The following is a 288,358-nucleotide window of genomic DNA, read 5'->3' as shown; positions in this document are numbered from 1 at the left end:
AGGAAAGAAATTAGGTGGTACCAAAAGTTTCTTTACAAATAGCAAAAAACATTAAATAAAAATGTAGTTTTCCTATAATGACAATTAAAAGCAATACATGATACTGGCTAGAATCTAAGAATGGAGGAGAAAAGGCTCAAAAGGACATATCTGCCACTATCACCTGACTTTAGGTAGTAGCAATGCTTCAGTACTGGTTCATCAGTTGTAGCAAATGTTTAACGCTACACTAACCTAAGATGCTAATAATAGGGTAACTATATGTGTGGGGATGTGGGTGGGGTTATATGGGAATTCCCTATACTTTTGGTATAATTTTTCTCTAAGTGTAAATCTAAAACTGCTCTAAAAATAAAATTCATTATTACAAAAAGGACATTATTGGGATATAAGAAAAAATTAGAATATAGGCTGTAAGATTCATATCAAGGCTAAATTTCTAGAACTGGACTGCACCCAAGGTGATTACATAAGTGAATATCCTTGTTCTTAGGAAATGTCCATGGAAGTATTTATTTTGTGTTCAAGAAGTATGATACTTGCAACCTGCTCTCAAATGTTCAGAAGATACATACACACATATGTACATACATATGTAAATACATACATACATATGGCAAATGTGGCAAAATGTTAAAAACTGTTGATCTGGGTGTCTGGGACGGGGCGTGTGCTTCTCCCCATGCCTGCTTGGAAGGCGCAAAGCCTTGATTACATAAGTTCTGAGGCAGTCTTTAAACATAAAAGCTACTACGTGACAGTCATATCTCGTGTGAAGCAGGACTGGGGCATTACCTCCGTCGACGACACGCCGGCTCTCCACAGGCTCCGAGGTCCTGAGCGTGTTGGCCCGTCTCTACTCTCTGACAGGCGAAGATGTCCAGAGAAGAAGCCAGAGGAAGCTCAACCCGTTTTTAGCACACCTGCTTCACTTTTTTTCCTCTTCCATCCAGAGTTTTTTTTTTAATTATAACCTAGAATACTAAAATAGTAAATATACTACTAAGTACTAAATATTGAAAAACTAGACACTAAAATGACCTCTTCAAGACCAATAGTCTTTCCGCTCCAACCCACTTAAAGGAAACTGAAACCCCATGTGGTTAGGCATAAAATGCCCATAAAATAAGGAGAAAGCAATTCTCACACTTGTAAACATTAAGCTGAGGATCTGATGGTAAGGATTTTTACTTCCATTGTTTTATACCATCTTGGCCTACTGCTGTCTTTAATAACACAAACGTGTTCACCGATCTTCATACCTTACCAGGCTACGTGACTCCATCATTTTGTAACTGAGCCCAAGCTTGAGGCTTGTCTCAAGAAGGGCAGCCACCCCCGCCACATCCCACCTGGCAGCTGGAGCGCAGATCCAGAGGGCTGAAGGATGTGCAGGTTGTTTCCTGATAACTGCGTGAGGACAGCGTTGCTCCCCTGCTCCCGAGGTGAGGGGCGCGCCGAAGGGTCTGAGAAAGGGTGTGGATCTACCCGGCTGTGTAGCGGGGGAGATGCTCCGGTAGAAGGTCTTTCCTTGGCCCGTTGTCAGTCTCCTGCCTTCCCCGGAGCTGCCTCTTCCTTTAGGACGGTCCTGAGTGAACTGGCGGCGCCACTGGCCTTCACCTGGGGCGTGGAATTCGGCTGGCCTCGCCTCTCTTCCCCGGAGGACAAGCCGCAGCCTGTGACTGAAGTCCTCGCTGGTGGACGGGAGCGCCTGAGAAGCAGCCGGACTTCAGATCAGGACTCCCCGCCCCCCAGCCCATTTCCAATCGGGGACCGTCTTCGTTTCCAAGGGCTGACCCCACGAGTGACCGCACACTGGGTGGCATCAAACAGCAGCCGTGTGTCCTTGTACAGTTCAGGAGGACAAAGGGCTGGAAGAAGTCAAGGTGGGTTCCTTCTGAGAGCGGGGAGCCGCTCGCCGCCTCGCTCCGTGCTTCTGAGAGCTGTTGCCGTCCTTTGGGTACAGCTGCCCCACTCCGTCCCTTGCCCTCGCCATCCCTCTGGGTGCCTCTGCGTCCAGATATCCCTCCTTCATAAGGACCCCGGTGTGACCTCATGTTTACCTGATCACATCTGCAAAGACCCTATTTCCTTATAAGGTCACATTGAGAGGTGCTTAGTGAGAACTGGAGCATCCCACCACAGGGCCTGCATTTGAAAGCAGCGTCCTCCTCTCTGCCCACATGTCATAGCCCCATGGCCTGGTGGCTCTAATCAAGGCCCTCGCTCAGGCACACAGCTCCTCCGAGAGGACTGCCTTAGCTCTAGAAGGCACCCTACCCTGGCGTGCTCCCCCCAGAAAACTTCACACATATGACAAGGTCCCTTTTTAACATACCCTAAACACTCACTCGGATGTGGCTAAAAATACATCTAACCATTTTCTTATGATGCAGCCACAAAAAGCTAAAGAAAAACAATTTAATTTTGACAGATCCCCTCAGGGAAAAACAAAAAACAAAAAAAACAAACCTTGCTCTAATTTTCACTTTCTGTTACTAGTTACCGCTCTTTTAAATTTTTCTGAACATTTCCTCATTTGGAAGCCACTTTACACCATTCATGCCATTTAATTACTTTCCTTATTCTTCTCCTAGATTAGACCTATTCTAAATTTGCTTCCTGTTTTCAGGAGAAAGAGGAAAGGTGTCTGCAAAACAATACAGTAATGTTCCTAATGAAAAGTCTGAATCCCACGGCCTGCTTCATCAGCAGAAATCATTTTGCCCAGGGTGCAAAATAGCGGATGCAAAAGAATGTTCTGAGCCACGAATCCTTTGCTGAGGAACCCGGCAGGGGAAGGCAGGTCTTCCTGGGACTCCCTGCTCTTCTCCCTCTGGTGGTAGAAGCCCCCACCCTTATTCCACCCCAACCCCACAGCCAAGGGCAAGGCCAAGCCCAGCCTGGAGGTGTCCCTGGGGAGACAGACCCGCTCTTTTTGGCACTAACCTTTCCTAGAATTGTCTACATTGACACAAGTCAAATATCAAAACACAGAGCCCCACAGCCTCAGAAAGCTGAGGTCAGCTTTAGAATTCCTAGGTATACATGGGAGACACCCTTGTTCAAATTGCATGTCCCACATTTTACCTGTGAACTCAAAGGGATTCCTTTCCTTATCCCTTGGACACATGGCCAAGTGGCTTAAACCTTACGAGAGTAGCTGGTCCCGGTTTGCCCTGGACTGTCCCCAGGTTTAAAACTGAAAGCCCCATGTCCCAGGCCAATCAGGACAGCTGGTCACCCCACTTAGAGCCAATAGGGCACCAGATCTACAGCCAAAGCTTTGAGACTCTCAGAAGGTAGGCACAAAACATACATCCTGTATGATTGAATTTCTAGAAAATTTGTAAAACAGGCAAACAGGATCAGTGCAGTTGGAAGTTGGGAGAATGGTGACTCGAGGAAAGGACTGGCAGTTGAAAAGTGGCCTGATGGGAGTTTCTGGGTGTTTTAGTTCTCCATCAGGATGCAGGTTGCATGGATGGACTCAGGGTATGAAAATTCCATGAGCTGTTTACAGAGGATATATGCACTTCTCTGTGTACATGATATGCCTCAGCACTTCTCTGTGTACATGATATACCTCAATACAAAGTTAAGGAAAGCGGACTTGGCCCAGTGGTTAGGGCGTCCGTCTACCACATGGGAGGCCCGCGGTTCAAACCCTGGGCCTCCTTGACCCATGTGGAGCTGGCCCATGCGCAGTTCTGATGCACGCAAAGAGTGTTGTGCCACACAGGGGTGTCCCCACGTAGGGGAGCCCCACAGGCAAGGAGTGTGCCCCATAAGGAGAGCCGCCCAGCACAAAAGAAAGTGCAGCCTGCCCAGGAATGGCGCCACACACACGGAGAGCTGATACAACAAGATGACGCAACAAAAAGAGACACAGATTCCCATGCCCCTGACAACAACAGAAGCGGACAAAGAAGACACAGCAAATAGACAGAGAGAACAGACAACCGGAGTGGGGGGGAAGGGGAGATAAATAAATAAATCTTTAAAAAAAAAATACAAAGTTAAGCTAGGGCAATTAGACAAGAAAAAAAAATTAAAGGCATCTGTAGCAGCTTGATATGGTTATGAATTCCAAAAATAGATATTGGACCATGTTTCTAATCTAGTCTGTACCTGGGCATGATTAAGTTATGATTAAGGCTTTGATTGGGCCATGTCATTGGACATTGAGTCCCCACCCACTAATGGCATGGCAAAGGACAGAGTTTAGGGTTTTTGATGTTAGAGTTTGATGCTGAAACCTTAAGCTGGAACCCCAGGAAGTAAGCTCACAGAGGAAAGAGAAGCAAGCCCCAGGAGGAGAGGAATCCTGAACCCAGGAAGAAGCAAGACCTGGGAAGAGAGGAACCCTGAACCCAGAGAGAAGCAAGACCCTGGAAGGGAGGAGCCCAGGAAACCTGAACCCTCACAGACGTTGGCAGCCATCTTGCTCCAACACATGAAAATAGACTTTGGTGAGGGAAGTAACTTATGCATTATGGCCTGGTATCTGTAAGCTCCTACCCCAAATAAATACTCTTTATAAAAACCAACCGATTTCTGGTATTTTGCATCAGCACCCCTTTGACTAACTAATACAGCATCCAAATAGGAAAAGAGGAAGTAAAACTCTCACTGTTTGCAGTTGATATGATCCTGTATTTAGAAAATTCTGAAGTATCCACAACATAGCTCCTTGAGTTAATAAATGAGTTCAGCAATGTGGCAGGATATAAGATCAACATGCAAAAATCAGTAATGTTTTTATATACTAGTACTGAACAATCTGAGGAGGAAATCAGGGGGAAAATTCCATTTTCAATAGCAACAAAAAGACCCAAATATCTAGGAATTAATTTAACCACAGAAGTACAGGACCTGTAGTTTTGCAGAAAACTACAAAACAATGCTAAAAGAAAATTTAAAAAGACCTAAACAAAGTGAAAGACATTCTGTGCTCATAGATTAGAAGAATAAATGCCATAAAGATGTCAATCTTACCCAAACTGATTTATAGATTCAATGTAATATCATTCAAAATCCCAACAGCTTACTTTACAGAATTAGAAAAGGCAATTACCAAATTCATTTGGAAGGGAAAGTGCACCCAAATAGCCAAAAGCATTCTAAAAAAGAAGAGCAACATGGAAGAAATTTCACTCCCTGACCTTGAAACATTAAAAGCTTCAGTGGTCAAAGCAGCATGGTACTGGAATAAAGATAAACACAATGATCAGTGAAATAGAACTGAGAACCCAGAAATAAACCCTCACCTATACAGTCAATGGGTTTTTTGACAAACTTACCAAGTTAATGCTAATGGGACAAAACTGTCTCTTCAACAAATGGTGCTAGGACAACTGGATATCTATGACCAAAAGAATGAAAGAGGACCTCTATCTCACTCCCTATACAAGAATCAACTCAAATTGGATCAAAGACCTAAATATAAAAGCCAAGACCATAAAACTACTAGAAGAAAATGTAGAGAAACATCTTCAAGACCTGGTAGTAGGTGGTGGTTTCTTGGACCTTCCACCTAAAGCATGTGCAACAAAAGAAAAAAATAGATAAATGGGACCTCCTCAAAATTCAACACTTTTGCACCTCACAGGACTTTGTCAAAAGGGTGAGAAGGCAGCCAACTCAGTGGGAGAAAATATTTGGAAATCACATATGTGATAAGGATTTACAATCCAGGATATATAAAGAGATGTTACAACTTAACAATAAAAAGACAAATGAGCCAATTAAAAAATGGGCAAAAGACTTGAATAGACTTTTGTCCAAGGAAGAAATACAAATGGCAAGAAAAACACATGAAGAAATGCTCAACATCACGAAAAATTAGGGAAGCACAAATCGAAACTACAATAAGATATCTTTTCATACCTATCAGAATGGCCACTATTAAAAAAATAGAGAACTACAAGTGTTTCAGAGGATGTGGAGAGATAGGAACACTTATTCACTGTTGATGGGAATGCAGAATGGTGCATCCACTGTGGAGGACTGTTTGGCAGTTCCTAAAGAAGTTGGATATAGAGTTGCCACATGACCTTGCAATACCACTACTGGGTATGTACCCAGAAGAACTGAGAGCAGTGACACGAACATATATCTGCAAATCAATGTTCATAGCAGCATTATTCACAATTGCCAAAAGATGGAAACAACCCAGGTGTCCATCAACAGATGAATGGATAAACAAACTGTGGTGTTTTCACATGATGGAATATTATGCAGCTGTAAGAAGAAATGAAGTCGTGAAGCATATGACAACATGGATGAACCTGGAGGACATCATGTTGAGTGAAGCAAGCCAGAAACAAATGGACAAATACTGTATGACTGTGTTATTATGAATTATGAATTATTATGAATTACAAATATATTGTGTAACATATTGTAAAATTTTTTAAAAATTATATGTATCCTGTACATTTAATTGAGAAATGTATGTTTTTATTCAGCTATGTTTTCTCTTTAGTTTTTATTTGTTTATATTTTCAATTATTAAATGTACAAAATAAAGTAAAAAACAAATAAACAAAAAATGCAAAGTTAAAGGAGAGAGAGAGATTTACAGCATTCCTAAGGAGTTCTGTCACAGTTTTAATCATACTCCAATTTTGAGATCTATACTTCATCATGAGTATACTGAGAAAATTCACCTTCCCCCCATGTTCCCCTTTCCCAGTTCTCTTCTGCAGAAGCAACCAGTATTACTGGTGTCTTCCACATTGTTTTAGTGATACCCTGTGCAAATATAAAAGGTAGCATCCTATACCCACTGCCCTGCAACTTTCAATTTTTACTTTCATCTTAGGGCTCCATATCAATTTGGACAGTTTCTTAGTCTTTTTGATAGCAACAGTGTATATACCATTGGATAAATGTACCATAATTTATTTAACTACTCCCCTGTGAATAGACATTTTGGTTATTTCCAATCTTTGAAATAATGTTTTGATGGAAAACTTACATACATATCAATACACATGTGCATGAGTGTGATAGATTGAGTTATGTACCCCATTTAGACTTAATCTATTCCTGTGGGTATGAACCATTGTAATAGGAAATTTTGAAGATGCTATTTTTAATTAAGGTATGGACCAACTAACTGAGGGTGGGTCTTATTCACCTCCCCATACCACTTTATCAAAGGATCTGGAAGCCTGGAAGCACATTTCCCAGCATCTCTTGCAGCAGGGTCTGGTTGATGTCCTGCCAATGAAAGGACTTGCATGGGATCTAGAAGGAAAAAAGATGAGTTCCTCATTCGGGCCATGGTAGTGGCAGACCAGTACAAGCTTCTGCACTTGCAGCAGTGGCTTCTGGCACTTTCCTCAGGCTACACAGACCAGAGCAGGATGCAGCTGTTTCCTGATTTTTGAGTAGCACCTCCAGGTCCCCTAACTCTCACTCCTTCAGCCTTTTTAAACCATTTGTAAGTATCTAATACCCTGTATTAAATCCCTACCTGCTTTGAAATATGCAGAGTGGGTTCTGTTTTTCCCAGCTAAACCTTGGCAGGCACCCATTTTGTGCCAAGCACTAAGACACAGCAGTAAACAAAGCAGAACAACATCCCTAACTTTGTGGAGCTTACTTTCTAATGGAGGAGAGAGAAAATAAACCAGATAAACAAGTGAAATATATAATATGACAGGCATTGAGTCACGTAGATGAGAAAAATCAGTCAAAGAGTGGAATAAGAATGTGTAGGAAGCAGGAGTGTGGTGCAATTTTAGATTGGGCATCTAGGAAAGGCCAGCTAAGCAAGATCATAAGAGCAGGTGAGGAAAAGAGCCAGGTAGACATGCAGGTGAAGAGTATTCCAGGCAGATAGAACGGCAAATGCAAAGACTCGGGGTGGGGACATTTAGCATGTTCAAGGAACAGCGAGGACACCAGTGTGGCTAGCACAGAGGGAGAGGGAAGCTGAAAAGACATGAAGTCAGAGCATTACCAAGGTCAGAGCATTTGGACCCTTTAGGTCCACTCTGGGTGAGATGAGAAGGGAGGATATGATTTCCATTTCAAGAGGCTCACACTGGTTTCTGATTGGAGAATAGGTCAAAGGGCAGATGCAGCAGCATGAAGTCCACCTAGAAGGTAGAAGGCCATTGTGGTAACCCAGGCATGGGAGCACTGTGCGTGGCACCAGGGCAGAAGCAGCGCACGGGGAGTCAGGGGACTCTGGAGGTATTCTGAAGACAGGACAATGGAATTGGCTCATAGTTCCATGTGGGTATGGAAAAGGAATCAAGGAGAATTCCTAGGCTGCTGGCCTGATAAATTGGAAGGATGAAGCTTCCATTCATGACACGGAGGAGGCTGTGGAGAGAGCAGGCCAGGAAGGAATCCATTTTGAACATACCAAGTTCGAGATTTTAGAAAAGAGTTTTAGGATATCTAAACTGCTTTCACAGACCACAAACTGGTCTGGCTTGTATAACAAAAATGTATTGGCTCATGGTGTCAGAGGCCAGAGGTTCAAAGTCAAGGCACTAGCAAGACCATGCTTCCCCTCAGAAATCTGTAGCATCCTGGTGCTGGCTTCCCAGCAATCCTTGGGGCTCCTTGGTTCGTACTTCACATGGCAAAGTCCTCTCTTTCCTCTTCCAGGCGCCTGCTAACGTCTGACTTCTCCCTAAAGCCTTCTCCTTATAAGACTTCCAGTCATCTGCATTAAGACCTACCAGCCTTCAGTGGGGCCACACCTTACCTAAAAATAACATCTTCAAGAGGTCCTATTTATAATGGGTCCACAACCACAGGAATGCAGATTAAGAACAAGAACATGCGTTTGTTGGAGTACATAATTCAACCTACCACAAAGTCCAAAGGGCCATTTTGAGAAGACCATTGAATATAGGAATCCGGAGTTCAAGGAAGAAGTAAGGACTAAGGATGTAAATTTGGGAATGGTCAGCATATCTGTGGTTTTTAAAACCATAAGACTAGGGGCATTGAGTGTGGGTAGAAAAGAGAAAAAGAATCCAAACATTGAGTTTGGCGGCATCCCTAATCCACTAAGGTACGGGGAGATGAGGAGTGGTGCTGAAAGCAGGAGACAGAGGAGAAGAGAGTCATCAACTCTGTCAAATGAGATCAGTTAAAACTGAAAATGGATCATTAGATGACAAATGTGAGCTCCTTAGTGACTTAGAAAAGGATAGTAGATTGGATTGGGTTCAAGAGGGAATGGGAGGAGAGAACATGAAGACAATTTTTTCCAGGATATTTGCTATGAACTTTATAGCATAAAGCTAAGAAAAGGTGTCGAGTGAGGTGGTAACCAGGAAAGGAAGTAGAGTCAAGAAAGGGATTTATTTTTAAGAGGAGATAAGATGCGGTTACCACTTTTTTGATTCTGCTAGGCTTTTCCTTTGAAATCTGTTTTATATGTTATATACATTTTTTAAAGATTTATTTTTTATTTATTTCTCTCCCCTTCTCTCCCCCCGCCCCCCCACCCAGTTGTCTGCTCTCTTGCGTCCTCTTGCTGTGTGTTCTCCTGTGTCCACTTGCGTTCTTGGCAGCACCAGGAATCTGTGTCTCTTTTTGTTGCATCATCTTGCTGTGTCAGCTCTCTGTGTGTGTGGCTACACTTCTGGGAGGCTGCACTTTTTTCGTGTGGGGTGGCTCTCCTTTATGGGGCACACTTCTTGCACATGGGACTTCCCTACATAGGGGACACCCCTGTGTGGCACAGCACTCCTTGCGTGCATCAGTTCCGCACATGGGCCAGCTCACCACACAGGTCAGGAGGCCCTGGGTTTGAACCCTGGACCTCCCAAGTGGTAGGCGGACACTCTATTCATTGAGCGAAATCCGCTTCCCTGAAATCTGTTTTGAAGACAGTGATTCAAGACTTATAACCTAATTCTTTCAGTCATTCCACTGGTTCAAAAATATACATTGAGTATCTACTGTGGGACCAACACCATCCTGAGGCTACAAATCGAGCGGAATTTGAAGCAGGTTCCCAGTCTTCAGTGTCTTTCAGTCCGATGGGTACTGCCCTTCACTAAACTTGCAAATACGTTAGGTTTCCAATAGTATCACTGAGTTCAGTAAGTATCGGGACATCTGTGCTACCAAAAGAGGGGGAAGAAATATTTTAAAAGTTGCATTTAACAATAATCCACATTTCCAATGACTCCTCCTAATATTTGTGAGTAGTGGAATTCTAGTACAAAACAAGAGTTCTGCATTATAATAATATGGATAAAACAGTAGGTCAAATTGCACTTCCAGAAAGTATAACCATTTTATATAGTTAAAGCCTGATATTGCATATTTGAGTGACACTGCTCTTCACCTAGTGCCCTGGCACTACAGTGAAAGAGGGCAAGAATCGTTTTAACAATTGGTATTACTCCATATCTCAAAAACAAATGTCTTACTGAGCACCGACTATATTTCTGGCCCAGGAATGAAATGATGAGCAAAGGCTAACACAACCCCTTCTTGAAACTGTATTAGCAGCAGGAGCTACAGGGTTGGGGAAGCTCCTGAGGAAGTAATGTGGGAATTAAGACCTCAAGGATGTGAAGGTCTTGAAATATAGGGGGGGTGGGAAGGAGGGTTCCTAGAAGAGGGATCAGCTTGTGCAAAGGCCCCATGGCAGAGGACTAAGGACACTGGGAGAACTGAAAAAGGCAGCATGAGTAGAGAGCAGAGGGAAGGGGAAGAGGAGAGCCATGGCACCCTAGAGGGGCTGGCAGGACAGGCTGTGCAAGGTCTTCCTAGATGTGTGAAGGATTTGGATCTTGAGCCTAAAGGTACCAGGGAGCTTCTGGGAGGCTTTGGAACAGACTAGCAGGACACGAGAGAGGATATGAGGCGTCTGGGAGGGGTGACTGCCATAAACCAGGTGGGTTCATGGTACCTGAGACCAGGGTGTGAACATGGAAATAGAGAGAAGGGGGTGAGCTCAGGGGAGAGTCATAATTTGAAGCGGGGAGTACTTACGTTGACAGCAGTGTCAAGGGGGACACCTGGATTTCTGGCTTGCCTCACTGGATGAATAACCATGCCTGCATCAAGGTAAAGGGCACTGGGAGTAGACAAGATCAGGGAGAAAGCCATTACCTCTGGATACATGAGACTGACTGCAGCATCACAGTAAAACAAAGATTCTCTGCATAACAAAATAAGGTGTGGGCTGGTGGGTTGTCAAGGGCTCCATCAAACGCAGAAAATTCCTTTGCTAAATGGGCCCATTATTACAGAGTCAGCTTGTTCACAGTTCCTGGACCCAAACCTAAGTACAGGAAATACAAGCTGGTTGCTTCTTGCAATTGTTTATCCTATGCTCCATGGTTACACTCCCTCTCATTCCTAGTGGATGTCATCAGCTGGTGGAAGAACGTGCTACAACACTGATCAGATCCCTTGGAGACTTGAGTTTCACCCGCTGAAACTTAGAACTGGGACATGAAATGTATTCTTTCCATGAGAACGTGTCAAGTATACCAGCCGCTCCTTTGAAATCTCAACCTGTTGAATTTATGAAAGAACTTGCATTTATTAGAATTACGTCCTCCTGCAAGTGACGCAAAACAAAACTCCTAATACTTTTGGCTTAATCAAGGTAGAAGTTTACTTCTCTCACACATGAACCAAGTTCAGGGATCCAGGATACTTCTATCCTGTTATGTGTCACCTTGTGATCTTGTGATCTAAAGTGGCAGTATTCACATTCTGAGATCAAGGAGAGATGAAGAAAGACAACAAAGGAGGCTGAATCGTAAGGAAGGCTACCAGAAGTTGAAATAGGTCTACATTACATGGTGACATAGTCATGTGACCCCATCTAGCCGCAAGGGAACCTGGGAAATGTAGTTTTTATTCCAAACAACTATGAACAATTTAAAAATTACATCACCATGGGGTGAACAGATTTTAAGGGACAACAAACCACAGACTTTACATGCCACCTTGTAATTTCACAACGTTTAAAACACTTTACAAAGATGGCATAATTAAAATTCTGGTGATGATTTAAACTGGTTCCATTTGCTGCTTGATTCATTTCAACTTTCTGAAAATGTTTCAGTAGTTTATAACCAGCCACAATGCATTCTGTATAGGACCTTATATTTCATCCACCTCCATCCAACATTCTCCAAGGTTAAAAATATTACTGACTAAAATAAAAGATATTGTAAACTAACCTTTGGTACTGAATTTGCTCATTTTTTAATCAGAAATATATCAGTTAAGAATGTTCAACACAGTAATTAATACACCACCATAGTGTTGAAAGTAATTCATTATAATTGTAAACAGTAGGGATTTTTGAAATGTGGTTATTTTAGCCTTAACTCTGCTCCAAATTTCTACCTTAGTAAGATTCCTTCCTCTCTGTAGCTCCATCTGCTAATTGAAAATTTGTTTTAAGAAACCATGGTAACGCATGTTATGCCATAACACAGAGTAGAGGAATTAATTTCAAGCTTTTTGTGCGAAATCAAGCCTTCTGCAAAACACAAAGGCAATAAAAATATTGGAAGTGGTATGTCTTCAGAAAACCATTCAGATATTTTGTGATTGATAGACAATCATGAAGGAGTGGTAATATGCTGTTATAACTCTATGAAATGCATTTTTTAACTGCAGGTAAAGCGAGTTCAGTGAATCATACTCCTCAATTTGTAGCCTGTCATTACCATTAGTGCAAGAAACTTCTCTTGTGATATTGTGTCCTCCCCTTCAGCACTCCTCTCCACTCCATTTTTCTCTCTTCTCTTTCTCACCACAAGCACCTTATTAAAGTGGTGCATCGTAGTTTTAGATATTCTTGTCCCTTTGTCATGCAGTTTTGTGTACCTATGTGTTTTAGTTCACGTAAATGTTTCTGTGCTTTCTCTCTCTTTTTCCCCCTTCCATGCCATGTTTTTCATGCTAAACTGCTATCCGTGTATTTCAAAACATGCATCCACCCCATTTTAATCTTCCATCCTCCCAGTACCAACACTCTGGCTGCCTCCACCCCCCTGCCTCACCCACACTGCCATGAACGTGTATATTTATATCCCCCTTCAGCCTGCACGGGAATTTCTCTGGGATACAAACCCAACAGTGGAAAACGCAGCAAAGGCAATCCTCATCGTTAATTTCAGCCCGTTCTAGCAGAGTTCCAGCAGACAATGGATGGAAAGTTATCTACTAGGATCATTTGAGATGAGATGAAGAAATTCCTTCAAAATGTGGCTCAGGACACCCATAAGGGCTAGTGCAATACCCTAACACTAGCAGTAGCAGAGCTGTCACCACCCATCAGCCCTGCCTTTCAAGGGGTGGGAGTGCTTGTCAGTGCCCAGGAGGGGAGGGTCCTGTAGGGAAGGCCACCTTGCAGGGAGTGTCTGTTAGCAGAGGGACTGTTTGGGATGGAATCCAGTCCCCCACAAAGACATGCTCAAGTCCTAACCTCTGGTCCTGTGGATATGACCCATTGGTGAAAGGGGCCTCTGAGGATGCCATCAGTTAAGGTGAGATCAAATTGAATCAGGGTGGGCCTTAAATCCAGCATGATCGGGGCTCTTATAAACAGAGCAAAGTTTGAATCAGGAAGAGGAGACAGATGGGAAGAGATTCAGCCATGTGACAGGCAGTGATGGAGCTGTGGATTGCCTGCCAGCCAACACACCAGATGGCTACAGACCACAGAGAAAACACTGCCCTGCCGACACCTTGATATTGGACTTTCAGCCTCCAAAGCTGTGAGACCATAAATTCCTGTCGGCGAAGCCAACCAGTTTTCGTGGTGGTATTTGTTATAGCCTCCGAACTTCAGTGCTCCCTCCACTGGTAAACCTGCCAGAAGGCAGAAGGCAGGAGCACAGGCAGCTGCTCAGGACAGAGTAGAAAAGGGCAGGAAAGCATCTGGAGGAGCAAATGTCCACGAGCAGGTGCATACATGTTCTAAGCTGTAGCAAATCCTATCATTAGGAATTCAAGTCACCAAAATTGGCGCCATGCATAGTCAAGTGAGCTTCTGGTAGGCTGCCACCACTGAAAACAAATTTTTATAAGCCATCTAACATTCATGGTTCCAGGGCCCATGGAATACTTCACTGTAAATCCAGTTCTTAAAAATATTTATAAGAAATGTAGAATGTTGCTTCTTATTCTGGGTTTGATGTCGTTTCTACCACAAATTTGTGCTCATTGTTTTGAGGAGTTTTGTTTTGTGTCATGTTGTGTTTTTAAAAGATAAAGTGATATCCAGACCCCACCTGTATTAGTCAGGATTCTCCAGAGAAACAGAACCAACAGGAGATAGATAGATATGTACATAGGTACATAGACAGACATAAATAGACAGCTGATAGAAAATATAGATAAATAGACAAATAATAGATTAGATAGATGATAGATAAAGGCACATACATACATAGACAAACAGATGATAGAAAAATATAGATAAATAGATGAATAGATTAGATAGATAGACAGATAGATAGGTGGGTGGGTAGGTAGGTAGGTAGGTATGTAGGTAGATAGATAAAAAGACTTATTGTAAGGAATTGGCTCAGACAATTGTGGGAACTGTCAAGGCCGAATTCCGTATGGCTGTTTGGAAGCTGTAAATTCAGATGGGTGATCTTGAAGTCGTTGGCCTGAGTCTACAGGGGAGACCAGAGAGGAGTGGAGGGTGCAGTTTCAAGGCAGAATTCCTTCTGACTTTTGACTCCCTTGGCTCTCCCTTTTAGGACCTTCAGCTGACTGGATGAGGCCCACCTACACTGCTCAGAGTACTCTGCTTTGCTTCAAGTCAGCAGTTCATAGATGTTCTTCCTTCTACAGAATATCTCCACAGTTACAACAGAGCCAGTTTGACCAAATGACTGGACACCATCACCTAGCCAAGGCGACGCATAAAGTGAACCCTCACATCACCACCTCAGACTAATTAAATCAGACTCTGATTTCATTGATATTCATGGGAGTGTATGTGTGTGTCCATTTTTAAATCTTAAAGAAAAATATGTCACTTCTGAAAGTGGTCCATGGCACCAAATTGCCATCACAGGTCACCTGGAGAAGATGTGAAAAGAAGGAAGGGGCCCCCACGGGCTGAAGGCAGAGGCTATGGCAGCCACAGGACCAGGGGCTCTGGATGTCTTCGCTGGCCAAATCTACCCTATGGGTCTGCAATTAGTTCCCCTTTACAGATAAGAGAAGCAGGTTTCAAAGAGAAGAAGAAACTGCCTAGAAACTAATACATGGCTTGAAATTCCAGGCATCTCTCTGCTCACTCCACCACCAAAGATATTGCTGCCCGCCCCCCTCCACCCCCACAGAGAAGACTTGGGAAAGTGGACAGAAGGGAATGAAGACGTTTTCAATTACATTCCAACAAGGTGTCCAATTAGGCATCTGGCTCGGTGCCAAGGCTCCACGGTGGCTCCTGCCTCTGAGAAGGCTGGCCCCCCGTGGAGGTAGCAGACTGGATGTTAAAAACTGAAACTGATGATTTTAAACACAGTTTTGATGAGTCTTCCGAAGTGAGACGATTCACTTGGTCTTTTTGAATGCACTGCTTTCCAGCTAAATTGAATTGCTTTTAAAGTAGTCTTGTAAAAATCTGAAATCGAAATTCTTCTCAACGGACTGGGCACATCCACATTCAGAGGAATAACTTCCATTTGCCAGGGATTTACAGAGTTCGGAGGGTGCTGGTACAAATTAGTCTGCTCCGGTTTGAAAAGCATGTATGTGGTGTATGATCCGGGCACGCGCTGGGCCGGATGCCTTCTCAGAGTCCATCCTAAATTCTCCTAAGAAACCTGAGACTCGGGTGGTATTACCTATCACCTTGCAATTAAGTAAATGGGGAAGAGTGAATTCAGTGCCTTGGCCTGCCAGGGCTGGACTGGATTCCAGACCTTCGAGGCTGAGTCACGTGCTCCCTACATCTCCCCGGCTCCCCTTACAGCTGCATAACAGCCCCTCAAAGATGCCCACTCCCTAGTACCCGAATCCGTGAAGATGCTACCTGACACGGCGAATGTAATTAAGGGTCTGGTCCTTGGTAGGGGGAGGGTATTAGCCAGCCAAAGAGGTGCTGATGCAAAGTACCAGAAATCTGCTGGGTTTTATAAAGGGTATTTATTGGGGGTAGAAGCTTACCGATACCAGGCACTAAAGAGTTCAACTCAAGGTCCCATAAGAGGTACTTTCTCACCCAAAGTCATTTGTCACTTGTTGAGCAAGGTGATGTCTGCAAGGGTTCAGCTCTCCTGTTCCTTTTAAGGCTCCATGGTCTCAGCTTCTAATCTCAGCTGTAGGCTGGGATAAGACTCTTCTCTCTCCTGGGGTTCATTTTTCTCCAGGCTCAGCTGCTCAGGGCTCTGGTCTCTGCAGCTGCAAACTGTCAGGTAAATGGCTCATCTCTCTTCCCTGGGCTGTAGGATGCTATCTAATGAGCTATCTCGATTCCTCTGTGTTCTTCTCCTGTGTATTTACCTCCCAGGGATCCAGCATCAAAATTCAAACTCTCTCTTCTGCTGTTTTATTTTCTCTTAGTGGGTGGGGACTCACCATCCTACATCCTACTGTAATCCAAGCAAAGCCTTAATCATAATTTTATCAACTAAAAGTGAAACCTCTGAATCTATTGCAATCTAACATGCCCAGAGGAACAGACCAGTTCACAAACATAATCCAATAGCTAGTTTTGGAATTCTGCTACAGGGAGATTGCCCTGGATTATCTGGGTGGGTCCAAGCTAACCACGGGAGTCCTTGAAAGAGAACTTTCCCCAGCTGAGTGAGCAAGGGAAACGGTGCCGGAGTGGTGTGATGTGAGGACTCGACTTAGAGGGGCTGGCTTTGAAAATGGAGCAAAGGGGGAAAGGGGTCATTATGGGTTGAATTACATCCCCTAAAAAGATATGTTGAGACCCTAACTGCTGATATCTCTGAATGTGACCTCTTTTGAGATGAAATCAAGGGAAGACAAGGTCATCCTGGAGTAGGGTATGCCATAAATCCAATAATGTCCTTGCAAGGAGAGGAAAATCTGGAGGCCCAGACACTCAGGAGAAGGCATCTGAAGATGAAGGCAGAGTGCAAAGCGCTGCAGCCATGAGCCAAGGAACACCAAGCAGTGCCAGGACCACAGGAGCTGGAAGAGGCCAGGAGGGCTCCTCCCCTTGAGCCCATAGAGGAAGCATGGCCCTGCCCACACCTAGGTTTCAGAATTCTGGCCCCCGGAACTGGAGAGAATACATTTCCATGGTTGCAAGCCACCCAGATGGTGGTGCTTTGTTATGATGGGAACACGAACCTAGTACAGCCATGAGCCAAGGAGTGCACGCTAACTCTATGAGCTGGAACAGGTCTGGATGTGGATGCCCCCCTCTAGGAGGGAACCTAATCCTGCCAAAACCTTCAGTTTAGCCCAGCAAGACTCAGGTTGGAATTACAACTAATAGAATGGCAAGATGATAAACACGTTTTTTTTTTTTAAGCCATTAAGTTTGCAGTGATTTGTTACAGCAGCAATGGAATCTAATATACTGCAGAAGGGCTGGAATTCGCATTGGGTTTTTAACCATGCTATCCTCAGGAGTCAATAGGTCTTCCTAATTGTTTTTTTCCACAAGCATCTCCTGAACCAAGTAATGGAGGAAAATGACTGAGACTCTTTTGGATGATGGAAGTAGCCAGGTGGTCAAGACTTGAATGATAAACTTCCTTGTACATCCGAAGCTCTGTCTGTGTCCTGCAGGCACTGACTCATTTAACCCTCTCAACAAAGTTACAGCAGGTTAAGAATTCTTCCAGTTTGCTAAAGCTGCTCAAGCATAAACCATAAAATGGGTTGGCTTTTACAATGGGGATTTATTTGTTTACAGGTTAACAGTTTTGAGGCTGACAAAAATGTCCAAATCAAGCATTATCAGGCAATGCTTTCTTCCTGAAGAGCGGCTGTGGGCAATCCTAGACTCCTCGGTCACATGGCAAGGCGCATGGTGGCATCTGCTGGTCTCTCCCTTCTATTCCAGGTTTCATTTCTTTCAGCTTCTTAATTCCATGACTTTTTCTCTCTTCCCCTGAATTTCACTCTCTTATAAAAGACTCCTGTAAAAGGATTAAGGCCTACCCTTAATCCTTAACTGAAGTAATCTACTCAAAAGGTCCTACTTACAATGGGTTTACACTCAAAAGAAAGGATTAGCTCTAAGAACACGATTTTCTGAGATACCTACAGTTTCAAACCATCACATTAGCTGAAGGTCAGAGGCAGTTGAGTAACTTGCTGAGGGTCACCCAGCCAAGCCAGGGCAGAACAGAGGTTGGGTACAGGAGTCTGGGCTCTCCTGTTCTCCTAACTGCAGCTGATTTCATTTGCCATCTCAGGAAGCCAGTCCACAGCCCTGGCTGAGCAGCCTTAGTGAAGACACCACTAGACCCAGTGCTCATGCTGAGAAGTCAGATGGCCCCAGATCCACCTGGGACTAGGGGGTTCACTTCTAAAGTTGTCTTGGGTAGATTAGGGTGTTACAAGGGAGGATGAGATCCCCAAGGTAAGTCTACACCAGGTCTGACTTCTTTTGTTGTAAGTTCAGGTCTGATGCAATCTTCTGGATGCCAGGACCCAGCTAAGCCTGGGCCAGGGAATCCCGAGGTTGCGCCCTTGGATACCCTGGTTCTAAAGTCATGCTGATGCAATCCCCCAAGCTGTGGGGGCAAGTGCCAAAGAGGCCCTTACGTTCACACTGTTCATTAGCCTGGGCTTTCTTCACGGTACCAAGGACAAGAAGCCCAGTGAGTCAACCATGAATCATTGGGCAAGGCAAATAAAATAAAATAAAATAAAATAAAATAAAATAAAATAAAATAAAATAAAATAAAATATCCATTCCTACATGTTTCTCTTTCTTATTTTCTTCTTTGTTCCTATATTGCACTAAATTACTTTCTCTCCTTACTTATCAGAGTCTCACAGCTCTTTATCACCGGTGGTCTCTTCTCTATCCCTGGTTTTCTAATAGTCCCTCTCAGTGGGTCGGGAGGAGACTTGCCAGGGGTAGTTTGAAAACAAACCAGTTCTTTTATTTTGTTGTTTTAGGGATTTTCCCATATGAATACCTATTTCTTTGTATCAAAACTCCAAATGAAGCTGAGGAGTGCATGAGATTTTTTAGTTTAAGTAACCGGTGCATGGATGACTGGCTGGGAAACTTTGCCTCACATTAGGTTTGGATCAGATCACCAAATGTCGAAAGGGGCAATGAAAGTGATTAAGTATTGCCTAAATGGAAACTTGAGGTCTCACTAAAACTACCTGAGAGAGTTAGGTTTAAAGCCACAACACCTGGAGAACCCACGGCTCTGTCAGGAAACGCTCACGAAGCACTGCGGGTTGTATTTGCCTATGTGGAGGCTGGTGACAGTTGGGGCAAGGTACAAGGGGAGATCCCTCTTCACTCCACCCCTTTGCACCTTCTGCATTTTGTCCTGTGCCCATCCGGACCTGAAACACCCATAAGCAGAAGCTGTGATGCATCGGGAATTCATCATTCCTTTAGATTTTGCTTCCCAGTAGCCCTTTAGAATTTATTGCCTGATAATAATCTTCCCGTGGCCCTGCCCTGGAAGGCCCTGTCTTCTCTGCTCGAACATCCATAACAGACCTTTCCTACCCTCGCAATTGGCAAACACAATTTCAAATTGACCGTCCAACGTCCACCCTGGGGACAAACACTGGCTCTTCTCTGAGCTTCCATGCCCACTCCAGCCTCCTGCAGCCTTGGTGGGAAAGTCGCCCGGCTGGCCACCTCTCTGTCTCCTTCCTGCCTCTGGCCCGGGTCAGTTTCCACCCTGAGGATGGAGAAGGGGAAGGAGGAGGGTTGAGGTCTGAGGCCCCGTATTAGTCAGCCAAAGGGGTGCTGAGGCAAAATACCGGGAATCTGCTGGCTTTTATTATTTTATTTTTTAATTATTAAAGTTAGGGAAACGGACTTTGGCCCAGTGGTTAGGGTGTCCGTCTACCACATGGGAGGTCCACGGTTCAAGCCCTGGGCCTCCTTGACCCGTGCGGAGCTGGCCCATGCGCAGTGCTGATGCGCGCAAGGAGGGCCCTGCCACGCAGGGGTGTCCCCCGTGTAGGGGAGCCCCATGCGCAAGGAGTGCGCCCCGTAAGGAGAGCCGCCCAACGCGAAGGAGGGAGCAGCCTGCCCAGGAATGGCCCCGCCCACACTTCCCGTGCCGCTGACGACAACAGAAGCGGACAAAGAAACAAGACGCAGCAAAAAGACACAGAGAGCAGACAAGCGGGGGAGGGGAGGGAATTAAATAAAAAATAAATCTTTAAAAAAAAATTATTAAAGTTAATAGATCACAAAGGGCGTTACTCGAGTGAGCTGAGAGTCGGCTGGCAACGCGAGCCGCGGCTCCTTGAAGCACCCTATGTGAATGTGGTCATTTTCCACAGCAAGGGTGATGGGAGAGTCTGGGTTAAAATAAAAGGGGCTGTACTGGACCACAGTTCTCGGCCTTGGAGGGCAGAAGCTGCCGAGGGGCTGGACCGGTACCAAGGGGACTGCCCTTCTCGGGAATGAGAAGTAAACCTCAAGTCCGTCTGTCCGGCTTCTTGCCGCTGGCCTCCTGCCTCGGCTTCTCTCGCTGGGAAGGGGAAGGTGGGTGACCCGCAGCAGGGCTCACGCGGGCCGGCCCTCGGCTTCCGCACAGCGGCGCACCTGGGAGGCCGCCAGCGCTCTTGGGCCCTTGCGCCCCTGCACGCCCTCCCTGGGCAGCGCGGGGGAGGCCCCCAGGCGGGCTGCGTCCTGGCTGGCCCGGGCGGGCGGCCCCGTCTCCCGAGCCTCATCTGCTCCCTGGACATGCTGTGGCCGTGGCGCTGGCCCTCGCCTCGCTGGGCCGCCGTGGGAATCGGGAGGCACGCTGCGCTTTCCAGGGGGCTCCCTGGAGGCAAGGAGCAAGGTGGAGGCGGCTCCCTGGGTGGAGACCCCAGGAAGAGCAGGGGGAGCGGGAGGGCTGTCTCTGAGGGTTGCTGAGGCTGTCCCCGGGGGTGGGGGTGGGGGGCGGTGCTGATCCCAGGCAGGGCAGGCAGAGTTGGTGAGGTGCTGTGGCCAGGGTGGAGGGGGTGAGGTGCCGGTAGGGTAGGAAGGGGTAAAAAAAAAAGAACGTTACATTAAAAACATAAGAGGTTCCCATATAACCCACTCCCCACCCCCCCACCCCCATCATTTTTGTAAATTATATATCTTTGAAGATATATACATCTCAAAAAATGTTACATTAAAAAGCATAAGAGGTTCCCTATATAGCCCCCATCTACCCCCCCCCCCACTCCTCCCACACCAACAACCTCCCCCATCATGTGGCACACTCATCCCACTTGGTGAACACATTTTGGAGCACTGCTGCACCACATGAATAATAGTGCACCCTGTAGTTCACACTCTCCCCTAGTACGTTCAGTGGGTTATGGCAGGATATATAAAGTCCAGCATCTAACCCCTCAATATCATTTAGACCAACTCAAAGTCCCAAAAACGCCCCCATATCACATCTCTTTTTCCCTCTCGCTGCCCTCAGCAACTACTGTGGCCACTTTCTCCACATCAATGCTACAATTTTTTCTATTACTAGTCACAATAGTTTTATACTAGAATATCAGTAAATTCAATCTAATCCATATTTTATTCCTCCATTCTGTGGACCCTGGGATGGTGATGTCCACTCCACCTCTAGATCAAGAGGGGGCTTAGATTCCACATGGATGATGGATGCAATTTCTCTGCTTGCTCTTGTAGGCACTCTTGGCTCCCTGGTGTGGTGGTTGACCATATTCACCTCACTGTTAGCTGACCTGGGAAAGTCCAATGAACCAGAGAGTAGGAGTTGCAACTCTCCTGAGGCTCAGGGCCCAGCTGGCACATGGGCAGTCCAGAGATTCAAGTCCCCTGATTATACAACATCCCTAGCGCTAACCACAGGTTCAGTAAAAGTAACAGAAGAGGCATGTGTAAAAAGGTCACATCTTAGGCCAACTCCATCACACTCAGGAGCACAAATTCCAAAGTAGGGCCCTGTGACATGGCACAGAACTCCAAATCCACCTGCCATGACCATATACTCTGTGGGTCTCCGTAGCCTTCAGGAGAACCAGTACCTAAGGCTGTATCTATTTTGGCTTTTTCTGGGGTTCTGCTGAGGCATGCATAAGTATGACCCCTCTGATGACCTCCTGACTCTTTTAAAGACTCTTAACCATATAAACTCATTTGTCTTTGCCATTTCCCCCTTTTATTCAAGGTCAAAAAGCAGTTTTTAACACATGATCCTACACATAGGCTGAGATATTCTGCTGGTCTGAGTTGACCCTTTTACTCAAGGCCTCTTTCTAGTTGCATCATGAGCTAATGATTGGTAGTAATCCCTTGGTGCCAGGGAGGCTCATCCCCAGGAGTCATGTCCCACACTGGGGGAAGGTAATGTCTTTACATGCTGAGTTTGACTTAGAGAGTGGCCACATTTGAGCAACATGGAGGCTCTCAGGAGGTAACTCTTAGGCACCCTGCAGCTCTAGGCCTAGTACATATTTCAGGCACATGTGCTCATAAGCAATTCAAAATGTACCAAATAACTAAATGTAAAAACCAAAACTATAAAGCTCTTAGAAGAAAATATAGGTACTTTCAGTTCCCTGGTGTGGTGGGTGACCATCTTCACCTCCTGTTAGCTGACCTGAGTAAGACCAACTTGTAGGCAAGTTGTAGTTGCCTACAACTACAAGCAGGAGCATCACATCCATCAACCATGCGGGATCTAACCCCCATCTCGATACAGAGGTGGAGTGGATATCACCATTCCAGGGTCCACAGGATGTAGGAATAAAATATGGATTAGAGTGGACTTACTGGTATTCTACTATAGAACTATTGTGACTAGTAATGGAAGAAATCGTAGCATTGATGTGAACAAAGTGGCCATAGTAGTTGCTGAAGGCAGGAAGAGGGAAGAAGTGATGTGATGTAAGGGTACTTTAGGGACTGTGAGTTGTCCTAAAAGATATTGCAGAGACAGATGTGGGACATTTTATATCCTGCCATAACCCACTGAATGAACTGGGGGAGAGTGTAAACTACAATGTAAACTATTATCCATACGGTACAGTAGTGCTTCAAAATGTATTCACCAAATGCAATGAATGTGCCACAATGATGAAAGAGGTTGTTGATGTGGGAGGAGTGGATTGGGGTGGGTGTGTGGTATATGGGAACCTCTTATATTTTGTAATGTAACATTTTTTGTGATGTCTGTATCTTCAGAAAAATATAATTAAAAAATAAAATAAAGATTTAATAGCAAAAAAAGAAAATATAGATGTAAATTTTTGGACATTTAATTAAGGAATTGTTTTATAGTCATGACACCTAAATTAAAAGCAATCAAAAAAAAAAGTAGACAAATTGGTCATTATCAAAATTGTGCTTCAGAGAGAACCATCAAGATGGCGACAGAGTAAGGTGCTCCTAGAGTCAGTTCCTGCTATAGGGCAGTTAGCACATACCCAGAGCTCTCTGGAGCTAGCTGAAGCACCTGTTTGGGGGCTCCAGGAGGCCAGAAGAACATCTGGCAATGTCCTTGGGGGAGGAAACTGCCCATCTACAGAGAAGACTCATAAATAGAGCACTCCATGTCCCGGAGGCTGATGCCCATCCTCCACTTGAGGCACAAGCTACCTCAGAAGCTGTTCCGCAGCTGGAATTGAAAGCTCCACTTCCCCAAAACAGGGGAGGAAGAGACGGTTGGGCACCAATTTCAGCTACTGCTGAGTAAATTCAGTGGGCTACAGTATGATCCTGAGCCTGTCCAGGTCAGAAAGTGGCTGGGAGCCGCCATCTTAACTCTACGCCAGGCACGAGGGGAAGCGGGGCGGACTGAAAATCACAGTGCTGGTGGGGACCAGCTTCTTCCTATTCAGGTCATACTGCAGCTCCAGCCTAGGCCCCAGTGCCACCTCCAGCAGGGAGGAAGCTGCGAGGAACTGCGCCAGCCTCTCCGGGCAATTACCAGCAAAGCTGCAGAGGCTGGTGATTATCCTACTCTGGCAGCATGAGCTGCCCCAGGAGCTGCTCTGTGATGGGAATTTGGAAGCTCCATTTCCCAGAAACAGGGGAGGAGGAGATGGTTGGCTGCCAATTTCAGCTACTGATTGGTAGACTTGACTGGCTAAGCGATAACCCTGGGAACTGCTGGGGTGTGAACCAGCCCAAACCAGAAAGAGACCAGTAGCCACCATTCTGACTCTGCCCCCAGCCTGAGGGGAAGCTGGGCTGACTGAAGCTCTCAGTGTCACAGGAACAAGTTTCTTTCATGCAAATCAGCCTGCAGCCCTAGCTTAGGCTTCTGCCCTGCCTCTGGTGAGGAGGAACCTGATGAGCCCTGCACCAGCCTATACGGGTAACTGCAGGTAACTTTGGCTGGAATAGACTGAAAATCAGAAGTCTACCAGGGCAACTGCAGTCATCTTGGACCTGCACTGCATAGATTGCTGCCCACACCTGCAGCTCCATCCCTGCCCCAGGCAGGGGAGAAAGGGATGTGAAGCTTCATCAGTCTCTCTGGGCAACTACAGTCTAGGCCTGTACTTGGATTATTCCACACAGCTGTGACTCTTTCCCTACCCCTGGCAAAGGAGAAAGTTGGAAGACGCTTCATTGGTCCTTGGCAAAACGAGGACAGCTTGAGCCTCCACAACTTACAGCACCAACTACATGCTTGGCTCCTACTCCACAACCAGCAAGGGAGAGAGGATAGGAAGCCCTAAACTAAAGAGAAAAACTGCACCCAGAATAAATACTCTAGTAAGCCAGATGCCAAGACACCAACAAAAAATTACAATCCACACTAAGAAACAGGAAGCTATGGCCAAGGTAAAGGAACAAGATAAGCCTCCAGATGACATAAAGGAGTTGAGACAACTAATTACACACGTTCAAACAAATCTCCTTAATAAATTCAATGAGATGGCTAAAGAGATTAAGGATATTTAGAAGACATTGAATGAACACAAAGAAGAATTTGAAAGCATACATAGAAAAATAGCAGATCTTATGGGAATGAAATGTGCAATACATGAAATTAAAACAACATTGGAATCACATAATAGCATATTTGAGGAGGCAGAAGAAAGGATTGGTGAACTTGAAGCAATGACCTCTGAAAGTGAACATACAAAAGAACAGATGAAGAAAAGAATGGAACAAATTGAACAAGGTCTCAGGGAACCAAATGACAGCAAAAGGCATGCCAACATACATGTCATGGGTGTTCCAGAAGGAGAAGAGAAGGGAAAAGGGGCAGAAGAAATATTTGAAGAAATAATGGTAGAAAATTTCCCAACCCTATTGAAGGACATAGATATCCGTGTCCAAGAAGCACAACGTATTCCCATCTGAAAAAATCCAAATATACCAACTCCAAGATACATACTCATCAGAATGTCAAAGACCAAAGACAAAGAGAATTCTGAGAGTAGCAAGAGAAAAGCAATACATAACATATAAGGGATATCCAATAAGATTAAGTGCTGATTTCTTACCAGACACCATGGAGGTAAGAAGACAGTATCTGATATATTTAAGAAACTACAAGAAAAAAACTTCCAGCCAAGAATTTTATATCCAGCAAGACTGTCTTTCAAAAATGAGGGTGAAATTAAAATATTCACAGATAAACAGAAACTGAAAGAATTTCTAAGCAAGAGACCATGTTTTCAGGAAATACTAAAGGGTATGCTAGAGTGTGAAAAGAAAAGACAGGAGAGAGAGGCCTGGAAGAGAGTTTAGAAATGAAGATTATATCAATAAAAGTAACTAAAAGTGTCGAAAGAGTAGAGAAAAATATGACAGATAAAACTCAAATAGTAAGGAATAAACTTAACCAGTGATGTAAAGCACTTGTATTCAGAAAACTGTATCTCAGTGTTAAAACAAATCAAAAAAGCCCTAAATAAGTGGAAGAACATTCCATGCTTATGGATTGAAAGACTAAATACCATCAAGATGTCAATTCTACTCAAATTGATACATAGATTTAATGCAATCCTGATAAAAATTCCACCAGCATTAAAGAAAAAATTGAAGACTTGATCATTAAATTTATTTGGAAGGATAAGGGGTCCTGAATAGCCAGAAACATCATAAAAAGTAAAAGTGAGCTCTCGTCTCCAGACTTTAAATCATAATACCTACCTATAGTGGTAAAAACAGCATGGTACTGGCCTAAAGACAGGCACAATAGACCAATGGAACCAAATTTATGGTTCAGAAACAGACTCTCACAGGTATGGTCAAGTGATTTTTAACTAGCTGGTCAAAATCACACAGCTTGGGCAGAACAATCCATTCAACAAAAGGTGCTGAAAGAATTGGACATCCATAGCTAAAAGAAGGAAAAGAGGACCCCTATCTCACACCTTATCTAAAAACTAACCCAAAATGGATCGAAAAAAACTAAAAATAAAAGCAAGAACCATAAAACATCTAGAAGAAATTATTGGAAAATATTTTCACAACCTGGTGATAGGTGGTGGATTCTTAAAGGAGATAAGAGAAGGACTGAGTGGACTACTGATGTTTAATGTATGTAGAAGTTTTAATTAGCTTTACTGTAAAAGTGTGGAAATGTATAGAGTAGATGGTAACACACAGTGAGAACAGCTAGTTTATAAATGGGATGTGACTGAAAATGGTAGTCTAGTTATGTAAATGCCAATTGTCAGAACACTTGAGAATTATCTAGGAACTGGATGGCACAGTAAACCAAGAGGTGGGTGAGAATTGTGGTTGATGTTACAGATGCAAGAGTGTCCTTTGTTAGCTCGAACAAATGTATATCACTACTGCAGGGTGTTGAGAATGTGGAGAAGCATGGGAAAAATACAGCTGGAGTGACCTATGGACTGTGATTAGTAGTAATAATATAATATAGATGTACTGTGTTGATGCTGAGGCAGTATGGAAAATGTGAGCCAAATGTACACTATGGACTTGGTAACAATCAGATGATATTATTTTATCTGTAACAAATGATGGAAGGGTGTTGTTTGGGAATTCTGCCCATGTGCATGATTGTTTTATAAGTTTACAACTTCTCTCATAAAAAATATATTTAAAAAATAATAATAGGGTGGGTTGGGGGAAAAACACACCAAATATAAGATAAGGACTATGATTAGTAGTAAGATTTTGACAAGATTCTTTCATAATTTGTAACAAACATCTCACAACAATGCAAGGTGTTGGTGGAGGTTGATGTATGGGACCCCTGTATGATATTATGCATGCTTGCTTTGTAAGTTCACAACTTTTACTATACACTTAATTGTCTATGTATGTTCATATATAAATGATATAAAGATATTAATAGGATTGGTTAGGGGAAAAATACTTTGTTTAGTAGTAATATTTTGACAATGCTATTTAATTATTAGTTTAAAAGGTTTAAAAACAATGCAAGTTTTTGGTGGTAGGATGAGATGTTATATATGTTTGTTTGATGTAATATATGTTTGTTTTGTAAGTTCACAACTATTATACACTTATTGTTTAGATATGTTTATGCATGAGTGATATATTTCAATAATTTTTTTAAAAAACTAAAAAAAAAGAAAATTGTGCTCCAAGGGATAATATCGAGAAAGTAAAAAGATAACTCATAGAATGGGAGAAAATATTTGAAAATCATAAATCATCAATAAGGGTCTAGTATACAGAATAAATAAAACTTCTTAAAACTCAACAGCAAAAAGATGAATAGCCCAATTTAAAAGGATCAAAGGGTTTAAACAGACATTTCTTCAGTGAAGATATACAGATGACCAATAATCACATGAAAAGATGGTCAATGCTATTAACCATCAAGGAAATGAAAATCAGAACAACAATGGAGAATCACTTCATTCCCACTGGGATGGCTATAATCAGAGTCAGATAACAACAAATGCTGGGAAGGTTATGGATAAATCAGAATCCTTATACATTGCTAGTGGGAATAGTGTAACTGTTTTGGGAAAAATTTTGGCAGTTCTTCAAAAAGTTAAGAATTACCATAAAACTCAGCAATCCCATTCCTCAGTATATATTGAAAATAACTAAAAAACATATGTTCACATACAAACATATGTTCACAAAGAACAAATGCTCATATTAACATAATTCATACGGGCCCAAAAGTGGAAACAACCAAATGTCCATCAGTTGATGAATGGGTAAACAAAATGTGGATTATCTATACAGTGGAATAGCATTCAGCCATAAGAACAATTGAAGCACTGATCCATGCTACAACACGGATGAAAACACCATGGAAACACCACGCTAAGTGAAAAGTCTGTAATGCAACCACATGTTTTATGATTCCACTCATATAAAGATCCAAAATAGGGAAATCTATAGATACAGAAAGTAGACCAGTGGTTGCCAGGGGCTGAAGGGAGGGGTAATGAATAGTGACTATTAATTGGTATAGTTTATTTTGGGAGTGATGAAAATATGAAGGCTGCCAAACCTGTGAATACACTAAAAACCATTGAATTGTGTACTTTAAAAGTGTGGAATTTATGGTATGTGAATTATATCTGAATTTTGTTTCAATTTTAAAAAAAGAAAGGAAAATAAGATTGTTCTAACCCTACAGGATAGCATATCAAACATTTAACTTGAAAATTGCAATATCATTTGACAACAGGATAGCATGGTTTATGTAATTGCTGGTAATCTGTGAATATCTTTCCTATGAACTATCAGAGGCCTGGTACTTGCCACTTCTGACATATGATACTTAATAGTGAGTACACATTTCTCCCTGAGTAGCGTGTGTCCACCCAATACCTTGCACAAAGAGGCTGCCAAATCAGGGAAGACCAGAAGCCAAATGCTGAAAACCCAGGCACAGAAACAGAGACCAGAGGGCTAGAGGGAATGGGAAGAGGCAGTTTAGGGAGGCAGTTCTGCTCTTGTTACCCTCGTCTTCCAGCTGCATCACAGGGTAAGGAAGGGGTAGCTGTGTTCAAAGAAGAGAGGCACAAGGTTCAATGCAGGACTAGGTCAAAAACCCCAACAGCCCTCCTCTAAGGTCTACAAGGCCTTCGCGGTAGTTATTAAAGCACATACAGGCATCCCAGTTTCTTCCTAACATAGACACATCACGGTAGCTGAGGGTCACAGATGTTTCTCCAGGATACCCTCCATATTTCCTGGTGCTCCTCAAAGGGATGCTTTGGTAAAAGGGCCACAGTCTTCCAAGTTCTTTGGCAGACCCAAATCAGAACTTTTACATTGGATTCACCCATGTCAGGCCAATCTCCAGGAGTTTCCCATCAGCACCCAGCGTCCCCATCACCTCAGGCCTTTCCTACCATGGTATATAAAATACCATTCACCTTCTGTGGTGGTTTGAAGCTGTGTGTACCCCAGAAAAAACATGTTCTTAAATTTAATCTGTTCCTGTGAGGGTGGACCTATTATAAGTAGGACATTTTGATGAGGCTACTTCAGGATTGGGTCTTAATCCTTCTACTAAAGTCTTTCATAAGTGGGATGAATATAGAGAAAGAAAAAGAGAAAACCATGGAAGCAAGAAGCTGAAATCAATGAAACCTGTGAAGAAAAGGGAAAGACCTACCGACGCCACCGTGCCATGTGGCAGGGGAGCCAAGGATCTCTGGTAGCTGGTCTTCTGGAAGAAAGCATTGCCTTAATGATGCCTTGATTTGGACATTTTCACAGCTTCAAAACTGAATGCTAATAAATTCCCTTTGTTTAAGTCTACCCATTTTATGGTATTTACTTGGAGCAGCCTTTTCCCAAATCAACATTTCCACCCAATACACTCCAAACCTGCACCCTCTCACTACAAACTTATCCTGTAAATGAATGAAAACTATGCAAGTCACAGCTCTTTCTTAAGCAGATCAACCTATCCTCTAACCTTCAAGCTAAAAGGGCAGTCCTTAGGCCATTCACCTGGTAGCATAATCATAAATAAACATGACCAATGAACATGGAAAAATGGTGGACCTAATTAATAAACAGAGATATGCAAATCAAAAAAAGGAAACATCATGTTTCTCCTATAAAATCGGGGAAATATTTTTAACGATGTTACCTATGTGTTTAATGGTTTGGCTATTTTTTTAAATATTTATTTACTTTCCCCACTTCCTCTCCTCCCGCCCTGCTGTTTTTGCTGTCTGTATTGTCTTCTCTTCTCATTTTTCTCCTCCAGGATTCACTGGGATTCTGATGTGGAGAGAGGTTCCCTGTCAATTGCGCCACCTCAGTTCCTGGTCTCTGCTGCACTTCACCTTGACTCTCCCCTTGCCTCTCTTTTGATGCCTCATCATCTTGCTGCATGACTCACTTGCAAGGGGCACTGGCTTACCATGTGGGGCACTCGTGTGGGCACTGGCTCACTGTGCAGGAACTGGCTCACCGAGCGGGCACTTGCACAGGCACTGGCTTGCCACACAGGCATGCTTTCTCTTCTTCTTTTTCACCAGGAGGCCCCAGGGACCAAACCCATGGCCTCCCATAAGGTAGGCACAGGCCCTATCACTTGAGCCACATCCACTTCCCTTGGTTTAGCTATTTTTAAAGGTAGTGAGAGTGCTGGAAAGTGGGCAGTATCATGTTCTGTTCATGGGAATAAAAATGAGTCCAACCTTATGAGTGGTAATTTTCACTCAACATCAAGTGCCTTGATAGTTATTCAATTTCTGTGGATTTTTTCTAAGAAAATAACCAAGTTTGTGCTTAAAGATTTAGATTCAAGAATAATCAGAGAATGTGCTCTGTTCAGCAGCACATATTCTAAAATTAGAATGATACAGAGATAATTAGCATGACCCCCTGCATGAGGATGACACACCAACATGTGAAGCATTCTATATTTTTTTAAAAAGAAAAAACAAGGAATTATCAGATAAAATAATCAAATATTTAGGAATCAGTTTAACCAAGGACATAAATGACCTGTGTTCAGAAAACTACAAAACATTACTAAAAGAACCAAAGAAGACCTAAATAAATGGAAGAACACTCCATGTTCAAAGATTGAAGACCAACTATCAATAAGACATTAATTCTACCCAAACTGATTTACAGTTTAAACACAATCCCGATAAAAATTCCAACATCCTTTTTTGTAGAATTGGAAAAGTCGCTTATCAAATTTACCTGGAAGGGTAAGGGCTCTTAAATAGCTAAAATATATTTTAAAAGAAGAATGAAGTTGGAGGACTCTCACTTCTCAACTTTAAAGGATACTACTTAGCTACGGTGGTAAAAAAAAAAAAAAAAAGCATGGTAGTAGCAAAAAGATAGACACATTGACCAATGGAATCAAATTTAGAGCTTAGAAATAGACCCACATCTACGGTCAAGTGATTTTTGGCAAGGCTGTCAAATCTCACCTGCTGGGACATAATCGTCTATTCAACAAATGGTACTGGGAAAACTGGATACCCATATCTAAAAGAAAGAAAAAGGATCCTTAATTCACAAAAATTAACGTACAAATTTTAACTCAAAAATTAACGTGCAAAAATTAACTCAAAATGGACCAAGGACCTAAATATAAAAACTAGAATCATAAAACTCCTAGAAGAAACTGGGGAAATATCTTCAAGATCTCGTGGTAGGTGGTGGTTTCTTGAACCTTACACCCAAAGCATGAGCAATGAAAGAAAAAAGTAGATAAATGGGACCTCCTCAAAATTAAGCATTTTTGTTTTTCAAATGACTTTGTTAAGAAGGTGAAAAGGCAATCTATTCAGTGGTAGAAATTTTTCAGAAACCACATACCCAATAAGGGTTTGATTTCCATGTTATCTAGAGATCACACAACTTAACAACAAAAAGACAAGCAACCCAAATAAAGAAAAATGAGCAAAAGACTTGAATAGACATTTTCCAAAGAGGAAAAATGAATGGCCAAAAAGCACATGAAAAGATGCTCAGCATCACTAGCTATTAGGGAAATGCAGATCAAAACTACAATGAGGGAAACGGACTTGGCCCATGGTTAGGGCGTCCGTCTACCACATGGGAGGTCCACGGTTCAAACCCCGGGCCTCCTTGACCCGTGTGGAGCTGGCCCATGCGCAGTGCTAATGCGCACAAGGAGTGCCCTGCCACGCAGGGGTGTCCCCGTAGGGGAGCCCCATGAACAAGGAGTGCCCAGTGCAAAAGAAAGTGCAGCCTGCCCAGTAATGGCACCGCCCACATTCCCCTGCCACTGACAACAGAAGCGGACAAAGAAACAAGACACAGCAAATCGACACAGAGAACAGACAACTGGAGGAGGGGGGAGGGGGATTAAATAAATAAATAAATCTTTAAAAAAAAACTACAATGACGTATTCTACTACAGACTTATTGTGATTTTAGCAATGGAAGAACTTATATCATTGATGTGGAGGCAGTAGCCACTGGAGTTTCTGAGGGCAGGGAGAGGGAAAAACAGGTGTAATATGGGGGCATTCTTGGGATTTGGGAATTGCCCTGAATGACATTGCAAAGACAGATACAGGATATTATATATCTTGCCATAACCTACAAAATTGTGCAGGAGAGAGTGTCAACTACAATGTAAACTATAATCCATGCTTAGTGGCAATGCTCCAAAATGTGTTCATCTATTGAAATGAATGTACCACACTAATGAAGGATGTTGGTAATGTGGGAAAATGTGGGAGGGGTAGGGAGCAGGGCATATGGGAATCCCCTGTCTTTTATGTAACATTTATGTAATCTAAGTATCTTTTTTTAAAATAATTTTCATATCCACATTTCCTACAGAGCTTGAGCTTTGTTGGTACTTGTTTCTTCCTTTGAATATACTTCATGGAAGCAGTGAAAGTATAACTATTATGTGGCACATAAAAGTCTGATTATATTCCATAAGAATTCTACCTGCTGTGGTTAATCACCCTAGATCAATGGGAGATCTGGGTAACTAATAATCACTTTTGTGTATGCCATCTAACGTATTGAACTCAGTGGCTTTTCTAATTTCTATTTTTCTGATAATAATCTAATGGTGATGGGAAAAGGAGTCAAATTTAATATTTTACATAACTGCAGGTGAAAAGTTGGACAAGTCATTAAACACTTATATTGAAATTATGGACTTAATTTCTGAAGCCACCAAAACTTACCTACAAATGAGTTCTTTACTCCATCTAAAGCCTATAAATTTGAAGTAATCTCTTTGGGTCCCAACTTTCTGATCTGCAAAATGAGCATTAAATAAAAATAATATATTTTTATCTAAAAAAAGTACAATGATATATCATTTCACACCTTACAGAATGACCATCATTTAAAAAAAGAAAGAAAAGAAAACTACAAGTGCTGGAGAGGATGTGGAGAAATAGGAACAATCCTTCACTGTTGATGGGAATGGAAAACGGTGCAGCCTTTGTGGAAGACGGTTTATCAGTTCCTCAGAAAGCCAAATATAGAATTGCCTTATGATCCAGCAATCCCACTACTAGGTATATATTTAGAAGAACTGAAAGCAAGGATGTGAACAGATATTTGCACATGGATGTTCATAGAGGTATTATTCACAGTTGCTGAAAAATGGAAACAACCTAAGTGTCTGTCAAACAATGAATGGATAAACAAAATGTTGTATATACATACAATAGAATTCTATTCAGCTGTAAGAAGAAATGAACTGGGGAAGCACATGACAACATGGATGAATCTTGATGACATTATGTTGAGTGAAATAAGCCAGACACAAAAGAACGAATAGTATATGGTCTCACTGATATGCGCTAAACATAATGAGTAAATTTATGGAGTTAAATTATAGGGTATAGGTTAGTAGGAGAAATAATGTGGGTTGAGAAGGAGGAGCTGATACTGAATATATGTAGAATGTTTAATAAGGTGGATTGTAAATATGTGGAAATGGATAGAGTTGATGGTAACACATTAAAATGAGTCTAACACAACTGATTTATAAATGTGATTGTGGCTGAAAGGGTTAGTCTAGGGAGGTTAATATTAATTGAGAGATAGCTAGAGGATAATCTAGGAATGTAAAATAGTGATTTCAGTGGTAGATGACGATTGTGGTTAATAATACAAATACAAGAATTTTCCTCTATTACAAGGTGATAAATGGGAAAAATACAACTAATGTAACTTACAGACTACAAAGAGCAGTAATATTTTAATATTTTTGTAGCAAAAGCAAAGAAGGTCCTATAGCAATGCTAAAGATAAAAAAATATGGCACTTGGTTTTATGAGATATGAACATGATTAAGCATTTTTTCTTTCTTCATTTTCTTCCTTAACAAGGAGAACTCGGTCATGTCATTTAACCAATCTGTGCTCATTTATTCATTTTTCAGAACCCTGGGGAAACGACTGTGTTTGTTTTTAGGATTTATTAGATAAATGAGCCTGGACAGAATTTTTTAAAGTAATGCTTCCAAAATTTGTTAAGCTGTCATTCATATACATTTTTTGAAGTTGAAATAAAGTTTACTGATTAATTAAAAAATAATAATCAGGGAGACTTTTTCCAGAATAATGAAAACTTGGAAAAGATAATGTTCAAAAATGGCAGATTGGTTAAATAAAGTATGGTTCATTCATATACCAAAATCTTTTGTATCCATCAAAAATGATGGGATAAAAAATATTTAACATTGTGAGAAGTTGCTAAGAGGAAAGAAAATAGGTTATAAAATAAAGGCTTGACACAAACTCATTTTGGTTTAAAAATGGTGTGTATGTGTATAGATAGAAGGATGAAAGGATGGAGAGATATAAACCAAAATTTAAATACAGGCAGTATTATTTTTTCTTTCTGCTAGTCTTTATTTCCCATGCCTTAAATTGGGGTGCATTAAAATAATTTTCTAAATTTAATAAGGATATAGCAGACCTTGAAGACTCATCCCTGTCTTCCTTACTTGTGACCTTATAAACTATTTCCTTCCTGACATCTTTGGTCAAGATCATCAGCCTGGAGGGCTGAAAACTTACCACAAGCTCAGGATCCTTCTCACAATCTGCACAAACGTGGTGTCCCACATGACTTGAAGGAAGAGCCAACCCTGCCCTGTTCATCCTAGTGAGCGGCATGGAGACGTATGAGTCCTGCCCCTCCAGGACTCCCAGTGATGGTAGGAGAAACCCTGGCTCCTCATCAGGAACACAGGCTAGGAGGTCAGATCCTAGGGCTATTCCCCACATCCTGGCAGTCCAGTTAATCCAGCTTCCATGCAATCACTGTCTCATCCACATGTTTCATCAGCACCCAGCTTAACTGGAAGACCTTGATAAATTTCAGACCCCAGCCCATACCCTGCCTGCTCTTCTACGGTGGCTTAGCTACATCCCGCTCATAGCCCAGAGTCAGCCCTTCCCCACTCCTCCACCTTTGCCCCAGTCAGAGCCCAGTAACTTAATTCTAAGATTATTCAAGAGTAAGCCCAGCAGACTATGCCGGGGTCCCCCAAGTGACAGAGGAGAGAGAAAGGAGGAAGGAAAATCACACCCACTGACCTCCTACAGTGTTCCAACTAGCAATTTTCTCATTTAATCTTCACAATAGCATAGACAAGTTGACATTATTATCATCCCTGTTTTAAAATTAAGAACTTTAGGTTCAGAGACGCTTGCCCAACACATTGGCTAGTAAACCCCAGAATTGGGATTCCAACCCCATGCTCCTTCTGCTATACCTACAACTAGCCCAGTGGTTGGTTGGTTTGCAAACTCCCATGCCTATATAAACGATCAAAGATTGGAGCAGAAACAATGTTAGCTGGAATGAAGACAGAGATTAAACTAGATCAGTTCCAAAGAATCACAGGCAAGGGAATCAAAATAGCACCCAACATGTGAAAGCTGATACTGGGTACAAGTCAAAGGTAAACACCAAGAATCTGGAGTGAGGGACTCAAGAAAGATGTCAACCAGAGCCAAAAGCTAAGAACATGAAAATGCAAGGTTGGGCCTTAAAAGCACAAAGGAAATTTTACTCTTAAGAGCAAAATGGCTAGCAACTCTGAAATAATTATATTGACTCTTGCACAGAGCTGGGCAAGTAGAGAATGACAGAGGAAGGATGGCCTGGAGTTGGAGGGAAATCAGAGGGAGGGGCAAACTTTTCCTTGCTTGGAGCACTTGCTCTTGGAACCCAGGCACCATGTTATGGGGAAGACCAAGCTGCAACCTGAAGAGGCCCATGGAGAGTAGCCCTAAACAAGAGCCCTAGCTGAGCTGCGAGCCAACAGTCAACGCCAGAGTGTGCATCCCAGTCGATTGGTCAGAGTTGACACTGCATGGAACAGAAGTGAGGCAGCCCTGTTCAACCCTACCCAATTCTGTGTCTGGAGGCAAAATAAATGATTAATACTAGTATTAAAATATAAGCTGTCAAATAAATGCTCTTTTTAAAAGAAAATAAGAATTAGAATATGGCTGCTTCTCTTAGATGTTGTTGGCATATACATGAGTGGCTTATTGTTTAATATAGATGGTTGTTTCCAGATTGTAGTGACTATCTATTGGGTTGTCTCTCCATCCCACTCTCTGAAGCTACCCTTTATTCTCCATTCCTGTTTGCATTAGACTGAAAGATTCCTGAGGGCAGGGACATTGCTCTGTTCACTGTTGCAACTCTGTGTCTAAAACAGAAGTAGGCCCTTAGGGCATCCTCCATAAATATTTTCTGAAGTATTACTTTTAGCAGTGAGTTACACTAGTCAAATGGTTTCAACCCTTTGACTACTGAGCTGATAAGAGGTCCATTGTGATAGTATCTCTGTGTGTTTGACTATAGACTTATAATATGTACCCTTGGAAGCCCTCTTTTCTGCCATGAGAACCCAAGAAGTAAAGGAAATGTATCTAAAAAAAGACAAGATTCACAGGAAACCACAAATAGAAGACAAAATTCTAAAGCATTCAAGTTTCTGGTTCCAGCTGCTCCCTTACTCCCATGTTCCATGAAACCTGTTTATCTAGTAGGTTTCTGTTGCTTGCAACCAAAGTAGTTCTAAGATACCCCATACGCTCACACAGTGCATCATAAGGACTTGGAAAATATACCTTACTATTGAAATGAGGTGGTTATTGATGGAAAATAAACAAATATAGAGATAGAGAGGAAAGAAGGATTGTCGTTCTTGTAAGTTCTTTGCCGCACTGGTTGCATCGGTCTACCTCATGGCATATATCAGAGTGCTTTTGTGCATGGCCAGCTGGTTGAATTTAATTAAGTATGAAATAAGAGAGAATAAGCTCCCCCAAATCAGCATAGGATAGAAAAAATGCTTTCTCTGAAAAGTAGCGACTGTCATGTTGTAGTAACTGAGAGACTGAGTGAAGGAAAACATATTAACACATCTGCAAGTTGGCACTACCTGGACCATTCTCAGTAACCATGGTAACTACTGACGTGTGGGTAAAATGGGGGGGAAAGCATTAACTTTTTAAAAATTTATTTCTCTCCCATTCCCCCACCCCCCCAGCCCCAGCTGTCTGTTCTTGTGTCCATTTGCTGTGTGTTCTTCTGTGTCCACCTCTATTCTTGTCAGCGGCACCAGGAATCTGTGTCTCTTTTTGTTGCGTCATCTTGCTGCATGTGTGCAGCACCACTCCTGGGCAGGCTGAACTTTTTTCGCACTGGGCTACTCTCCTTACAGGGTGCACTCCTTGCACATGGGGCTCCCCTACGCAGGGAACGCCTCTGCGTGGCACGGCACTCCTTGTGCACATCAACACAGCGCATGGGCCAGCTCCACATGGGTCAAGGAGGCCCTGGGTTTGCACCGTGGACCTCCCATGTGGTAGGCGGACGCCCTAACTACTGGGCCAAGTCTGTTTCCCAAAAACATTAACTTTTAAAACTGTATAGCTAGTTCAATCAGTCTTTGCCCAAAATTCTAGACATTTTTACCGAAAAATTAAAATAAAAATGGGGAAGGACTGAATCATATAAAACTCTAATGAAGATACAATGAATTGCAAGAAAAATCTGAAGTGGATTAAAACTAATGTATTTTAACCTTGAAATGAACTGATAATGTGGACCCTGAAATTAACATGTGAAAGTTTTTTAAGGAAGGACTGACTCATACAAACCATTAATGAAGAAGCTATAAATGACACACCAGTTGGAGGTTCTGGATTAAACAAAATTTATGTTTCAACCTTGAAACGTATGAGACTAACTAATAATGTGGACTCTGAAGTAATGGAAAAAACAAATATTTTGTTTTAAAGTACCCCACTGAGGAGGCGGATGTGGCTCAACTGATAGCGCGTCCACCTATTATATGGGAGGTCCAGGGTTCAAACCCAGGGCCTCCTGACCCATGTGATGAGCTGGCCAACACACAGTGCTGCCACATGCAAGGAGTGTCATGCCACGCAGGGGTGTCCTCCGTGTAGGGGAGCCCCATGCACAAGGAGTGCACCCCACAAGGAGAGAAGTGAAAAAAATGCAGCCTGCCCAGGAGTGGCGCCACACACACAGAGAGCTGACACAGCAAGATGAAGCAACAAAAAGAGACAGATTCCCGGTGCTGCCGAGAATGCAAGCGGACACAGAAGAACACACAGCAAATGGACACAGAGCAGACAATGGAGGGGATAGGGAGGGAAGGGGAGAGGAGGAAAAAAAAGCACCCCACTGCCCAATGCCCTCTACACCCCCCATCCCAGCCCCAAAGTGCTTTAAGATACACCAAATTATTTGGATGGATTGTATACTCTGAATGGATTGTATGCTTTATTCATAGGTATCAATAAAATTGATTAAAAAAAAAAAAGATGTACTCAGAAGTTCTAAGTGTTTACCTCCTAAATGGAGTATTGGAAGCATGACTTTTGATTTTATTATTCTTTTTTTCAACTTTAAACATACACTTAAGTATGGTCTTCTCTATCAAAGATTGCTTCCATAATGAAATTTTACAAAGAGAAGTAGAAGTCTTTCTTAAGCTAACACAGAGTAGGGGAGTATGAAAGTTTCATTTCAGAGGGGGGATTTCCACCAGACCCGGGACTCTCAGCTTTGGCAAGCATCACAATCACCAGGAAGCCTTGCTGAAGCTCCCACTGCTGGGCCAACCAGCAGAGCACCTGGTCCCCGCGTGTGGGGAGGGCCTGAGAACGTGCATTTCTGACCCGCTCCAGGTGGTGCTCTGGGAACCACACTTGGGGAACCTGTGCTCTAAACTACGCGCTCTGGCCTAAATCTGCACCCACACTTTTATTTGTTCTACCGTTTTGCTGTGCTAGGTCACACTTATGAGCTGCTACCATGGACTGACTTCTACTTTCCAAGGAAATGTGTTGTTTCGTGAGCAATACAATTAATAACTTCTTTCTCCTTTGGCTCTCTCTAGTCTTATTCCCTAGATTTTCATTTAACATTCTATTTTTAAGTTTCACATGCACCCAGTTTACAGGGTCAAATCATTAGAAGACCAAGCAGCTGAAAGATAAACCTGAAAACCATTTATAAACCAATAATAAATAGACTGAACGGACCAAAATTAAATAGATGTTAATTCTCTGGGGTTCTTCCGTGGCTTCGGCTACTTACTGAGCCATTTACACAAAAGCTGAAAGAAATCTAGTTATGACAAGTTAAGACACCAGTGTATTGTATTAGAAACTGATTTCAAGTATTCAAGATTCAAAATATTTAGAAGTACTTATTCCTAGGAAGGACTTAAAATTTCCTACTAAGCATCTTTCATACCAGAATAAAGAAAAATGGTCTCTTATTTTCTGCTTTTTCTGTGCCTGTTAGCTATTATTTTTCTATTTTGTTAGTTTAAAAGGTATTTGTAAGAAAAGCAAACCTTTCAGGATAAAAGTTCTCCAATTATCTGCTCCTTGTCACAGCTCTATGACCAAAGAGTGTCCCGTTTCCTTATTCCAACCCCGCCCCAACTTACTGCTGGCTCCAAGAATGTGCTAGGGCTGGCCCTAGCTCGTTCTCCCCAAGGTTCAAGTTTCAGAAATCTTGCCAACCCACAGTTAAGCAGGTGGTAGCTTGAACTCTCACATGGAAGTAGTGTTTACACCAAGGAAATCAGTAAATGCTACCAACTAGGGCTTCCTCCATCCTTCCAAAGCAAAAACAAAAACACCAAGCAATGTCTGTCTTTAAAACCACCACTTACAAACGAGTGTAGCAGCAGGCCCTCTGCTGACTGTTGTCAGAATCGCAGAGGATGAGAGCATACGGTGAAAAAGTTCAAGACTCAATCCCAAACATACTTTACGTAAGACTTTAGAATGGCAGTGTCGAAATTGATCAATATCACTGGCCTCTGAGCAGGGCTTTTCTCCAACCATCCTGAGAATGTCGGTTACATATCTCTTTCTTAAGTGTTGCAAATATCCTTTAAGTGAAGGCATTTCTTTGCGTTAGTAGAACAAGTACCATGTAATTTCTTTTTAGAGAAAGTGCAGCCTGCCCAGGAATGGTGCCGCACACACACGGAGAGCTGACACAACAAGATGACGCAACAAAAAGAAACACAGATTCCTATGGCGCTGACAACAACAGAAGCAGACAAAGAAGATGCAGCAAATAGACACAAAGAACAGACAACCAGGGTGGGGGCGGGGGGAAGGGGAGAGAAATAAATAAATAAATCTTTTAAAAAATACTAATAATTTCTTTTTAGGAGCATGCATTTTCTTTGTGTTGTGGGTATGACACAAGAAAGATGGTGCACCTTGAAAGGGCCTCGGCTCCTTAGCAGCACAATCAACCCCTAAGAGGAATGCGGATGCATTGTCAAGGTTGAGTCACACTGGGGTACTCTCATGCTTACCCCTACTCTCCATGGTTCCGAACCCATTGCATCTACAATGAAATCCAAACTCTGTGCCAAGTTCCATGGGCCCCGGGTGACCTGGCCCCCTTCCTTTCCTGTGTTGTGCTCCAGCTTCCCGGCGTCCCCTGGCTGTCTCCTGGGAACGTGATAGGCAGGATAGAAATTGACTGAGGTGATGACAGCATACCTCTGATGAAACCGAGAGCCATATAACACAGTGAACTCTACAGTGGATAATGGACTGTGGCTAAGAGTACAAATAAGAGAACCTTCTCCCATGAACTATAACAAATACACAATACGAATACATAGTGTGGCAGTTTGGAAATTCTTTCATGAATCACAAAGAGAAAGACTAAGTTTGTGATCTAATCCATTCCTGTGGGTGGGAGACCCATTCAACTAGACTGGTCAGAGAGGTGTGACTCAGGCCGAGTCTCCTCCTTCTTGCTGGGTCAGATAAAAACAGAGACACAGAGAGAGAGCAGAGACAAAGGAAAAGGAAGCCACCATAAATATTTTTTTGAGGTACCAGGACCAGGGATTGAACCCAGGGCCTCGTATGTGGGAGGCCAGCATTCAATCAGTGAGTCACAATGGCTCCCCTAAGTTTGCTTCCTCATCTGTTTTGCTCATTGTTTGTTATATTTTTTGCTCATTGTCTGCTCGTTTGTTTTTGCTAGTACTCTGCTGGTTGTTTGCTGTTTTTCTTTAGGAGGCATTGGGAACCAAACCCAGGACCTCCCGTGTGGGAGGCAGGCACTCAGCTGCTTGAGCCACATCTGCTCCCAAAGCCACCAAATATTTGATCCTGCTATATGAGAGAAAGGACTCCAGTTTTGCCCACAGCCGAGCTGCAAGGAGAGGAGCCCCTGAGAGACTCAAAGAGCTGAGGCACAGGGAGAGATGAGCCATATGCATGATAGCTTGCAGGTGACTCAGGAAGCAAGCGGAGCAGCCGAGCCTGAGAGAGGAGGCCTGGGAAGAGACGCATCTTATGCCTGGTTGCCACAGCTGCGCTCCAAGGGACAGTAAAGACGGGAGGCGAAGGCAGGGACCTTGTCAGAGATCCTCCACTCTCTTGCTCCAACATGTGGCAGCTGACTTTGGTGAGAAAGCACCTCTTATGGTTAATTTGGACTTTCCACAGCCTCAGAACTGTCAGCTTTTACCTCAAATAAATCTCCCTTATAAAAGCCAACCCATTTTGGGTACTTCGCATAGGCAGCCCTTTGGCAAACTAAAACATATGGAGTTAATAATAGAGTGGTTTATGGAAAAAAATACACCACATGGAAGCAATGGACTATAGTTAGCTGTAATATCTTGATGATGTTCCTTCATCATTTGTAGCAAATGTTCCACAATGAAAGGTGTGATGGTGGAGTGATGTATGCGAATCCTGTATGTTATGCATCTCATAGTTTTGTAGTAAGCTCATAACTTTTCTAAACAAAAACAAAAACAAAAACCAATAGGGGATGTGGCAGTTTGATATTATTGATTAATTCCAAAAGTAAATCTTGATTGTGTTTGTAAACTGGTCTGTTCCTCTGGGCATGATACCCTTTGATTGTATTAAATTCAGAGGTTTCGCTTTTACTTGATTAAATTAAGATTAGGGCTTTGATTCAGCCACATCAGTAGGACATGAGTCCCCGCCCCCTCAGTGGGCAGATACTCACTTAGAAAGCAACAGCGCAAAGAGAGAGAGCTGAGTTTTGATGCTGGAGCCCCTAGGAGAGAGCCGAGACGTTCGCCTGATAGTTTACAACTGACCTTGAGGAGAGAGCAGAGCAGCTGAGCCTGGAATGAGAGGAGCCCTGGGAAGAGAGACGAACCTTATGCCACCCTACAGCTTAGAGTGGAAGAAGCTGGGACCATGGAGCCCTAAGAGGAAGAGGAAGCCTGAACCCTGGCAGACGTCGGCAGCCACCTTGCTCCAGCACATGGCAAAAGACTTTGGTGAGGGAAGGAACTTATGCTCTATGGCCTTGTGACTCTAAGCTTCTTCCCCAAATAAATACCCTTTATAAATGCCAACAGATTTCTGGTACTTTGCATCAGCACCCCTTTGGCTGACTAATACAAGGGGTAAAAACAGCATGAGGTTTTTCTTTGTGGAATAACAAACATGTTCTAAAATTGTGGTGATGAATGCACAATGCTGTCTATACTGAAAGCCGCTGATTGTACGCTTTGGATGGATTGTATGCTTTGGATGGATTGTATGGTGTGTGGATATATCTCAATAAAACTTCTTTTTGACCCCCCCTTGATATAGATGTGGAGTGGACACAACCATTCTAAGGTCCACAGGATGGAGGAATAGAGTATAGATTAGAGTGGACTTACTGATATTCTATTCGTGAACTATTGTGATTTGTAATCGAAGAAATTGTGGCATTGGTGTGGAGAAAGTGGCCATGGTGGCTGCTGGGGGTAGGGAGTGGGAGGAAGAGATGTGATGTGGGGGTGTTTGGGGACTTGGAGTTTTCCTGGGTGGTGCTGCAGGGACAGTTTCTGGACATTATATGTCCTCCCATGGCCCACTGGGTGGACTGTGGGAGAGTGTGGGCTATGGTGTGGACCATTGACCATGAGGTGCAGCGGTGCTCAGAGATGTATTCACCAAGTGCAATGAATGTCTCATGATAATGGAGTAGTTGTTGTTATGGGGGGAGGAGTGAGGAGAGGGGGGTGGGGGGTATATGGGGACCTCATATTTTTTTAATATAATATTTAAAAAATAAATAAAGACAAAAAAATTTTTTTAATGAAAACCCAAAAAAAAAAACCCTCTTTTTGAAAAAAGAGCATTCCTCGATGGGGCCTTTTCTGGGAACCTGCTCTAACCGAGGCCCCGTCTACTCAGCCCCCTGTCTCTCAGTCTTACTCATGTTTTCCCAGTGCCTGCTCTGGCACCTGGCGTGAGCTGCGGGGAAGGCAGTGGGTCTCCACAGGCACAGGAACTGGCCTGCCCACCGGGCTCTCATCTGAGTGTCAGATAACCAACTTGTCCTGGTTTGTCTGGGACTGCCAGTGTTAGCCCTGCAAGTCCCCACCCAGGCACACGGCTGAGCCCCGGGCAATCCAGAATGGTTGGTTACCATGTACCCGGGTTATAAATGTTATCTAGAATTTCCTTCTAGAATGATTTTTTTTTTAAATAAGTTAAATGACACTAATTTTTTAAATATAAAAGTTGCCTCTGAATAACTATTAAATTTGCAAATTATCCTTCAGCACTCTGTGACAGGTTGTTTGATTTAGAAGACTTAATTGATTTTAGCATATACATTTGTACATCTCAGTACTTAAAATACACATGCAACATGTTGTTGTTTAAAAAATAAGAGGTATATTGTATTTCACAGATAACATTTTTCATTTTAAATGTCTTTACAGAAATAACGTGTTACAAACACTGTGTGCGTGACTCACTAGTAGGGTTAGAAACTTCCCACTTGAAGTCACTTTGATTCCTAAAATACTTGTATTTATGTGTTCCTTTTGTGTTACAGCTTCCTGATAAAAATAACAACGAAAAAAGCTGAGTTGTTCATGTTTTGTTTTCAAAAGACATATTCTTCAGCATCCCTGAGTCTCCCTGAAATCGAAGGGTAGACCCCTATCATGAGAAGCTGTCACACTAATGACATTAGCCCAGAAGCCAAAGGCATTTAGCTGGGGAAATATTAGCTGGCCTGCCATTTACATTTGCCACAAAAACTCACTGAAGGCATCGAACACTTCAAGAATGTTCAGCTGGTCACTGTAAGCAGGGCAGACAAGCTCAGGCGTTCAGCACCCTGTCAGTGGGCCTTACTGTGGAATTTATGCTCCCCAGTGGAGCAGAGCGAGACCCATTTGTAGTTTCCCTACACATGGCTCTTCTGCCCATTTTCTTTGAACCTATAATTAGCACTATATTTGATAAACGTATGTCCTAGAGATTGAAATCTTTGGTCTGTTCATGGGCCGATTGAGCCCTGAATCAGCAGAGCTGCAACACCTACTCTCCAGGTCACTGGACTCACCCCAGGACAACTAACAAGAGATGATGGTGGACAATGCCCATCCCAAGGAACAGAGTGTCTGCATCTGCAAGTAAGATAGTTCCATCCATCTGCCCATCAGATCCAAGGTCCCTCTCAATTAGAAATAGAATGGCATCACCATCCCAAAAATCAAGATTGGGGAAGGAACAATGGACTGAAGTAGACTTATTATTCAAGCAACGGAAGACCTTGTATCACTGATACAAAGGCAGTGGCCACCAGAGTTTCTGAGGGGAGGGAGAGGGAAGAATAGGTATAACATGGGGGCATTTTTGGGACGTTGGAATTGTTCTGCATGACAATGCAATGACAGATACAGGTCATTATGCATTTTGTCATAACCTGTTAAATTTTGCAAGGCAGAGTATAAACTATAATGTAAACTATAGTCCACGGTTAGTAGCAGTGCTTCAATACGTGCTCATCAACTGTAACAAACGTACCACACTAATGCAGGATGTTGTTAATGGGGGAACGTGTGCGAGGGGAAGGGTTGGACATATGGGAATACCCTATTTTTTATGGAACATTTATGTAATCTAAAGGTTATTTAAAAATAAAAATAAAAAATATGTTTAGCTGGTGAATTGTAGCATAGCCACATGTCCTCTGAAACCATCTGTGGTACAGAGAAGAGCTGGGGATGCGTATCATGTTGCTGGAAATGTGATAGAGGCCAGCAAAGTATTTCTGACCTTTGCTGTCCCCTGGGCAAGAAGATGGCAGGCAAAGAGAGACCCTGGGAGGACCTCGGGGAGCGATCTGGATAAACGCCATTTCACTGGCTCTATCTAATCCTTTCTCATCCTAGTAAGAATTTTTACCTGACCTCTGAAATTCATAAGGAGTCAGCAAGGAAGAAAGGGACCCAAAGGGCAAGATGTAAAGCTTTACTAGTTTATGCTGACAATCGTCATGGGAAAACAGAAGTTAAAGTTTTCCCCATTTCCTCATTTCCCTTTCCTATCTATGGTTGATCATATTCCAAAGCCAACAAGAGACTTGTAAGACTGAAGTCTTGAGTACAACTCCATAAAATCACCCTCTTGGCTCACACCCATCTCTCAAAGCACGACCCAGTGAAGACCCTCACCCCAGACTCACATGGGGGCTTATGAAGAAGGCAGGTTTCCAGACTCTACTGAAGCAGAAGCTCTGGGGGTGAGGTCCAGGAACCCACACTTTTTTTTATCATGGTAACATATATATAACACAAAATTTGCCATTTCAACCATTTTTAAGTGTATAATTCAGTGGCATTAACCTGTAATCTACACTGTCTGTTTCTATGAATTTGCTTAATGTAGATATTTCATGTAAGTGGAATTATACAATATATGCCCTTTTGCGTCTAGGTTATTTCACTTAGTAAAATGTTTTCAAGGCCCTTCCACGTTTTAACGTGTATTGGAACTTCATTCTTTTTATTGGTGAATAATATTCCATTGTAGAGACATACCGTGTATTGTTAATTCGTTTATTTGTTTATGGACACTTGGGTTGCTTCCACTTTTGGGTATTGTGAATACTGCTGTGATGAACCTTGGTGTACAAGTATCTGTTTTAGGCCCTGTTTTCAATCCCTTGGGTACATACCTGGGAGTGGAATTGCCAGCTGATGGGGTCCTTCGATGCTTAACTTCTTGAGGAACGCCAAACTGTTTTCAACTGCAGCCGCATAAGAACCTGCGCTTTTAACAAATCTTCTGAATGATTCCTGTGTATACTAGATTTGAGCCTTATAGACTCACCACCTTCAAAGAGTAACTAACTCTCAGAACTTGCCGCAAAGAAATCTTTCCAGATACGTTACCATCCCAGCCAAACCTATGAGGGATGTGTTTTCCTGACACTCTAATATCCATGAAACCTGAGGCTTTGAAATTAAGTGCCTGCAAAATGCCTTCATCACCTCATCTCCCGCAAAGCAAAGAACAAGCCACCTCGAAAATGACATTCACCTATGAAACAGCACATACGTCTGTCCTCTCTGCGGAACTTGAACCAGGCCTTTTTCTTGAGCCTGGTTTTCTTCTGGCAGATGACAAGCAGGTTTGGTGATCCTCTGCTTTGTGCACTAATTCCTCCTTAACTCAACAGACTTCTTGTCAATCTGTTGCTTTCACACCCTTGCCAATATTGTCCACTTCAGTGATATCCTGGTAGGTATTTTTAGAATGTAAAGCTCTATTGGATGCTCAGAAAGAGTAAATTATTAAAATGTAATGAACAGGGCGGCGGACTTGACCCAGTGGTTAGGGCGTCCATCTACCACATGGGAGGTCCATGGTTCAAACCCCGGGCCTCCTTGACCCATGTGGAGCTGGCCCATGCGCAGTGCTGATGCGTGCAAGGAGTGCCGTGCCACACAGGGGTGTCCCCGCGTAGGGGAGCTCCACACACAAGGAGCGCGCCCCGTAAGGAGAGCCGCCCAGCATGAAAAAAAGTGCAGCCTGCCCAGGAATGGCTCCGCACACACGAAGAGCTGACATAACAAGATGACGCAACAAAAAGAAACACAGATTCCCTTGCTGCTGACAACAACAGAAGTGGAAAAAGAAACAAATGCAGCAAATAGACACAGAGAACAGACAACTGGGGTGGAGGGGGAAGGGGAGAGAAATAAATAAATAAATAAATCTTTAAAAAAACGTAATGAACAGTATATTCAGTATTGAACATGAGCAATAATTAATTTATTATGTGTAACTATAGCCCAGAATAATGCCACATACATTGGTATATTATGTAACAGTGGACTTTTAAAACCCAGAAATGGATTTAGAGAGAAGCACTGTCTAAGTGCAAATAAACTTTTATTGCATGTGATTTAAAATACTACATAATGATTACATATATGAATTAGGATATTGTCTTTACAAGTAGTTTTTACTTTCTCTTTTCACTGGTTACCAGGATCATGTTGTGGACCACCTTGTTTTCAACTATCTCCAAATGCTGTAGCCACTACCTATAAAGCATGACAAATTAAAACCATAGAACAATAAACATTGCCTGGGATGGAAGATGGCCCTAGGTTGAAATCAAAAGATTTCCCACCTACCTCCACGATTCTCATGCAGTTGATTTCCCACAGCCATTACCTGGGAAAGGGTCCTCACCCTCAAGGGTCACTCCACGGAGATAACCATCCTCCCTGATTTTGTAACTCTTCACCCAGCTGCTGCACAGTACACTTACTCCTGACTCACCAGAGTTCTAGAGAACCTCAAGGTGCAAGTTCCAACAGCATTCCACCTATCTGGAAGATCTTGCCAGTCCAGCAAACCAGCATGCTGGTAGAAACTCACAACGAAGGGTACAGGACACTGAAAATAAATAGCATGAAATTCTTGTGCTTAAACTCATAGAAGTCCCGCCAAATCCAATTCAGAACACAACCACCCTACTCACCTGGTTTTCCATGGCCTTTTCAGATCATAAGTGACACCTTAGATGGAGAAGTGTAGATAAGGACAGAGATGACCACCTCAATAACAGACAAACGAATGTGGGAATGGTCAGACAGAGAAAAAACATATTAGTTAATACTAGAAGTTATTCATCTCATCCATAGTGCTGGCCTTGGAGAGACAAATTATTAAGGCCTGGCTTTGACATCATGATATACACAATCTGTGTGTTAAGGTGTTAAGACAAATATATAAATGATTAACTTAAATATAATGAAAAATAAATAGCAATCATGGTTATTCGGTAAAGGAAACAGAAGCTGATTCAGCTTCACCTAATACAAGAAAGAATTTGTTGGAAGGATATTGGGTAACTCAGGAAATTGGTGACCAATCTGAACAACCAGGCTTCAAGAGGGACAGAAAGCAGATGCTAGCAAACCCCTAAATCCCAGTAATTTGAATTCATATACTGTCACCTAAGGTTGCTTTCATCTGATGGTTCAGTTCCAACTGCCTTCCACCTCAGGGTATCTCTGCTCAAGATTCACTTTCCTGCAAGAAAAGAAGTCATTGGATAATTTGAGTTATCAGTCCCTGGGATCAGGGGTGGGGGGCAGAGTCCCATGAACAGGCAGCCCAAGAATGACATGAAAGGAGGACTGAAGTCAGGAAATCCCTTGCCCTGCCAGCACATATACAGAACCTTCTTTCCATACAGGTGATCCCAAGACGCTCTGACTAACATAATGCAAACACCCCACTGAAAACTACAAATGTACTCCCCAGTTCCCCAATGGAACACCACCAAAAATTACATCCAGCAACTGCCTCCAGAAGCAAGAGATGGTGCTAAATTGGGGCTATGGATTGGATTATGTTGCTGACTCACTGGATACTTGGTTGTAGCTAGATGAGTTTTATAAACAGAAGTCAATGTTTTGAGTCCAAGACAGGAGAAGAATCTTTAAGTAATTGGTTACTTATGCCACCTAAATGTTAAGAGTCTCTCCTGTAGTAAGAACTCCTGGTTAACATTCAAACTGAGCACAAATATTCTTGGGTTCTGGGTCTTTTCTAAGCAATTTAGTCACATATTCCTTCTCACATCTTCTTGCCATTGGACCTCCAATTTTGGTACTTCCAGTATCTGACCATGTATAAGACTGGTATAAAACGGTGAAAACAAACAGGGCAGAAGGTCCCTAGTTTTCTCCTTGCCCTCTACTTTTGCTCCCTTTTCTTTCTCTTTTGCTATCTACCTTGCCTCTTCCGTGAACTCTGACTAGTCAATAAGCCACAAGGCTTGTAAAATCAGTGATTAATAAATACTGTTCTGATGATTATCTGGATTGTATCAACAGCCCCAAAGCTGTATCAACAGCTTCCTGAAAACAGGAAGACCTTAACATGTTAGTTAAAATAGGAAACTTGTCCCTAAGCCAAAACTGTAAGGACATGTACTGTTGTACAGTGTTGCAACTTTCACTTAAAAACCTGGTGAAATGGTGAATTTAACTGGCTCTTAAATTCAGGAACCTGTAAAATCAGTCTCTGAGATTGGTTTTTCAGAGATGGCCAGGCCAAAACTCCAAGGAGTCTTTTAGGACACTAAGGAAAGGTCCTGAGATTTATTTCATGCCTCACAGGAGAAGTGCGATTTAGAGTGTTCTTTTCTCTTTTTAAATTAGCTCATGAGTCTGAAACAATCATGGTTCCCTGCCAACTCAGTAATTTTCATCCCTTTTAAAGTAGTCCATGCAACAATTAACTGGGGCCTTGAGTTCTCCTTTGGTAGACTCAGCGGCTTTGGGAACTAGAGGCAATAACTTTCAACTCCTTTCGTGTCTCAGAATCTGAAAGAGAATCTCCCAGTCTCTCTGCCCACCTCAATCAAGTAAATAATTCCAAGCATCCCACATTTCCTTTAGGATATACTGCCTGAGTCCACTCTCAGTGAATTTTTTAAAAAATCACTACAGTTCCTCGAAGCTAGAGACAAAAAAGGAAATTACCATTGGGTAACTCACAGGATCAGAGAGAAAGCTGAAATGCTAGGTCTCAAGAACAGAACAGGGCCAGCTTCAGGGATCTCAGGGGAGGAAAGCCTGTGGCCTGTTTCTATAGAAACTGCTATTGGGTCTCTTAGCTGCAACTACTTTCATTCCCTTTACCACCTCTCAATATTTAGATGTCCAGAAGAGAGAACTGAGCTTGTCATGTGCTCCCTCATATTTGAGAACTGTATTAATCAGCCAAAGAAGTGCTGATGCAAAATACCAGAAATCTCTTTGCCTTTTATAAAGGTTGTTTATCTGGGGTAAAAGCTTACAGCCACAAGGCCATAAAATGTAAGTTACTTCCCTCACCAAAGTCTGTTGCCATGTGTTGGAACAAGATGGCTGCCAATGTCTGCAAGGGTTCGGGCTTCCTCTTCCCCTTAAGGCTTGGGGGTCCCAGCTTCTTGCAATATCAGCTGTAGGCTGGGAGAAGCCTCATCTCTCTCCTGGCTCAGCTGTTCTGTTTCTCTCCACAAGGCGAGCTGTAGACTGTCAGGCTCATCTCTCTTCCCGGCACCTCTGCCGTGTAATGGAGCCTTCTCTCTTTCCTCACATATCTGCTTTTTTATGTATTTACTTCCAGGGCTCCAGCATTAAAATTCTACAACTGTGTCCTCTGCCATGTCATTTTCCCTGTGAGCCTCCACCCACCAAGAGGGTGGGGACTCAATGTCCTACTGATGTGGCCCAATCAAAGCCCTAATCATTATTTAAACAAGTAAAAGGGAAACCTCTGAATCCAATACCATTTAATATGCCCAAGGAACAGACAAGTTTACAAACACAATCCCATATCTACTTTTAGAATTCATAAACAATGCCAAACTGCTACAGGAACCAACTTGAATCAAATGGGAGGCCCCCCAAAGAAAGGGATATTAGGAAGTCAAAAATGAAAGGTGGAGAAGCAGACTTGGTCCAATGGATAGGGCATCCACCTACCACATGGGAGGTCTGCAGTTCAAATCCCAGGCCTCCTTGACCCGTGTGGAGCTGACCCACGCACAGTGCTGATGCGGGCAAGGAGTGCCCTGCCACTCAGGGGTGTCCCTCGCTTAAGGGAGCCCCACATGCAAAGGAGTGCACCCTATAAGGAGAGCCATCCAGCATGAAAGAAAGTGCAGCCTGCCCAGGAATGGCGCTACACACACAGAGAGCTGATGCAACAAGATGACACAACAAAAAGAAACATGGATTCCCGGTGCCGCTGATAAGGATAGAAGTGGTCACAGAAGAACACACAGCGAATGGACACAGAGAGCAGACAACTGGGGGTGGGGGACAAATGGAGAGAAATAAATTTTTAAAAAATCTTTAAAAAAAAAAAAGACAGGTGTCCCCTATAGGGCTATCATGGGGGTGAAAGGAAAGTGCTAAGGAAACAGTGAGGAGGGAATAAGTCAGTTTCAGTTGGTGTAGAGGGATGAATGCACCCAAGAAGGCTTCATGAAGAAGGTAATTGTACATCTGCATCGTCCAAAGGAAAGAGGGGGAATTTGTCATAAAGGAAGGAAATTCTGGACTAATGTAGCCCTCAAAAACCTCAAAACAGTGCAATAATCCCGGGGCTATGAGAAATAGATCAACTGACCAGAGCCAATTATGTGCAAAAGCCCATTCCCCACAATTGTCTACACCAATCAGTCCATGAACCCAATCCAGTTTGCCCCAAGGGGACGTGTCTGAAATGTTCAGTCAGCTCTTGTTCTCCTTCCTTAGATTAGCCCTGGCCTTGGCCAGAGTTAAATTATTTCTGGCAGCTCCCCTGGATGCCCACTGAAATAAGGGCAGCCCATTCTGGGGCTCTCACAATTACAAAGCATTGAGCTGAGGGAAAAGTGCATCAAGAGCTACTAATGATGCAGAGGAGGCTTCTCAGATACAGGAAGGGCGGCAGCTGAGCCCATCTTGTCCTCCAGCCAACTTGTTTCTTATTTCATTTAAAGTGCTCTGAGGAAGTGTAAAGATTTTGTGAGCTCTACCTTGAAGTAAAAGATAGGAAGGGATGTGCAGCAGAATTTTTCAGCTCCCATTTATGACAGAAGATGAGGTCTACAGACCAGGAGCTTGTCCAGATTACTCTGCTAGCAAGGGCGAGAGTGGAGAGTAGAACCCTGGTTTCCTGACTCCCATAAAGGTGTTTCGAGGTTCAACTTTTATTTTTCCTTGTTTTTGTTGTATTTTTTTGTTTTTTTTTTTCTGTCTTCTCTTTTTTTGTGGAATAATGAAAATGTTCAACTATTGATTGAAGTGATGAATGCACAACTCTGATTATACCAAATGTCATTGATTGTACAACTTTAGATGGATTATATGGTTTATACTTTTATTTTTATCAAACTGTGCTTAAATTTATAGCTCATACTGATATTTCAAAAATGTTTTACTTCGAAATAATTTCAAATTTACAGAAAAGTTCCAAGAATGATACAAAGCATTCCTATATAGACAGTCTTGACTTCCAAATTCACCAATTTTTACCATTTTGCCACATTTGGTTGTTTTCCTCTCTCTCTCTTTGTATGTGTGTATGTATGTATATATGTAAAATAATGTCCTTAGGACATATATAAGTCTCTCTCTATATATAAATATCATGTGTAAATACATATTTTTTTTACTTAGGACATTCTATTTTACCTGATGAAATTCTTTGACTTAACTTTAGGACACTCATTTAGAAAATGTAATATTGACATGGTTCTTTATATACCCTGCCATCCTTTAAGGGTCTCAGAAATGTCATTTTTAACAATATTTCTTTTCTGCTGGTACAGGATCATGCATTGCATTTAGTTATGTCTCTTTGGTCTCCTTTAATCTGGAACAGACCCTCAGTCTTTGTCTTTCATATTAGTGACATTTTAAAAAAACTTTTGGAGAGTGGGTGTAGCTCAGTGGTTTGAGCGCCTACTTCCCATGAACAAGGTCCCTGCTTCAATCCTTGGTACCTCCTAAAACAAACAAACAAACAAACAAAAACTTTTATCCATTTACTTTATTTTTTTAACTTTATTTTGTACATTTAATAATGGAAAATATAAACAACTAAAAAGAAAACACAGTTGAATAAAAACATAGTTGAATAAAAAAATGTAATGATAACTATATATTTTTTAATCATATAATATGTTACACAATATATTTGGTTCATAGTAATGCAATCATACAGTATTTGTACTTTTGTGTCTGGCTTACCTAACTCAAAATAATGTCCTCCGGGTTCATCCATGTTGTCAAATGTTGTATGTCTTCATTTCTTCTTACAGCTGCAAAATAGTCCATCTTGTGAATAGATCACAGTTTATTTCCATTCATCTGGTGATGGACACATCGGTTGTTTCCATCTTTTGGTAATCATGAATAATGTCGCTATGAACATTGGTGTGCAGATATCTGTTCATGTCACTACTCTCAGTTCTTCTGGGTATATACCCAGTAGTGGTATTGCAGGGTCACGTGACAACTCTATATTCAAGTTCTTTAGGAACTACCAAACAGTGCTCCACAGTGACTGTACCATTCTGCCTTCCAACCAACAGTGAATAATTGTTCCTATCTCTCCACATCCTCTCCAACTCTTGCAGTTCTCTGTCTTTTTAATAGTGACCATTCTGGTAGGTGTGAACAGATATCCCATTGTAGTTTTGATTTTCATTTCCCTAATCATTATGATGTTGAGCATTTCATGTGTTTGTTTGTGTTTGTTTGTTTTGCCATTTGTATTACTTCTTTGGACAAATGTCTATTCAAATCTTTTGCCCATTTTTTTAATTGGGTCATTTTGTCTTTTTATTGTTGAGTTGTAACATCTCTTTATATATCATGGATTGTAAACCCTTATCAGATATGTGATTTCCAAATATTTTCTCACATTGAGTTGGCTGCCTTCTCACCGTTTTGACAAAGTCCTGTGAGTTGCAAAAATGCTGAATTTTGAGGAGGTCCCATTTATCTATTTTTTTATTTTGTTGCACATGCTTTGGGTGGAAGGCCCAAGAAACCACCACCTACTACAAGGTCTTGAAGATGTTTCCTTACATTTTCTTCTGGTACTTTTATGGCCCTGGATTTTATATTTAGGTCTTTGATCCATTGAGTTGATTCTTGTGTAGAGAGTGAGACAGGGGTCCTCTTTCATTCTTTTGGGAATAGATATCCAGCTGTCTCAGCACCATTTGTTGAAGAGACAGTTTTGTTCTGTTAACATTAAGTTGGTAGGTTTGTCAAAAACCAGTTGACTGTATAGGTGAGAGTTTATTTCTGGGTTCTCAATTCTATTCCACTGATGAATGTGTCTATTGTTATGCCAGTACCATGCTGTTTTGACCATTGTCGCTTTGTAATATGTTTCAAGGTCAGGCAGTGGAATTTCTTCCATGTTGCTTTTCTTTTTTAGAAAGCTTTTGGCTTTTTGGGTACACTTTCTCTTCCAAATGAATTTGGTAATTGCCTTTTCTAATTCTGAAAAGTAAGCTCTTGGGATTTTGAATGGTATTGCATTGAATCTATAAATCAGTTTGGGTAAGATTGACATCTTCATGATATTTATTCTTCCAATCCATGAATACAGAATGTCTTCCATTTGTTTAGGTCCTTTAAATTTTCTTTTAGCATTGTTTTTGTAGTTTTCTGCAAAACTACAGGTCCTGTACTTCTTTGGTTAAATTAATTCCTAGGTATTTGAGTCTTTTTGTTGCCATTTGAAATTGGAATTTCCCCCCTGATTTCCTCCTCAGCTTGTTCAGTACTAGTGAACAAAAACATTACTGATTCTTGCATGTTGATCTAGTATCCTGCCACTTTGCTGAACTCATTAGCTCAAAAAACTTTGTCGTGGATACATCAGGATTTTCTAAGTATAGGATCATGTTATCTGCAAACAGTGAGAGTTTTTCTTCCTCTTTTCCTATTTGAATGCCTTTAATTTTTTTTTCTTGTCTAACTGCCCTAGTTAGAACTTCTAGTACAATATTGAATAACAATTGTGACTGTGGGCATTCTTGTCATGTTCCCAATCTTAGAGGGAAAGATTTCAATCTTTCCCCATTGAGTATGATGTTGGCTGTGGGTTTTTCATATATGCCTTTCATCATATTGAGCAGTTTTCCTTTTATTCCTGTCTTTTGGAAATGTTTTTATCAAAAAAGGATGTTGGATTTTGTTAAATGCCTTTTCTGCATTGATTGAGATGATCATGTGTGTTTTTTTTCTTCAGTTTGTTAATGTGGTGTATTATGTCGATTGATTGCCTTATGTTGAACCAGCCTTACATACCAGGAATAAATCCCACTTGGTCGTGATGTATAAATCTTTTGATATGCTGTTTGATTTGATTTGCCAGTATTTTGTTGAGAAATTTTGCATCTATGTTAATTAGAGAGATTGGTCTATACTTTTCTTATTTTGTAGTATCTTTATCAGGCTTTGGTATTAAGATGATGTTGGCTTCATAAAATGTGTTGGGTAATTTTCCCTCCTCTTCAATTTTTTGGAAGAGTTTAAACAGGATTGGTGTTAACTGTTTTTGAAATGCTTGGTAGAATTCACCTGTGAAGTCATCTGGTCCTGGTTTTTTCTTTGCTGGGAGATTTTTGATGACAGATTCAATCTCCTTAAATGTGATTGGCTTGTTAATGTCTTGTATTTCTTTTAGCATCAGTGTAGGTTGGTTGTGCATTTCTAGGAATTTGGCCATTTCATCTAGGTTGCCTAGTTTGTTGGAAAATAGTTTCTCATAATATCCTCTTATGATTCTTTTTATTTCTATGGGGTCAGTTGTAACTTCCCCCTTTTCATTTCTGATTGTTGATTTGCATCTTCTCTTTTTTTCTTTGTTAGTCTAGCTAGGGGTTTGTGAATTTTATTGCTCTTCTCAAAGAGCAAGCTGTTGGTTTTGTTGATTTTCTCTATTTTTTTTTGTTCTCAACTTCATTTATTTCTGCTCTAATCTTTATTATTTCTTTCCTTCTGCTTGCTTTGGGATTGATTTGCTGATCTTTTTCTAGTTTCTCTAGTTGAGTTTAGCTCTTTCTTCTTTTTTAATATAGGCATTTAGGGCTATACATTTTCCTCTCTAGTTTGCTTTCACTGTATCCCATAAGTTTTGATACATTGTGTTCTCATTTTCATTTGTCTCAGTATATTTACTGATTTCACTTACAATTTCTTCTTTGACCCACTGATTATTTAAGAACGTGTTGCTCAACCTCCACATATTTGCAAATTTACTTTTTTTCCTAATATTGATTTCCAGTTTCATTCCATTCTGATCTGAGAAGATGCTTTGTATAATTTCAATCTTTCTATATGTATTGAGAGCTGCATTGTGCCATAACATTCAGCCTAAACTGGAGAAAGATCCATGGGCACTTGAGAAGAATGTATAACCTGCTGAGTTTGGACGCAGTGTTTTGTATATGTCTGTTAGGTCTAACTTGTTTATCACATTGTTCATGTTCTCTGTTTCCTTGTTGATCTTTTGTCTAGTAGCTCTGTCTAGTGATGTGAGTGGGGTGTTGAAGTCTCCAATGATTATTGTAGAGATGTCTATTTCTCCCTTCAATTTTCCCAGAGTACTTATCATGTATTTTGGGGCATGCTGGTTAGGTGCATAGATATTTATGACTGCTATATCTTCCTGGTGGATTGTCCCTTTATTTAATATATAATGTCCTTCTGTATCTCAACTTTTTTGCATTTAAAGTCTGTTTTGTCTGATATTAGTATAGCTACCCCTGCTCTTTTCTATTTACAATTCATGTGGAGTATCTTTTTCCAACCTTTCACTTTCAGCCAGTTTGTACCCCTGGGTCTAAGGTGAGTTTCTTATAAGCAACATATGGATGGGATGGCTTGTGCTTTTTATCCATTCTGTCAGCCTGTATCTTTTGATTTGGGAGTTTAATCCACTCACATTCAATGATATTACTGTAAATGCACTGTTTACTTCCACCATTTTATTCCTTGGTTTTCATATGTCACGTCTTATTTTTTGTCTGTCTTTTTACTCTTTCAGTTGTCCTTTCTGCTATTCTCTCATCTATACTCTCCTCCAAGCCTATCTCTCCTATCTTTTTCTTTCAGGTTCTAAGGCTTCTGTGATGGTTAAGCTATTGTGTCAACTTGGGCAGGTAACTGTGCCCAGTTGCTTGGTCAAGCAAGCACTGGGCTAACTATAATACAAGGGCATTTATGAACCTTAGTCACCACTGATTTTACTGCAGTGGTAAATCATAGATAGTTGGTTATAATTATATCAATCAGGGAGATTGCCATCAGCAATGAGTGATGCTTAATCCAGTCATTTGAATGCCTTAAAAGGGGAAGTGATTGCGGCATTGAGAGAGAATTTCCCAGCTCATCTTTGGACAGTCAATATCTCCCAGAACTCATCAAGGACCTTCATTGGACTTTCATTGCAGGTCCTGGCTGTAACCTGTCTGCGGAACCTGGACTTGTGCATCCCCACAGCTGTGTGAGAGACTCTTTATAGAATCACATACTATTGACAGATATCTCTTGTTGATTCTGTTTCCCTAGAGAACCATGAGTAATACAGCTTCCTTTAATATTTCCTGCGAAGGTTGGATTCTTAGTTTCTGTTTGATTGTTAATATTTTATACTCACCTTCAATTTGAAGGACAGTTTTGCTGGATAAAGAATTCTTAGCTGGCAGTTTTTCTCTTTCAGTATCTTAATTGTATCATACCACTATCTTCTCACCTCCACAGCTTCTGAAGAGAAATCCGTCCTAAGTCTTACTGGACATCACTGGTATGTGATGGTTTGTTTCTCCCTTGCTGCTCTGAGAATTTTCTCTTTATCTTTGACATTTCACATGTCTAAGAAGTGACACTTCACAAATCTGAGAAGTGTGTGTCTTGGAGTAGGTCTATTCAGATTTATTCTTATTGGGGTATGGCGTGCTTCTTGAACATGTAAGTTCATTTCTTTCATGAGAGTTGGGAAATTTTCAGCTATGATTTCCTCAAATACTCTTTCTGCCCCCTTTCCTTTCTCTTCTCATTCTGGAACTCCCATGACACATATGTTGTTGCATTTTGTGTTGTCATGCAACTCTCTGAGCCCCTGCTCAATTTTTTCCATTCTTTACTATCTTCAATTTTAGCTGTTCCATCTTTGGTATCACTTATTCTTTCTTCTATCATTTTAAGTCTGCTGTTGTATGCCTCAAATGAGTCTTTCATCTCACCTATTGTGTCTTTCATTCCCATGAGCTTTGTTCCTTTTCTGTTCAGGATTTCAAATTCTTCTTTGCTTTCACTCAATGTCTTCTTGATGTCATTTATCACTTTGACCATATTGTCTTTCAATTCATTAATTTCATTTTGGAAATTTGTGCACATCTCACAGATTAGGTCTCTCAATTCTGCATCTCTTCTGGGTCTTTGATATATTCCTTTTCTTAGGCCATGTCTTCTATTTTCTTAGTATAGCTAATTTTTTCCTGATATCTAGGCATCTGATTAGGATGTAGTTTATTCAGATGCTCAATTTTTCTCACCTTTTGTAGGGATTTAGTGGCAGGAGGTTGTGTGTTACCACTGCTCTTTGATTCTTGGCTTGCCCTGGATTGTTAGGATTGTCCTGCTGGTTACTCAGAACTGGGCACTGGACTCAGTAGTGCTCAGTAGTGCTCTACAACTGACAAGTGACTCTACAACTTCCTAAGGCCTTAGGGAGGGAGGCTATAGAAGCTGGAAAAAGCCTCTCCTGCTTATTTTTAATTTCCTTGCATGCAATTCCTTGGTCTGCCAGCAGATTGCGCGCTTTGGCAGCTCTCAGATCAATGCCTGGTCAGAGTGTATTTGTTGCAACACAGACCAGACTAGTGGGATAGAGATTCCTGTCTGGAGACTATGAGCGTTGTAATTCAAACTTGCAGACAGTTCTCCAGCCTCCTCTGGCAGCCTCTTCCCTTTTCCTGGGTCAGAAATATTTCTACTTCCCTCTGAGTCCTCAACAAGCGGTCTCTGTTAGTAGAGGAGGGGAGGGTTGTTTATCTTTAGCCCCTTGCTGGCTTCAAGGCAAACAATGGTACAGCCCTACCTGGCCTGGAAGGGCTCCTGGGACATAACAGACCAAATTTGTGAGTCGAAAGCTCAGTCAGCCTTAGGCTGTGCCCCTCTCTCTCCCCTTTCCTGGGGCATCCTCAACAATTAGTCCCAATAAGAAGAGAGGGAGATTGCAAGGGTCAGATTTCTCCAATCCTTCACCACCTTGTTGTCCCACCTCACCTGGAAGGGCTGATGGGATGCAGCAGACCAAATTTGTAGGTCAGAAGCTGAGTCAGCCTTAGGCGATGTCCCTCTTTCTCCCCTTTCCTGGAGTAGTAGATCCCTGGAGCCTCTTTGTAGTTGTAGGCCCAGAGGCCTGAGAATTCTAAAGTGTCTTTAGTGTGGGGGATGGTGCCGGCAGCAGCTGCCACTGATTTCAACTCTGAGTTTTCCCTTTGTGATTAATAATTTGTGGGAAGAACTGTTGCACATTTTACCTAGCCATCAAATCAAGAGAAATTTTCTGCATGTGACTTGGTATACCAAATCTATTTCCCTGAATAGTTTGCATAATCAGAAATAGAGATGTTGTGGCATCCAAGGCATGGCTTCCCAGAGACAAGAGGCTGCAGCTCTCTTTCCTGGCACCTTATAAAGTTCAGATAAATGATCAACAACCTTGCTTCCAAAGAAGGTAACATTGCTGCTAGCCTATTTCTCACGACCCCAACAATGAGAAATATAAAGATTTCTCTATTTCTTTTTTAAGGACTCTCAAGTAGAAAAATGATTCTAAAAAATAAAGTGATTTAATCTGAGTTGATTTAATAGATATTTGATATCACAACAGAGTGCTAATTAACATTGTGTGCTTGCTGTGCATGGAACTTTGTGCAGCACTTGATATTCATGATTTCATTTGAACTTCACAACAACTCTGTAAAGCAGGGGTTCTTAACCTTTTTTGTTCCACAGACCCCTTACTAAGTCCACACTATACTGTGTGTTATTTAATAAATATTCACACCCTCACCAACATATCCCCACAGGAATAATGTTTTTTTGAATTTCAATTCAAGCTCACAGACCCCTTGTTAAGAACCCCTGCTATAAAGTTAGAACAATTATTATCCTCAGATGAAGAGGCTGAAGCTTCATGAAATTACAGATTAGTCCCAGCACCACAGAGCTGGTAAATGCTGCAGGTAGAACTCAGATCCAGACCTGTGGACTCCAAAACCCATGCTCTGAGTTCTGCCATGGCTGTCCTCCATTTAGGACTGTCTTCCAGGAGGTCATTTTTAAGTTGTTAGCTTGTAACTCAGACTGCAGTTCTCTCAGGAGCTTTGTCACATATCAGCGTTTCTCCACTTTCATAGAGACTCGATTAAAGGAAAGATGATTTCTAAGGACACCTAGAAATGCATGCACACATCCCTACAAAAGCCCCCTGGTTCAGTAACACTGATTGTACATTTTACTCTATAAAAATGTCCTATAGGTACAAATGATCACTCTAAGTTCTGTGGGGACAGAAGGCACAATAGTGGGTAAAGTGAAGAAGGTAAAGGCAAATTTTTTTGTAAAAGGAAGTTTGTTCTCACCCCTTTCCCTCTTCACTTTCTCAACTCTTTTAAAACGTAGCTAACACATCATCCGAGCATCTCTGTGATGGCCTGCCTCCTGCCCTGACATTTTACAATGTATGATACCATTCTGTTTTTGCAGATCTTCTCTCCTTTTCTTTATGAGGACCTTTTGTCTTTGTCATTAGGGTAAGCCTTAAATACTTTAAGGTAATGCTTCCAATTTTTTTCACATTGTGGGACATAGAAAAGGATCATATATGGATGATTCCCAATCTTAAAGAGGACGTATCTAAAGTTTCTCCACTGAATATGTATTTGGCATGTAGCCTCTAGCAAGTAAGAAAGTTTCCTTTACCCTAGCCATTTTTTATCATAAATCAGGACTCCATTTTGTCAGATGATTTTTCTATATATACTGATGTATTTCTTTATTCTTTTGTCCATTTGTGTGAATTTCATGGATAGAGTAGCTCACTGCTACTAAACTTACTGCCACTGAGGTATTGAAACAAATCCCACTTGATCACGATATAATTTTTAATGCAATGTAAGTTGGATTCAGTTAGCTAAATTCACATCTACACCTAAAATTGAAATGACTCTGTAGTTTTCCCTTTCTTATAGTACTGCTCTTCTCTTATTCTGGCATACAGGTTATACCAGCCTAATAAAATGAGCTGCAGTATTTTTTCTTTTTCTTTTTCTATTATCTAGACCATACCAACTTGCTTAAAAACTGATTTACTCTAGGTTTTCAGATTAAGTATATAGTTGAAAGTGGCATATTGTTCATGACCTACTCCAACTCCCTTCTGGTGCTACACATATTGGAAAACTAATAACATTTCACTGATTTCTGGATGTCATTAAATTTTCCCTAATCAGATACACTTCTACGAGATGTGAATTTAGAACCAAGATAAAAGGGGAGTGTACCATTTACCCTTTTGTTGCATAAAAAACTATCCTCCCCAAATTAGTGACTTGAAACAATGTTTTATTTTATCTCATGGTTCTGAGGGCTAGTCCAGCAGTTCCTTTCCTCATTTGGCTTGGCGCTCTCAGGCTCTGCATTCAAGCACCCCTGGGCAGCATTCTAAGAGGAAGAGAGCAGACACCGCCATGCCTCTTACAGCCTCACCTCAGAAGTCACATAATGATGGGAAGCAGATGTGGCTCAAGCAATTGAGCTCCCACCTATCATATGGGAGGTCCCAGGTTCAGTTCCCGGTGCCTCCTAAAGAAGATAGTGAGCTGCCACAACAGGCAAGCACAGCAAGCTGACACAAGAAACACAAGAAAAACACAATGAGAGATACAACAAAGCAGGGAATGGGGGTGGTTCAAGCAATTAGGTGCCTGCCTCCCACATCGGAGGTCCCAGGTTCAGTTCCCAGTGCCTCCTAAAGAAACAAGGAAGGGAAGCAGATGTGGCTCAAGCGACTGGGCTCCTGTCTACCATATAGGAGGCCCAGGATTCAATACCCAGGGCCTCCTGGTGAAGGCAAGCTGGCCCACGTGGTGAGCTGGCCTGTGCAGAGAGCTGGTCCATGTGGAGTGCTGCCCAATGCAGAGTGCTGGCCCATGCAGAGAGCTGGTGCAGCAAGATAATGCAATGAAAAGAGACACAGAGGAGAGTCAATAAGAGCAGGGAGCTGAGGTGGCACAAGAGAATAATCACCTCTCTCCCACTCCGGAAGGTCCCAGGATCAGTTCCCAGAGCTGCCTCATGAGAATACAAGCAGATACAGAAGAACACACAGTGAATGGACACAGAGAGCAGACAATGGAGGGAGCAGGGAGAAATAAATAAATAAATCTCTTAAAAAAAAAAAACAAGGAAGATACAGTCAAGTGCAAACCAACGAGGGGGTGGGGAGAGATAAATAAATAAATCTTAAAAAAGAAAAAAATGAAGTCACATAATGTCACTTCAGCCACTTTCTACTGGTCGAGGCAAGTCACAAGACCAGACCAAGGGTGGAGAAATAGGCTGCACCTGTGCACTAAAGTTGTGGTGAAGTCCAGGGCCAAGGAATGTACATCCTAGGTTGTGAGGTATTTGTGACTCTCAGTGAAAATCCCAAGAAGGGCTGTGGTACTTGAAGCATCTATTTTTGTTACTGCATATGGTAGCAGGAACAAAGTAGTGATTATAGCCAAACCTTCCGATAATGGCTTCCTCATCTTTTCCAATTCCCTAAATTGATCAATAGCTGAGAAGTTAAGTGTTCCTTTCCATGCTTACCTCCCTCTGCTCTTCCCTATTCTAGCCATGTGAATTTCTGAGTTAACAATAAACTTTTGTTTTAATCCTTGTTTTTTTAAAATAACAAATTTACCAAGTTATTTGCTTTCCTTTGCTTCCAATACATTTTGAATTGTGGTCTTGAATTTATTTGTACTCTTTCATTTGACACTTTGTGAACAGTGGCCCATTTTCCTCTTGAATCGTCCACTGCTTTTGAGATCTCCATTATAAACCTCATTCTTTTTGCTTTGTAGGTGATCTCCAATTTCTCCCTGGAAGCTTTTAGAACTCTTCTTTGTCTCTGATGTTCTTAAATTGCACTATAACAAGGCCATGGTTATGCTTTTCTTCTCTAAACTGTTTGGCACTCCACAGGCCTTTTCAATCTGAAGTCTTTTATCTGTAGACTGTGTAGCCATTATCTGTGCAAGTATTTCCTCCCCTCTGTTTATTTTTTCCCCACACTTTGGAACTGTTCTTATAATGACAGTTGTCATTTCTACATTTAGCCACTATATCTTTTTATTTCATATTTTCCATCTCTTTAACCCTCCCTGATGCTTTCTGGGACTGTGACTAAACCTGATCTTCTGGCTCACTAATTTGTTCTTCATTTATATCTACTAAGCTTTCAGTTTATCTACTGAATTTTTATTTCAAATATGAAGTTTTTTATAACATTTCCATCTGACTCTTAAGAGTGCAGTTACTAATATCCTGTCATCTCATTTATGATATTTATAATTTATATTCATAATTCAAAAAGAAATATCAAATAAAAAAATAAAATCTTTTTAAGTTCTTGATGAAATACAGCATCTAATTATGATAAAACCTTAGCAAACCAGGAATTAGAGTACATCCTGAAAATGATAAAAGGTACCTGCAAAAAAAAAGCTGTAGCAAACATCATACTGTATTATTATATTCCATTTGTCAGTTCATCTATCCAATACTATATTATCTTAATTCCTACAGGCCAGTGTTATGCTGTCTTTTTTTTTTTTATTCAAGTTAATAGATCACAAGGAACGTTACATTAAAAAACATTAAAAAAAAAAACAAAAAGCATAAGAGGTTCCCATATAACCCACTCCCCACCCCCCCACCTCATCATTTTTGTAGACTGTATTTTTTTGAAGATACATACATCACAAAAAAAAGTTACATTAAAAAATATGAGAGGTTCCCGTATAACTCCCTCCCCCCAACCCCACTCCTCCCACACCAACAACCTCCCCCATCATTGTGGCACACTCCTCACACTCGGTGAACACCTTTTGGGGCATGGCTACACTACATAGATAATAGTTTACCCTGTAGTTCACACTTTCCCCCAGTACATTCAGTGGGTTATGGCACTACGCTGTCTTAATTACTATAGCTTCTTAATAAATCATGTTCTCTGGTAAAGAGAGTTGAAGTATCTTTGCTCTTCTTGGTATTTTTTCCCCCATATATACTTCAGTCAGTTAAACAAGTTCCTTGAATATTGTATTTTTATTGCAATTGTACTGAATATATCAAGCACTTTGGAATTTATATCTTTACCCTATTAAGTCTTCCTAAGCAGGAACATATATAGCTCTCTATTTATTCAAGATCAACTTTCTGTCTTTCAAAAAAGTTGTATAATTTTCCTTGTAGGGGCTTTGTGTGTCATTTGTTAAATTTATTACTAGGTAATTGGCATTTCAAGCAAAGGAAGTCCTATTTTCCTTTTAAAATATGTTATTTGTTGCTGGTATATAGGAATGCTATATCAGTCAGGTTCTCTAGGGAAACAGAATCAACAGGAGCTATCTGTAAATAGTTCTCTCTGAATGCTGAAATCACTTCCCCTTTTAAGGCATTCAACTGATTGTATAAAACATCACTAATTGCTGAAGGCAATCTACTTGGTTGATTGTAAATGTAATCAGTCATCTATGTAATAAACTCACTGGAGAGTGAAAGTGAGAGCAAGAAGCTAAGAGAAAACCAGAGGAAACCAGAAGCTGAAAGCAACAAAACCTGGCAGAGAAGGGAGAGACCAGCAGATGTCACCATGAGTCTTGTCACGTGTGAGAAGAGCCCGGATCACTTGCAGCTGGTCTTCAGGTAGAAAAGTAGTGCCTGATGAAGGTTATTGTAAATTGGAACCTTTGATGAGATTACTTCAGTTAAAGCATGGCCCAAGATGGGTTTTAATCCTCTTACTGGAGTCCTTTATAAGAGAATGACATTTAGACAAAGAGAGAGATAATGCCACATAAGCAAAAAGCTGAAAGCAACAAAAGCCAAAAGAGAAGGGGAGACAAGCAGATGCTGCCGTGTACCTTGCCATTTGCTTTGCCATGTGCCTTATCATGTGGTAGAGGAGCCAGGGATGCCGGCAGCTGGTCTTTAGGAAGAAAGCACCACCTTGATAATGCCTTGATTTGGACATTTTCCTGGATTCTAACCACAAGCAAATAAATTCCCATTGCTTAGGCTGAAACATTTCATAGCATTGCTTTATGCAGCCTAGAAAATGAACACAACATCCTTTCCTTAGTGATTTTAAATGACAACTTTTATCATCATTTAACTCCTATGCAAACTTAGATCCATTTCTGGACTCATTATTTTCTATCCCATTGGTCAATATGTTTATTCCTAGTCCAACACTACATCTTTTTAAAAAAATTACAACAATGTTATAGTCTTTTACTATGTGGTAAAACAAATCAAGTCCCTTTTCACAATTTAAAAAAAAAATCTCATCTGTTCTTATCTATTTATCTTTTCAGATGAAATTTAGTATTGATGGGCATTAAATTTATATTTTATAAGTGTACATGAGCACATGTTAATATATAGAGATTTAGCGTCTTTACATTATTCCCCATTTGGATTTTCAACTGAATTCTTAAACAAGAGGCCTCATTTTATAAAAACTCATCTATTAAATCATTAAACCCTAACCCTGACAGCCCTTTCCATTCCTCTTCCCTGAAATGAATTGTCTAAACTCAACAGCTTGAACTGTGAAATAATTTAGGAAATATAGAGAGCTTGTGGGCTAATGAGAACTAATTTATTCTTTGGTTATTATTGATATGACTGGCAAACAAAAATTCCAGCAAACACGTGAAAGATACAAACAACACAATTAACAGAACTGACCTAATGGACATTGTAGTAGTTTGCATCCAATAATTGTAAAATATTTTGCCAAGCAAATGGGCAAAATTTACAAAAATTGATTGGGCACCATTTTAGTCTCCTAGGCTGCTCAAGCAAATACAATGAAATGGGTTGGGTTAAACAATGGCAATTTATTCCACTCTTCACAGTTACCTTTATCAGACTGGATCTGATTGTGCTCCTAAGAATATCAGATGGCACCACATTAATCAAAATGACCAAACTTCCTAGCAAGGAGTTTAATAATCCCTTTCCAATCTGGCTCAATCCACTGTATTAATTTCTTATTGCTGTTTCAACAAATTACCACAGACTCGGTGGCTTAAAAGAACATAAATGCATTATCCTACAGTTATGGAGAAGTCCAAAATGGGTCTTATGGGGGTAAAATGAAGGTATTGGTGGAGCTATGTTCCTCTGAAGGCTCTAGGAGAGAATCTGTGCCTTGACTCTCCAGAATCTACAGACTCTCTGCATTCCTTGGCTTGTGGTCACATAAGTCAAACTTCTGCTTCCATCACATCTCCTTATCAGATTTCCTGCCTCCCTCCTATAAGGATCTTTGGGACTACATTGAGCCCATTCCAATAATCCAGGATCTTTAATTTAATCCTAGTTTCCTAGGGTTGTCGTAACAATGTAATACAGACTGGTGACAATAGACATTTATTCTCTCATAGTTCTGGATGCTGGAAGCCTGAAATTAAGGTGTCAGCAGGACCAGGCTCCCTCTGCAGCCTGTAGGAAAGAACCCTTCTATAGTAGTTAGCCAAAGGATGCTGATGCAAAATACCAGAAATTGGTTGGTTTTTATAAAGCGTATTTATTTGGGGTAGGAGCTTACAGATAACCAGGCCATAAAGCATAAGTTATTTCCCTCACCAAAGTCTATTTTCACGTGTTGGAGCAAGATGGTCGCCAACATCTGCGAGGGTTCAGGCTTCCTGGGTTCCTCCCCTCCAGGGTCTTGCTTCTCTCTAGATTCAAGGTTCCTTTCTTCCTAGAGCTTGCTTCTTTCTGGGCTCAGGGCTCCGTTCTTCCTGGGGCTTGCTTCTCTTTCTGCTGTGAGCTTACTTTCCAGGGCTCCAGCTGAAGCTTCAGCATCAAACTACAACATCAAAAACCCTCAATTCTGTCCTTTGCCATGTCTTTTATCTGTGAGTCCCCACCCACCAAGGGGCAGGGACTTAATGCCCTAATGATGTGGCCCAGTCAAAGCCCTAATCATAACTCAATCACTTGCAGGTATAGATCAGATTACAAACATAACCCAGTATCTATTTTTTGAATTCCTAAACATATCAGACTGCTACACCATCCTTGCCTCTTCCAGCTTGTGGTGGTTGCCAACATTGCTTAGCATATCTTGGCTTTCCATTGCATCATTCCAGTTTCTGCCACCCTTGTCACATGCCATCCTCCCTGCATGTTTGCACCCACATTTCTCTCTTCTTAGGACACCAGTTATTGGGTTATGACTCACCCTAATCCAGCGTGACATCATTTTAGTTTGATTACATCTGCAAAGACCCTATTTCCAAATAAGGTCACATTAAAAAATGCTCGGGGTTTAAGGTTTAAACTGATCTTCTTGGTGTCACTATTCAACCCCCAACACCCGGGAAAGTAATGTATTCACAGGTTCAGGGATCAGGACACGGACATCTTGGAGGGCAACTATTCTGTCTACGAACTCCTTCCTTCCCAGATTCCCTTCCTGCCACGTTCCTCTCCATAGGCTCTACACTCACAGCCAAGCCCATTCAGCAGTCTCCGGGCACATCATGCTGCCTCATGCCTTCACCAAGGCCAATCCTGCTTCTGGAAAGGCACTTTGCCGTCTTGGCTTTCTAACTATGCAACTCAAAGAAATAATATACAATAGTTGTTAAGAGTCCTAACTCTGAAGCCAGACTGGTCATACTCAAAACGCGAGTCTGGCAGTTATTAGCTGTACTGCTTTGGGCAAATTGCTTTTTTTTTTTTTTTTTAAGACCTAAATACCGGATTACATGAAAAATGGGGAATATAATAGTTTAAATTACACCACAAGGAAGCAATCACCCAAATCCAGACTGTGGGATGTTTCACAGGACAAAGACCTAGTTTCTCTGACGAAACAGTAATTCAAAAGATGTCAACCAGGGAATGGATGTAGCTCAGCGTCTGAGCACCTGCTTTCCATGTACAAGGTCCTGGGTTTGCTCCCTGGTACCGCCTTTTTTAAAAAAAGGTGGCAAGGGTAAGGGTGGGGGATTATTATAGATTAAAGGACTGGAAAGAGCCAATAAGCAAATGCAATATGTAGACACAAATATGGATTGGATTTGAACAAACCAACTGTAAAGACATTTAGGAGACAATCAGGAAAATCTGAATATAAACCTGCAAAGAACTTTGAGGAATCTCAAGTGTACTCATGAATCTGATGGCCAAATATTTTTTACAATTTTCTTTAGACTGTAAAAAAGAGAAAGGGAATGAAGCAAGATTGGCAAAACGTTAATAACTGTTGAAGCTGATTGTTGGGTACAAGGAAGTTAATTGTACTTTTCTACATTTCAGTGTTTGACATTTCCCACAATGTTTTTTTATTTTTTTTATTATTATTTTTTAAAGATTTATTCATTTATTTCTCTCCCCGCCCCGGTTGTCTGTTCTATGTCTATTTGCTGTGTGTTCTTCTTTGTCTGCTTCTGTTGTTATCAGCAGCACGGGAATCTGTGTTCCTTTTTGCTGTGTCCTCATGTTGTGTCAACTATGTGTGTGTGCAGTGCCATTCCTGGGCAGGCTGCACCTTTTTTCGCACTGGGTGGCTCTCCTTACGGGGCACACTCCTAGCGCATGGGGCTGCCGTATGCGGGGATACCACTGCATGGCACAGCACTCCTTGCGCGCATCAGCACTGCACATGGGTCAACTCCACACGGGTCAAGGAGGCCTGGGGTTTGAACCACAGACCTCCCATGTGGTAGACGGATGCCCTAACCACTGGGCCAAGTCCGCTTCCCCACAATGTTTTTTGAAAAACATGTCTCCCAGGAACATTTGCTTTCCTAGGTTCTGCCAGAGTTAGCACTTCCCTTTTCTCTCTCTCATAATAGTCTATTTATATTTTTACCATCACCTTATATTACTACGCGTAATAATGCTGGGAAGGAAATTCACAGGATTCTATGGATAGAGAACAACTGGGAAAACGTGAGGCTGCCTCTAAGGCAAGGTAATTAAGGAAGACCTTTCAGAACTGGTAATCTTTTAAGCCAAGACTTGAAAGATAAAAAGCAAGTTGTGGGTTTGAGAGTGGCAATGGGGACACATTTATGCTCTTAATCTATATTGTGCTAGAACTTTTGTGTAAAGGGATTTAGTATGCAAATTATACGAAATTAATATTTAATTTAAATTTAATATGAAATGACACATATCCATTGTGGAAAATACAAAAATATTACTTCTGATTTTGTCATCTAGAAATAATCACTCTTCACACGTTGTCATCTTTTCTTCCAGTAACTTTCTTCTATACGTACATATATTTTAAAAATAGGGTATTAAGAACCCAAAGGAATATTTAAAAATCACTTTTAACCCCAGTATCCAGTAATAATCACTATTTTAGGAATTTTTTCACTATTTTTTCCACGCATGTAAAAAATTCTGCATACACATATATTTACAAAAGTGTTATCCAATTGTACAAGTTGTTTGGAAACACACTTTTTTAACCTAACATATAAGTATCTTTCTAAATCAGTATACTTCTAAAACATTTGAATGATTGCAAGACAACTGAATGGGACTAAAGTGTACCGGTATGCAGCTGTAGCACCCTACTGATGAGACTCCTGAAATGACTCTAATGCAATACCAGAGCCAACAAATTATCCTGAAATTTTCGTTTTATATCATAACGTTTGCATTGCCCGCCCGGCTAACCTTCAAAAACCAGATTTTTGGCAGCTGCATAATATTTCTCTTTTAACTTTCCAATAACTTGAATTTCCCTCTTTTCGGACATTCGATTAAACTTCCCCTTCTTTCAACAAAACCCATCCTTCCACAACTTCTTGATGAGCTTTTTAGGACAAATTTCTAGACTTCTGTTTACTGGGCTAAGGAACAAAGTCAGTGTTTAAATTCTTGATATACACTGTTGTCCCTTACTCCGGGCACACACACAAATCCTTTATCACTAATGACACCTGAAAACTTAAATGTCAAGCAGTGGCCTGGCAAGGCACGATGGGTGAACACTCGGGAGCCTGGCTCACCGCGGCGAAGCTCCCAGAGGGAGCACCAGCCGCCTCCCCGCGGACTCAGTCGCGGCCACCCCGGCCTGCCTCGCGGCCTCGCGCCTTCTCCGCCGAAAACCAGCAGCTCCCTTAGCTCACGGGTCCCGCAGCCTAAAGCGGTTCCAACCTAGTATAAACCAAACCGAACCGAAGCGACGCCACAAACCACGATTCCGAACCCCGCCCAGTCTAGCCCTACCACGCCAAGCCACGCCACGCCACTCCATGCCACGCCTTACACCCCAGCCCCGCCCCGATCTCGCCAGACCTCGCGATACCTTGCCCTCGCCCTCGAGTCCGCCCACCCCAACGGCTCCGCCGCACTGGAACATTCTAAACTCCTGCGCACGCGCTCTGCGTCACGGCTCCGCCCATCCCTTACCACGCCCCGGCACTTTAGTACGCTCCTCGCCCTCCCGCTTTACCAATCATACATTTCTTCCTCCTGGTCGCTTCGCAACAGGCCTCTGATTGGTCGATCCTGGAAACCAGCCTCGCGGGAGGGAGGCAACGATAGGCTGCCGGTCAGGTTGGGCCCGCCCACAGTTTGCGCGTAAGGTGATTGGTCGCTGCTGCTGTCCAATCTGCTGCGGGCTGTCGGATTCAAATCCAGATGGTTCGGCCTGCGGTCGGTTGGGCTCAGTTGTGCCGTTGCCCTCGCCGGGTCCGGACGTCTCGCCTGTTGTTCGCGCTCTCGGCTTAGCCGGTCCCGCAGTGCCGCCGGGCAGGATGGCTCATAAGCAGATCTACTATTCGGACAAGTACTTCGACGAGCATTACGAGTACCGGTGAGCAGCCCCGGGATGGCGGGGCTTCCCGAGGGGCCTTCGCGGAGCCCCCAGCCGGGCTCCCTCAGCGCTGCCGGGCGTCGAGCGCCGGCTCCGGGCGGGGCGGCCGGGACTGGGGCGGGCCGGGAGCCCGGAAATCGGGGCGGGGGCTCTGGGGCCGGCCAGGGGCGCGCGGGCGGCCGGGGAGAGGCAGCCTCTGGGCCGCGCGCTTCACATTGCCGGGGGCCCCCGAGTCCCTGGGCGCGGGGATTGTGGGCAGTGCTCGGGTAGCTTTCGGCCTTTGTTCCGGTCTCCTTATAAAGAAGTTCAGGGGCATTCATTGGTGGGCCCCCTGTGCGGGGTCGCGTTGCTGCCCTAGACCGAACTGGCCCCGCTGGGGACGGGAGTCGAGACGCGAGCTCCACTTGGGAACGCAGCCGGGGTCCTCGGCCATCAGTGGGTGGGCCCGAGGCTTGGCCTGAAAGTGGCGGATGTTTAGTAACTGGAGCTCGGATCCAGCACTTAGACTCCTCGAACAATGCAATAATTGAACCAAAAAACTTTGCCTGGAAACTCCGGCGGGCTACTTAGCCGTCCTGGTAGTTTGTTGTTGTTGTTTTCCCACAGTAGTTTCTAAGAAGTGTTTGTTGACCAGGCAGAGCATTTCTTTTAAAAACTATTTCTCTGTCACTTCCGGGGGTGATAGCATTTTCACTCATTTAGAATGGTAGTTTAGGGTCTGTGAACACAGTCGCAGAACCACTGGATAAGTCTTTGAATTTTCTTTTGTGTGGTTTTGAAGTTAGTGATAGTACTAAAATTCTTTTGAGCGAGAACACCCCCCCCTTCCCCAGCAAATTAACTTGCATCTAAGGTTCCTATTTGGGATTAGAAGATTCCTATCTGGTTATGGAGACCTGGCATTTATGCGTTAAGACAAATCGTAATTTAAGGGCGTTGTCGAAGGGGTTTCTTATTAAGACAAATTGAGAACCTAAGTTGGTTTTCGGCATATGTTTTCGAGAAAAATGAAGTCATGCGGAATAGAACGTACATTAGCAAGTTGGGTTGGGATGGGAGGAGAAAAAAGCATAAACTTACTGTTCGCAGGAAACTTATTTGATGCTTGACTTCAGAGGTCAGGCAGGCCATTGTCCTGGGTGATAACTAGGACTTTGCATCCTGGGAAACTGGCAGGATGTAGGAGGGGTACAGACATACGACGTCCCCGGCCAGTCAAGTGACTGTTTGATGTCTGTGCTGCCCTCTTAGGGTAGATGTCCAAGAATGGTATTTGAAGAAGAATGGACGTAAACAGTGGATGGCCTTTCTTAAAACCAGTGTTACAGAAGTCTACCTTCACGACAGAAAGACAGCTTTTTTATTAGTAATAGCTGCACTGTTTTGTAGTTCTAGCTAGAAAAATTGCAGGTGTTTTTCTGGCTCCCAATAAATTTCAAGTACATCATATGTTGGCATAATTAAATTACTATGAGACTGGCAAAAGGCCACAGTCCCTTCTTCACCAAAACCTATGAAAACACGTTTATCTACAATTTTTCTCCTTTGGTATATTCATACATTTCACTAAAGAAGTACAGTATTCAATTCAACTAAGTGATACTGTACCCGAGCTCAGCTGGGGATATCCAATAATGGACTATCCAGTATGTAAACTGTACCCTTTCTAAAATGGGGTCACCTATTACTTCTGAAACGCATCTGGTCGCAAGTGTTTAGGATAAGGATTTATAGACCTGTATGTTTGTTTTAGCACATAATACTAAAATTAGTTTAAGATGCTTATGACTCCTGCTAGCCATAGTTCTATTCAGGTGTAATATTTTAACATAATTATTTACTATAAGCACTTAAATAAGCTAGACTGCTAAATTTTGGTACAGTTTACTTAAGTAGTCTGTGTGTATTACATATAGAAGAAAGTTCTGTCATCTCTTAAGTGATTTATTCAAATCTAGAATGTATTAGAGGTTACTTGATACCTGGTCTTTATTGACCAAGCCACTTACCCTTTATGAAGCAGTGTAATAAGTAATTAATCTCCAGAGATACTTTTAAGGGGAAATCTATAGTGATAATAACCACTAGGGCATGATCCTAAACTTCAAAGGCTAGTAACTCTTACTTTTGCCAGAATGCAATTACCTTCATTGTTCTGTGATTTTTTATAATTGCAAACATAAAATCATTTCCTATTCCTTTTATTTGTGCTTAGGTTCTTCTGTAAATAAACTTTGAAGCCTTAGTTCTGTTGAATAATATCTGGAACAAGTATTAATAAGATTGCACAGGTTTAAATTCATAAAAGTTACATGTTGCTATTAAAAAAATTCCTATCCACAATCTGCAGTCTGCCCCTAGCCTAACTGCATTTTGTACTATTACCTTAGTTCCTTTGTTACTCCTCTTGACTGTCATTTTTAATCCTAGATCTTCACTCCTTGTAGTGGGGAGAATATGCCAATATTAGCATTTAACTGGCATTTTATATCTCATCCTTCCCCCCCATACAAACCTGTGGTACTGAAATGTTGGATTTTGGAAATAATTTTCCTTACATCTCCATGTAGTAAAATATAGGTAGACTCCCCATGTGAGTTTGAAAATACTTAAAATTTTTTCCCTCATAGGCAAACTGTGGTGGAGAACCTGTTACCATGGTTTGTGAAGAAGGTAGAGTTATTTGTAACTTTTTTCAAAAAAAAAAAAAAAAGCAAAACTATGTTGGTGAGTGTATGTGTATGGCTGCATTATTTATATATATATTTATAGTTCTTTTGTGAAATCAAAAAAGGAAAGGGAAGGGTACAAAAGCTAATTAACATCAAATTTCTCTGAGACTAAGCAACAATGTAGAAGATAGGATTATTTCACAAGTGACTTGTATATAGTGCCTTTAAAAGTAGTTGTTAAAGTAGCATCCAAATACAAGTGAAGTAGCAGGTAAATATTGCTAAGAATCCCTATGTGGTTCATTGTAATTGGTGAAAATTTTAGGGACTATAATAGTAAGCATTATTTGAGTTGGTGGCCTCTCTGCAATCTAGCAGATTCCAAGGCTCATTTTTGCCCTGCACATAATACTGAATTGGTACTTTATTCTGTGGTTGGGTACTTTAAGTTGATGGCTGCTTGGTACTTATGACCTGTGGGTTAGTTTTTTCTGTGTGCCAGAAAGTGTGTTATCTCTCACCCCCCAACCATCTTACAGCTACCCTTTCTTCACTTTACTGATCAGATTCTCTGGGAAGTTACGGATGGCTCTGTGTATTCCTATTACAATATTGGCAATGATGAAAATAGGGCTAGAAATTGTGGTTTTTATTTTTATCTTTTTATGGTAAAATTTTTTTAAGGATTTATTTATTTATTTCTCTCCCCTTCCCCCCACCCCCCACGACGGTTGTCTGTTCTGTGTCTATTTGCTGCATTGTCTTCTTTGTCCGCTTCTGTTGTTGTCAGCAGCACGGGAATCTGTGGTTCTTTTTGTTGCGCCATCTTTGTCAACTCTCTGTGTGTGCGGCACCATTCCTGGGCAGGCTGCACTTTCTTTCACGCTGGGCAGCTCTCCTTACGGGGTGCACTCCTTGCGTGTGGGGCTCCCCTATGCGGGGACACCCCTGCGTGGCAGGGCACTCCTTGCGCTTATCAGCACTGCACATGGGCCAGCTCCACACAGGTCAAGGAGGCTCGGGGTTTGAACCACAGACCTCCCATATGGTAGACGGAGGCCCTAACCACTGGGCCAAGTCTGCCGCCATTTTTATGGTAATTAAGGGGAAGATACAGATTTAAGAATTTCATAAAGCTACACTTGTACAAAAATAGATGGTTTGACATCCAAGAATTATTGCATGCCTGCCTAAAGAAACTGGAATGAAGACAGTTTTGGATAGAGATCAGTAACTCATCAGGTGGAAATTTTAAGGTCTGTGAAGTTGACGTGTACATGTGTATATAATTAATATTCCGTATTTTGCCTGTTTTAATTTTGCACCGATTTTGTATAAAGCAAGTTGGAACTTGTACCTATTACATATCTATAGTGTTGAGTAACAGGAAACTCTCCTCTTCAGTGTGTGTTGGATTCTGTTGTCCTAGGTTGCTCTAGCTCCCTGGCTACATCAGTCTGCATCCTAGCCAACAGTTAAGAGGAAAAGAAAAGAGATGGCCATGTTTCCCTTTGAGGACACTTTCCATAGTTGCATATAAAATGCTTTGGGTTCTCTTGGCCAGGATTTAGTTAGATGGCCAGAGTTAGCCATAACTTAGAGTTAGCTATAAGGAAGGCTGGAGTGTTTGGGGTAACCACAGGCCCAGCATAGGTTTTGTGGTTCTGTTCCTGAAGGAGACAGAGACAATTAGCAGGCAGTCTGTTAGGGGAAACAGGTGTTATCCTAAACAAATTGCCTTTTTTAAACTGAATATTCCTAACTCCCTAATTTGAGAGAGTATTTCTCAAGATTGATACCAACAGTAATGTAACATAGAGGATATTTTGAAAACTATACTCAAATTTTAAAGTTTTTTACAAAGATGCATCTTATAAAGTGATAATTGTAGGAGAGGCATATCTACATAGAGCACTAATACTTGGCTATATCTTTTTATAGGCATGTCATGTTACCCAGAGAACTTTCTAAACAAGTACCCAAAACTCATCTAATGTCTGAAGAAGAGTGGAGGAGACTTGGTGTCCAGCAGAGTCTTGGCTGGGTTCATTACATGATTCATGAGCCAGGTGAGCTTTGCTATTTTGTAAATTAAAATAGTAGTGGTTGTGGTTGTTTTTTAGGTAACATTGACATTCAGTGATATCTCAAAGTGTGGATTGAGTTTACCTACTTGGGAAATGGCTGCTTTGGTGCAATCCTTTTCTCCATGGAGAGGGTTCTAATTTTATGTTAAATAAAATACCACAGTGAGGAAAGTACTACATTATTCTACCTTCAAAAATAACTTGATTTTAAAAATTGGCTGTTTACTTTAAAATGAATGTCATTATTAATAGCAAACGGAAGTATTATACTGTGAGTATATCTAGAATTCCAAAGTCCCTTCTTTTAAGACTAAGAATTTATTTTAAGACAATTTAAGCCTAAAACTGGAAGTGATTTCTCTTCCTTTGGTGTCTAGTTTTACTACTTGCTAAAACTCCCAAAGAGATGAAGAGAAAATAACATTTACCAGTTCTGGTTTAGCTTTAGATTTGCATTTGCATAACAAGTCATTTGAAAGCTGTCTAATCCTAGATACAACTCTAGGTGGGGGGTGGTATTCTCTTTAACATTAAGACTAAGGTAATAGGGTATACACAAATTTGCTGTCTGATATGCCTGTGAATGCTTAAGCTATTATGTGGTGTTTACCAAATGTTTTGTGGGGATTAGTATTCCTGTAGACTAAAACTTTGTGGGGTTACATTCTACTTTGGAATTACTAAATCCAATATAAAGGATTCTTAGTGCTTTGAACAAAAGTGTTATGCTGTAGAGGCTGAACTGAGTAGAACTAAAGCTGTCTCGCTTTCTACTCTTGTTAAAAACATCCTCAAGAATTCTGAAAAACTCAACTTTATTGGGATGGGGTACATAATCAGAGTTCAAAGTGTCTTGTCTCCAGAAAATAGAAAAGAACTGAGGAATGTAACAGATTCATGGGGCCTATCAATGGAACAGCCCCCTTGGGCTGCATTTTTCACAGGCTCCTGGTAATTTTTGATGTACATCAGTGTGAAATCTACAGTTAACTCTGCATAGATAACTGATTTAAATTCAGTGTCTGTTCCTCATAAAGAGGAAACATTTCTCCTTTTCACTGGAGTTGAAATTCTTTAAAGGTAGGTAGGAACCATTCTTCCCAGAGTAGGTTCTCTCTACCATCCTTTATTTCCAGGATGCTAAAGCCAAAACTCCAGGGCAAGGTTCTTATTGTCAAGTCATTTTCTTCTGCTAATTGTTGACAATGACTTTGTCACTCAAAATGCTTCATACTAGTTTAATCAACTCAACCGTAGATAAGTTATTTTGTTTCTTTGAATTTTAATTGGATGAATGAAAATTAACCATATTAAAATTATATAAAATGCTTTCTTTCCACAGAACCACATATTCTTCTCTTTAGACGACCTCTTCCAAAAGATCAACAAAAATGAAGTATATCTGGGAATCGTCAATTAAGTCTTTTCAAATTTAATGTATATGTGTATATATGGTAGTATTCAGTGAATACTTGAAAAATGTACAAATCATTCATCCATACCTGTGCATGAGCTGTATTCTTCACAGCAACAGAGCTCAGTTAAATGCAACTGCAAGTAGGTTATTTTAAGGTGTTAAGATACAGTTTCTTCTGCTCAGTTTTTCTCTTTAATATTACAAGTGCCTGTTCAACTTTACCTGTTACTTTTGTTTAATAAAGTTTGTATGTTGCCTTTATCACTTTTGAGGTTATCGAGTTGTATTTTCTTAAGGTTAATTTGTGACTGTTGAGATTGTTCTATGATATTCGTTTTCCAATTTTAGCCCTGAGGAAATAAACGTTCTTTAAAGAAATAAAATGATAAATGGGTTTAAATATTTACCTGGGCTGTTCTACTTATCTAAGAACAGTTGCTACCTACCATTGGCTTCAAGAAATCCTTTAAGCCTATTTATCCTCTTTTCCCTTTTACCAAGCATATTGAATCTGTAAAAGCACCTCTAGGATTGCCTTTTTAAGGAAAATGTTAAATGCAAGCACAGGCTATTACCATTTGAGAGAAAAGGAAAGACACCTCTCCCACACCTCCCTGGTCTTCGGTTCCTGAATACTCCTTTTTTTTTTTTTTTTTTAGAAAGGGATGCCTTTATACAGCATGGATACCGTGACTATTAAAAGTGGTGATGGGCACCCGCTTAGAATGGGTCATGGAGGTCCAGAGTAACAGTCCATCAGAAGGAGTCCAGAACTGTTAAGTAAACTTCATTGCACTCTCAGGTGGACCAATAAGGATCAGTGCTACACCCAGGGATTGAGGGGGAGGTGTGGCAGGTGCAACCTCCAGCGTAGATTTCTGCCTGACACTAGTCCTCATTTTCCCCTGCTCTAGAGGGTTGGACTGGCCTAGGCATTCCAAAAGCTTGCTAAGAAATGGAGCTGCATTTCCTGCTGGTTTTCAATTTGAAGATAACCTGGAGTCTTTTATTTTGCAAGAGGGGGAGAGCATGCTACAATTTGGATCTAGGATTTTCTCCCTGGGAAACCACTATCCTTAAACAGCCTATATTTCAGGCAAACCATTTCCATTTTTAAAATCTGTAAGCATTCTCCTTCCAGCCAGGGAGCAGGTGGTAAGTCCTCCTCCATCTTCACTTCAGCCCAGTATGTTGAAACTCATTCCACAGCCTTTTCCTATACTTGTTTTCCAAATAGTTAATCTTAACTCTTGTGTTCTGGCACATTATACCCTTTTCATAGTTCTTAACACATTCAGCATTGTGTAAAACAAACTTGCTGTGATACTTCCCCCCACCCCATTAAAATGATACTAATTTCCCTTCTCTTCCTCTTGCCTCAGCACGTTTTTTCATTAGCTATTTGTTGAAAGGAACTGAGCAATTTGAAGTTCTTTTCTGTGGTTATCTCCAACGAGCTTTTTAGTTTGTGCACCTTAAATGTACTAATCCCCAGGTCTGTAGGATTTACAGGTTGTGCAACTCCCAGAAGTCACCAACTTTGAAATAACAGGTGGATGGGGGTGAGATAACCTCAGGACCTCTGTACAGGCCATTAGGAAACCTTTCTGCCCAGAGGTAACCACGAGGCCCTTCTGGACACCCTATCCAAGAATCCCTCCTACCTTTATATCTCAGGCCAGAACCCTGCGAAGGTGACACGAGTGAACTGTACTCCCTCATAACCTGGCTGGTCCAAATCCTGCCTTTCTAGTCGCCGCTGCCTTTGCTCGTTCATCTTTGTACACTCAATGCCTCAGGGTAGATAATAAGCTCCTTAAATATACCCAGAGGCCAAAGCCCAGAGGTCTGCTAAACAGGCCAAAGAGGCAGAGGCAGGAGCCCGGCCACGGCGGTTCCGGTCACCTTGAACAACTTATTTTGGCGGGTTTCAGAGCACGTGGGTAATTTTCACACCCCCGCCAGCAGATAAACCCCGGGCCGCCTGATCACAACAGGCACTTCCGGTCGGCAGAGGGGCGGGTTCCGTCGCGTTTCTGTGACGTACTTCCTGGCGTCTCCTCCGAAGGCGGAAGAGCGGGGAAGGGAAACGTCCCCTTGCCTGTTCAGTCAGTCAAGGGGGCGGCTGCTGCTGGCTTACCCTGCTGGGGCCTCCTCCAGGCCACCGGCCATGGCGTCGGAAGGGCTGCGGGAGACCGAAGGCGAGGTAAGGACTGCCAGGGCTCTGCCAGAGCTCGCCGCGGTGGACGGAGAGCGGCCGGGACTCCGCGGCTCCCTTTCTACCCGTCCCTCGGGTTCGATGCTCGCTCGCTCCGTGGCCTTAGCCCCTTTCCGCACCCAAGTTGCCCAGGCCGCGGGCGGACGAAGGGGCGGGGGGCCGCGGGTCATCGTGGGTCGGTGACAGGCCTGCAGGAATCCCGGCAGCGCGTCCGCTCCTCGGCGGCCTTGGGCCTGAGGCTGATGACGCCGCCGTGCGTCAGAGCACGGCCCCCCGGCCTCCGCAGGTCAGCTTGCGCGCCTTTGGTGCCGCAAACACCTCCCAGCCTTTAAAACGCTGTCAAATGTACTGGTGTCAGAGAGGCCGACTTCTCCGTTCCCCCATCTCGCGGGTATGAAATTGTGCAAGCTTAGCGCGCTGAGGAAGGTGTAACTTGTTTGTAAACACCACGTAGCCGCCAGAGAGAGCCCTGACAATCGCTTAGTTTCAAACTTTAATTTTAAAAAGTGTTTATAAAATTCCCAGTACAAGTCAATCTCATAATACATATGTAAAAGTAATATAAATAATTAAATACATGTATTCAGATTCCAGGGGTCATAGCGGCAGGATGATTCTCTAGCAAGCTATGCTTTTGGCTTTTGAACCAAACAAGGCTTTTAGTGGTTCAATGAGTAAGAAGCGGATTTTTGCATAACTTTTTTGAGAAGTTTAAGGGAAATAAGTTTCTGCAGTGTGTTTTGAGTTCTACAGTTGGCATTCCACGGATATATTTGCAACAGTTCATACCAAACCTGAGAGAGATAAAGAACCCTTATTCCATGTTTAAAACTAAGGAAACTTTGTCGTTGAGGATCTTACTATATAATATGGGGTAAATTTTACTTCCCCTTTAATTTGTTGCTCTTGATTTTCACTTAACATTAGGAAGACTACTTTTCCTAATTAAAAAAAAAGCATTGGATAGGTGTTGTTTGCCAATTTTGCTTTTGTTAGAAGTTTTTGAACAACAGCATTGTGATTAGCATCTCTGGGGACTTAGAATTGAGCACCTCTTTGGGGTTTTTTTTTTTGGTTTACATTTGGTTGATCTTAGAATGTATGTAGCCAAAACCCCCTTTTTTTCCTCAGGGCATCAAGTTATCAGCAGATGTCAAACCATTTGTCCCCAAATTTGCTGGGCCAAATGTGGCATGGTCAGAGTCCTCAGAAGCATGTGTCTTCCCTAGCTGCGCAGCCACATACTATCCATTTGTTCAGGAACTACCAGTGACTGAGTATGTATCTTTCTAAATGTCATGCCTTACTGAGGGGTCTTTATTTCTTGGCCTTTGAGGGTGGTTAGACACTTAAAAGTTTTCATAGTCGCTAGAGAAAATGATCCTCAGCCAAGGGTCTGAGCCAGTAACACAACTTAACTGTGTGGTGTACCAAAAACTCAATTTAACTTTGCTTTCTTTTTTTTCATCCATATTCATTCTATTATTTTGGGCAAAAAAGTATGAAGATTGCATTTCATTTATGTGTAGGAAAAGCAGTTCCAGGGTTTATTTGTATAAAATGGATCATGCATGTTTGTACATGTTAAAAAATCCATGTATCTAATGAGAGAGGAAAAGCCTATGGAAGGAACAAAATATACTCTTCATTTTCAAGGTTTACCATTAAAAATCTTGCCAGGAGAGCAGTGGGACTTAGCAATCATGGCCTCCTTATGTGGCCAATTCTTTGGAAATTGTTCTTTTTTTTTACTTTGAACCAAACATATTGTGTATCTGTTATAGAGATGGATATTTAGCATTTTGTTTTTAAATCCTTACTAGTATGAGTTTAAAGAAGGCTTATGTTTCTCTTTAAATTTTCCTTTTCCTTTTGGAAATTCATTCTCCAGGTAGTTAACAAAATGGCTTCTCCTATTACCTGAATATAGAAAAATAATTATTGAACTTTCACCTAGTTGCGCAGATTTACTTTTAAGCTAAGTATCAACTGCAGAACTTGTGTAAGAGTCCTTGTGCTTTATGTTCCCTTGATACGGTTTAAACTTGTTTCCTTTTTTGTGTGCCAGTGTGGTATGACTGTAAAGAGTTTACACTTCACATAAATTCTAGAATTGAATTCATAATAATGCTATTTGGAGTAGATGAGGAAATCATTGAGTTGTCTCATGTATTTAGGAAATATTTAAAGTTGTATTTTTGCCAAAAGTTGAACTCCTACCTTTATGTGCCAGAGTTATTTGGTAGAAATACCCTATTTTACCACCGTAATTTCTTTGTAAAAGGAAGTTTGGCATGAGTTTTGTTTGGGCTGTTCCTTACATTGGGAGGCTCACGAAATAAAATACAAAATATGTCTCACTCAGTGATAAGGATTCTAAGCCATGTGCAGGGTGGCACTTGTTTGCCAAAATAAAGATAGAAAACATTCTTATGGCTAAAGGAACATTTTGTCAGTGATATGAATCAAGATTCAACAGTGAATCCAAGGACTGGTAGTACTGAATTTAAAAATTAAGTTTCTTAACCCCTTATCGCTATTTAGCTTTGATTTTTTTTTTTTAAATTATTTATCACCAAGAAAAAGAAAGTTTCCCAATATTCTCCTGGCCAAACAAACAAACCAACAAAAACAAGGATAAAGTAGGTGTCAAACTGTAGGGGAAAGGTTAGAAAGAAAAAGAACCTTTAAAGTGGGGATGAAATAATGAGACATTCCCTAATCAATAATTGATTATTTAGGTTAAGGATTACATTGTTTTATCTTCACTTGGAGAATGTTTGGTAACCTTCTATAGAATCTGTCCATCTCTAGTAGCTTAAGCACTGCATACAAATACATTTCACTTATTCATTCAGAATTAATTATTGAAAGACTACTACAGTATATGAAAAACAGTAGATGCTAAGGGGAAAAATGATTATCTCATGGACTGTACTCTTTTTGCCTGCCTTATATAAACTTGAACTGAGGAAGATGAAAGAAATGTGTCATGGTACAAGACAAATACCAGTGGAAATATCCTGGTTTAGAATTTGCCATGTTTGGAAAATACCTATCATTTACTGGTGTTATGAACAAATGTAAAAAGAGGGCTGTGCAAAGGTGACCCAGGCAGCAACTTTTTTGTTCATTATAGTACATCCTTTGCAACAAATCCTCTTGTAAACATGCTATATGGATGGGTGCATTTTGGTTTAGTATTATTGTGTCCTTTCATTTCCATGATGCTTGCCATAATTTGTGAGGTTGGCAGGGAGTCATAATTCATATTTTTACATGCAAGAAATAGACTAGAAATGTTTGTCCAAAGTTATTCGAGTAGGTAGCATTAGAACCAAAATTAGTGTTCTGTTCTTTTAACTTGAGCTTGATTGTATTCCCCCATCCTGCTTTTGTGGTTGGCAAGTTGTTCAGCATCTTGCAATATGCTCAGGACATTTCAAAGAGCACCGATTTCAAAATGCTCCAATCAGCTATGAGAACAGCTAGCCCATATTCTAAGAATACAAAATAGCATATAGGTATCTTTGAATTGCATGGTTCAGGTCACCTGGGTTGGGTGGAGGAGTAGCCATTGTCCAGGTGGGCACTGGCTTGGCTGAAGAGGCAAGGTACAAGATGTGTCAGTGAAAAAGTAGGGGGATAATGGTAGATTGTTAGGATGAAAGCGTTCCTAGATTGAAAGCCTACGTAGTATAGGTTAGGTTTAATGGGGTAGGAGATAGGAAACTTTTGGTGGTGTTTTAGGTAGGGTCATAATTAATCCTGCATTCTGGTTGTACTTTGAAGGGGAGGGGCGTGAAGGTTTTGCTAGGTTCTAGGTACTGAAAATGGAGGAAAATATAGAAGAAAAGTGGGAAGGACTGTAATTGTCCATTTATGTTTGGTGGGAAAGATGTTACAACCTTCTCCAATCTGATATGTGAGAATTGTGGGGTCATTTATTAGAACAAAAGTTGGAGGTGGAACTGTTTGGTGACCAGCTGTTAAATTTTGGATTTATATATGCCGAACTTGGAAAAAGTGAGTGTCCTGAGCACAAAGGTGATGTGTTTGGACTCACGATGATGAGTCTGACCATCGAGATAGAGCAGATGCCGAGGAATGTTGCCATTGGAAAGTGGGTGGGAACGAGGAGTGCAGGAGATGAAAATCAAGGCTCTTGGGTTGTGATGGAAGAGTCACACCCAGCAGACCTTGTGAAGAAGAAGTCGTTGAGTTTGGCAAGGAGGAGGAGGTCGTAGGAGACTTAGACCTTTGGCAGTGAAAGGAGCCGGGGAAAGTAGAGCAGTCACCAGGTTGGCAGGTGTTGCATAGGTGTGTCAGGAGATGTGCCACCAATATCAAGGTGTGGCAGGATAAGGAGATGATGTGAAGATGCCGCTCAGTTAAGGGACATCTGGGGAGTTTGTGGCAATTAGATTTTCCAAACAAGCCAGTTGCAGCCATAAAAGATGTGTATTATTCTCTGCATGTAATTGTGTTTGCACTGAATAGAGAGGAGCAGTATCAACTTGGCAGAGGAAGAAGGCCCACCACAGAACAGAAGCCCATGTGGTTTATCCTGGTTGAGGACTAGATTGCGGCAGAGCCAGGGCCCCAAACCAGGCCTACTGACTCACAAGTGAAAACTTCCTGAATGACAGCAGTTTGCAGAACTGCCACTGAGCTCTGCCTTTCTTTTCTTTTTTTAGTTAAATTCCATTTTGTTTGTTCATTTATCCATTTTTTGGACCTGGAATATTATTTCACTTTTTTTTTTTTTTTTTGCTCTCACCCCATCTTCTCTACCCATCCTCTCTTATGAAGACCAGAGTATTCACCTTTACCTGCAACCTGCCCTTATTAGATTTTCTGAGCAACTAACAAAATGAAACAGAAATTCCTACAATCTAGCATCTAAGCAGTAGGCTGACGCCTTTGAATCTCTCCCTTGTATTCAAGGAAATATATTCAGTTCACTGTCTATAGAGCACCCTAGGCTATATGTCCTGTAGGGTCAGAAAAAGCCAGCAAGAGTGGTTTTGTTTGCTCTTATTTAGGAATATTTTGTTGCTAGAATCAATTACCTAAAAATAAAAGATAATTATTTATTATAGAATAATTATAGAATATCCCAGAGTTTATAGATTGTGATGGTACCAGGCAATATACAATTAAGGACTGAGTGGAGGCAACAGCTAGAGTGGTAAACATCCTCATTAATTTGTTAATTTGTAATAGGTAGCCTATGGCTAGTGATCCTCTTATGCAGTATACTCTCTCTTACTTCCAGCAGACTACAGATATGATTTCCAGTACAGTATTCCTTAGGCCAGAATCTTATGATAGCCAAGCAATTTGAACCTCACACAGTAATTAAATTTGGATTTTTCCTGCCTTTCAGCCTATTGTGGTGTTTGGTTGATTTGTTACAAGAAAATATTCAACTCTAGGAATTCATAGAAGCATCTACTGGTGCTTATTTTGTGAGGTTTTTACTAATAAGAGTGAAAAGATTGATATTTATAGCTACTTGTAGCTCATTTGGCATTTTGTCATTCAGCTTTTCATTGGACAATGGTTGAACCCTACAGCAATATACCAAATTAGTTAGAACAAACAAACAAACAAAACAACAAATTTCAAATTATGTTTTGGTTTAGTCTAGCAGCTTAAACAAATTGAAAGCAATACCAGTTTTCAAGAGGGTGTCTGTCCTGTCAGTTAGGTGTGTAGTTCTCCAGCCCCACTGCACAGCGCCCTTTGTGGCCCTTGGCCCAGCAGTCTGCAAAGCCTAGGACACTGTGAGTAGGGAGGGGGACAGAGACCATCTGCAGGAGCCTGGAGGCACCAGGGAGGCGGGCACTGCAGATTTTTGCAGTGATGGTTGGTTTGGGGCAGTTGGGGGTGCCTTAAAAGCACCCCAGAATATACTAGGCTCCTTATCCATTTTGTCCAGGGGAGCTGAGGCCTTCCCAGATATTTGACAGAATGAGAGTGAAAAGATGCTGGAGCATCTTCAGGCTGTGAAGTGATGTTTATTATTATACTGTCTTGCTGTGGACTTGGCTTAGCTCAATAGTGAAAAAATTTAAGTAGGTTGGCACCTGTCTTTGCAGATTAAGAAAGAAATGCCCAAAGACTTTCAGTTAGGGCTGTTTCATTGCTAGAATGAATGACTGCAAAAAAACATGAAAAAAGCTTAACTTAGTTTATTACAGATATCAATCTGCTTGGTTCATGTTAGGAAATCTTCAACTAAAATTTACGCTTTTTATTTAGACAGAAAATATATGCTGAAGATCTGGCCTTTGGAGCTTCAACTTTTCCACCTCAGTATTTGTCTTCTGATATAACTATTCATCCGTACTCCTATTCTCCTTATACCCTTGAGTCTACACAAAATACTTGTTCAGTGCCTGGCTCCCGGTATGGTTATAACCGAACTAACTGTTACCAAGGTTTTCACACGGTCAAGCCCCGAAATGAGCACATGGGCCCTCTGCCACAAGACACTAAAAGTCTGTTTAAGGTTAGTAGATGCTGTGCTTTTTGTTGTGTCCTTGAGTTGGTTGCTTTAGCATGTAAAATGAAAGAATTGGCAAATTCTCGCATGTTACATATATAAGCATTGCTTACCTTTTTCATGAATTTTTAAGAATTAATTTGGTCTGACCCTTTTTAAAATGGCTGAATTGTGAATACTTAGTGAATTTGTGGTTTTAAATCATTTTTAGTGGTAGTTTTCTTATTCTGTGTTACTTTTCACACTTTCCTACAGAAAAAAACATATGAAGAGAAAAAAACTCTTGATGAGCAAAAATTTGACACTAAAAGGGCCAATGGGACTACATCAGCTGATATAAAATCTGCTAAAGGTTCCCATCATATATCCACTTATGCTGAAAATGATTTGAAATCAGGTAAAAACAAGAAGCTTTACAGTATTGTGTTAGCCTTGAATTGAATTGCCATATTTGCACAGGCCTTTTCTGTAGGCCTCTTGGTCGGGGCGGCTCTGGCAGTGAGCCCTGGACGAGGGCAGAGCAGAGGCCTTCCCCTTCCTGTGTGGACCTGCTGAGCTGAGGGCTCTGTGCTGTGCCCTGGCTTCCAGACAGCATAGCAAGTAGGAGGTGACCACAAACTTCCATGGCATGTCTTTAAATGAAAGCGAGTCAAAACCATATCCTCTGGACTAAATTTGACCATGTTCATTCCTGAAATGCTTCTCTGGTGTTCTCTGGGGGCACTTTTTAATAGGTGGGAGAAATGGACTATAGTTTAAATCCCATCCTAAACAGTAGCAAACCTGTGGCATCACTCTTCCATGGAGGACACTGTTCACATCTATAGCAGAACAGCCCTGTCTCCTCTGGGCTTGAAAAAGACTGTTCTAGTCCCAGACTGAAAGTTAATCATTCTACATGGTGTCTTTTTTTTTTTCCTGTAAATTGATTAGTAGAATGTAATTACAAGATATCACCTATTTGTATAAAGACTTAAAACCTTGGTGATAGTGCGCTACTGTGAGTGGTCTACCAGTTTATTTACACGTGAAATTTGTATTACTTGTTATATAAATCTGTTTTCATTGATGTTACTCAAGCCATCTGGTACATGGAAATGCGATAACTATGATATCATTAAATACAGGGACTTTATGGCATTGCAGCATAGATCATCACTCATTTGCAGTTAAAAGAGAAAGATGGGGAAAAGTGTACAAGTTTAATTCTACTTGCCTTCCTCCAGTTTGTTCCAAAAAACTGAAGTATGGAAAACTCATATTTAAAGGAAATTGACTAGAGCTTCTTAAGTTTGTGAAACTTTAAAATACATATTAAGAATAGTTAAGATGTCCAGCTGATGAAGAGGTTAAGATCATTAACTTTATGTATGTCAGAGAAATTGTAGGTTTATAGAAAAATCATGTATAAATTACAGATTTCCCATATTAAGGTAATTAACTTTAGAATTAAAAGTTTTGTTCATTTTAGAATTACACTAAAATTTTAGTTTTTCTGCATGGTGGCCCAACCAGAGTGATTTATACTTCAGCTCACTTATGTTTTACACAGTTACAGAGAAGGTTAACAATATTAGCAAACATTAGACTGTTTTGACAACCTACTGTTGCATATGTAGCAGTATACTTTCTACTCTGCTGTTTAACCTTGAGTACAGATTCATCAAATGATATCTAAACTTTCACACTTACCTTTAATTCTGTAATTGCAGATGGCTATCATAAACGAACAAGCAGGAAATCCAGAATCATTGAAAAAAACGGATCTACCTCCAAACCTGAGTTTGAGTTTACCAGGTTGGATTTTCCCGAACTACAGGGTGCAAAGAACAGTGATCTAAGAGACATACAGAAGCCACCCAAATGGGGACCTTTGCACTCCACCACAACTGACATTTCCCTGTTAAGAGAAGTGGTAAAACCACCTGCAGTGTTATCAGAGGTTAGTTGAAGTTCCTTCCAGCTCTTACTTTTTTGTTTTTGTTTTCCTCTGTATAGATGTTTTCAGTTAAATCATTACAAACCTTAAACATGAAGCTCTGGTGCAGATTGCACTATCCTTGGAGCTGGGGGAGGGGTAGCAGGGGGGAGACCTCTCCCAGTACACTCAGATGACCTTCCCTGTTGTTTGAACCATTTGTAATGAGGCTGTAACACCTAACTCTTTAAAAGTTCCCATTAAAAATTTTTTTATTGAGGTATATCAGTCATATATGAGCAACTCCATGTATTTGTTCTTTGTATTTAGTTCACATTAATATGCAATATTAATATTTTGTATTGGCTTACTTCACTTAGCATAATGTCTTCAAGATTCATCCCATGCTATTGTGTATCCCAATTTAAATTTCTTCTTACTGCAGCATAGTATTCAATCTTATGTATGTACATTTTGTTAATCCATTCTTTGGTTGATGGACACTTGGGTTGTTTCCATCTTTTGGCAATTGTGAATAATGCCTCTAGGAGCATCGATGGGCACATGTCTCTTCGTGTCACAGTTTTCAGTTCTTCTGGATGTATTCCTAGTGGAGGAATTGCTGGATCATATAACAGTTCTGTATTTAGCTTCCTGAGGAACTCCCAAACTGTCTTCCATAGAGGCTATACCATTTTCTGTTCCTACCAACAGTGAAGAGTTCCTGTTTCTCCACGTCCTTTCTAACCCTTATTGTTTTTTTTTTTTTAATTGACCGTTCTTTGCAGTGTATATGATATCGCATTGTTTTGATTTGCATTTCCCTAATTAGTGATAGTGGAACAGTTTTTCATGTGGTTTTGACATTTGTATTTCCTCTTTGGAGAAATGTCTATTTAAATCTTTTGCCCATTTTTTTAATTGGATTGCTGGCTCTTTTATTGTTGAGTTGTATGATCTCTTTATAGAGAATGGAAATCAAACCCTTAGTGGATATGTGATTTCCAAATATTTTCTTCCATTGAGTGGGTTGTCTTTTCACCTTCTTGACGAAGTCCTTTGAATCACAAGAGTGTTTAAGGTTGAAGAGATCCCATTTATCCATTTTTTCTTTCATTGCACATCCTTTCGGTGTAAGATTTAAGAGCATACTATCTACCACCAGATCTTGAAGATGTTTTCCTATATTTTCTTCTAGGAGCTTTTTGGTTCTTGCTTTTATATTTAGGTCTTTGATCCATTTCGAGTTAATTTTTGTATAAGGTATGAGATAGCGGTCCTCTTTCTTTCGTTTGGCTATGAATATCTAATTCTCTTGGCACCATTTGTTGAATAGACTGTTCTGCCCCAGCTGGGCAGGTTTGACAGGCTTGTCAAAAATCACTTAACTGTATATGTGAGGGTCTGTTTCTGAACCATCACTTTGGTACCATTGGTCAGTGTGTCTATCTTTATGCCATATACCATGCTGTTTTTACCACTGTAGTAGGTAATAGGATTTAAAGTCTCAAAATGAGAGTCCTCTAACTTTGGTTTTCCTTTTTTAGATATTTCTGGCTATCAGGGCCCTTTACCCTTCCTATAATTTGATATTAGGTTTTTCGTTTGCTTAAAAAATGCCCATGGAATTTTTATTGGGATTGCATTGAATATATCAATTTGGGTAGAATTGACATCTTAATGATATTTAGTTTTCCAAACCATGAGCACAGAATGTTCATCCATTTATTTAGATCTTTTCTGATTCCTTTTAACAATGCATTGTAGTTTTCTGAATACAAGTGCCTTATATCCTTGATTGTTTATTACTAAATATTTGATTCTTTTAGTTGGCTATTGAAAATAGAATTTTTTTCCTGACTTCCTCCTCAGATTGTGCATTACTAATTTGTAGAAACACCACTAACTTTTGTGTATTGGCCTTGTATCCTAACACTGGACTGAAATTGTTAATTAACTCTAGCGGCTTTGTTGTAGATTTGTCAGGACTTTCTAGATATAGGATCATATCATCTGCAAATAGTGAAAATTTTACTTCTTACTTTCCAATTTGGATGCCTTTTATTTCTTTTTCTTGCCTGATTGCTCTAGCTAGAACCTCTATTACGGTATTGAACAGCAGTGGTGACAGTGGGCATCTTTGTCTTGCTCCTGATCTCAATGGGAAAGCTTTTAGTTTTTCACCATTGAGTACAATGTTAGCTGTGGGTTTTTCATATATGGCCTTTATCATGTTTAGAAAGTTTCCTTCAATTACTATCTTTTGTGGTATTTTTATCAAGAAATGGTGCTGTATTTTGTCAAGTGCCTTTTCTGCATCAATTGGTAGGATCATATGATTTTTCTTCTTTGATTTATTAGTGTGGTATATTACACTAATTGCTTTTCTTGTGTTGAACCACCCCTGCATGCCTGGGTATAAAACCACTTGATCATGATGAATAATTCTTTTTATGTGTTGTTGGATTTGATCAAAGTATTTTATTGAGGGTTTTTGCTTCCGTGTTCCTTAGACATTGGATCTGTAATTTTCTTTTTTCATAATATCTTTATCTGGCTTTGGTATTAGGGTGATAATTGGCTCCTTAGAATGAGTTTGGTAGTGTTCCTTCTTGTTCAGTTTTTTGGAAGAGCTTGAGTAAGATTGGTATTAAATCTTCTTTGAATGCTTCGTAGAACTCACTGTGAACCGTCTGGTTCTGGGATGTTCATTTTGCAGAGTTGTTTGCATCTAATTTTTAATGCAACTGTTATGCAACTCTTCTTTTAAAGGAGTCATACATATGTATGTGTGTGTGTGTATATATTTTTTAATCCAGTAACTAAAATTGTTGTAGTACCTCAGGAGGAAAAGATTCTGGCAAAAGACCAGCTACACATAAAGGTCATTTTGAACATGCTGTTTCTATTACTACATTCTTTTTCTTTTTTTTAAGGTTTATTTTTTATTTATTTCTCTCCCTTCCTCCCCTACCCCCCCCTGTTGTCTTCTCTCTGTGTCCATTCGCTGTGTGTTCTTCTGTGACTGCTTCTATCCTTATCAGCAGCTCCAGGAATCTATGTTTCTTTTTGGTGCATCATCTTGTTGTGTCAGCTCTGTGTGTGTGTGGCGCCATTCCTGGGCAGGCTGCACTTTCTTTTGCGCTGGGTGGCTCTCCTTACAGGGCGCACTCCTTGCACGTGGGGCTCCCCTACACGGGGGGCACTCCTTGTGTGCATCAGCACTGTGCATGGGCCAACTCCACATGGGTCAAGGAGGCCCAGGGTTTGAACCGTAAACCTCCCATGTGGTAGGCGGACACCCTATCTATTGGGCCAAGTCTGCTTCCCTCTATTACTACATTCTAATAGCACTTTCTCCCAATACCAAGAAAAAAATTTTTTTTCATGAAATGGTAGTTTTTAAAAAACTACGTAGCATGATTTCTTCAATTTAAAGGATTTTTCTTGCATCTCTCTTGTCTTTCTAATGAGAGAGCAAATTGAGCAAAATTAATTGCATAAGTGTATTCCACTTGTTGCTTAATAATTTTAAATTCAACTATAGTCAACATTCTAAGTTTTAGTCCACCATATCTCTTTTTTTTTTTAAAGATTTTTATTTTTTATTTCTCTCCCTTCCCCCCCCTCCCCACAGTTGTCTGTTCTCTGAGTCTGTCTGCTGCCTGTTCTTCTTTGTCCATTTCTGTTGTTGTCAGTGGCACAGGAATCTGTGTCTCTTTTTGTTGCGTCATCTTGCTGTGTCAGCTCTCCGTGTGTATGCGGCACCATTCCTGGGCAAGCTGCACTTTCTTTCGCACTGGGCGTCTCTCCTTATGGGTGCACTCCTTGCGCATGGGGCTCCCTTACACGGGGGACACCCCTGTGTGGCACGGCACTCCTTGCACGCATCAGCACTGCGAATGGGCCAGCTCCACACGGGACAAGGAGGCCCAGGGTTTGAACTGTGGACTTCCCATGTGGTAGACAGACATTCTAACCACTGGGCCAAGTTTGCTTCCCAGTCCACCATATCTTGAGGCCTCTTCTCAAAAAATGTGACTTGAGAGTTCCAGGGAAAAATGATACTGGGTTAGCAATCCCTAAAATGGTTTCTCACAAATTGCTGCTATAGGGATTAGTGGAGTACTTCACAGTATGAAGGCAAGAAGAAAGATGAAAAATAATAATAAAGAGATTATCTGTTTGCCTACTGCAGGAATCAGGAAAGGATATTTATTACCTGTCATAGAATTTTTTAGGTTGTCTAAAATGTAAAACCTAAGGCTCACTGGTAGTTGCTTGTGATATGTATAACATATTCTCTTACGGAGTTTCTCACATGCCTTGACCCTTACATTGTTCGAAGGCCTTTTCCTGTTAAATAGCTTGTTCAGGTAAAAAGTAGAGCTGATGGAATTTTTAAAAATTTGATTTGGCAGATATGTAACTGCCTTTATGGACTGTGCTAGATGTGTGAAAGAATTTAACAGTTGGGGAGTTCCATATAATTGCATATCCGTGTATACCATAAAGAAGCAGTCCACTATACTCTAGGTGGGGTGGGCAGGAGAGTGACTGACACTTTCTATCACAGTCATATATTAAGTAGGAGTATTTACAGCTAAGATTTCCTATCTGATGGCTTATTGTATATTTACTCCTTTTTAAAAAAAAATCCTATGGTTTCTTTTCCATTTTCCTTCCATAGGAAACATATTTTTTCCTGGTTAGATTAGTACTATTAGTAAACAGAAAAATATTTTGAAAAAATAGAGAAAATATAATTGTCTATAAATTATGCAACCAAGAGAAAACCTATGTTTGATACCTAGTTTTTTTATAAGTACGAGTTTGTGTATATGGGGGAGATTCTTCTCAGTTTGGAATTATATGTATGTACAGATATATTTGAATTTTTAAGAAACCTTTTTTGGCATTTTTTCCATGTCTGAATATTTTTGGAAAACATAACTTGTATAGACTCTATCATATTAATGTACTATTATTTATTTAACCATTCTTGAACAAGTAAGCAGTTTCTAGTTCTCCACTGACCTTGGCAAGCATGCAAATTATATTTACTGAAAGTGCCAGCTGTGTTTTAGTTTTATATTTTATTACTGGGCTCAAGTGTAACAAAATGGCAAAATGGGTAAATTTATGAGGCATGTTAGCCTTAAGAATTATTTTTTTTTCTTATTTTCTTGTAAATGTTACATTAAAAAAATATGAGGTCCCCATATACCACCCCCCCCTCCTCCCACATCAACAACCTCTTCCATCATCGTGGCACATTCACTGCACCTGGTAAATACATTTTGGAGCACTGCTGTACCACATGGGCAGTGGTCTACATTGTAGTCTATATACGCCCCCATTCCACCCAGTGGGCCATGGCAGGACACACAATGTCCAGCCTCTGTCCTCCAGCACCAACCAGGACAACTCCAAATCCTGAAAATACGCTCACATCACATCTCTTCTTCCCTCTCCCTACCATCAACAGCTACCATGGCCACTTTCTCCACATCACTATTACAATTTCTCCCCTTACTAATCACAATAGTTCCCCAGCAGAACACCAGTAAGTCCACTCTAAAACTATATTCTGTTTCTCCATGCTGTGGACCCTGGGATGGTTAAGTTCATTCCCCCTCTATATCAAGAGGGGGCTTAGATTCCACATGGATAATGGATGCAATTCTCCTGCTTGCAGTTGTAGGCACTCTTGGCTCCCTGGTATGTGGTTAATCTTCTTCACCTCCCTGTTAGCTTGCCAGGGTAAGTCCCAATAAACCAGAGGGTAGGAGTTGCAAGTCTGCTGAGGCTCAGGGCTTGGCTGTCACATGGACAGTCCAGAGATTCAAGTCTCCTAAGTATACACCAACCCAAACACCAACCACAGGTCCGGTAAAAGTAACAGAAGAGGCATGTGTAGAAAGGTCATATCTGCAACTCCATCACACTCAGGAACACAAATTCCAAAGCAGGGCCAACTGACATGACCCTGAACTCTAGAGCCATCTGCCATGACCAGAGAACCTTTGAATCTCCATAGCCCTCAGGAGAACCAGTACCTGGGTTTCTGTCTACTTTGGCTGTCTCTGGTACCCTACTGAGGCGTGCATAAGCATTACCCCTCTGATGACCACCCGACTCTTTTTTGGAGACACATGGCCATATAAACTCATTTGTCCTTTCCATTTCCCCCTTTTATCCAAGGTCAAAAAGCTGTTTTTAACACCTGATATTACATATAGGCTGAGATATTCTGCTGGTCTGAGTTGACCCTTTTATTCAAGATCTTTTTCTAACTGCATCATCAGCTGGTGCTTGGTAGTAATCCCTCGGGGCCAGGGAGGTTCATCTTTGAGAGTCATGTCGCACGCTGAGGGGAAGGTAATGCATTTACATGCTGAGTTTGGCTTAGAGAGTGGCCACATTTGACCAACATGGAGGCTCTCAGGAGGTAACTTTTAGGCACCCTGCAGTTCTAGGCCTAGTTCATATTTCAGGCATACAGTCTCATAATTGGAGCCATCAGTATCAAGGGCTTATTGTTGGACCGTCCATCTTTATTGGTCTTTGCCATTGCATTTAGGGGATTGTTACAGTTCTTAAGAATTATTTTGAATCCCTGTCTCCTTAATAGATTTGATTTCCTTTTTCTGCTAGTGCTGTTGGTCTGTTGGCAGAATCTCTGCTCCTAATGCCCTCCCACATCCCCCCACCACATAACTTACATTCAGTATGTGCAGCAGCTTTCCATCTTTAGAGAGAGGGATGTGTATTAGGAAGGTTTAGATTTGGCATATTTGTAGACTTTCTAATGGCGTTTTTGAGCTTTGGTATGTGGGCAGAATAAATGCTGGTCTTTGCATTGATATTGGGACTCTGCAGCTTTCAAAGAATCTCATGCAGGCACATCTCTGCTGAGGGGAGAGTCATCTGTAAAAGATTAACAATTTTTGTTTTTAAGTTGCACAACATTACATGTAGTGGAACCCAATTATTGTGATCCATATAAAAATAATGTACATATATTTATATCTTAGGCAAAGGAGGAGAAGGGCTGTACAACAGTGGCTGTTTTTTTCTCTAGGGCATAAGATTTGACAAGAAGTCATTTAACTTTTTACTTTATGTTTATGTATTTGAAAAATTTTAATTAGCATATATTTTGCAAATTTTAAGAATGGAAAGGGAAACTTTTAAAAAATTGATGACTTTCAATTTCAAATCATAAGAAAATAATGGGTTTTTTTTTTTAGGGTGATGAAATAGTGGTGAAGAGTAAAAATCCAACTGAATCTCTAACTGATAATGCTACCAGTTCCCCTTCATGTACAAGAGGTAAGAGAGACTATAAAATATTGTTTGAAAATATCAAGCATATATTTTCTGAGTTTGTTTTTAACTCTCATTCAGTTGAAGTGTTTTTGTTTTAAAGTCTTTAAGACACTGGTGGTGGATTGTTGATAATTTCCAAAGAATATAATAGTTAAACCATTAATGTTAATTTGAAAATTAAAGTAATAAATGAGCTCCCATGTTGGTGTTAAGGAATATAAAATAGAATAAAATTTTTAAATGAAATATTTGCACAATTAAGTGAGAAATTTTGTGAACACAGAAATCATGACTTTCTTCAGTATTTAAAACAAATTTTAAATTTATTATTCATTAAAATGTAGTTAAAAACCCATAATTTGTCAATATAAGTATCACTTATTTTCCAAAATGAAACCCAAAATGCAGTGAAGGGAGAGCATGCTTGTGTGTTTATGTCTTAGACTTCTATCATCTAGTTCAGTAGCTCTGCTCCCACTTTGAGTCTATTTTACTGCTACAGCTCATCCCACCTCTGGAGCATTCCACTGTACATGCCTGAGAGATAAATGATAGTGGAGAAGGCAAATGACCCATTAGTAGTAGTACGAGAACAGATTTGTCTTCATGGAACCCTGATAAGGTCTTGGGTCCTTGGAGCACACTCGGAAATCTCCTGGTTGATCCTATCCCAGCTAAGAATTAATATGTTCAGAGAGAGAATTCAGTAGATTCTACTTTTAAAATCGATATAGTAGCTCGTCTTAACAGGAGAAATCAACAAATTTTTCCAAATGAATCCACAGCTGCCTTTTTTTTTGCCTTATGTTTGGTACATGCGCGGTTCAGTAGAACGCCTCACCTTAGCTCCTGTGCTGAGGAGGCGTAAATCTGTATTGACGCAAACTGTCTTCTCGCTCGTGGGGCCCCATCTGCTGACAAGTGTTCCCCTGACGATGTCATGATGGATGTCCTTTTGTTTTGTTTGTATATAGAGTTTCATGAGCACCTAAGGAGTAGTGTTGCTGTACTTAAACCTGGGTTCTAAAAAGAAATAAATTACCAGTTATTGTGATAGCTGAAGTCTAGTGATCTTTGACTTCTGATGTTAACAGTACACGCCAAGGTTAGTAGGGCCAAAATTTGATCTTCAGCTCATTAATTTTGTGTGTCTGCCATGTAGATGTCATTGTGGATTGCTTTTTAACTGAAACTTGTTTGTCTACCTACCCTACTCCACAAGTTGAATGATCACTTCCTGTGAAAGTTAGTGAACCTTAAGCGTTAAAGGGAACAAATTCAACATGCATGCTGCAAGAAGAAAAACAAGTTTAGTGAATACTGTAGGTTTCAAGGGGATGTTTTGAACTGTAGCCCAAATTTCATTATGCTCTGAGTAATTACCTCACATAAAGCATGTTTGAGCGACTAAGGAATTTTTGTTTTATTATTGAGATTGTTCAACAATTCTGGTTATCTTTGAGCAGAGTTATCTTGGACACCAATGGGTTATGTTGTACGGCAGACATTATCTACAGAACTGTCACCAACCCCTAAAAATGTTACTTCCATGATAAACCTAAAGACAGTTGCTTCATCAGCAGATCCCAAAAATGTTAGCGCATCATCTTCTGAAGTTTTATCTTCCAGTCCTTCCTACAACAAAGAGAAGCATATTGTTAATCCTACTAAAAAGGTATGCATTGCTATCTCTTTATCTTTTTACCCTTAGAGAGTGCTTTTTCTTCCCCCAAACCCTAATACTGAAAGTGTTTCATTTTATATTGTAACCTGTATTGACTTCATTTTACTTGCACCTTGGAAAAAAATAGAATGTCTGTCAAGAAATGACAGTGGTAGCTTTTGCACGAGTGAGAATATGCGTTTTAGACCTATGGTTTAAATTTGTGAACCATTTTGAATTCTTTAAAGGATGGATTCTGGCATAAGTTCAGGCCTTGGTATATAAACCTTTCTGTGTCTTTTTTTTTCTTCAGTCTTTTGTTGGTTAAATTTAAATTGCTTATACCCATTAGGATACCAGTAGCCAAATAATTTGAATTCCACATTTTCTGAGCATCTGGTGTATGTTACCAATTCTTGGTTAAGTACAATTTATTTATTATAAGGTAGCATTTCAAAATTGAGGGTCTAGATTTTGTTCTTGATTTTCATTGCATGTAGATAAATTATTTTAGGTTGAAATTAATGATCTTACTTAGTGCAATGCTTGCCTGTCTTTTTGAGTGTGTAGATACTGTTTGATGTCCAAGTGCCAGTGACCATCCCACATCAGTAGTAGCTTTGTATTCATGATCAGTTGATTAAGGGAAAATATAGTGGCAGAAATTGCAATGAAGTCAGATATGTGTGCCTTGTTCATCACTGCTGAGAATCTATTTGAAGAGTAGCAGTCTGTGCAGGTGAAAGTTCCTTCCTTCTGTTTACAGACAGAGCATGGCTGGCAGTGGAGCCCTCACACTTGTCATGTCTTTTTAACACTGTCTGAGGCTCCTCCAGGCATTTTCATCTCTAGGTTGAAAGCAGTCCACTTCATCTGGTGCCAAAGCACTTTATCATCTGGTTCAGTAGCCTTATCTGAACTAGCTGTCCTAAAATGCATTTAATATTCTAGGTATTAATAGATTTTGTCTCATTTTCCCAAAATCTTTAAAAAAAAAATACATTTCGAAATTTTCCGAAATAAAGATACGTAATAAAAAAAAATTAAAATCTGTAATCTTTTCTCTTTTTACCCAGATGGATTTAAATTTTACAGAACTGGAATTATAGTGACTTTTAATGATTTTTTTTCCTTTAAAGCTTTATTATGAATTTTTATTACAGAAGTTATAGGAAAGGGTTATCTCTCCCTCAGCCCTTTGGCTTCCCACTGCTCTGGAAAGCCTACATTAACAATATGGTGGGTATTTTGCCTTAGCATTTATGTAGCTCATGCATACATAAGCAGTCAGATATTGGTCTGTTTTGTTTGTTTTTTACTTGAGTTGGTTTTTTTTCTTCAAGAATAGTGAAAACATTCTACATACATTACCATGAGGACTTGCCTTTTTCACTTAACAAAACATGGAAAGCCCTCTTTGTCAGTAGATAAAACATATTTTTTTTTTAACAGCTACTAGGGTTTTTACTTCCGTAGGGTAAATTCCCCTTGGGGATAAAGCAGGGCCCCCAAAATAAAAAGTCTCTGTTGGAGCCTACATTCTGATGGAGGGAGACTTTGAATATGCAGAGAAGCTAGAGCATGTCAGTTGTGATGAGTGTTCGAAGAGCACCCAGGCAGGGTGAGAGGATGGAAGACAAGGGGCTGAATTAGGGACGAGTTGACAGTGGAGCTGCAGACTGAATGACCAGAAGCAGCAGGCCAGGCCACCTGCAAAGGCCCTGAGCTGGGAGTGCATTGGGCCTGATGGAGGAAAGGCTTGGAGGCTGAGGAGAACGTGTGAGAAGTGAGGTCAAATCCAGCAGGTCTGTGGTGGGCCCAGGTGCTTGTCTGTTTTAGTAGTTCCACAGGTGATTGTGACGTGCAGTCGGGTGTCGTACCCACTGGCCTGTGGTGATAGGAACAGAACGCTGGATTTATGAAGGAATTCCGGGTAATGTCAGGAGACTCTAATAACACAACCTCCTCCAGCTGAAAACTGGGTTATGACCAAATCAGCCAGCTTTCAAAACTGAATTTTCATAAGTTCTCTTCCTTCAGAATTGTTCTGTTGAGTGCTTACTCTGGAAAATAGGGAACTAGAAGCCTACCTTGGAATAAAATTGCCATGTCATTATACAACTTGGTGCCTTAATTTTGCTCTGATAATAGAATTAAAATAACCTATTAAGTGTCCTAAAAAACCGTGCCTTTTTTGCCCTTCTTATTTTGGTATAGTCCAAAGCATCACAAGGTGAAGACCCTGAGCAAAATGAAGCTTTGAGAAAGAATAAGAAAAAGAAGGAAAAGTCCAAATTAAAATATGAAATCCTGACAGTTCAAGAGCCACCAAGGATTGAAGTACATTTATATTTATTATTCACCTTGTATGATACAATAAATGAGTTCTTTCTTAATAGAAACATGGGTTCTTTTTGGTTTCCTAAGGGAAAACCTCCAATATTTTCTTTAATAAGCATTTTTCTAGTGCTAAAGAAAATAGTAATAAGCCATTTTCTTCACATCTTCGTTTTTGCCTCATAGCATAGGGCCTGTCTTACAGCAGGCAAAAAAAAATTTTTTTGAATGAATGATCTAGAGACAAAAATACTTGTATCAGAGTTTAATGGTTTGCCTTGTTACTAATATTTATACCTTGGAATTCTCTTTACCTTCTTTTCCCCTTCTTGCTGGCTTTTGCAGGGCTTCCTTTTCTATCCAGAGATTCTTTTTTGTGGGGGAGGGAGGTTGGTTAACCCAGGCCCTCATATGTAGGAACGCACTGCTCAACCACTGAGCCACACAAGCTCCCCCAGAGACCTTATTTTAATGTGATTCACTCTAGGGAGAAATTACTCTACCATATAGCCTTGGCAGGTCCCAGTCTGGAGAATTTCATGAATTTCCACAGAAGCTCTGTAAATTGGTGTTTACCCCATTACTCCAAGAGCATCCGTGCCCTGAAAGAGCCCAGCTTTAGGTTCTGCGTGTTTCTCCTGGTCTGGTTCTTCTTGCTGCCAGTCCAGGTGGAGGTGACGTGGCTCGTGGTGCAGGCAGGAAAGCCTCGCCGAGTGGCAGCCTGGGGGCTCAGCTCAGGGTCAGGCAAGGTTTTCCTGCCAACCCAGGAGGCCTCCTGTGGCTCTTGGATGGTCCAGCCGCAAAGAGCTGCATGACGTGCCTGAAGGGACCAGTGAATCATTTGTGATGTTTTTTCTTCCATCTGTCCCACATAACTCTTCTCCAAGGCACCTAAAATATTGACAAAGACAACCTGGGAGATGTTTTTAAATGATTTAAAAATGGTTTTAGCAGGCATGTTGCCTTTTTAACTCTGTTTCCTAGTCCAGGTTCAGCACAAATGGCAGAATATTTATATCTCCTGAATCTGGATTTGGTGGTTTCCTAATGGTAAACATAGGTGAAGATTAGGTGTTTGAATATTTGTAGGACAGGGTAAGGGTCGATTCTGTAGACTCTGAGTGTCCTAAGGTCCTTGAGAGCACTGTGCTTTTTGTTTTCCTCTGAGAACTTTTCATTGTGAATCTTCCTTTTAAGTATAAGTCTGGGTTGGTGGTGTAAGTGCTATAGTCATTCATTCTATAACCTTCTAGGAGTTAAAGTAGAGGCCTTTATGTTAGAGTATTGACGCTGCTGTGTAATACCTTTGAGAACTTTTGTGGGAGTGTACTAAAGAAAGACTATGAGTAATAAAAAGATTGCACTTGGGCATATTTGCATTCTTGTGATTAATAAAGACTTAAAAGTGCATGTGGTTTACTTAGGATGTAGAAGAATTTCCCAATCTGGCAGTTGCATCTGAAAGAAGAAACAGAGTAGAGTCACCAAAATTTCAATCTAAACAGCAGCCACAGGTAATATTTAAATGAAAATGACAGTTGCATTAGGCTTAACTTTTCTTGCTAAACTTAACTCTTGTGAAACTATTTGTCAAACGTCTGTGTGTACCAAAACAGGTGGTTTTGTTTGGATTCTGTTCCTTCATTGGAGGGCTGCATCCAGTATGTTGAAACAAAACTGCCACGAAGCTAATATGTTTGTCTGTTTTGTAATAAGACACTTGGGTATTATTATTGCTATATCAGAAAGGGGGGAACACCAACTGCCTGATGGAACTTTGATTTATAAAAAGTTTGCCTTGGTTTATTCAGGAAGGAGAAGGATTCCTTTTGTCAGTAAGTAATGTCTGATGAAAAAATAAGAGCCACCAAAATTTCATTCTCAGGAGTCAGAACAGAAGTGGAGATTACTCTCCTCATGTCCCATTCCAGATGGGGAGATGAATTCGAGGCATGCACACTTTTGGTTGTTTCTTCTCCAGCATTTTGACTGTCATTGTGCCTTAAAAGGGAAGAAAATTATTTTCACATTTATTTGCTAAAAATGAAATTCTGAATCTTCAAATGCTGTCATTTGGCCTTGCCCCAGCCCGGCAGAAGCCTGACGGCCTTTCTCCTCCTACCCGTGGCAGTCCCTGCACTGGAGCCCCTAGCCCCTGGGGGTTGGAGTCAGGGAGGGAGACAGCAGTTGGCAGGCTCCGGGGCAGAGGTACCCAAGCACATGAGCCAGCACACCTCAGCACACACGTGTCGAGGGCGCTTTCTCATACACCACTCCATACATTCTCAAAACCTGAATCGCAGCAGTTTCAAAATGACATGGGTTTTGAGTCTGTCAGTCTTTGTGCCTAGATTTAGTGCTCATCTGCTGGGTGTGGTTTGGACTTGGGTACATTTTTGGTCATCTCCCCATAATTCTGTGACAATTGGTTGGTTCACTCAGACGATTGGAGTGCTAATGAGGGAACACCTTTAACCAGTTAGCCTCACATTCACACATTTGCAGCCAAAGAGCTTTATGAGCCACCACTGCTTGTCTTCAGATGTATGCCATTGCATAAGATGTGGGCAGAGATGTAGGTGGTTTAATGTAAACCCAGTGCTCTGAAAAATGGCAGAAATAATAATATCGGCAGATAATGTGGGACTGGCTTTGTTTCTTTTCTTACTTTTCAGTAATGTTATTTTAAAATTTTAATATTACAGCCTTTAATCTATTTCATTTGCACTTTAATTTTATGACTGTCAGGAAATGAAACGCATGGATGGTAAAAATAACATTATAAATACCAATTTCTGAACTTTTAGAATAGTTTTAAAACCAGTGGAAAGAAGAGTCAGGTTCCAGTACAGTTGGATTTGGGGGGAATGCTGACAGCCCTGGAAAAGAAGCAGCACTCTCAGAATGCCAAGCAGTCCTCCAAACCGGTGGTGTTCTCAGGTAAGGCTCCAGTTCATCTCAGAAGGGTGGCCGAAAGCCTTTATTAGACAGGCTGTGTTGTATTTTCTCTAGTGAGCAGAGATTGTTCATAAGATGTAAATACAGTGATTTTAGGAAATATGTGACTCTTTGTAGAAGATGGGGAGTTTTCCACTTGATAAGATGATGCTGTGTTCCTGAGCATCTCATTTCCTTGCGCCCTGTTCCTGCGCAGGTGGGGAGGCTGCATTTGATAGGCAAGGGGACACGTACCTGTGCGTGAACTCAGCCAGGACCGTGTCGAGTCATCCTGGCTTCCTCATCCTCTTCCTCCGAGTCATGTTCTCTGACCACGAGAATTGACACTGACACTGTCATAATAGGAAATAAGCATATTTGCCACCATGGGCTTTTAGGTATGTTTCCTCCTTCTGTGGCAGCTCATTACTTACTTTTCTTAAATGTGCCTCATTTAAAAAGATATCCAAGGATTCTGGTAATGAAGAGGATGAGGAAGCCAGGACGACTCGACACGGTCCTGGCTGAGTTCACGCGCAGGTACGTGTCCCCTTGCCTATCAAATGCAGCCTCCCCACCTGCACAGGAACAGGGCGCAAGGAAATGAGATGCTCAGGAGCACAGCATCATCTTATCAAGTAGAAAGCTCCTCATCTTCTAAGAAGATGAATGACATAGAATCTGACGTATTTCCCTCTCAACATGCTTACCTGGGTTGAGTTTTGTCTTTCAGTTTGCTAATAGTAGTCAGTGTCAAAAGGGAAGTACGTCAGATTCTATGTCATTCATCCCAGAAGGATAAACATATTCTTTCTCTTCAGGGGTAGTGGGATTTTTAGGAAAAATTTCACATACACAGAAACGCTGAATAAATTGGGCTGTGACCACCCTTGCATTCACCACCTCAGTTGTACAATAGCTAGCATGTTGCTCTTTGCTCTGTTACACATCTGTTCCAGGAGATAGCGAACTGGCCCTCTGGACATCTGCTTTAGTAAATAAAGGTTTATTGGAACACAGCCAACACTCATTAAGTACCATCTATGGCTGCTTTAGGGCTATAATGTCATATACCCATAAACCTAAAATAGTTACTTTGTTGCTCTTTTAAGAAAGTGTTTGCTAACCTCTCATCTGTCTCTAGCCATGTCTGTTTTATATTTGATGCATTTCATATTAAGACACCAGTGTAGTTTTACCCATAAATGCTTCAGGATATGTATCGTTAAGTAGGGTTAAACATTTATAGTGTTGTTTTTTTGCTTTTTGCTTTTTAATTTTGAGGTAAAGTAGACTTATAATGAAATGCACAAATCTTAAGTGAACTGTTGAAGGAGTTTTGATACATGCATAATTCTGGGTAGCCCAAATTAGCAACTCAGAACATGATAATCATCCCCAAATGCTACTGCCAGCCCTTCCCAGTTAGTGTTTGCCCCAAGAACCACAGTTCTGATATTTTTCCTCCACAGATAGATTTCTTATTCTAGACCTTCACATAAATGGAATCTTTTTTTTTCAATTGTATTTTTTTAAGATATATAGATCACAAAAAAAGTTCCATTAAAAAAATATAAGAGTTTCTCACATACCCCCCCCCATCAACCTCCCTCATCATTGCAGCACATCTGTTGCATTTGGTGAATACATTTTGGAGCATTGCTGCATCACATGGATTATAATTCATGTCATGTTTATGCTCTCCCCCAGTCTATTCAGTGGGTTATGGCAGGATATATAATGTCCAGTATCTGTCCCTGCAATATCATTTAGGACAACTCCAAGTCCTGAAAATGTGACCACATCATGTCTCTTCTTCCCTCTCCCTACCCTCAGCAGCTACCATGGCCACTTTATCCACATCAGTGCTATAGTTGCTTCCATTACTAGTCGCAGTAGTTCTATAGTAGACCAGTAAGTCCACTCCAATCCATATTTTATTCCTCCATCCTGTGGCCCCTGGGATGGTGATGTCCACTCCACCTCTATATCGGGAGGGGGCTTAGATCCCACATGGCTGATGGATGCAATTCTCCTGCTTGCAGTTGTAGGCACTCTCGGTTCGCTGTTGTGGTGGTTGACCATCTTTACCTCCCTGTTAGCTGACCTGGGTAGCTTTCTTTCACTCACCTCAGTGTTTTTGAAATTTGTTCTTGTAGTGAATATCAGTAGTTCCTTTTTTTTTACTAAGAACAAACTGTTGTGTGGGTATACCAAGTCAGTTGGTTTATCCATTCCCTTGATGGACCCCCCTGGACTATTTCCATTTGGGGGCTGTTACAAATAAAAGTGCTGGGAACATTCTCATACAAGTCTTCTTGTGGAAAGATACTTTAATTTCCCTTGAGTAAATACTTAGGTGTGGAATTGCTGGGTCAAGTGGTAGGTGTATATTTAGTTCTAGACAAATCTGCCAGACCTTTTTCTAGACTACTTATACTATGTTGCCCTCTCACCAATAATGTAATGAAATTTGTTAGCTTCACATCCTGGCCAACATTTGCTGTTGGCAATCTTTTTAATTTTAGCTGTTCTGGTGTGGGTTTGCTGGAGTATTTTGAAGCTGACAGTTCTAAATGTTACATCTCTTGTAGATCATTTTATATGGGCTGCTGAATACTATAGTGAGCAATTTCCTAAATAGGGTTCTTGTAAATATTGTATGACTATTTCGTAGTGACCTTAAAAGCCAGCCTCACGCCTAAACCTAAAATATCGTACTGAAGGCACCACTGCAAGGTGTGCAATTCTGTGGTCCAAGCCTGGAGCTTTTCTCCTCGTGTGATGTTGTCCTGGCTGTGGTGGTTGAGGCCCAGCAGACTGCACAGCCCTGACACCAGCGTTCCTCAGCACCATGTTCCAGGGCTGCGGCCTCGCTGGACACGCAGATTGTGCACACACGCCTCAGTTTGTTTTACGCCTTTGGCCTGAAATGAGTGTTTTTGACAGTTTTATCCAGCTTTGTGGCTGCTTCTGGGGTGGAGTTTGCCAACACCCTCCCCCTCCCCATTTTCTGCTGTGCTAGAGGTGACTCTCCCAGGCACAGTGTTACTGTGCTGTGAGGAGTCACCTGGTGCAGGTGTAGGAAGGGGTGCATGGAGGAGCAGCCAGAGCGGAGGGATGGGGTGACAGACTCCTGTGGCTGCTCAGGTGACCGCTGAACTCAGGTGGCATTGGGGACGGAGGAGAGCAAGGGAAAAGAGCAGGGTTGGTGCAGGTGCTTTATTAAGGAGATCTAGTCATGTGCACGTTACAGGCAGGATGTGTGAGCAAGGCTCCAAAGATGGACGCGGTCGTGTTGTAGCTAAATGACTCGAAACAGCCTGGAGGAAGGCTAGTCATTTGGGCTGGTGGGCACATTTTTATGTTGAGATGTGTGTAACATTTGCAAGTAAACATTCTTCTGCATTGAAGCAGATAGGCAGACAGCTAAGATTTACTGGGCATACCTGATTGACAGAACACTGGTACTTTTAAAAAATATATTCCAAGATAAAAGGGCAGTGGATAAAATACATTTTAAAAAATATCGATGGTTCCTGAAGCTGGGGGTTTGTTCTATCATCCTCTCTTTTTTTGTGTATATTGGGAAATTTTCCTAATAAAAAGTAAATATATATAGCTACACAAATTCGCTCTTTCTTTGAAATAGTTACTGAGATGGGAAGTAGATCAGAACAGTAAAATAAAATTGAATTATTCAGTGGTAATCATAATTCATTCCTATGTTAGAGGGATTGCTAGCAATTAAACATGCTGGGATTTGGGAAATACATTTATGTGTTTTAAAAACTCAACCAACTAGAAATATTACTATAACCCTCTATCTAGATAGCTAGATAGTCGGGGAGATAATTTGACAAAGACAAGTGAGGTTATGGGGCCGGGTAGGGCCAGTTGGAGGGACCTTTGGAATGGCAGAAGATGTCCTAAGACTGCAGGAGGGGCCTGGGGGCTTCCTGCGCATCATGATCGCTTCCTTTCAGTGGGTGCAGTGCCAGTCCTTTCCAAGGAGTTAGCGTCAGGGATGAAGAACCTCCGCTCCAGCCAGGTGAAGACCCCTCATAACCCTTTGGACTCCAGCGCGCCGTTGGTGAAGAAAGGAAAGCAGAGGGAAGTTCCCAAGGCCAAGAAACCGACTTCGTTGAAGAAGGTGTGTGAAGCCTTTCATTTGTAGTAAGAGGCTAGGTGGCCTTTTACAGTTTCATATACCCACATTTCCTTCAGCTCCTGGGTTTTTCGAGTTTAAGTTTTCCATTACCTGGACATGCTGTATCAAAATTTGTTCATGACTCCCTGAAGAATGATCCCTCCCTCTCCCGTCATGATGGAGCCTGAGAAGTAGGGACTATGTCAGTTACTTGAGTGGGGAGTCTTTTGTTTGTTTAATACTTTGCGGTGAGGTGGACAGAACACCACACGTAGAATAGGTTTCATTTTCTCCTTCCCACTTTCCATCGTCATCCTGTTCAGAGTGCTCTGTCTCGGGTAGAAGTTAAGACTGGCACCCAGGTTCCTTCACATAGTTCTCAAAGCCAGCCTGTGGTGTACGCGGCCAGGCTCCCCAAGGCAGATAGAGGAAATGCCCGTGGCCAGTGGCTGGTGAGCTGCAGGGATCAGTCAGTGCAGTTGTCAGATGCCCTCCCTGCACCCTGCCCCTTTGCCCTGGTGGGGCAGGACCACCATATGCTGAGGGGTGTGAGTCAGGCACCAACAGGTCAAACTTAGGCAGTTTACTTTGCGGAAGACCTTGAGCTTACCATTTTAGCCCAGGTACTTAGGTGTTTTAATCATTCGCTTAATTTTAAAGATTATTTTGAAAGAACGGGAAGAGAGGAAGCAGCAGCGTCTCCAAGAAAATGTTGTAAGCCCAGCTGCTGCCAGTGACACTGTGCAAGATGGAGAGGGCAGTGGTGATGAGCAGGGGGAGACCTCAGGTATGGCTCTGTTGGTTTGCTTCTTAAAGGATCGTGGGGGTGTGGGAGGAGCTGTGAAAAAGATAAGCTGTATACATAACAAAATGCCCAGAGCACTGCCAACACCTTCCACCTTTCTTGTAAGAAGCAGTCAGTGTTGAATACTGGGGGTGCGGTACAAAAGTTTGCCAGCTCGCAACTTGGCGAATGTCCCTAAGTAAGAGGAAGTACCCATTGCTGGGGTCAAGCATCTGGTGCCTCTGGGTCAGGAGGGGCAGAGGAGAAGAGGCCCTGACAGCTGGTCTACATGGCACTGGATGGTCCTCATAACTTGGATTGGCCACAGAAAGGAGCACCACTTCTCCCAAGGCTGTTTGCTGAAAAGTGTGCTAGGAATGGATGGTGTCTTAAAAAAGAAAGCATGTAGTTAATAAGATAACTTTTTATTGAATACTCATTCAGGTAGTACGCATATCATACATGCACAGCTTGAGGACTTTTCCCAGAGTGAACACAGCAGCCAGATCAGTTTTGACCACTATAGCTTTGTAATATGTTTAAAATCAGGAAGTATGAGTCCTCCAATTTCATTCTTTTTCAAGATGGTTTTGGCTGTTTGAGGCCCGTAGCCCTTCCAAATAAATTAGATTGACTTTTCCATTTCTGCAAAGGATGTTGGAATTTTGACTGGGATTGCTATGAATCTGCTTTGGGTAGAAGTGACATCTTCGCAGTATTCAGTTTTCCAGTCCATGAGCATGGAATGGTCTTTCCATTTATTTACGTCTTCTGTCATTTCTTTTAGTAAGTTTTGTAGTTTTCTATGTACAAGTCCTTTAAATCCTTGGTTAAATTTATGCCTAGGTAATTGATTCTTTTTGTTGCTATCGTAAGGGAATTTATTTCTGGATTTCTGCCTCAGATTGCTCATCTCTACTGTATAGAAATACTACTGACTTTTGCAGGTGGATCTTGTACCCTGCCACTTTGCTGAATTTGTTTATTAACTCTGGTAGCTTTGCTGTCGAATTTTTGGGACTTTCTACTCATAGCATTTACGTCCCTAGACTACCCTTTTCAGCCATAATCCTATTATAAACCAGCTGCTACTCATTGTAATGTGTTACTATCAACTGTATCCATTTCTACACTTTTAAGAGTCAGGTTAATTAAAACTTCTACTTACATTAAGCATGAGTAGAACTTCTTAGTTGTCCTCTTGTCTCCTAATAACCTATACTCTAGATTTTAACTCCATACATTTATTGTTCATATACAATATTTGTCCTTTTGTGTCTGGCTTATTTCACCTAGCATAATGTCTTCAGGATTCTTCCATGTTATCATATGTATCCCAATTTCATTTCTTCTTACTGTAGCATAGTATTCCTTCATATGTATATACTACATTTTGTTTATCCATTCATTGATTGATGGACACTTGGGTTGTTTCCATCTTTTGGCAATTGTGAATAACACCACTCTGAACATCAGTATGCAGATGTCTGTTCGTGTCACAGTTTTCAGTTCTTCTGGATATATTCCTAGTAGAGGAATTGCTGGATCATATGGCAGTCCTATATTTAGCTTCCTGAGGAACTGCCAAATGTCTTCCACAGAGGCTGCTCCATTTTGCAATCCCACCAACAGTGAAGGAATGTTCCTAGTTCTCCACCTTCTCTCCGGTGCTCATTGTTTTCTTTTTTTATTTCTTTTTCTTTTTCTTGTTTTCCATTTTTTAGATTTTATTTTTTCATTTATTTCCCTCTCCCCCACCCCATTGTCTGCTCTTTGTGTCCATTTGCTGTGTGTTCTTCTGTGTCTGCCTGCATTCTTGTCAGCGGCACCAAGAATCTGTGTTTTTTTGTTGTTGTGTCATCTTGCTGCATCAGCTCTCCGTGTGTGTGGCGCCACTCCTGGGCAGGCTGTGCTTTTTTTTACATAGGGCAGCTCTCCTTGCAGGGCGCACTCCTCATGCATGGGTCTCCCCTACGCAGGGGACCCCCTGCATGGCACGGCATTCCTTGTGCATAAGCACTGCGAGTGGGCCAGCCCACCACATGGGTCAGGAGACCCTGGGTTTGAATCCTGGACCTCCCATGTGGTAGGTGGACACTGTCAGTTGAGCCAAATCCACTTCCTGATTGTTTTATGTTTTTTTAAAAATTGGCCATTCTTTGCCATGTGAAATGATACCTCATTGTCATTTTGATTTGCATTTCCCTAAATAGTGATAAGGAACAATTTTTCACTTGGTTTTGCCATTTGTATTTCCTCTTTGGAGAAATGTCTTTTTAAATCTTTTGTCCATTTTTTAATTGGATTGCTTGCTCTTTTATTGTTGAGGTGTATAATCTCTTTATATAGAATGGAAATCAAACCCTTAACAGATATGTGGTTCCAAATATTTTCTGCCTTTGAGTGGGCTGCCTTTTCACCTTCTTAATGAAGTCCTTTGAATCACAAAAGTGTTCTTAAGTTTGAGGAAGTCCCATTTATCCATGTTTTCTTTCATTGCTTATGCTTTTGGTGTAAGGTTTAAGAAGGCACCATCTACCACTAGGTCTTGAAGATATTTTCCTATATTTTCTTCTAGGAGCTTTATGGTTCTTTCTATATTTAGGTCTTTGGTCCATTTTGAGCTAATTTTTGTATTAAGTATGAGATAGGGGTCCTCTTTCCTTTTTTGGCTATGGATATCCAGTACTCCCAGCACCATTTGTTGAATAGACTGTTCTGCCCCAGCTGGGTGGGTTTGACAGGCTTGTCAAAAATCACTTGACCGTATATGTGAGGGTCTGTCTCTGAACCATCAGTTCGGTTCCATTTGGCCAAATCATTTTTGACAAAACTGCTACATCTACTCAATTGGGAAAGAATAGCCTCTTCAACAAATGGTGCTTAGAAAGACTAGATAACCATATGCAAAAGAAAGGAGAGGCCCCCTCCCAGAAAGCAGAGAGTATCTACAACTGCAAGAAAACCGGCTCCTTCCATCTGCCCCATAAGATCTAAGCCCCTCTCAATCTGTGGCAGACTGGGCATCACCATCCCCAGATCCTCAAGCTTTGAGGAATGAATGAGCATACAGGGGAATTGCAACTATGGACCAAAGTAGACCTTTTATTGTAGTAGCAGAAGAATGTACAACATATTGATATAAAGATAGTGGTTAACAGAGGTTCAGAGGGAAGGGATAGGGAAGAGTAGGTGGAACATAGGGCATTTTTAGGAGATTGGAATTGTTCTGCCTGATATTGCAATGATGGATACAGGCCATCGTACATTTTGTCAAAACCTTTAAAATTGTACAGTACAGGGAAGTGACTGTGGCTCAATCAGTTGGTCTCCTGTCTGCTATATGGGAGGCCCTGGGTTCGAGTGCTGGGGCCTCCTTGTGAAGGCAGGCTCGCCCACATGCTGCAGAGAGCCGCCCAGCCCGCAGGCACCACAGAGAACTGACTCAGCACGGTGACGCAACAAGAAAAAGGAGACAAGCGGAAAAAAAACACAGAAGAACACACAGCAAATTGACACAGAGAGCAAGACAGCAAGCGAGCAGCAAGGGGGGCAGGGAAATTAAAAAATAAATAATAAATACAGACACAGAAGAACGCACAGCGAATGGACAGAGAGCAGACAAGACAGCATGCAAAAAAAAAGACACAAGGGGGGGATAAAATGTAAATAAATAAATTGTACAGTGAAAATGTAAACCACAGTGTAAACTATGGACCATGGTTAGTAGCAGTGCTTCCATAGTGGCTCATTAATTGCAATAGATGTACCACACTAATGAAAGATGTTATTAATAGGGGAAAATATGAGAGGGGGAAGGAGTGGGGCATATGGAATACCCTCTATTTTCCTTGTAACTTTTCTGTAATCAAAAATGTCTTTAAAAGTGAAGTTAAAATAAATGCACTAAAAAAAAAAATATTAATACAAATAGTAACTCAAAATGGATCAGAGACCTAAATGTAAGAACTAGGACTATAAAACTTCAAGAAGAAAATGTAGGGAAGTACCTTCAGGATCTTGTGTCAGGCAATGGTTTCTTAGACTTTATATCCGAAGCACAAGCAACAAATGAAAGAAAAAAAAAAAAGATGAATGGGGACCTCCTCAAAATTAAAAACTTTTATGCATCCATGGTCTTTATCATGAAAGTGAAAAAAGTACCTACTCAATGACAGAAAATATTTGGAAACCATATATCTAATAAGGGTTTAATATCCAGACTATATCAAGAAACCCTCTAACTCAACAGTAAAAAGCCAAACAACCAATTTAAAAAAATGCGCAAACGACATTTCTGCAAAGAAGATACAGAAATGGCCAAAAAGCACAGGAAAAGATGCTAAACATCATGAACCATTAGGGAAATGCAAATCAAAATTATTGACATACCATTTTACTCCTACTAGAATGGCTCCTATTTAAAAAACAAAATTTCAGCAGTTGGAGAGGATGCAGAGGAATATGAATGCTCATTGCTGGTGGGAATGTAAAATGGTGCAGCCGCTGGGGATGACAGTTTGGTATTTCCTCAGAAAGGTAAGTATCGAATTACCGTATGACCTGGCAATCCCATTTCTAGGTATATACCCAAAAGAATTGGACACACAGACTTGAGCAGATATTTGCCTGCTGTTCATAGCAGCATTATTCACAATTGCCAAAAGATGGAAGCAACTCGAGTGTCCATCAACAGATGAACAGATAAGGATAATCAAAAAGTGGTATAGGCATTCGGTGGAGTGTCACGTGGCCCTGAAAAGGTGTGAAGTTCTGATTTATACAACAGCGTGGGTGACCATTGAAGACATCATGTTGAGTGAAGTAAGCCAGACACAAAGGACAAGTACTGTATGATCAAACTGACATGACATAAGTAGAATAAGGAAACTCAACAGTCGTCATCTGGAGCAGAGGTTACCAGCGGTCGATAACCTCTACTCCAGGTAAGGACTGGGGAATTAATGTTTGACCTAGAGTTTCTGTTTGCATTGATTGTAAAGTTTTGGTAATGGCTGGTGGTGATGGTAGGACAACATTGTGAATTTAATTAATGCCACTGAATTATATATGTGAATGTGCTTAAAAGGGGAAGCTTAGGTTGTATATATGTTACCAGAATAAAAATGAAAACAAAACTAAAGCTAGGACTGTATAACACAAACCACGAACTCTGTTTAAAAGATGGACTATAGTTAATAGTACAGTTACAGTTAATAATACAACTATAAAATGATCTTTTAGGAATTAGAGTACTACAACTATAAAAATGGTTTTTCCTGAATTGTAACAAATATACCACAGTAATGGAAAGGTGTTAATAGTTGGGTGGTGTGTGGGAACTATATTTTATATACTTTATTCATGACTTTTCTGTAAACCTAAGTTTAATAAATAAATCCGTAAATGTGGTTGTTGAGGTGTGAAGAAGACATGTACAGGTAGCCCAGAATGTCACCTCTATCTCCACTAAATTTTCTATTTTTTTCCCAGGTATTTTTCACTATTTTAATTGGCTTCTGTAAAAATCAGTGAAACCCTAGTTCATGTGACTTGTGTGTGCAGAGTTTGTAGTGGCATCACTGAAACTCCTGGGTAGGAGGGCACTGTTGGGAATTACACCCAGCAATTCTGTAATTGACACATGTCTTACAGTGACTTCCTTTGTTTTGTACAGCTCCAGGAGGGTCAGAAGAATCCGTCTCTTCCACTCCTGTCCTGGAAAGCAAGTCAGAAGAGCTGCCAGAAGTGGAGCTTCAGCCTGAGGCAGACTCTTGCCCCCTTGGCCCTGACGCTGCCAGCTTCCCCAAGATCCACAGCCGGAGGTTTAGGGAGTGAGTAAGCCATGGTTCTGGGATGTCCCAGTGACCTGGCATGGACGTGCATTGGAGGCGTCTCAACACCATCAACCTTCATTCCCGGGGCTGCAATATTTTTTAATCCTCTTGGTTTAAAGTGGCCAAGTAGCCAGTTGTTGATACTTGCTCTCTGTATCTACTTGTAGTGAGGTTTCTAGCCCGTAGATGTGTGGAAGAGGTTTCTTTAATCTAAGACTGAGGTTGGGGCCGTGGGTTGTGGCGGCTGGGCTCCCTTTTCTGGTCCCTGTACAGTGTCTTGGTGGGGAGCACACTCCTAGCCTGTGTGCGTTCTTGCCTTCTCCCCTCTCCACTTCTTCTCCAGTTCTTCTCCTGGCATCTGTGCTCACGTGGGGGAGATGCATAGGTAGCGTCAGGATGGGCCGAGGCCCTCCTTGCCAGGGGAGTGGGCCAGCCATGGTGGAGGGCTGGGCACAGAGGTGACCCTTGTAGCTTGGAGGGGCCGGTGCCTTGCTTCTCACCTCATAGAATCAGGTCAGTGAGGAACTCCATGTTTTTTCATTAGTGTTACTCATCAAAATGTGATTTCCTTGGTGCTCTCTTCTCTCTCTGGTTTGGAGGGAACAATGCTGGAACATCACAGCCAATGGAGGTATTTATTATTTGCCGTGTTTCTTTCAGTTACTGCAGCCAGGTGCTTAGCAAAGAAGTCGATGCTTGTGTTACGGATCTTCTCAAAGAACTGGTACGTTTCCAAGACCGTATGTACCAGAAAGATCCAGTCAAGGCTAAGACCAAACGCCGACTCGTGTTGGGGCTGAGAGAAGTTCTCAAACACCTGAAGCTCAAGAAATTAAAATGCGTCATCATTTCTCCCAACTGTGAGAAGATACAATCCAAAGGTACCAGCTGACTTCTGTCATGTGGAGCGGGAAGCCCTCTGCAGTAGCGGCCAGCACCTGCCCTCAGGTGCTGCCTCAGGCCCGTCCAGCAGCTGGGCAGGATCCCTTCCACAGGCAGCATGTTTCTTTTTAAATGGCTAATCATCCTTTCCAAAGTTCACTTGCCCTCCACCTGCCTTCCTCTTTGTACGCAGGTAGGCAGGCCTCTGGGGCTCTGCATGGTGTGATTCCAGCAGCCCCCAGCCCACCTGCCCACGCAGGCCTCTGGGCGGGAGGTGTGGCTTCCCCTGCAGAACACCAGCAGCTCCGGGGCTCCGCTCGCGCTCGGGGCCTCCAGACCGGAGCTGGGCCAAGGGTGTCTGTCAGTCACCCACACCACCATGTCTGTCCCTGGCAGCCAGAGCCGCGCCTAGCTGGAGAGGGCTTTTCAGTCCGATTGCTCTTTTTAGTCTAATTAGAGATGTGGGTTTATCTAAATACTTTGCCATTTTACTTAAATTGTAGTTTTGTTTGGTTTTGAATGTGGTAGGCTGGATAAGATAATGGACAGCAGACTCCTGTCTCTCACATCCCATCTCATTTCCCAGCAACTTTGTGTCATCACGGTTTTCTGGAGGCCTTGCTTGTCCACCTTATTTCCTCTTTGGGCTAAGTAATGTAAGAATTGCTAGGAGCCACATCCCACCTCCCATTGGCCTTTATCTGGGTGGGGAAGAGAAGCGAGTACTTTGACCATGCACCAGTAAAGCCAGAGGCACCTCTGCAGCTTCCCTGATCCCACAGTTTTCTTCTACAATGGAAAATGAAACTGGAGGTGCTCGTTTTGGTAAGAAGTCCAAATCCTCCCACTGAGTCCTCAGAGGTGACCTTTCCACTTGCCATTTTAGGGCTGACGACCTGAGGTCTGATGTGTCCGAGGCCACCCAGGACCCCAGAAGTAGCAGGACCTCCTCACCCCAGGCGGGGGGCTCGCCCCCGGCCTGCCTTGGAGCGGGTCCAGTGACTAGTTGCCTCCAGCCATCCTGCTGGCTGGGCCCTGGGCTTGGCCGTGTGCCCCCCGGGGCTCTGCTGTGCTGCGTGCCCGTACCACCTGCTCCCCAGGGCTTTCCGAGGCACCAGAGAAAATGGGCCACACGCTCTCTGTGCTGTTTTTATCAAAGTTTTACAGTCACACAGTTAAAGAGTCCAATGTCCAACAAGGTATGATAAGGAAAAAAGAGCGGGCCTGGGCCCCTGCCCTCCCTGGAAACTCCTCGCCCTCGGCAGGCCTTTGGGTGTATCCCTGCATGTCCCAGTCAGCTTGCGAGTTCCTGCTGGTCACCTCCCGCCTCCCAGTTTTACGCATGTACTTGTCAGTTCCCAATGGTGGGAAAGGATTTAGCTCTCATTCTTCCCCACCCCTCATCCTGATGTGGTCCCATCCCATCACTCTGATGTCGTCATCCCCTGGCTTAGCAGCATTCTTGTGACTTGGCTTTGTGTATGCTGTCCAGAGCCAAGCCATAGAGCAAGGGAGGGTTGCATTGCATTCCTGCAGCTTATTCTCGTTTTATGTGGTTTCCTTAATTTTCTATACTCACCATTAACCATTTGTCCAAGTCTCTCTTTTTTTTCAATTTAAAAAAAATTCTTTCAGACTTACAGGATAATTACAAAAATCATACAAGCCCCATACGGAGAACTCCAACATCTCCGTATTCCCCTAGGTACCCAGATCCACCACTCTTGACATTTTCCACGTTTGCTGTGTCGCTCTCTCCATGTGTCTGTCTTATCTCTCCATCTATCTAGTGATCCATCTCTGTTCTGAACACATCATCCTTCTGGAATATTTAACACTGCCATGCACTACATATTCCTAAGAACTAGTACACGCATGTGACTAGCTTAAGTGCAGTTTTCAACTTGAAGGATTTAACATTGATAAAAAGCTTACAGTCTATATTCCAATTTTTCATGTGTCCCAATAAGGTCCTCTTCAGCTTCTCTTCTCCCTTTTTAGACCCCGCCCAGGATAACGTCCTGCCTTTGGTCGCCCTCTGTCCCTCCAGCCCTCCCTTCACCAAGTGCGTGCATTGCCACATGCACGTGTGCAGTTGGTAACAGACCTTGGATGCTTTTCTGGGCCTTCCAGTGGGCATTGGTGTCACCTGTGCAGAGACCCCTCTCTCCTCTCTCTTCCCTCTTTCAGTCTCCCTGGCCTTGGCTGGTGCCTCACCTGGAAGCAGGGTGGAGGTGGAGGGCGAGCGAGCACCCGGCCTGCTCACCTCACAGGGACCCCTCTGCCCCTTGCAAGAGGGACAGTGTGGGGTCAGTTACTTGACCTTGTGGCCTCTGGTCATCCACCTGTGTAGATGGGGATCCAGGCATCCACCCGGCAGGGTGTCTGAGGCTCGCAGCTGGGTCCTACCTGGTGCATTGTAAGTTTTCAGTAAACACTCGCTGACATTTTATTGGTTCATTAGGCATTATGCTATTTTTTGAGTGGAAGTCGACACATTTGATCATGTTAAGAAAGTGCCTGGTTTGGGGATTGGCTTTCTTCGATGTGATTTCGCATTTCCTCTGATGCAATCTGGCCCAGCCACTGGCTTGAGTACAAGAAAGCAGGCGGTGGTTGGTGCCACCGCGTCGCAGCATCCTGTGAGGCATTTCACCTGTGCTTTCGTTTTCCTTTGGCTCAGGTGGGCTGGATGACACTTTGCACACCATTATTGATTACGCCTGCGAGCAGAACATTCCATTTGTGTTTGCGCTCAACCGCAAAGCTCTGGGGCGCAGTCTGAACAAAGCTGTTCCTGTCAGCGTGGTGGGGATCTTCAGCTACGACGGGGCCCAGGTGAGGTGGGGAAAGGGCACGGAACGCTTGATGTCCTGCTTACGGGAGGAAGGGACGGGACGAGGGCCAGTGCTCCCCCAGCACCTCACTCAGCAGGAGAGGCCACCCCTCAGGTAGACCTTCTTAAGAGATGTTGGTCTTTGAGTCGTTAACACCAGGGGAGTATCTGAAGCAGAATTCAGCTCTTTGATTTACTGCTGGCATGGAGACGCTTATGGTGGCTCGGGTTCGCTCTTCCAAGAAGCAAGCCCAAGGAGCCATCCCCAGCCTGCTCCTGACTCTAGGGGGCCTTACCTTTTTCCTCGCACCACAGGCACCCGTGTTGCCCCCGCGCTGCTGGGGTCCTCGTGGGGAATCAGAGAGTCTTCCTGATGTGCTCTTGTTCCCACCCCAGGACCAGTTCCACAAGATGGTTGAGCTGACGATGGCGGCCCGCCAGGCATACAAGGCCATGCTGGAGAACGTGCGGAAGGAGCTGGCGGGAGAGCCGGGGCCTCGATCCCCTCCCAGCCCCCCTGCGCTGGGCCCACACAGCTCTGCAGGAGATGTTCATCCCACCTCCGCTGGGAAAGAAGAGCCACAGTACAGTGAGTACTTGGGGGTGGTCAGGGCTCCCTTCATGCGGCCTCTAGGTTCTCTGTCCTGCTTTAGCAGAGTCCAGGGGAGCAGCCTCGCTGCTAAAAAGGCAGGAAGTGATGATGATGGTTGTAGTTGTCATAACGATAGAGTGCCCTGACAAAGTCCAGGCCATTTCCTAAAATGATGGTATCCGGCTTCATGTGTTGCAAGGCCTTCCCTGACTGTCGGAAACTCTCTGACTTGGAGTCAGCAGAGGGTGGCTTAAGGATGGCTGAATCTAAGGTGGGCCTTTCCAAGACCAGCTCAGCAGGTCGAGGTTCTCCAAGGTCAGCGTTTTCCCAGCCATGACCTCTGGGCTGGGGTGGATGCCACTCGTGGGGGTGGGGCGCTGGCCCTGCAGGCTGGGAAGTGGCGACGGGCGCCCGTGCCGCAGGGCTTCTCTGGGCGCGTAGTGAGCTGTGTGCAGCCTCCCAGCTGACTCGGCCACAGTGCTGGTTTTCTTAGAGGAGTTTTTATACGTCACTGATGCGTTTTCTCAGTTGTGCCATTTTCTTATTTCTAGTTAAAATCTGGAGAAAACATCTGGAAGCATATAATCGATGTGCCCGGGAACTAGAAGACTCTTTAGAGGCTTCAGCCTCTCAAATGATGAACTTGAATTTATAGGAAGAGAGTTCTTTTGCATATGTTTTGTGTATTTGTGGTAAGAAGAAGGGGACCTTTTAGGGTCTTTTTCTTCTCAGTTCTTCACTGACCTGCGGTATTTTGTGTGACTGTTGAATTTGGAAATCAACCAGAATGAAAGGACATGTGAAACCATGTTTGTCGACATGCAGCTTTCTAGGCACAAAACTGTGACTCCATCGTGTGGTCCCTTCTCACCAGATGTGCAGGCTATAGTGTTTTCTAAAAGCCTTGTGATGTAGGTTTGGCTTTGAGCATGCCAAGGCTTTGGGAAATACTGGAAAATGTGGTACTTAGAGTACTCTGGCTGCTAAAGAAGCTTCCTCTCCATTGCGGGATAACCAGGTTACTTGGTTTCTGGAGACCAGGTGTTGGGTGCCAAGTGGGGATCTTGATTTTAACCGTAAGGAAGCACCATTGCCAATTCTAATTTTCTTCCCACCACCCAGTAAAATCTCACAGCTTTCAGGAACCCGACATAAGACAGCATTCAGTGACGCCAGTGTTAAAGCAGAGGAGTGTGGTGAAGGGTTTGCTTCTAAGGAGATGTATCTTTTCAGTTTAAAGATTTAGGGATACTGGAGAAATTGCTAAAATGAGCCGCAGAAGGAAAAATGTTTTTTCTAACCTGTGACTTTTTTCACATGAATTATTTTTAATCTTTATTTTTCAAAGGGACAATGTAAACTAAAATTCCTAAAATTTCAGTTTTGTTAATCTGAAAGTTTTTTCCTTTTTTTTAAATGAACATATTCTGAATGTGATTTCTGTCTTAGAGGCAAGGGAGATAGAAATTTTCTTTCATATTTTCCCTGCAAGAAACCTTATTTATTTTGAATAAATAGTGATTATTTAATTTTGCTTGAGACTCTGGTGCTCTTAGGCTGATTGGTGTCTGTATTTTAATGATTTCTCCTGAGTCTTACATTTGTGCATTTCGGTTACTCTAATCTTTAAATTGAAGAGCAGGGGAGCAATTTGATATCCCTGTTCTTCATCTGTCTTTAAGTAGAAACCTCTAAAGACCTGATAGAGACATCCTGGCTCAACTCCAGCCTGCCCTTGCATTTTTTTGCCATCAAAGTAAATGGCAGGGAAGGATTTATACTGTTTTTTGCTTAAGCAAGGAGGGTATTTTTTTGGGGTCTGAAAATACCACTAATTGAAATCATTATACCTTTTAGAAGTTGCCTGGGATAAGCAGATAAAATTGGAATAATGAATTGGCAGGGGTGTGCCATGTGGCCAGAGGAAGTCTGTTCTGTCGTCTTTGGAACAGGGTGCTAATGTGGGAGTACGTTTTGGTGAGTTAGGTCGTGAATAAGTCCCAAGTGCTCCGTCGTCTCACAGGTTGATCTTTTTAAGACACAACCCACATCACATAGTGAACAGCAGCAGGAGGTTCTTTCCCACCCTTTCCATTTCAAGAGATAGCAAGTGTAGTTGGATTGGAGGCAACAACACTTAAAATAACCTGTCAGTAGCTCTCAGCAACCCAGAATTTTTTTAAAAAATTTTCAAGATTTATTTCCCTTCCCCCCCTCCCATTGTCTGCTCTCTGTGTCCATTCACTGTGTGTTCTTCTGTGCCTGCTTGTATTCTCATTGGGCAGCTCCAGGAACCGATCCTGGGACCTTCCGGAGTGGGGAAGAGGCGCTCATTCTCTTGTGCCACCTCAGCTCCCTGTTCTGCCACATCTTCTTATTGTGTGTCCTCTGTGTCTCTTTGTAGCATCATCTTGCTACACCAGCTCTGCTCATCGGCTGGCACTCCGCGTGGGTCAGCTCACTGCACGGGCCAGCTCGCCTTCACCAGGAGGCCCTGGGCATCGAACCCTGGACCTCCTGTGGGGTAGACGGAGCCCGACTTCTTGAGCCACATCCGCTTCCCCTAAAAATTTGATGGATCATTTGAAACCCTCTGAAGGCACCTGAAGGGCATGTGTCCAAAATCGCTTCTTGGAGGTCTCCATGCCTCCAAGGACTTGGTATTTGTTTTGTTAATTTAGGGGTAAAGGGAGCCTAAGAGATGTAGGTGGGTTTTTAACATGTTACTCAGCTCCTGAAAGGCTTCACTTCCCATTTGGCTAAACCCAGATTGTAACCAGCAGAGGCTTTAGAGGCTTTATGACCTGCTGGTAAACCTCACTTTCCTGAAGACAAAGGAACTCCAGCTGAAGGCCACTGCGGAGCTGAGGGTGCTGCTGCAGGCAGTGGGGCTGGAACTGGGGGCCTTCCTAACTGAAGGTAGAACTCTGTCCTTTCATTTTTTTCAACAGTGCAAGGAACACAGAATTCATCCTCATAAACTACATCTCCCCAAGGAGCATCACTTATTACAGCAACTGGAAGTGTGTGGTTTGTTTCGTTTAGTTTTGTTTGAGCATGAAAGTGTTCTGGCTGAATCTAGACTTGAGGGAATTTCATAGCTGCAGCAGCAAGGATAAGGGCCCAGAGCTTAGCGCGTTCATCCAGCCCCTCGTAGTGGCTGGTGCCACAGTCCAAGCAGGAACCGCAGTGAGAGCTGGTGAGTGTTTTGCAGGAGGACTTTATATTACAGGCACACGCAGGTCCGAGTGGCGTCCGCTGACGCGAGGGCAGGCAGGCTCCCGGGAAGCGGCTGGCCTGTCGGCTGCAAGGGACACGGTCGAGGGGCCAGCTGGGCAGTGCGAGCCTGGAAGCCAGCGTCGTTCACTGTGAACTGTGCCTGTCACTCTGGAGCCCTAGGTGACTGGCTGGAAAACGTATGCCAGTGCCCCACAGACTGCGACTAAGAGAACGGGGTCTGGGAGTGGGCCCGTGGGATCCTAAGGCTGAGACACATTTGGTTATTTGACAGAAATCACAAGAAAATCACAGCTTTATTTTCAGCACAAGTTTTGGTTTTACAGTAGACCCGAAAACTGTCACTCCCAAACCAGAACAGACATGTCTGCAAAGTCAAAGGCTGAGCAGCTTTGGGCCTGGCCTCAGCACTCACACACAGCGCAGCCTCCAGAGGCACAGCTTTAGGAGGCGGGACTGTGTGGGTGACAGTGTCTTCTACCCTGGCTCTGATTCTGACTTGACAGTGTTACACGGCACCAGGAGATGTGCGTAAGTAACCTGCTCAGGTCTTCTACCTCAGACAGGCTGGGCGTTGAGGAGCTGAGCTGAGCTGAGAGGGGATGCACTCAAGGGCCTAAGCCACAGCCCTTCCTGACAAAGAACGTACTGTTCTGAGCGTGGTGACCGTCAGCACAAAGGACTCTCAAAGCCACACTGCATTTCCCAGTTTGAGCCTCATCATCACTTCAAAGTTAAGGCAAAATACTTTCTTTTCGAGTCTCACCTCAGTAGTGTGTACCTTAGTTAAGTGGCTAAATCGGAAGGTGGGAAGAAGGAAGAGGCTTGATTTATTTCAGTAAAACCAGCCATCGAGAGTTGACTACACTAATGTTTTCATTGGCACTTGTAGGGGCAGCCCATTTCTGGAAAATGAAATTCTACAGTTAACGTAGGAACTATCCTTAAAGCAAAAGAATACTTTCTGGGACAGCGAGCTTCGTGCACATTGCTGTTCAAGCATCACGAGAGTTGCTCTCTCTTGGTAGCCTGTCTTGTTTACCCGCTTCTGCCAGACAGACCCTTCTGTCCCACATAAGCAGCTGACTACCCAGTGATAACGTGAAGGTTCCTGTGCCCGGGAGTCCACGTGGGGGTCTCCGGCTCCTCGGCGGGCTTCTGGGAGAGCGCGGTCGCCGCTGACCTGCTGGTGTGCGCAGAGCAGGCTGGGAAACGCTCACAGCAGTTCCCGCACCGACTCCTCGGGGTGGGGGTGGGGCAGTCTCCTCTCCCAGGGCCGGAATGGGTCCCCGGTGGCTAGAAGGTGTCCTTGTTACAGCTTTCCTGAAAGAGCAGTGTTGTCTCAGAACGCCTGGCAAGACTGACGGGTGGGCTTCTCCTGGGGAGATGGCTCAGCTGCCAGGTGGACAGCAGGGAGGAGCCTGCAGGCGGCGCAAACCGCCCCCCCCCGGGCCCCCCGCTGAGAGCCAGGGCAGCTCCCACCCCCTGGCCGCTGGCCTGTTCTCTGGGAGGAGCCCTCCACTGGGCAGACTCCTCATCCCAGACACTCCCCGGGAGGTAAGAGGACAGGCTGGGGGGGCAGCCCGCATGCGCTAAGCTCCAAACCCCCCTTCTCCAAACTGCAACATCAGAGGCTCAGCTCAGCTAAGTGCCCCGACATCCCTGGCAGCAACGGAGGAGGCTCTTGACAGCCGTTTAGAGGAAAACAGAACACTCGCAAGTCCAGGGTCCGAGCTGCTGGGGACTCACACTTGGACCTCAGCAGCAGGCCCGGCCTCAGGCTCTGCCTTCTGTGGCTGCCTCGCACACCGGGGCCTGGGCAGCCGCCCCGCGAAGCCCTCTGTCCTGCAGCGCACTCGTCTCAGTGGCTGCCCGTCGTGCCCACCATGTGCGCCTGCAGCACAGCATAACGGTGGAGGTGCCGCAGCCCGTGCTACAGGCCCCGGGGTGAGGTTGCAGCAAGCTGGACACCCCCCTTCCTGCCCAGCCCTGGGCACCCTTCCAGTTACCTGCTCTTGTCAGACGGCTTGACCACCCGAGGCCGCCTCCCTGCCTGGCCATGCCAGCAGCGTGCTGGATGCTGGGGCGTGCGGGTGGGGCGGGCCTCCCCGGCACAGCCTCACTCACCATTGCAAGGGCTCGTCCTTGGCCACCATTGTGACTCCCCCTGCTCCCAGAGGGCACGGGAGGCAGGATTTACCCAGGGCCGAAAGGAGGACGGGCTGAGGAAACCAGGGAGGCCTGCTAGGGGACGGGGGCGGGGTGGAAGACCCTGACGCCAGGACCCCCTCCCCGTCCCGGGTGGGTGGCCCACGTACCCATGCCCTCTTCCAGCGCTGCATCACCCGCCCGTGCTCGCCAGCCACAGCCCTCCAGGCTGAGAGCTCTCTGGCCCACTGCTCCTGGTGGGTCGCCTCTGGAAGACAGAAGGGGGCTCAGGGTCACGGACCACGGACTCTGCCGTCTCTGGATGCCCAGAAGTCTCCTGAAGCCGCACATGAATGCATCGGGGGGTACAGGTGGGGTCCCCGTTGGTGGTGAGGGTGCAGCCGGGGCACAGCAGCGCTCCCAGGTCTCTGTGAGTGGCCATTCCCTTCTGGTCACCAGCCCCTCCTCGAGGTTACAGGGTCAGGTGCCAGGGCCCTCCACCCATACTGTTATCTGTCCCTCACGTTGCATTTTTATCTCTTCCCAGGCCCCAGGGTCTTGCAGGTGGGAGGGCCCTGTTGCGACACAACCAGCTGCTGAGGCTCAGAATGCGGAGCGTGACTCCTGCCAGGGCTCTGGGGCAAACACGCTCCTGGCTCCTCTGGCTCCTCCAGCTCTCCACATTGAGCAGACCGTCTGCTCGTGGATTTTGAAAACAAGTTAACTTGCAGGAGTTGTTAGAAGGCTGCAAAGCTGCCATAGTTCTTTGTTCTTTGAAAATACAAAATTGGAAGTACACCCTTTCTTTGGACTACAGCCTCATGGGAAGTCACGGGCTCCAGAAAGGAGCCTGAGCCCTCCAGACATGAAGCAGAACCCCTAAGTGGAGTCAGTCTAACCCGGGGCGCCCAGGCTGCTGCGGGCAGGGTGGAAGCAAGTGCACTCGGCGAGGACACTCGGTGGTCTTGAACTTGAGGGTGCCCTGCGAGAACTCCTTTCTATTCCTGCCTCTGCAATTCCAACAGCACGGAATAGGCGGGGTTGGGAGGACTCCACGCTGATAGACAATCATTTTATGTTCTAAACCCCATCCAGTCCCAACACCACCAGCACCTTCAAAATCACCTCACGATAACATGGAAATGTCTTGATTGTGATTGTATCTTTTTAAGCAGTCCCCCAAGCCTTAAATGTAGTTTCAATAGAGAGACTGGTGCAAAATTGCCCGTGTTCAAAGTCAGGTCCTGCTCCTTTCTGGCTGGTGAGCTGTGTGACCTGGGGCAAGTTGCTTAACCTTTCTGGACTTTCATTTCTTCACCTATAAACTGGAGGTAATAACAGCAGCTACTTCATAAGTTAACAAATGGTGAGATAAAACATCAACAGGCTTTGAGTTGTGCCTAGTGTGTAGTTGCTTTCATTGTTACCTAGCCATTTCCTGGCAGCAGTGCTCACAATTTGTAAAAAGGTGTTTCCAGTACATCCTGACAGCAACCCTGTGGAGAATACGCAGGACATTTTACAGAAATTCTAGCAATCAAGGCTCTGGGCGAGAGTGAGTATTGGCTTACTTCGCTCTCCCTTCAGTCCCAACTAAAATGGCAGTAAGGGGGCCCTTTAACAACAAAAAGTAGAAACTTTAAAAAAGGACAGAGAAGAAAGGAAACAGCAAAAATTTGGGAATGGAAACTTGACGTAGCAGTCCCAAGAAAGCTGAATCCTAAGCTAGCAGTGGGGGAAACTGAGAAGCAACCTCGCGGAACTCCCAGTGAGCTGTAGCAGCAGCTACCTGTGGAAGAGAAGTGGGAGTGCGAAAGAGTAAGCCCCCACCCCACCCCGATCCCGTCTGTGTCCTCAGCAAAGGGACGGCCCGCTGCCCCCGAAAGGCCGGGAAGGTTGCTGTGGGGAGGGCAGAGCGAGGGCGCGGGCGGCAGCGCCGCGGGCAGGGAGCCGGGGCTGGAAGCAGTTGGGCTGGGCGTCGCCACCGCCAGCGGGGCCTCGTCCTCCGCCCCGGGCCCCAGAGGCTGGCGGCCCAACCGCAACCCTCCGGGGCCCTCTGCCGAGCGGGGGCCGCACGCTCCCGCCAGCGCCTGCAGCCCGGAACTCGCGGCCTCGGCCCCGCCAGCCCTGCTGAGCGAGCGCCTGCGTTTCAGCGAGATGCCCAGGGCCTGGCAGCCCCACGGAGGAGAACTAGGCCCGACCGGTTCTTTTCCAGCCCTGGTGCTCGTGCAAATCACCCACAGGGCTGCTTACAGCGCGAGTCCCACCCCAGGGTTTCTGATGGGCAGGTCTGAGGTAGCCTGTGTGAGTGCATTTCTAACGCGGCCCCAGGCGACGGGGCCGACAGTCCCTAGACCGTCCTAGGGTAGCAAGGCCTAGGTGTCAGGGCTCGCAGCCAGGGCCTGCGACAGTCAGCCCCTCCCCGCCCCCCGCGGCTGGAGCACCCACCACGCTTGGCGAGCCTCTCTCTTGCAGACGAGCTGACTACCAGCGATCATCTGTCGTGAGGGAAGCTTCTAACGTGAAGGACAGGCGGGAAAAGTAACTTGGAAGGAGAAGAAAAGGAGAAAATCTAGTAGCATCTTCAGCAGGGGAGAGAAAGTGCTACACCTATCGAACAATTTTTTAAAACTCAGAGAAAAAAGTTCTTAGAAATAAAAATGGTAAAAATGAAATGCTCAAAAGAAAGTTTGGGAAATGAAGCTGAGAACAGCTAACGGCAAGTAGAGTAAAACTAAAAGGGTGAAAGAAAAGGGGAAACGAGAGGAGCAGTCCAGCTAGTCCCATATCTGGGAGAATAGTTCCAGAAAGAACAAAGGGAGTGGAGGATATCAAACCTTCAAGAAGACACCCCAGAGTTGAAGGGCAAGCGGATCCGCACTTAGGGGTCCCGGCCAAGGCATGAAAAAAAAAAACAACCATGAAATTTCACAGTAGTCAATAAAGCAAATAATAGAAGCTTCCACAGAAAAAGTCATGTGCAGTATCTTCACTGTTGGAGGGGAGACATTTTCAGTCTCAAATACCCAGCCAAGCTGTCACTTAAGTGTAAGGACTGACAAGATAGATGGGATGGGGTCTCAAAAAACTCCTCACACACCCTTTCTGAGGTGTGCTAGGGCACATGCTCCAGAAAAGTGTGAAGGAGAAAGTCAGGAAAGCAGGAATAGGAAACAGGACCCAACAGGAGAAGGTCTCAGGTCTCGGGGGGCCGCAGTCCCAGAAAGGCACCCAGGCCCTGGTGCAGAGTGGACTGTCGAGGCTGGAGCAGGCCAGAGGCCCCGGGAGGCGAGGGTGGGACACCTGGTGGGTCTGCATTTATCAGGAGATTCGGACCACTGCAGGGTCTCGTACCGAAATAGTGAAAAAGACCAAGCAAGTAAACATTGTCACAACTATTAACTAGGTGGAAAACCAAAAAATGAAGTTAGAAGAGACCTGTGTGGCTCAGCTGTCATCAGAACTTGGTAACGATCTAACCCAAACTCTGCTACTGGGGAGATGAGGTCATCTTTTTTGTGGAAAGCTGGTAGGTAATCCTAAAACTGAAATCTCACCAGCTCAGCATGTTTTTTAGAAATATAAGGACTGAAATACGGGGGAGAAAAGTTACCTAAGAAGGCTGTAGGGGGGCCCGGACCCCACTTACCGTGCCTGCTCACCGTGACCCGCACTTTGGAGGTCTGGTTCCCTGCCGAGGAGAGGACTGAGCAGCGATACTCAGAACTTTCCGGAACGGCGTCGCGCAGCCAGCTGAGCACGTGGGCCCGGCCGCCGGGCAGCGCGTGGGCCTGCGTGGGGACACACTCCTCCAGCGCGCGCCCGTTCTTCTCCCAGACAAAGCGAACGTCTGCGGGACCTGGGGGCACAGAGGCCAGTCCCGTCTCTGCACCACCCGCGCCCCTACCCAGGCGGGGTGAGCGCGTCTTACCAGATGAGGGGATCCCCCCTTTTTCCCGGTTAGACCTAAGAGACTTAGGCAAGGTTTCGCCTAGGCTCTCCGTCTTCCCTGCGGGCCTGGGGCTCGGGCCTGGGTGGGGGCTCCCGCGCTGGGGTGCGGGCGGCAGCAGGCTACACCAGGCAGCCCCGAGCTCTACCGGTGGGTCTCAGGACTCGGGCCTCGGATGCCCCTTTTCAAGACCCGCGCCCCCAGAACTCAGGCTGAGAGGAGCTGGGGTCCCCTTGCCCTTCTCACCAGGCTGGGCACCCAGTGCTCAGGGCAACCCTACCCCTTGATCTCCACACCGTAGGCCTCCAGGTAAGACTCGGGGAGGGAAGGCCCAAGAGGGGTCCCCGCCAGCACGGGCCCCTTCCCCAACCGCTTGGCAGCCCCTTGAGTAGAGCCTGCGGGTCTCCTGCCCCGCGTGGGACAGTCCTTCCTGGGGCCCAGGAGACCACACTGTGCGAGGGTCTCAACAAGCTGACGATTGAGTCTCTCCTGCCCAGGGGGTGTGTGCAGACCCTCAGCTGAGCCTGGACAGCTTGCAAAGGCCAGACAGGCCCCTGGCCAGCCCGGCCACTGCGCCTCCCCTGAAAGATGGGGTGATGGAGGCACTAACACAGGGGCCGCGAGCAGCCCCTGCCCCCAGCCGGGGAGCACGCGGCCCTTCTGCGGGCACCCTTTGTCCTGCCCTCTCCTTCCCCACGGGCACGCATGTACTCAGCAGCCTGCGCTGTCAGGGTGCTCCCCGGCGGCCTTGCCTCCCCGACACGCCTGCTGTGCTGCCCTGAGCCTGTCTTCCCCAGGTGACCTGGACAAGAGCAGGCCAAAGCAGGTCACCGTGGGGTGCCCCCAAAGAGGGGGTGCCCCCTCCAGGTGGCGGCTGCACAGAAATACTTCTAAACCGTTGGGATTGACGTCAGTAACTGTCCAAAGAAAACTTCCTCATTATTTGATCATAGCCCGTCACGAGAATCAGGTGCTCACGTGTACACAGAGAGAAGGCCTGAAAAGGGCCGGGGGGCCCGTGGTAGCTAGCTCCAGACGGTCACATTTTGAGCAATTGCATTTTTTTTTAATACTTTTCCTGGATTTTCCAAATTCACAACAACAAAGTATTGTGCATATATTTATATAAAATGTTATTTTAAAAGAATAGATAAGCCCCCTAGACTCTGATGGAAATCCCCAAAGCTGTTCCAGACACGTTCTCTGCAGCAGCCCGCTGGCCGCCCAGCCCTGAAGGGGACGCCTGGCCGCGTGGAGAAGCCGCATGGGTCTGTTCATTTTAGTACAGGGGGGTGGTTTTCTGTATCCTATTGCTTTATAATTTTTCTCACTCAAATGTTTTGAACTCTAGCCACAGATTTTATATATGATCTTTTAAACTGTTGAACCACAACACATTTTATTTAGTCATTCACTGGTTGACAGGTATTTAGGTTGAATCTCGTTTTAAAAACGGATTCCCGAGCTACTACGCTCACACGGGAGTGTTTTCTTTGAACTGACGTTGAAGGCAGTCTGAGAAGGGCAGTCTTGTCTTTCCTAGCACTGCCTGGCAGGGCGACTTGCACCGAGACATACCCAGAGGACAGGAGCCCTTGAGACGGCGCGCAGGAGCTTCTGGAAAGTTCTCCTGCCCAGGCCCTTGGGACAGAGAACCTGGGTGGTCTGAGCTGGGGCCGACTCACCCTGAACCCGGTGCCCTGAGACTTCCAGGAGCAAAATGCCCAAGAAACCCTCAGCTCGTGCTCCACGAAACAGTATGAAAAACTTACCACGTGCACCTTCTGTTGTGAGGACATTTTTAACCATCATTACACACTGAAATAGGCATTTAATCACAGTAAAACACCAGAAATGTTAAAGACGTACTTACGTTCCACTTACTCCTTTTATAAACTATCCAACTCATTCTGAATGCAGAGGAGATTAAAGAGAGAGGGAAAGTGAAAGTTAAAAGCAGTCACTAGAGCCGGCCACCACCGGCCACCACCGCAGCACAGGAACATTCCAGGACACTGCGCCCTCGCAGTTTTCCTTCTCCCCCCAGCTGCGGCCTCTGGAAACACACCTTCCTGCCTTAGGCCAAGCGCTCCAAGTCCTGACACTCACTGTCACACAGCCTGGCCAGGAAGAAACCCGCACCCGTGATCCCCCAAGGGCTTGGCCTGGGGGGCGGGGGCAGCAGGAACCATTGACTTTCCCCGAGTGAGCAGCTTCCCAGGGCCGTCCTCCTCCTGTGACTCTCAGTGGAGGCTCCTGGCTGGGGAAGGATCTGGGTTGATGCCCCAAAAAAGGTAGCTTGGCCCTGCCCTGCCTCTTCCCTGCGCACCCCAAACCATGGCAGGCACATCCCTCCACTCAAGCTCCACTCGTTGCCCTTGGGAAGATGCCAGCTTCCCAGCTGAGCACCCGCCTCACATGCACAACCACTTGGTGCAGGTGCTGCTTGAGGCCGTCCCGGCCCCGCACCATCTAAAATGACCCGCTGCTGCCACTGTCACAGGCCAAGGGCCGATGCCAGGCTCGGGGCAAGAGCTCCAGGAGCACGGTCTGGAAAAGCACATGGAACCGATTCCACTCTGCAACAAACCAGAATCCCTCTCCCCCCCAGCAATGACGGCTTGCTCTCTCCTGAAGGAGGCCAAACCATCCCGGGGAGACGGGAGAATACCCAAGTCGGAGGGGAAGTGTGATGGGATCAACCCAGAGTGCCCCCATCTGGTGGCTGGCGCAGAACTCCCGCCTTCCTGCACAGCTCTACTCAGGAAGCCACTTCCTTGCAGGAAGGAGTCCCTGGGCATGTGGCCCACTGTGACCTCAGGATCTGCTGCCACAGGGCTGGTTCAATCTCACACTCATGTCTGTGGTGGCCTGGGGTGATTCCACCATTAGCACCTGGGGACACCCCAAGGAACACCATCTCTGGACCAGAAGCTCCGCACAACGCCGCTGAGACCTGTGTGCCCAGGTGGCTGGGGCTCTGGTGGCTTGTCCCTCCAGGGCCTGCTACCCAGAGTTTAACGGCCCTGGTTCCCCAGCCGCCTCCTGAAGGAACCCCTCCTGGCCCGCGTCCCCTCCACAGAAGAAGCAATCTCGGCCCCCCACGTCTTCCGCCTGCCACCTCCCTCCAACTGGCTCATCCTACCCTGGCTTGGTACTCGGCCCTTCAGAGGACAAGGACAGCTGGGGGTGCCTGAGGCCCTGCCAGGGCATTTCTCATCCTTCCTCTGTCCTGTGTGCAGCGTTCCTGAGCGGCCCCCACAGGCCGGGGCTCCCGAGCTGGGGAGGGAGAGCCGTCACGGAGCGAGACCCACTAACCCGTATCGGCTCGAGCTGGGTTCCCACAACAAAACACGGTCGAGCCTTAAGGCCCAACTGTGGGAATGTGACCTTCCTGGAAACAGTCGGTGCAGACAGAATTAAAGTAGGTCGGCCCGGAGCAGGGTGAACCCTCAGTCCAAAATGACCAGGTGCCCTAAGGGGAGTGGAGACCCAGGCAGGGAGAGACCGGGGCGGATGCGCCCACAAGCCAGCGGGTGCGAGGAGCTGCAGCAGCGAGGAGCCTCCCCACTAAGTTCCAGCCTCCAGCTCCAGAACGGCAGAGCATCAGTCCCTGCTGTTTTAGGCTGTCCAGCTTATGGTACTTGGTCACCACGCCCGGTCATCTCCACAGCTCTCTTCCTGCTCTCTGGCTCCTCCACCTCCTGGCTTACCCGTCTGCCAACGTCCTTCCTCGGTTGTTTCTCCAAGGTGCTGTGTGGCTGGCCCAGGGGAGGGCAGGGCTGGCATCCCGTTTCCCCGGAAACTCCACTTAGAACTTGGCCTACCCCTCACAGCCTGGCTGGCAGCCGCGCTCCCAGACACCTGGAGCTGCTCGTTCTTTCTGCTGCTGCTGGCTTACATCACCTCATCCTGTCCACGGGCCAAGCAGCGCCTGGAGATACTAAACCCCCAGTGCCCGTGCAGACGTCACCGTCCCCTCCGCGGGGAAGGGGCCAGAGCCCATGACGATTCCAGGGCCCGAGGCTGCTGGCAGGGCGGGCGTTCACGGGCCACCCCGGCTCCTTGTCACCTGCAATTCCGAAAGCCCCTGGCCACAGCCCCGGCGGGGGCCGTTCACGCCACTGAGCTCGCCTCTCCCTGGCCCGCGGTGGGGAGGTCAGGCGCTGGCCTGGGCCGCACGCGCCGGCGAGGGAGCGAGGGGGGCTTCAGTGGAGGCGATGACCCCCCTTAGGGGGCCTGGCCCAGTGCTGGGAGAACCCGGGGATGAGGGCAGGTCCAGGGGCGGCACACCCCACAGATGCTTCCCTGAACCCCGGGGATGAGGGCAGGTCCCGGGGCGGCACACCCCACAGATGCTTCCCTGACGTTCTGTGCTTCCACCCCTGGACCCCCGAATCACAAGCAAGCAGGAAACAAAGGGCCAGCAGCCAGGGGCCCCGCTCCCGAGCCTCCCACGGAGCCAAAGGGGCCATGTGGTGCTCCCTCCCTCCCAGGAAAGGGCTGGAGACAGAGACGCCTGGAAGCACCCGGCTGCCCAGCTGCCCAGCGCCAGGAGCGGGGAGCTAAGAGCCGGGGGAGAGGGGCGTCTCAGGTGAGGCCTCAAGTGCTCCTGGCGAGGCTCTGCCTTTCCTTCCGGGAAATGAAAGGGGGCCAAAGCGGTACGAGCACGGGTCAGACAAACCGTGAGGAGCCAGCTCTCCAATTCCTCCCGTCTGGGTTTCTGCAGAGGCCAGCGTGAGAGCCTGCCTGGCTCCGGGCTGGAGGCTGACATGGGCCTCCCCATGAGCAAGGAATCTGCGACCGCACAGCACAGGCCGCGGGGGCACGCCTGGGCCCCCACTGCGCCAGCCGCTCTCCACAGCTCTCCCGTCCCCAGCCCGGCCCGAGGCACCTGCCATCGGCAGAAGAGCAGCCTCAGAGAGCCAAGTCCTTAGAACGAGGCTGTTCAGCAGGTTCAAAGGAGGTGGATGCGAGCGCTTGGTGGTGTGGCGGGTATGGGGAGTTCTGTGGGTTTTGTATTATTCCTGCAACTGTCCTGAAACGTTTGAGAATGCAAAATACAAGGTTACACATATACCCACATCCCGATGCTGTTCCCTTATGTGGCAAGAAGGGTTTTGCAGCCGGGATGAAGGATCTGGGACAGGAGATGAGCCTGGGCGGCCCGGGAGGGCCAGGCGCCGTCACCGCGTCCTGGAGGAAGCTGGACGGCAGGCAGCAGGGGCAGGCGGGAGCAGCCACGGGCCAGGGAGTGTCGGCAGCCACCAGCAGCCGCCAGGCTGAATTTGTGCCTGGAGCCGCCGGGAGGAGCCTGCCCCTGCCGGCAAGTGACTTCAGGCTTCTACCTCCAGGCCTGCGGGAACGAGTCTGTTATTAGGCCCCGGAATCTGCCGTCATCTGTTACAGCAGGCACAGGAAGTGAACGCGGGCCCACCTCCTGGCTCTCCAGGCCACGCGCACCCAGGAGCCCGGGACTGTCACTCTGGAGAGCAGGGTGCCTCTGTGGGGAACTGTGCCAGGGCTGGGCATGGAGACGCTGTGCAGGGAAACGTGTTCTGGTTCTCCACGGAAGCTTCTGGAAGAGCATGGCTCACGGCCCAGCAGAGTCCGTTTGAGAAGCAAATCCCCGCGCCCAGGCCTTTGAACGCGGCGGGACGTGTAAGCGGAGCGAGCCTCGCAGAAGACCTGGAGGACTGAAAGCCCGCGTGCCTCTAAGTTCTGTGAGGAAACTGGGGGAAGGTGGCCGGGGCGCGGGGCACCGCCGCACTGACCAGCGCTCTGCCGCGTCCTGACGGGGGCGAGGGCCGCGGCAGGTACCACCCTGCCCCTCCTCGCAAGGAGGCCTGAGCGGGCGCCAGCGGGGGCTGCCCTGGGGGGTGCGGCGCAGTGGCAGAAGCTCTGGACCGAGGTGGGCAGCGCGGGCACCACTGGGCAGTGGGTGCCGGGGGGAGGCACGGGTGAGGACGACGGTGCACGCGCTTCCCGGGGACAAGAACGTCACCCTTACCGCAAGCTCCCGCCACAGCCTGCCCTCCTCCGGGGGCAGCCAGCCCAGGCAGCACCAGGGGCATCCCGTGAGCCTCGCAGAGCGGGCCTCGTGCCCGCCGGCCTGCATGGGGCCGGCCCACATGGGGCCGGCCCATAGGATGTAGGCGCCTCGGTTCCTCTGCGGCCCAGAAGCCAGCGGCCAACGACCACCCACAGCTCCTGTGCCGAGGCCAGGGCGACCGCCGACCGTCACAGGCCAGCACCGCTGCCAGCCCGAGCTCCTGGCACGCACAGCACCTGAAATCATGGCTGGAGGCCTTCAGGGTATTTCAGGGTCGGGAAAGAGAAGTATGAACAGGTAAAAACAAAAAAAATAGAACCATGAGATGCCGAAAGGGCGTCTGGTGGGCCAGAAACCCTGACTTCCCTAGCAAGTTTGCATTTTCACATTTACATCCTTTACATCCTAAAAGCCCCACTGAGGTGGGAAACGGATGTGACTCAAGCAGTTGAGCTCCCACCTACCACACGGGAGGTCCCAGGTTCGGTCCTGAAGCCTTCTAAAGAAGATGAGCAAGAGAGCAAGCTGATGTGACGAGCTGGCACGGCGAGCTGACACAAGATGACACAAGAGATAAGAGGAGGAAAAGAGAATGAGAGACCCAACAACGCAGGGAGTGGAGGTGGCTCAAGCAATTAGGGACCTCTCCCTCATGGAAGGTCCCGGGTTCACTTTCTGTAGCCCTCTAAAAAGAAGACACGTGCACAGCAAACAGACACAGCAAGTGAAAACAATGAGAAATAAATAAATTTAAAAAAAGAAAAAGCAAAAAAAAACCAACAAAGTCCCACCAAGGGACATCAGCCCAGCTTGATCTCCTCTGCTGACCTGAGGCTCTGCACAGGCAGCTGCACCAGCTGTTCCAGAGACTTCTTCCTCCACTGGACTCCTGGCCCCTGAAGCTCACGATTATGTGAAAAGCAATTCCTATCAAAATTGCTTAATGGCTTCTAGTAATTTAGTAACCTCCACCAGAGTCTAGAAATTTCTTAGCTCCTTCTGGAAGGACAGAGTGAACAGCACCAACCACTGGTTGAGTTCCTACTGAGTCAAGGCTTTGTAAGACTTACAGAGGGTTTGGCATGGACCTCTGGCTCCAGGGGAAACGGCCGCCGCGTTAGCTCTGCAGCTGCCAAAACAAGTATCTTCCAGTGGGTTGACTTAACAGGAACCGGCCAGATCCCAGTTCTGAGGCCAGGAGATGTCCAGAACTGAGGCGTCGGCACAGTGAAGCCTCCTCCCCAGGCATTCTGAGCCGGCCACCAGCGACCCTCGGGCCCCCTGGCTGTCCCGGCGCGTGGCGACGTCCTCTCCTTCCTCCTCTCGGTTCTGCTGACTTCCGGCTCTTGCGGCTCCCGTGCCTCTTCCGTGTCCAAGCTCCCTTTCTTATGAGGACGTGGGCCCAGTGGGGTGAAGGCGCCCTCCCGCACGGAGTGGGGGCCCCTCCGAGGCCCCCTTCGCAAAGGCCACGCCCACAGGGCCAGGGGCGGGACCCTCTGGTGGTTTGGGGCTTTTACGGACCCCAGGAAAAACCACGTCTTAGGAGCTGATCCGTTCTGGGGGGGTGAACCTGCCGCAGGCGGCGCCTTTTGATGAGGTTACTTCAGTAAGGCGTGACGCCGGGCGGACCTCAGTCCTCACCAGAGCCCTTTCTAAGTGGTGCGAATTCAGAGAGAGAAACCCGGGAAGAAGCCCCCAGGAGCTGAGAAAGGCCCGGACGCCAGAAGCTGAAATTAAGAACACAGATGCACAGCGAGAAAGCCCCGAAGCAGAGGGAGGCGGCCAGGAAGCAGAAAGCCACGAGACCCCGGAGAAGGGAGGTGATGTGACAGGCGTCTCCTGCAGCCCGCCTCCGGGGACAAAGCACCGCTGATACCTTGATTTGGACATTTTTCTCAGCCTCAGAGCTGTAAAGTTATCGATGAATAAATCTGTTGTACAAACCAATCCATTTCTGGTATACTGCCCCGGCAACCTTCAGTAAACTGAAACAGGACCTGAAGGAGGCTTTTGTGGGCCAGGATTCAATCCCCAACCCCCACGACGACTGAACATCCAGGTTCGGACAACGAACACACGAGGCGGTCTCCTCTGAAGGGCTCAGCAGGGTAAGCTGTAACAGCCAGCGCCTCCCCGCCCCCCGCCCCGTAGGCTGAACGCGACAGTGGGATTAAACGTGCCTCCAGCTTGTCCAGAATGCAGCTGTTCAGTGGGCAAAAGCCAACTACGACGTGATTTTTTTTTTTTTAGTATTTATTTCTCTCTCCTCCCCCCACCCCCACTGCCTGCTCTCTGTGTCCACATGCATTCTCAGGGGCACCAGGAATCTGTGTCTCTTTTTGTTGCATCATCTTGCTGCATCAGCTCTCCATGTGTGCAGCGCCACTCCTGGCAGGCTGTGCTTTTTTCGCACTGGGTGGCTCTCCTTACGGGGCGCTCTCCTTGCATGTGGGGCTCCCCCACGCGGGAGACACCCCTGCGTGACAGGGCACTCCTTTCATGTTTCAGCACTGCGCGTGGGCCAGCTCATCACACAGGTCAGGAGGCCCGGGGTTTGAACCCTGTACCTCCTATATGGTAGACAGACGCTCTGTCCATTGAGCCACATCCGCTTCCCCTGATTTTCTATGACAACAGGATTACTTGAGTGGCTGGTGGAGCCCACCAAAGGGGAGATGCCCTGCAGCACCCCTGCCACCGGAACTGTCACAACGAGCGAGCCTGCGTGGGTGCTCGAGCTCTGGGGGGCAGCGGACAGAGAACGTCCTTCTGAAGGTTGCACTCCTGTGCACAGAGGGCACTTCCAGAAGCCAAGTGATGGGGACTCTGCTGGCGAGCTGTTTGGAACGACTGCAACTTAACAGAAAAGGGAGCAGACTAGGCCTCAGGCAAGGTGACCTCCCGTGACATGCCAAGACCTTGCAATGCTCCGGGAGGGGAAGGTCTCGTGATTCTTCCCAGAAAACAGCAAACTCTGGGTCAGCGACTCCCCACCCCCCAGCCCCCAAGGCTCACCTTGGCCTTGCAGGAGCCCAAGACAAGGCACAACCTCAAGTCAGCCCAACACACCCGTGGCCAGGCACCCGGAGCTGAGCAGGGCTCAGCGGCCCGACTGCCCTGCGCCCAGGCCCTCTGGCTGCCTCCGGGGATGGGGCTGCCCTGCGCCCAGGCCCTCTGGCTGCCTCCGGGGATGGGGCTGCCCTGCGCCCAGGCCCTCTGGCTGCCTCCGGGGATGGGGCTGCCCTGCGCCCAGGCCCTCTGGCTGCCTCCGGGGATGGGGCTGCCCTGCGCCCAGGCCCTCTGGCTGCCTCCGGGGATGGGGCTGCCCTGCGCCCAGGCCCTCTGGCTGCCTCCGGGGATGGGGCTGCCCTGCGCCCAGGCCCTCTGGCTGCCTCCGGGGACGGGGTCCTTCTGCATGCCCCGTTCCGATCCTGGCAGTTGAAAGGGTTGGATCGCTACCATTTCCAGCTAAAAAAATGAAAAATTGGAATGTCCAAATGTTAAAGTCCATGTGATCCATAAAATGGAATACTATCAGCTTTAAAAGTGACATAGGTCTAAATGTGACATTGTAAGTCATGACTTAGGATCAGGGCCCAGAGTTCTAGAAATCATCCCATTTTTGTTTTAAAAATTATGGGCAGCTCAGTGGTTGAGCACCTGCTTTGCATGTAATGAGGTCCCAGGTTCAATCCCCAGAACTTCCTAAAAATATATTCATAGGCTTGTTTCTGTGTGTGCATATGCATACCTACATGCATGTACAACTTCCACGTGCCATGTGTCTCTACATGCATATACAGAGGCATGCATCATCACCAGTCTCTACATATCTATCCATCCATGTTCACATACACCAAAATTAAGCTAAGGAAGGTTATATCAAGGTGGCAGGGTTTTCCTATACTTTTTTCTTCTCTGTAGGAGTCTAATTTTCCCACAGGGAGTGTGGGCTGTTATTTCAGAAAAGCAGAACATAACCACAGGCAAACTTAATCCGCCCCCCGTTCTGGACATCTTTTCTCTCCTCGCCAGAATTTTCCTGACCCTCCGGCAGGCGCAGCTGGGGGAATCAGCGCAGGTTCCAGGTCCAGCCCCGCTTTTAGACCCAAAACGAAACCGCGAGTGCTCGCACGGGGTCTGCGAGGAAAGCCAGGAAGCAGAGGAGGGAGGCTGCGCAGCCCCTCGGACACCACAGGCTGAGGGAGCCCCCCGAAGAGTCGCCTGGCCGGGAACCGCCTGTGGGGCAGGCAGGCCCCGCCGTGCCCGCTGCACTTCTCACCCCCACGGGGTCCCGGATCCCTGCAGGAAAGGCCTCGGCCCTGGACAGAGGCTGTCCTCCCTCACGTCCAGGGACACGCCACGGGCTGCCATGCCCAGAGCCGCCGGCTCCGCCCGTCCCGCCTCACGGCCCGGCTGCCGCCTGCGGGCCGCGGCATCTCACCTGGAGGCAGCTCCCAAGGCCCCTGGCGCAGGCACGCGGCCTCCTGGAGGCGGGCGACGGTGGGCAACACTGCGGGCGTGATTCCAGGTAAACGCGCGAAACTCATGGCGGCCCTTCTAGAAAGCCCCGCGGGCACGGGCCTGAGGCCCCTCGGGGAAAGGCACAGCGGGGCAGCAGGCAGACACGCGTGTCCTGAAAGTAACCGAAGGCTTGCAGACAAGCCAGGGTTTAGCTGGGGCCTCTTTAGGGGCGCCGAGGAAGGGCCGCGCCCCAGGCGCTGCTGTTTAAAAACGAATATTTCATTTATCCATTCATCTGCTGATGGGCGCTTGGGTTGATTCCAACTTACGGCAATACTGAGTAATGTTGCTATGAACACTGGTGAAAAGGTCGTTGATGTGGGAGGAGAGGGGTGAGGGGGTGGGGGTATATGGGGACCTCGTATATTTGTTGAATGTAACATTAAAAAAAAATAGATTAAGAAAATCACGGAACATACCAGAAAGCCAACAGTATAATAAAAGCTCCCACAGCATGACGACCCGTCGCCAGCGCAGGGGCTGGGCCGATGGGTGAGAAAAGGGCGGCCCCGCGTAAGGTACAGACGGCGGAGGGGGCCGCATCTCCAGGGCCCCATGGGCTGCCGGCTCTGCTGCCAGGGCCGCGGACAGAAGGGCCCACTCTCCACCCGCTCCTTTTCCCGGCACCCCGGGCCAGTCCCCAGGAGGGGCCGTGCCACCCCGCCGCCCAGGAGGGGCGGGTCCCGGGCACAACCGCAGGGGCCGTGCCCTGAGCTTCACTGGCTGATGGGGCTCAGGCCGGGGGGCAAGCGAGCCTCTCTGGAGGGGCAGGGCAGGGAGGAAGCAATCACAGAAGGCCTGGGGGAGCAGGGGGGTGGCAGGACTGCTGGTCGGGACCCGAGCTCGCCACCCCCAGCACGCCGCGCTCACTGCACAGTGAAACGGGGCCTGCTTCCAAGGGTGCCGGCCTTGGGGGCCTGGAGAAGGGCCCCAGCTCCAGAACATAGGGAAGCAGCAATGATGACCGGCGCCCATGACTCAGTGTTTAGGGGGAAGGACCAGGGGTGCGTGCACGTGTGTGTGCACATGCACAAATATGTGTGTGCCTGTGTGAGTGTGCATGTACATGCATGTGCGTGCCTGTGAGCGTACGGGTACATGCATGTGTGTGTATGCCTGTGTGTGAGCGTACGTGTACGTGCAAGTGTGTGCATGCCTGTGTGTGAGCGTGCATGTGTGCCTGTGTGAGCGTACGTGTACGTGCATGTGTGCACATGCCTGTGAGCGTATGTGTACACGCATGTGTATGGGCATGCCTTGTGAGCATGCGTGTTCATGCATGTGTGCGTGCCTGAGCGTGCGTGGACATGCGAGTGTGCATGTACATGTGTGCATGCCCGTGAGCGTGCACACGCATGCCTGTGTGCACGCATACGTGTGCATGCCTGTGGGTGTGCGTGTACATGCATGTGTGCGTGCCCGTGAGCATGCGTGTACATGTGTGTGCGAGCATACATGTATTGGTGTGAGTGCACATGTGTGTGGGTGTGCATGCCCATGTGTGAGCGTGCGTGTATGTGCATGTGTGTGTGCCTGAGGGCATTAATGGACGTGCATATTTCAGCATGTCTGTGTTGTTGTACATGTGTATATTTTTTTCCAATCCAGCATAGACAATACTCTCATAAAATACAATAAAAATGAATTTGCTAGGAAAAAAACACAATTAAACAAATCACACACACACGAAATCCAAGCCCAGAGACAATGAACAAACCGGCGATGAGGCCATCAGATGCCGTGGCAGCTCCCGCCCGTGGCTGTCGGGCTGCATGTGGCACCCGAGGACAGCTCTGCGCAGGTGGCCCGCACCTGGAGTGCGCGGGGCCCTAGGTTCCTGCCCGGTCTCGCCCGCGTCCAGGTGGACAGCAGGGCCGTGTGGGCCAGCAGATGGCGGCTGCAAAGGTGCTGGGTCCGGCCCCCCCGCCCTCCGTGTCTTTGCCAGGTGGGGCCACTCAGGTCTCATCCCTGCATCATCCTGGCCCTGCGAGAGCTCGTCCAGGCAGTGGTCATGCTGGGGGCGACCCCGGCCTTCCCGAGGCCACCCCACCCCGTGGACCTTTTGCCTTGGTGTGGGAGGGACTTTCCCACCAGCAGTGCTGCCGGGGAGGGCGGGCAGGTTTCCAGCCGAGGCTCTCGGGGCTCTTCCTCCTCAGAGGCCACCCCATCCCGCCTGACGACAACGGGCACTACGAACTCATGCACCACGAGCTCTAGTGGACCTTCTCGCTGAACCCCCCCCATGAGAGACCATCCCCGCATCACCCCTACTTCACAGACAGAGCTCGGGGCCGTCAGCAAGCGGGGGCCCGCACACGGGCAGCCCCTCCCGCGGGCCAGCTCCTTGCGGCAACCTCGCTGTTGCTGGCCTAGACGGTGGTGTGCTGGGTCCCAGGCCCACGCCCCTTCTCGGGCAGATGACAACGTGGAATGTGGGCCCCCGGGGAATGCCCGCCTCTCCACCGTCCCTGGCACCACCACAGCCAGTCCTCCCCAACCCCAGCAAACCTCCTTGAAAGCAGAGACCCCGCAACACCTTCTGATCACCTGCCGAGAACACCGCCGTCCAGGACTCTTCCCGGGTAATCACACCCTGGGAAGGGGCAGGGCAGAGCCAGTGGCAGGGGGCAGGCCCGGGTCGGCCACGGGGTCTCAAGCCGCCTTGCTCGAGAAGCCGCCAGACCGAGGACGCACTCTGCCCGAACGAAGGCAACTGGCCAAGCTGTGGGCACTGGGCCTCGGGGCAGGAAACGCCACGAGGGCCGCTGACGTGACTCCTGTGGCCCCGTCTGCCAGCGAGGATGGAGGAGTCCCGAATACCCACCACCCCGCCAAGGACTTGGAAAACAGCGCAAGGACTGTGCGCACGATTACCTAGGGCAGGAGAGAGGACCAGCGCACGGCGGAAACTGTGTTAATAAAACATTAAAAAAGCCTAGAAGGGAACGACAGTGGGTTCAGAACTCGGCCTCGCTGCCTTTGTCCCGGCGAACCCTCGCCGCCCAGGGGTCCAGGGGCACGGCTGCCCTGGCCGGCTCCAGACCCGGGGGTGGGCTCCGGCCCCCCGACAGGACGAGCGCTCGAGAGGCAGCAAGACTGACGCACACAGCAGCAGGGCTCCGGCCCTCGGGCGTGCCACGTAAGCCTCCCTGAGCCTCGGTTTCCCTGCGTTGAAGACGGTATCTCTGTGTGCCTGAGCTGCTATGATGAACGCAACATTGGCTTATACAAGGGGGATTTATTGGCTCACAGTGTTGAGATTTAAGTGACGTCTAAAATCTCGATAATGGCTTCCTCCGCAGCCTGTCGGGGCTGGTGCTTGGCTGCAGTCAGCCTCGGCGCCCCCGGCTTTCTCGTCACGGCGAGGTCCTCTCCTTTCTCTCCTGGGTCCCCTCTGGCCTCCAGCTTCTCCTGCGGCCTTCTCTGACCCTGGCTTCCAATGCCTTCTCTTTATAAGGGCCCAGGAACCCCAATTAAGGCCCACCCTGCTTTTCAGCTGGCCACACCTCAGCTGAAATAATTGCCAAGAGATCCTCCTTCCAATGGTTCACACCCACAGGAAGCAGACTTAGCCTGCGTGTCTAAATCGGGGGACGTGACTCAAGATGGGGGACACCATACCCCAGTGTGGGGCTGCTATGATATGTAAATGCGAGGGTGCTCGCAAAGCCCCGTCCCTGGGACGGGCTGGTGGCTGCGCTAAAATGGCGCCTTCCCACTGGTTTCGACGGCTCTAAGTGTCCTTTCCAACTCACTGCTGTAGTAAATATGTGGTAATCTCAATCTTAAAAGCAACCAAAAGAAAGCTTAGAAAACCTCTTTACCGCAAAGTTATTGCATTTTGTCCCCACAGCTTCACTTTCTTAGTTTCAAAATTTGATAGTAATTAATAACTTGTTTTGAAGAAAAACATTTTTTTAGATTTATTTTATTTATTCCCCATCCCCCCATGGTTTGTGCTCTCTGTGTGCTTTATGTCTGCTCATCTTCTCTTTAGGAGACATGGGAACCAAACCTGCGACCTCCCATGTGGGAGAGAGGTGCTTAATCACTTGAGCCACCTCAGCTCCCTGAAAAAAAATTTTTAAAGTGCATTATCTGGTGAAAATAAGACTTGGTGGAAATCTTAGTTCATCAAGTAACTTTGAAAAAATATCTTCAATGTAAATTGTTAGCCATGGCTATTACATACTTACCCTAAAAGAGCGAGCTGCTATGAACAAGATGAATTGAAAATTCTAGTGAGTGTCATGTAATAACAACATACTGTTTTCATGAAACTACGGCCTGTTTAGGCAGAACTTGGTGTGTGTCGTATGTATCCATAAAGTGATGTGTTTTGAATATCCAAAAAGTACTGTACATAAAAACGCTCCTGAAACTAAGGGGCCTTCCGTCTCACCAGGGAAGGGGCATCGTTGAGTAGGGTCTACGTTCCCCGTGGTGAATCTGGGCTCCGTGACGCCTTAGCCAGTAGATTGTCACAGAGAAGTGACCTTGTGCCAGGTTCCAGGCCCAGGCCTTAAAAAAAGAGGCAGCTCTGATGTCCTGCTTCTTGGGTTGCCTACTCTTGGAACCCAATCAGAGTTCTCCAGAGAAAGAGGACTGACCGGGTGGATGGGTGTATACACACATGCGTGTATATGTATGTAAATACTTGAGAGTTGTAGGAGCTGGCTCATGCACTCATGCGCATTGGCAGGTCTGAGTTCTGTAGGGCAGGCGACACGTTGGAAACTTCAGTGGGGGTGACAGTGAACTCCCCAGGAGAAGCCAGCTGGGTGAAGTGGGGCAAAAATGCTGCTTTCTGACATCTGAAATAAATAGTCGGTTCTGGTTTTAAAACTTCAAAAAGCATGGAGAAGGAGTCTCCCTTCATTAGTTAGAGCAATCTCCTTTTTGATTGTGGATGCAACTGGCTGTAGATGCAATCAGTTGACTGTAGATGCCAATTCATCTACAAAATAGCTTCACAGTAACAATCAAGCCAGAGCTTGCTTGGCCAAAAACTGGGCACCATCACCTAGCTGAGCTGACCCAGGAACTTAAGCATCGCACCTGGCCCCCCTGCTCTGAGGAGGCCCAAGCAACCTTGTAGACATCCCAGGATAGAGAACAACTGGTCCCCTCCGAGGAACTGAGCTCCTAACCAACACTCAGCGCCAACTTCCCATGCCCATGAGTAAGCCACCTTGAAAGCAGGTCTCACAATCCCTTTTAAGACACCCCAGTTAACTTGTGGAGCAGAACCAAGCTGTCCACCATGAGCCCTAACTAAACTGAAGACTTCTGAGCGGAAGACATGGTGCTACATGGAGCCGCTAAGCTCTGTGGTGGGTCTGAGGGAGGGTAATAGGTGACTGTCGCCTGTTTGGACTCTAGCCCCCTTCCCTCGCCTCCACTCACCTCTAAGGACTACGAAGCCCTCTAGGCCTCCTGTTTTCCCCTGGAGCACCCCATCATCACAACGCTGTACCTCCTGCCCACTGCCCAGCGGAGGGCTCCAAAATAAGATGCCTGAAGATGTCACGAGGACCCACAAGTCTCCCTGGCCTAACTAAGCGTCCATCACCCAACATCGCTGGCCCTTGCTCCTTCCTGCAGCTGCCCCAGCCCACCGAGGCTCTGCCACCTCTGTCACCCTGCCCTCTTTCTGGGATTCCCCACTCCCGCCCCTTTCAACACCTCTCCCCTCCCCACTCCAGCCGAGTATTTCACCAGCCAAGCCTGTGTCTCCAAGCAGGACCAACGATAGCTCCCACGTCACCCATCCCAAGGGGCCCAACACAGGACGTGGGAAAGTCCAGGGGTCCCAGGACTGGATCTGCAGTCACAGCCTTGGGTTCAAGAGCCACTCGGCCCGTGAGTGGTCCTGGAGAGGTCACCGTCCTCTGAGCGTCCTCAGCCTCCATTTTGGGAGATGGACTACAGCTGGCGACCACCCTCGTTACTCCTCAGGGGTGTGGGAAACTCAACCAGAAGGTGCAACAAAAGCCCTAAAAATCCCACGGCCTGCGGAAGCAGGTGCGATTTTCACAATTTCAGAGCAGACGGAAGGCCGCCCTTACCTAATGACAGATTTGCTAGGGCACCGCTGAGAGCTCAGTCATTGGGGGTATGCGGCTGAGTGGATGCTTCTAGGAGCCCCCGGGGTTCCAGAAGTGTGGGCTTCCTGGGGCAAACGAGGACATCCTTCTTGTCTACAGACACTGCGGATCCCCTGACTAACGCCGTATCCTTTGCCAACATCTCAATGCCTACACTTTGCCAGACCACATGATGAGCAACCGGTTCGGACCGTTTTATTCCTCTATACGCACAGCACAGAATAACCGGGAATGTCACGACAGGGTCAAGATGCCCCGGGAGGCCTACGGAACTACAGCTGTTTACGCGTGTTCTCTCCTCAAATCGCACATACTAAAAACACTTTGCTGGGCCTCTAATCAGAGCCTCAAAACCGCTTCAGCCAACTTCTGTGATTACAGCCCTTTTAGGACAGGAAAACCCAAGTCAAGGATCCAGCCCAGCCCTGGGGAGAGCCGGGAGCCCTGCTCAGCCCTCAGGCAGCTGGAGGGGGGCACGGCCCCTCCAGAGTGGGACTCGGGCGCCCCAGGTCGTACCTTAAGCAGCCTTCACTGCCTCTGGACCTGGACCTTAAGCCAGAACAGCTGATCTCTGCTTTTGGGGAAAATGCGAAAGGCAGCAGGCAAGAGAAAGCTGACCGTGGGGTAACGGATCTCTCCTAGAAAACTCTCCCCAGGACACTAAGAAACACTGTGGCCAATGTGAATGCTGATCCTGGAAGCATTTGGTCTGAGAGACCCTGACCCAACCATCTGGTCCCACTGGGGTCCCTTGGAACAATCCGTTCCGAGGAAATTCAGAACTCACGGCCCTCAGCCCGGAGGGCTCCAGGGTTTTGGAGTTCGCTGTGTGCCAGGCTGCCCTCACATGACCCACCCCGAGAAGGACTTAAGCCCCGCTCCTGGCTCCTTTAGCAAAAGGCCTGTCCTCATAAGGGACGCCTCACAGCCCTGCCAGTGCAACGAGGCCTCAGTGCAATGAGGAGATGGCAGGAGAAAGGGCTTAGATAAGGGGAAACATTCTGGGGTTTTCTGTGAAGCCAGAGTCCTCAGTTTCCCCCCCATTCAATCCATCCTGAGCATGTAAAACACAGCAGGGCCCACTGTCTCCCCTCAGGAGACTCGTCCTGCCCTCCGGAAGCTCAGCTGTGCCCAGGGCTCCTCTCGTTCCTCAGCTCCTCGCTCATCCTCCGTGCCCTTCCCTTTTTTAAGGGGGCTGGAAGATGGCAAACTACATTCTCCCTGGTTCTCTGCCGGCAGCCTTCCACTAGTTCGGCCACGGCAGGCTGGGGCAGGAGCTGGAGTGCTGAGGGAGGGGGAAACACCTCCTCGGCTCCCGGCGACACCTCCTGTGGCGGCAGCGAAGGCAGCCAGGGCCAGCCAGGGGAGCGGCAGGCTCCCGGGGGCTCCGCGACCCCAGCAGCCGCGGTCTCAGCGGAGCACGTACGGGCCGTGAGGCCTCCCGCCCTACAGGTGGTCGCGCTTTCCAGGAGTTTTTCGATTTGGGAGAAGCTTACTGCGGGGGTCTGAGGCTGTACGCACCCCCAAAAGCCATGTTCTTAAGTCTAGCCCGTGCCTGGGGGTGAACCCCGTGAAGTGGGATTTTCAATGAGGCCACCCCAGGTGAGGCGCAGCCCAGCCCACGCTGGGTGGGCCTGAAGCCTGTGGATGAGCCCTCCAGAAGCAGAGTGAAAGTCAGAGAGGAAAAGCGACGGCCAGCAAGAGCTGAACATCAACGGGGCCCAGAGGAGAAAGCAGAGGCCAGGAGATGCCACCACGCGCCTGGCCAAGGGCCACGCTCAGGACCAGAAACTGCCAGCAGCTGCCCTAGAAAGCCACAGTCCTCAGGGGGAAAGCACCTCCTTAACGACGCCCTGATTGGGACTTTCCCCAGCCTCAAACCATGAGTGAATAAACTCCCCTTTCATGGTCCTGGCTTGAGCAGCCTAGGAAACTAAAACACTTACCTTCCTCTTCTGCTCTCCCCACCCTTCCCACGGGTTTGCAAACAATTCCCTGCACTGAATTCCCTATATTTGAAATATCGGGGGTGGTTTCTCTTTGGGCACAACAGCAAAACCTGTTTCCCCAGGCACCAGTCTTTTCACTCTCCCCCAGTCCTAGGGGCACATGTGTATGGACACACGACTGAACACACAAGTGCCCACACGTGTAACAGGTCACGTCAGCTGGGACCCTCAAATTCAAAAGCCCAGCAGTTCCCGATCACAGAAGCGTGTCGTCAGCCGGCGATGGCAGCCCTGCGTCGGCAACAGGCCGTCTTAGCCCCTCGCCAGCCTTCCCGGTTTCCCCGGCAGGCGAGCAGGCCCCTCGGGGCCTATGGAGAACCAGCCGCCACCCAGGACCAGGCGCTCGCTCGAGAGACCAGAGCCGCTCGCCGGCCGACCGGCCCCACGTCAAACCTCTGGATGAGGGCCTTCTGCGGGTGCCCCAACTGCCACAGGGCACCCGACACGGCTCGGGCAACAGCACCGAGAAGCGCAGCCCGGGCCACATACGCCAACCCTCGCCCACCCACCTCCCACGGCTCAGGCTCAGGGGCAACTCCCGTGTGGCCGGCCGGGGCCCGAGCAGGGCCCCCAGCTGCCAGCAGATACGCCGAGGCCGCACGGGCAGCGGCCGAGGCCACACGGGCAGCGGCCGTAAGAGGAACCGCGGGCTATTTAAAAGGAAACGGGCAGCAGCGTAGGACTCTTACCAGGTTTTAGCAGTTCATTAAAAGTCTAAAAAAAACTGGGTTTGTGTTTCCTCCTCCTCATTTTCTTCCTCCCTGTTGGGCAAGCACGATGGCCACCCACAGCCCTGCCTCCAGGAATCTAATCTGTGCATCTTTTCTTTCTGCACCTATCGATTATGGACGTTAACCCCATGCACATCAGGGCGACCCCGATGCCCGGCAGACAGGAGCAGCCCCGTCTTGGCCATTCCACTATCTTTTAAGAGCAGGTGTCCCATCAGCAAAATAGGGAACATTGGGCAAACATTTATGTCCAGGGGAGTACATTAGACTTGATCTTTTCTGCTTTTAAACATCAGGATGCAAACCATTAAAAAAAAGAAAAACCCCCATTTCCAAAGCCCTGGAGTTAATTTTTTTAAATTCCCAAATACCACATACCCCAACCTCCAAATTTTTAGCAGAAATATAAAGTGATTCTATATGCCAGCGGTTGGCAAACCGTGGCCCAAAAGGCCAAAACCAGTTTTTGTAATTAGGTTTCACTGGCACAGCCACGCCCACTCGCCACGCATCGTCCGTGGCTGCTTTCGCGTGGCCACGGCGGCGTCCAGGCGCTGCGACCGAGGCTCTCGGCCCACAAAGCTAAGAATACCCAGCGTCAGGCCTTACGGGCAAAGTCTGCCGCCTCCTGCTGCAGACTGGGGACTGCTTCAGGCCGAGGGAAGGGGACAGGAAGACGAAGGGGGGGGGGGTGGTCACAGCGAGCAGGAGCAGGCGGACGCACGTCGCCGCAGGACCGCACGCCCGCATGCCCACCGCTGCACGCAGCTGCCGCGCAGGGCCGATGTCCAGGGCCGGGGGTGGGAGGAGACGGGACGCCCGAGGGCGCGGCGCGCCTACTCACCTGCGGCCTGACAGAAGAGGTGGAAGGTGCCCCGGGCGTCCACGTGCAGGGCCTGGTCGCTCAGGAGGGGCGGCAGCAGGGCAACCGCGGTGGCCTCGGGGCCCGCGGCTGGGCCCAGCCCGGGGCCCCGGGGAGCAGCTGAGTCGGGGCTCGGACAGGACAGGGAGAAGGAGCCAGGAGGAGGGAAAGGCAGAGGAGCCGAGGCTGCGAGACAGAGAGGACAGAAAAGAGAGAGGGTGCTGAGGACGCACGGCCGGGAGAGGGGCGGGTGCCGCCGAGGGCCGGGGTGGCGAGAGGGTCACGCAGGCGACAAGGAGAGAAAGCGCCCGGGTCTGCCAGCCCACCCGTGCTCCCCCCGTGCGGGGGAAGCACCGGCGCGCACGGCCCTGCTTGCCGAGCCCGCTGGGGGGGCGGCGGCCAGGTGGGGCTCGGCTGAACAGAGTCGTGCCCAAATCAGCGATAGAAGTTTCTTATTAATGATAGAAGTTTCTTATTTATTCGGTTACTTTCCATATGTACACAATTCAAAGTAGAAAAATAAAAACAAAGTAAATCTTATAAAACACAAATGTGCACACCAAAGTGGTGGGGTGAGATTGTGTGGGACGTTGACACTGTCCACACAGGCGCTGGCAATCCAGAGTTTACTGCTCCAGGCCACAGGGAGCCGTCTCCTCTCGAGGGCACTTACAAGGGGTGGGCAGTGGAGGGCAGAACAAACCGACAGGGAAGTCGTACCGCCCCTCACACCTGGAAGCCGCTGAGCCTTGCGCGCTTGGGACAGCGACCGTCCATGAACCAGGGCTCCTGGGCGCCGGCCTCTGCGCTGTCCTTCCCTGACGCGGGGACGCTCAGCCAGGCCGGGAGGACGTGCGGGCCCGGTGAGGGTGCGGCCGGAGCGAGCGGGAGGGGCCGTGGCGACAGCCGAGGGCGCCGTGCTCTTGCGCGGTCCACCCGGACAGGAGTCCTGAGCCTCGGCTCACGCGGCTGGCAGGTCATGAGACGCTCCTTTGCCGTGGGCTCCGGGTGGCTGGGTTCCCAGAGCCTGCCGAGGCCACCAGCCCGTGCTCAACGTCCAGCCTTGGGGAAGCAAGTCAGCCTCTGCTGCTTTCTCCTCTTCAAAAGATTACAAAGGGGGGGGGACATAGACAGGCAACCTCTCCAAAAGCAGTGCTTCTCTCCAGGAGGAAATACACAAACAAAACGAAGGTCCCAAGTGGGCTCAAAACGTGGTTTTGTGCCTATGTTTCTAAAGCAAAAAGAACTCATTGGGCAAAAGTAAGTTCATCCCTGAGAATCTTACAGAACTGAAGCCATATTTTGTCCCCACATTTAACAAAATGGGGGTGATCCGTCATATCCTAAATATTAAAACACCTGCTTTAGTAATTTAAGAAACAAATTAAAAAAAAAAAAAATAGGACCTAACACACCAACACAATGAAAGCAAAATTCTGAAAATAAAATTAAGTGGAGAAAAAGATCCGTGCCAATCTGGACAACAGGCTATACAAGTTACCAATCTGATAAACTAAAACGGCATTTCCAATCTGGAATTAAAATCACTTTTTCGTTGCTGCTAAGGAGGACGGGAAGCAGAAGGTACAACTATCACAGGTGAGGGAGGCCCGGCCAGAACGGCTCCCCGAAAAAGGCTCAGGTGCATGGGCGGCTCCTGCAGGTGCATCTCACATCGCTCCAAGGGAGCGCCCGGGCCCGGGACTCCAGGCAGCCAGTTCCCACAAGGACACGGAAACCAGCTCGACCCCACAGGAAACAGACAAGGGACCGAGGCCAGCCGCCCGCTGCGGTCTACCCTACCGCGGGGTGGGGGGACGAGACGCGATTAACTGCGGGGGTGAAACACAACAAGCTCTCCACGGCGCGGGCACGGCGCAGCCTGCGGCCCCGGCTGGGGGCCGACGTGGCCCCTTCAGTCACCGTCGGCGTCCGAGTCGGCGTACTTGAGCTCGCACTTCACGTCAAAGGGCTTGCCCTTGGGCGGCGGGTCGTCCGTCCTCTGCGAGTCCTCGCGGTCTGTGGGCAGCTTGCTGGCCAGCGTGTCCTGCTCGGTCTCGTAGCCCGTGTCCGGGGCCGGCCGGGGCTGCTCCCCGTTGGGCTGCGAGAAGCTGCCCCGCTCCACCAGCGTCTCCTTCACGCTCGGCTCGCAGTCGGAGAAGTCGGCCCGGGGCTGCTTCTTGCCCAGCAGCACGGCCGAGCGCAGCTGCAGGCACTGCCCGGGCAGGTAGCCTTTGTAGCAGTTGAAGGCCAGCAGGCAGAGCGTCAGCACAAAGAAAAGGATGAACAGGGCCAGCAGCAGGCGGTTGTCGCTCGCCTGGAGGTACAGTGTCTTCTCGGAGTGCACCTGCGGGACGGTGTTGATGACGACCCGGGGCTCGCAGGCCGTGCCGGTGGGCGCGGGGTTGGGCAGGGGGGTGAGGAGGCGCGCCGTGGAGACCCGCACGGCGGGCGTCGGCGGGGGTGACCCCTGCGGGGTGCCCTCGGGCGCCGTGGGCGTGCTCCTGCTGCCTCCCGGGTGGGCCGCCGGCACGTGGGGCACCGTCTTCACCTCCAGCACGTGCTTGGCCACCACCTGCGACAGCGTCTTGTTCTTCACCGTCTCCTCGGACACACACTGGTAGGCGCCGCTGTCGGCGGCCGACAGGTTGAAGACGAGCAGGTGGCTCCTGCCCAGCAGCGCGTACTTGGCGCCGTCGGGCCGCAGCGCGCCGTCGCGGAACCGCCACACCACGCGGGCCAGGCTGGACTTCTGCGGGCACCTGAGCTCCGCCGTGCCGCCGGGCTTGAAAAAGTGCTGCCGGGGGCTCTCTTTAGCGCTATCTGGAACATCAAAATAAACGTGCACAGCGTCAGCAAGCCGGCGCACCACCTGGCGCCTTGCAAAGAAAACGTGGCAGGATGCGCACGGGGACACGGGGGCTCCCCCGCCGGGCCCGCTCGGACTCTTCAGAGGAACGGGGTGGCCGACACACATCCCCGGAAAGCCAAGGGGCCGGGCCGAGAACCGAGGCAGTGGTGGCCGCAGAGATCCCGGTCCCACCCCGCTTCCTGGGCACCTCGCGTCCTGCTGGCGGCTCCCGAACCTGTGCCTCGGCCCCTCAGCCTATGCTCGTCCCAACCTGCTGGCCGCGGGGGCGGGGACAAGGGGCGGCAGGGGGTGCCTGCCTCTGCCGGCGGGCGGGGACGGGCGTTGAGACGTCCAGCGGGCGTTCTCCGGGGACTGCGGCGTTGCCCGGCGGGTTGGGGCAGGCCGGGGGTGCCCCAGGGGAAAGCCGCCCCAGCGCCCGGGCTGCTGGAGGACTGACCCGCACGAGCTCCTTCTGCCCGTTCCTAACAGGGTTAGGGGTCTTTAAAGGAGCCCCGGGCTGGGAGCAGAGGACAACCGTCTCAAAAAGCAGTCACGGTTTGGGCAGGGAGTGCTTTCTAGTAAACAGAAACACTCCAGCACGCCTCAAACATGCTTTTGTTTTGCAAGGAAAGGGACAGAGCCAGGCCACCGGCTCTGCCGCGGGTCGAGGTGAGGAGAGGAGGGCAGAACGCACAGGAACGCCGCCAGGCGGAAACACCCCACACGGAGCGGTCACGGGACCTCGTCGTTGCCCAGAGAGACGCGGCGATGATGGTCAACTCACCAGGGCAGCGGGCAGCGTCCCCGTTCATGTCCTGAATCAGGGCCCTGCAAGACAACCAGGCGCGCGTCAGCAGCACGCTCCAGCGGGCGGAAGGGGCGGACCCCCAGGGCCCCGGCGTGCCACCTGGCCGGTTACCTGCTGGGGGCCAGCTCCTGGGGCAGTGCGATGCAGGCCGCCGCGTGCGGGCTCCAGGCGCAGTAGGGGTCCCGCGCTAACACGCAGTCCACGCACGAGCTGTGCTTCCCGCAGAAGGCCAGGGGGGCCTGGGCCACACCCGAGTTGGAACCAGCATAGACGAACATTTTGCCCTGTGGGTGCAAAAGAGAGGGGAGGGCAGGGATGTGAGAGAGGGCTTACGGCAAGAGAGAGTCACGGGAAGTGGACTTAGCTCAACTGATAGGGTGGTCCACCTACCACATGGGAGATCCAGGGTTCAAACCCTGGGCCTCCCTGACCCGTGTGCTGAGCTGGCCCATGTGCAGTGCTGATGCGCGCAAGGAGTGCCCTGCCACTCAGGGGTGTCCCCTGCGTAGGGGAGCCCCATGCGCAAGGAGTGCACCCTGTAAGGAGAGCCGCCCAGCGCAAATAAAGGTCAGCCCGCCCAGGTGTGACACTGCACGCACACAGAGCTGATGCAGCAAGATGACGCAACAAAGAGACACACACAGATTCCCACTCCTGCTGATAAGGATAGAAGCAGTCAGAAAAGAACACACAGTGAATGGACACAGAGAGCAGACAACTGGGGGGGGGGGGGCGGAGAAATAAATAAAAAATAAATCTAAAAAAAAAAAAAAAGAGAGAGAGAGAGTTGTGACCTGCTACGGGCTTCGGTGCCAGCACCTTCTCACGCCTCCCGAAGGAGGAAAAGCCTCCCTAAACCAGAACCGCGAGTCTGAGCTAAACCTGCATTCAGGTGGGTTTTATGAGCTTCACAAGAACCCACCAGCCGAGCCGCAGAAGGCAGGACGGCCAGGTCTGAATCCCAGCGCCCACTGCCCAGACACCAGAGGTCCGCGGGGGCCATCGTCGTCCCAGGTTTCCCCTGGGGGAGGAGGCTGTTTAGCCCCAGAGGCATCTGCCCACGAGGCCAGTTCTCCCAGCCACCTCCCACACCCTCACGGGACTGAGCGATGGAAATCAGTTCCCCATGCAGCAGCCCTGGGGGCTGGACGGTGCCCAGGTGGAGATCAGGCCCAAGAAGGTGGCAGCGGGAGGGAGAGTCAGGGGGGACATGACCCCCGAAGCCCAGGATAGTCCCATAACATCGAGCCCCCTCTCGGGGACTGGTGACAAAGCCACTCGGTAACTGGTGAACGAACAGAATGCTAGTAAGTCAGTAAAGAAATAGCTCCCTCGTCACGTGTGCGTTTAAGGGGCCACGGCAGCCACGCTCTACGGAGCAGCTACCACCCTCAGAGGGAACCACAACTCCTTAGTCTTCTGGAACGCCGGTCTGGGATGTTTCAACGGGTAATACCAGATTCTGCTCTTAAATAAGAACATCATACACAGGAAGCGGATGTCGCTCAAGTGATTGGGCTCCCGCCTACCACACGGGAGGTCCCCGGTTTGGCTCCCGGTGCCTCCTAAAGAAGACAGCGAGCTGGTGTGACGGGCAGGCGTGGCAAGCTGATGCAACAAGGTGACACAACAAGCGACACAAGAAGAGAAACATGAGTAACGCAGCAAAGCAGGGAGCAGAGGTGGCTCAAGTGATTAGGAGCCTCCCTCCCACATTGGTGGTCCCGGGTTCGGTTCCCATTGCCTCCTCAAAAAACAAGGAAGACGAACAGACACAGCAAGTGCAAACAAGGGGGTGGGGAGAAATACACTAATTTTAAAAAGACAAAAAAAAAGACCGTCACACGAGCCTGTCAGCACATCCAGCACTGACCTGGCTCACCGGCCCCAGGCACCAAAGGCTGACTGGCTTTTTCCTCTGGTTAAATTACTACTGAATGAGGATTCACCAGAGAAGGTAAATCTGAAATATGATGGGCCGAAAAGATCCACCCTCTGAGGCTTTAAACTCAGGTGCTCTACATTTAGTCTAGCCCATGAGTATCTGTCTCAACATAATGTCCCAGAAAATCCTTTGGTTAACATCCAAAGACTCGCCAACTCACCTGCTCTAGAGTCCGCTGAAACACCAGCTTTGGCCTCAAAGGGTGCGTCTGAATAACCCTCAGAGCCCGGCTAGAGCTCACGGTCTTGAGTTAAACTAAACCTCCTGGGCTCTGAGTACATCACTAGGCCCATGGGCTCACACACCCACCTGAGGGAGACGCACAAATGCTCATCCACACACACCAGATGCAAGAGAATGGTTTCTCTTTATGAATGGCATAAAAATGCCCCGATAAAATAAACAGTGGGGAAGTGGATGTGGCTCAAGAGGCTGAGCTCCTGCCTACCACCTGGGAGGTCCTGGGTTTGATCCCCAGTGCCTCCTAAGGAAGATGGGCAAGACAGCAAACTGACGCGTGAGCTGGCGCGAGGTGACAAAACAAGATGATGCAACAAAGAGACACAAAGAGGAAAACACAATGAGAGAGACAACAAAGCAGGGAGTGGAGGGTGGCTCAAGTGATTAGGTGCCTCCCTCCCACATGGGAGGTCCCTGGTTCGGTTCCAGTGCCTCCAAAGATGAGCAGACAATGAGCAGACAGAGCAAGAGGGGAGGAGGGGAGAAATAAATAAATAATCTTAAAAAATATAAAGCTGTGGAAAGAGCCAGGCCTAGCCCCGGCCCCGTCCAAGTCAGCAGAGAAACTGGAAGTTGATGGCGACGTGTCCGCGGTATTCGTAAGAAGGGAAGATGTCCCAGAGCACGTTTGGGGGATCCCAGGGCTTGTGGAGGGTTTAGAAACGTCTTCTGCTTTCTAAACAAGGGCACCCCTTGAGGGGCACAGACCCTTCCTTAAGTAGAAATGGGGCTGCCTGGGCTGCCTGAGGGGAAACCCCAGGAGTGGCTCAAGGGGAGCCCCCAACCTGACAACTCAGAGGTGGGAGGGTGGCCCTAGAGGTGGTGTCAGTGGGGGAAGGTGGGTCCAGGCTGGGCCCCCAAACCTCAGTGCTCTGAGCCCCCAGCTTCCACCTCCCCTCCCGGGGCCAGCAGAGCGGGAAACAAATCAGAAAAAAGGAAAGTGCCTCGTCACGGCTGGACAGAGCCTCGCAGACCCCCGCAGAGGGAGGACGCTGGGACATGGGCGTCAGCAGGTGCAGCTGGGACAGCCTGGACCAGGCAAGGCCCAAGCCAGAGGCCACGCGGGATGGGCCAGGGTGAAGAGCGCGGCCCCAAACTATCTCCCTCGAAATAACCAGGGATTGCGGGGGTGATCTGAACAACCGCCGGCACTTTCCCCGACATGCCTTCCTCTGGGAGGGCGGAGCCTGTTCCTCCCACCTGTGACCTGCCTCCAGCCAAGAGAAATGGGGTAGGAAACGCCGTCTCTGAGCCAGGCGGCCCAGGCCAGCAGCATGTGCTGTAAGGCACGCTGCCTCCACACCACCACAGCAAGGAGGGCCTGCCACCTACAGTCCACAAGCTCCCCCCCACAGAGGCAACACCAGGCAAGCCCCGACGGGGGGCACGCCACGGAACACCTGCCAGGCGTCCTCACACGTGTCCACGGTAGGCGTGGACGCCACTCCCGCTGCGGGGACCGAACACAGCGTGGCCCCCAGACGGGCTCTTGGGGCAGCAGGACGACCTCAAGGGCAGTGAGGGCAAGCCACAGGCTGGGGCTTTGCTGGAGCCACCGTCAGCGTCTCGGTTCGAATGAGCGCGCCCTGCGTGCGAGACGAGAACGCTGGGGGAGTGGGCGGGGGGGCTGTGACGGTGGGAAGCCACGCAACCCCCAGGAAGTGGGTCCTGAGAGCTGACCCGTTCCCGTGGGCGTGGACCCTCGTGAGGACCTAAGGTGAGGCCCTCTCATTCGGGGCGCTCTTGATCCTCTTCCTGGAGCCCTTTACAAGAGAATGGAACTGGGACAGAAGGAGAGAAAGCGCGGGAGCCAGAGGCTGGAAGAGAAGGGAGAGCCGTGGGCGCCGCCACGAGCCTCGCCGTGTGGCAGAGGCGCCCAGGAGCGCCCGCAGCCGGTCTTCAGGGAGACGGCCTCGCCCGGGGTAGGACTTGGACCCTTTTGTGGACCCAGAACTTTAAGCCTGTAAGCGGATAAATCCCCGCTGTTAAAAGCCAGCCCGTTTCACGGCATCTGCTTCAAGCAGCTCTAGCAAATTAGAACAGGCGCGGTGGAATTCTCTAGACTGTCTGCACTACTCTGCGGTCCACCCCAGATCATTTCAAAACAGTAAGTTTGAAAATGGCAAAGGGGGAAAGCGGATGTGACTCAACCAATTGGGCTCCATCTACCATATGCGAGGTCCAGGGTTCGATGCCCACGGCCTCCTGGTGAGGGCAAGCTGGCCCACATGGAGTGCTGGCCCGTGCGGGAACGCGGGCCTGTGCAGGAGAGTCGCCCTGTGGGGGGATGCAGCCCAGGGTGGGAAAAGCCACCCCGCGCAGGAGTGCCGGCCGTCGGGGAGAGCTGGCACAGCAAGATGATGCAACATGAGACACCGGAGAGAAAATAAGACATAGCAGAACAGGGAGCTGAGGTGGCACAAGAGAGTAATCGCCTCTCTCCCACTCTGGAAGGTCCGAGAATCAGTTCCCAGAGCTGCCTAATGAGAATACAAGCAGACACAGAAGAGCACACAGCAAATGGACACAGAGCAGACAACAGGGGGCACAGGGTGAAATAAATAAATCTTTAAAAGAAAAAGAAAAAGGCAAAGGGTAAGCCAAGCTGCACGCCCCCATGAGGCCCTTTGAGAGCGCCCGCCCGCGCGTGAGACTCTGCCCGCTCAGGACTACCCCCGCGGGGTCGCCCCTCCACACCTCCCGCCTTCCCACCCAGAGGACCCGGGCTGGTCCTCCTCACGTCAGCACTGAAGCCACAGCTCACTGTCACAAGGCCCGAGACGGGTCCCTGAAGGGTACGCAGCGGGGAGGGGAGGGGACGGGTGGCCAGGGGTCAATGGGCATCGAAGCTCTCGGCTCCTCCCACTTGCCATGCAGGGTGTACTTCACCGTCAAAGAGCATTCCAGTTAAAAGTTCAGACTCGCCGTTAGGCTCGGTGCTCAAAAAGGATCACGCCACACGCGTGTGCTACCAGGAAGGGTGGTGGGGAGAGTGGTAGGGCCTTCCCGGCGGTGGGCTGGGGGCAGGCGCTGTGAGCTGGGCCCTCCTCCGTGTCTGTGCTGCCCCGTTGGCTGCACGCCCACCAGCTTTCAGAGCCAGAGGCGGCCAGGGGACCTGGGGGGCTCGCTCGTGGGGAGGAGGAGCACTGTTTAGTGTTTTAACAGCTGAGAGGCCACTTCCCGCTGCCCGTGGCTCTGCGGCCAGACATTCTAAACCCACCCGCTCCATGGGGGGCACCGACGGGCACCCCAGACTGTTCCAGGCGGCTGCGGTGTGTGCCGTGTAGTAGAGGGGCCTTCCATCCAGCCCTCCCCTCTTCCTCCCGGGCACACGGCTCAGGCCAGGCTCTGGGACCGAGTCATGGCCGCTGGAAGGCGAGCACAGGGCCGAGCCCTGGCAAGTGCCCCCACCTCCGCCTACTGGGTGCCAGCGCCCAGGTGCCCTCAGAAGTCAGGGTCCGAGAGGGTGGGCCCGCGTGGAGTAACCGCACAGGACACAGAAGAGTGCGGGCTCGTGCAGCGGCCCCCCTCTGTTTGGGGACCTCGCAGTTGCTTGCCCCAGCCTGACTTTTGGGCCTCCTCCCTTCTGACCACACTATCGACTTGGGGTGCTTCCAAGCACCCACACTTCCAACCTTCGGGGGCCCCCTTGTGTGCTGGAGGCCAGGAGGCCAAACCAGCAGAGATGCCAAGTTTCTGGTGGCTTATAAATCACCTTATCTATTCGATCTTCTTTCCTTTTGGAACCAGTGGGAGAAAATGGACTTTGCAGGAGCTGAGATGGGAGGTGACTGATTATTTGCGAGCTGAGAGTCTGAAAATCATAACCCAACTCCTGAGGCTCTGTGGACATGGATCAAGGAGGCACAATAAATGACTCATACATGATGTCTGCAAATATGTGTGGGCCAGTTAATTTCACACACCAACTTGGCCATATTATGGTGGTCCATTGCTTGATTGAGCGCTGGCTTGATTGTTCCTTTTGAGGGTTTTTCACAGGTGGGATTCGTACTCATAATCAGTTGGTTGCACCTACAATCAGCTGGCTACATCTACAATCAGGTGACTACATCTACAGTCAGTTAACTGCATCTACAATCAACAAAGGAGATGGCCTTTAGCCACAGGGAGTCTCCTCATCTGATCATCTGGCAGTCTTAGAAGAACTGAAGATATTGGAAGTCAGAAGAATTTCTGCCTTCACTTCAGCAGTGGCTTTTGCCCGAATTCCCAGCCAGCCTGCACCCCTGTGGAGTTCAGACTGAGGACTTCAGCTTCACTTTTTGCGATGTTTCCAGCCTGTGACCTGCCCTGGGGAGCTCAGACTTGCCAGGCCCCATGGTTTCATGAGCCAGTTCCTTAGTATATATGTATATAAAGAATAGATACGCATAATTCACACATGTATGTGCTCACGTGTAAAGGCATGTACATGTATCCTGGTGGTTTCTCTGGAGGTCCCTGGCTGATGAAACAGGCGTGACCGAGACATCTGCTTTGGCCTTGCCTGGCTATTAAGGTCCGGTGACATCCAACAGGTGGCCCTACCCTCAGCTCACTGCAGCCCAGAGAAGAGTCGGCCTCACTGGACTGGCGCCCGCATGGACGGGGACCACCGGCCGGCGGCAGCGGCAATGAGGAACCCTCTCAAGACGAAGCTGGAAGTCGGCCACAGGAACAGCCTCCTCCTGGCCCGAAGCTCCACCCCACGCCTGGAGAGGGCTGCTCAGGGGAGCTCCAGTCAAACTGGAAATTCTCAGCACCGAAGGACCATGACGCACAGTAGGACCACAGCGTGCAGGAGGACCACGGGGCCGGGCCTGATACCTAGAGCAAGGTTGTGCAAACGGGTGGGTCCAGGCGGGAGGGCCTGAGGGGCAGGGCTGGCCTGCGGTGGGGCAGACAGGAAGGGTGACCACTCTTCTAGGTTCTGGCGCTGCCCCTGGCCCGACCCAGGCCCCCGGGCCCGCTCAGTGTGGCAGGCCACAGCATGGGTTCCCCCCCACCAGGCCCTGCCGGGAAGACGCCCCTCCAGAAGAGGCATCCTCGGTGCCCGATCTGGGGCGGGCCTGGACGTGGGCCGTCTCCCACGGGGTGAGCCCCCGGGCGGGCACGTGCCTTTGTCCTGCCCGCCTGCCCCTCTGAATCCTGTTCTCTAAGCACGTGCCCCGCGCCAGATGCTATGCTTAGCACCTTCCAAGGGTGGTCTCGTTTAACCCCGTGGAAGTCCAGTGAAGAGGCACTTTAACCCCCACTGTCCAGATGAGGAAACTGAGGCACAGAAAGCACAGCTGCCTCCCCAGGCTCACGCAGCCCTGGGCAGGAGCCAGCAGCTGAAGCCAGGTGCGCTGGCATCCTCACCACTGCTCCTCTGTTCTGTCTCCAAAGTGGGGGCAGTGCCTGGTTCCCAGGGCCACAGCAGATACGAAGACGGGGTCAGCACCCCGGCCAGCTCACGGCCTGTTTTTATACAGCGCACAAGCTAAGAGCGGCTTTTACATTTTTAAACATTTGAGAAAAATAAAAGAAGATTCATGACATGGGAAAACAATAGGAACTGCAAAGTTCAGGGTCTATGAGTAAAGTTTTATCGGAACGCAGCCACACTCCTTGGTTCACGGACTACTGGTGTATGCTTTTGTGCTTCTTATAGGGGCAGAGTTGAGTAGCCACAGCAGAGACCACAAGGGCCACAGAAGTCTAACATACTTCATATCTGACCCTTTACAGAAAACATTTGCCGACCCTGAGGTGGGAGAAAGCCCCCTGCAAAACGGACAGAGCTCTGGAGATCCGGTGTTTACTATTATCACAGATTTTCTAAGTTGAAGAGTAAAGCTGCGTCCATGTCACATCCTATAGATGTAACAAAGTTCACAAACTTTACCACATTCACGGCACAAGTGTGAGTTTTAAGAGGGCAGGGCATGGTATGCAACACAGCATTGTTCTCCCTAAACCTCAAAGACTTGAGATTTGGGCAGCCTTTAACAGAAACTCACATGCACTTCCCCAGGTTGGCTTTCACTCTCTCCCGATCTTTGACTTGCGCGGCCCCCGCACTACTTTCTGGTAGGGGCCCGAAGGTCGGCTCGTTTGGCTCATAAAGGAACTGGAGACCAAGGGCCCAACCACCCGGGCTCCCCCGCCAGGGACAGCGCCAAGCTCGGAGTCAGGCCCTGTGCGAGGGCACGGAGCGAGGGTCCGGCCGGCCTGCTTCGCGCCTCACTGTACCTTCTTGGACGACAGCAGCAGGGTTTGGACGGGCTCTCGCGCTTGGAACAGCTGCGTCTCCTCGACGATGTGCACCTCGTTCCCAAGGCTGACGGCTTTGTGGAGGGCCCCGCTGTCTGCAACGGCAGGGCCTGCGTGTTAGCCAGGGACCCCCGGAGGAAGACACCGAGGGCCGTGCGGTGGGACGGAGACGACGCCCGTGCTCGCCCCCTTCACACGAGTCATTCCCTGAGAAAGACACTTGGCAAAAACTTTTACATCAGAAATGAAAAAAAAAAAAAAAATTAGAAACTCAAGTGTTCTGGGGTCATTCCAATTTTCCAATTTTCCTTTTCATGACAAATAAACGAATGTCCCATGGCTGACTCCTTCCTTGTTCACCAGCAAAGCCAGCCTAAGGCCGTTTGGAACTCTGGACTGAACAGGAGGTGGTGGTCACGTAGGGGACAGGAGGCCCCCCCCTTGCCATGACACGGTGCACACACAGGTCTGGCCTGACTGCGGCGGCGTGTGCCAGAGACCACCCACGCCAGGGCATGGCTCTTCATTCCTGAAAACCCTGCTTCAGCATCCACGGGCCAAACCCACGAAATGCTTGCGCTGAGCTGCACGGCGCAGTGGGGTCTCACACTGGGGCGCTGGGCAGCAAGGCGGCACGGCTGTGCTCCTTCTGCCAGTGTCATGGCGCCTTACCGGCCTCCCCGTCCAGGAAGAGTTCCGAGGACGCCTGCACTGGAATCACCTCGTGCCCCGCAGAGACGGGGGTTCCTTGGCACCAGCCCACCCAGCCCCCGCCCCGCCAGCTCTGACTTCGCAGATCTGGGGCTCAGGCCTCACGGTCTTCCTAAGTGCCCCAGGTACCACAGTGGCCTCCGAGATATGAAAGTCACTGCCACCCACTTGTGGTTATTTCTCAGCCATCCTTACACCACTCTAACAAGACGCTGAATCCACACACCAGGGAGTAATGTGATTTCCAATCTTCTCTGCCAAAGCACAGGGGCATGGCACTGTGATGGGAGTCATGCCCCGCCCCGTGGGCACGCTCACGGCCTCACCCCACCCTGGTCCAGCTGCACACAGGACCTCTGAAGGTGCTTCTAGTTAGAGTGAGACCCAACAGAAAGAGGCTGGGCCTGAATCCAGCACAACTGGAGTCCCTGGAAGCAGGGGGGCTGGACCCAAGTAGCAGAAGGACGGGGATGGAGGGGTGGAGAGGCGGGTGGCCATCAGCCACCGCTAGACCGCAGAGCAGGCTCACCCTGCCAGCACCGTGGTTTTGGACCTCTGGCCTCCGAGGCTGTGACTCCATCAAGCCCTGCTGGCCAAGCCGGCCGGGCGGGGCCTGGGGCATGGCAGCACCGGGGACGGGGGGCGGGCACCCACCTGTGCCGAGGAACATGACTTCATAGACAGTCCCGTCCAGGGCCGGCACCCTGTCCACCACGATCTGGGTGTAGTTGACACCCCTCTTCACGAGCTTGGGTCTGTTGTCCACGGGGGTGACGGAGTCGTCCATCAGAGGGTGGTCTTTGACAAACTGCAGGGTTTTGTCGGGTAAATTCAGCGAGCTGGTGTAGTTGGCTGCCCTGGCTTCGTTGTTGATACACTGGAGGAACAAATCACTGTCGGTGGGCCCGGCCGGGATCGCCGTAGCAACCCAACGGTACGGTTATGCATGGGAAGCAAAAACTGGGGACTCCAAAGTGAGTTTCTTAACAAGAATAAAAAACAAAAAAAGAGTTTCCGGGGGGGAGAAAAAAAAGGAGCCAAGAACGGAGGTGAGCGTTCCCTAGAATCTGAAAGCACTGTTATAAAGCAGAGAGAAAAGTGCAACCGTCTTTTCAGTCTACAAGATATAATCTGTTATAGGATAATTAGTAAGTAATGTAACTAGAAAGTACTGAAACCTTTTGAAATTGGACAAATCAATGCCTGGCATTTGCTAGCTCTCCCAGGAGAAGAACATTGTACATCCCTAAAAAGGGCTGCACTCTAAAGAGTGTAAGAGATCAAGAGGAGACTTTCCCCCCATCCTAGCTCCCTGGTCTAGTATATATAGAAACTCAAAACTCATGCCTACGGGGAGCCAAAGGCATCACTGCATTTTGCATAACGGCACGCATGACGTGGCGCAGACGCTGGTGGGTGTAGCAGAACCCACGTCCTGCAGGTCGGAGATGGTTCCAGAAGGTGAACCCTGAGGACCAGGCCAGCCTCCTAGGTCACAGGCCTGTCCGTGGGCCACACACCCACTATCCAACACCCCAGCAACTACTTATGGGACGAGGGGATGCATCCAAACCCACCTAAAAATCCACGTGCACTTTTATAGAAAATTCACTATTTCAGGAGGAAAAAAATACATCTCCTTGATGCCTAGACAGTCCAGCTCTTCAGGTTATAAGAGTCCTTTGCCAAAAAACCATGTATATTTCTCTGCACAAAACTAAACATGAAATCTTTAATTTGATCATGCAGCCTGCTTCATAAAACACCCTGAGTTTTGTGCCAGCGAGAGCAGCCTTTTTTGTGCAGTGTGCAGCAGTATCTGTTATACAACATGCAAATGAGAAGAAAACAGAAGAGGACACACTGTGCTCAAAAAACTTTTGCAGTCCCCAAGTAAAATTCTCTACAGAGACAGCAGGGGGGGCCCTGAACGGCACTAAAAACCAGGATAGGTCAGGTTCACCCCAGCTGCAGGGTGATCACACCCGCCCCTACATTTCTAATCGGGGCCTAGGACAGGGGGGCTGGGCCCCTCCCTCTCACCACCCCCGCTCCCCACTCATCACTCCAGTCCCGCCCACTCAGCTCAGGGACCCGCCCACTCACTGCCCCAGCTCCTCCCGCTTACTGCCCAGACTCCTCCCACTAGGTTCAGGGCCCTCCCACTCAGCTCAGACACCCACCTGCTCGCCAGACTCCTCCCACTCACTGCCCCAGCCCCTCCCACTACTACCCAAACTCCTCCCACTAGGCTCAGGGCCCCCCTCCCCCCCGTTCGACTGGGGCCCCTCCCACTCGGCTTAGGGCCCCATCCACTCACCGCGCAGACTCCTCCCACTAGGTTCAGGGCCCCTCCCACTCAGCTCTGGGCCCCTCCCGGTCACTGCCCCGGCCCCTCCCACTTACTACCCAAACCCCTCCCACTCGGCTCAGGGCCCCATCCACTCACAGCGCAGACTCCGCCCACTCGGCTCAGGGCCCCTCCCACTCGGCTCAGGGCCCCCCCCATTCCCAGCGCCGGCCCCGCCCACTCACCGCGCCGGGCCGCGGCCAGGGCACAGGCCCGTTGTAGCGCACCCACTTGGTGTGCGACTGCTCCACTGTGGCGCTCTGCATGTACTTCCCGCGGGAGAAGACCTCCTCGGCCGCCGACAGGGGGTATGCGCACACGGCCGACAGCCCCACGTTGTTCCTGGGGGTGGAGCAAGGGCACGTGAAGTGGGGCCCCCCGCCCGCAAGGGCCCCCGGGGACCCGCGAAGCCACTCACAGCTGCGGCGTGAAGACGGCGTAGAACACGGGCTCCTTCAGGCCGGGGGACCTGAGCACGAAGACGTCCTGCAGCACGTTGAAGACGAGGCTGCTGTCGGGCTGGGAGCAGAGGAGCTTGGCCTTCAGGAAGGAGGTCCACTTCTTCTGTAGGGTCCTCAGGCCGCCCTGGTCCCCCTGGAAGCCAGAGACGCGGGTAGGAGCGCACGCTCCCTCCCTGCTCCCCAGAAGCAGAGCCCCCCATCCCAGCCTGCCCAGGTGAAGCGAGGGGAGGGCCCAAGGAGAAAGCAGGCTGCGGGCACTCCCAAGACCCACAGCACTATGTCTCTGCCAGCTGGGACCAGGATGCCTTCTCAGGTTAAAAACAACAACAAACACGCGGAAACTAGACCCTTCACAATGAAATTCATTCAATTACAGCTAAAACGACAACTTTCTATTCTGCCCCACACACTCAGTTTTGCGATTGCAAACGTGCACCACTATTTGCACAAATACTCATCTCTTTTGGTCTCCTGTGCTGAACCTCCAGATTCAGCAGCCAGAGAGCCAGGCAGGCAGCTACCCTCCTTCCCTGCAGAGGCAGATGGCTCTGCCATCCGTCTCGGTAAATGCATGTGCATTGCCTTCCCCCAAAGAATGCTCCTCTGTGACAGGCTATATATCCTTTAATTCCTCTCTACCCCCGTAATCGTCTGCTAAAGTGTTCTGGACCTGCTACCTGCTTCATAAACACTTTTTAGTGAACTGAGTACCGAGGGGGGAAAAAATGTAAAACACATACAACTTGATTTGGTCTGGAGAGAAATACTGAAAATAATGAAATTTGAATGCAGAAGAATTTTTTAAAAAGTCATTATTTTAGACAAAATGAAAATCTTTTCTCCATTTTTACTGTACTCACAGAAAGTTGTTTGTGTTTTTAGTAAAAGGAGTTTGTTTTTATCTTTTAAGTTTTACCAAAAAGTGATTTCCAATATGCCAACAGTCACCAGTTTCCTTTGGCTTTCAGACTGGGGGAGCAGCCTGGCGGGCTGTTTTGTCCGTGTACAGTGAGTAAGGCAGGTTGCTGGGGGAGGGGTGTGTGTGAAGGTGCTCAAGCTAAGCTAAATCCCGCCGTTTAAAAAAAAAATGGGAAAAGTAAAGAGGAGGAATTCTGAAGGAACAAATTAAAGCACTTAGGAATTGCAGATACCCCTGAGGCTAACATTGGAGGAGGGGGGACACCTTGCTAAATCTTTGTTCCCAAATCCTCCTGAGAAACCTCCCCATGCTGCCAGCTGTTGGGCACAAGCTAACAGAGTGTACAAATCCAAAAGTCAAGTGCAGGAAGGGAGCTCTTGACAGGCCTGCCCACTGCTTCCTGGCCGCTGGCCCAGCCAGGAAGGAGAGGAGCCTGCTGCCTCCACCCAGCTCCCAGGGGAGCCTGACAAGCCAGAGGCTCCCCCTGTGCCAGACCCTCCTCACGGCCCACCAGGCTGCAGACCTGGACATGGTGTGGCTTTGGCCAAGACGGTCCCCTTATCTGCACAACGGGCAGCCAGAGAGTGACCTGGAGGCAGGGGCTTTGCCGGGCGGGTCCTGGCCACAGAAGGTCTTGGCAAATGGCAATGGCACAGCGCTAGACAAACATTCAGGTACTGGGAGTCCCGTTTTTACCTTCCTTTGTGTGGCACTTAAGAAGGAAGGGATGCCCTGTCAGCCTGAAAGAACTGCTTCAGCGACACCAGAGGATTTTGATGGTGACCACAAAACCAAGAAGGACTATGTGGCAAGCGTAAACTCAAACTGGGGGACACGTGAGGCGGGCCCGAGCTCAGCAGCACGTAGCTCAGTGGCAGCCGTCATCTGGTGTGCGACAAAGTTTTGGAAGGTCCATCTAAGCTGGGCTCTTCTACCTGCCTCCTAGAAAATGGCAACTACGCTACCTTAAGATTTCCTAAAACCAACCCAGCGAAGCCCGTCTCTTGCGGATTAAGCACCACGTCTACTGTTCCCTTAAAAGCTCCCCCTCACCCAACATGTTCGGCAAGCTCTGTGTTTTGACAAACGTCTTAGGAAAGGCTGCTCTAGAGTTCCCGCTTCTTAACCTGAAGCCTCAGTTCATGGTTCACTCCTACGCTGGTTAATGGGGCCAAGTGGTGAGATGCAGTAAAGTGTGGTGGATACAGGAAACAACAATGAACTTTCTACACCCTGGAGGAAGATGTATATATTTATACCCTGAGGGAGGTGTGTCCAAAAAATGCATCTCCTCAATCCATGATCCTGGATGGGCTCTAATAATGGAAGAGGAAAGGGCTCAAAAGGACAGCATTGGAATATATGGAAAAACTGGAATATAAACTGAAAGCTCTGTATCAGTGTTAAAGCTCTGGAACTTATAACTATACCCAAGGTGGTGACAAAAGTGAATACCGTTGTTCTTAGGAAACATACATGGCAGTATTCCGTGTTCACGGAGCATGATGTGTACAACCTGCTCTCAAGGGTTGAGAAAACAGACGGACAGGTAGATGGATAAATAGGAGGATACAGGAAATGGAGCAAATCGTTAAAATGAGTGGAAATGGGTCTATCTGAGGGAGTAGGGTAGGCTGGAGTTCCCTGTATGGGATTTGTATTATTTTCCAAGGGTCCTGTACATTTGGAATTATTGCAAAATAAAACATTTAAGAGAAAAAAAAACCCAACATTCCCCGAGAGAAGAAGGGAGTCTAAGTGGATACACAGCGGGTGCCAGTGCTCCCTCGGTCGTCAGGGAGGCCAGCCGACAGCCGGGAAGGCAGGCTTGCACTCAGCAGGCTGCCCATGAAACGGCTATCTGCTGCACAGAAAGATGAGGCAGCAGGTAAAGCGACACTTTCGACGAGGTATCTCGTCCGGGGACGTGACTGATTTCCGGCTGTGCCCTCGCGCTGGCCAGGAGAGGAGAGACGTGGTGAGCAGCGGCCTCCCACCTTGCACACTCTGGCAATCCTGGGGATCATCAGCTTGAACACAAACTCGAACTCCACCGACACCTCCGTGAAGAAGAAGTACACCTGGTCGTCCTCGCCGGCCGTGCCATTGGGGCTTTGTCGGATCACGTCCGCGAAGACAAAGCTGGGCTCTGTGGGGCGGGGAGAACGCCACACTTGCCTGGCACGCACGCAGCCGCGCTCACGCCCGGTGTCGGCAGCGGGCGACCGGGAACAGATGCCACAGGGTCAGCGGCGCTGCCTTCGGGGACCCTGGGGTTCCCTCCAGGAGGATGCACGCGCCGTGCTCCAGGAAGGAGGACGGTGCCAAGCCCCGGAGTCGTGCCCACCTGCCCTCGGCAGCCAGAAGGGCCAGCCACGGTGATATGGAAAGCACTCTGCCCTGGGTTCCACCCCTGGGGACCGGGGCTGCCCCCACCACCTCCCAGCCACAGGGCTTCAGGGAGCCCCAACTTACTATGCTCTGAAACCTATCTGTAAAAAATGCATTTCCCGGTTTAATTAACACTGGCCTCAAAGAAACATCTAGCCCCAAAATCCAGGCACACCATGCCCCTGGGCCCCTGGGCCGTCTCCCACCCCCGTTACAGCCTGCTCCCCTGCAGCTCTGGCCACACCTGCCCTCCCGCCTCTGGAGAAACCCAGAGCTTGGAGACTCGGCGCCGAGCCGGCCAGCAGCCGCGAGCCACCTGCGCCTGGCAGTTGGACTGGAAAGCACGCTGTCTGGAGGGGATGAAAGAATCCAGATCTGATCCGACCCTGCTCGTGGAGGCCGTGGAGAAAGGTAGACGCCACGGCAGAGCCTGCCCTGCAGTCTAATGAGCTCCAGAAACGACATGTCCTAATCCGATGAGTCTTTACTACCCTTGACCATCAGACTCTTACTTTTACTAAAGCCTCCCAGGCCAATTTGCAAGAGGAGGAGAAGCTGCCTTGAAACAGTGTTCTATGAGAGAAAAACCACCACCACCCCAAATAAGCCAGACCTCGGACCCCGGCCTCTGGATGCCTGGGCAGGTAGAGACACCCCAAGACCCGGGACCCCAAATCAGCTCGGGAATCTACTGGGGCCTCTTCGAAGGTGGGGGGGCATCTGTCCAGATACAGACCACACACCCTCACAGCTCCAAAAGAGCAAAACGAGAAACAAAAGCGGGGGACCCTGTTGCCAGGAGTCAACCACACACCTCCAGTCCAGCAGCTCCCGGGCCTTACCGTTAAGCCAAGGGATCGCGTACTCCGTCCTCAGGAGGCTTTGGGAAAAATTTCGAGAGATGATGGGCTCACTCCCCAAAAAATTATACGACGTGCCGGAATAAAGCTCTCCATCTTCAGCAGCCCAGGAGGAAACGGGAGAAGCAAGTCAACTTGGTTGTCACGCACAACTTGGGGCAAAACGTGCAAGACGACGTGTTTCTTTCTAATCTAACAAACTCCTAGAGAAGTGGGAAGACCGCTTTCCCTGCTTTGGTTTCTGAGGTTTGGTTTGGTTTGGTTTCACAGGTTTCTGCCTCTGCCTGTGCCCTGTTTCTTTTCTTTGACGTAGAGATCACCGGGTTTCACATTCAGCTGCGTTTTATGAGTGTGAAGGGGCAGTCACTGAACGCCAGCAAGTAATCCCAGCATCCGGTGAGAAGGTGTAACTGCAACACCGGGCACACGTGAGGCTGCAGGCCCCCTCCCCGGGTCCTCATGGCCCTTGCTGGGCAGGAGGCAGCTCAGTTACAAACCCCTTCACACAGAACCCAACAACCCCAAGGACTGGCACAAACTTCCTGGGCGACTCAGGTCTAGAAAATCATGTTTTCCCAAATTCAGTCTGAGACCATGGTGCAGGAGGACCATCCTTTTGAACAATGAATACAAGAACTCTCACTAAAGGGATCTGTCGAGTCAGGCGTACCTTTTGTAAGGACAGCTGCTATTCAAGTGAAGCACAGCAAGAGAATAAGGAAAAGAAAAGAAGAACGGGACGTGCTGCCCCGTATCCTCAGCAGGACAGCACGTGTGTCGTAAGTGGAAGGAGCCGCGCACTGCGGGACTCACCAACCATGACAGACGTGTAGCTCTGTGCTGGGTCAAAGGGACATCTTCCTTTGCCGTCCTCGTTTTTCCCCAGAAGCTTAAAGGATGATAAGCTCTAGAGTAACAAGTGAATAAGAAGAAAGCAGGTCACAGAAGGGCTGGGTGTCTGGATAAGCTGTCCTCGTACCGTTTCATTTTACAGACTCGCCGTTCTCGGAGTACCGAGAGGGACGACCGAACGTGCGACGAGCCTGGCGAGTCCCAGCCCCACGGCCGTCCCCTGAGCTGCTCAGGTGAGAAGGGGTGCCGGGCCTCCATGCACTTCCTCTGACACCCCAACCGAGCAAGCCGAGACCTTGGATCCCCTGTTTGCTCATCTGCAAACAGAGGTAGCAGTGGCTGGTGCACTGGCACCCCAGGGGACCTTGAGGCAGGGCTGTGAGGGGCCCGCGCAGAGCAAATGCAGGAGGGCTCGGCACACGGCCGGGTCCACGGGTGGGATTTTAAGGGCGGTAAAGGAGGCGTTTCAAAGCACTGTGGGAAGCCAACAACCTGATAAACAGGTGACAGGCTAGCGGTTCAGAAAATAAAATATAAAATATATATTATAAAACAAAACAAAACAGAAACAAAGCTGTTACCCCACCCACCAAAACCTATTCCAGATGGATCAATGATCTGCATATTAGAAAAGGAACCATCCTGCACTACAAGAAGTATGGGCGAGATAAAAAAAATTAAAAAATTAAAAAAACAACAGCAACAACAAAAATTTTTTAAATAAATAGAAATTTAAAAAGAAAAAAAAAAGTATGGTCAAGTCTTTCAATCTTGGGCTTATCTTTCTTAATTTGATAAGAAAGCCCCAAACCATATAAGGAAAAAACAAGCAGAACCAACTCTATTAAAAACTGGGACGCTTTTGCATAGGAAAAGATGAAATAAAGTCAAAGGACAAGTGGCAAATGGGGGGGGGGGCCTAGCAAAATGAGAGCTGAGGCATTTACATCCAGAGATATACGGAAAGCTTCTATAGGCTTGTACAAGAAAGAAAGAAGATCTCAGGAGAAAAATAAGTAAAAAAAAACTAAATGGTAATTGACAAAAGAAGAAATTCTGTGGGCAACAAGGCAGGCAAGGACACAGAAGCCTGATGGAAACCCAAGAGGCCTCACTGGACATAGAGGTGGGATGTCGTCATCTACCAGGAGAATGACTGCTCCCAGGGTGGCGGGGCCAGGCCGGCCCTCTCCACCTGTCAGAAAGGCAGTTACCACCACCTCAGAACTCCTGGGTGGCAGGAGCTCACAGAAGCAGAAACGCAATGGCCAGAGGGCCTGGGGCACGCCCTTGTGAGCATCTTAACACACCAGTTAGAGCAGAGTACAAACCGTCGCCCATCGCATTAGGGAAAATGAACTGGCGTGACAATATCACTCGCTCAGCAGGGTCCAACTCTTACCCCACTAAAGGGCATTTGGGGGCTGGTGAGAAGATGTGAACAGGGCAGAGATGAGATTAGCAGATGGAATTCGGGAATTACTGTAAAACTTCTTGGGTAGGAGAATGTCATTATTTAGGAGATGCACATAAAAAATTCAGGAATCAAGGTTCATAGTTGAGCAAGCGCACCCAGATTTAGCAAGGATGGCCATGTGTTCCCAACTGGGCACAATCTAGGGGGTCTCTATATTATGAGTATTCAACTTCACTGTAGACTTGAAAGCTTTTATTAAAAAACAGAGACAACTTATAGGTCTAGATTCAAATGAAATACACTAGCCCTCACCTCCATAACTGACATATCTGTGCAACTGAAGTTTACATTATAGTTATTATAGTTACTTTAAGCTTCTCATCAACTACAGGTTAGCTAAGAAATCCTCTGGTGTGTAAAATGGTTTTCATATGACTTAGTATTCGTTCCCTTAAGCAAAAAGAAAGTCGCTCTGTCTCAGAGGACTGGGGAGTCTTCCGACACCCCAAGCACCCCCCTCCCGTGTCACCCTTCACTGCCAGCGCCTGTGGGCACAGACAGGCCCAAAGACCCTACTAGGGCCTCAGGCCCACGGCTGTGTGCAAGGATGGCGTTTTCCTAAGCAAGTTCTTAATGAGCTCACACTTTATCTTATCACTGGCCTCTGACTCAAGTTTGGAAAACATTAAGCTCCAGGGTAGGGGCTAGCCAACTAAGCTTTTCAAGACTGCCCATTTGACACTGGCAGGCTCTCCCTGGAGCAGGGACAGCCATTAGAGAAGATGCTTCAGGGTCGAGCCTCACAGTGCTCCTTCCCCTTCTTTGAGATTGTTGAACAAAGGGTCCAGAAACGACTTCTCCCGGTGGGAAGTTTCCCTTGTAACCTTCTTTCCCCTCCAGTTATCAGTCAGGTGACATGAGAAGCAGCTGTGAAAGGACAGTATGGCGTGGGGAGGGCCCCTGCCGAAGGACTCCAACTACAGAGGAGGGAGTCTCGACCCCAGTTTAGGGGTAGGCTGGGACCCGATGGAGCAAAGGGGCGGAAGATCAATCCACTTCTGGAAAGCTCGGTACACTCCTGCCGCCTTCCCTTAGTGAACAGAGGCCGGGCGCAGATGGTTGCTCGCCAGCGGGAGTTTCACCAGGAGACGCAGAAGGGCGACATTCCCAGGTGGGGACGTTACACAAGAACGTGTGTGGGCCTAGAAGCAGAAGCTCGAACTTTTCGAGCTCATCAGGGCCTGCTTCGTAGTCAGTCTTCCTTACAAATAAAACCATGAGAAGTAGAAAGAGGGGAGGTGCTGGGGTTATAACATGTGGGTGCTCGACCTGCCAGATGTCCATCCCACAAGGTCCTCCCTGCTTCGGTTCTGCACTGGCGCAGGGAGACAGGGTTATCACAAGCCCTTCCCCATGCCCCACCCTGGGCCACGGCAACTTAGAGAGGGCACCAAGGCTTGGAGAAGTGCGTGGATAGCTGGCACACGGACTGGCAGCCTCCGTCTGGGGGGAGCCGAGGCCTTGAGCCAGTCCTTAGAGAGCTGGCGATGAGTAAATACTAGCGCTCTGCAGGGTGGAGAGACCAGCGCCTGCCTGCCCCAGCCCGCTCCGCTCTAAGGGCCTTACCAGGTGATCGCAGGTCGGCTGGAAGGCGTTTGTTCCACAGACATAAAGGGCATTGGCGCTGAGCGGCTGCAGCACACGTATGTAGTTGAGGCATTCTGTCTATGAGAAGGAAAGAAAGATGCAGGAATCACAACCGTCCAGCTTCAAACACAGCCCGCCCCCATCCGACTCTTTTGCATTTCTAAACTGATGGCACCTTCTATTTTCAGAGAGCACAGCCACACCCACTAACTGCATCTCCCGGCCCAGGGGCCTCCGCTTGTGCATTAACTGATGCTCTTTTTCACTTGTCCCTCTAATGCTCTCGGGCTCTACACGCCAGCTCCAACCACCTCGTCCACGTTCACCCTGAGATTTAGCAAACGCAATTCAGCCCCTGGACAAGCCGAAATCTTAGGCCTGAGTAATTTTATGTCTGCAGCATCCACAGGCTGGTCAGGCACCCAACAGGATTTCATTTAAGTTACTAATGTACACTCGGCCAAAGTCTGGGGGCCAAAAAGGGGGGTGGGGGTGGGAATGAAAGCTTTTCCCACATCTTACTGGGGAAACCCATTATAGAAAAAAAAAATCTTGACTTTCACCAAACACATAAATCATTACTTTTGTGGCCAGACCCACTAAAAGTGGGCACTGTACGGAATTCCTTCTGCTTTCCTCTTATGTTTGGGACTCACATCCACCCTCACCCCTACTCCCCAAATGCCTGAGATGTGAGCCAAGGCCAGCTCATCTCTCACCCCAGGCCTTAGGGTGGCAGGGACAAAGGGGAAGGGAAGGAGCCCCATTTGACTATGGGGGAGGTCTGCACCCTCTACCCAAGGTGGAGGCAATGACCCCATAAGACCTAGAGCTGAGCTGAGCTTCAGACAGGCCTCAGAGCAGGAAACAAAGATGGCCCTGAAGAACCACCCATGCTATCTTGGGCTGAAATGGACCTGGACTGTGCATGCCCCAGCCTGAAATTAGCTCAGCTCAGGAAAGTCTGCTTCATACTACATTTTTTAACTGGTTGGAAGTAATTCAAAATCCACCCAACAACCTCCCCCCTGCCCCTCCACGCCCCCCCAAAGTGGGAGGGCTCCTTGCCATTCATTGTACACCCTCCACACTGAGAGCTGCAAATCTGCCTAATTTAGCTCTCAACCACTCCCCGTGCTATCTGTCATTATACCGAGTCGCCTACGCCTGCCCTCGTTTCCTAAAAGTGACTTTGGATGTAGCTATAAACACTTTGGTGAAAGTGCTCAGCCCTGTGCTAAAAAAGTTTTAGCAAAAATTCCTGGGTGGTGGTGTTTGTGGTTTTGAATTGTTCTAAGATCAGCCAACAACTTCTGAAAGTGCCCATCACTCGCCTGCCTTCACCAAGGAGGGAGGAAGGCTGGGTTCAAAGACTCCAGCAGCGGGATGCCAACAGTCACCGACAGGGTGGGGCTCGGGGGGCCTTGGCGGGTGGGGGGTCACCCCCAGCTCTGCAGGTGGGTCCCCCAGCGCTCATGCCCCTCCTCCGAGGAGCCTGGGATCACCCAGACAGGGGGTGCGTTGTCAAGGGTTGGGCCCCTGCCCCAAATCCTGGGGCCCTCTCCAAAATATTAACACTAAGGCCGTGGGCAGGGCGGGGGATACGCGCATTTTACACCACCTGTCAGGAGGCATCAGGAAGCACCGGAAACCACCGTTTCCTGTAGTCAGTTTCAGGCCATTTGAAGAAACTCAATTCAGTTAATTTTCAAGAGTTTTTCGACTCCTTATTCTGTGTTGAGGGCTTGCTTTGAGAGACCCCATTGTGATACAAGGGACTAGAATGGATAACCTCCAAGGAGAGATGAAAATCTCTAAGAAATACTCGGTCCTTTTTTTTTTCTGTCTTGCAATAGAAATACCTGTTTTGATTTTCCCTTTTCTGCACATTTTGCCTTCTTGTCCTCAGAGACCTTCCAATATATCTGTTAGGATGAATGAGAGTCCATTTCAGTGCATATTCTCCTTCTAAAAAAGAGCTACGGTATTAAAAAGTGGACAGTTTACAGAGCACATAACACAGAATCAACATTTCTCCCAAGACAGTAAAATCTCAAACCACAAAGTGAAGTTCAAAGAAGTGGAGGCTGAGGTCCACAGGCAATTTGGGAACTTTGAGAAATTTCTAACTACGATTCTTCTCCTGAAACCAGAGGTGCCTGGACAGCCAATCCTCAAATTCCCACTAGTTTTAGCCAAAGCTAAACTAACGAAAGTGAATTATTTGTCCAAAAGCAAAAGCATAAGTATTTTCAAACACTAGTGATTTTTTTTCTCATCCATTCATAAGTGACTCGAGAGCCCAGAAAAAAATAAGTTGTGAACTTTGACTTACTGGTGGACTAGAACAATCATGATTCCTTGAATTTCCTGTGACCTTACCAGGGGAAAAGTGTTAGAGGAATATTCTATCAGGTAAGACACCATTCTTAAAAAGATCACACTTCTTCACTGCAAGTGATTTGAACTCAAGAATAACCAATATTCTGAAACTTCTTTTAGTTTTTGAAAAGTTGACCAAATGACCTCAGTTCAATCACTGAACATTCATGAAGGTTAAATTCATTTAAGACATGAGTTACGTTCATTTAAAGCAAAACAACAATAACAACAACAAAAACCCAATGGCTGTGAGGGCTTCTGCAGCCCCCCAAAAAACATGTCATATAAACTAACAGCCCAAGAGCAAGACACAGCAACAACTCTGAGTAGATCTTCACAGAAACCGAATCCTAATCAGCACACATGGATGCAGTACGAAGTCCCGTTTCAAGCAGTCACTGCTTTTAGAAATTGAAATACAGGTCAGTTTTCATCATTAATTTCCATGGATGTATCAGGACTTGGAACACAGAATGTAAGAGATCCCTGATCACCCACAGGGCGATTTGCTCTGAAGTTTTGCTGTGGCTCTTTTATCTGTCACTTCTCTTGTAAGAGTAAACCTCTCTCAGCCACTCCGCAGTCCTGGCAGAAGGACGGCTGGCTCTTACTGACAATCACACCCACTGTGACAATCCCAAGACAATGAGAGGTTCAACGCTAGTTTCAAAGGATAACATTCACAGTTTCATTTATATATCAAACAGAATTAAGTGCTAGGCTAAACTCTAAAGACTGAAACAAAACAAAAGCTAAGAGGACCAGGTCTCCTTGTATAACTGGCTAGTTCCAGGTCAAGGTGAGCCTTGAGCACCTCGATTACAGAAAGCAAGAGGCCACCCAAGAGAAAATATAAAAGAAACCACCCAAGACTCCTAGGCTTGGGTCAGAGAACTCGGGTGTCAACCCGAAGATGGGACGATTTGGGCATCAGTAAGGAATTAGCTGGACTGGATTGAAGCTGTCAACCATGTTTTAAATCCAAGAGTTTGGGAAGCAGGTGCGGCTCAGGTGACTGGGCTCCCACCTACGACATGGGAGGTAGCTGGTTTGGATCCAGGTACCTCCTAAAGAAGACAGTGAGCTAGCATGATGGGCAGGCATGGCAAGCTGAAGCAACAAGATGATGCAACAAGAGACAAGGGGAGGAAAAGCATAATGAGAAACACAACAAAGCAGGAAGCAGAAGTGGCTCGAGGGATTAGGCACCTCCCTCCCACAGAGGTCAGAGGTCCCAGGTTTGGCTCCTGGTGCCTCCTAAACAAACAAGGAAGATGAACAGACACAGGAAGTGCAAAACAACAAGGGGGTGGGGAAAAATAAATAAATCTTTAAAAAAATAAATAAATAAATGCTCAAGTTGATCCTGATACTAAAAATCAAACAGCAAAAAAACTCACTGCTGCCCTTTGGAGAGAAACGAACTCACTGTTTTGAAAACTGGTCAATAAAGGAAAGAATTCAAGCCTTTACCCTGCCTCTCCCAGAGCAACTGAACCTCCAATTAGCTGGTAGCAGCAATCTTCTCCTTACAGAAGGTTTCTGGCTAATAAAGAGGGAAAGTTAGAATGACCGTGAGGACAGGACATTCCGTTTTGCAATCCTGGAGGATGGCTGGATGTAGGCTTTGGTCACCAAAGACCACTGACTTCTCAAAAGGAGGGGCCCAGGGAAGAACCCCCCCCTATGAAGCCACCTCCAGACCCGATACCAAGCAGAGGGCATGCAGAGGACAGACACACATCGCGAGGTTGCAAGCGGCAAAGTCAAGGCTGGAAAACGCCACTGGATGTGCCAGCTGGTTTTCTTAATAAGGAAACTGAGCCTCAGCAGACACCACAACCAACTGCCATGGATGAACCCAATTTCAGGGGGACTCAGACCACTTTAAAGGAACCCCAGGGGCGCGGGGGATGGCTCAGGCGACTGGGCTCCCATCCACCATGTGGGAGGCCTAGGCTTCGAGTCCCAGGATCTCCTGGTGAAGGCAAGCTGGCCCAAGTGGAGAGATGGCACAGCAAGATGATGCAACAAAAAGAGACACAGAGGAGAGACGATAAGAGATGCGGCAGACAGGGAGCTGAGATGCTGCCCAATGAGAGTGCAAGCAGACACAGAAGAACACACAGCAAATGGACACAGAGCAGACAACAGGCAGGTGGGAGGGGGGAGAAATAAATAAATCTTTAAAAAAAAAAAAAGAACCCCAAAAGTCCTTTACGAGACAATCGGTAAAATCCAAACACAGAGAGTATACTTGAAGACACTGAGGAATTGCTGTTCATTTTTTTTGTCTGTGAAAATAGTACTTTGGTCTTTTGGAAAAATAAAAGAGCTCTTTCTTCTGAATTACACACTGAAACATTTACTGATGAAGCAAGGTGGTACCTGGGATTTAGTTTAGAGTGACCAGAGAGGCACAGGAAGTGGGTGGGAGCTGAAGTGAGAAGCGAGAGCAAGGCTGGCCCTGACACCGCCAGGGTCGAGGCTGGATGGACACGGGGTTACGAATGCGTGCAGCCCCACTTCCGAGTTTGGTTGAACTGTTTCATGAGAAAAAGTTTAAAAGAGAAGCAGAGCCGGGGAGGGGAGCCCCTGCCCTGGCCTGCGGGCGCCCGACGCCGGCTGCAGGGCCACGGGGCGCAGGGCCTGGGCCCGCACAGGTGTCGGGTGAGGCCGCACTGGGCCGCTGGTGGGAGCAGGGCCGTCCCGGGCGGCGGGGGAGGGGGCCGCGCCCTCGCCTACCTCCTGCTGCTTCTCGGCGACGTCCAGCGCATTCACAGCGAAGACCGCCTCGCGGGCGCCCACGTACAGCGTGTCCTTGTCCTCGCTCAGCAGCAGCAGGGAGTAGTTGGAGACGCCTGGCTCCTGAAAGCGTGCCAGGCGCACCTCTGGGGGAAGGGGCGGAGTGGACAGGAAACAAGTCACGCACTGGTGGGCGGAGGCTTCTGAGCGCGACGGTCGCCAACAGCTCCTCCCGGGCACCTGGCGGGGCAGGCCCATCGCCAGAGCCGGGCAAGGCTCCGCGGCAGGGGCATAGCCTCCGGCCCAGGCCAGCACTCAAGCCCCTTCAGAGCCCTTCAGAGCCCTTCCCGAGGCAGCCACCCGAGGCAGGGGACCCCTGCCTGGCCGAAGCTGGCTGCGCGCGCACGTGGCAATGCCCGCGACGCCCTTCCCATCCCCAAGGGCTCACTCTGCTCCAAACCCCGGGCGCCAAGACACACAAGCAGAAAGCCTCCTTCGGCTGCTCTCTGTAGCCTCCCTCTATCTTCCTTTCAAACTCCTGTCTACGACGTTGTAAAATCACCCAGAGATCAGGTGAAGGAAGATCATAACTATTTAGACTTCTTACTCAGGGAAAAAACGTTTAATTCAAAACCCTTTTAAAAATCCATTTCGGTGGATTTTATGATTCAACCCAAGCATTTTTTAGTGACAACCACAACAAACATACAAAATAAAGGAATAAGTGACTTTTTTTTTCATTTACTAGGTATATGCATCAAATACTTACTTAGGAATATTGTGAATTAAACTATGAGCTACTTAGGAAGAATAGATGCTCATCAATACTTATTTTTAAGGAACTGTTTCTTTTCAAAGAGCTGTTTCTTCTTTTTAACCCTTCCGGCCTCAATTCAAGGGTCCTGAGCCTGGCCATCCACATCCCACCAAGCCTGCACTTTACATGGAATGGTAAAGTATTGCTTCTGTTCTGATTCCCTAGTGCTGAAGAAAGGTACACATGGGATGAAATTCCTTTGTCAGTACATCTACTGCCTATAAGTCTCGACCTCTAATTCTGCAAAAGACAACTCAGAACCACACGGGCAAAACCATATGCTTAGATACAGGTATTTGAACCAGAACAACTAGGGGTCCAAGACCCATCTTCCAAAAGAGAAATAAGTGAAAGAAAAACTAATACAGAGCAAATGGCAATCATGTGCATGAAGCCCAGCTCCACACACAGTTCAGCTGTCCTCAACATCCGTGCCTGTTCTCCCAGCGCAGGGGTGGCAGGGGCTCAGCAGGGCCCACTCTAGGTGGAGGCAGCTCAGCTCCTGGGTCAACTCGACCAGGTGCTGGTGCGCAGGCGTTTGGTCCAGCTGGCACTAGCCTGTTCATTACTGTGAGGGTATTTCGTCGAGATTGCATCTACAATCAACAAAGGAGCTTGCCTGCCCTTGGCTCTGTAGGGAGTCCTCATCCATTCTGCTGGAGTCCTTAAAAGACAGAACTGAGGGTTTCCAAGGTCAGAAAGAAGGAATTTGCCTCAACTCCCAATCTCTCTCTCCATCTCCTGTTGGAGAGCCCCGACTCATGCAAGTAGCATGCGCCAAACGTTATCAGTAACCAGGGAGATAAGCGTCCTTTCAGGGATCCCTCTGCTTTAGAAACCAAAGCAGGGGCCCTGAACCACTCTTGGCAAGCGTCCCCAGCCCTTCGGGATGCCTGCGGCCTCCGAGTGGAGCCCACCTGCTCGCGGAAAACGAAGGCACAGGTCGCGCACGCACCCCAGGGGCCCAGAAGCCAGCAGAGCAGACGACAAGGCGCTACACGAGCCGGTCCGGGTGCCCGACTGCTGGCTTCTCGTGCCCTCCCTCATGCCCTGCCGCCGAACACCCGTCGGCACCCCCGGCCCGGCTCCCCACTCACCGCTGTGCTCCCACGTGATCCTGGGTCCAGGTGCGAATGCCGCAGCCGTGCCCAACACCACGGCCAGGGCCGGGAGCAGCCCCCCAAGGGGGCCGAGCATGCTCACTGGGCAGAGGTGGTGGGGGGCAGGCTTTGGCAGAGAACACTCAAGGGTAGGGAGAGACCCCCGTGGGTGGTCGCGGCGGGCGTGGGTGCCGTTCAGTGCCCAGGGGCGATGGGCAGCAGCACGGCAGGCAGCGGGCGGGCAGCGGGCATCACGAGGACCCTCATTGCACCAGAGACGGCCGCTCCAGCTGCGGCAAATTTCCGAGGCCCCTGGCTTCACAACGTCACGCTCTGTCCGGCCTTCAGAGGGAAAGCACTGAAAGAAGCAAGACGGAAGAGGTCAGGCGTCTAGACAGCGGGGTTTATCTGACAGCCATCCCCCAGCGTCGCCCTGACCACATCCCCTGCGTGGAATCCGTCTGCAGGAAGGCGGAGAGGTTGGAGGGGACACCCCCGCCCCCAGACCCCACTCTCAGACGCACGGGGGGTGTGGCCGGCAGTCACCGAGAACCCCCCAGGCAGGACAGGCAACCTCGACGGGGCTCGGCGGGGAGCTGGGGGGCGCCCGGGCACACCAGCCGCCCTGGCTGCCAGGCTTCCCCCTGCCCGGGTGCTCCTCTCTGGCCGGTGACGACAGGACAGAGGAGGGAAGGAAGCCAAGTATTTCAGTTTACCCCCGAGACTTTTGCTTTCCAATTCCCCTCAAGCTTTCTTTGCCAAGAAAAGGGCCGGAAAGAAACTGGGGGAGGCCTGCCGAGGAGCTGCCCCCTTGAGGACAGGGTTGCCCTAGGCGGGACTGCTCCTCCCACGGCACACGACAGAGGCGCCGGGCGCCAGCTCTGATTTATCCAACGAGACCAGCGCGCCTCATGCAGGCGGGGAAGGCAGCATCCGGGGGGCCTCCCAGGACCCCCATCTGCCCCCGCTGGCTGACATCACGACCCCCAGCAGGGCAGGCCCCGCCCAGCCCCAGCCCTGACCCCTGGGAGGAGCTGATCGGCAAGACCTGCCTGCTCCACAGCAGCAACCCGAGGTAAACTGAGGCACAGGGTTTGCCGCCGACCCCCCAGGAAGGGAGCTGGAATCTGAGACTGGACTCAACGTTCCTGAGCTCGTGAGCCTGAAATGAAACGCTGGCAGGAGCCCACCCTACCCTACCACAGTTTGACAGTGCGGTCGCGGCCCACCCGGCGTTTCCAGAGGCCCAAGCCAGCGCCAAGCGGAGCAGCGGGGTGCGGGGCCGGCGGCCTGGGGCCAGGGCCAGCTCGGGGAGCCCGCTCGGGGTCCACGGGCCCAAGATGGACCTGAAGCCCCTGCCTGGCGCTGCGGAGAGGGCCAGGGGGCCTGGAGGGGTGGCAGTAGCCCGTGCGACCGGTGGCCCGGACCTTTCCGGAGGGCCCCCGGCTGCTTCCACATGGCAGCCCTGACAGCAATCCCACCTCGAGGGCGCCCCAAAGGAGCTCGGCAAACCTGGGTGCGTGTCCAGCCACTGCCAGGACACACCGGGCCTGCCTGCCCTGGGAGGGCGCACAGCCCAGAGCCAGCCCACAGCCCAGCCCTGAGGAAGCACAGTCCACGTGGCCTGACGAGCTCGGACGGGGACCAGGTGCTGTGCCTGCCGTTGTCCAGTGTGACCAGGAGTGGGGGCACCAGGCGAGGGGGGGGCGAGGGGTAAAGGTGGGGAGGCAGGGGAAAGGGGGGGTGCCAGGGGAAGGGGGGGTGCCAGAGGAAAGGGGGGGCGCCAGGGGAAAAGGGGGCGCCAGGGGAAAGGGGGGGAACCAGGGGAAAGGGGGGGCACCAGGGGAAAGGGGGGGAACCAGGGGAAAAGAGGAGCACCAAGGGGAAAGGAGGAACCAGGGGAAAGGGGGGGCACCAGGGGGAAAGGGGATTCCTGGGGAAAGGGGGTTTCCTGGGGAAAGGGGGGGCAGGCAGCTGCCTGCCATCAGCAGGCCACAGCCTGGTGGAGGTGGGGGGCCGACGTGCGTAGGAGCAGAAGAGCCCAGCCCCCGCCGCCTCCCTTAGTTGTCAGATCGCGCTCCGCTTGGGGGAACGCTCTGCAAGGGGTCGGGCATCACTGGCGTCAGGCGCCGCTTCAGGGTGCTCCGAGCCACCTAAAGCGCTGTCCTCCTCCATGCCCCCCTGAGGGGCACGGAGAGGCCCAGGAGCGGCACCCCACGGGGGCCCTGAAGTGGGAAGCATGCCGAGTTCCTGTGCCCCAGGCCAGGGGCTGGCAGACCTTTCCCGCCAAGGGCTGCAGAGCACATATTCTCAGCCTGACTCAACGCTGCCCATCGTGTGAACGTAGCCACAGGCGACCCACAGGTGAAGGCGCACAGCTGCATGCCAAGGAAACCACGTACAGAGACGGGCGCCGGCCTGCAGGCTGCCGTGTGCCAGCCCCTGCACTGGGTGATGCCCGGTGACCCTGAGACGGGCACCCCCTAGAGCGGGGGAAAGCCCAGACTCCCAGCAGTACCAGATGCAAGAGAAAGTCAAGAAATACATGAGAGAGAGGAAAACACAGCTTTCTCAGCAAGCCCCTGTGAGCCTGAATTCTCTATGGTGCACACTCACAGAGATCACGCGTGGAAGTGCGTGCCTGTGTGTGCAGGAGAGAGAGACAGCCACCGTGACGCCAAGGTCTGGGTGGGCCCACTGGCCGCGAGTCGGGAGAACAAGGTGCGAGGTGGCTCCCATCGGCCTCCACCGGCCTGAAATGCAGGCCAGGTTCTTCTTAAGCTGTCCCGTGATCCCCACGCGCCTCCCGATTAAGCAATCCCACGGGATGCCTGGGGGACACTAAGTGTCCGTGCAGAAGCCGCACACAGCGGGCCAGACCACGAGGCCCGGAGAGTGCTGGCCATGGAGGTGGTGGCAGGCAGAGCTTCCGCAGGACGCAGCCCCCGAGTCATGCGCGGTTAGAAGGCTCCGTTCCCGATACGGCGCGTCTGCCCTAGGCCTGAAGAATTAACTGTAGACAGTGCGATGTGTGTGGAGCCCACACCCGCACCTGCCGCAGGAAGCGCGGTGTGGGGGGAGCCTCTCAGCACCGGGAAGCATCATCGCCCTTCGTGAACTGGGCACGAAGAATAAAACCCAAACCTTTACCCGCGACTGGAGAGTTCCTCCACGCGCTTGCTCCACCTTCCTTCAGCCTCCCCCACGCCAGGCTCTGCTTCCGTCCCAGCCCGAACAAACGCACCGAGCGCGGCCCCCCTACCCTGCCCGCCCACGTGGCTCAGGATGTCCCCTGATGCGTCGCTCCCAGAAATGACGTAGGTGAAGCCCCTCACACGGTCTTGTTAATTTATTTGTTAATTTATTTGTTCTGTTCGTTCTGTGTGATTGATCGTAACTGGCAGGGGCTCAAAAGCGTCCCTGCTCTGAGCCCCCCAACAGGTAACGGCTTCCAAGTGGGCTCCAAATTAAGAAAACCCACTCAACGATAGGTTCAGACCGTCATAATTTCAGGCACATGTGCAGCTACCTGTTGCAATAGTGCCATCCCCTCGCTTGCAAAAGAGAAGCAGGCTGTCCGGCTGACAAGGCACTCTAGGAATTAGAGAGAGTGCATTCCACTGACACATTCAGACGAAGCCCCCCCAAAGTCGCAACACACCAGACCTGGCCCTGTGAGCCCACACCAGGGGGCGTGCCGGAAGCCATGAGCACGTGGACACACTCCAAAAATGTGGCTGCTGCCAGCCGTCCAGCTCCTACAGGACTCGTGCCCCAACAGAAGGCACGGCTGGGGCTGTGAACCCGTCTGTGAACAGGGCCCTTGGAGGACGTGTCATCAGGGAAGGGGGGACTCCTCTGCAAACAGATTCTCTGAAGAGCCTCATCAGGTGGGGCCAGAATGACTCCGGGTAGCCCTGTACATGTGGCTGGTGGCCTTCTAAAGAGAAGAAGCTGGAAGCGAGGAGAAGCCAGAGGGGGAGAGCGCCACGTGGGGGTCGCCGTCACCGCGTCTACCGACTCCGGGGCCTGCTGAGTCGAGCTTCTAGCCTTCAAAACCCGTAAGTGCTTGTTTAATGCTCCAAGCAGGGGGCTCCCAAGGGCTCCAGAGCCACCTGGACACCACAGGCGGGGCGACAACCCCAGGAAATCTGCACCCCTCGGTGGGCCTGACCTTGGGATATAAGACAGCCTACCTCCCCAGTGTAGCAGAGGCGCAGTGATCACTTCCTCCAAAAGGGCTCCTCTGCTCCTGCTATTTGAACCATACCCATTAAACACGTGTCCCCGTGGCTTACACCTCCCGGCTGCTCACACGAGCCAACACCTACTCTCAGTTCACTGGACTCGCCCAGGACAGCCAACACAAGGATGATGATGGACAATACCCACCCCAAGCAGCAGAGAGCATCGACACCTGCAAGCAAGACCGCTCCATCCATCGGCCCCATGGGATCTAAGCCCCTGTCAGGCAGGAGCAGAGTGGGCATCACCACCCCCAAATCCTCAAGGTTGAGGAATGGACACTCGTGAGAGGGAATGCACCATGGACCAAAGTAGACGTATTATTATTCTAGCAATGGAAGAACCTGACACACTGACATAACGGCAGTGGCCACCCGAGGTTCTGGGGGGAGGGAGAGGGAAGAACAGGTGTAACATGGGGCATTTGTGGCACACTGGATTTGTCCTGCATGACACTGCAATGATGGATATTGGCTATGATACATTTTGTCAAAACCCATAAAATCGTGTGAGGCACAGTGTAAACCACAAGGTAAAGCATGGACCATGGTTGGCGGCCGTGCCCCAACATGGGATCATCAGTGTAACAGAGAGCCACACTAACGAAGGACGTCGTCAGGGGGAAAGCGTGGGAGGGGCAGGCAGTGGGCACACGGGAATCCCCTGTACTTTCCACGTAACTTTTCTGTAATCTAAAACTCCGAAAGTTAAAAAAAGTACGTGCTTCTTGTTTAAACCAACCCCCTGTGTGGCCTCTGTCATCGGCTCTGGAAAACCACGGCAGATAACAGCACATCACAATCTTGAACGCGGAAAACCGCGACGGCGAAGACGATAAAGCCGTCCGCTGAGTCCCCTTTCGTCCCCGTTGGAAACCCTCGGCTCCGCCTTTTGGAACGGCAGGCCCCCGGCCTCTTAGGGGTAGGCTTGCTCCCCAGCTACGTGTCGGAGAACTCACGCAGCCCACCATGCCTGGGCCCCGCCGCCCACTCCCAGCCTTCCCAGCACTGGAGGGCTGGGCGGGCCCTCCTTTACGCGTCCACGTGGGACCCTGCACAGCCTGCGCAGCCGGGAGGACGACGACGAGGCAGGGGTGTGGGCAGGCCGGGGGGTGCTGGAGGAGGCTCCCGCCAGGCGGTGAGAAGGCAGGGCACTGCCCAGGTGGTCGCGGCCCAGCCGGCTTCCGTCCTTCCTCCCCACGTGGGAACCAGACGCCTGGGGCGCCAGCCGCCGTGGAAGGAGAGGGCAACCCGGACCCCTCCGGCACTTGCCCTCCAGCAGCGGCAAAAGGAAAACTGGCTGTGAATGCGATGAGGCAATTACAGGGTGACCGGATCGAGGGAAAGAGCAAGAGATGAACTTAGGTAAGAAGGGACCGCATCTCGGGGGACTGAGGTTGACTGGCAGGGGGAAGGCGCCAGCTCTGCAGAAAGTCAGCTCCGAAAGCAGCCCCTGCCTGAGCACGCGGAGCCCGGGCGCAAACCCAAGGGGAGGATGCGCTGTAGCTCCGGGGGCCTCCTGTCCCGGGACAGAGCCGAGGCCCACGGCGCGTTGCCTTTCTGGTCCGCTACTGCAGGGGACACGGTTCTCAGAGGGTCCACGCACGAGAAAGAACTCTCGTCCAGGTGCCCAGCGGAGATCCACCCTCTCAGCGCCCCGCTCAACATTTCGGTAGCCCGGCTTAGCCTCCGCGACAGGGGATGGGAGAATCTCTTTGGAAACTCGTGCAGAGACACAGAGACTTATTGTAACTCTCTCCTTGAAGAAAACAACACTTTAAATGGACATAAACCAGAAGGATGAACACTGAGAAAGGGGGTGAGAGCAGACGACGAGTGCTGAGAAACTTTAGAAGCTAGAAAGAAAGGAGGTGAGGTGTAGCCAGCGGGGTGCTGGCAAACTTTAACAACCCGCTCTCTGGGACTGGGAAGGGGCACCATGCGTTGTAGCCCACGCCCGTTCATGTGGTGTAAATATTCCCGCTGTTGCTGATTTCAAGCTACCAGCGTGATATCCCCGAAGGTGGCGTGAGGAAGAAAGGAGCAGCAGCCTACCACATATGTATTTCCACCCGACAGGCACAAGGATAAGTAATCTAACACCACCCAAAAGGGCGACAGTAAGATGCATGAGTAATCATGCAAAATAATCATAGACATACAGGCACATTATATAAATGGATGAAATAATTAGGAAGCAGTGAGTTTTGGAGTATCTTTATCTTCACTACTAAGGGTATTTATTTAACAAATTTGCACAAGTTAATTTTTAACGATAGCTGTGTTTGCCACCCGTTCTAGCACCTGTAGGAGGTAACTGACTTCGCGGACCAAGGAGAGCCAAACCCTGGGCCTATCAGGGGAGACATCAGAAAGAAACAGATGGCGAGAAAACCAAAGGGAACGAGAGGCTGAAGCGTGGCTAAAAGAAACATCCCTTTAACTGATGAACTGGGAGATGAAGTGGAAGAGGTTTCCTAAAAGTTGACAGAGATGAAAAAAGGCAGGGGAAGGATCAGAAAGTCAGAGGATCAATTCAGGAGCCCATGCCTAATGCACAGGAGCTCCAGAAGATGGACAGTCTGAGGGATTAGCAGAGAAATAACAAAAACGAGGTTTGCAGAACAGAACGACCTGAGTTTTCTGAATCAAACCGCCCAGTGCAAGGAAAGGAAAAAAGCGCACTTGGATCAGGCACCTGGCCTGCTCTGTGCAATCTGAGAACCTGGGAGAGGGAGAGAAGACCTGAAAGCTTCAGATGGAAAAAAGGGTGCCACACGCACATACGGACCTGTGAACACACACCCTGGAGCTGGAATTCCTGGAACGCCTCCGGAGGGCCCTAATACACCCCCAGCCCCACCGCCCCACCCCCAGGTGTCTGCTGCTTCTCAGCCTTGCCCATCTCAGCCTTGCCTCAGGGCCTTTGCACTTGCTCCTCCAAAGACTTCTGTCCCTTCGATGACCGACTGCTCCCGGGCTGCCTCCTCCAACACATCCCAACGCCTTACATCAGCCTGCCCCCACGCGCCACCCCTCCCTTCCCAGCATGTGCCTCTACCTGAAAACGTCTCTGTGATTTATTCACTTCTGAGGCCGGGTAGAACCTGGTGGGAAATGCAAATATCCCCAAACGCCAGGTGAGACCCCAGGGGCAGAGAAGTTCACAAATCAAGTCCCCAGAACGGGCAGAAATTTAAAATGCCCCTGCTAGCAGCATTCCCAACAAAACCTCGGTTAAATCGTCGGAAATCTAGGCCTCCCAAGAGCACCACAAAGCAGGTTTCAACAGCTACCCGGGCTGCAGTGAGCCTGTGACGGGGCTCGTGCTGTCTCTGGTTTCAAATGAACTCGCGACAACTGCGTTCGCTCGGGTGATTCAATGAGTCAAAAAGAAAATTTAAAAATTGTAATCGGATTGATGGAAGCGTGGAACAAGCCCAGGCCCTCTGCCGCTCGGGGCGCAGCAAGCCGTCCAACCCAGCCAGGCCCTGGGCCCTGCCCCTGAGCCCCAGCCCCGCGTCGCCCGTTGCCCACTCTTTCCACGGCAGCACACGCCGGCTGCCTGGCCTGCGCCATACCCAGGTCTGAGCTGTCCTGATCTCATCCGAAGATGCCAGATCCGGCACAGACCCTGCCTCTCGTGCCCAAAGACACGGCGGCCTCTTAGCTCATTAAAAAAAACCCAATGTGATAGCAAAAGGGTTAGGAAGGCTCCCACCAGGCACGGTCCTCGGGGCAGCGGGGTCTGGTGGGCGGAGGTGGGGAGGGTGGAAGGGGCCTGGACATTTTGCTTTGTGACCCTGGAAAGGTTCGATTTGTCTTCCCTTTTTCAACAAGGATGCACTGCTTTGGACGATTTTAAAAAGGCAGAGGCACATGCCACCCCCACCCACATCCGTTTCCTGCACGGGCTCTCCTAGGAACTGCAGCCCCGACCTTAATAGTGCACACCAGCGGCCAGGATGTCTCTTATGAATTTAATTACAGACGACCAGGTAAAACGCCTGTGTGTGCCTTTCCTTAGCCTTCCGCAGATGCAAAGGCATCTTGCCGGAAGCTGTGTCTCGGCAACTCTGCCTTGACTGTGACGTTGCTAGCCTCCTCATTTAGGAAGGGTGGCTGGCAGGCAGGTGCCCTTGAGAAGGACGGGACAACAAAATGTCATTTCCATTACACACAACAGTGCCATGCAGGAGAAGCGTGCTCCCCCACTCTTAAATGTCAAGGAAGCGAAGTGCGGAGGCACGCCCTGCGCTTGCAAACGGCTGCTTCTGCCCGCGGGTGGTCTCAGAATCAGCTGAGGGGTGCGACAGAGCAGACGTGAGGACACGGTAGCCAGCAAGGCCAAGGACCATTCATGAAACTATTTCCAAACAAACAGGTGGATGTGCATTTGCACTGGCACAGCTGAGTTTACATACAGGTGTGTATGTACATGCATGAGTGTATGTGCAAACATCAGGTACACGCATGTCAGTGCATGGGTGTGTACAGGTGCATGTGTGTGTCTCATGCAAGTGCCTGCATATATGTTTTGTGTGCATGTATGTGTGTTTGGACATGCATGTTTGCGTGGATGTGTGTTTGGGATGCATGCTCACGTGTGCACAGTATGCACACGCATATGTGTGCACGCACCTGTGTGCAAGTGTGAATGCTGCTGCAGCCTAAAACTTTGGATCTACAGCTGAACACTTAGGTATGGACTGTAGCTGGTGGCTGGAGGGCTCTGCAGGGCAGGTGGCCCTGGGTTGCTGGCCGTGCTCTGGGGACCATCACACCCAACCCTCACCCCGGCCTCCTGTGGCATCTGCTCCCCCAAGAGGTAGGGGCAGGTCACAGAAGGACATCAGGCTACCCCAGCAGAAGCAGCGCCAGCTGCCGGCAGTCACAGGGTGCTAAGCCACACTACAGACCCCGCGCCGGCACCCCTGGGGCACCATGAAGAGGGGCACACTGACAATGCGGACAGGCGCCCCCACCTCGAGGCCCCTCCACCGCCGCAGCCGAAACCGCGGTTTCTCCCTCCCCGGGCCTGCCTTGCTTTCACCTTCGCTGGAGCTGCAGCAAGTGGGCTGAGGCTGCTGGGAAGCAGAAAATGCGATGCCAGCTGGCTCTCGGCCCGCTGACCCTGCCGGGGCCCCCACCCCGCCCTGCAGCCCCAGGCTGCGCCCTGACATCGCCACTCTGCAAACCAGGATGAAAACAGCCTTATCCCGGGAGGAATCAGGGAGAGGCTTCGGGAGCTCTCGGTGTCACCAGGCTCACAAACGGCCTATTGTTTCTACTCCAGTTTCCCAGCACTTCACACTGACCCCCCAAGGCTGGTACGCTCAGCGCCAGGGCGCACCCTTGGCCCCCGAGTCGTGGGGCAGGACCCATGCCGCGGGTGGCTGGAGGGCCTGCCGGCACGGTCCTGGAGAGGGTCTGCTCACTTCCAGGGATCTGAGACCACAGCAGCCCCCGGCACGACTCCAAACGCCCCCAACTCCTATTCCAGCGCCTTCAGCCGCTCACCCCAAAGCTGCACGCCCACCTGGTGCCGCGGCTGTTCTCAACGTGAAACCCAGGAATGAGGCAGGCGCACGCCCGCCTCCCAGGGCTGCCAACCAGGGTGAGTGACAGACGGACAAACCAATCGAGCAAGCCAACAATCTAAGAGTAACCGCCAGAGGCAAGCACCGTGAAGGCCGGGGGGTGTGGCAGGGAGGGGGCACAAGGGCTGCTCCGGGCGAGTGCACCTGTCCAGCATCTACCTAGGAAGTGACACCATCACACACGGTTTCACTCAACTCTTTGCACCTGGAGATACCAGGCCGTGCTGCAGGTGCGCACGCGTGCATGCAGGTGTGTGGCACGCCCGGCGGGGAGTCCTCAGGCCGCTGCCGCTGGGGGGTCACACCAGAACACAGCCAGCCCGGGCGGAAAGGCCGAGCCAGCCCCCGGGGGAGACTCGAGCGAGGCGTCTTGTTAATCATGTCCAATCCAGGGGCTGCCAGCCCAGGGAGCTCAGGCCAGATCCGACGCACTCACGCAGACACGTCTCCAGGGCGCCTGAGGACACCCCGCGCTGGGAGACAATGTAGTGTGCCACGAAATGGACACTGTCATCCCGGCGTCGACATGCGAAGGGGGCAAAACCATGTAAAAGAGAGGACATTGCAAAGCGCTGCTTCCGTGGGCCCAGAGTTCTCCGGATTCCTGATTTCCCTCCAACCTTATAAAACTTCTCTCCCTTCAAAACTACGTCCCAGGTGCCCAACGGCACAACAAGAGGCATAATTAAAATAAAATACCCAATCGTGGGAGACAGAGAGGGAGAGGCACCACTGCAGGGGCAGGACGGCTGCGCAGAGCCTGGGGCTGCGGCGAGGCGCCGGTTTAGCATGTCCAGTGTGCACGGCCTCAGGTCGACGCGCCCCTGGGAAGGGCCAGGCGCAGAGCCAACGCGCCTCCACAGGGCTGCAGGGGGCCGGGCAGGGCCTGTCACTCCCCGTGGGTGTCATCCACCCCAGCAGACCTCACCGGAGGCAGAGGGGAGGCGCCAGATGACCGCCGCCTGCAAGGGGAGGAGGCGTGGGTCTGTGGACACACACACACTCTCACGTGGACACACAAGGCCATGCTCATATGCACACCTACACACACGTATGCATGGCCACACATGGACGCACAACCTCATGCACACAGGGGTATATGCACACACGGACACAGAGACAAATGGAAACATGCTTTCATGACCACACACTCACATATACACACTCACATGGCCACGCAAACACACATAAATATGGACACACACAGGCACACACTAATATGGATACTCACGTGGACACACAGCTGCATACTCACACACACGTAATATACACACACACAGACATGGGCATACACACACTCACGGATACAACCACAAATACATGTGCACATGACAAGCATGGCCACACACATGCATAGATGCATGTACCACAGACACACACCGAACCATAAACAGTGGTTAATTTGGGGAGGGAGGAGAATGGCGGGCAACTCACTTTTTATGTTGGTTTTTACAACAATGAGTTGCTTTTATAAAAATTCTTAATACATTTAAAAAATGAGTATGACCTATGCCATACTCAAGCTGGCATACTAAACATTTAAATCCAGCACACTGGTGTTTGCAGCAACATGTAGTGGAATTTTCCACATACTAACAGGTTTCTCAGTTTTTACCTACCTCCTGCCAATTCTTTGCCCTTGTTTGCATTTACCTAAAAATGAGAAATTGTCTTTTCCTTATATTTATTCCAAGCTTTTAAAAATCAAAGCAAGACAAAAAGATAGCAGGAAAAGTCAATCATCTTAAGTTTTCACACTGGAATTCTCTAACTAGTTAATAGAGTAGAATAAATATACAGTAGAACAGTGGAATAAATAGTCCTCGATTTCAATTTCGTTATATCCAAAGATTCCAAAATATTTCTTGGAAATAAAGGGAGCTACAAACAAAATTCAAAGACAAATGACCTTTGCAGGAAAAAGATTAAGGAGAAATGCCTTCTATTAAAAGCACCAGAGCTGGGGATTCTTCATAAAGAAACTACTCTAACAACCCAGCAGGAAGACCCACAGAGCTCTCACCCCAACGGGCCAGACAAATTTCTGTGTGGAGTGTGGAGTGGAAGGAGAGCTGTGCTAGTCAGAAACGCCCCACCAAGCCGGCACAACAAGCCCCGGTGATGAGGCAAGGCCAGCAACTCCAAGTGGGGGCAACAACCCTGCCCGGCCCACCTGAAGGCACGGGAGTCCTATGAAAAGAAGGCGGCGAGACGGGCAAGCTTCCCTTTTGTTTTTAAAAATGAAACTGGCATTTCTCTTTCCTCGCCAACTTACAAGACATGGTTTGGAGTGGACTGAAAATAAAAGTAGATTGCAAGATTCCTGAGATTCAGGGTAGGAGGACCTGGAGACCCTCCCTTTTCACATCATACCTTACTCATCTTACATACCTCCCGTTGCCCCAGAAAGAAAATCAAGACTTGTTAACCATGTCAGCATCAGAGCTGTCCTACAATATGGTGGGGAAGCGAAGAAAGAGGACAGGGGAGAAGAATGGGGGGCTGGCAGTGGAGGGTGAAGGAACCAAAGAGGGTGCGTGGAAGTGGGAAGAAGCGGTGGGGGGCCCCGCACACCCAGAGGCTCCTTCCCCGTGGTCCCAGCTCACGCTAACCTGGATGGCAGCCAAGTCCAAATCTGCACCCCAAAGAACGAGCAGGGACCATGCACCCCACCGGCACTCCCTGTCTACTGGATTCTACTTAGGCTTCTGCAAAGTATCCACTTTTTTAAACTGTCAATATACACCACGAAACAAAATGCTTTTAGCTGATTCTTGAGCCTTTCCACCCGATCTACACGTTCCGATCGCTTCTAGAAAGGCGTCTTCAGAAACATTTGCTCTGACAACACGGGGAAACAAGAACACGTACATGCTTAAAGACTGTTCTTTCACTGAATTCTGGAAAGGCATGGAAAAAGAAACTTGCTTGCTTTTAACTTCTGGGAGCCCCTGGCAGATGACTTTTTGATCCAAACTCAGCTTGGCATTTACGCACTTGCGCAAACGGGAGGAAGGAGGTGACTGTGCAATCATGTTCCCAAACGCAAAGCAGGAAGTGGGAGCCGGCCGGTCAACAACTGCCAAAGCCGGGTGGCGAGCTCTTAGCACCAAAGCCAGGCTCACTCTGTGGCTTGATGGCCCCAGAATTCAGCACAATGTTCCCCTACCAAATTAGGATCCTTTCTTGCAAAATAAGGCGTTCACACAGGGTCCATACTACAGGGTGGCAGAGTCCGTTAATCAAGATGTGTCCTCTCCCCAAACTATCTGCCTAGTAACTTTAGCTCTGAATCCTTTAAAATTCACCTTCACTGAAATGAAAAGGAGGCAATGAAGCAAAAAGCAGCGGTGACACATGTAACATGTATAAGAAAATGATTTCTTAGAACCAACTCAGATTCTCACTTTCCTTTTTTTTAAGTGAAAGTCACATATAAAAAGAACCACTGAACGTGTACAGTTCAGTGGTACTTAGTACATTCTCAGTATTGTGCAACCATCACCTGCTACAATTCCGTCTAGTATCAAAGCACTTTCATCACCCTGAAACTTTAACAGCGCCTCGTTCATTCTGATGACTGAATAATATGCCAGCTTCCTTTGTTTTTTATTGTTGTTTTTAAGCCAAACAGAAAAACATCCCACAGTTGTGTGGCAAGGTTTCTGTAGTGTATCTGTTGTCCCTTTCTTATGTGGGATACAGCCCACACCCAGTTAATTCACACTTTTATAAAGAAACTAACTAGATAAAAACTTCTAATCAGGATTGCAAAACCGGAGGCCATTTTTGTGCGTGAAGCACATTTAGAGGTTGACTATGCTGATACCAATTCTCCATCAACGACGCAATCAAATACACTTTTTTAAACCTGGGACTCGGGAAGCAGATTTGGCTCAATGGATAGAGCGTCCGCCTACCACATGGGAGGTCCAGGGTTCAAACGGAGGACCTCCTGGCCCGTGTGGTGACCTAGCCCACGCACAGTGCTGACGCACGTAAGGAGTGCCCTGCCACGCAGGGGTGTCCCCCATGTAGGGGAGCCCCATGTGCAAGGAGTGCGCCCTGTAAGGAGAGCCGTCCATGTGAAAAAAGTGCAGCCTGCCCAGGAGTGGTGCCACACACATGGAGAGCTGACACAACAAAAAAGAGACAGACTCTGGGTGCCACTGATAAGGATAGAAGTGGTCACAAAAGAACACACAGCAAATGGACAGAGAGAGCAGACAACTGGGGGCAGGGGGGGAGGGCTGAGAAGGGGAGAAAAATAAAGAATATATCTTTAAAAAAAAAATTAAACATGGGACTCAAACTCTGGCATATTTTGTGGTTGGGAGTTTTTTTTTTCCTTCTGTTTTAAGAGCTGATATAGTTATTGCTATTTTTTCTGAAGACAGCAGAGAAGCAGGATGGAACACTCTGGAAGCACAGTTGACGCCCTCCGGTCACCCGTAAATGGCCACCAAGGCTTCCCTCAGAGCAGGGACGCAACTGCGCGGAAGGCAGGTTGCTCCCCGGCACAGTTTCCGGCCACCCCGCGCCCCTCCAAGAGCGAGGTTTGCTCTGAGTCATCATTAAATTCCTTGAATCAGCTAATGAGACACCCTATTAACCAGTGGAAACGGCCAGGGTCCATCAGGGCCCGCTGCAGGCTGGCGACCACGCACTCTGACTCCTTCCCCTGCGGCAGCGGCCGCTTTTAACGGCAATTTTATTAGCAAAAACACGTTCACACAGCAGTACTGAGGTGTGCTGGAAAAGCCACCTTCGCCAGCCCACGGAATCAGGGTTTCCTGTTTAAGCTGTGGGGGAGGCGGCTCGGTGGAACTGGCGGGACGGCAGCACAGCAGCACTTGCCCTGGTCAGCAGGTAAAAAGCAGCAAGCTGACAGTTCCTACCACACAGGGGGTTGAGGGGGCTCCCTGGAGGTTGAGCCGAAAGAACCCCAAGCGGGGAAGGGAAAGTGGTTTAGGGATAAATAAGAGGTTTGGATTAAAACACAGTAACGTCCAGAATTTTACAACTTTCAAAACGCCTCTTTTCTGGGAATTAAATAAGCCTTTGTCACCGTCATCAATAGAAATCCCAGAGTTGCTGACTCTGTGGTTAGACAAGACACATAATGTTGACTGCCGTATTTTCATGGCATTGAAGAACAGAGAACAGCAGGTCTGGGGTTTCTAGATGCTGGTCTGTACCTCGAATGGCTTCACACAACGCAACTTGGAAAATGACACCCGCATTTCCTGACGTTAGTCGACTCTGTGCATCTGATCCAACCGAGCAGCTGCAATCTGCCGGAGGAAGCGCACCCCGCGGGCGCGCGAGACCAGGTCCGCAGCCCCCGAATCCTCGCCCCTCAGGAGACACTTTTTGTTCTTCTTCCTCAACACAAAAACCCAGAAGCTACCACCATGCTGAAAAATACAAAATAAATACTCCTCAGGTGAAGGCTAATGGCGATGTTTCAACGACGCGTGTCTTAATTTTTTATAGCATACGTTCAAAGGTTTCAAAGGTCCATTCACAGAAGAAGGGGATGAAACAGAACGCTGGCTCTGCCCTTCGCATGCCCCTCCCGAGCCTCTCAACAACGACAGGCGTGCCAGTGGGAGCTCGCTACCTCGCTTTGACAGCAGTTTAAGGACAGTCTATTACAACATCACAGAGACAAGGAGGAGGGGGTTTCCACCTTGAGCACATCTCGCCTCCATTCTGCAAACATGAGCTGGTCTTCTTAGCACCCCTTGCCTCAGCAGGAGGCAGGTGTTGCTCTTAGTACAAAGAGGAGACAAAGGTCGGAAAGGGGATGAGCCCGGGGCTCTGCGGTTCAATGACTGGGTTCGAGTCCCAGCTTCACCACTGCCTCGCTGTGTGTCCTTGGGGGAGTTACTGAGCCTCTCTGTGCCCATTTCCCCATCCAGAAAAGGGGCATCATAATAGGCCATACCTGGTGCAAGTGTTAGGAAGCTCGGTGAGTTCATCTACGTAAACAGCCTGACACTTGGAGGCACCGGGTAGGTATTATTTGTGATTTTTACAGTCTGTGAAATGGAGCAGTAAGACCTTCCCAGCAGACACAGCTCAGAGAGAGAAGAGGTAGGGCTTCCTTCTGGGTATAAACCCCAGAGAGGTGAAAGCAGGGACTCGAGCAGGTGTCTGCACACCACTGCTCAAAGCAGCATACATTGTGACAGCCAAAGGAGGAAGCAAGCCAGTATCCCTCCTGAGAAGAGTGAAGCACACACGGCAGGGGCACGCGACGGAGCATTACACGGCCGTTAAAAAGGAACGAAGTGCTGGGCACCGGACAGCATGGACAGACCTTGGAGACGCCGCGTGGCACAGAAGCAGCCAGACCCAAAACACAAATACCGTATGATCAGCTTACAGGAAATACCTAGAATGAGCCATTTCAGTGACAGAAGTGGGTCTCAGGCCACCGGGGGCGCGGGAGCAGGGCAGGGGAAGGCGCGCTGCTGCTTGACAGCTGCAGGTTTCTGTTGGAGCCGATGACAAAGGTGGGGTAACGGAGGGTGGTGATGATAGCACGACATCGGGACTGTAAGCAACACCCTGAATTGTGCCCTACAAAACGGTCAAAGTGGGAAATTATAATTGTATATGTTCTAGAATAAAGACTTTTTTTTAAAAAGGCACCCTGCATTGTGCCCTACAAAACGGTCAAAGTGGGAAATTATAATTGTATATGTTACTAGAATAAAGACTTTTTTTAAAAAAGGCAGGGCTCGGCTGTGAGCACTCGACACAAGACCGCCAAATGCTCATGGCTATTATTTTACTGCCCAAGGCTTCGAAGGGTCTCACCAGGGAAATGTAGAATTTCCCTGTTCAATCCCTGGTTAAATCCCATCTGCCTGAGTGGATGTCAGGCGGGAGTTCTGGAAGCTTTGCCACATACCTCGACGCCATAAGCACGATGGCGGTGGCTCCCTTTTGGGCCTGGACCCCAGACACGGGGTTCAGATAAGGTTCTGAACAGCGTGTGCAGTATGTTGCCATGTGCGTGTCAAAGGCTAGATGACGTTTATGTCTGTGTATGAATGGAAGTTTTCTGGAATTCAGGCAAGGAAGTATGGGCAAGAAATTCTGGAGAATGGGATTGGGTATGGAGTAGGAATACTCTTCATTTTTCATGTATTACTCTCAAGTACTATGTGAATTTCTTACCTTAAACCTGTTTGGTTGTAATAAAAATATTCCTTAATCTGATATCAAAAGTAAGATAATAATTATAGAAAATTAGGAAAATCCAGAAAGACCAGAGAAGAAAACATTTCTGACTATCTCAAAAAATAGGCTGAGACAACCAGGAAATATTACTCCCTTATCTGTATACTTGGAAGCAAATTTACTAAGTAGGTTAAATCAGACAGAACCGTTTCAGGAACGCCAGGCAGACTGTGCGTGTTTCTGGCCACTGTCACATCTTGTTGAAATTGCTCGTTCTAAGGAACTCTGACACAGAGGAAGCCATTCGCTCCACAGCCCCGTCTTTGTGACAGTGACAGAAGGGCAGTGGTCACCACGGGTTCTGAGGGGAGGGAGAGGGAAGAACAGGTGGAACGCGGGGCATTCTGGGGACCCTGGAATTGTTCTGCATGACGCTGCAATGACAGATACAGGCCATTAGGCATTTTTTTCAAAACCGAGAAAATTGCGTGGAGCGAAGTATAAACCATAATGTAAACTATAGACAATGGTTAGCAGCAAAGCTTCAGTATGTGCTCATCAATTGTAACAAACGTACCACACTAATGCAGGATGTTGTTAATGGGGGAAAGTGTGGGAGGGGGAAGGGTGGGGTATATGGGAATATATGGGTATATGGGAATGCCTGATACTTTCAAGGTAATATTTACGTAAGCTAAAGCTTATTTCAAATTAACTGCAATGGTGGGAACGATCTTTTGGCAAATACGGCAGGGGAGGGTCACTGGTGCGGGGTGGTGGGGGGTGGAATATGTGGGACAGGGTGCACCTGGGGCAGGCTTGCATGGGATATGTAAGTGTTCCTCCTGTCCTGGTGTGTTATCTCAGTGGGTGGAGACCCACACAACAAACGAGAAAACGTTAAACTCCCATCCGGGGGAGTCCTGCTGTGATTTCAGAGGGGCAAGAGTCTCTTGAGAGCATAGGCAGTGTCTAATAAGAGAAAACAGATCAGTATGTCAAGCCCTTAACACTACTGCAAGTAACTATGAATCATACTCTTCAAAAACTGGAACTCAGTGGCTACCAGAGGTTCTGAGGGGAGTGGGAGGCAAGAAGAGAAAAGACGGCAGTAGGGCACCTTTGAGGGCATCAGAATTGCCCTGCGTGATCTTGCAATGACGGATACAGGCCATTATACATTTTGTCAAACCTATAAAATTGTGTGGGGCAAAGTGTAAACCAAAATGTAAACTACAGACCTTGGTTAGTAGCAATGCTTCAGGTATGTGCTCATCAATTGTAACAAATGTACCACAAGAATGAAAGATGTTGCTGAAGGGGGAACGTGTGGGAGGGGAAAGGTTGAGGTATATGGGAATCCCCTACGTAATCTAAAGCTTCTTTAATAATACTAATACTAATACAAATAATAAAGAAAAAGAGGGGGAAAAAGCAGTCACTTCTTGAGGATTTCCCACACATGCCAGGTGGTGAAAATACGAAGGTTCAGATGAAGAAGAAAGAATCGCAGTCTTCCACCTCCGCGGGCCGGAAACCCGGCAGCAGTGACCTCACGGCCCGCACAGGGGGCGATCTGAAAGCACCGCGTGTCTGCCCGGCCCCTGCTCTCTTGGACCCCTGGGGGTGCGAGAGGCCGGCTGCTAGCCTGCGGGTGCAGAGGTCTGGGAGCTAAAGGACCCCGGGGGTGCGAGAGGCCAGCTGTTAGCCTGCGGGTGCAGAGGTCTGGGAGCTAAAGGACCCCGGGGGTGCGAGAGGCCAGCTGCTAGCCTGCGGGTGCAGAGGTCTGGGAGCTAAAGGACCCCGGGGGTGCGAGAGGCCAGCTGCTAGCCTGCGGGTGCAGAGGTCTGGGAGCTAAAGGACCCTGGGGGTGCGAGAGGCCGGCTGCTAGCCTGCGGGTGCAGAGGTCTGGGAGTTAAAGGAAGCGCGCTGGCCCTGCAAGTTCTCCGCCGGCTGGAGCCCGCGTGCTGCAAGGGGCCAGGGGTCTTGAGCTGTAATGCCTCCTGCATGTCCGCACCCCACGTTACCCACACACACCTGTGTGTTATTACACACCTTCCTAAACCACACTCCGTGGCTAAACACGACAGCATGGGACACCCAGGCCGCGTCCCATTCTTCACATAAAAATTCATTCTGCAATGCTAACTTTTAACAACTACCTAGCAAACGTGCCCAGGACCCCCTTCTCTGTAGAAGGGTTATTTAAAGTGATTATCCGCAGGGGTTCGGGCAGCACGGGAAGGAGCCGAGAGCGGCCAGCGTGGACGCTGCTGAGGAAGTCTTAGGAGGAAGAACGACACCCGAGGTTCAGGACTTCTAATCCACCCCCGACAGGTCTGCTTCCTTTCGGGGGGGAAACAATCACCCATTATTTCCATGATTCACTTTCATTGGAGACTCTGCTACACATTTCCAGTTAGCTGAGCTAACGAAAAAAACCCTGGGAGGTGGGGGTTGCTCTGCAGCACAGTCAAGCCCTCCGGTGTGACATTTTCAGACGTCTGAATTCCGTGCTCACTTACTCTCCCCCACAAGGATCGGCAATGCGGGGTTCAGATCCCAGCGCCGCTGATGCGCTGTGAGACCCCTTACAGGCTACTCCGCCTCCCACAGCTACTCCCAGAGGGCCTGCGTGGACAGGGCTTTGTAAGGCCGTGCCCTTGGCAGTCATGCTGCCTGGACGAGGAGCCCCACGTCGCCCAGTCCGTCCCCGGGGTACAGGGCGTCACGCCTCCAAGGCAGGAAAAGACCCCCTCGGAATCCTCCCGCTGCACCCCAACAGGAGCAAGGCGACCGGCAGCTCCTCCTCCTAGGCCAGCATGGTTCTGCACCAGGCGAGGCCGAGACCCTCTGAGCGCTCTGCCGCCGGTTTACGCTCGGTGGAAAGCTTCCCTTCTCAGGGCGGGCGCGGCCACCAGCGTCCACTACGGTGTCACGCCGTCAACCAGAGCGGGGAAGCGTACACTTGAGGAGGCCCACCTACCTCCAGACGCCCTCAGGGCCCTTCCCGTCCACCCTGCGTCCCCAGGGCCACCTCCACTCTCCCTGCCCTCGGGGGGCTCGAGGCCGCCGGCCCAGGTGCCCGCCTGGAAGGGGGTCTGGAAGGGGCGAAGGTGGCGCCTCTCCCGGGCCCCGCAAGGCGCAGGTCGGGCCCCTGGACCGCTGCTTCCTGCCAGCTGAGCTGGCTGCCTGTGTGCTCTTGGGCCCCCGCTGCCCACCCCCAAGCAGCCTTCCCCTGCTCGGCCACCCCCCTCCCCACTCACGCCCATGCGTGTCCGTGTGTGCGGACGTCCACTCCTCCAGCTCCCCTAGCACACCTGACTAAGGCCACGGGGCGCGTCGCCTGCTGCCCTCACCTCTTCCCGCCGCCCTGGCTGGCCTGTGCTGCCTGAGGGGGCTGCGCCGGTACCTTCCAGGTGCCCGCCTGTCTCTGGCCTGCCCACTGCCGCCACACTTCAGCCCTCGAGGGCAGCGGTGGCAGGCTCTTCCCTTGCTCAGAAGCCTCCGAGTTCTCCCTCGGGCGCAGCATGAGGTCCCAAGCCCAGGCCTCAAATCACCGCCCACAACATGCTCGACCCTTCCGGGCCCCGGAAAAGCCTCGGAGCCCCGCATCCGCGTCTCAAGGGAAGTCCATGCGATCTCAGAGCGCACACATCACCTGATAGAGCGTCTAAGCTGCACGGCTGTCCTGCCACCACCCAGGGGCCATGCGGGCGTTTCTGCCTCCACGCTGCAGCCAGGGCCGCACTGCCCAACGCGCCACGGCCCCCTGCCTCGGCCAGGCCTCCATGGCAAGGGCTGCGCAGGGGCCCCTCCACCCGGAGAACCCCAGACGTAGCAGGGCGGGCCTCCAGGGCGGTGGGCGAGCACTTGAGCGAGGGAGGCGTTCTCATTCCTGCGCGAGGTGAGGGGGAGAACGTGACCACCTGGCAGCGCCCCGCTGGCCCGCCAAGGCCGCGCGGCCACCGCACGTGGTACGGCCCCTGCCGCCCCGCACAGCGGCCACCCGCGCACCGCTCCTGGCCGCACGCTCCCTCCCTGCGACATCAAGGCCGCTCAGCAAGCACTTAACAGCTGAATGAATCCTCTCCGCCTGCCAGGGGCAGCCAAGGCCACACGCCGGCAACACCAAAAGCGGGGAGGCAAGCGGGGAGGCAAGCGGGGACGTGAGCAGGCGACGCTCAGTCTCCCCGCTTCCTCCGGAAGCAGCGCGCCCCGGGGCATCCTTCCCGCACCCTGTTGAGACAGGTCTTACCGCACTTTCGTGGACGAGCAAGGGCGGGCTCATAAAAAGGAACACCTGGTGTGGAGCCACTACAGAGGGCCCCGTGGGGTCTTCTAATGACCTACTGGCCCTTTTCAGCCCAGCCCCCGCCCGGCCTCCGGAAGGTCCATCACACCATAAGGAGGTGGGAGAAGGGCTGGAAGACGCTTTCTCTGCAGCTCGGGGGATCGAGAGCTTTGTCCCTCTAACTGTGTCAGAGCAAATGCTCCTTGGGTCCCTGAGCCGACAGCTCTAACCTTTCCATCTCCAAGGACGTGGGGCGGGGGCGAGGGGCAACTTTCTACCGTGCACTTCAGAACCGGGGCTTCTCTTCTCCATCCGGAGGGTGGCAGAGGCACCCTGAGAACCCAAAATGCAAATAACCTGCCGGGGAACCTTCTGGAATCCCGAGCAGGGTTGTGCTGTGGTGCAGGATCACAGTGTGGCTGCCTCAAGCCGTGCCCCCAGACCAGAGCTGCCCAGGGCGTCCCTAATGGAGTGGGGCAAGGGGAAAGCACGTGTGGGTTTCACCAGGGGCCCGACAGTCCCCCTGGGGCTGCTCCCAGCCCTGCCGCCCATGCCCCAGCCCTGCTGCCCCAGGTCCCACACTGCTACCCCCACGCCCCGCCCTGCTGCCCACACACCCTGCCCTGCTTCCCACACCCGAGCCCTGCTGCCCCCACCCCCCCACACTGCTGCCCCCAGGCCCCTACCCCCAGCCCTGCTGGCCCCACCCCAGCCCTGCTGCCCCCAGGCCCCAGCCCTTCTGCAAGGGCACACAAGGAACCCGAGGGTGCTGGCAGACTTCAGACCCTTGGAACAAGTCCTGGTCCGAGCTGGGATTTCTTTTTTTAAAGTCTCCTCCAACCACAAAATGCCACTCTCTCTGCTTTCATCTTTAGTGATTCCTCAAAAAATACACACAGCAAAATTACAAAGTTAGGCCATTTGGACCACAAATCGCAGTCCAAATCACGTCAGCAAGGCCCCTGTCGGAAAGAGGCGCTCGCCCCTAAACCTGCACTGCCTCGCTTGGCCTTGGCCTGCTTCACGGAGCCCATTAGAAAAACCACCGGCTCCAGAAGGCAAGGGGAAGCCCTGCTTAGCTCACTCCGGCACAAGCAGGAACCCAGCGCTGCAGAACTCTGGGCTGCCCACCCTCTCTTACTACTGATCGGAGGCTCGACGTGCCTTACTGTTTCACGCGCACAGGCAGCCTCTCTGACTCACTGGCCTTTTCACCTCCAGAGACCGTCACATTCCACATTCCACCGGGTATCGGTGACAGGAACCCGCAGCAGAGCTCATGATTTCTGAGACCCTGGGACTTCTCAACCGTATTCAAGTACTAACACACGCCCTGTCCACAGCAGGCCACGTGGTGCCTGTGTGCAGAGACGGAGGACCTTGAAAACGAGCGACAACAAAGGAAAAAGTACCACGGGGCCACACTGAGAAGCGGCCGGATTTCTTCGTGGCCACTAAGATACTTACTGCCCAACTGCACACAAGTCTACGGCCAGAATTTCAAAACCGTTCTCGTGTCTGAATAACCAGCAAAGTCACATCTCGGTGTGGGGACCACCACTGAGTAATCCTTCTAGGGAAATGTGGCCCAGTTGTGGACGCTGTTGGGAACTGAAGCATGTCCCCCACAAAGGGCACGTTGAGGTCCCGAGCCCTGGCCACGTGGGTGTGGCCCATTTGTAAGGAGGGCCCTGGGAGATGCTGTTAGTTAAGGTGCCCAAACCGAATAGGGGTGGGCCTTCCTCCAACATGGGAGAAGTCCTTCAAACAAAGGACATCAGACCCAGCAGGACAAGCCACAGGGAAGAAAGAGCCAGAGGCTAGAAGTCAAGGGAACGCGGGGAGAAAGGAGAAGACGCGACGTGCGTTGCCACATGACGGAAAAGAACCCCAAAGATGTCCTGCCCATCAGGAGCGACTGACCCTGGCAGCCTCTGAAACCGTGAGCCCAGCGGCTCCTGTTGCGCAGCCGACCCATCACACGGGATCTGTTTCAGCAGCCAATTACCCCCGACGACCCTGCGTCAAGGTCAAGTTGTTGACGTTTCCTCTGCTAGCCCAGGCTGCGTGCAGTTTCTCAATTCCCTCCTCGGGTCGCCCCAAGTAGGGGCCACAACCTATAGCCCAGGCTGCGTGCAGTTTCTCAATTCCTTCCTCGGGTCGCCCCAAATAGGGGCCACAACCTATAGCCCAGGCTGCGTGCAGTTTCTCAATTCCCTCCTCGGGTCGCCCCAAGTAGGGGCCACAACCTATAGCCCAGGCTGCGTGCAGTTTCTCAATTCCCTCCTCGGGTCGCCCCAAGTAGGGGCCACAACCTAACAGGGTAGAGTCACAAGCCAGGGGCATTCCGGCCTGTCTCATTTCAAAAGATCACAGCCGCTTCCGAGACGGTTGTGTTCATATGCAAGCAGAGTTTCTTCTAGAGATCGGGGGTGAGGCGGCTGCACCAGAAGTGCAAAGCGCCGCGTCCCTGCAGACTGCCCAGGGGGGGCTCCAGCGAGGGTCCAGCCTAGCCGACACGAGTCTCTGTACTTCCCAGCATGAAATGAAGTCTAAATGGTGACTAACCATCTGAAGTCATCAAGTGACCCAAATTCCAGGAATTCACTCTGCAACCGCTAATCAGACGAGAAAAACCCCTCCCCACTGTCCTGGTTTGAGCCCCTTGTGGACCCCAGAAGATTATGATCTTAAGCGAACCCATTCCCGTGCACGGAAGATATTTTATGTGGGGGGAACTTCGGTTAGATCCAGTTAAGGCCCTTGATTAGCTGCATGACCCGGCGTGGGTCTGAACCCTTTTTTGGAGTCCTTTATAAAGGGACAAGATGCACAGAGGGAAAGAGCTGCCATTTCACCCTGCCATGTGGGAGAACACCCCAGGGTCACCCACGGCTGAGGGAGACAGAAACCCCGAGAGGCTGGGAGAGAGGCTGGAGGCCACCATCGCTGGAGCAGCCAAGCAAGGAGAAGGGGAGACAGGCCACACGCCCGATCACCCACAGCGGAGCTCAGGGGCAGAGGAGCCTCAAGGGGAAGGCCGGGGCTTCGGCGGAGACGGGCCGCCATTTTGCCTCACCGCGCGGCAGGAGTCCAGGACCGCCGCAGCCACCTCGGTGAGCCGGCATCTCCAACGGTGCCTTGATCTGGACGTTGTCACAGCCTCGGAACTGTAAGCTTTTCCCCTGATACATCCCCATTATAAAAGCCAGCCCATTTCTGGTACTCTGCTCCCAGCAGCTTTCGCCAACTACGACAACCCGCATTTCACAAACCACTGCTAACCGGAACTCCGATCCCAGTAGGCTCAGATCTGCTCCTGGATTTCAGACTCTGCACAGGAAATTCAGTCGGGGCCCAAATGCCAAAGAGCCAAGGCTGACCTTCAGGACCTCCTGTGCTCTGGCCAGCAAGGCGCCACAGGACAGTGACTACTGCTTCCAGGGGGATGGAAAGCACCACGGCACTGGGCGGCCGTCCTTCTCGGAAACGCATCTCACCTGCCGGCCTGCCCCCGGCCCTGGTCATTCCAGATGACTCAGACCAGCGAGACGTGGAGCAGTGGAGCTGCTCGGGGGTCACACATGGGAACCAGCTGGTGAGTCACTGTCACCAGATGCCAACTCACGCACTCATCACCCAGGCTCAGAGAGCTCTGCTGAGGCGTTCACTGGCCATGCCTTGCTCTCTTTTAGGGCCAGGAAGGAGTCACTTTTTTTTTTTAGCCCTAACAGTGTTGGGAACGACGCATAAATGGGAGGCAGGGTTGGCTCCAGTCTCCTCATTTAACAGTCAATGGCATCAACCTTCACAATTCATGGAAACCAAACTCTAAGGAAAAAAAATCTAGAAAGTCCTAAAACACAAATGCATGAATGTGCCCCACGCATACCCACAAGAGTCCTAGAACATTCTTAAACCATGCTAAGCTGTGCTGTCCGCCCCCACGCAGGGCTGTAGCTAGCAGCTGGCTCAACCAGCCCCGAGTCTCTGGCCATTGCATTAGAAGGTTCATCAACCAAGGCTACCGCGGAACGACCCCCTAGGGAAAACCCCAGCGGGGCCGCTGCCAACCAACTCCGCCGCCCCGGAAGAGCATGCAGACAACCAGAATTGGTGGGGTGGCCAGAGTGTGGGGAGGGGGTACCCCAAACATGGGTCCTGAATCAGCACCAGCGGAAGGGAAGGGGTTTAAATGCTAAACACTAGTGCGTGCTTTTCGGTCCCACACAACTCCTTTTGGTCGGAGACACACACATTTAGAGACCCTGCAAATAGGACCGAGAGTGCCTTGCTATTCTGTTCTCTACCATCAGGCTCAGGCAGGAAATGGTGGACTTGGTGCTTGGTCTTTAAGACTCCACAGTCAAGCAGCACCTGTTGTTCCTAAGGCCACACAGACTGGAAGCTTTCTGCAGAACTCCATCAGGTAAGTCCAGGGGGGAGAACCGGCAGGAGAGGGGGGCCCCTTGGCACAGGCTGGAAGCCCCCAAGGGCTGTGCCATGCCACGTGGAGCACCTGCCCACCTCCCCAGGGGAGCGGGGAAGGGCCCAGGGTGCTGCAGCACTTCCTGCCAGGCACTAATGCCTGGGAACAGCAACAGGAACCTAAATAAATCACTATTGTGGACGTCCCCTCGGAAACAGCAGCCCAAGTTTCAGGCGAGGTCCCCGTGGACCTTCCCACAAATGAGTGGGCCCACGAGAAATGTGGGGTTCAGGTTTTCCTGGCCAGGCACGGGCGTTTCCTGGGGTCCCTGATGACCGCCGGGCCCCAGGAGTGTTCTCGTGGGGTACCTGTCCACTCCAACTCCTGCCTGGCTGCAGAACGGCGGGGGGCCGGGCGTGGGGGAAGCGGCGAGCTTTTTGGCCTTTTGGCTGGACGATGTGCCTGGCCACTCGGGTAAGCCAGGGTGCCAAGGGGGCATATGGGGTGGGCGCCTACAGGCGGGGAGCACCCCAGGCGGGCTGACCCACGGCTTTCGCCTTAGCATCCAGGGCCCCTTCCCTCACCCCGGAAGCTTCACCGCCTGCTTCTGCTTCCCCCCACCCACACACTGACCCGGTCACCGCAGTCTAGACAAAAATACCTCAGGGCAACGTGGGCCCAGAAAAACGTCACCGCTTCCTACAAAGGTACTTCCTCAGCACCCCGGCCACTTCCGGCCTGCGCCGGCCTCCCTGCATGCTGCTTCACCCTCTCGGCCATCGCCCGCCCGCCTGCCTGCCCACAGCACTGGGCCCCACAGTGGGCACCTGCGCCAGGGCAGTGAGGGGCGCGGTGGGCACCGAGGGGCTAAGCATCTGCCAAGAGCCAAAGCCAGCGGAGCGGCAGGCTCCATCCTCACCATCAGAAGCACCAAGCCCTGCCGGGGCAGGCGCCACGCCCAGCACAGCAGATGCCCCGTGGCAGAGGAGGAACGCCTGTTAACTCGCGGTATTTGTCTCGTCCCAGGCACGGTCTAGGGGCTGCAGCAGCTTCACTCACTGAACGCTCACAGGCTGTGTCGTGGCAGCAGGACTCAAACCCCAAGCAGGCTCATGGGGTCCAGCTTGCTGACAAGACAGCACTGTTCCTGGCTGGCCCCTGGACTGATCTCCAGCAGAAATTCACTGACACGCACAACCAGACGCCCCTCCAGTACCAGGGCGAGGAAAGCCCCTGGGGGAGCCGGAAAGGAGAGCGTGAGCTCGGGCCGGCAGTGGGGAACACACAGGAGAAGCAGAATGCCCCTTTCCTGCTCGTTTTCACCTCCTTCGTAGCCCACTCGGGGCTTACTTTGGCTCCCCATCAGCCTCCAGAGACCCTCTCGGGGCAACGCAAGCTCTCAGTGACGGTTTCAAGAGGCTGGGAAGCTGCTGTGCACACCTGGGGGACAGGACGGGGAGAGAACTGACACAGGCCCCTGGGGGTGGAAATCGTCCCTTCCATACTCACAGGCCCCCGAGGTGGCGTCTAAGGGTATCGCCAGCCAAGCAAAGCCACCCGGCTCCTTCGCAAATGGCATTCATCGTGGGAAAGCTCAGGCCTCCACGGAGCAGGGCAGGCACCTGCTGGAAAGCCAGTCCTCAGCTCTCTACCCTCCAACGACACCTGTCCCGTCCCCGTGGCCACTTCTTCCCTGTCTTATTGCCAGGAATCCCCTGGTCTTGGCTACACTTGATCCCCGTAAAAGGCAAAGCGGACGACATTTGGGGTGGCAGCTACTTCCCCTTCACGGCAAGAGCTCTTCTGCAGCAAAAGGAGATAAGCCCAGAAGAAGAGCCAGGTGATCATGATGCTGACAATAACGATGACGACAACAACAACACAGTTGTCATCTGCTGAGCACACACCCCGTGCCAGGTAGAGGTGGACCCTTATGCGGAAACCATGATCATCATTCCTATTTTGCAGGTAAGAAAACCAAGGTCTGGAAACTTTCCAGAAGCCAGGGTTCAGGGTGGAAGCGGGACCTGAACTCAGCATCTGAACACCAGACTTGCGCCACCCACTCCTGGCTGCTCCGCAAGTCTGGAAAGATGAATTTTCCCCGTGCTTCGTATCGGAGAATGTAACCCAGATGCAAACAAATCGAGTTATTAAACACACCTGGCTTTACGTACGCTCAGCATTTAAACCCCTCTACTTTATTAAAATATTTCTCAAGTTTGCTTCAAGGTAGGAGCCACAAGGGCATTTGATCAAAAACAGCTCCCTGGGCCTTAACTGTCTTCACCTGCCTCAGAATTCCCAGATCACCCAGGTAGCCAGGCCATCCAGGAGGCTTGGGAAACATGCTTTCCACATACATGCAGCCTGCTAAGTAGGTTATGCTAGTGTTTTCTGTGTTTTTTAAAAAAAAAAGCATAAAAAGGAAATGAAGTCACAAAATGAAGTCCACACTCCGAACTAACGGTGAGCGGTTAGAAGCTCGGAAGACTGAGGCTCTTAGGGTTCTGCTCAATGTCAAACTGTTTCAAACCGGGAGTTATGAAAACTCAAGTATCTCTACAATGTCCTAAGAACACTCTAACTATAAAAATTTAATCCAAGTTTCCAAAACCGTGCTTTAAGCTGACACGGGTTCAGAGGAGCGCTGACAGGTTGGCTTTCCAAGGGGAAACGCTCACGCCAACCTGCCCGAACAGGTAGGTTCCAGGCCTGTGTGGGGATCACACTCAGTGTCCCCAGGCTGCATAAGTTCCAGGAACTTTTAACACTTGACCGGAAAGGGGCGGTGGGTTACTTGGAGGTGAGGACATACATTGCACAACTTCAGCAATACTCTCCCCAGTGCCCGGGACGCAGCGCACCCATAAAACCCCACCCCACCCCACAGCAGCCACCGCTCCTCCACACCAAAAGCCAAACAGCGTCAGCGCTGGGCAGACCCCCTACCTGGCTTGAGAGGAGTGGACGCCGCAGTCCGGGAAGGTTGCGCGCCCCTCGATCGACAGTGGGAAACAATTCACCGTGACCACTTCTTGCAGGGTGAGCTGCAGAGCTGCTGGAAGTCCCCTAGCCCTGATCATCAGCCGGCGGGGGGAAGCAGCAGTGTGGGTGGGTGCCAAGGCTACACCTTCTCAGGCAGAAAAGAAGACCATCAACAGTTGTCACTTTCTGGTGAGGGTGGAAACTGACCCATACTTTCTGGAAAGGAACCTGACAAGCTGTAATATACATACTTTCTATGACTCAGTAAAACCACAAGTGTAAGAAGATGTCAGCTGAGGAATATTTATCACCACACTGCATTAACAGTAAGAAATCATGATCTAAATGTCCCCTCATCAGGAACTAAGTAAATAACTAATAAGTGTGGTGGCTTAAAGCTGCATGTACCACAGAAAAAGCATGTCCTTAATCTAATCCATTCCCGTGGGGTGCACCCACTGTAAATAGGATCTACTGAGGCGGCTACTTCTGTTAAAGTGTGATGCACCTCAGTCTGAATGGGTCTTAATTCTCATCACATTTTACAGATGAGAAAATCAAGGTCTGAAGAGAATGAAATTCAGAGAAAGACACGGAAGCAAGAAGCTAAAATCAACGAAACCTGCAAGAGAAAGGAGAGCCCGGCACACACTGTCATGTGCCTCCAGGTGACAGAGGAGCCCAGGACCGCCGGCTGCCAGTCTTGGGAAGGAAAGCATCGCCTTCATGTTGCCTGGACTGGACGGACTCACGGCCTCAAATTGTAAGCTAATAAGCTGCCCCGGTTAAGCCCATCCATCTCGTGGCTTTGCTTGGAGCAGCCCAGGAGACTAGAATAAGATGCAGTGTGCACTGAAGTCAGTGCAAACCATGTAGATCAAAGTTTATTCATAAGTGCAGATAAACGTAACACAGTATGAAAAGTAAAAAGGAGTCTATAAAGCAGTCCTCAAACATAAGCATTTACTGTAAGAAATGGTTATGGAAACACATAGGACGTACTATCCTTGGGCCAGACGCGCCATCCCAAGCACCTTCCCGCGTTAACCCCTTAATGAGCGCAGGGCGCGGGGAGGCCAGGGTCACCCAGGTCCCAGAGCACACTGGTGGCAGAGCCGGGGAGCACCCAGGCGGTCTGGCCGTGCTGTCACCTGCACACACAGGTAGAAGGTCACACAAATGTGGCACTGATTCATCTGAGCGGGGGAGTTGCAGGTGCATTTTTGAATGTCTTCTTTGGATTTGTCCATCTCTTCTAATTTTCTGGTATCATTTTCCAGTATCACACTTACAAAAGCAATGACATTGTTTCCAAACAGCAGTTTCCCCTGGACTCTTCCTTTGGCCTGCCCCCTTGCATTGGCCTGCTCCCCCCGGGTGGCCCCACAGCAGTGGGGGAGGTGGCTCCAAGTCCACCTGACAGTACATTCCTGCAGTCCTGGAGGCCCCATCATCAGCCCATCTACTTTTCAGCAAGCCTATGGCCTGCACTTCTAAAACCCCAAGCCAAGTTCTCTAATCTAAGTCATGTCTCAACTCCTCCCATGTTCCTTTTCTCACTTTTGGGGGGCTCCTCTACCCCATGTGACCTACCCAAGAGAGACAAAAATAACAGTGGTAGTTGGACTGGTCCCTGCCCTTCCCAGCTGTGTGCCCCTAGGCAAGTTACTTAACCACTCTGTGGTCTGTAAACTAGAGCTGGCCTCAAAAGCTGTATGGATGATTTATAAGGCCACTTAGCCTAATAAATGTTGACAACTAGTGTTAGTAAAAGTATTAAAATTTATTACTATGTCCTGGCTTGAGTCACTTATTAAGACTTTCAATTCACTCTTCTAAGTGTGGTAAAAGCTTCTAACCAAAAATATATAAAAAAATAAATTAAATTAAAATTAATAAAATAAAATATACTCCACACTCCCAAGTTTTATAGTTCTTTCCTTCTACAGTGACTTTTCTCTGAACAAACTGATCAGGGAGGGGATAAGCTTGTCCTCCACTGCTTTGGAAAACCCACTCACCTATGCACCTTTGGAAAGCTCAGTCTAGCCCTCCAACCCTTGTAGTCTTGTCCCAGAGGGTGCTACGCTGCTCGGTGGTGTCTGCTAAACGGGAGACCAGCCAACAATCAGTGTGATTGACATGAATGCGCCTTTAGAGCAACCTACTATTTCATCAGCGCCCACAACAGTCTCAGAAAGAAGATCTAATCTTTCTACTCCAAAACAGCCTAACAATAGCTGGTGAGGGTCGACCAGTCGGCCAGGGTCATGGCACACCCTTTTGGAGAACTAGGGCCTGGAGGGGATGTGCCCTGGTGGTTGGAGCTGCCCGTGTCCTTGGAACAACGCTGCCTCTCACGTGCTGAGTCTGCAGGCCCCCTGGGCCACTGAGAGCCCCACTCAACACCCACTCAGGGAGGCGAAGCCCACCAGCAGAGAGCAGCAACGGCGAGCCATCTCAGACACACGCACTCCCTGTCAGCATTTCCTTGTTACACTCTCTAAAGAAATGTAGTCAGTGAAAACCTAAAAAGACAATGACAATTAAATGCAATACGTAATCACGGATTGGATCTAATAATGGAGGGGGAAATGCCCAAAAGGACATTATTAGGACAACTGAAAAAACCAGAATACGGACTGTATACTTTACATCAATGTTAAATTTCTTAACTTGATGGCTATACTTAAAGTGGCTACGTAATTGAGTGTTCCCATTGTAAGGACACACACATGGCAGTATTAAATATTAGAGGAGAATGATGCATATAACCTACTCTCATGTTTAGAAAATAGACTGATGATAGGGATAGATAAACACAAATGATAGGGAGGTAAAATTAGAACAAATGACAGACCAAATATGGTGGAATGCCAATAGTTGGTAAATCTTGGTATCTGCATCAAGGTGCAGTGGGGTTCTATGTATTCTTTCTGTATTAATTTTGTAATTTTCCTGTAAGTTTGAAATTATTTCAAAATTAAAGTTTTAAAAATAAAATTGTAGAAGATGGAGTCACTGAGTGAGCCGGCCTTGGCTCTCGACAAGACAGCTCTCTCTCGAAGAATATAAAATCAAAACGCCCTCCCTGATCTTAGGCGTGGTTACCATTTGGAGGACTACATTTTTATGGGGGTGCAGGAGGAGCCTGTGAGGAAGTGCTAGGCCATTAAAGTCCAAGAAGGGAAGTACACAGCACCGGAAAGGAAAGACTGGCATGGGCTGCCCTGGAGGACTGGGTCTCGGAAAGTGGGAGCCTGACGGGGAGCTGGATGGGTGAGGATGAGATAGGGGTGGATCTCAGAGACCAGGACAGAGCGTGGGGTTCCCCGGGGGCCGGGCTGCAGGAGGCTTCTTAGGAACACGTTCGACTCCAGCAATGCTCGGCAGATGCCCAGAACCCAGCTCTGCCCAGCCCTTTGCTGGAGCCGAGGTCGGAAGCTCCCGCCATTTGCGGCCACTTGGCCTTTCCATCCCTCCCACCACGGGACACTGATGGAGGGACAGAGCGCCAGCACGGGGCCTCGAGGGCAGCAAAATGACCCAGTCCTGGTCTCAAAAGGCTAACGGTCCAGAGGGAAAGAAACCGCCATGAAGCCATCACACCAGTGCAGCTCTGCCCACCGCGCAGGAGCTCAGAGACCACACAGTGACAGCGTCGGGGGCTGGGGCCCTAAAACACGGAGGTGCTGCCTCTGGTGATTCCCACACCCGCGGACCCGTCACAGGAGCCCACGAGACGCGACTTGGGAGCCAAGATTGAGGGGGACGGGGTGGTGAGGGCAGGGGTGGGAGTGTCACAGCCTGAAACACGGACTCAAATCACCTACGTGGGTGCCTCTCTGTGGTGCTCTTCAAATGACAGGGATGACAACAACGGAACGAGCAGGAAGACAGATGGAGCCTGAGCCACGGGCAAACCTGTCCACCCACCCCAGACCAGGTGAGGCGGGAAAACGCAAAGCCCTGCAAAGCCTACACCTGGAGCACACGAAGTGCACGCCCGCGGACTTGCCAAGACTTCGAGGTCTGGGCCCCCAAGGTTCCTGCTTCCAACCCACAGGGTTTCAGTTCCCACTGGGTCTAGCCAGAAGTGAAAGCCGCACCCAGTGTTTGCACCCCCCACCCCATGCAATGCACCCCGAGCCCCGACTGCACACGAGGGCCCGGCACGGGCGGGAGTCTGAAAGGCCTCCTCTCACTCCTCTGCCTGCCGAGGCAAACCCCCAGCTGTGCAAGGGCTCAGGCCCTCAGTTCTCAGCGTTTCTACGAGAGAATCCCAGAAGCCGTGGAGATGATGGTTCTTCTACCTCCCTGGACGAGTGATGGAGCTGGGCAACTCCGAGGGCTGCTCGCGCTCTCCCCAACTCCCTCACCGCTCTCAGAGCCCAGGACCCTTCCCTGGTGACCCTGCACCCATCTCCCAGCTGAAGCTTACAATGTCTGGGCTCCTATTTGGAAGATGGACAAGTTCTGTCCATGGATGTTGCTGATGGTAGCACAACACTGAACGTAATTAACAACACGGACATAGAGAGCCATAGTTAAAAAGGAACTGTTAGATCGTCTATAGAAAAACAATAAAAATTTTAAAAGATCCATAGTACTGCACTATTCAAACAGCGAGCCCAAAGGTATACCATGGGCTACAGTTAATAGTACAATTATAAACATGTGCTTCCCTCCATGGTAACCAACGTTCCACACCAATGCACGGCGTCCACACCAGGGCGGTGTATGGGAGCCCTGCATTTTATGCATGATTGTTCTGCGAACCCACAACTTCTACAACAAAGCAAGCAAGCAGAGAACTTACCAGTGCATAATGAAAGTGTCAGTGGTTTTCTCAGAAAAGTTTACCTAGATCCTGTTAACACTCTTGAAAATAAACTTCGAAGCTGCTATTGGCAGGGGAAAAAACACCCTTCACAGGATCCACTGGTAACTTACTGCTTAGCCACTGGGATTTCCAAGACGAAGTTTGCTAAAAGATGCAGATGAATGAATCCACACACACCGCAGCCAGAGACGTGGTGACAGTGGGTGGGGGATCGAGCCTCTCTGGCCAGAGCAGAGGGTCCGGCCCTCCCGCCTGAGTCCTTCCAGGGGCTCGCGTGGGGTGAACGCCTCACGCAGGCCACCAGAGCCGAGGTCCGGAGTGCAGCGGCGGGAGGCCTCGGAAGGCGGGCAGGCCCGATTCTCTGCACCCCAAAGCATCATCTTGCCGGAGTCCCTTTCACTGAGCCCCTGACCCCAGTCTGCAGCCGGCCAGGCACCTGGCTCTGGGAGCTCTTGGGAGGGACGGAAGACGGTGCACGGAAGGACGGGGAGAACCCTCATTCCCTATGCCCCAGGCACACGTCAGACAGACAGACGGCAACAAGCGCAGGCTGAGCAGAGCTGCGGGCAGAGCAGAGCTGCGGGCAACGCAGCCCAACGAGCCGGGGGCAACCACGGGCCACTCCTTTCTCTTCCCCATATTTTTCTGTTTTCCAAATTTTAATTTTGAGCAGACTGGGAAAAGCATGACCCTCAACTGCTACAGACCACCTGCCATCAGGCCTGGGTGGCACCTACACAGCACAAAATCCAACCAAAGTAAACCAAAGAATAGAACCGCCCAGGAAACAGAAAAGGCGGCTGCCTGTGCCACAGCAGGGGTCCCTGGCGTGCACCCAGGGGCACCCAAGATCAAGGCCCTGAGGTCTCAACTGGAGCAGGAGGGCTGAGAGACCCCTGGGGTCCAAGGTCACCCAGCAGGTCAGCGGCCCACCTGGCTTCACACTCAGGCCTGTGGCTTCTAGAATCCCAGCTCTTTGTCCTCTTGGGCTTCTGCCTTTAGATTTCAAGTACCAAAACAGGGTGAAATGCCCTCTAACTATCCACAGACACCCAAAACAGAAGTGGATCCAGTGTTCTAGGAGAATGATATTTAATAACCATGCAAAAATGAGCTGTATTTCTAAATTAAGGGCTGCTTTGATGCTGCTAGGCTTTCAAAATGCAACACACCAGAAATGGGCTGGCTCTTCCAATGGCTCACAAGCTCATGGGTCTGAGGCTGTGAAAACATCCAAATCACGGCAGCATCGGGGTGATGCCTTCTCCCCAGACTGGCCGCCAGCAATCCCCAGCTCCGGTCTCTGCCTTCTCCTCTAGGTTTCACTGCTTCCACTTCTGGCTTTCCTTGTCTTCCTCTCTGTTTATCCGAGTTCAATCTGCTTATAAAGGACTCCAGTAAGAGGAATGAGGCACACTCCCGGCCGTGCCCTAACTCAAGCAACCTAATCAAAAGGTCCCGCCCGCGGGCACGGACTAGCTCTAAGAACGCAATCTCCTGGGGCTCCTGCAGCTTTGGGCGTCACACCCACTGATATGTCTTTTCCTTTTTTTCATCTTTATTTATTTATCTCCCCTTGCCCCTCCCCCCCCAGTTGTCTGCTCTGTGTCCATTCACTGTGTGTTCTTCTGTGTCCACTTGCATTTTTGTCAGCAGCACCAGGAATCTGTGTTTCTTTTGTTGCGTCATCTTGTTGTGTCAGCTCTCCATGTGTGCGGCGCCATTCCTGGGCAGGCTGCACTTTTCTTGCGCTGGACGGCTCTCCTTACAGGGCGCACTCCTTGCACGTGGGGCTCCCCTACATGGGGAACGCCCCTGTGTGGCAGGGCACTCCTTGCGCACATCAGCACTGCACGTGGGCCAGTCCACACGGGTCAAGGAGGCCTGGGGTTTGAACCCTGGACCTCCCATACAGCAGGTGGACGTTCTATCAGTTGAGCCACGTCCGCTTTCCTCACTGATGCGTCCTTGAACCTGGAGCTGCGCTGGCCCACGTCAACGCTCACTAACCTTGCTGAGTGACCATGTGCCCGGCCCAGCTGTGACATCGATGTGTGGCATCCCTGTGAGGTGGGGAGCTCCGAGCTGGGTCAGGATCCCAGCAGGCTGGAAGCACAAGAGCTGCTAATCACCCGCACATACTGGGTGACCCGCCAGATTGCTGAACCACAGGCAAAACTTTTCCCTTGAGGTTGATGGGGGATTATCATCAGGACCCCATGTGCAACCAGGGGCAGTGGCGTGGGCTCGCGGGCTGGAGGGACAAGCGGGCACTCACGGCTGCCCCTGCCATCTTCCCTGCTGTCACCTCTCGCCTGCTCTCCTTGTCCTGCTCATCGCAGTGGCTGCTGCTTCTCCCTCATCACTGGACTCCTGAGCCCCCCGGGGCCATCTCTGCCCAGGCCAGCGCTGCCCTCTGGCTCGCCCGTCAACCACGTCTGCAGCGCACCAGAAGCGGGCCCTTGCCGTCTGCCTGCGGAAGGTTCTAGGGGAGAGGTTGGCTGGCGCTCCAAAGCTGCCCGGCACGCCCCCAGGGGCCCATGAGAGGGCCACCCCTTTCCATCTGTGCAACGTCACCGTCAGAGGGATGAGCTGTGGAAGGGCCACACTGCCACGCTCTGGTGCTCTCGTCAGCTGTGACTCTCCTCCTTCACTCACCGAGCCCCTCCGGCTGGGGACGCGGCCTTTCTCTCCTGGAGAAGCGCTTACTCGTCCTGCCGGGTGGGGCGGGGGGGGCATCCTGAGACTTTGGCCTGCCCCGCCCTGGTCACTGTGGTTGGTGCAGGTCCCCGCGTCCCCTGCCGCACTCATTCGGGCAGCCCCAGCCCCTCCCTTCCCTCCAGCCCTCCTCACCGTCCATCGCCCCTGCCCTAGCGTCCCTCCACTCCTCTCTGCCCAGCAGGCTGCTTCTCTTTGGATTATTAGCAAGGTAGCTACTCGATGGGGAAGGGGTACCAGGAAGACAGAGACCCTGAGACCCAGAGTGTGCCCCAAGGGAGAGCCCCCTCCCCAAAGGGATTGTCTGGGCCCAGTTTGAGTGTGGAAATGTTACCCTGCATTTCAAGCGTTTGCCTTTTTCTCACATCCTGGCCCATTTGGGACCTGCAACCTGCTGCTTCGGGAGGAAACGTAAGCTGCGAGGAGCTGCGGGCTCAGCAGCCTATGCGTCAGGCCTCCCCAGCTGCAGGTGGCTTTCCTTCCGTCCTGCTGAATTCAGCCCAGCAAGCTCCAGGTGCACGTCGGGCAGCAGGTGCTTTAGAAGGCCTTGCGAGAAGAGCGAGGGCGGTGCGGCTTTCAGGGGGGCGCAGCCTGGGCTGGGGCTGCGGGAGCGGCAAGTTAGCAGCCTCCTCGCACAGAACGGTGAGGAGAGAAGACCCGGTGAGGAGAGAAGACCGGCTGTGAGGGCAGCTTAATCCTCCTTGAACCCCACGACAAGCCTTGCTGGTGATGTACCCATTCTACAGGTGAGGACACCAAGTCTTGGAGACGAGATTTGCCGAGCCACACAGGAGCTGCTGGCAGAGCTACAGAGCCCCCGTGTTTTCTGAACTAAGGCCTGCGGTAGTTTGAGACTGCAGGGACCCCAGAAGATCATGTTCTTCAGGCTGGCCCACTCCTGTGAGCGGGAGCCTACCTGGGTGGGACCTTTTCATTGGGTTAGCTCGTTTAGGGTGGAGCCCTTTATAAATGGATGAGTGCAGAGAGCGCCACGGAGGCCAGACGCTGAAGGCGATGAAACCAAGAAGAGAAGGAAGGACCAGCAGACGCCACCATGGGCCTTGCCACGTGGCAGCGGGGGCCAAGGATCACTGAGGTAGCTGGTCTTTGGGGAGAGGGCATCACCTGATGATGCCGTGAACTGGACCTTTTTATGGCCTCAGAAGCTTGCAAGCAAATAAATCCCCTTGGTAAAAGCCAACGCATTTCTGGTCTACTGCATTCGGGCAGCCCAGGAGACTGAAAAAAACACAGCCTAGAACTCCCATACAGCCCGGCAATCCCCCTTCCTACAAACACACCAAGAAGTGAAAACAGGGAGGGAACAGACACCGCACATCGACGCTCATCCCGGCCTTATTCACATTTGCCATAAGCTGGAAGCAACCCAAGCGTCATCAACAGAGGAATGGATAAACAAAATGTGGTAGACACCGTTAAAGGAAAGTGGCACCAGATGACGCTGAATTGACAGAAGTTGACTTTATCCAGGCTCTCCCAACAGGCAACAGAGAACTCCAAACAGGTCAAAAGAGCCCTTGGAAGGGGTCTGCTCTCCGTGGCAGGCGGGCGGTCGTTATGTTTTACAGCCAGTGCCAGGGCTGTGCGAAGGTGCGCGCAGGCCAGCGGGGAGGGAAGGAGGGAGTGGGAATGGCCGGTGTCGGAAGTTGGCGGGGTTTTCAGCTGGTTTTTTTCTTCTTTTCTCCCTGCAGCCCCAGCTGTATTTCTCTGCAGACCCACGGTTGCAAGGTTAGTTTCGAGACAAGCCAGGGGGGCGGGGAACAGATAGGATCAGGGGAGAGCTCAGGCCTGTAGCTGAGTCCAGAGAAAAGCAGTCTTGGAGGGAACCCAAGGTGAACTATCCCTCAGCCTGGAAAAGGAAGGAAGCCCTGGGGTCCCGCGGATGAGCCTCGAGACTCCGTGGTGAGAGGAAGGAGCCAGACACGCAAACAAGCACTGTGTGATTTCAGGAACGTGAAAAAACCTGCAAGGGGCAAATCCACGGGCGGCAGAAAGCAGATCAGGGCGACCAGGGCTGAAGGGGGAGAGGATGGCGGTGACGACTTAGGGGGTGAAAGCGTCTGTTTGAAACGACAGGAAGGTTTTGGCAATGGACGGTGGTGATGGTGGCACCACATTGGGGACGTAATTAATGCCAACGAAGGGTACGCCTGCAGGTGGTAAAAATGAGGATGTGTGGTACAGATACGTTACTACGCTGAATTTTTTAGAGGAAGAAGAATAAATCACGGAAATACAAAATAAAGCAGAAAGAGATAGGGCCGTCCTGGCTGTGAACGCCCCCCCCCCACCCTGGCACCCCTCAACGAGGTTGCAGAGAGGACGGGACCGACTCTCAAGCCCAGGGGTGGGCCTCGGGGACACACGGGGTCCCTGTTGGTGGGGGAGCAGCAACGGGCTGAGCGGGGACCTTCGTGAGCATCTACTGTCCAGCGGTCACTGGGCGCTGTGCAAAGGGAAGCTGGCACCCCCCTGGGGCCCTGTGGACGGCCAGGCTCGACTGGCAGAGGCCCAGGGGCCGCGGGCGTGCTCTCCTGGAGGGGCCCCTCCACCCCTCTCGCCCCCGAGAATGCTCCAGACAGGAGACAGGTCCCAAGGGCCGCCCAGGGGCCTCGGGATTTAGGCTGCACCGCCTCCAAACCCGGCCCCGCAGGCTGCCGTGTGCAGGCGTCTCCTCCACAGGGAGAGGCGGGGACATGTAAAATGCCCCTGCTCTCGGCCCACGCAACAGGGGCACGACCGTGCCAGGCGGGTCAGCACCCGCGGGTCCCGGGAGCTGTCTCAACACAGCGGGAACTCTTCACACAGGACCAAGCGGCCGGCGTTGGGCTGGCCGAGCCGGCAGGAACCTAAGCCGCTCACTTCCAGGCCGGGATCCCGGGCAGTGGAGGATGCGCTCAGGGCAAGAGCAGGTGGCACCCTGCAGGTATATGTAAGTCGGCTCAGGGGACGCCTGGCGAGCTCGGATGGCCTTTCTTGTGATGCGTTTTCCAGACACAAAGAGAACAAAGCCAAGCATCACGTGATGTGGGACACTACATCTGGTATCGGTCTCCAGTCATTTTAAGTTTTAAGACAAGCCGAACCTTGGGCTAGGGCTAGCAATAACGCTGTCCACTAAGTACGCGACCACCCACAGGGCCAGCCAGGCTCTTCCCCCTCGTTGGCCTGGTCCCGTGCGCAGCACCCAGCCCTCCCATGCCCGCCGCGACTCCGTGGAAGCACGTGGAGGGTCAAGGGTCACGTTCTGGTGCACACCCCCTGGCTCCAGGAAGCTTCTGGAAGTGAGGACGTCAGCAAAAGGCGCTGGTCACCTCCCCGCGGATACTGTATCTAGCCACCCACATGAGCCAGCTGACCCTCTAAAAGGGATGGGGTAGGCTGGAACACCAAGATGTATGTATACTTTCCACGCATATTTTAAAATAGAAATAAAAGAGATGATCTGAAACCGCAGGGACACCCAGGCCAGGAGCTGGACACCTGAGCAAACACGGGCTGCCAGTTAAAGGCAGGAGGGACCCGGCCATCTCGTGGCTCTCATGGCTTGTCCCTGGCCTCCCCTCCCCCCAACAGCTGAGCGTATGAGGTTAAATCCCAGAAGTGGGATTTAAATGCCAGAGATGGCATTTTCTTTCCAAAATCAAGTACTGCGTTCTGCTGACCCAACCCGATAAGAAAGGGTAGAGAGAGAGCACGTACCTAACAGTCATATAACTTTTAGGAAATGCTACAGAACAGGGCTAAAACGTTCATAACTCCATTGGCATCACTGACCAGCAACTCTCCTGCCTCATGGATGCTGTTCTAAGTCCACGCTGCCATTCCTGTTCTAGAAATACACATGTGAGGGAGATTCCTACAAAAGTCGTGCGCTAATGAAGCTGGCTAGTAAGATAGGCAACCAACAGACGAATATGGAACCTGGCAGAGTCCACGTGGACATCAAGAGCCCCAAGACAGCTGCTGGGAGACCTTCGGCAAGATTCTGCCATCCAGAACAGGATTTCCTCCAGAAGCCAGGAGAAGCCCCGGGCATTCCCCAAGGACTTTATCATTGGGCCCTCCTGGGGGACTGATTGGTGGGGTGATCAATCAAAATCACAAACAGCCAGAACTCCTCCCTGACATTAGGACAGGGGTGGAGTAATCAGTGGTCTAAAAAGCAAGCCCAGGCCTGAGCACTCACACTTGGACACGCTCCTGCCCTCTGTGCACACTCTCACTGTTTTTCCTCTGCCATGATCAACATGCAAGTAAACCCTGGGCATTTATAATCTATAATGGGGAATTGCAGTCTGTGAATCAGCCTCTTTATCACTCTTCGGCCCCTTCCTCTCTATCTGGGACCCCTGATCTGTAACTTTCTCCCATTTCTCTTCCCTCCCTGCCTGAATAAATTTCTGGCGTCACTCACTCAATGTGCTCCTGAAATTCACTTCTGCAGCATAGCCAAGGACCTACACAAAATCCGGTAACCCGTGGCCAGGCTCTCGTCATCTACCGGGGCACGTGGCCCTCGTACATAAAAACTAGGCTCCAGCCTTGACTCGGCTCAGGAGTTTGCAAACTGCACCGCACCCTCCAGGGAGGGGCTAGCGGGCCCTGACGGCCCCTGGAGAGCTCAGCCAGGGTGGAAGATGGTGCTCGCACCTGTGATCCAACAAGGGTGGTTTTCTGAGTCCGAAAGGCCCGTGTACCAACGGCCAAACCACATTCTGGGTTGCGGATGAGGCACACGGACGCGGGAAGCCTCACACCGGTCACAGCTCCGCCCAGCTGGACAGGCAAGGCGGTCAGCTGTGGGAAGCACACAGGGCACCGTGGAGTCCAGGGCCAGGCTCGGGAACAGAGGGGAGTCTAGAACTTCCTGGACCCCACAGAGGGCAAGCACCGAGACTGCTACTTTAAAATGGCAGCACAGGGTGGCAGGAGGTGAGCTGGGCCGTGACCGAGAAAAGCAGCAGAAGGCATCTTCGGGGGCGAGCCTGGCCTCGGGCAGCCAGTGGGCACCTTGGGCCATCAGGCAGGGCGAAGGACAGCCGCCACCTCCCTTCTCCCTGTAGAGGTTCTGGGAAAAGGCGCTCCCACCCCAAGGTGCAGGGAAGACCTGGCACGCCCCGACGCCATCTACCTGCCCTCAGGCCTGCACCTGCCGGAGCCGGGCCAGGTGTGCTCAGAGCGCACCTGGCAGCCGTGCGCTGCCTCCTTTTGCTGGGTGCGCCACTTCCGCTTCCTGGGCAAGGCTGGCAGGAAATGCTGGGTGCGCCTTTTCCACCCCCGTCCTCCCTGCCCGCCCCTTCCTCCACGCCCGGGTCCGCAGCCCCTTCCCAGCAGGGCACCTGGCGCCTCTGCCCAGGACCTGTCCCAAGGCCCAGCCTGGCCACACTTCCTGCCCCCACCTGCAGCCCCACGCACCCTCCTCTTAACTTCTACCCGCCTCCGAAGCCTGCGGAGCTCGCCGTCTAGACCGGGCGACGCGCACCTCCGCCCGCGGCCCCGCCGGCAGGGAACTCCTCAGATCCCTGAGTCAGCCGCTCGGGGCTCGGGGCGAGTTGCGTCCTAGCCAGCCCCCCACGGAGTCTGCACCCCCGCGACACCGGGCACTGCTGGGCACTAGTGCTCGACTTTGCGCTAAATCTCACGCTTTCTTTGCTGCTGGGAAACCGTTGGATTCATCTCGTCTAAGTGGTTGTAAAACTCCTTGGAGGACAAGACCAAGACTTAAGGGGCCTGGATGAGCTGCCTGTTCCCGCGGTCACAAACGACAACGAGTCTGGCTTACAGCAACACCCTTTATCGTCTCGCGCTTCTGGAGGTCAGAAGCCCGGCTCGGGTCTCGCTGGCTGAACTCGAGGCGCTGGCAGCGCTCTGGAAGGAAAGCCCTGCCCAAATTCCTCGGTCCAGGCCCCCGTCCTCCATCGTCTGTCGAAACTCGCCCTCTTCCACGTTTAAGGACCCTCTGGGGCCCACCCAGAAAACCCAGGATATGCCCCCACCTCCAGAGCCTAAGCTCAGTGCCTTCTGCAAAGCCCCTCTTACCACGTAAGGTGTCCACAGGTTGCGGGAATTATTTGAGGGCCATCACTCAGACACCTGGCAGAGCGCAGCCACAAACCCTGGAATCGAAGCCTCCAGGGAAGGAAAGGAGGGAGGCGGGTGGGAGGGGGCAGGGGGCTGGCTGCACCTGCCCGCCCTTCGCTCCTGCCACTCGGGGCCGCAGCCCAGTGCGGGCGCGACTCCTGATTCCTGTTGCCATCAGATTTCTATTTCTCCCAGTTCTATATGCCGGAAGTCATTCATAATTTTCTTTTTTGATACGGGGAAGTCCTGTTTGAGGGCTGAGAAAGCCAGCCTGAGTGCTGAGAGTGGCACTGGGCCCCAGTCTTCGAGAGGACGGAGAGCCGGCCTGGTGGTGGGGGGCTGCTGTGGGACTCAGGGGTCCCGGCAATGAAAAGCCATTTGAGAGGTAAATCTTAAGACAAGGTCAATTTTTTAAAAATCCCGGCTGCATAAAAATGCAAATGACTGTTAAAAAGAACTAGAAAATAACAATGCAACCAGCACATTCCATGGGGAATTCCGACTTGATCGCTGCTTCTCAGATGCAAATATTACCCCAATTTTGGAAGGATTACAAGCAGCCCCCATTCACAGTGTCCTTTCCTATGTAAATTCAAATCTGAGAACTCACCCTTCACGGCTCCTGGAGGGGCTGTTTTTCCCCAGTGCTTCTCTTCCTGACGTCCTTAAAGCCCTGCAGCTCTCTAAAGCAGGCGCTGTGGACCGCCTCGTTATTTCTGCGCGGCTCCCGCTGATCCCCAGGGATCAATGCTCCCCCCAGGTCCCTTGATCGCGGTCCACAGGTGACCAAGGAGGAGTCCTCTGTCACAGGCGCTGCCCCACATCGCACCTCGCTTCCCAGCACACACAGGGTCCGAGCTCCAGGGAAGATCTTGAGAAAGCAACCCACACCCCGTCTGCAAGGCAGGGCCAGCGGGCTGCGCTCAGCACATTTGCTCAGCACATTTCACGAGGTCGCCCCACGCTGCGCCTCGCCCGGCCCTGCCCCACTGTCACACACACCCCCTGGCTGGTTGGGGGCCTGAGCCGGCCACTGCCAAGCACTGCCAAGCACCGCCAAGGCCGCAGGTCACGGCCCCGCGCCGCCCGCTCCACTGCCCGGAGCCACGGAGCGCACGAACACCCAGGAAAAAGGAAATGCTGAATGCAGTGAAAACCACCCAGGGCCACGCCTCACTCCAAGCCGCCCTCGGAAGGAACCATGCCAAAGGAAACAGCCCAACAGCTGCGGGGCTGTGACGCACCTGCAGAATCAGCTGCGCCAGGAGCGGGACCAGAAGCCTCCAAACGCCAACCAAGCACAGGAACGAGCGGTTACAGACAGAGGGCCGCCACGCGTGGCTCGGCTCCTTCCGAGCTCAGAGGGGGGAAACTGAGGTAAACCCTAAAGGATGAGGCTCTGCTGCCTCCCAAGCTCAAGGGGTAAGCTCTGGGAGCATTCTAACGAAGCCGGTTTCCCCTCCAGCTCCCGGAGGAGGACGCAGCACCCAGCCCGTCCCGGGCGCGGCTGACGCAGGCGGGCTTCGGCGTCTCCCGGCCGTTGGAGCGCTTTACTTTAGCAGGAAGACCTACTCACTCCAGGGACGCCCGCCCAGTCTTTGTCAGTGTAAGAAATAGGAAAAGCACAAGCCCTGGGCTCTGAGACCCTTAATAAAGGGTAAGAAAATGCCGGGCCTTCGGCAACAAAACCCCAAGAGACCCAGCCCCGCTGCAGCTGCGCCCACCTCGGCCTTACCTGCGAGCCCGCGTGGCCGTGCCCGCCCGGCGGGGCGCGGGTGTCACCAGCTGCTCAGGGCACTCGCTGGCACGGCCACCCCCTCCTCACGGGGCCGTCTGCCTGCCGGGCCCACATCTGTCCTCTGCATGGGGATCCTGCACGTGGGCGCAGCTCGGGCTGGAGCCGAGGGGCCGCCACAACAAGGCGCCATTCAGCGGCTGGCCCCGTGCGCCCCCGGGAGCCTCCCGCCCAGGTCCCCGCATGCTCGCCCTGGAGCAGGCCTGTCCCCATTCTCCTCCCTCTGAATGGCAGGGCTGTTCCCCCGGTGGCTCATTCAGAGCCGCCACCCGCTGCCCCAGGGCTGAGCCAGCAGCGAGCAGCTCCAGTTCCCCAGGAGAAAGACTGCCTTAGAGACCGTGCTCTGCCAAGGGCACCCAGCCTCACACACTGTCCACCCAGGCCGGCCTGGGGGTCCTGCCCTTCCAGCCCCCAATGACCAGCTGGCCGGGCTCCTGCCGGCATCTGAGCAGGATGGGCGAGCCGCGTATGCCGGGACAGGCACGGGGAGGTCCTGGAAGCGCAGGGTGCGATCAGAGCCTGTGGCTGGGGCAGAGGTCCCAGGGGGGCAGGTGGGCTGGAAATCCCACCTACCCCGTACACCATGTAGGACCCCGGGCGGTGCCCGGCCGCTCAGAGCCTCAGGGTCCAGCCTGGAAAACGGAGGCGACATGTGGGGACCGCTGAGCCCGCCGCCCCTCACGGTCGGGACCTTCTCCCAAGGTGGGAGTGGAAACCAAACAGGGAGTTCCAAGTGCATAACATTCTGGAAAAGCCAAGACGAGAGAGGGAGTAAACAATCCGCCAGGCGTGCAGGGGGCGAGGGGGCAGTGAAGAGGTGGCGCACGGGGCATATTTAGGGCGCTGAAACTATTCTGCATGGTACCATCAAGGCCGGCAGTCACCGTGTGCATTTGTCCAAACCCGGAGAACTGCACAGCCCTGCTGTCAATCACAGACCTTAGCTACTAACAATGCCTCAAAACTGACTCATCAGTGTAACAAATGCCCCACACTAAGGCAGGATGTTAATCGCAGGGATGCTGTGTTTGCAGGGGTGGGGACAGGGCGTGGCCGATGGATGGGAGCACTCTACTGTACACACAATTTTTCTATAAACTCAAAACTCCTCTATAAAATAAAGCTTATTAATTAAAAATAAACAAACCGGCAACACTTACTGCCCGGTGGCCACATCTTCCCTCCCCAGCTGCAGGCCCCAGCAGGTGGCCCCCCAGCCGCCCACCCCCATCGGCACACTCACCCGCGCGCAGTGGGCCTACAACCAGCCTCCAGATGGATGTCCTGCCCGGCGTGCATGGGGAGGGAGGGACGTGGCGGGCCGCGAGCGCTCGTTCAGCACCAGCTATCTTTATGACCCGGCAAGAGCTGCGGATCTGGTTTCCCTCATCCTCCGAAGGGGGACCTTGGGTCCCACCGTCCGTAAGGAAGCACGTTCTCTCTGATGATCGCCCACCAGCAGCCCCGTCACCCATGCCCGGCCTCCAATAATCCAACGCCTGAGCGATAAGCAACGGGCCGCACGTGGGAGACCAGCCCCAAGGGTCCCGCAGTCTCCAAGACCGCCTGGGGTGGGGCGGGGGTCTGCATGCCCCTCACCCCAGCACACGTGTCGCAGCCCTGCCCGAAGTGGCCCAGGAGCTGAAAGCAGCTCCACGTGGTGGAGGGCGAGTCTGTGCTCCGCAGGGGGTGACGCCGCACTCGGGCACACGCCCACCCCACAGATGCTGTCAGCCGTGCCAGGGCTTCCTGTAAGTCTCTGGAGGCAGGGGCTGCAAGAGAGCAAGACCCGGGCGGGCCCAGGTGACTGTCACTCACGGTAAGCCCTGGAGCCTCTGGATCAGCAAGTCGGGGCTGGCCGCGCCTGTTCGGCAGGCGAAGCCAGGATGTCAGAAAGGTACTGCGACCCGTCCTGACCCCAAGCTCCGGGCACAGCCGGGGCTGCCTCCGTCACCTCCACGGACTGTCAGCCCTTCGCGGGTTTTCAGTTCTTGCCTTTTCCTTCGCTATCTGGCTGTGACCCTCCTGAACTAACGCACCTCATTTTCCTCCTGACTTGGCGTCACCGAGGAGGAGACCCTGACGGCCCAGCTCCTCCTAGGGACACCAGGTGGCCTGGCGGCGGGCTCTGTCCCCGGGACCTGAAGGAGGACTGCGCACAAAAGCCTGGCACCTGGAACCCGCGCTGCAGACGCCACTGCCAAAGGCATCGGCAGCTCAGGACCAAGACCTCGGCGAGCAGTGCCACGGGACTGGAAGATGCACCCTAAAGCAGCGGCCCCCCCACCTCTCGGCAGAAGGGCCGAGGGACTCCTGCAGGAACGAGGCCAACAACAGGTCTTGGGGAGAGTCCTGAGCCCCTCCTTCACCCCACGCACACCCAGGAACCCCCGAGGTGGTCAACGATGAAGGGACCTCATTCACCTTGAACAAGAGCGGCGGCTGACAGCGTCAAACTTGACCCAAACCCTGCGTTTCTGGAAAACAATGAAGGTTAAGAAATCCCCCCACCCTCTGTGTTCCAGAAAACAGCTCACTGCCGAGACCCCTTCTCTGAGGGACCCACAGGTGCTCGTGTTTACCTAGGACAGGGCCAGGCGCAGGCCCCCCAAATTCCCATTCTTGGCCTCAGTGATGCTTAGCCGAACCGCCTGTCCCCACTGATCACGTGACAAAACGCTTGTTAACCCAACTTGGGTGGAGATTCTCCCTCCCTCCAGGCCCCTTAAAGCTAAGGGCACGTTCCAGAAAATCGTCTGCTTCAATGTAAAGTATTTCCAGATCTACTTTCTCAGCATGCCAACCGTTCAGCCCGCTTCCCTGCACCCGGTTCTTGACTGTTCTACCAAGGAAAACCCTCTTGCCAAGCTCCGGAGGTGTCTGCAGACCTGTGGTCTCTACTTGCAATATCTCCCTCACCACAAAAGCCACCTCCCCCTTTGCAAAATCCTTCCGAACAAGGTCCCCCCTTACTGAGTCTGGATCTGAGGCTTTTCTTTTTACTGACACCACCTTTGCACCTTCCAGCCGAACAGGTGGACAAATCCACAGCCGCCCAGTTCCGAGGCAGCTGTTCACAGCCGGGCCCCGGGGATCCCCCTGCAGAGGCTCCTGTGACAGCTCGCCGAGCTTTATGTTCAGACCCGCGGCAGAGAAGACTGGCACTCGGCAGTGGCTGCCCCGTGAGCAGGTGTGACACCGCGCTCCGGAGGCTTTGACAGCACAGGGCACACCTGCCGCCCACGGCCCCGCGGTGCCCCAAGTTAGGAAGGCGCGTGCCATCTCGAGAGGGGGCCCCACGAGTGTGACGCCCCGTCCCCAATCCTCTGACCCTCAGCTAAGGCGTGGCAGAGCCGGGGGTCAAATGTGAGACGAACGCTGACCCCGCCAATCCTCCGTTGGAAGCTGCGCCAAATCCACATAAAGGAAGTGTTTTATTCTGCCATTCGTGAGACAAAAAACCTTTTCAGCTCTAAGACATTTTGATGCAATAAACTGAAGTAGTCTTTTTTTTCATGGTTCCATTATGGTTTACACTATGGTTTACATTTTAGATTGTACACTTTTATAAATTTTGGGTGATATTTAACATGGCCTATATGAAGTAGTCATTACACTCTTTGACTAGAATTATGTCTAAGTTCCATACTTTAAGACATGTGCAGTCTACAAGATACTCTGCAACTCTAAGGCACTTGTATAGATTTAGGCTAGATGTGTGATGTGTTTTAGGGCACATGATTACTTTTAATCTCCTCTGCGTTGAAGATTTCGCTGATCAAAGTTGAGACCATTAGCTTAGGATAATTAAGCCTGAAAGCAATTTTGTCAAAGCAGCAGTAAGATGAAAAGAAGAGCTTGTACTTGGGAAAAGCATTTTTTCCGTGATCAGAGAGTTCACAAAACTTAAAGTTCCAGAGAAGGGCCGATGGTTTCCAGCACCACCACCTACCACCCTCATAAATAGTGTAACACAGGGAAACGGACTTGGCCCAGTGGTTAGGGCGTCCGTCTACCACATGGGAGGTCTGCGGTTCAAACCCCGGGCCTCCTTGACCCGTGCGGAGCTGGCCCATGTGCAGTGCTGATGCGCGCAAGGAGTGCCCTGCCACACAGGGGTGTCCCTCACGTAGGGGAGCCCCACGCGCAAGTAGTGCACCCATAAGGAGAGCCGCCCAGCGCGAAAGAAAGTGCAGCCTGCCCAGGAATGGCGCCGCACACACTTCCCGTGCCGCTGACGACAACAGAAGCGGACAAAGAAACAAGACGCAGCAAATAGACACAGAGAACCGACAACCAGGGGAGGGGGAAATTAAATAAATAAATAATCTTAAAAAAAAAAAAATAGTGTAACCCAAAATCCCCACTCCATTTCCCTTTTAAAAGGGACTTTCCTAACTCAGCAAACAGCAGATCTAAAGACAAATCGCAGCGGACCCCAGATGAGTACATGAGCAGGTCAAGGGGACTGAAGGTAAAAAGCAAGAGCACATTCCTATTTTTAAACACTTCGTTAGAGGAAATGCATTCTCCCTTTACCAAAAAGTTAAGAAAGAACTCCCAGCACAATTTTTGGCAGAACAAAAGCTCTCCCCACTGCAATGTCAACCTGAATCTTCACTGGCACCTGTGTCTCCCGAGGGCACACGCATGACACATCTGCAGGCCGGAGCCCACCGAGGTCCTTGGCCATCGCAGCTACCAGTGCTGCCCACACCGAGTCCTTGGACCGGGAGACACGCACGAGCCGGCGTCTGGGGACAAACGGAGAGCTGCTTGCTTGGGCCGCCCTAAGGACTAACCCAGAAACCAGGCCCGGCAAGGAGCCCTCACCCTTCCCTCTGAATCCAGCCTTGTTCCCTGCGAGCCACCCGACCCAGCTACGCCACCTCCGCAGCTCGGGCCCTTCTGGGTGAAGTGTCCCCTGGTCTCCCAGGAAAAAAGGAGGCCGCACCCTCCTCTGAGCTCCCAAGGCACCTGGTTCAAACCTTTCTCGGGGCCTGTGGCATGTGCATCATATACACCTACTACGTGCCAGTCCTGTACCTGCGTTACAGACGCACCTCATCAGCAGAGCATTCCATTAGTGCTACAGGGGTGCATGTGAGGGTGTGTGCACACGGGCTTACAACTGGTAGTAAGTGCATGTGTGCCTGTGTGATTACAAGCTGTAATAATGTCTGTGCATGTATGTGATTATGAACTGTAACAGATGTGTGCCTCTGTATGTGCATGCGTGATTACAAACCGGAATGGGGTGGGTGCATGTGTGTATCTGCTTGATTACAAACTGTAATAGGTTTGTGTGCATGTGTGTGATTACAACCTGTAAGAGGTATGTGTGTGATTACAAGCTGCAATTAGGTGTGTGCATGGGTGTGATTACAACATGTAAAAGGCGTGTGTGATTACAAGCTGCAGTTAGGTGTGTGTCCATGTGCGTATGTTTGTTTACAAACTAATAAGTGTGTGTGTACATGTCTGATTACAAATTGTAACAGGAGCATCCGTGTGTACATCTGTGTGATTACAAACTGTAATAGGTGTGTGTGTGTGTGTGCAATTACCAGCTGTAATAGGTTTTCGTGTGTGCATGTCTGGGTGATTATAAACTGTGTGTGTGCATGTGTTAAAAACTGCATTAAGTGTGTGTGCGTGTTTGATTACGAATTGCAGTAGGGGTGTGTGTGCGTGTGTGATGACCAGCTGTCCCAGGTCCTGCGCAGGACAATACAGGGTGTCAAGTGGAGCATAAGGAGATGAGTTAGCAGAAGGTTCCCAGAGCTGAGCCCACACACGGCTGAACAGGATCCTGAGCCAAGACTGGCCAATTAACCTGACTTTACTATTCCAGCAAAGTCTCACCCAAGACAGAGAGCAAATCACTTTGCTGCTTGCTCCCGAACTGCCTGAAATCCATTTATTTACCCAGATGGCCGGGCCGGCCCTTCTCGGGGTGCCCTCAGGGTGGGGTGCCCTCAGGGTAGCGAGCCCTGCCCGGAGCAGACTGCTCAGCTGGGCAAACCGCGCCCAGCAGACAACCATCAAGACGGGCTCACCCCCTCCCTTGCTGAGGCTGCGTCCTAAACCCCTGGATCATGTGCCTCCCCCACACTGAATAAGCTGCTTTAACCAAACCCCGAACCCCTGCCCTCTGGAGCCACCCCCGGCAGAGTGTCGGGCGAGCGTCGCAGGCGGAGGACCGCGCTGGCGAAGGTCCTGGGGCAGGAGAGAGCCTGGCACCTGGGGAGCAGCAAGGAGGCCAGAGAGACCAGCAGGGGCCAGACCAGGGTCCCTGCTCCGGGGTGCTGGGGCCAGGAGCCACATCTGCTAAATGGATGGAGCTGGAGGCAGGAGGGGGGCCTGCAGGGCGGCGCGCCTCTTTGCTCCCCAACACCTGGCTCCCCTTGTTCCCAGGCCGGGTGTTGTGGCTGTCTCACAATAGCCTGCATCTCTGGGCCTCCCCAGCACCCCGTTTTGCCTTTTCGGGCCCTAATACCAGGGCTCAGCACTTTCCATTTTCCGCTTTCCTACTGGACACTGACTTAAAACTCCCTTTTGAAATCTGGCCTTTGGGAAAGTGGAAGTGGCTTAAGCAGTTGGGCACCTGCCTACCACAAGGGAGGTCCTGGGCTCGGTTCCCAGTGCCTCCTAAAGATGACGAGCAAGACAGCATGCTGATGTGACAGGATGGTGCTGCGAGCTGACATGACAGGATGGTGCTGCGAGCTGACGCGGCAAAGAGACAAAGTAAGGAAACACAACAAGAGGCACAGCAAGCAGGGAGCAGAGGTAGCTCAAGCGACCGGATGCCCCCCTCCCACGTGGGAGGTCTCAGGTTTGGTTCCCAGTGCCTCCAAATAAAAAGATGAGCAGAAACAGACAACACACAGTGAACAGAGCACAGACAGCGAGTGCAAACAAAGGGTGGGGGAGAAATAAAGAAAACAAAATTAATCTTTTAAAAAAATGTGGCCTTTGACCTAAGGGCAAGGGCAATCCAGGAGCTGCAGGCTTGTGCACCGCCATCACACTCACGGGTCACCCTCACCTGGGTGCAGGAGGGCACAGAGCGAGAAACCCGGCAGCAGCTCCCCGAGCACCAGACACGTGCTGGGTCCCCGGAGGCGGGGCTCCCGGGCCAGGCACCATCTCTGCTTATTTTTATGTCCCTGGGATCTCACGGTTTACGGACAAGCTGACCAACGGATGGGGGCAAACGGCGAGGCTGGCGGGCCCTCCCCGGCTGCAGGCCAGCGGCACCCAGGCTTCTTCCCTTTCCTGCAACTCACAGCCACCTCTGCTGGTGCCCCGTGTGGAAGGGTCAAGGTCACAGGGCGGTGGGCTGGGAGGGTATCAGTGGGTGAGGCAGGATTGCAAATCAGCGCCCGGGGAAGTGCTGAGGGCAGGAGGAGCTGCAACGGGCTCTCACCCCAGCCCCCAGGCCACCTGCCAGAGGCGGAAGGAGCTGCCTGTCCTACGAAGCTTCTTGCCGCTCTGCAAGAGACAGCGGGAGCCTCCCGTGTCAGGTCCCAGTAGCACGGGGGGCAGCTGCAAAATGTCAAAGACCTGAGACGCTAGCCAGCAAAAAGGAGCATTGGGGCGGCGAGACCTGAACCCAGTGTATGGAAAGAAACCACCTGCCTGGCTGCTAGAGATACCAGGTACAAGGCAGACTGGAAAAGACACGTGGGTTTCACTGCCCCGGGCGCTCGTCAGCTGGCCAAGAATCAGGCCCAGATTCCCTCCGGGGGCTCCCCAGTTGAAGCGCAGGTACTTGGGGAGGGTGTTTTGGGGGTGGCTTTATGATTGAGTCCAGGCACTGGCCACCATCCTCACCCTGTCCTTTCAAGCTGCGTCAGGCGCCCCTCGGACCAGGCTGCCCTCCCTGTGTGTTCAAGGCGCCAGGCGGAGCGGCTGCGGGCACGGCCTGCAATCCCCAGGCGGCCTGGGCCTGCCGCTGAGCAGCTGGTGACTCCCGCAGGTTCCTGGACAGTTCAGGGAAGCTGGCTGTCTCTGGAGAATGTCTGCCCCCCAGACCAAGGCTCCTGACGGCCGGCACACACGCCCGGGGGCTGCCCTCGGCCCCGCTTGCTCTCCCTGGGGGAAGTGGCCTCAGCCTGGGCTCTTCAGGCCCAGCCAGGGCTCCAGCCCCTCCGGCTCCCTGCCTGGCCCCCTCCCCAGAAGGGTGACTCAGAGCCCACCGCCACCTCGACGTCCCCACCAGCAGGAGAACTCTCGGCATCACCCGGGTGCAGGCCAGGTCAGGAGAGCCCCGAGGGGCACGCTCCACGTGAAGCTCATGCGGTGGGCCCAGATCACCCACTACCTCCCATCCACCTCGGAGGAGAGGGGATGCTGGCTGGTTATTCCCCAGGGGCCTCCCAGGCGCCCGGGGGGGCAGATGAGCCTGCTCTGCAAGGCGCAGCAGGGACCCATGCTCCCTGCCACCCCATGAAGCAGGCCGGGCAAGCAGCACCTGCCAAAGGGGGATCCCGGTCGGGGTGGGCACGGGACCAGCCGAGGCCCGCAGGGTCTGCAGCCCAAGCACCCCAGCCCTGCCTCCCACCTGGCTGCTGAGGCCCGGGCAGCCTCGTCGTGCACCTGAGACCTTTACCAGGTAGCTGCTCCCTGCAGAGCTGGGCAGGGCCTGGGCCACCAGAAGGCTGCGAGGGTGGCAGGCCCTGCTCTGGCAGGAATGGGGGTGGCGTGCGCACAGAGACTCAGAGATTTTGGAGGACCCAGGGGCCACCCGTTGCCTGGAGGGGCCGAGGGGCCCAAGTCAGTCCCCAATGTCAGGCACGTGGTACACATGATACAACAACACACCCACCCGCCACTCACAGATGTGTGCACACACAAAGTACACACTACACACCCATGCAACACAGGATGCACAATCATGCACATGCATGCACATGTACACACCAAGTCCATGCACACAGAAAGCGCATGTGGGCATGCACACATGTGCAAACACAATACACACACGTGTGCGAATGCGTACAGATGCACAATGTTCACGCACTTACACACAAGCACTCCTGTCCTGCACCCATGACTTGACTTACTAGAAACCGGACTGGTGAAAACTCGGTAACAGGCGGGGGGTAAACACTGCCACCTGCCTTCCTGTGAGGAACCACGTCAGGCTGGGGGAGAGGGGCCCTCGAGAAAAACAGAAGCTGCACAACCTGCAAAGAAGAGAAGCGTCTCGAGCCACCACCTGCGGGTCTCTGGCTGTGCCCCAGAGTGCTGGGAAGCTCCCAAGACTGAGAGACAGGAGGACAGATCAACCCCACAGGAAGAGCGCCTATGCCCAAAAGAAACCCACGCTGAGGGCGCTTCCCGGCACCAGAGCGGGGCCGGCAGATTCCTCACCTCCCCACACCACCCAGAAGACTCTTTCCTTTCAGTGCCTTACCGCATTAGACCCCTTTTCTCCTTCCTCGCTGCCCCCTGCCGCCCAGCTATCCCGCAACCATCCACGCTCCCAGAGAATCCGACGAGCATGCACGAACATCCATGTGCGTATTAGATATGCAGCTGTACCGTAAGAGCCTTCTTGTAATCATGTTACTAAAACAGCATCTCATCACACACACAAGGAACAGTGAGGGGATTCCATTACCGGCCATCGAGACATACGATAAAGCTGCTATCATAAAACTAATGTGGTTTGGCACGTGAAAAGACAAAGAGACCAGGGGGCTGGATTAAAGAGTCCCCACATGGAACCCAGCTTGGTGAAAACATAACATACGACAGAGCTGGAGTTCCAGTCACTGGTGAAAGGATAAATTACTTAATTATATAGTGCAGGCAAAGTGCAAGGAAATAAAAGGGGACTCCCCTCTCCCTTACATTCTAAAGCATCCCAGACGTGGTCACCAGTCTAATTCGAATACACAAAACAATATACTCCTGCAAGAAAGCTGAGGAGACCGTTCGTCTGGGTAATCTACGGGTGGGGAAAACTTCTTCATGACCAAAACTGTCTCTTGACCATGGAGGAAAAGACAGGCACAGCCCGCTATAAAATAAACAAAGCCCTGACGGCAAACGATGCCATTAACAAAAGCTGTCAACAAGCAACAGATCTGGGGGAAACCATTTTCAAAGCGGAAGAAAGTCAGAAGATTTGTATCTATCACAAATAAACAGCTACAACGGACTGGCGAGGGAGGGATGAACAAGCTGGTAGAAAAATGGCAGTTCCTGGAAGAATGAATCCAAAGGGCCAGAGCATTAAGGCAAGGTACAGAAACTCACACGGAGGCAGGCGGATGCAAATCAAAGTACGGGAGGCGTCCCTCTGGGCTGGCAAGAGAGGACGCTGAAATTAGGGTACTGCCGTGCGCTTCAGGGGAAGAGACCAACCATCGTGCTCTCCTGGGAAAGTAACCTGGCAAGATCTGGGCAGACAAAAGCAGCACACCCCTGGGACCCAGCTCTCTACTGCAGGAAATCAATCCCACCAAGCAATAGCACCGCCTGCACGTGGCCAGGGAAGTGCAGGCGCTCCCCTCTCAAGGCCTGCGTTAGTCTCCTGTGCCTGCCGCATGGCCTGAAAGAACGGAAGTCTGCCCTCTCACAGGTCTGCAGGTCCAAAGCCCAAAATCGAGGTGTCGGCAGGGCCACGCTCCTTCCAGAAGCTCCCAGTGACCCCGTTTCCTGCCCCGTCTGTCTGCGGGGAGTGGCCGGCGTTCCTTGGCTTGTGCCTCCATCTTCACGCCAGCCCCTCCTACCTGTGTGCCCGCTCTCCCTCTGCCTCTTTTCTAAGGACGCTCTAGAGAGTTTGGGGAGAACCCAGGACATTCTTCACACCCACAGGAATGGATTAGCTCTACCAACATGGTCTCTTCTGGGATCCATAAAAGCCTCAAACGACCACACCCTACGAAGCTGCTGAGGACAGGAGATTCAGCTCAGACTCAACCGTGGCTGAATCGCGCCAATCAAATCAGGAGTTCAGCTACTGTTAGCAGAGAGGGCACTGGACCCACCGGCCACCAGGGACCAGCAAGTCCTGCCCCGGGGAACTGACCCTGGGGAGGGTCTCGGACATGTGTCTGCACATGCCTGGACCCAGCTCCCTCATCTGTGACGAGAAAGCTGGGCTGGGGTCACTCTAAAAGTGAGTACCCAAATTGTTTTTAAAGCAGCTTTAAAAAAAAAAACTTACTCTTTTAATTTTTAATTTTTTAATTTTTTAAATTATACTTTCCACCCACTCCCCAGACAGCTCCCTCATCTGTTTGCTTGTTGCCGGGTTGATGTTTCTCCTCGATGTCTGCTATTTGTTTCTTCTCTAGGAGGCACCAGGAACCAAGCCTGGGACCTCCCATGTGGGTGTGGGTGCCCAACTGCTTAGGCCAAATCCGCTCCCTGCTCATTTCTGTTTTTGCTCGTTGTTTGCTCGTTATCTGCTTGTTCTCTGCTTGTTTTTTCTCATTGCTCGTAGTCTGTAGTCTGTTTCTCCTTTAGGAGATATCGGAAACCAAACCCGGGACCTCTTGTGTGGAAGGCAGGTGCCCAACTGCTTGAGCCTCATCCATTCCCTGAAGCAGCTTTTGAATACACTGTATTACATGTACTTGCTCTTGGGAAATACCATATATATCCTATGCCTTAAAACCACCTGGACTAATACCACCCACGGAGAGCTTTAAAGATAAATACAGCTACAAATACTCTTTTGTCTTTTTTTTCTTTTCTTTTTAATTTTCTTTTTTATTGTTTATATGTATTTTCACATTAACAAATCCACGAACTCTCCGTCCCCAGAAGTGAGTCTTCAGAGGTTCCAAGTGGGAACCGTTCACCATTCGCATCAGAGTGGCGCCTAGAGAAAGCAGAAGCGCTCCCCTGGCAGTCCTGGTGCTTTTCCAGGGCGACAGCCTCCCAGGGGAGCAGCCGGCAGGCTGGGTGCCCAGAGGCCCTCCGGAGCCTTCCGAGGCTGCAGGATCATTTACGCGCGTTTCAGTGTCATTTAATGAAATCTCAGCCTCCATCCAGGACACTGCTCTCCACTTACTAAAAATAAAACACATCCCAGGAACCAATGGCCCCTGTCACTATGCACGAAACATCATCCCACTTTACCGGGCAGCAGGGCGATCATCCTGAAAGGTGCTTATTAAGGCTACTTACATAATCCCAGACAACAGCCACGAAAGAGAGAAAAGCAAAACCGAAAAACCAGGCAGAGCCAAAACAACCGCATCCAAAGTCACATGCTTTCTACACTCAGCTTTCTTACCACAAACATACTCACGCTTCAGGGCCGTGAGCCTAAGCAAAGCAATTGCAACCGAGACATGAAATGACATCCTGACCCTCTCCCTGCTCTGCCAGAGGGGCTGTCCTCGGAGGGCGCGGAGGCCTCCCCTGCTGCTCTCCTGTACACGCTTCCGAGATGGTTCGCTGCAGAGACAATCTCTGCGGCCTTAGAGAGCACAGCTGGGAGCAGCCCCAGCACCCCCCATCCTGCCCTTTGGCTGGCAGGACCCCAACAATCTGAAGACTCTGTTTCATGGCAGGTCTCTGGACCCTCAATTTAGAGTGGCGGACAGCGGAGCCCACGGCAGAGCAACGTCTGCTCTGTGCCGCACCAAGAGCCCGCCCACAGCAAGGCCGTCTGTCTGTCTGAACCCCTTCAAACTGGTAGAGCCGTTCCCTTAAAGAAATTTCATTTGCTGCCACTTCAACCTCAGTCCTAGAACATATTTTTTAATTTTCTTACGCATGTCCTGTGAACACGCTCGTTTGTCTGCAGACTATCTGATAGGAAAGCTAAAGCACTGGGGGCACCCCACAACCCAGGCGCGGCCGCGAGCCTCGCGTGCACCCCACAACCCAGTGCAGCCATGTGCCTCAGGTGCACCCCACAAGCCATGGCGGCCGTGAGCCTTGGGTGCACCCCACAAGCCAGGCATGGCCGCGAGCCTCGGGTGCACCTCACAAGCCAGCGCGGCCGCGAGCCTCGGGTGCACCCCACAAGCCAGGCATGGCCACGAGCCTCAGGTGCACCCCACAACCCAGGCGTAGCCGCGAGCCTCCGGAGCCAGAAGACACCCCAACAGAGTGGCCCACCGGGCAGGTGGAGGTGAGAGCCAGGCGGAGGCCCTCCCTGTGGACTTGTCACCCCTGGGAGGCAGATATTTCTGACGCTGCCCCCCATCTACAAGCTTACAGACGAGGAGCTTGACGCTCCCAAAGGCACAGGAGTAGGTCCAAGGCCAGGCAGCTGGGGGGACTCCGGGGGCTGCCCCGCCAGGCGGTTCAGGAGCCTTCTGTCCTGGGGGGGCACAGGGCTGAAGAGGACAGGCGGCTGGGGCCCTGGCCTGGATGGACGGGCACAGAGGCGTGGCCTGGCAGGTGCTTTTCCCGCTCTGTGCCTCAGTTCCGCAGGGCAAACGGGAACACTCAGCGCCTTGCTCTCGGGGCTGTGTGAGCTGAGGACGGGGCTTCCAAAGGGGTCTGGGGCTGTCCCCGCTCTCCTCCTGGTCACCCCGCCTCCAAGCTCCTCGGCCACCCCGGGGGGGGGGGGGTGCAGCAGGAAGCGAGAAAGGAGCCAGGCCGCACACCGCCTTCCAGAGGAGCCCACACCAGGGGCCGGGCAGCCCCTCTGCCCAGCGGTTCTGAACACCCGGGGTTTGGGGGCCGGGAGTGGGCGTGAGGAAGGCACAATGAAAAGAAGCAAGACCCCAGACCTGCAGATTCCCAACGGCGGAGCAGCAGGCTCACCCCAGACCCCACAGCTCAGGAGCCAGCTGCCTCCATCTCCGGGGAAAGTGGGTCGGGGCACTGGTCACACAGCACGGTCCCAGCCTCCCTCCTGCCTGACGCCCCCACCCACCAGCCACCTTCCGAGCCCTCCCACCCCTCCTCGCCGTCTCCTCGCCCTCTCCTGCCCTGCACACACCCGGCGGGTCGATCCCACCTGCCGCCACGTCCCCCCAGCCTGGGAAGACGGGGGCAGAACTGCCTGCGCTGCCCGAGGCGTGCAGTCGCCTCCGTGGGGGTTTCCTAAGTGGATGCGCCTCCTTGCTGAAGTCTCCTGGCACCCCCAACTCGATACACGCGGAACTCGTGGTCATTCCAGGACACGCACAGAGCAGCGAGAAACAGGAGTCAACCGAAAACCCGTGTTTCCCGCTGACACCTACTTTCTGTTTCACCTCTTCCTACCATTACGTGTGCTTTCAAGGAGTATTTAATGCATACTGATCCCGATTCTGTGCTTTTTGTTGGTGATTTTGCTATTTAAAATGCCTAATATTCCTAGCACAAGCACACTGTGATATGCCCTGAGCACAAAATCTGCGTTTTCGAGAAGCTTTGAGGAGGCAGGAGTTCTAACACTGGTGGCTGGGAGTTCAATGTTACTAAATCAACAACGTATATTGATTAAGGTGTCTTTAAGCATAAACACACTTAAAACAAGGTTATTTTTTGATCAGTTGACAAAAACGTGATCAGAGGAGCAGGGGTTCAGTATTTCCTAATTCAATGCTTGCGGAAACTTTATAGAACATACCTACTATGAATAATAAAAATCAACTGAATTCTCCTTTAGTTCTGACGGCACCAAACCCGTGCTGGGGCACACCATAAAGAGGCAGAAAACAGGCCGCCGCTTTCGTGACGTGGAACTCGTGACGAAACCTCCTGCAGGGCCAGTTCTATGAAGAACTATTACTCTGCCGGCGGATTTCATTACTTACCTAATGATGATGAGTGTCATCAAACATTTCAGGAACCAGGCTACAAGCTCTTCCTATCGCCTAGTGTCAGCAGAATCTGAAATGAAATCAGAAAAGGGGATATTTTAGCAGGGCAAACTCTGAACCAGAATTCCTTAAGAACGCATACGCAGATTCAACACCGCTGTTGCTGTCACGCTAAAACTCCCCGCCAGGGACTCAGTGAGCACAATGTCAGAGCGAGGGGCGGGCACGGTGTTCGTGGAGTAAATCATCTGCCCAGCTGTATCTAGGGGAATAATCCAACCCGAGCTGAAGGCAGGGGCAGGAATGGGAAAAGAGTATCACCCACACCTGGTGAGCCCTCCCCTCTCCCCTCTTCTCAGCGCCCAGTGGACAGTACCTGGTGCTCTCCTTCCTGGAACATGTGCTTTAGGGGCGTGCTGAGGCAGCACACAGGAATGGTGTGATGGATAACAGAGTCACAGTAAAAAGGTATTTCAGCACCAAGTTTCCAAATTGTTCCGCAACTGAGAATCATACAGCACGATGGTGTTGGTGCCAGAGCTCAGAATTTCAATAATTTTTTAAGTTTTAAAAGAAATTATCTACTTAAAAAAAAAATCAGAAAAGGAAGAGGAGGAGAAGAAGGATAAAAGGGAGAGAAAAGAAGAAACCAAGAAAGTATCAGAATTTGTGGAGGGTTATAATTAATCCCTCAACAACACAAGGGTCCCCCACAGATGAATGGATATACAAAATGTGGAATAAACACGATGGAATATTATTCAGCCATAAAATAAGAACTGGATGAGCCTTAAAAATGCTGCGTGAAGCCAGCCTGGCACAGGAGGACAAATACTGTATGACTCACTGATAGGAAATATCTAGAATAAGCAAATTCAAAGTCAGAGAGCAGAGCAGAGGTTCCCGGGGGGCTAGGCAGGGAGAGGGAATGGGGAGCTACTGCTCAAGAGGGACAGCGTTTCCGCTTGGGGTGATGGAAAGTTTTGGTCCTGGATGGTGGGGCTGGCAGCACAACACTGTGATGTAAAGAAAGTCTTTGCACATTTGATGTGATGTGTTACAATTTTCTTTTAAAGCTGCAGAGTTTCTGTTTGAGGTGAAAAATGGGGGTAATGGATGTTGGTGAAGATAGCCCCACACTGTGAATTTTACATTGAAAGTTAAAATGGGAAATTGTGAATTGTATATATGTTACCACAATAAAAAGCTTCTTTTTTTTAAAGTAGGGCTTACTAACTAAGCATTGCACAAAACCCAGAAGTCAGAAAGGAAAAACATGAAGCAACAGGCTGAGCAAATCCTCTGCAGCACTCACTTCAGGAGTTTCCGTCCCAGCTAATCCAAGAGCCCTTGAGCATCGTTCTGGCAAGCACCCCAAAAGCCAAGTCACCCGGCTCCACGGCCACACGTTCACAACTACAGACCACAGATTAAGGGGAAGGGCGCTCTTCAATATCATTTCTAATGAAAGGAACACCAACTCAACCAAGACACTCAACCCCCAAAATTGGGGACGGGGTGGTGAGCAGGTGCTTCCGAACACAGGAACCGAGGCCACGGGCGCCTCCCCGTGACACTTACGACATCACATTCCCACCTAGGCAGAGATAGGCTATAGCCTTTTCCCTGCATTCCCCCCGCAGCCCAGCAGTGACAGACCCCGAAACCAGCACAGCTGACAAATAAAATGAATTCCGGGCCATTCAAACCCCCGGCTCCCAGGCAACCACGAGAGGGCGGGAGGTGGGCCAAGTGTGCGCAAATGAAAACTGGCCGGGAGGGAAGTGGAAAGGTCAGCTGTGGGGCACAACTACCGCGCCCTCACAGCCCGCGGGGCCGCGGTCATGCACGTCTGTACGTGGCTGTGGGCGAGAGGGAAACTTCTGGAGGGATTTTCAAGGAAATGGTAAAAAGTTATTTTCGCTGTTGGGAGGAGGTCTGGAGAGGACAAGGTGACGTGCTCACGGAGTTTGCACACTTCCGTGTTGCTGACATTTTTACGCCGTGCACACAGCAACGGATGCGTGTTACTGTCTCTTTAGTTAACAGCACCTGCTTTCCTTTGGAGGGACCTGCTCGGCCAAGTCTCGTGGTTGAGCTGTACCTTCACACACACACACCCCAACTCACCCCTTTTTTCCAAAGTCTTAGTGGATTTGTTTCAACACACACACAAGACTGCAGGTGCGCTGAGCAGCAGGCCGATTCGGGGGTTCAACTCCCCGCCTCGGTCGCGGGCACCCGGGGGAACTCGCCCACCACGCGCGCACACCTGGGGCCACCTCGCCCTTGCCCCCTGGGGACACCCACCACTAAGCCCCTCGGTGACTCTGGGGTCAGATTCTAGCTATCCCAAGTCCTGAGAGATTCCAAGTGCCTCTTGGGCCAGTGAATCTCAGAATCCCCTGGAGAGCCTGTCACAACACAGATGGCCAGGCCCACCCAGGGGCTCCTGATCCAGGCCCCAGCATGGGCGGGGGCCCGAGAACCTGCATTTCTAACAAGCTCCGAGGGGAAACTGCTGCCGCGGATGCTGGGCCCGCACTTGGAGAACCGCTGCGGGGTGTCAGGGAATAAAGGAGGCCCATTCATTCATTGGTGCCTGTTTTCTGCTCCTTTTGTATGTATTGCTCTGACCCTAACTCTCCTGAAGATACAAAGAAATGACTAGAAAGTTCCTTCCAGGGAGGCACGGACAGCACACGACAGGGAACCACCTCACCAGAACATGACGACAGGTGCGGGGCGGGCAGCCGAGCACCTGCTCTCATGCTGAAGCTGCCGGGCGTTTCCAGGGTTGCTGGATGGCTTCCCCCCATGCGGTGTTCTGTCTGTCCACACAGTCGCCCGCCTCCCTTCCCAGGGCCTTGGCCTGGCCGCCCCTGCATCTCCATCAAGCCACTACCCCCGGCAGCAGGGGTGGGGGACCCCGTCAGAAAGGCCACAGCGGGGGAGGCCCTGGGGTGCAGCTCCAGCCACCAAGTTCAGGTCCTACCTGGAGGAAGCCCACGAGCCCTGGCGTGTCATGGGGTCCATTGAAATGATGGCCCCGCCCGGCTCGCACCTCTACTCTGTGCAAAACTCTGGTTGAGACCTGCTTACTGATTTGCAAGCAACTCGACGCCCCCAAACTCGGGGGCCTGATGGGCAGGTGAGAGCTTCGAGTCCTGCTTTCCCCAAAACCCACGAGAGGTTTAAACAAGGTCCGACCAGCTCCAGATAATGGCCCAAATGGGACGGACTCGCGTGCCCGTCTGAGACCCTGCGTCACCACGGAGAACAAGAGCAAAAGGGAGCGACACGGGGAGAACCCCAGCGCTCCGCAGACCCGGCACGCGTTCAGCGGGAAGCCCGCCAGCGCGGGACACTGATATGCTGGGGAGGCCCCCTTCCCTCACGGGGCGCGCCACGTTATAATACAGCCTGTGCATAAATCCAGAATCATCTAATTCTGTATCCAAGTGTGCCTAGTCTCTAGAAACCCAGTTAAGTAATATAGGTCCTACAGGCTTTGAATGTTCAGAAAGGATGGAAGACTGAATGTGTATGCAAAGTGGCATCCAGACGGAATGTGAGGGAGATTTTAATTCAAGCTCACCTGGAATGTGGGGGATATGCTAATTCAAGCTCACCTGGAATGTGGGGGATATGCTAATTCAAGCTCACCTGGAATGTGGGGGATATGCTAATTCAAGTTCACCTGAAATGTGGGGGGTACTTTAATTCAAAAACCTATCTGGTACTCAGACAAACACATAACTAACAAGGAAAGTCGTTTTCTTTCAAAAAGGCACCATTTAACTCCCCACCCTTTTATCTTTTCTGTATAAAAGGAAACCCAAAATTCTATTTGGGGCTCGGCTTTTATTAGGACAGGAGTCCAGGAGTCCCGCCGGGCGAAATAAATCACCTTCCTTCTCAGAGTTGTCGTGTTCTGGCCTTCGATACCGCGCACACCCGACTTCTCTACTACCCGTCGCCAGGGCCCCCTTCCCACACGGCTCAGCCGGGCACGTGGCCACCACACACACAAAACAGACACACTCCACGGGACGTCCAAACACAGAAACCTGCTCCCCAGCCCAGACCACCGAAGGGACGACCGCTGGCCGCCCCTGACACCTATGGACACACAAATTACCACTTGAGGCAGTGTCCACCGAACTCGTTACTTCTCTTGCAAATGTGCAAGAGCCCCCTTTTCAAGATTACTGCCCCTTAGAGAAGAAATACCTGTGAAATGAAGCATTCACCTCACAGGTCAGAGAGGAAAAACCAGTTAAAACAAAGTACCTGGGAAGGAGATTTGGCTCAAACGATAGAGCATCTGCCTACCACATGGGAGGTCCACGGTTCAAACCCGGGGCCTCCTGACCCATGTGGAGCTGGCCCACGCGCAGTGTTGATGCGCGCAAGGAGTGCCCTGCCACACAGGGGTGTCCCTGCGTAGGGGAGCCCCATGCGCAAGGAGGGCGCCCCATAAGGAGAGCCACCCAGTGTGAAAGTGCAGCCTGTCCAGGAATAGTGCCGCACACACGGAGAGCTGACACAGCAAGATGACGCAGCAAAAAGAGACACAGATTCCCATGCCGCTGATAAGGATAGAAGCGGACACAGAAGAACACACAGCGAATGGACACAGAGAGCAGACAACTGGGGAGGGGCAGGGAAGGGGAGAGAAATAAATAAATAAATCTTTTTTAAAAATTAATGTACCCTTCTCCCTTTCCAAAATTCACAAAGGAAAGGAAGGGATGGCTCAATGCTGGGGGGAATGTATGAGAATGCCACCTACCCAACTGTCCATGAGAAGTCTTTTCCAGAAAACAATGATTTTCAGGAATCTTAAAAACCTCCACCGTGGGGTAAGATCGGAAATGGGGACAAATATACTCCAGATGCTGTAAAACTAAAATATCTCCCAAAAGAGATTACATAAGTAACGGTAACCAAAGGACCACACTGGCGCCAAGTTGTCAGTACATGGCTTTCTGGATATAAGACATGAACTGATTACAGAGGTTCCCAGATGCATGCCTGCCTCCACTAAGGAGGCCGTCGTTACATCCAGCACCTTAAACGAGAAAATGCCAGCGTGCCAGTGAAAAAACATTTTTTTGAGCAACACACCTCTGAGTTTTTCTCCTATTGGGAGACTGGCACTTGGATAGAAATCACGCGGTTCCGACCATCTAGAGCCCGGCAGCACTGGGTCACCTACATTGGCCTGTGTTTCTTGAATAACAATGAACTACCGGATTAGATGAAAGAGCAGGGAGTTCTTGCAACCTTATTTCCACAGCAGTGCATTAACGGATTTTCAGTAAGGAAAGGAAACTCTCAGGCTTTGCCAGGACCCAAACTGCAGAGCATGGCACGAAAGTCACACAGGCTGTCTGGGATGTTCTCTGTACAGCCAGAAAGAAAATGCTTTGAAATTGCTCAGAGTCGTTGCAGTGCACATTCCGGATGCTCCATCTCTCACAAGCCTAGACGCTGGGACGTCTCACTAAAACCTCATCCAAAACCTAGATGCGGTGCTGCTGAACTCACGAAAACCATGACTGTGCACCAGAAGCTCACTCACAGCACAGAACCCTGCCAGCCGGTTCCTGCAGAGGAGGAGCCGGCCAGGGAGGCGCTTCTCTTCTGACGACAGTAACAGGCGTGGAAATCCCAAACACCCAGGCGTGCAGGTATTTATTCTCCTCATCACATGGCTACACAAGAAGAGCCATGTTTTCTGTACAAAATCAACTTCCCAGTGAGATGACAGAATGTATTAAATTCAAAAGAATAAAAAATGCCCCCGTAAGGATCTCCAGCAAATGATGAAAGCATTTCATCCAGATTTGGGAACCGGACAAGCCGTGTGCTTAAAACGAGCCAACATCACCATGGATTGAAAGCTGCCCTGGGTCGCTGTGGACACAGGGGCAGCCCGTCTCTGAACGCCAAATGGCCTCGAAGCGCTCCGCGGCGCCCTGAGGCCCATCGCCCACGCTTCCCCCAGGTGGTGGCCTCTTCCTCCTCCCTCTTGCTCGAGGGGCAGGACCATCTATTTGTTGTTGATGATTTTCATTTGTTTTATTTTTGCACGGGAGAAGGAAGACTCCCCTAGTAAATATCAGCCAAGCCTCAGAAATAAAATTCCAGAACAAGGTCTCTTTGTGTTGAGCTAAAAAAAACAAAAACCAGTGAGGCCAACTAGAGCGAAGGGCATGGCTTCCACTTGGGGTCACTTGGGGACGCCTCCCTCAGGGGCCGCCCCAGGCGCACGTTTCTTGCGCTTTAGAGGTTCTTGCTGAACTCCTGAACCAGAGCACCAATCTTTCTGGGGGCAGAGTCTTTGTCTGAGGTGGCAAAAAAGGGAGTGTGAGGTAAAGGACACAGTGGGTATAATTACTAACACTGAATTGCACACTTGGAAGCACTTAAAATGGGGAAATCCGAGTCGTATAGACGGTACGACAATTAAAGCTCAGAAAAAAAAAAAGCGGAGGGCACGGCCGCCACGTCACACGGCCAAAACCGCCCGGAGCCACCACTCTTTGGCCCTTTCTCCCTCTCCCCTCTCAGAGGCTTCATCCTCACGGAGAAGCTGCATTCTTTCTTCATCACATTACAGATGGGAAACATAAGGCTCTCCGGAGTCGGCGGTGGCCGCGGCCGCGGGGGTTAATCCAGCAGAATACAAGACGATGACGCCCGGCACTGGGCCCTGGGCCCTGGGCCGGCCGACACTGAGAACCTCCCCGCATACCCCAGGACCCAGCTGGCTAAGCGGGGACCCCATCGGGCAGGCAATGCCCTCAGAAGGCAGGGGCGATGGCCCCTGGGACCCCCGGCCTCCACAACTGGGGAAGAGCGGGGAGTGGGGGCCCAGCCCCGGGGCCAGCCCCCGCAGGCTGCACGGGCAGGGACAAGCCACGGTGCCAAGCTGCGGGGGCCACCAGAGGAGAAGACCAAGGAGGAGACGGACCGCGGCCCCAGCCAGCCACGGAGCTCGAACCTCGCAGAGAGGAGGTAAAGCAAATTCCAGGACGGGGCCTTAGCTCCCTGCAGACGGGGCGGGGAACCCCCAGCCACAACCCGGGGGTGCTCCACATCCCAGGGCCCACCAGGCCAGCCTGGCGCCAACGCAGACCTCGGGGGCGCCGGGGTCTCCACTCTCTGCTCAGCTGACACTAACCACCACCAAGTAAAGCCCCCAGCCCCGAGCGGGTCTGCAGTTACTCCTTTACCGATTTTGGCCCCATTATGTTGTGTCCTCCAAAAAGAGAGGCAGAAGTCCGACGACTCCCGGTACCCGGGGATGCGACCTTATTTGGAAACGGTCTTGGCAGCTAGACCCAAGTGAAAACGAGGTGGCGCGGGACTAGGGAGTCCCTGGAAGGGGAAGACAGAGGGCCACGAGACGGTGGAGGCTGCGGCTGCTGACCACGGACCGCCACGATGCATGGCCACCCAGCAGGACCAGGCGAGGCCGTGGGGGAGCCCCTGGCCACCCAGATGCTGGACTCCAGGCTCTGGAACTGGGACAGTGGCCTGCTGTGGCCAACCACACGGTCTGTGGCGCTCCACCACGGCAGCCCTGGAAAACACCGCGGGCATCAGGCCCCCTCGACAGCTGTGAACATCTCGAAAGCGCAACACGGCCTGGAACACACAGCCGTCGATGAGCCCCCTGGGACTGACCCAGCAGAGCGCAAACCAGGAAAAGAGCTTGTTTTCAGCCCATCCGAGGAGCACCCCATTCTGGCAGAGACCCACAGACAAGGCAGGAAAAAGCCCCCTGCCTTCCCCGGTCAGAGTGTCCGTTTAAAGAGACACCTTAGCCTGGCGCTTCCCGGGGACAGCAGCCAAGAAGGGGACACTTTAGAGAATGAGAAAATCCCCACTGCTGGGCGAGAAACAAGGCGGCCGGGGCAGGGTGGTGAGAGTGGTGAGAAATTTAAAAATTCAAATGCTTTTTAAGTGAACAGGTGTTAAAAATTGTATTTTTACAAGGGGTTGAGATGTTACAACCCCTTTGAAAGAGAGTCAAAGAATCACAAAAATTATAAGGCAAAGGGGAGAGGGAGCCGGAGCGAGCACGTCAGAAGCCTGGGGATCTCCTTCGGGGTGACGAGGTCTTTGAACCGGGAGAAGAACCGGCAGAGTAGGAGCGCCCTGAGCTGCTCGTTTTAATGTGGCTCATTCCATGTCGTGTGCATTTCCCCGATGAATTGCCAGTGAACGCCACACTGGCTTTCTCCACGGGGGCAGGAAGTCGATGGAAACTCCAGCGGACAGGACTCATTTACCCTCTACCCACAAGGATCGGCTGCTCTCGGTGCTCCGCGGCTCCAGCGTTCCATCGAACCTGCCCGCTCCAGAGGCCCAGGGGGACAGAGGGAGACAGAGCTGCGGGCTCACGAGGGAGCACGGGCAGGCGGGCAGCAGTGGGGTGGGATGGAGGTTAAGAGGTGTCAGGAAGAAACGCCTGCTCTCCTGGAGGTACGCGGGGATGGTGGAGAGCAGGGAGCGGGGCGGCGAGGCCAGGGTCTGCGCGCGACACGGGAACCGAGGCCACCGAAGCACCGTGGCAGGGTGCGAGGTCCCGCCGTGCCCAGGCCCCGTGCGGCCGGGGTGTGGACTCCGAGCAGCTCCTCTGCCTGGCTGCCGCGTGTTTCCAGCACGGCGGTCTGAGCTGCACACGGCCAATGCCAAATGATAGGACAACAGCGAAGAGATTTCCCCAGATCCAAGCGCACCGAGAAAATAAGGCGATCCCTCGGTTCTGAGATCATGCAGCCTTGAAAACAGGAAGGACTGCGAGGCTGATTCATTTTCAGAAATGCCTTTGCTTTCCACCCGTCTGGGATTCTTTCCAGGGCTCCTCGACTCGCTCCAAGAGACCACGGTGTCAGAGAAAACGGGCTGCCCGGGCCTCTGCCTTTTCCAGGAAGCCGCGCGTTGTTTACCCAGGTCTCCCTGCCGACAACACCCCTTCCAGCGCGTGCACGCCTGCCCCGACACGCAAATGCTTACGGACCGTCTGGGAGCACGCGTGACAGTCCTCCCAGGCACACGTGGCCCCGCAGACGTCCAGGTTCAACGGCAAATGTTTTCTTATCTGCTGGGGCCGCCACACTGAGGCAGTTGGCTCCTGAGAATCTGGCTGGCGGGGTTAACACGGGGTACGTGTTAGTGTTTGGGGGCGGCAGAGAACACATGCTGGAGTCACCCCATCGGCCAACTCCAAGCCAGGGCTCTGGGAAGGCACAATGATGACGCGATAACTCAGAGGTTTCCAGCTTGAAAAAGAAAGCTCGGACCTGATTCTCTCCAAATCCCATATGCTCTGAGCCACTGTGAGATTCTCGTCAGTGCTCATGGATTGTGCTGTGAGATTTATGGATTACTCGAGAGCACAAGGCCATGCCCGCCCCGACAGGGTTTATGTGAGGTGCACGCTGCTGCATATTACTGTTGGATGTGTCCTCTGGCACACTGTCAAGTGGCCTTCGAGACAATCCCAATTCACAAAACTGGAGCAATGGCTCCAACTTGCTTTACTGAAAGATGTAAATTTGGTGGTGACAAATCCTACCACCCAGGGGAAATGAACAGCTGGGATTCCAGTGTGAAAGCCGAACGTGAGTAGGTATCTTCCCCTGCTAATGAGGGAGTCGCTAATGGGATGGTTTCGCCGAAACCGCTGGGAAAAGAAACATGAGGAGGCCGTGGGATGAGGAGTATCTGGAAACTGGGGGATTCTATTCCACCAGCTTCCCGGCTTCCCCATCTGCCCCTGACCCAATGAGCCGTCTGCTCTGTGACTGCAAAACAGGGGCGTGACACCCGTTACATTCAGACTGAATCCTGTTCACCACAAAGACACGCTCGAGTCCTCACGACCGGTCCTGCGCAGGTGAACCCACCTGTAAACAGGACCCCCGAAGGCCACATTAATTAAGGTGCGGCCAAACTAAATCACACCAGCCTTAATGCAAAACGATGGAGTCCTTAGAAGCAGTCTGGACAGGTGTAAGCCCAGACAGACGGTTGGTTTAGTCTGCTGAAGCTGCCGGAATGCCACAGACCCAAAGCGCGTGGCTTTAGCAACGGGAATTTATTACAAGTTGACAGTCCTGAGGCTGGAAGATATGCAAATCAAGGCGTCATCAGGAGATGCTTTCTCCCTCAAGATCGGCTGCTGGCCATCCTGGACTCCTCTGCCACGCGGCAGGGCACATGGGGCTCTGCTGGTCCATCCCTTCTCTTCCGGGGTTCCTTGCTTTCATCTCTGGCTTCTGTCACTTTCTCTCTCCCTGTCTCTGTATTCATCCCGTCTATCAGGGACTCCAGTAAGAGGATTAAGATCCGTTTGGGGCCATGCCTGAACTGAAGAAGCCTAATCAGAAGGCCCTTGACTGAAGGAACCTCTTCAAAAGGTCCCACCCACAACAGGTTCACACCCACAGGAACAGATTAACTTTAAAAAATCGGTTTTCTGGGGTCCACACAGGCGATGTGATGGCCACGTGACGGAGGCAAAGACTGCCTCCGGTTTCCGGGCAGCCACAGCAGGGCAGACCTCAGCATGAGGCTGCCAACACCTTGAGCTTGGATTTCCAGCCTCCAGCGCTGTGGAACAGTAAATTCCTTTAGTTAAGGCAACCAGTGCGTGGTACTTGTTCATCAGCCCTGGCAACTAAGACCACGCCTGCGTCCCCTCCATCTGATGTTTACTTCCCAAGGAGGTTTTCTATGGGGTGTTCTGTGACCCCAGGCACTCAATAAATGTGCTTTGTGGGATTTTTTGTGTTGGTTTTTATTTTTCTTCTTGTCAATAAACATGTTTCGAATGTATTTCAAATAAAGCCCAGTGATCTCTCTGGCAAACCAGCCGAGTTTCTCCAGGACAAGCAAAATAATGTTTTCCAGGGTGAAAACCACAATTTTCACTGCCGAACTTAGAGAGGCAGTGAGGAGTTTTCCAGCCAAACCAGGTCCACTTGCACAATCGAGAAAAATCTTAAAGACAGCAGCTACAGAGCTAAGGCCATGTGGGCTGTACTGTCAGTCGTGCCTTTAGATTGCAGCACTCAACAGAAAGGAGCCGTTGCCGGCTCGCACACAGGAAAGGGCACCTGCTTGGCGAGGAGCACGGCTGTCGGGGCGTGCCTGTGAACAAGAACCAGCAGGTATTCCTCAGGCTAGCCTCGAGAGCCCTTACTTCTGGGGGTTTCTGAGTTTGCCAGAACCGCTACGGCACACATCACACACTCTGGGCTTAAACAACTGGGATTTGTCATCTCAGAGTTTGAAAGGCGCAAGTCCAAAAGCAGGACCCCACAGGTCTTGCCTCTGGCATCTGCAGACCTGGTGTGGGCTTGTTGCAATGCCTGCGGCTCCTTGGCTGCCATCTCTCCCTCTGTCACATGGTGATGTCCTCGGCCCACCTGGGGCTCTTCTGACTTCTGGTTTCCACTAATGGAGTCCAAATTCCCTCTTTATAAAGCCACCAGTTGTACAGATTAAGACCCACTCTGGGGAAGCAGATGTGGCTCAAGCAATTGGGCTCCCACCTACCATACGGGAGGTCCCAGGTTCGGTTTTCAGTGCCTCCTGGAGAAGACAAGCAAGGGAGCAAACTGAGGCGGTGAGCTGATGCAACAAGGAGACACAAAGAGGGAAACACAACAAAAGATACAACAAAGTAGGGAGTGGAGGTGCCTCAAGCGACTAAGTGCCTCTCTCCTATATGGGAGGTCCCAGATTTGGTTCCCGGTGCCTCCTAAAAGAAAAGACAAGCAGACACAGAGAGCACACAACAAATGGACACAGAGAGCAGAGAGCGGATGGACACAGAACAGACAGTGAGTGGACACAGAGAGCACACAGCAAGTGCAAACAACAAAGAGGGAGAATAAATAAATGTTTAAAAAAAAAAAGACACCCACTCTAACTCAATTCAGCCACATCTGAACATCCTACCTACAATCAGGTTCACATCCACAAGGCTAAGATTTGGACACGGCTTTCGTGGGGGGCCTGGGTCGATCCCCAACAGGGGGAGATACACTCGGCCTGGTTACGGACTCCGCGCAGACCCAAGAGCTGGGAGGGGGACTGAGTGGGCACGGCCCTGCGGCCAGCAAACGAGAGGCTCACCCACACAGGGCTGGCGCGCAGAGAACCTCAGGCCCCCGGCCACCTTCCTGGCCCGTCCAGGGAGCCCAGGAGCTAAGCTGGTGCCAGAGCAGGCGTCCAACACAACTCTCCAGCTCCCAGTCCACGTGGACGTCCCACGCCCGCTCACCAGCCAGGAAACACCAGCTGCCGCTCCCTACCACGCTGCTCGTGATGATATCTTATTTTAGGGAACTAAAGAGTAAGAAACTAACTAGATGGGGAACCCTCTGGCCAGAAACCTGATGAATGGCAGCAAACATCGAGTGTGGGAAATGCTTTAATGTTCAATTTTCAATTTCACTCTCATGACTTTAAATGTCTTTCTGAGCCCTTTAACCTGGTTTACACAAAATCGGCAATCCTCACATGTGCCTCATGTCAAAATAAGAAACAGTACCGGGAGGCAGCTCGTGCAGCCCGTGCGCCTTCTCACTTCCGCGTCAAAACCTTCCTTCCTCCATGCCTTTCACAGCATATTGTAAAGGATTCAAAATAGCTTAAATTGCCTCTCTGAATAATGCCCACCTTTTAAAACCGGTGGAAGGTTTCAACCCCAATGCTCTCTACAGAAAGGTTTTTCTACTTTCCATCAAGTGAAAGGGTAAATTTGAATGCACCCTCTTGCCCTCCTCCTCACGGACACACGCAGAGGGTGGGGGGCTGAAGGGTGGGGGCGTGGCTGAGCAGGCTGGAGGGCACCCCCACTTTAACATTCAGGAGTTAGCTCCTACCTGCAAACAGTTCTGTCCTGGTGATGCTCTGGTGAACGGCTGCTGGGCAGGTGAGAATCCACGGGTTCCTGCCACCCCCTGGCTGGAAACGGGGGCCAGCATGGGAGGTGCCTGCCTGCAAGAGCCATCTCCTCCTTCAAAGCAGAAAACCACAGAAGGAGGATCCATCGCTCCCTCAGCTCCCGTACCTTCTGCTTTTTTGATTCCCCAAGCAGGAGAAAGTCAAGACCGACAATTAAAGCCACAGTAGTAAATGCTGCAACTGGCTATTTATTGTTTAGGTTGGAAAACTATAATATCCACCCATAGAAGGTACTATGGATAGATATTTGATGAAGAAATACAAAAAACCATGAAATGCTAGCTTTCTGTGGGAACTACAAGGAGGAAGGAAACAAACTGATTTTTTAAAAAATGTACACAGGGCCCACCCAGCCATCCTTTTCTTTAAAGACTTATTTTATTTCTTTATTGTCCCCCCTCACTGTCTGTGCTTGCCGTCTGCTCTCTGACTATTCGCTGTGTGTTCTCTGCATCTGCTCATCTTCTCTTTAGGAGGCACCAGTAACCGAACCCAGGAACCCCCACGTGGGAGAGAGGCGCTCAGTCGCCTGCGCCACCTCGGCTCCCTGCTTTGTTGCGTCTCTCACTGTCCCTCCTGTGTCTCCTTGCTGCGTCCTCTTGTTGCGCCAGCTCACCACGGCTGCCCGTCACACCAGCTTGCTGTCTTGCTCATCCCATCCAGGAGGCCCAGGGATTGAACCTGGGACCTCCCGAGCAGTAGGCAGGAGCTCAATCGCTTGAGCCACATCCCCTTCCCACCAGCCCTACTTTTAAAAGATAAACACTGAACACCTTTGCACCCAACACACGCATCAGCACTGAGCACCACACATTTCAAACACCCCCCGGAATGGTTGACCAACTTGAGTTACAAAAGAAAAACAGGAGGCTTCCCGACTAGCTGTTGATTTGAAAACTAAGAGCAACAAACAAAGGGTCAGTCCCCCAAAAAAAGAAAATCAGGACAGGTAGGGAGGCCAAAGAGAGAAGAGAACACTATAACCAATAGGCTGACCCAGACTGGACCGACAGTGATTTCGCTGATGTTGTGGAACACTGGTCAGTTGGGCTAATGTCTCAAGTCGGCCAGGTAATGGTGGACAGCTCTCTGGTCAAGCAAGCACCGGGCTAATTGTAATACAAGGGCACTGATGGACTTTAATCATCGGTTTGTTTACTGCCTGGACGGTTGATTACATCTACATCAACCAGGGAGATTGCTGTCAGTAATGAGTGACACTTTATCCCATGAATTGGAATAAAGAATTCCCCTTTTTTAAAAGGAGAAGCGATTTCAGCATTCAGGGAGAATTCCCCAGGTCGTCTTTGGACAGCCAAGCTGTCCCAGAAACTCAACAAGGACCTTCTTCAGACTTTCATCCGAGCCCCTGGTTTGCAGCCTGCCCGCAGAACCTGGACTTGTGCACCCCCACGGTCACGTGAGAGAATCTTCTAAAATCCCGCACTACTGAGAGATACCTCATTATCTCCTGTTGACTGTTTCCCTAGAAAACCCTGACTAATACAAACACAAACCGCTTTCCCACAACGACCCGTTGTGGAAATATGCCGTCCAGTCACGCCACTGCTCCGTTTCCATCTCAAAGGAAAAACAGCTTCTCTCTGGACCGACAAGCCAGACAACAGGTGCCACCGTCCGGTGCCCACCTCCTGCAAGCCCGTGTGACGGAGCTGACGGCATCACAGTGTTAAAAACTCCCTGCCAGGGCTCCCAGGAAACTGCAGGTTCTCAGGCTTTTTGGGTCTGCAGAACACATGACGTTAAATCGAGCCGAAAGACGCGACACCGAAGGTTTTCCTTCTGGGTGCTGCGATGGGGCCTCTTGAGCAAAGAAGCCAGCAGGATGGCAGGTCCCAAGTCCCAGCCTGTGCGTCGAGGCTGCCTCTCAGATGCTTCCTGCAGGGACAGCGAGTACACGTGGAGAACATTCCTCCCTGGAGCCAAAATCGCCCACAGGGGCCCCAGCAACCCCTCCAGGGCTGACCCAGGCTGCAGTTTTCTCACATGAACACACACATCAAGCCTTATGATTCTGAACACAGTGCGCATTTTGCTCCTCAGAGGCAAGAGGAGAGGATGCCAACGTGCGGGACACCGGTGGCGGGTCTGCACGGGTTCGTTTCACAGGGGAATTCGGATCTAGCCGAGGCCGAGGGAGGGGACTGCTAGAACACCACGACTCACCGCCTGATTCACAGGGCAAATTACACACACAGGGGGCTGAACAGCAGCTCAACCTCAGCGACAGGAATCTGCTCCAAGGATGCTCTCCCTTGCACGTGACTCTCGTTATTTTATAACCAGAAGATTCTAAACCGTAAATTCCTGGAAGCACGGACCGTAAGAGGGTTTTGTTACTCTTTTACAAGCCATCAGCACAGAAACTATAAATGTCACCAACCTACTGGAAAGAAACTGAAATAGTAATCTGCAGGGTTAAGCACCGTCCACACAAAAAGTAACTGCGTTTTCCCCCATTGGTTTTCAAGATTGAACACTGTCCGTGCAAAGAAGTGGCCTTCCCTTCCAGGCCTGACCCCAGCTCGTGCACAGAGCCAGCCTCGTTCCTGGCGGCAGAGGACAGAGCTCACAGCCACACAAGGCCATGGGCACACAGATCCCTTCCTGGACCCTGGCCTTGTCTGGACTGTTCATCCCCTCGAGGTCCCAGTGGCCTGTCCACCTGGCCTTGTCTGGACTGTTTATCCCCTCGAGGTCCCAGCGGCCTGTCCACCTGACTGCCAGACTCGAGAAGACCTTGCAATCCCACCGTAAGTCTCAGAAAGAAAAAACACACAGTAACCCCCTCCCCAACACACACGTCTGTGGCCGCCCCCCACCAAGCCAGGGCCCCATAAGGGGGAGAGCGCAAAGCCTTCCGTCTCCCCAAGTCGGCCCTGAAGGAGATGGGGCCTGGGTCCCCAAAGGACGTCCACCCGGTAGTGGAGGAGCTGATTCTCATCCTCTTCCTTGTACTCCCGTGCTCCCTACCTTAAACACGGGCTACTTTTATACTAAAGAGGAGATGCACACTCTAAAAAGTTCCGATTCTTATCACTCGCTGCAAGAACAAGACAACAGGGCAAGGCCGGCATTTCCCGCATCCCACAGCCTCACATGTCAGAAACCAGGCCTCTCTCAGCTGCCCAGGAGACGCCTGAGCCCCAAGGCAGAGCGAGAGACAGGGCCCCGGTGTGTCCGCTCACGGCCTTGACTCCCGGTGACCTGGACGAGCAGCAAGCTGTGTGGACAGCCTTCAGCAGGCCAGGACAGAGCGAGGAGCGCGGAGCTGCTGCGCACAGCCGCGGGACGGCGGCCAACAGGCCACTTGCAGGAAGAGCCCCGGATTCTGAGCCCATCACAGACAGACCCAGCCATTCGAAGGAGTCGGCCCTGATGCACAACAGGCTCCCCATCACGTAGAAAACTCAGCACCCCACACTGACCCCAGGGCCCAGGCCCCAGTGGTGCCTCACACTCCCTGTAAAACCCTATTTTCATTTGATTGCTCATAAATCCCCCTCCTACTTTAAAGCCCAGTGCCACGCAGGTTCTTTTAAACTATGGAAGCAAAATTAACCTTGCATGAGGAACTACAAAAAACAACGCCCCTTTTCCTTACATAGGAAGACACTCCTATTTTCATTTGATTGCTCATAAATCCCCCTCCTACTTTAAAGCCCAGTGCCACGCAGGTTCTTTTAAACTAATGGAAGCAAAATTAACCTTGCATGAGGAACTACAAAAAACAACGCCCCTTTTCCTTACATAGGAAGACACTACCGTCTCAGGGCTGGGAGACGCAATCCACAGCATCCACAACTGTAAAAACTTCTGTTATGATTTAAGATGAAAGAAGACAACGTATCACATAGAAGGACAAAGACCAAGCTGTCCTACTGTATCCAAAGATACCTCAAACAGAATCTCAACAAAACAATCCGTGATTAAACTTCTGGCTTTATTTTGCCTGGGTTTTTCTAATGATCATGCCTGGAAATAGGCAAAGTCCAAATAAACCAGCACCTACAAACATACCAAAGTAAATACACAATGAACTTGGCTGAAACTGTCTTCCACCCTTCAGGAAGAGGCTGCAGGTCTCTTCTCACTCTTGGTATAAAGTCAGCCACAGTCATCCAGAGTGTAACTCTTCCCTGGCAGCGATCTGACCCTCGTGGAGCTGCGAGGACGTCTGCAGGTCACTGGAGTGCCATGTATTAAATTACTACTTCTAGGCACCAAGTGGCACCCAGCAGCTTAAAAGCCTCAAAGCCCCTCCCCCCTCCCCCCACCCCCCACACAGCTCATTTGCTACTCTCCAGGGAGGACCAAACAAACCAAGGGAATCCAGCCTTGGGAGAATTCTGCAAAGCCTTCTGGTGCATTACATCATTTCCAAACAAAGTTGAATATAAATCACTAGGTCTGAGGTCCCCAAGAGGTTAACACATTCTCAAGTCCCGATATCGGGAATGAAAGAGGAGACATTGCTCCAGATCTACAGACGTTAAAAGCTTAATGAGGGAAGACTAAAAATAAATCTGTGCACAAAAGGTTAGCAACTAGCGGAAGGAAATGCTCAGATGCTTCAGAAGCCACAAATTACCAAACTCACACAAGATGAAATGGATAAGCTGAGCAATACTATTACTACTAAACAGAGAAATTCACAGTTTAAAATTTTCTGAAAAAGATATACCCAAACCAAAAGGGTTTCACTGGCAAATCCTACCAAATATTTATGGAAGAAATTCTACAAAATCTCTTCCAGGAAACAGAACAGGAAGAAATAGTCCCCAATTTAAATAAAGTCAGCATTAACCTGACAGCAAAACCAAACAAAAATAATATAATAAAAGAATGTGATGGATCAATATCCCTCATGAAACCAGATGCAAACATCCTCAGCAAATTATTAGCAAATAGGATCCAAAAATATATAAAAATAATACACAGGGAAGCAGATTTGACTCAACTGATAAGAGTGTCTGCCTACCACATGGGAGGTCCAGGATTCAAACCCAGGGCCTCCTGACCCATGTGGAGCTGGCCCACGAGCAGTGCTGACGTGTGAAGGAGTGCCGCGCCATGCAGGGGTGTCTCCTGCATGGGGGAGCCCCATGTGCAAGGAGTGCGCCCCTGCAAGGAAGCCACCCCACCTGAAAACAGTGCAGCCTGCCCAGGAGTGGCGCCTCACATATGGAGAGCTGACGCAGCAAGATGATGCAACAAAAAAGAGACACGGATTCCCGGTGCCACTAACAAGAATGCAAGCGCATGCAGAAGAACACACAGCAAATGGACACAGAGAGCAGACAACCGGGGGGGGGCGGGGAATAATTTTTTTTTTTAATTTCACTTAAAAATAAATACATAAATAATACACAAGTATATCCCTTTTTGCTACTATTCAGCTCTGTGCTGGAAGTTCTAGTCACAGCAATTAAGTAAGAAAAAGAAATAAAAAGCATCCAAATTGGAAAAGAAGAAGTAAAAGTATCTCTATCTGCAGGTGACATGATATATACAGAAAATCTTTTTTAAAATTTTTTTTGGCATCCCTGGGGGGGCTTGAAAGAAAATCTTATATATAAAGAATCCACAAAAAAACTCCTGGAGCTAATTAAAAAATAAGTAAAATTACATGACACAACACCAACACATAAAAATTACTTGCATTTCTATATACCAGGAATGGGCAAACTGAAAATGAAATTAAGGAAACAAATGCAAACACAGTACCCTCAAAAAGAATAAGGTACTTTGGGGAATAAATTCTACATAGAAGATACAAGATTTGTACACTGAAAACTGCAAAATATTGCAGAAAGAAGTTAAAGAAGACTTAAATAGAGACATTCCATGTTCATGGACTAGAAGAATTAATATTGTTTAGATGGCAATACTACCCAAATCAATCTACAAATCAATACAATTCCTATGAAAAGCCCAACATCCTTTTCTGCAGAAATGGAAAAACTGATCCTAAAATCCATGCTTATTGTAAGGGACACAGACTAGCCAAAATAATCTTGAAAAGAAAAACAAAGTTGGATGACACATTTCCTAATTTTAAAATTTACTACAAAGCTATAGTAAAAGAAACAGTATGGTAATGGCATAGACAGTATGGTACTGGTATATCCACTGATATATAGATCAATGGAATAGAATTGAGAATGCAGATATAAACCTATATATTTAGAGTCATTTAATTTTTGAAAAGGGTGCCAAGATCATTCAATAAGGGAAAACTGTCTTTTTAACAAATGATTCTGGGCAAATGGATAGCCACATGAAAAAGAATGACATTGGATCCATATCTCATACCATATGCAAAAATTAACTTAAAATGAGACCAAAAATCTAAATGTAAGAACTAAAACAATAAACCACTTAGAAGAGAACACAAAGATAAATCTTTATGGCATTAGATTTGGCAGTGGATTCTCAGCTATGACACTAATAGCATAAGAAACAAAAGAAAAAAATGGACAAATTCAGAGTTTCATCAAAATTAAAAACGTTTGTGCATCAAATTGGGACCCTCTCAGAAATATAACCTACAGAATGGGAGAAAATATTTGCAGATTATTTATCTGACAAAGGGCCAGTATCCAGAATACATAAATCACTCTTAGAACTCAACAACAAATAGACAAATGACCCAGTTTAAAAATGGGCAAAGGACTTGATTAGACATTTATTGAAAGAAGACATGCATGCACTTGGCCAACAAGCAAGTGAAAATGAGGCTCAACATCATTAGTATTTAGGGAAATGCAAATCAAAACCACAATAAGATAACATTTCACACACAATAGGATGAGTATAATCAAAAACATGGAAAATAACGAGAGTTGGCAAAAATGTCAAGAAACCAAAATTCTTTTATATTACTGATGGGACAGCAAAATGGTGCAGCCACTGTGGAAAAGTATGGCAGTTTACTAAAATCGTAAACATAGACTTCCCATATAACCCAGCATTCCACTCCTAGGTATATACTTGAAAAAACTTGCACATGAACGGTCACAGCAGTACTAATCACATGAGCCAAGAGCCAGAAACAACCTAAATGCCCATCAACTAATGACTACAGAAACAGCATGTGGTATATCTACAATGCAATGCTATTCAGCCATAAAAAGGAATGAAGTACAAATACATGCTTAATATGGGGAAATACAAAAAATACTGTGCTAAGAGAAAGAAACGAGATGTAAAAGGTCACATATCATGAGATTCCATTAATATGAAAATCTAGAATAAGAAATACATATAGAGACAGAAAGTAGGTGAGTGGTTATGAGGGGCTGAGAGGAGCAGAGGATGGGAGTGAGTGCTTAAAGGATACAGAGTTTCTTTTTGGGGTGATAAAAATATTTTAGAACTAGACAGGGATAGAAGGTAAAATTCACATAACAAAATTAGCCATTTTAAATAGACATTTCAGTGTATACTTTAAGATGGTTATTTTTTTGTGTGAATTTTACCTTAATTTTTAAAAAGGGTAGAGAGGGGGTAGAAAAACAAAGAGAGAACCACAATCATTTACCCTGGGAATCAAGACTAGTTCAATGTTCAAAAATCAATAAATGCAATCCATAACATTGATAGCCTAAAGAAGAAAAAACAAACATTTCAATTTATGTAGAAAAAGCATTTGAAAAAATTAAACATCTGTTCTAAAGAATATACAAAAAAAAGAGCTCACAGAACTAATAAGTAAGTTTAACAAGGCCACAGTACATAAAGTCAACATGTAAAATGAGTTAAATATCTAAGTATTACCAATCAACATCTGGTAAACTGAATTTACTAAAATTAAAATTTTATGCTCTCTGAAAGACACTGTTAAGAGAATGAAAAGACAATCTAGAGGTAGAGAAGATACACGTAAATGGCATATTCAACCAAGAACTTGTTTCCAGGATATATTAAAGAACTTTTAAAACTCAACAGTAAGAAAATGAAATCCAATTAAAATATGGATAGAAGACTTGAACAGATACCTCACCAAAAAAGATCTATAGATTGCAAATAAGCACATGCCAAGGTATTTAATACTAAATGGCTAAAACTGAAACAAACCAACTATACCAGGTGCTGACAAGGATATGAAGCAACTGGAACTTTCATACACTGCTAGTGAGAATATAAAATGGTACAGTTCCTCGGGAGAACAGTTCGGCAGCTTCTTATCAAGTTAAATATGTGGGAAGCAGATGTGGCTCAAGTGCTAAGACCCCCATCTACCATAAGGGAGGACCCGGGTTCGATCCCTGGGGCCTCCTGGTGAAAAAGAAAAGAAAGTGTGCCTGTGTGGCAAGCCAGTGCCTGCACGGCAAGCCAAGTGCCTAAGTGGTGAGCCAAGTGCCCATGCGGCAAGCCGAGTGCCCCAGTAGTGAGCTGGGTGCCCGTGCCAGCACGGTGAGCCGAGTGCCCGCATGGTGAGTCAAGTTCCTGCGTGGTGAGTCGAGTACCTGCATGAGTGCCCACGTGGTGAGCCAGTACCTGCACAAGTGAGTCACGCAGCAAGATGATGATGCAACAAAAGAGAGACTAAGAGGAGAGTCAAGGTGAAGCACAGCAGAAACCAGGAACTGAGGTGGCACAATTGACAGGGAACCTCTCCACATCAGAGGTCCCCAGGATCAAATTCTGGTGAATCCCAGAGGAGAAAGATGATAAGAGAAGACAAAAAAATAAATAGATATAGAAGATCACACAGCAAATGGACACAGGCAGCAAAAAGAGCAGGGCAGGGGGAGGGGAAGAAGAAAAAAAATACGCACTTAAGATGCCACTCTTAAGTTTTACCCAAGAGAAGCGAAAAATTATGTTCACAGAAAAACTTATACATAGATGTATATATTAGCTCTATTCAAACATAAAATGGAATATTCCTGAGCAATAAAAAATAACAAATTCTGATACATGCAGCAAACTGAGTGAGCCTGAAAGGCTAATTATGCTGACTGAGAAAAAAAAAAGCAAGTTTCAAAAGGTCATTTATATGACATTCTTGAAAACACAAACTATAGGAACAAAGAAAAGATCAGTGGTTACCTGCAGTTAGGGGTGCTGAGAGGTTGTGACTATAAAAGGACAGTACAATTGTAAATCCAAACACCCCTAAAAATAAAGTTTATTATAACAAAAATAAAACTTTTTAGAAAGAATAGTACAAGGGAGATTGGGGGGCAGGATGGACAGTTTTGTATCCTAAATCGTGGTGATAGTAACACAAATTTATACATGTGTTAAAACTTGTCAATTATTCACCAAAAATAAATTTTGCTACATTTTAATTAATTTTAAGCAAAAGGACAGCACCGATTTGATTGAAATGTCTTTTCAAACACCTTTATTATTTTAATCAGAAAAGCAGATTTACAATATCAAATTTGTATGAAAATGAAACAACAAAAAGAAGTTGAAAAAGTAAAAGGTTAATGCTCACTCCCCATCATCCTCTCCAGACAGGATCACTGTTAACCATTTGGAATGCATCATTCTAGACTTCCTATGCTTACAGGGCATGCAGGCTCAATTACAAACACAAATAGGATATTTTAATGCGGTGACTATGCATGAAACTCAGTGGCAGTGGCCTGAAAACAGAACTGTCAAATCAATTCAGCCAAGCCTATTTAACTTTCAAAGAATTACACTTTCTGCTTCCCACGAGAGGCAATCAAAAATTAAGTAAAATATGTCACAGCCCAGATCCACGGACTTGCACTTTTTAACTATACTTGGGCCAACTAAAACCTTAGGAAGAAATAAATGCAGCCCAACAGAGGGCCAGAGACGCTGAGGCCAATCGTTCAATCAGGGAAGGTGGGACCCTCTTTTTCCTCCTTAAAGCACCCAGAGAGGCACTCCAGGGAGAAGAATGGGGACAGGTCCAACCACAGCAGTAGTTCTGAAAACCCAAGGGCGCTGCACTGTAGGGTAGAAAATCTCCGAGTGGGAAAGTGCAGCCACTTTGCAGACACCTGGGGTCCAGTTTCTGGCTCTTGCCCTCCCACCACCCTCCCCATTTGCCACCAAGGAACTTAATTCTAACAACGTCCAAATGCATGTAGCTTCTAGACACTTGGCACCAATAAATGCAAGAATAAACACAATCTGACTCGCTCACCCAGATCTGCGTATCTCCTGAAGCATTTCGGCAGTAATTAACCTTCGTTTAAACTCTGTGTTTGTGGCGGAATTAAGAAATCACTCGCGTTTTCATCCAAATAAGAACATTTCAAGGCTATGCGGGATGAAGAAAACAGACACTGGTTTGAATGCCGCCATGGTCTTAATTTTTGACATATCCCTTTGTATACACATATGAAAAACCGGAGTAAACGCTCTCTGTAAACCGTATTTAAATCAGTTTCTCTTCCCTTTTCTATGGTTAGAAGCAGGAAACTTTTTTTGTGGAACCCGATGTCACTTCAGAACACACTGAACTTTTTTTTTTTTAATACATACACTTGGTTATCGTTGTCAAGTTTTATGACTGCAAGATCATCCTGGCTGAGGACGTGGAATATTATCGAGTCTCTTCCTGACAGACAAGCATGCCCCAAGGAAGAGAAGTAAGTCAGAAGACACTGGTCCTTCACCCGCCCCACTGTGCTCATCGTGATAGCCAGGCTTTCACGCAGCGAAGAGCCAGGCAGGCTTTCTGGTCTTAGCTCTTAGCGATTCTGGTCTTAGCTCTGTCGTCACTTAACCACGGCAACGTGGGGTCCTGGCTGTGGAGACCCTGGACGCCAGGCCCCTGTCCTGCTGGGGTACCAGAAAACAAGCAGCCCTTGCTTTAGAACCCAAGGGAAAGAGGCACCATGAGGGAGCGGTTCCAGGCCCAAAGTAACACTCTTAGATCAGCCAAGTAACACTTGTCCCCTGGCCCCCCGCCCTTCTCCAGAGGGCCTGGGCCCAGCTCCAGGGCCTACCCACTGGAAGGAGAGCTCAACAACTCCAACCTGCTCTCCCCGAGCGGCAGGGTACCCCAATAGCCAGACAGTCCGGAGAAAACGACAGTGCCCCCTGGACACCACCACGGACCTGGCTTTTCTAAGAAGCGCAAGGCGAGCCTGCGCAGGGCGCCTCGGACGGCTGGGGATGCAGCGAGCATGCAGCCGGGCCCTCACACACCTGCAAGCAAGGAGGGGCCCAGGGGCCAAGGCACGTCGCCTCTCTGCGCCTCGGGCGGCTGAGCGACAGGGAAGGAGCCGCACAGGGAACATGCAGCCACTCCACCGCCCCGGGCCGGGCCCCGCACCACCGCCCTGACCCCAAGAAGCCCTGCGGCCACGCCAAGCCCCCGCCACTTTCCAGGCACCTCGCGGATGGCGCCCGGTGGAAAGGATGGAGAAGGGCCCTTCCTTTACCCACTGGGGAGAACCCACCAACGCTCCTCTCTCTGCTTCCACCTGTACTTCCCCAGCCAAGCCGGGTCGCTTCCAAACCGATGCAAACTCGGGGACCGGGCAAGGCCCGCCCCAGAAAACCACAGTTTTCCTTCTGCCTCAGCGTGGTTCTTTATCGTCCCAGGCGCAGGACGGCAGAAGGGCCTGATAAGAGCACGCCAGGCTGACGGGCGGCCAGCTGCAGCAGGCCTCACCGGGGAGGGAAACGGTGACCAACGGAAAATATTTTTTTCCCAGAAAAAGAAAATATTCAGGGAGGCCGAGTCCCGAGGCTTTCCAAATAAACAGCTCCGAAGGGTGCCGGGCCGTGGCCTGAAGCGTCCCCTGGAGGGAGGACACCAGGGCGGCCTCACCTGGCGGTTCTTCCCGCCCGCAGAGGGGCAGAGGGGAGAGCAGCGCAGGAAGGGCCCGCGAAGGAGGCGGTCGGAGAGGCACGGGGTCCCGCTCGCCCGTGGCAGCAGAGCAGACGCAGACCTCGGCCTCCTCTGAGAAGCCAGCCCTGTGCGCGCGAGCGGCCCCAGCACAACCAGTCTCCCCTGGCCCTCTGACGGCTGGAGCAACCGCACGCAGCCTCCCGGGGCGCACGGGCCGACGGGGCACGTGGCAACGGTGCCCAAGCCCGGCCTCCGAAGGCACCGCCCAGCTTGGGCCACCCCCTGCCTCCAGCAAAGTCGAGAGAAGCCGCCCCATCCCGGGGTGAGCGGGAGGTGACCGCCGGGAAAACGGCCTCTGCGCCCCAGGGGCGCGCACGCAAACCCAGACGCACGGCGTCGCGCGCGCGTCCCTGTCCAATCGCACCCCGGCCTTCCGTGGGATGAGCTAGAAGCCCGGAAGGCGAGCGGAGAGGAGGGGCGTGTGACCACGTGGCCAGAAATATAATGAACCGAGACTTCTAGAAAAGAAGTTCTACAAACACCATTAATGCACCAGACTCCAAAATCCACCAAAGCCTCTCAGCATCCAGACCTTGAGTCCTGGGGTGCTCGACTGTTCTGGAACGGCCCCCGCCACGCCCACGCACGTACACGACTACCCACATACACACGCACACATGCACATACATGCACTGGTGCACACGCAAATATGCACAATCACACATTCACATTTCCACACACAGTCATATGCACATAAACACACATACACACACACCCACGTACACACACATACAACCTCCCACAAGTACCGGGAGTGTCTAAGTGCTCCACCACTTACAGGGACAGGAGGGCAGGCTGGCACAAGTCACAGGACATGCCTGCTACCCCCACCCAAGCAGACGAGGGAGCCTCCACCCCACACGGCCATCTGCCTCCAGTCTGAGCACCTTCGCGTCTACTAAAAACTTAAAGATGAAATTTTCTTTTAGGAGGTACTTGGGCTTGAACCCAGGACCTTGTACACGGGAAGCAGGTGCTCAACCACTGAGCTACATCTGCTCCTGAAATGCTTTTAAGTAGGCTGCCCCCCATTCCTAAAATGAAAGGAATTCTTCAAACCGAGAAGAAAAAGGTCAGCACTCCAATTTAAAAACAGCAGGACATATGGAAATTAACAGCTCTTCATATCAACAAGGTAAAGATCAACAAGTCAATTTTTAAAAACCCTACATCTGTCGATAGCACAGCATTGAGGGAACAAAGCAGGGTGCAGAACTCTACAGAGTGAGACCACACTTTTGGAAAAACACCAACTATATGAGCATGTTGTGGATGTGTCTACACATGCGCACACATGTGTGCGTATCTGCAAATGGCACAGGAAGAAAAAGCCTTGAAGGAAAAACAGCAAGCCTGTAACAACATTTAACCTGGGCACGAGGAGGAGGATTCTGCTCGTGGTTTTGCCTTTTCTTCCTCATTTTATGGACAGTAACACCCTTAGAACAAAGGAAAAGTTGGCCAGCACATCCAATTTCCTGTTCACACTAAAGGTTCAACAAGTACTTTTGTAGAAACACTACTTAAAAGAAAAAGTGCCATCTATGGAGAGAAAAACTCACATTAAAAAAAAAAAAAGACAGAAGCTACTTTTCCTGGCCTGTTTCCCCTCTGGGTCAATGTTAAGTTATTTTACAAAGTCCTGAGTTTCCATTCTATTCTCTTGTTTCTGAACTTCCCACGAACACCAGAAGCAGCCGCTGTTTCCATTTTCCTGCTGATAAAGCTCCCTGGCACGTAGGTGGGGGGGGCGAATACCGATCAGGCCCCTGCCCCCTCCAGGGCACGGGACCTGCAGGGCGAGAGCAGCCCGAGGAGCATTTCAAACGCTTTCCTGTGCACCCTCAGTGACTCCCTGTTTCCTCTGTCCTGAGTCTGCAGGAACAGCGGGGAAAGCATCCGGGCAGGACTATGGAAATTTGCAGGAAAATTAAATTAATCACTCATATGCTTGTTAGAGGTTTTCATGTGTGTTTTTTTTCCCCAAGGTTCACATTCAGCTCTTCCACCCAGCACTCTTGCTCTTTCCTGTCCCTGGAAAATCCTGCTTTTGTTATAGTTACTGGTGCTGTGTAACAAATGACCCCAGAACTTAGCAGCCTAACAGGCTTGGTGAGGCTCACGGGTTCTGTGGGTCCAGAATCTCATCTGGCCACAGCAAGGGGCCTCTCTGCCCCTCCACATCTAGATGGTGGCTGTGGCCAAGGGCTCGTGTCCTCACATGTCTGCACCTGGGCTGGGAGGACCCAGGAACGCGGGCTGCCAACGGGAGCGACCGCAAGGCCCTCCGTGTGGCCTCAGGGTGGCCGCCGTCATCCTTGTAGGTGGCGTCTCGGGACTCCAGGGGCAAGTGACCCGGGAGCCAAGTGGGGCCTGCGTCGGAAGTCACCACCACACTCCATCAGTCGAAGCACTGGAGGCCGCAGGACCACGGGGAGGGGACAGGGACCCCATATCCCAAGGAAAGTAAGACCAAAGGACTCCCAGCCAAGCTTTCCTTTTTTCAATCAATTTTACTAATAAAGCATGCAATTCATCCAAAGTGTATGGTACATGCTATAATCACACAGTTGAGCATTCATCACTTTAATCATTCTTAGAGTACTGTCATTATTTCAAAAATAATAATAAACAAAAAAACAGACAAGGAAATTCCCCACCTCTCCACCTCCCTCTGCTCCCCCCTGTACACAGCTGCCATTCTGGCTAATCTGTCTAAAGTGTATCATCAGTGCCAGCCATGTTTTCACAACGGCCACAGCCCGGCATCTGGGCAGCACCGGTCCGCATCGCTGACTTCAGAATCCCCCATCCTGACCCTGCCCGATGCCCAGCCTCCCGGTGTCGCCCGCAGTGGGCCGTGCATGCCCGTGGATGCACCGAGGACGCCATCCACCAACTGCAAACGCTGCTGCCTCGCCCGCTCTCCTTCCGGCCCACGACCACCACGTCTCGGATCTCTCCCTTCGAGGGCACAGAGCCCGGGACCCAGTGGGCACTTACCAAGAGCTTGCTGGACGACTCGGTGGTGGGGCAAGGCACGCTGCACCGAGACCCAGAACTGCAAAGGGGAGAGAGCCCCTGCGCAAGTAACGACCAGGGGCGCACCCATCGGCCTTCCTGGGTGGAGTGAGATGGAGAAGAGGGCCCTCCGGGAGGGGGAGCGGCACAGAAGGTGGAAGGACCAGCCCTGGGGGAGAGGCTTGGAGGAGCCACAGGGCAGGGCAGGGGCCCCTCTCAGGACGGCAGCCTCCAACAGGGGGAGATGGTTGAGAGCAGGGGCCGGAGGCAGGAGGTGCCAAGGGGAGGGGACTTAACCTCCCCGGTGAGTCACCGTGACCGACGGAAACATGGAAGGCCCCTGGTGTCCAGAAAGGAGAAAAAACTGCTCTGTGCTGGAAACAACCCAGACAGACAACGCGGCGGATTCACAGACCTTGGAGGATTCTCACGATGGAATACTAGACGGCAAAGAAGAAGGACAGGTGTGCACGCGCCACAGCGCCGGGTCTCACGGATGGCGCTGAGTCGAGAGAGTAGGCGTCACAAGTGCACGCTGCAGAATCCCATTCCTACAGACTGCCAAACAGCCAAAGTTAACCCCCGTTGCGATTACGGGAGGGAGTCACCCGCAGGAGAACTGACGGGCAGTGGGCGCCTCCCGGGGGGCTGCTCCTCACTCTGATTCGGCTTGGCTGAAGCAACTTCACCTAAAGCTAGACCTCCTAAAACCAATTCAGCCAGCACATGTTTGCTCAGTGTTCAGCCCAGTTAACCAACAACCCAGGTGCCGAAAGCTCAGGCCCCTCTGGGGTGTTTTTAGCTCCATTTAGGGGTCCTCGCATTGCGTGGGTGCGGCTCTTTGGGTATTTCAAGGATGTACCTGTACTCATCCCGGAGTTCTTCTGAAGTTATTATCAGCAACATAAATTTATCAAATTTGCAGCACTTTGTAAATGATGAAATTGATTCCTACCTATAGATGTCTCTCTCGACGTTATCTACTTTTCAAACACTGTCTTTAAAAGTTCAGGGTTTCTGCAATAAATATAATTGGTATAGGAAAGAAAAAAAGAGGCCACCCGCAGGGCGGCAGGGCCGGGGAGGCATACAAAAAGGGTGGGGGGCCGTGGGGGGCAGAACGTGGTGGCAAAGGCGGGGTGCCCGGCAGTTTTCCTGGAGTGTGTCCACCGAGAACCTGGCTGAGGAGAGGCCAGCTGGAGAGAGCCCCCTGCGGCCCCTGCTGAGTCCGGCGCCCCCACTAAATCGCGGCCTTTCAGCTGTGACCAGCAGCCTCTGCAGTGTAAACCACCCTCCTAAGGGCCCTGACTTCCCAGGGAAGTCGTTCTCGTCTAGCACAGCTAAGGGACGCTGCTCAGGAACTCTCTAGAAAATGTCTTCCGTGGAACAGAAGCTACACTCTTCCTTCCAGTGCTAAAAATAAAGCCGTGCCGCCGGCACCCGGCAGTTTGGAGTGACGGCACACGCGAGGACGACGCGCTCGCGGCCTGACGAGGGCAATGAATGGGGCTGTGTCCGGGAAACGTGTTTTTCCATCTTTAGCGTGACAACGTCAGGGCTAGAAAATGCTGGAAAACAGCTCTGACACAAAACCTCTCAGCCCAAGCCCCCACACGGCACCAGCACTTATTTTAGAGAATGCTGATGTGGACACACATTGTCTTCTCTGATGAAAGAGTGTGCTGTGTTCCGCGTGTGTCCGTTTTTCAAGGGAGACGTTCGTGCCAAGTTGTCTAACCCTTCTGCAAAAGATAAACGTGTTAATTATAAATGACACTGTCTTCCAGCAGAAATAAAATTATGTGCCCGCTGGTTCAGAGAGCCAAAGAGATGTTGCTTATAAATAAATGGGAAGTGGTATCTCCTGAAAGGTTGATTTTGCAGGCTGGTCAGCACTCAGTATTCTATTTTAAAAATTGCATTCAAACTGCCGATTTGTAAATGTGATTATGGCTGAAAGGGGTAGTCTGTGGATGTAAATGTCAACTGAAAGGAAGCTAAAGAATAATCTAGGGAATGTGTAACATTGTGATTTCGGTGGTAGATGAAGATTGTGGTTAATAGTATAAATGTAAGAATGTTCTTTTATGAAGTGTTAAGAATATGGTGATACACAGGACAGCTCCAACTAAAGTAACTTACGAACAATAATTAACAGGAACATTGCGATATTTTTGCAGCAATGGCAAAGAAGATATATAAACTCTAAGGGACAAAAATAGGGGATATAAGGAGATATGGGAATTCTCCTTGTGGAGTAATGAAAACATTCCAAAATTGAGGTGCTGACAGCACAACTCTGTGATGAAAATGAGAGCCACTGAGTGCACACTTTGAATGGATTGTACACAGCATGGGGATGTCTAACAGGGAATCCTGTGGTGGAAGATGGACTGTGGCTAACAGGACAAATATGAGAACGTTTTCTCCTGAACTATAATAAATACATAACACTAATACAGGTTGTTCATAACCGGGTGGGTTGGGGGAAAAAACATACCAAATGCAAGAAATGGGCTCTAGTTAGTAGTAATGTTTTGACGACGCTCTTTCATTTAACAAATGTTTCACAACAATGCAAGGCACAGGGGGTGGCGTGCCATACGGAGCTCTGTAGGATGACGCGCACGTTTGTTTTATAAGTTCGCAGCTTTTGCTATGCACTGTTTATGTGCGTTCACGTATATGAATCATACACTTCAATAAAATTTTATTTTAAAAATCGTGTTCACACCATCCCCGTGGTTTGGCAGGGTTGGGGTAAGCCAAGCCCTGTTTAGACCATGTGCCTGCCAGCCAGGGGACTGCAGGGCACAGGGAGAGACGCGTCCTCGTAACGCACAGCGGGTAGGAGGCCGCCGTCACTCCAGGGGCTCGGGCGGCTCTGAGGACTACACGCCGGAACCCGAACCACGGCCCTCGGTCTTCAAAGGCAAGCGGATCCGCCGCCGCCTGGGCGAGAGCTCTGCCTTGACCCAGGCCCCTGCCACGAGACCTGCAGTGGACGGGCACAGCAGCACGCCCCGCGGCCTTCCCTGCCAGACGCCAAGGCGCACCCCCTTCCCTTCGGCCCAGAAACCCCGAGGACGGAGCAACCCCGGAGAAAAAGAAGGGTGGCAAAGCCCGCAGTCAAGAGCCAGCGGACACGAGAGACACTAGAGCAAGACGCAAACGTCAACACACCGGCCTGGGGTGAAAACGGGAAAACGGAGCCACAGGCCCCGACACGCAAACCGGTGTCACGGGGGATCTGCTGCAGCAGGGTTTTCAACCTGGGTTAGGCAAACACAGTTTTTAAATAAAACGCTGGTGAATCAGAGTGCATCATGTGTACCTGAGGCTAAGCGGGCAGCAAAACTATGGCTGTGCCAGGGTGTGAACGCGTCAGCGTCTGCAAAAGGAACAAGGCACAGGACGCTGACTCAGCCAGGTGTCCCGATCCGCCCCGACGTTTGGACATTCTAATAAAAAGGCTTCCACTAACGCATCTGCGCTGAAAGCCTCTGAGGCTTAGCTTCAAAGCCCCTTAGGGACTTCCACACGTGTCCCAGCTCAGGCGCTGCCAAGAGGGGCCAGGAGGTGTGTCACCTCCCTTAGGGTTCGCGCAGCCCCAGCAGGGGCTTACAAAGGGGCCAGTTCCACAGCCTTCCCTACAGGCTCTCTAGAGCAGAGACCAAGGAAAGCCTCCTCCTGCTGCGCCCGCCCCCCACCCAGTCCCTGCAGTCTCAGCCCTTCTGCGAGGCGGGCACTGACCCCCCGCGCAGCCCGGGAATATACAAACCAAGCTAGGTTTCTTGTTGCACACATGCCCGATTCAAAGCAGAAACAAACAGTAAAACACCCATTTGTTTTCTGAACAAGGCATGTACGATGTGTCTAGGAAAAGTGTACCAGAGTGTGTGTGTGAGAGAGAGGGAGATCGTGAGCAATATTTTATATGGCCTTTCCTTTTTCTTTTGCCTGTACAACTTCCTTAAGCTGTACCACTACAGAATATTGGGACATGCACACAACCGCCAGGAGAAAACAAAAGTATCATCATCAACCAGGGAGGAACATTTTGGCTGTAGTCTTCTAGTCCTCTCTAGGCAAATTATAACTTCCTTGCTTCTATCACTTACTGTATTATGTTGACTTCCCACATCACTGAGTATATTTTACACTATTTATCTTAAAGTGGCACCACGCCGCCTCTTACCCCTACTGGATTTTACTGTGTCCAACTCCCTATCTATAAACACTGAGAAAGACCCTTTGCAAAAAATGCTCCTTTCCAGCCATGACTCCTCAGGGTAAATTTCTAGAAGTTAAAGTGCAATGGCCAAAGAATACACAGGCCTTTACAACCTTTAAAACCCACTGACTGGCCGTGGCCTCGAGCAGCAGGCATGAAAATGCTGCGCACGCAAGCTCACCTGCACCGAGTCACATGCCTGGGCTCCAATTCTGGCTTCCCCACCCCTAGCTGAGGGACCCCAAGAGCAAGTTTTTTATTTTCCCCACTGACAAAGCCCTCACCTGGCAGCTACCGCCAGGATTAAGCGAGATAAAGTCCAGGAAGCATTTGGCCCGTCTTTTAAAATATGATCACAGGAAATATTGCCACATCACGCTGTTCCCAGAACTGCCTCCCCTGCTTCCCAGCCCAGTCTTTCCAATTCATCAGCCAGAGGCACCAGGAGTCACACCTCAACCACCTGCACAGCTATGCTGAGCGCAAGAATCAGGTCTCAAGGCTGCAGAGTGCAGGAGCCCCTTCACAGAACCTTCTGGAAAAGGCAACACTGTAAAGATGGAAAACAGATTATGGCAAAGGAATGCCCTGCCTTGAGGAGCGAGATGATTTGTCGGTTACGGGCATTTTTCACAGCTTGATTGAGTGGAGTTCCCACGACAACGTATGTTTATCACAATCTACAGAGCGGGCCGTTAACAGGGGTGCCCGTCACGGTACAGGAACGACGCCCTGACAACTCGCGCTTGCGCTCCGCGGCCCGCTCTTGCAGCCTGACACCTTGCCCGGCTGCCTCCCCGGCTGTCACTCGCTGGGCGCTGACCGGACCTGCCCGGCACCGCCCGAGGCTGCGCCAAAGCCCCGGGCTCCCCCTCGGCGGCCCGCTGGCTGCTGTCCACGCCACACACCGCAGTCACAGCCAGGCAGAGGCGGGCAGGAAATCCTCCTCAGGTTTCCCGGATCTGCCTTCTCCCTCCTCTGGGCAGCCTTCCCGGGCCACCGCCACGTAAAAATTAATCCCTCCTTCCTCTACATGGAAGGTTGAATGTGCTGACTGCACATTAAAATTACCTGGAGAGACTGTAAAAAAGCACCGATCCACAACCAGCACAGCTGCCGCCACCCTCGCCCCAGCACCAAGAGGTTCTGGTTTAGCTGGTCTGGGATGGGGCCCAGATATTGGTTTTTTTTTGCTTTTTACAAAAGTCCCCCAGGTTCAAAAATTAAAGCAGGAACATCTTACAGCTCCAACAGACATAAGATAGAAAGGAAATATTATGAACAACTTGGTGCCAACATATGCAACACCTTAAGTGAAACAGACTCCTTGAAACACCCAAATTACAAAAACTGACTCAAGAAGAAAGAGGAAATCTCAATAGTCCTACGTTAAGCAAGTAAACTCGTAATTAAAAGCTTGCCCGTCAAGAAAACTGTAGGCCCACAGAGTTTCACTAGTCAACTCTATCAAACATGAAAGGAAAAAATAATACCAATCCTATGCAGACCCTAAAAAAATAAAGAAGAAACATTTCCCAGATCAGTGCATAGGGCCCACATTGCGCTGATACGCAAACAGACAAAAACAGTGCAGGAAAAGAAAGCTACCCTCATGAGTGCAGTGACAAGTGCCCGTGACTAAACTTTAGCAAATCAAAACCAGTGATCCATAAAAAGGATACTACATCATGACCAAGTGGGACTGTGCCAGGAATGCAAGATTGAGTTAATATTCAGGAATCAATGTAATTCACCTTATTAACAAACAAAAAAGAAAAGCCCACATGAAAGAAGCAAAATGCTCATTATTTATAATCTATAGCACTATCTAGGTGAGAAACCTTAAGGGATTGCAAAATAAGCCACTCATACTAATAAATGAATTTAGAAAGGTCATAGGATATACAACCAGTATTGTAAAAACAATCAATTGTAGTTCTATACACTAGCAATGAGCAATTAGAAAATAAAATGGGGGGGAGTGGACGTAGCTCAGCGGTTGAGTGCCTGCTTCCCACATAAGGGGTCTTGAGTTCAATCCCCAGTACCCCCTAAAAAGAGTAATAATAAAATAAAATTTTAAAAATCTATTTATAAAGGCATTAAAAAACAGGAAGTACTTTAGATAAATCCAATAAAGTATGTACAAGATCTATACACTGACAACTACAAAACACTGCTAAGAGAAATTAAGGAAGATGAAAACAAATGAAGGGAAGCGGACTTGGCCCAGTGGTTAGGGCGTTTGTCTACCACATGGGCGGTCCACGGTTCAAACTCCGGGCCTCCTTGACCTGTGTGCAGCTGGCCCATGCACAGTGCTGATGCGTGCAAGGAGTGCCGTGCCACACAGGGGTGTCCCCGTGTAGGGGAACCCCACACGCAAGAAGTGCGCCCCATAAGGAGAGCCGCCCAGTGCGAAAGAAAGTGCAGCCTGCCCAGGAATGGCGCCACACACACAGAGAGCTGACATAACAAGATGACGCAACAAAAAGAAACATAGATTCCCGTGCTGCTGACAACAGAAGCGGACAAAGAAGACACAGCAAACAGACACAGAGAAGAGACAACTGGGGTGGGGGGGAGAGGGAGAGAAATAAATAAATAAATAAATAAAAATTTTTTTAAAAGGTGTACTGATATACACCACAACACGGACGACTCTCCAAACCCTGTGCAGAGTGAAAGACGCTAGACACAAAAGAGCATCGAATACATGCTTCCATTTTGAAATCTGGAGGAAACCAAGCTAATCTAGAATGATCTGATCTAAGCAAATGAGGGGTTGCCTGAGGCTGGAGATGGATGGAAGGACTGAGTGCAAAGTGACAGGAAGGAATGATGGGCAGGTGGTGGGGTGACAGAAATGCTATCAGGGATTGGCAAACTTTATATATCATGGGCCAGAGAGTAAATATTTCTAATTTTGCGGGCCAAATGGTATCTGCTGCGACTCAACTCTGTCGTGGGAGCACAAAAGGAACCAGGGAGAACACATCAGCAGCTGGGCACAGCGAGTCTGCCAACCCCCATTGTCGGTTGTAATTACGGTGGTAGTTACAGGACCGTAGACATTTGTCAAAGCTTACTGACCTGTACACTTAAACTGAGTACTCCTTACTGCATGGAAATTACACCTCAATAAAACTGACGAATAAAATATTGTTTCTACGGACAAGCTGGCGTGACTCCAAGTTACAAAGCACCCAGACTCGTCTAAGGTGCATCCAGAGTGGAGAGGGTCAGCTCCACCTCTGGCTGCACCTAGCTCGGGGTGCCTGCCTCGCCCATCAGACCGCACATTCCCCGCAGGCAGGTCCCCGGGTCTCTTCCAGCAGCTCTGGAACAGGCCTCGGAATCCCTTAAAGGGCCTGCTGAAAACACTGACTGCTGGTCGGACCCCTCGTTTCTGACACAGCAGGTCCGGGGTGGAACTGAGAGTGTGCATTTCCGACAAGTTCCAGGGGATGCTGGAGCAGCTGGTCTAGGGACGGCTCTTTCAGGACCCTCTCCCGTTCATCTCGGATGCAATACATTTAAAATGAACAGCCAGTGTTGCAATTTCAGTTGGGGTGATGTAGTAGGTAATGGAACAAATGTAATAGTAACAGGTTTTAGTAACAGACGGTGGTGTTGGTAGTGCAATATTTTAAATATAAATAACGCCACTGAATTGTGCACTTAAAAAGTGGGCAAATGGCAAAATTTATGAGGACTAGATATTTATACTAGCACAAGATCATTTAAAAAGTAGAAAAACATGAAAGTCTGATACATGCTGCAACATGCACGAACCCTGTAAGCATTATGCCGAGTGAAAGAAGCAAGTCACAAAGGAGCACATATTGTATGATTCCATTCCTAGGAAACACACATCTGAGTTTGCCGGGATCCAGGACAGGAAACAGTCTGGTATATTCCCAGAAGAGGCAAATCTATAAAGAAAGACAGTACACTGTAGCTGCCTGGGGCTGGCGGTGGGGGAAGGAGCTTGGTGGGAAATGGACAACGACTGCTAGCACGTATAGCAGTCACTCCCCCATTCACCTAAAATATCTAAAATGGATTCGATGACGGCTGTACAACTGTGAATTTTCTAAAAACCACTGAATTCATACTTTAAATGTGTGAATTGTATGGTATATGAATTATATCTCAATAAAAATGTTATTTAAAAAAAGAGGGTGGCAGATGAACTGGGGGGGGGGCTGTTCCCTATGAAATGCAAGGGGTAGTATGAAAAGCAAAATGCTCACAGCCCAGCTGGGGTGACAGGACAAGCCTCAACACTTTTACCAAGAGGAGATGGCCCACTTTTGAGCCTGGTATCACCCTCCTGCCACCCCCGTGCCCATCCAGGAAAGCTGCCCCATCTCTCCTCCTCTGGACTCTGCCCAGCTCTTCGCTCAGCTGGGAGAGCCATCTCTCTGCCCTGGAGCCTGGCACCCTCATTTTTCGAAGCTTCACTGCAGCTCCATTCCTGGTAGGAGGGCTCCGTCCCCAACTCGCCTGCTGGGGCTCACCTCTCCTGGGACCCCACCCACAGAGGCCCTGATGAGTCAGCAAAAGGGATGCTGACGCAAAATACCAGAATTCTGTTGGCTTTTATAAAGAGTATTTATTTGGGGTAGGAGCCTACAGATACCAGGCCAAAAAGCATCAGTTACTTCCCTCGTGAAAGTCTATTTCCACGTGTTGGAGCAAGATGGCTGCTGGCATCTGCCAGGATTCAGGCTTCCTGGGTTCCTCCCTTCCTGGGGCTTGTTTCTCTCCAGGCTCAGCTGCTCTGGTCTCTCCACAAGGTCAGCTGGAGACCACCAGGAGAACGGCTCTGTCTCTTCCTGGGACCTGTGCTGCGTCTAATGGAGCCTTCTCTCCTTCCTCACCTACTGCTTCTCTGTGTGTTTACTTCCAGGCTCCAGCTCAAGACTCCAACCTCCCTTCTCTGTGAGTCTCAGCCCACCAAGGGGCAGGGACTCAACATCCTACTGCCGTGGCCCAATAAAAGCCTTAATCATTATTTAATCAGGTAAAAAGTGAAACCTCTGAATCCAATATAATCTATTATGCCCAGAGGAGAAAACCAGTTCACAAACATAACCCAGCAACCATTCTTGGAATTCATCAATAATCTCAAACTGCTACAGGCCCCTGCGGGCCAGCTGTCACCGGACGTTCACTGACATGCCTGAGAGGCAAGACTGGACCCCAGGGTCAAGCAGAGTCTCCGGCACGTGGTACAAACTCAAAAGAAGCTTCTGAAAGGACACTGACATGACGAGAAATCCCCTCCACTCTGCATAAGGCCCCATTTCTTCCCACTCGTTGAGAACCCTGGAAATTCTCCCCGCTCTCCCCGATGCCATCGATGCTTCCCTCTCACGTGGTCTATTCCCTTGACGGTATAAACCTTAAAAACAGACCTTCTCTCAACCCCAATGGCCCGCTTACCCCAAAATTCTCTGAAAGGTCACCTGCTCTCTGTCCCAAACCCGCCTCCTTCCCTTCTCCCTTGAATTCGCTCTGATGGTTTGGCCCTGCCACTCCCCCCAAACCGCCCAGGTCACCAGTGACCTCCATCCTAAACCTAGCGGGCAAGTCTCAGTCCTCACCCTTCTTGACCTCTCGGCCAATCAGTCCTTCCTCTTTGGGGCGAGCTCTGCACTTGGCCTCCAGACACCCCGGGCCCCCTGGGGTCTCTCCGACTCCCCTGGCCTCCCCTTCCGAGCCCCCTGTCCCAGCTTCCTTGGACCTCTTCTCATCTCCCTGTCTTCCAGCTCCCTGGGTGCTTTCATACTGACTTACGGTTTTAAGAAACGGAGACAATTCTCCAGTTTACATTCCCAGCCCAGACCCCTCTCCCCAACTCCAGACTCATCTATCGAACTAACGCCTCACCCTCTCCACTCGGACGCCTCACCCTCTCCACTCGGACGTCAGCCCAGCGCTCATGTGGACCATGCTGAAAGCCGAGCTCCTGAACTCCCCCCATGGAGCTGCCCATGTGCAGACTTTCCCCCTCCAGGAGGCGGTGCCTCCCGCCTTCCAGGTTGCCTGAGCCGGGCATCTCCGCGTCACCCTGGGCTCCTCTACTGCTCCAACACTCGTCATCAAATCCAGAGCAAGTCCTGTTTGCTCCAACTTCAGGATCTGCCCCTCCTCAGCACCGTGACCTGCAGCTCCTGCCCCCTGCCGTGGACCCCTCCACCCCAGCTGCACCTGCTTCCTCCCCCGTGCCCGGCTGTCCCCGCTGCCTGGATGAACCCATGGGAAACTCCTCGCCTCCCCCATGCCACTGGCTCAAGGAGACCCTTCCTGGCCATCTGACCTCAAATTTCAAACACCCCTCAACTGCTGGGGTCCCACCCTTTCTTTCTCCAAAGCAGTGGGACGTCCCAACACACGACATAACCTTATTTATCACATCCTCCCCTCGGCCGGCCTTCGGTCTCCTTCTACTTGACTGTGAGCTCCAAGTGGGAGAGGCTCCGCTCTCTTGGTTCCCTGCACGGAGAAGGCCCTCAATAAACATTTGATGGGGGAAGCAGTGAACCGTCCGTGAAGCTGCTGAATTTGACAGTGGGAAGGGCCTTTACAGATCACCCAGTTCTGTCCTGTCAAGAACTTGGGCAAGACGTCGGGCTACTGGGATATGACCTCAGAGGACACAGAGGTGCCAGGTAAGCAGTGGACTACCTGGGACAGCTTCTAGGTGGACGGGTTCCCCAACACCTCCGGGAGGAGCAGGACATAAAGAATGGGCGGAACTGGTCAGAACGAGAAAGAGAATAACACAGGTTTCCTGGGCAGCCCGTGCCAGGTATGCAGGCAGTTGACCAACACAATTAAAACTCTAATGCAGAGAGAAGCCCACGTGGGGCAGCGCCACCAGCTTCTCCAGCAGTGAAGGCAGCACCCTGCCTATTGCCTCTCCCAGCCGCAAGAAAAGAAACTGTTAAACGACCACAACAGAAACAAACGCCCAAATGCACAGGGAGAACAAACGGGGCCAGGCTGAGCCTTTTATGGTGCTTAAAAAATATCCAATAAAACCCAACAGGGGAACTCACCGTCCTCCAAACAAAAGCAAAACACATACCCAGTTCGAGAGAACCAAACAAATATCCACATTTTAGACCAAAGCTAATTATATTCTGGGTGTTAAAACACCTCTAATTTCTTGCAAAAGGACAAATAGGAAAAAAAAAGTTTTAAGTAGAATTCCAGGCAACTTTCATTTTTCACTTTCCTGACTTCTGTATTCTTTATGTCATTGGTGGGTTTTTTTGGGGTTTTTTGTTAGCGTAGATTAAGGTTATGTAATGTATGCTCTACTAAATGAAGGGAAAAAACTAACAAAGCGACTGCTGAAAATGAATGAAACTCCCTGGTTGTAAGTTATCCAACTGGCAATGGGACTCACGCCCAGAGCAGACGCTGAGCCCAACTTGGCCTTCCATTCCTGAATCCAAGTCTCAACAAGGGAACATCTTTCCCCACTTGAAATACAGACTGTGTCTGAGCTGAAAGCCTCCCCCCAGTCCCCCCCCAGATCAGGCACAAACCTCCCCAGTTAACTCTTTACTTGCTGGCAAGTACTTTTATTTAAACTTTCAGGGCTACAGTCTCCCTTGCCCTAACAGGGGAGGAGGCACTGACTTCTTTCTCTTCATGGCCCACAAAGCACTTTTTCACAGGGCCAGTAACTACTGATTCACTCATTCCCTCATTTAAGCCAAATCTCTGCCATGAAGCTGTGTAGAAAATGAATTCCTACAAATCATATTCTATTTTAAATGCCCTAGGAAACTGCATGACCTAATGGAAATGTCCCTTTAAAATATCAGTTTATAAATTACAAAAATAAGTATAGTTATTATAAAAACATGGAGAAGGGGGGGCAGCACGATGAAAGTTCCTCCTCCCTGCCTTCCCCTTCCCTCCCCGACTCCTACTTTTCTCCCCCAAAACTCACACACACTCACCCCTCCCACCCCTACTGCAAACTGCTGACTGCTGATTTTGCTTTGGGCTTGGTCCCTGGTTTCTCCAACAATACCTGGTCTACTGGGCGACAACAGCAGGCGTCAACAACTGAAGAACAAATGGTATGTCCTTTCAGATCGCTCTCACGCAAACCTGAATGAGATCTCCTCTAAGGAATATGTTTCCACTTAGGGCGTGGGGACAGTTTTTAAAGTGAACCTCTGAATTATTTCATAAAGTGTAGCACCTTATTGTATGTTTTTGGAAGGTAACTGTAGATTAGTAGGGTATTTCAACATTCTCTTTATTAAGGAGAATTGTGAGCATACATACAAGTGGGCCAAAGAGAATAACAGCCCCCCAGGGACACCCAACAACCATCCATGTCCCACCCACCTCCCCATAATTTGAAGCAAATCCCAAACACCTTGTCAATTCATGTGCAAATACTGTCGTACCTATGACGGTATGTTATGTAACCACGATCTCAGCATCAAGGAATACAGTAACTCCTAAAAATCATCATTCACTCAACAAACGTCCACCTGTCTCATACAGAGCATAAGGTCTTTTAAAGGAATGGTTCTTGGATAAATGCTGACTGGCCTGTGGGCTCTCTATCAAGCTTTGCCCAAAGTCAGTGACCCTAATGTAGCATCCAGAAGCAATTCTCGGGGCAGGTGTGCAGCCGCCACTTTCACGTGTAGAATCTAAGAGTTCAGACTGGAGAGCTGGGCCTGGTCTCACTGGAGGCTCAGACGGGCAGGCGTGGCGGGGAGGCGGATGTGGCCACATCCCCACAGCTGGCCTCGACAGGACAGTCCCTCGGGCGGGGGCTGGCTGGCCGCTGCTATAAATGCCTTGCAGAGACACCCCAGGTATATTTAAATATGGGAGAACCAGGCCAGCGGGACAGCGAGCCATCTGTCCATCTCCAATGCCACCTTAAGTGACCAGCCTGTAAACACCAGCCCCGTTTCCCACGGAGGCCCACTCGAACGCCCTCTCCATGGGACCAAATGGGCAGGTCTTTGCCCTAATAAATCTCCACGTTCCCTCCCCCTGGAGCCTGGCACCTTGACAGCAGGGAGGCTGGCCAAGGCTGTGGGTTACGCAGAGTCCACAGGAAACCTCTCCCTGCCCAGCTCTCGGGTGTCTGGTTCTTGGGTGACATCCTGGGACGTGGTTGTCCCCAGAACACCTGCCAGGCCCCCCTCACTCAGCTCCCTTCCTTCTTATCTTCTAGGCTTCCTTCTGGAATCCTGACAGTTACAGGAGAGATGCCTTGGCAAAGACTTTCTCCCAGAGACCACCCTCCGCCGCAAAGGGTCCAAGGGGAGCTCATTTTGACCTGGCCGTTTCACCCTGCAGCCACCTGCTCTCCTGGAAGGTGCACGGGTCAGCCCGGGAGCTGGGGACTCAGGACACAGGAAGCTTGGGCAGGGGGTACTCGGATCCCCTTCACCACCCCATGTGTTCCTGAGAGTTCTTTTAGCCAAGCACATCCTTAACAGGAAGGGGAAATTCGCTGTAAATTTTAAAAACAGCCAGGAAGCGATTTCACTTCTGCAAGCTGGCAAGGGCATGGCAGCAGGTCTCACCCAGGGGCACCCAGGGGGGACACAGGTCTTAACTGACCACTGAGGAGCTCCGCTCCAGCCTCACCACATAGGTCAGCAGGAGGCTGGGCGGCCACCCCTAGCCCCACCCAGCCCCCCACCCACCAGAAGGGAGCCCAGAAGGGAGGGGCAGGAAGGCTGTAGCCTGCCCAGTGGGCCTGGTGCTGTCGAGGCAGGTTCCAAAAGCACGAGGAAGGAGGGCCACGCATCTTGGTGATGCATTAGTGATCCGGCCTTGCGCGGCCCAGCGGGCAGCCCTTCCCTGCTCACTCAGAGGGGGCCATGAGCATGTGCTCCCCAAGCGCCCCATGTGGGGAGGACAGCGAGGCGCTCCACAGCCCACTAGGCAGAAGAGAGCAATCCACGAGCAGGACCTCGAGAGGGGTGATGTCACCACAGGGCAGCTCCCAACTCCCAAAGCCACTGCGCAGCCAGCCCGTCCTGGGCAGGAGGGCGGACTCCTCAGCACCCGCCTGGGAGCACACCAGGGGGCTCCAGAGGCTCCAGTTTCAACAGGTCGTGCGTGCCGGTAAGGAGACGGGACTGTCCTAAGAGGCGGTGGACGGGCGAATCAAACGGCCGGTATTTCAGAGATGAGGCAGATGCATAAAGCCAGTCCTCCCCTGCCCATGCCAGGCCCGGACAGGGCTGCCCCTTGTCCACGGCCACGTCTTTATTCTCCTCGGTCTGCCTGACCTGTTGGGTGTACAGCACATAATTGGGATTAATCTGAACGTCTGGCAGGACAGTCCTGGCCCATGGCACACCCCCCGTGGGCCACCTGCAATCCCATCCTTGCTGCCAGGGGGAGCAAGCCTGCCCAGCCGTCTTCTCCACCGACTGTTATCTGTGAGACGGGAGACACCACCCAGCCACTCAGGTGACCACAGGGGCTTTATCACCGTCTGGAGGAACCAGTCGTGGCCATGTTTTTGAGTTGCTGTTGAATATTTCCAGATCACTTGCATCCAGGTCAGCTGCCCCCCACCTCCACCCTCCGGGGCCCTGGAGATGTCATTTCATCCCCCAGGAAGGGAACTTCCGTCCTGCTGCACCCAGTGGATTCAAACAGACTCAAAACCGGAGGGCAGGGCACTCGGCCACCAGCCCTAAACCGCTGGCCTGCGTGTGCCTGGCCACCCACCCGCCGGCCAAAACCTGCTCCACAGAAAGTGAAGATTTGCACACACAAAAGCCAAGCAACTTGGTGCAAGCCAAAGCTGGGGAAAGCAGGGCCCCTCCCCGCTCCCCGCCCCGACAACAGGCCTGTCTCCCCATGAACTGCCCACCTCCCAGAAGCACGGCCCCCACCCACCCCGCCCCCAAAACACGAAATAAAATAAATCCGAAGGACACCCACGAGCTCAGCTCTCCTTTACATGTTTTTACTGGCAACACCCCAGGAGCTCCGGCTTCCCCGCAGCTCACCAGGCTGCAGCAACAGGTGCAGCCCTGAGCCCGGGCGGCTAATTCGCCTCTGCGTTTTCTAAAATAACACGGCCGACGCGCCGGAGAAAACCAAGGCCGCCAGGCTCCGCGCCCGCGGCCCGCGGCCCGCCCCCACCTGTCCGAGTGCGTGACGGCGGGTCGCGCCGCGCGGCAGCCTCGGCCTCCCGGGCCCGCAATCGCAGGCGGGAGGGCTCCCCGCCGCGGCGGCTCGGGGCGGGCCGAGGGGCCGAGAGCGCGGCGGGACGCGGGGGGCCGTGGCGGGGCCTGGCCGCCCGGCGCGGCGTCGGCTCCCGGGGCCGGGGCTCGGGGCGCAACCCTGCCCCCCCCCCCCGCCGCCGGGGGACCGCGAGGCGCCACCTGCGCGCGGGGGCCTGCGCGCGCCCCCCGCGCACCTGCCCCGCCCGCGCCCCGCCGAGCCCGCGGGGCCTGGCGCTTACCTGCCGGCGGGGCCCCGCGTCCTGCGCGCCCGCGGCCGGGCGGCTCCCGGCGGCGGCGGGGCCCGCGCCCTGGCGGCCCGGCTCGGGCGCAGGAATGGCGGCGGCGGGAGCGCGGGCGGCGGCGCGGGGCGCCCGGCTCGGGAGTGGCCGCGCGGCGGGGCCGGTGGCGGTGGCCGGGGATGCTGCGGCGCGGGGAACGAGGGCGCCGGGCCGGCGCGGGGAGGGAGGGCGCGGGGGAGGGCGCGCGGCAGGCCCCGCCTCCCGCCCCTCGCCTCCCGCCCCGCCTCCAAGCCCTCCTCCTCCTCCCCCGGTTCCCCCTCTCCTTTCCCCTCCTCTTTCTCCTCCTTCCCCCTCCTCCTCCTCGGCCCCTCTCCTCCCCACACTTCCCCCCTCCCCACTTCCTACTTCACCCCCCACCTCCCGGCCAGGCCCTGCTGGATCCAGCGTGGGTTCCGTGGGTTTCGAGGCACGCAGTCACCCCCTCTCCTCTACCCCCCTTAGAGGACCAGGTGGCCCCGCCCTTCGAGGGACCCCCACTCCCCACCTTTCGCCGCACCCCCAGGTGTCCGTTCTCCTGGAGACCTGACCAGGCAAAGCCTGGGGACCCCCCCAGGACAACTTCCCTCCTTGGAAACGCACAGCTGACTTTGGCAAGAGAATTCCAAACCGTGCCACCTCCCATGTCCCTTGAGGGGCGTCAGGACCGCCTGCGGCCTGGGCTTCTCTGCAACCCTTGGAGGCCCTGCGCCGACAGTTTGCTAAATGGGCTGCGCCACCGTCATTTCCCACCCTGGAAGGCAAGGGGTTTCCAGTGTGGTCTGGTGTTTGTGACACATAGCTTTGAGGGCCTGACGGCCGGAGAAGACAGCAGCCCTCCAGCCACCTCCTTCTCCTGCTAAGACAGCAACTGGCTGGACTCCATCCAGGGCGAGGGACGCAGGTCCCTTTTCAGCCACCCAGGATTTCCCGAGTGCGAGGGGTCGGCATTGCCCCCCTCCCCCAGACGGGGCAGGGGCTCCCAGGGCAGCAGGACCCAAGGCTGCTTTTCTGATGACCACAGGTTGCTGAAGCCAGAACTTCAGTTTGAAAATCAAGCGCTTTCAAAATGAACAGGCACTGTCCAAGGGAGGAGGAGCTCTCCTGTGCCTCCAGGCTGGAGGCTTGACCTGCTAGGATGGGGGGGTGGGGGGAGGCTGGGAGGGCATGAAATGGGCACCCCCCCCCCAGCCAAGGAGTTGGGATCTGAGGGGCTTGAGTGTGACCCTTGGCTCCACCACTTCCAAGGTCACCTTGAGCCTCAGCCTCCCGGTCCCCTACATGCCAATAGAGTGGGGCGGCCAGCCGCACCTCAGGGTAAAGCACTGATTACCACGTCCAGCTCTGTCAGAGTCAGTGGCCGCGACTACTAAAGGAAAGCCAAGGAGAAGAGGTCCAGCCCAAGCTTCCCTCCAGCGGGAGGGGTCCAGGGACCCATGTTCTCCATCCCCATTAGAATTGAACAGAGCAGGGTAGGGCTCTGTAGCTGTTTGCTATTATTGATGATTTCCAAAAAGAAATATTGGATTGTGTTTGTAAACTGATCTTTTCCTCTGGGCATATGAGATTATATTGAATTCAGAGGTTTACTTGATTAAGTAATTATGTAAACCTCTTATGCCAGTAGGGCGTTGAGTCCCCACCCTTTGGTGGGTGGGGACTCACAGATAAAAGCCACGGCCAAGGACAGAGTTGAGGTTCTTAATGTTGGAGTTTTGATGTTGGGATTTGATGGCTGAAGCCGTAAGCTGGAGCCCTGGGAAGTCCGCACACAGAGGAAAGAGAAGCCAACCCAGGGAGCAAGGAACCTTGAACCCAGAGAGAAGCAAGACCCTGGAAGGAAGGAACCCAGGAAGCCTGAACCCTGGCAGACCGTCAGCAGCCATCCTGCTCCAACACGTGGGAATAGACTTTGGTGAGGGAAGTAACTTATGCTTTATGGCCTGGTATCTGTAAGCTCTTACCCCAAATAAACACCCTTTATAAAAGCCAAGCAGGGAAGCGGACTTGGCCCAGTGGTTAGGGCATCCGTCTACCACATGGGAGGTCCGCGGTTCAAACCCCGGGCCTCCTTGACCCGTGTGGAGCTGGCCCACGCGCAGTGCTGACAGCGCGCAAGGAGTGCCGTGCCACGCAGGGGTGTTCCCCCGCTTAGGGGAACCCTATGTGCAAAGAGTGTGCCCCGTAAGGAGAGCCGGCAAGCGCGAAAGAAAGTGCAGCCTGCCCAGGAATGGTGCTGCACACACGGAGAGCTGACACAACAAGATGACGCAACAAAAGAGACACAGATTCCCGTGCCACTGACAGCAAAAGAAGCGGACAAGAACACACAGCAAAATGGACACAGAGAACAGACAACTGGGCGGGGACAGGGAGACAAATAAATAAAATAAATCTTTGAAAAAAAAAAAAAGCCAAGCAATTTCTGGTATTTTGCATCAGCCCCCCTTTGGCTGGCTAATACAGGCTCCAAGAATGGACAGAAACTTAGGCTTAATAAATGCAAGTATCCCAGCGATAACAGAGGCTCTCCACCAGCCTTCATGAGTCAGAAGCATCTAGAACACCGCGCCCTTTCTAGAAGTCTAAGGACACCGGGCAGGCAGCACCCCATGGAACACTTCAGCCTGGAAAACCCACGCATGGAGTGCAAGACGATGGAATTTGAATACTGGCAGAACCTTGCAGGAAAGACGGATTGCCCTCTGGGTTTACAAAGGACAGAGTGAGGACAGAGGGGTGGAAATTAGATTAGAAAGCAGCTTCCGCCCACAGGGAGCCCTTTCCGAAACAGATCTGCCTGCCAGAGGAGCCGGTCCCTCATTGCCAGTGTCTAGACAAGTTCTGGGGGCACAGCGGGGAAAGTGCCGGTGGCGTCCTGCCTCAGGGGGAGGCTGACCTAGATGGCTGCTGAAACCTCTGCCTGCTCCTCGAGCCACACTTTCCTTAATATGGCACGGAGAGGGCGGCCCCGGGCCAAGGAGGGGGGCTAGCATGCTTGCCCTGGCTTTCTGACCTTTGACAATTGCTCATATTCTCTCAGCCTGTTTCCTGACTTGATGAGCAGGGGATGAGAGTTAAATGAGATAGCCTCTTTCCACCACACCTAGCCCATAACCTGGGCCCTTATTTCAAGCCTCATCGCCCAGTCTACACAGGGTTACTCCCTTTGTCTTTGTGCTGGTTATTTTACATTTTATTATATTCCATAACATTTTAAAAAAGATTTATTTTTATTTATTTCTCTCCCTCCCCCCCATTGTTTGCTTTCGCTGTCTGCTCTTTGTGTCTGTGTGCTCTTCTTCATTTTGTTTTTTTTTTAGGAGGCACTGGGAACTGAACCCAGGACCTCCCATGTGGGAGAGAAGCATATAATCGCTTGAACCACCTCCTCTCCCTGCTTATTGTATCTCTCATTGTGTTTCCTCGTTGTGTCTCTTTGTTATGTCAGTCATCTTGTTGCATCCAGCTCGCTGCACCCATAGCATCAGCTTGCTGTCTTGCTTGTCTTCTTTAGGAGGCACCAGAAGCTGAACCTGGCACCTCCCATGTGGTAGACAGGCACCCAACTGCTTAAGCCACCTCTGCTTCCCATGACATTTTAGACATAGACCCAAGAATCGCAAGATGGACCCCCATGCTCAGAGTGGGGAAGGGGTGGCCAGTTTTGTTTCATCCATTCAAAGCAGAAATTGCAGTGCTCTGTTTCAAAAAGAACTCAAGAAGTCTCACAGGAACTTGGAATTAATTGGAAGTTACATGCATCATGGTGACCTCAGTTGGCTGGAATAGCTGAAAAGATAATTCATACTTTGAAGAAAATTGTTGCTAAGATATGTCAGGAAACTAACCTTACTTGGAACAAAGTGTTGCCCTTTTCAGAACACGGGTTGCCCCTAGAAGCAGACTAGGTTTAAGGACTTTTTCAGTGAGTGTTGGGAGGCCTTTTCTCAAAAATATAATTGGAAATATGTCTATGCAGTTATGTATGATAAATTGCAGAAAGATGTGGTCATTTCCCTAGGAAATACTATAAAAATGATTTCTGAATTTGCAAGAAATCAACTTTCCCTGTAGACTTAACTTTACACCAGTATAAACCAGGAGATTCGGTGTTATTAAGAATTTGGAAGAATAAGCACCCTATGACCAGCTCACCCCTAACTGGGAAGGACCTTACGTTGTATTAATAAATACCCACTCTTCTCCAAAATTACAGGGCACCAAGCTGTGGATTTACCCCTCACAAGTTAAGCCAGCTTCCCTAGAAGAAAAAGTAGAAAAAGTTACCTACTATTCGTGCACCCCCACTGCTACCTAATGCTGCTTTTAAACCATTATAATGCTTGGAATTAGCATTCTTTTCCTTTTCCTCCTATCACAATCTGTGCAAGGTAATACCTTTTTAAGACGGGCTGCAGCAATAGCCGCCATCCACCAGGAATATGGCTGCTGGGTTTCCAGCTACTTGCGGCTGGAAGCACTAATTTGCCCTGGGCTATTCTGCCCCTGTCTAGAGGAAACTGGTCAGCCTGGAGAGTGCCCGCCTGTCCTACCGCCCCGTCACCCGCGCCTTCCTGCTGTTCCAGGGTCTGCAGCTTTCCTAACGCACATGTGCACAGAACCCATACCTGTGCACTGGGACCTCCTGTACTGGACTTAGAGTAGATCAAGCTCAATAATATGACTGCAAAGGAAAGTATAGGGTCTCTAAACTAGAAGATTATTTTCAGGTCTCCCCAATGTATTCTTCAACCCGGGATGGGCAAGGTTGGTTAGTAGCAGAGAGCAGAATTTTACATGGAAATGCCCCTCTCTGTATAGAACAGCGAGCTGTCTCCACTCAGCCAAGCCCGGGAGGTGAGCTACCCCATTCTAAGTGTGATAGTATAATTTTTCCATGGAAAGATGAATGGCCAGCTGTGGTCCCACTGAAGGAATATGATGGCTCAGAGCTGTAGGCTTACTTGCCTCCTAATGGAGCTCATTGGTTCTGTGGGTCTCATTTCTGGCCATACTTGTCCTAAAATTGTGTAGGAAGATGCACTATTGGGTATCCCTTTCTACCTGGACAGATACTTCATGTAGGTTACTGCCCTGGCAAATGTCACTACTCAGGTTGTGCTAGAGGCTAAGCAAGGTCTAACCATGTTAAATAAAATAAGAAAGGTTGTCCTCCAAAATAGAATGGCTTTGGACATATTAACTGTGGCTCAAGGGAGAATGTATGCATCAGTTGGTATAAAATGCTTCACCTACATACAGACCTGAGGAATATGATAACATTTTCTCTATACTGGACCATATGCAAAGTGTATATGTTAAAAATCTTGTTAAAAAACATGTTAAAAATCTTGGCAGATGTGACTCGTTTTCTGAGAGAGCAGCTCTCTTGAGTGCGGCCTTTATTTTGCTTGCCATATGCTTTTCTTGTTGCTGCCTACACTGTCTTTGTAGGGTTATGTCTAGAGCATCCTCCAAAATGATGTGAGAACTTTCTTCACCCCTAATCAGCAGGAAGCAACTACAGAAGGTGAAACGTGTGCCCCTTCTCCTTATATGAGAAATGCTTATGAAATAGATCTTCTTAAGGATAAAAAGAGTATCAATACAAGGGTGGATTTGATAGCTGGAAAACGTGCCTGTTAAAATGTCTTCACTTAAGCAGCTCTGAAAACTCCAAAACCAATTGAGCTGGTTTTCTGTTCATCTAATTATAGACGTTTACTCTTTGCACTTAGTTCCCTGAAGGACGTTAGCCAGACCTTCTCAGTTTTACTTACAGGAATAAGAAAGCAAAGACAGGACGGTGTAAATCTGCAACTTTTCTCAGGGGCAAAAAGCGTGCTGCCTCGAGCGGCTGGCTGAGAGAGGAGCAGGAGACCTGGCGCCTGCACGGCCATGTCTAACTGGTCTAGTAGCTCCTGGAACCAAGCACAAGTGGAACGTGCTGGAGACAGCGCAGGGCTGAGAACGTGCACGTGCCCTCCTCACAAGACCCCTGGCACCACCTGGTTTTCTTCTCCCCTCCCCGTCTCCTTGGCCTATAAGAACCCCAGCTCCTGTTCTCACTTTGAGCTGGTTTGGGGAGGACCCCCAGTTACTTGCTCGCGCACTCAGGTAAATCGCCTTCTCGCTGAGCGGCGGGTTTGCCCTCTGAGCACGGGCCAGGCGGGCCCTTCTGCTGGAATAGCTGCGCCGACTGTGACAGCACCAAAGGGGGAGGGCCTTTCCCGGCAGCCCCGAACCCCACTGCTCTGAAGCCGACTCCACCGCGAGGCCAGCCCTGCTCGGAGGACACCCCTGGACAGGGCCGTGTGCCGGAGCGCTCCCGGGCAGGCTGCAGCCAGGGTTCCCAGCCTCTCACACCCCCGCTGGGGAGGGCTTATTCCAGAGAAGGTATCTGGAATACCTTCCAGGTACAGCCAAGGTACCTGGAAGAATAAGTCACAGGACAGAATCGCGCGACTCTACACATATGAAACAACTAGAGTATACCAATTCATAGAGACCGAAAGCAGAGCAGAGGCCACCGGGAGGGGACGTGGGGAGTCAGGGCACACTGGTGCACACGTTCTGTTTGGGGCGCTTGGAGGGCTTCAGTAATAGATGTTGGTGAGGCTAGCTCAGCATCGTGAGTGTGATTCTTTTTTTAAAGATTTATTTTTTATTTATTTCTCTCTCCTCCCCCCACCTGTCTTCTCTCTCTGTCCATTCGCTGTGTGTTCTTCTGTGTCCACTTGTGTTCTTGTCAGCAGCACTGGGAATCTGTGTCTCTTTTTGTTGCATCATCTTGCTGCGTCAGCTCTCCGTGTGTGCGGCACCACTTCTGAGCAGGCTGCACTTTCTTTGCATAGACAGCTCTCCTTACAGGGCACACTCCTTACGTGTGGGGCTCCTCTGCACGGGGACACCCCTGCGCGGCACAGCACTCCTTGTGTGCATCAGCACTGCGGGTGGGCCAGGTCATCACACGGGTTAGGGGACCCTGGGTATCAAACCCTTGGACCCTCCACATGATAGACGGATGCTCTATCCGTTGAGCCAAATCCGCTTCCCATGAGTGTAATTGATCACAGTTGGAGTCGAGATCGGAACGTTTATATTGTGTATATGTTTCCACAATTTAAAAAAACAGAGAGAGTAAAGAGACAATGACAATTAAATGAGATCCAGGATCCTGGACTGGATCTAATAACAGAGGAGAAAATGTCCAGAAGGACATTTTTGGGATAGTTGGAAAAAATGGGGTACAGACTGTCAGCTTCATGTTGAATTAGTTGACCTTGATAATTGTATTTAATGTGGGTTATGTATGTGAATACTTGTTCTTAGGAAATATATGTGGAAATGTAAGTATTCAAGGAACATGACGTAAGTAACCCACTTTCAAATGCTTAGAAAACAGATGATAAATAAATCTGATAGATTGGATGACATCAATAGCAAATGGACAAAATGTTAAACGTTAGTAAATCTAGGCATCCAGTTGGGAGAATATTGGAATTCTTTGTTTTAGCTTTGTATTATTTTTGCAACTGTCCTGTAAGTTTGAAATTACTTCAAAATAAAAAGTTAAAAATTAATTCTTAAGCAGCAGATCCTTTCAAGGGCAGCTACATCCATCCACTTCCTCCTTGGTGCTCACTCATTCAGTTATTTTCCACCGGCCATTG

At 49.4% G+C, this 288,358-nt stretch overlaps 2 protein-coding genes and 1 non-coding gene across 9 annotated transcripts; 2 read left to right on the top strand and 1 right to left on the bottom strand.

The window, feature by feature from the left end:
• The first annotated feature begins 30,844 nt into the window (after window positions 1–30,844).
• On the top strand, window positions 30,845–30,952 carry LOC111759223 (U6 spliceosomal RNA). Its single transcript, XR_002793293.1, has one exon. It is a non-coding gene; the product is annotated as a U6 spliceosomal RNA (small nuclear RNA).
• Window positions 30,953–79,747: 48,795 nt separating this feature from the next.
• On the top strand, window positions 79,748–119,250 carry SECISBP2 (SECIS binding protein 2). Of its 5 annotated transcripts, none has more exons than XM_004469960.4 (17): window positions 79,761–79,920; window positions 81,064–81,209; window positions 86,200–86,449; window positions 86,699–86,840; window positions 88,156–88,385; window positions 95,615–95,696; window positions 97,160–97,368; window positions 99,574–99,696; window positions 101,118–101,207; window positions 102,501–102,633; window positions 106,617–106,783; window positions 107,441–107,567; window positions 113,242–113,398; window positions 114,062–114,282; window positions 116,967–117,121; window positions 117,516–117,708; window positions 118,263–119,250. In XM_004469960.4, exons 1-17 carry the CDS (start codon window positions 79,885–79,887, stop codon window positions 118,364–118,366), a joined length of 2,565 nt encoding a protein of 854 aa, XP_004470017.1. In that variant the 5' UTR covers window positions 79,761–79,884; the 3' UTR covers window positions 118,367–119,250. The 5 variants fall into 5 exon arrangements, with proteins under 5 accessions (XP_058157425.1, XP_004470017.1, XP_004470018.2 ...); XM_004469961.4 differs by having other exon boundaries at window positions 79,766–79,920; window positions 97,277–97,368; XM_058301441.2 differs by having other exon boundaries at window positions 79,766–79,920; window positions 97,274–97,368.
• A 1,975-nt stretch (window positions 119,251–121,225) lies between these two features.
• SEMA4D (semaphorin 4D) lies at window positions 121,226–280,694 on the bottom strand. 3 transcript variants are annotated; one of them, XM_071216582.1, is made up of 19 exons: window positions 280,647–280,694; window positions 237,024–237,099; window positions 178,082–178,442; window positions 176,168–176,313; window positions 172,903–172,965; window positions 171,020–171,118; window positions 167,938–168,031; window positions 167,107–167,220; window positions 165,871–166,022; window positions 162,912–163,087; window positions 162,679–162,835; window positions 160,798–161,020; window positions 159,412–159,527; window positions 151,101–151,273; window positions 150,966–151,009; window positions 147,313–147,516; window positions 126,746–126,955; window positions 123,267–123,364; window positions 121,226–122,271 (listed from the first exon to the last, which is right to left on the bottom strand). In XM_071216582.1, the coding sequence occupies exons 3-19, from the start codon at window positions 178,179–178,181 to the stop codon at window positions 122,245–122,247; spliced, it is 2,196 nt and encodes a 731-aa protein (XP_071072683.1). In that variant the 5' UTR covers window positions 178,182–178,442; window positions 237,024–237,099; window positions 280,647–280,694; the 3' UTR covers window positions 121,226–122,244. The 3 variants fall into 3 exon arrangements, with proteins under 3 accessions (XP_071072683.1, XP_071072682.1, XP_058157422.1); XM_071216581.1 differs by lacking the exon at window positions 121,226–122,271 and having other exon boundaries at window positions 123,057–123,364; XM_058301439.2 differs by lacking the exons at window positions 121,226–122,271; window positions 123,267–123,364; window positions 126,746–126,955; window positions 147,313–147,516 and adding an exon at window positions 147,779–150,153.
• Window positions 280,695–288,358: the final 7,664 nt, after the last annotated feature.

The sequence above is a fragment of the Dasypus novemcinctus genome, chromosome 8 (genome assembly GCF_030445035.2).
Source record: "Dasypus novemcinctus isolate mDasNov1 chromosome 8, mDasNov1.1.hap2, whole genome shotgun sequence".
Classification (NCBI taxonomy): Eukaryota; Metazoa; Chordata; class Mammalia; order Cingulata; family Dasypodidae; genus Dasypus; species Dasypus novemcinctus.
This window is presented reverse-complemented; position numbering and strand designations above follow the sequence as displayed.

Coding starts and splice junctions, on each gene's coding strand:
- SECISBP2 (XM_004469960.4), top strand. CDS start 79,885: ATGGCGTCGGAAGGGCTGCGGGAGACCGAAGGCGAG. Junction 107,568..113,241: donor TGAGCAGGGGGAGACCTCAG/GTATGGCTCTGT, acceptor TGTTTTGTACAG/CTCCAGGAGGGTCAGAAGAA. Junction 113,399..114,061: donor CACAGCCGGAGGTTTAGGGA/GTGAGTAAGCCA, acceptor TGTTTCTTTCAG/TTACTGCAGCCAGGTGCTTA.
- SEMA4D (XM_058301439.2), bottom strand. CDS start 178,181: ATGCTCGGCCCCCTTGGGGGGCTGCTCCCGGCCCTGGCCGTGGTGTTG. Junction 159,528..160,797: donor AGTCATGTTCCTCGGCACAG/GTGGGTGCCCGC, acceptor CTGCCGTTGCAG/ACAGCGGGGCCCTCCACAAA. Junction 150,154..150,965: donor GGACGCTGCCCGCTGCCCTG/GTGAGTTGACCA, acceptor TTGATGTTCCAG/ATAGCGCTAAAGAGAGCCCC.